The 224,899-nt window shown below is 44.6% G+C and overlaps 3 protein-coding genes and 4 long non-coding RNA genes across 10 annotated transcripts, besides 17 other annotated features; 5 read left to right on the forward strand and 2 right to left on the reverse strand.

Moving 5' to 3' along the window:
• The first annotated feature begins 2,783 nt into the window (after nucleotides 1-2,783).
• TCL6 (T cell leukemia/lymphoma 6) lies at nucleotides 2,784-24,139 on the forward strand. Of its 2 annotated transcripts, none has more exons than NR_028288.2 (8): nucleotides 2,784-2,913; nucleotides 3,064-3,176; nucleotides 5,196-5,313; nucleotides 13,167-13,351; nucleotides 20,238-20,304; nucleotides 21,129-21,264; nucleotides 22,018-22,174; nucleotides 22,658-24,139. It is a non-coding gene; the product is annotated as a T cell leukemia/lymphoma 6 (long non-coding RNA). The 2 variants fall into 2 exon arrangements; NR_152604.1 differs by lacking the exons at nucleotides 13,167-13,351; nucleotides 22,658-24,139 and adding exons at nucleotides 13,943-14,322; nucleotides 22,364-22,534.
• Nucleotides 13,958-14,037: an enhancer, noted in NCBI's record as "active region_8968". NCBI's record gives its function as "activates an Ori minimal core promoter by ATAC-STARR-seq in GM12878 lymphoblastoid cells {active_cell/tissue: GM12878}" and the evidence as "EXISTENCE:reporter gene assay evidence [ECO:0000049][PMID:35858748]".
• Nucleotides 15,500-21,101, forward strand: LOC124903372 (uncharacterized). Its single transcript, XM_047432042.1, has 2 exons — nucleotides 15,500-15,763; nucleotides 18,813-21,101. The coding sequence occupies exons 1-2, from the start codon at nucleotides 15,710-15,712 to the stop codon at nucleotides 19,182-19,184; spliced, it is 426 nt and encodes a 141-aa protein (XP_047287998.1). The 5' UTR covers nucleotides 15,500-15,709; the 3' UTR covers nucleotides 19,185-21,101.
• Nucleotides 16,107-16,754: an enhancer, noted in NCBI's record as "H3K4me1 hESC enhancer chr14:96131757-96132404 (GRCh37/hg19 assembly coordinates)". NCBI's record gives its function as "activates a minimal SCP1, AML or CMV promoter by ChIP-STARR-seq in naive H9 embryonic stem cells {active_cell/tissue: H9 hESC(naive)}" and the evidence as "EXISTENCE:reporter gene assay evidence [ECO:0000049][PMID:30033119]".
• Nucleotides 17,401-18,047: an enhancer, noted in NCBI's record as "H3K4me1 hESC enhancer chr14:96133051-96133697 (GRCh37/hg19 assembly coordinates)". NCBI's record gives its function as "activates a minimal SCP1, AML or CMV promoter by ChIP-STARR-seq in naive H9 embryonic stem cells {active_cell/tissue: H9 hESC(naive)}" and the evidence as "EXISTENCE:reporter gene assay evidence [ECO:0000049][PMID:30033119]".
• A 12,973-nt stretch (nucleotides 24,140-37,112) lies between the features above and the next one.
• TCL1B (TCL1 family AKT coactivator B) lies at nucleotides 37,113-43,315 on the forward strand. The gene is made up of 4 exons (NM_004918.4): nucleotides 37,113-37,316; nucleotides 41,423-41,593; nucleotides 41,955-42,023; nucleotides 42,618-43,315. Exons 1-3 carry the CDS (start codon nucleotides 37,155-37,157, stop codon nucleotides 42,006-42,008), a joined length of 387 nt encoding a protein of 128 aa, NP_004909.1. The 5' UTR covers nucleotides 37,113-37,154; the 3' UTR covers nucleotides 42,009-42,023; nucleotides 42,618-43,315.
• Nucleotides 46,830-46,879: an enhancer, noted in NCBI's record as "active region_8969". NCBI's record gives its function as "activates an Ori minimal core promoter by ATAC-STARR-seq in GM12878 lymphoblastoid cells {active_cell/tissue: GM12878}" and the evidence as "EXISTENCE:reporter gene assay evidence [ECO:0000049][PMID:35858748]".
• Nucleotides 46,890-46,959: an enhancer, noted in NCBI's record as "active region_8970". NCBI's record gives its function as "activates an Ori minimal core promoter by ATAC-STARR-seq in GM12878 lymphoblastoid cells {active_cell/tissue: GM12878}" and the evidence as "EXISTENCE:reporter gene assay evidence [ECO:0000049][PMID:35858748]".
• Nucleotides 48,504-48,593: an enhancer, noted in NCBI's record as "active region_8971". NCBI's record gives its function as "activates an Ori minimal core promoter by ATAC-STARR-seq in GM12878 lymphoblastoid cells {active_cell/tissue: GM12878}" and the evidence as "EXISTENCE:reporter gene assay evidence [ECO:0000049][PMID:35858748]".
• Nucleotides 50,264-50,453: an enhancer, noted in NCBI's record as "active region_8972". NCBI's record gives its function as "activates an Ori minimal core promoter by ATAC-STARR-seq in GM12878 lymphoblastoid cells {active_cell/tissue: GM12878}" and the evidence as "EXISTENCE:reporter gene assay evidence [ECO:0000049][PMID:35858748]".
• LOC124903373 (uncharacterized) lies at nucleotides 50,898-54,170 on the forward strand. The gene is made up of 3 exons (XR_007064320.1): nucleotides 50,898-51,301; nucleotides 52,625-52,758; nucleotides 54,081-54,170. It is a non-coding gene; the product is annotated as an uncharacterized LOC124903373 (long non-coding RNA).
• Nucleotides 54,171-60,633: 6,463 nt separating this feature from the next.
• TCL1A (TCL1 family AKT coactivator A) lies at nucleotides 60,634-64,812 on the reverse strand. Of its 3 annotated transcripts, NR_049726.2 has the most exons (5): nucleotides 64,634-64,812; nucleotides 63,238-63,461; nucleotides 62,907-63,083; nucleotides 62,436-62,489; nucleotides 60,634-61,568 (listed from the first exon to the last, which is right to left on the reverse strand). NR_049726.2 is itself a non-coding variant. In NM_001098725.2 (4 exons), the coding sequence occupies exons 1-3, from the start codon at nucleotides 64,751-64,753 to the stop codon at nucleotides 62,442-62,444; spliced, it is 345 nt and encodes a 114-aa protein (NP_001092195.1). In that variant the 5' UTR covers nucleotides 64,754-64,812; the 3' UTR covers nucleotides 60,634-61,568; nucleotide 62,441. The 3 variants fall into 3 exon arrangements, 2 of the variants coding, with proteins under 2 accessions (NP_001092195.1, NP_068801.1); NM_001098725.2 differs by lacking the exon at nucleotides 63,238-63,461 and having other exon boundaries at nucleotides 62,441-62,489; NM_021966.3 differs by lacking the exon at nucleotides 63,238-63,461.
• Nucleotides 62,873-62,972: an enhancer, noted in NCBI's record as "active region_8973". NCBI's record gives its function as "activates an Ori minimal core promoter by ATAC-STARR-seq in GM12878 lymphoblastoid cells {active_cell/tissue: GM12878}" and the evidence as "EXISTENCE:reporter gene assay evidence [ECO:0000049][PMID:35858748]".
• Nucleotides 63,013-63,172: an enhancer, noted in NCBI's record as "active region_8974". NCBI's record gives its function as "activates an Ori minimal core promoter by ATAC-STARR-seq in GM12878 lymphoblastoid cells {active_cell/tissue: GM12878}" and the evidence as "EXISTENCE:reporter gene assay evidence [ECO:0000049][PMID:35858748]".
• Nucleotides 63,213-63,432: an enhancer, noted in NCBI's record as "active region_8975". NCBI's record gives its function as "activates an Ori minimal core promoter by ATAC-STARR-seq in GM12878 lymphoblastoid cells {active_cell/tissue: GM12878}" and the evidence as "EXISTENCE:reporter gene assay evidence [ECO:0000049][PMID:35858748]".
• Nucleotides 64,547-64,596: an enhancer, noted in NCBI's record as "active region_8976". NCBI's record gives its function as "activates an Ori minimal core promoter by ATAC-STARR-seq in GM12878 lymphoblastoid cells {active_cell/tissue: GM12878}" and the evidence as "EXISTENCE:reporter gene assay evidence [ECO:0000049][PMID:35858748]".
• Nucleotides 64,827-65,066: a silencer, noted in NCBI's record as "silent region_6050". NCBI's record gives its function as "represses an Ori minimal core promoter by ATAC-STARR-seq in GM12878 lymphoblastoid cells {active_cell/tissue: GM12878}" and the evidence as "EXISTENCE:reporter gene assay evidence [ECO:0000049][PMID:35858748]".
• On the forward strand, nucleotides 66,170-107,466 carry LOC107984703 (uncharacterized). The gene is made up of 3 exons (NR_148060.1): nucleotides 66,170-66,394; nucleotides 68,158-68,255; nucleotides 105,932-107,466. It is a non-coding gene; the product is annotated as an uncharacterized LOC107984703 (long non-coding RNA).
• Nucleotides 76,915-77,014: an enhancer, noted in NCBI's record as "active region_8977". NCBI's record gives its function as "activates an Ori minimal core promoter by ATAC-STARR-seq in GM12878 lymphoblastoid cells {active_cell/tissue: GM12878}" and the evidence as "EXISTENCE:reporter gene assay evidence [ECO:0000049][PMID:35858748]".
• Nucleotides 77,035-77,104: an enhancer, noted in NCBI's record as "active region_8978". NCBI's record gives its function as "activates an Ori minimal core promoter by ATAC-STARR-seq in GM12878 lymphoblastoid cells {active_cell/tissue: GM12878}" and the evidence as "EXISTENCE:reporter gene assay evidence [ECO:0000049][PMID:35858748]".
• Nucleotides 80,367-80,516: an enhancer, noted in NCBI's record as "active region_8979". NCBI's record gives its function as "activates an Ori minimal core promoter by ATAC-STARR-seq in GM12878 lymphoblastoid cells {active_cell/tissue: GM12878}" and the evidence as "EXISTENCE:reporter gene assay evidence [ECO:0000049][PMID:35858748]".
• Nucleotides 80,577-80,656: an enhancer, noted in NCBI's record as "active region_8980". NCBI's record gives its function as "activates an Ori minimal core promoter by ATAC-STARR-seq in GM12878 lymphoblastoid cells {active_cell/tissue: GM12878}" and the evidence as "EXISTENCE:reporter gene assay evidence [ECO:0000049][PMID:35858748]".
• Nucleotides 121,604-121,787: a silencer, noted in NCBI's record as "fragment chr14:96237254-96237437 (GRCh37/hg19 assembly coordinates)". NCBI's record gives its function as "represses an EF-1alpha promoter that drives an FKBP-Casp9 reporter gene in an ReSE screen in K562 erythroleukemia cells {active_cell/tissue: K562}" and the evidence as "EXISTENCE:reporter gene assay evidence [ECO:0000049][PMID:32094911]".
• On the reverse strand, nucleotides 122,258-125,641 carry LOC105370644 (uncharacterized). The gene is made up of 3 exons (XR_944178.2): nucleotides 125,553-125,641; nucleotides 125,101-125,423; nucleotides 122,258-122,539 (listed from the first exon to the last, which is right to left on the reverse strand). It is a non-coding gene; the product is annotated as an uncharacterized LOC105370644 (long non-coding RNA).
• Nucleotides 125,642-224,899: the final 99,258 nt, after the last annotated feature.

Here is a 224,899-nt window from a genome sequence, read left to right on the forward strand (position 1 = left end):
ATTCATATAGTAAATATTCACCAGGTACATATATACTGAGTGCTGGGCTAGTTTCTGATGATGCAGAAATGAATGGCTTTATTGTCTTCGTCCTCAAGGCCCTCATGGTCTAGTGTAGAAGACAGACTGTAAATATTTACCATTCAGTACGATGTGTGCTGTTGCAGAGCGTGGCTTGGGCGCTATGGGGAACCAGAGGGCATGGAGCCTGGTTTGGAGGGGCAGGGAAGACTTTCTGAAATATGGGAGACAAGTCGAAGCCTATCTGACCAAGGCACCATGCAGGAGGAGGCGGGACATTCATGGCACAAGGCCAGCATGGCAGCAGTGTGAGGTGTGATGGGTGTGACCCATTCAAGGAACTGCCAGGTGCTCCATCTGAACCAACATGTCTGAGCTGGGGGCCTGGCATGAGGGTCATGCAGTCCTGTGGGTGCCAAAACAAGGTGGTTAATTTTATCCTAAAAACAATTGGCATCTACTGAGGAGTTTTATTTGGGAAGAGGTAAAATTAAATTAGAATGGGCAATGTATCTCTGGAAGCAGAGTGAAGGGGGAGCTGGAGGGGCAAGCCCAGAGGCAGGGCCAACACTGAGCTGCATGGTCCCTGCGATGGACAATCTGAGCCTGAGGTAAACGGGCTGATGTGGGACTGACGGATGCAAGGTGACAGGCTGAGGCTAGGGACCGTCATCACTCCCAGTCACACTGCAAGCTGCAGCAGGGTAGAGCCACATCTGATTTGTCCCCAGTGCCTGACCAGAGTTGGGGCTCAGTGTTTGTTGAGTGAATTCTTACTGCATGGCCAGGGTTTCTGGTCCTGGCAGCTGGGTGGATGGAGGGGTCATATTGAGAATCCTGGAGTGCAGTAGTAGCCAGGTGTGAAGAGTCAAGCAGGTCTGCAGCCTGAGGATCAGCATGGCAGCAGGAGGGTCCTCTGGGAGCTGGTCATGAATTTGATATGGACCATGGGATGGTGCCCACTTTTGTTTGTATCCTGGGGTACAGATCACAGCTCCATGAAGGTTTGAGCTAGGCAGGTGAGCCACGCTGGGAGCAAAGATGGTGGTGGCTAGGTACTTGCTTATCCCTATACCAATCAGCAGGATGTGGGTGGGGCCAGATAAGAGAATAAAAGCAGGCTGCCCGAGCCAGCATTGGCAACCCGCTCGGGTCCCCTTCCACACTGTGGAAGCTTTGTTCTTTTGCTCTTTGCAATAAATCTTGCTACTGCTCACTCTTTGGGTCCACGCTGCTTTTATGAGCTGTAACACTCACCGCGAAGATCTGCAGCTTCACTCCTGAGCCCAGCAAGACCACGAGCCCACCGGGAGGAATGAACAACTCCAGACACGCTACCTTAAGAGCTGTACCACTCACCGCGAAGGTCTGCAGCTTCACTCCTGAGCCAGCGAGACCACGAACCCACCAGAAGGAAGAAACTCCGAACACATCTGAACATCAGAAGGGACAGACTCCAGACACGCCACCTTAAGAGCTGTAACACTCACCGCGAGGGTCCACGGCTTCATTCTTGAAGTCAGTGAGACCAAGAACCCACCAATTCCGGACACAGTGCTGAGAATCATGCCTTGAAATCTAGCAGCTCTGTTAAAAACTGAGCAAGGTGTACTTCGGGGTTGTGTTGAGAAGGTTGGTGTTCAGCTAAATCAGGAGGGAAGGCCAAGGAAAATCAGGCTTGGCACCTGTCAACAGGTGGGACCCAATAGCCAAGCAAATGGTCCTGCAAACTGTACTACCCAACGTTCACAGCAAGGATTCCAACTTCTCACCAGGGCATGGAAAATTTGCCTTCATGTCAACCACCACCTTAGCCCTTGACTACCCAACGGACTCTTCCCAAGTCAACAGCCACTTCCTCCCTGGGGCTTAACAGGCATTCCTTGAAGCCTGCCCCGGGCAGTTAGTCCTTCCCTTTTGTGTGAACTCTCGGCTGTTTTCGTTGTCTGCACACAGAGCAGTGGTCTAGGGAGCGAAGGGTTTTGGAATGGACCTTTTCCTTTCTTAGCTTGCTGTAGGGATTGTGCTTCAGCTAAGTAAAGTGGAAAAACAGAAGTACAAAAGCAACAGCCCCAGATCTAAGGGCACCGTAGCTCTGGAATCTGGATTTTATTCCAGATTCAACCCTCAGCAGGGAGTTGAAGTGGTCAGCCCTGTGCTTTACAAGGCTGATTGGGCAGCACCCATAGTAGAATTGTCAATATAAAGTAATTGAAAGGATCAGAATCCAGGGTTTTCGTTGTTTTTAAGTTTTTAAGTTTTAAAAACAAAGTTGTTTTTGTTCGTTTTTAAGTTTACTTCTCTTTAATCGGTCTCACTTTATTGACCAGGCTGGTTTCGAACTCCTGGGCTTAAGTGATTTCTCCTGTCTCAGCTTCTCAAAGTGCTGGGATTACAGGCGTGAGCCGCTGCACCCAGCCCAGAATCCAGTTTTAAAGAGTTTATTCAAGCCAAAAGCTGGGAATGGCCATCTGAGAAACACAGACTCTAGGAAAATGGGGCCAGGGCCCTGAAGTTAAAAGTTAAAGTCTTGCTTACATAGGCAGAAAGCAAAGACATTTAGTAACCTTGTAGAACATTTTCTTGTATAACTTTTCTTGTTTTAACTTTCTTGTTTAACATTTTCTATGCAAGGCTGGTTTATGAGTTACAACCTATAATTAATTATAGGTTGTTCCCCTGCCTCCACCTTGTTTTCTTTTCTCTACAGCTTGTTTTCATTTCCTTTCCAATTTAAGAATGTGTTTAACATTCTATCCCAGACAATGTGATGGTCATGAAGTCTCTGTCAGAGAGGAAAGAGGGAGTTAATCTATAATGAAGATCAACAGTGAAGAGGAAAGGGGTCTTCCCTGGAACGCTTCAGTCATATACGACATTTTACACAACAATGTAAGTAAGGAAAAAGGCTAATCTATAATCAGAGAAACAAAGGTTGCAGCTGCCTGTTTACATGACTCAGGTCCCATGATCAAATTCCCTTAAGGCTCGAAATATTTTAAAGTTCCAACAGCTTAGATTTTGAATTGCTTATTTTCACAGAATGGACCTGTGTAAGGAGGTATGTGTGGGAGAAGATTCCAGAAGGTCTTGAGACACTCCAGATGAAGGTTGGTGTGGGGCTGTGCTGCTGGAGCACCAGAGAGTGAAAAGAGGCAAGCGATTTATAGTCTCATCAAATATCGACAAGTTTGGGTTTTCCTTTAGAGTTGGGCAGGGCCTGGCTGGACTTCTTTCTCCACCAGTCTCCGGGAGGCTCAAACAAGTTCTGATTTTCAGGTTCTGAAAAAGCTCTCAGGGAAAAAGCAGCTTCCATTCTGTTTTTTTTCCCTTTCTGCATTCTACTTCCCTTTTATTTTTGGCCTGGTAATTTCTGTCTTATCAGCTTTTAGATGTCCTTGAGATTTTTCTTTTCTTTCATTTTTTTTTTTTTGAGACAGGGTGTAAACCAAAAACTCTTTTATTCTTTTTTTTTTTCTTTTGAGACAGGATGTAAACCAAAAATAAAATTCTAAGCCCCGCCCTCCCTGCAACCATCTGAATGGACTTCCTCCTGGGCCAGGGTACTTTTAACCTGAAAGACTGGTTCAGGCCATGATGGAAAGTAGAGGTCAGACAGGACTCATTATACCTCTCTGATGAGAAGCATTTACAATCTATTTTCTCTGAAGCCTGCTACCCGGAGGCTTCATCTGCATGGTAAAACTTTGGTCTCCACAACCTCCTATCACAGCACAGACATTTTCTTTCTATTGAGCCCAGATCTTTAGATAAACTTAACCAATTGTCAACCAGTCAATTTTAAATCTACCTGTAACCTGGGAGCCCCCAACCTCCACCCAACAATTCAAGTTGTCCCACCTTTCTGGACAGAACCAATGTATTTCTTAAATGTATTTGATTGACATCTCATGTCTCCCTAAAATGTATAAAACCAAGCTGCACCCCGACCACCTTGGGCATAGTTCTCAGGATCTCCTGAGGGCTGTGTTACAGGCCATGGTCACTCATATTTGGCTCAGAATAAATCTCTTCAAATATTTTACAGAGCTTGACTGTTTTTATTTGTTAATGATCTCACTCTATCGTCCAGGCTGGAGTGCAGTGGTGCAATCATGGATTACTGCAGCCTCTACCTCCCTGGGCTCACATGATCCTCCCTTCTCAGCCTCCCAAGTAGCTGAGACTACACACATGCGCCACCATGCCTGGTTAATTTTAAAACTTTTTGTATAGATGGAGGTCTTACTGTGTTGCCCAGGCTGGTCTCAAACTTCTGGCCTCAAGTGATCCTACCACCACAGCCTCCCAAATTGGTGGGATTACAGGGATACGATTTTTATTTTATTTTTATAGAGATGGGGGTCACAGTATGATGCCCTGGCTGGTATTGAACTCCTGTGTTCAAGCAATACCCCTGCCTTAGCCTCTCAAAGTTCTGGGATTACAGGTGGGAGCCACCATGCCCAGCCTGGGAGAAGACTTTTAAAACATATTTTGTTTAGGCCAGTCATGGTGTTGAGGTCAGGAGTTCAAGACCAGGCTGGCCAACATGGCGAAACTGTGTCTCTACTAAAAAATATAAAAAACTTAGCCAGGCGTGGTGGCAGGTACCTGTAGTCCCAGCTACTTGGGAGGATGAGGAAGGAGAATTGCTTGAACCCAGGAGGTGGAGGTTGCAGTGAGTCAAGATCATGCCACTGCACTTCAGCCTGGGTGACAGAGTGAGACTCTGTCTCAAAAAAACAAAAGCAAATCATGTTTTGTTGAGTTTGTTTAGCTGTGTATTCACAAGTTGATTGGCATCTCTCAGCCCATCCCAACCCCACCCCGGAATGCTCTTCCCAGGCTTCCTAACAGGTATTCTCCTTTACCTGGATTGCATTTGTAGAAAACACTCTGCTTCAGTGGGAGGCAAGGAACAGAATATTTCTCTGTCTAGGGCATACTCTTCCATGTTATCTGATTCCAATTCTATGGGACCTATTTTACCATTCTGAAAGCTACAGATAACCGATAGAAATGAAAAATAATTCTTGTCTATGGATATGCAAATGCTTATATTTTGAAGAGAGACAACCCTTCCTCACTTCCCCCCAAATCCCCTAGTTTGCTTCCATTTTACACATTCATTTCAATATTTCTCTTCTCTTCCTTCTTTTCTTTTTTTTTAGGTTATCTCCCTCTGTGCCAGGCCAGAGTGCAGTGGTGCAATCACGGCTCACTGTAGTCTCAACCTCCTGGGCTCAAGAGATCCTCCCACTTCAGCCTCCCAAGCAGCTAAGACTACAGGCACGTGTCATCATATCTGGCAAATTAAAAAAAAAATTATAGAGATGGGCTCTCCCTGTGTTTCCCTGGTTGGTCTCAAACTCCTGGGCTCAAGTGATCCTCCCATCTTGGCCTCCCAACTTACTGGGATTACAGGCATTTGCCACTGTGCCCAGCCCATTTCAATATTTCTGATCAATAAATGTGCCTGTCCTTCAGATTCTCCTTTGAATTGGCTGTCACACCTCTTCAGTTTCTTCACTGAGGAGTTAAACATAATCTTGAGCAGCACGTGATATTGTTTAGCTCTGTGTCCCCACCAAATCTCATCTTGAATCGTAATCCCCCTGTGTGTCAAGGGATGGACCTGGTAGGGGATGATTGGATCATGGGGGGTGGTTTTCCCCATGGTGTTCCCATATAGTGAATGAGTTCTCACGAGATCTGATGGTTTAAAAGTGTTTGGCAGTTCCCCCTTCTCTCTCTCTCTCTCTCTCTCTCTCTCTCTCTCTCTCTCTCTGGCCACTTTGTGAAAAAGGTGCTCGCTTTTCCTTCGCTTTCTGCCATGATTGTAAGTTTCCTGAGGTCTCCCCAGCGATGTGGAACTGTGAGTTAATTAAACCTCTTTCCTTTATAAATTACCCAGTTTCAGGTAGTTCTTTATAGCAGTGTGCAAATGGACTGTTACAGCACATATTCATTTTTATATCTATATTGAGTTATCATTTAACCTGTTTTTGAAAATTATCTTTTAACATGCATTTTTCTCTTTCTTATTATCTTCTTTTGCTAAAACCTGTTCTCCAGTAGCTTCCTAAGAAAGGGTGCACAGGAGACCCATTTTTTGAGCCCCTCCTTATCTGACAATGTTTTTGTTTGACCCTAACCTTTGATTAATAATGCGACTGGATGTTGAACTTGTGAAAGGAAAATAAAAACTCAGGACCCCAATTCAGTATGCCAAAAGGAAAAAAAAAAAAGAAGCTGAAAGCTGAGTCATGCAAGAAACTGCCTTTTCTTTTGCTCCTAAGTAGATGGCTACAGATAAAAGATTAAATATCTCCACAGGTAGCTACTCCATGTTCACCTTATCTTATGTAAAGTGCTGATTTACTGAGCAGGAGACAGATATGTAACTGACTATTCCCTAGCTGCTCTTCTCCTCTTGCAATGTGTGGATTACCATACCCTTCCTCTATCCCCTCCAGAGATGAATTTTTCCATGTCTGTTTCCCCCATTTAAATATTGAAGCCCTCACTATCATCTTTGGAGAAAGGGACAGATCATAGACTTGTTTCTGTGATTCTGTGTCCTTTTCTTCCAGGCATGTCCTTAACCTTGGCAAAATAAACTTCTAAATGGATTGAGACCTGTCTCAGATATTTTTTGGTTCACAAACTCTAGGGTGGGAAATATTTCCCCTCAGAACTTTGAAGGCATTGCCCCCTCATCTTCTAGCACTCAACATGGCCATTGAGATTTGATGGCATTTTAAATTCCAACATGTTTATTAATGAGACCAGTTTTTTCTCACTAGAAGTTACACATAAAATACTTAAAATAGTTCCTGGAATTTAATGAACTGAATTAATGTTAGCTATTACTATCATTGAACTATTTTTTTTCTCTGACATTCTTTAATATTTTAATTTTTTTTTCTAAAAGACAGGGTCTCACTCTTTTGCCCTGGCTGGAGTGCAGTGGTGCAATCCTAGCTCACTGCAGCCTCGAATTCCTGGGCCTAAGTGATCCTCCTATCTCAGCCTCCTGAGTATCTGGGGCAACAGGCATGTGCAACTATGGCTGGCTAATTTTTAAATTTTTTGTAGAGATGTGATCTCGCTATATTGCCCAGGCTGGTCTCAAATTCCTGGCCTCAAGCAATCTTTCTAGATTATAGGACTTCTTGGCTTCCACAATTGCATGAGCCAATCCTTTATAATAAATGTATATCCATCTGTATATGTCTTGTGTCTGTCTCTCTACCTATCAATCTATCCATCCATCCATCCATCCATCCATCCATCCATCCATCCATCTATCCATCCATCTATCTATTTTATTGTTTCTGTTTTTCTGGAGAACCCTGACTAATACAGAAGGTGAGCCCAACTTCTCACTGAGGATTCTCAAGCCTCAGCCTCTTGAAGTGCTGAGATTACAGGCATGAGCCACCGCATTCAGCCTCTGATTGTCATTGACAGTGATGTGCTCTACTGTGAGTCTCTTTTACCCACTGTGCTGGGTATTCACTGGCCCTTTCAACTTGGAAACGCGTGTCCTTTGGCTTTGCAAAAATATCTGTAGCATTGATTGCCTGATTTCTCTCCCTCTGATCAGGGCCTCTGCAGCATCCGACTCCAGGGCACTGTTCACCCCATATTCTATGAATGGCGTCCTCTGGAGTTGTGCTGTTGCACCTGCACCTTTTATTTATTTATTTTGGAACACATTGGAGTAAGATGCCAGACTGCCTTGATCCTCTAATTATCTTATCTCTTTCTTCTTATTTTCTATCTTTTTGTCTTTTCATTCTACTTTCCTCAGCTCTTGGTTGAAGAATTTTTCATTCTGCTTATGCCTTAAAAATATCTAAGAGCTTTTTTTTGTTCCCTTTTTTTAAAAGCGTTCCATTGTTGTTTGATGTGTGGGCTCTCCTGTTTTCTTTCTGAGCATATTATATCTAATTTTTGAAGGTTGTATTTTCTCCCTTGTTTTAATTTTCTGCAGATACTTTTTTCTTTTTTACTTTCCCCAATTTGTTTGTTTCTGACTTTCTTCCTCAATCTCTCCTGAACCATTGTTTCTTTTTAAGATCAGAGCAGATTCTTAGGAACTTTTAAAACTGTATGTGGGTGGGATTGTCACCTAGAGTGCTTTTTTGGAGAGTAATTGGATGGTGTGATAATTAATTTTATGTGTCAATTTGACAGGGTCTTGGGGTGTCCAGTTATTTGGTTAAACATTATTTCTGGGTGTGCCTAAGAGGGTGTTTCCTGATGAGATTAGCATTTGAATGGATGGACTGAATAAAGCAAGCTGCCCTCCTCAATGTGGGCGGGCACCATACCCTTGAAGGCTTGAATAGAACAGAAAGGCAGGAGAATTTCTCTCTTGGCCTGAACACTTGAGCTGGAACGTTGGTCTTCTCTTCTCTGTGGACTGGGACTTACACCATCGGCTCTCCTGAGTCTCCAGCTTAAAGACGGCAGATCATGGGACTTCTTGGCCTCCACAATTACATGAGCCAATTCTTTATAACAAATCTATATCCATCAGTCTATGTCTTCTGTCTATCTACCTATCAGTCTATCAACCAGTCCAGCCATCCATCTGTCATCTATCTATCTTACTGGTTCTGTTTTTCTGGAGAACCCTGACTAGCAAAGATGATGAGCCCAACTTCTTGTTGGGGATCCCCAGATATCAGCGGGCAGAGTGTCTCCTTTTGGCACCTTCAGTTTCTCCAGAAATGAACCTTTCCATTTCCATCCTAAGGGATTGCAAGAGCTGTGGACTTGCCAGGAGGGAAGGGAGCAGAGGCCCCCACAGTTCACAATGTAATGTTTCCCTTAAACACAGCCCCCACTTTCAGCTGGGAACCCACCCTTTCCTTGCCGGTGCTTTGTGTCCTCAAGACTGGACATAAGGTGTTGAGGTGTGGTGTGTGGTTTCACCACACAATCATTTGGGGTCTCCTGAGAGAGGTGGGGGGAGGGGTGTGGTCTGCTTGAGCAGGTGAGGGAAATGGATTGGGGTGCTAGCTGGTAACTGTATACTGACTTTCTTTTGTAGAGGCAGGGTCTCATTCTGTTGCCCAAGTTGGAGCGTAGAGTCATGATAACAGCTCAGTGCAGCCTCGAACTCCTAGGCTCAAGCAATCTACCTGCCTCAGCCTCCTAAGTGGCTGGGACCACAGGCATACACCACCATGCCCAGCTAATTTATTTTTTGTAGAGATGGGGTCTCCTATGTTGACCAGGTTGGTCTTGAACTCCTGGGCTCATGTGATCCTCCTGCCTCAGCCTCCCAAAGTGTTGGGATTGCAGGCGTGAGCCACGGTGCCCAGCCAGTATACTGACTTTCAGTCAACCTCATGCTTTCAGTGCCAGTTCTTCTTGGTGCCTGATGATTGCAAACCCAGGATTTATTGGAGAGTCTCTGTTCTTGATGCCCACCCTGCCCCTCCACTTTCCCACACCCCCTTCACCTTTACCATACACTGTCCTCAACTCTTCTGAGGCTGCTCCCAAGTGTTGGGTGCTTTGATCCTGTCTGCCATTGCCTGAGCTCCTGTTCTCTCCATCCCTGTGGGTCAACAGCTTTTATTTAGTTCATTCCCTTACTATCATTTTCATAGAGTTGAGGAGGTAGGGAGGAGATAGAGGCAGGAAGTTATTCTACCACATTTGTCCAGAGTCTGCCCTGTTTGGGGGCATCAGTGGGCAGAGCTGGAAAGCCATGGTGGCTGCTGAGATTTGGAAGTACAAGACCAGGAGGAAGGAAGGAGGATGCTTAGGTATGGGGCTCAGGTGTGGGGTTCAGGTAGCCCGTGCATGGTGAGGAAAGGGAACAAATGAGAAGAGTGTGGTAGATGGTGGTGTGTTCTATCTATTTTGATGGTGGGTCAAAAGAGGGAGGTGAGGAATGGGTTGAGAGGATTTGGCCCCACTTTGAATGCAGGGCGAGGGGAAACCAGCATCTCAGATGTGCCTCAGTTTGTGCAGGGCTAAGTGGGACCCAGAGCAGGAGGGGCAGACTTGGACGGGAGGCCAGTGACTCTGGAGTTTGCAGTGAATATGCAGGGTCCTGGGTGTGATGCTTGGGTTGTTTATCTGGCCTAGGGGAAGCGACCAGAAGGCACGTGCCTCCAGTCCAGCCAGGCTGCAGGTGTTAAAAATCTCTGCAGTCACATTTTCTGGCTTCTCTGAACAGCCCCTGTAGGTGCTCACACATGTACACATGCATGCATATATATTTATATATATATACATTTACATATTTATATATATTTAAATATATTTAAATATTTAAATATATTTTTATATATATTTATATTTTATATATGTGTATGCATACACATGCACACAGATGTACACACACATATGCACATACACATATGCACACACACACCCTACAACTCAGACCTTTCCTTTCAGAGCTACCCCTGACCGAGACTTCCTTGCCATGTTACAAATGAGCATCTCTTTTAGAGTAGTGTAATAGAACGTGGCACTTCTTGATAAAAATAGAATTCTTTGACTTCTGCCCAGGCTGCCTGGTGGGCAGGCTCACAGCCTCGTTCTTTCTCAGCTTTCCACGTTATTAATTTTTAGTGCCAAAAGACAGTTCTGCTGCTCCAGGCCTCCAGCTGAGCTCTGCTAGGTTGGAAGTCCCTTCTCAGCCTGATTCCCATTAGCACAGAGCTTGGAGAAGACCCTTCCTCACTCTGATCCTGCTGTCTGGAGCTGGCAGATGCACTCCTCACCCAGCAGCCAAGACCCATGCTCCTGGTTTAGAAGGGTCCGTCCTGACAGCTATCTCCACTAGGCAGCCCAGGGTTCCTCTGGACACAGGACCCTGCCAATTTATTAGTCACGGTGGCACCGGATAGACACAGCTTCACCCAGTGATCTGCCGGCACTGCTCTCTCTTCCTCCAGTCCTGGGCTTCTTCATGTCCAAACCACGTGGAGAACAAGATAACTAGGATCAGCTCTTTTGGAGATAGAAGTCACCTTCCAGCCTGGGATCAGTGGCATAGTCTCAGCCCAGGTCTGGAGACAGGGAGGCTGCCATGCCTGCCAGCCCCATCCAGCCCCAGCTGGCAGCAGTGTGAAATAGTGCTCGCTAAAATGAGCCTGCTGTTTGCCTAGATGTGTGTTTCCCAATAATTCAGAGACCTAGATAATGGGAAAGGCGAACATCTCGTATCCCCCACTTCCCTCAGCAAAAAGAGAACAGTGCCGCAGCCACAGGCAAGGTGGGTTAGAAAACCTGTCTGCTGGCAGATTATTGTCTGTAACTTGCCTCCTTAGTTCTTCCAACACTCTCTCCTTCCCCCTCCTCCCCTCCCATGGTCCAACCCTGAGGGTTCCAGCAGCAGCTGGGAGGTCTCCGATGTTATCTCAGAGCTCCCAATCTGCTGACATTTGAAAATCTTCTGGCTATAACTTGCTCACTTAGCGGCTGCTGCTCTGCAGCCCTGAGCCCTCCTAAAGGAGACCCTACACAGAAGAGTACAATGTAAACAGCCGTCGCCAGAGTCCCCCCAGCCAGAGATAGCCCTTGGGTACATTTTGCAATATTTTGTTTTGTTTGCTCTCAGACCGGACTTGCCCCCCTTTTTAGCACAGCCCAATTCTACTACGTATACTCCCTCCTTGTTCTTTTTGTTTGGCATTATATCCTAAGCATTTCCCTGCATCATCCAAGCTCTGTGGGATGTCATTTTTAACACCCACACAGCGTCCTCTGGTGTGGTTGTATGACAAGTCACTTAACTATTCCACACCCAAAGCCTCCCCTTTTCCAAACTCTTCCCTGGGACCTCCTGAAGGTAACAGCAAGATCTGAGCAGCGCTGGATGGATCCTGCTCTCAGTCCCCTGTCTGGGAACAACGCTGAGCCTTAACAGGGATGTCAGCTTCCTAGGGCTGCTGTAACAAATCCCACAAACTGAGTGCCTTCAAACATTGTCTGGTAGTTCTGGAGGTCAAAGGTGCAGAACGAGTTTCACTGGGCTGAAACCAAGGTAGGGCTGTGCTCTCTCCTGAGGCTTTAGGGGAGAATCTGCTTCCTGAACTTTTCTAGCTTGGAGAGCTGCATTCCTTGGCCCTTCGTCCCCCTTGCTTCTCTTCCAAGCCAGTAGTGTAGCATCCTCAGATCTCCCTCTGCTTTCGTCTTCACGTTGCCTTTCCTTTTCTGCAGTCAGATGTCCCTCTGTCCCTCTTATAAGGACATTTGTGATGACATTTAGGGCCTATGTGGGCGATCCAGGATCATCTGTAGATCTAGAACTTAAACTTTTTTTTTTTTTTTTTTTTTTTTAGATGTGGTCTCACTCTGTCACCCAGGCTGGAGTGCAGTAGCACCATTTCGGTTCACTGCAACTTCTGCCTCCTGGGTTCAAGCGATTCTCCTGTCTCAGCCTCCCAAGTGGCTGGGATTACAGGTGTGCACCACCATCTCCAGCTAACTTTTTTGTATTTTTAGTAGAGACAGGGTTTTGCCATGTAGGCCAGGCTGGTCTCGAACTGTTGACCTCAGGTGATCTGCCTTGGCCTCCCAAAGCGTTGGGATTACAGGCGTAAGCCACCGCGTCCGGCCACATTATTCTTATTTGCAAAACAAATACTTATCTGGCATCAAACAGATACTTTGCATCCGGCAAAAACAGGTGGAGGTGACTGAAGGCGAATGTGGGAGGTCATGGTGGGTTAATGATCGCCAGCGCTGTCCGGTGAAATCAACCACCTGTGACAAAGGTGGTTTTTCACTTTTACTGAACAAGCATGCTATTCTACAGTAAACTCCTTAACAAATGTAGCTTTTCAAGGTCCTTAGGACTATTACCTTTCAATATTATTGGGAAGTTCTTTGCTCTTCTTAGCAGACTGCGAAACTCAACTTTGTGATGACAAGATACAGAATAAATGCATATTAACTGAAATTCTAGGCTCACACCTATGTGAGCTTTTCTCTCTCTAACAAGATGTCAGGGCCGGTTCAGGGAGTTCATCTCCAGCCACCTGTGCTAATCATCGCCCATCCTTTCCAAGTATCTAATGACACTCCCAACCAAGGTCTCTATAATTTCCAGCCAAAAATGAGTTACAACATATGGAACATCTAATTTTCTGTTTCCATTCTAGTTATTTTATTCTTATGAGCTTGTGGGCTCCATCTACCAACCTCTGGGCAAATGCTCATCTGACTTCCATAGACACACAGCAAGCAGACAACCACACAAAGAGGAAGAGGGAGAATATTTACCAGCCATGGAACATCTGCTCTGTGCTTATATCTCATATGCATTATCTCTAATTATCAAAAGAAGGTATTATTATTATTATTGTTCCGCATTCACAGATGACAAACTGAAGATCAGATTGGTTAAATACTTGTCCAACATTAACTTAGCATTTGGGCATCATAGTTGGAATTAAAACTTGGGTCTGCTCATCTCCAAAAACACCCTAAGCCTTACCACACTCATGGGACACAGCTGCAGCTGCAGGTTCTGAAAGGAAAACTAAAACTTCAGAACCCAGTTCACTATGCCAAAAAGGCAAAAAAAAAAAAAAAAAAAAAAAGCCAAAAGCTGAGTCATGCAAGAAGCTGACTTTCCTTTTGCTCCTAAGTAGATAGCTACAGATAAAAGGTTAAATAGCTCCACAGGTAGCTACTGTATGTTCACCTTATCTTACGTAAACTGCTGATTTATTGAGCATGAGACAAATACGTAATTGACTATCCCCTACCTACTCCGTTTCCTTTGCAACATGTGGATTCAGTCATGTGACCATACACTGCCTTTCTCCTCTCCAGCCTACTTTTCCACTTTAAATATCAAAGCCCTCAAAATCATCTTTGGAGAAAGGCACAGACTAGCGACTGTTTCTGTGATTTCGTGTCTTTTTACTTCCAGACATGTCCTTAACCTTGGCACAACAAATCTCTAAATCGATTGAGACCTGTCTCAGATACTTCTTGGTTTACAAGATGGAGGCTGAAATTAAAGAGAAAGATCCTCACTCAACTCACAGAGGAGCAGAATGGGAAGAGGACTTAGTGAGAATTCCCTGAACACAGGAGAAAACCGAAGCCCAGAGAGTGGATGGCCAAGTCCAAGGTCACACAGCCAAGTGCATCCGAGCAGCGCAGGATCCAGGTTTCCTGCCCCAGTGCTCTTTCTGCAGCCCATGCCACCTGTTTTCATGCTATCTCAGTTCACCTTCCAGCTACACACCTGCAATCAGAAACAGAAAGTCTGAGAGTGTGTGTGGAGCCAAAGAGGGGACAGCAGTGGTGAGGCCAGTTTCATGTCTTGTGATTTATTTTCTCCCTTTCTTTTTGGACTTTAATCTTAAGTGGACAGCAATTTGGAACAGTGTCAGCACCTTGTTGGATTGTGCTGTTTGGGAGAGGTGACACAGAGTATTTTAAAAGAGCAGGTTAAGAACTTTTCACAAGGAATCAATTGAGAGAAAATAAAATAGAAACAGACTGTCCCACATTTGGGCTGAGCACCAAACACATTTTTTTTTTTTTTTTTGAGACTGAGTCTTGCTCTGTCACTCAGGCTGGAATGCAGTGGCGCGATCTCGGCTCACTGCAGCCTTCACCTCCCGGGTTCAAGTGATTCTTCTGCCTCAGCCTCCCAAGTAGCTGGGATTACAGGTGCCCACCACCATGCCAGGCTAATTTTTGTATTTTTAGTAGAGACGAGGTTTCACCATGTTGGCCAGGCTGGTCTTGAACTCCTGACCAAGTGATCCACCTGCTTCGGCCTCCCAAAGTGCTGGGATTACAGGCACGAGCCACCGCACCTGGCCTCAAACAAGCTTTTTAATTGCATTCAGAAGTGCACCAACTAGGCACAGACCTCTGGCATGGAGACAGAATGGGAGGTTCTTGGTGTCTGGCCTGGTCTTGCAGAAATCAGGGAGTTGTGGGGACCAGGCAGCCACTGTGCATCAGATAGGAGTTTCAGCAGCAGGCAACAGAAAGCCTGCCAATGTAGCTGAAATAAGAAGGGCTTATTTTTATCCCTGAACAGAAGCTTCCAGCACTGGTTCATCAGATCAGGGCACTGAGCTGGCATCCCCATTTATACAGTTTTCCTTTCCTTCACCTTTGTAAGATGCCTGGCACAGCTCTGAGCATCAAATATCTGTGCCATGTGGGAGCACACGAGGGGACAAGTGGGGAATAGGGTCTCCTCTGTCCTCTGTCCCCAGGCTGGCTTCTCTCGTGGTAGAAGGACCCCCACAGCACCAGGCCTCATAACTACCCTGCTGGTAAACTGCAGGTGCTGTCACGGCTTCCTGCCTTCGTATATGAAATGTTCCTTGGCAGCTGGACTGCTGTTTGTTTACCGCACGCACAGCTCTGCTGCCTCTTGGTTACACCAGTGAGCTATTGCTCCATGACAAGCCACACCGAAATGTAGCAAGCACTTATTGTTGCCCACATGTGTCAAGTCAGTTGAGTGTTTCTGCCAACCGGGGCCTGGCTTGGCCCACCTTGGCTGAGCTTGCTCTGGTGCTAGGGTCAGCTAGACAGGTCGGCAGGAGACCAGCTGCTCTAGAAGAGCCTGGACAGGATGAATTGGTTCTCCTTCCACGTGCATCTTGCATCCCTCCAGCCAAGGATTTGAACCCAGGTCTCGTCTGACTCCAAATGCACCAAGAGGATGGAGCCCAGAGTGACACAGAGGAAGAGGCCCCTGGATGGATGCATGGGGAAGGTGAGGCCTGGAGGTGATATGCTTGAGATTACCAGGCTCTTCTGAACCTGGGGGACCTTCTCCTATGATAGCCCTGCTCCTCCAGACCCAGCAGGTGATTTCCCCAAAAGCCGCTTACAGTGAACGCACCTGATAGCAATAACTTAAGCATCCCCTGAGAATGACCCTTATGGCAGGTGCAGGTGAATGTGGTTTGGAGTTCTGAGCTAAGGAATCTGGGAGTGGCCAACCTGGAGATTCATTCCTATTCCTTATCTATGAGGAACATCTGAGCTCCTGTCCCGTCCTGTGCAACACGGACAGTACAGGGGATCAAGGCCCTTTGTTTTGGGTTAGGTAAATGTTGCCAGGTGGACACTGTTGGGGGAGGGTGCTAAGTGAAGATGCTATATATGCTGCAAGCTTTTTGTAAGTTGTGTGGCTCTCCTGCCCAGCCCACCACTGCTAGATGCTCTCCCCTGCATGTAAGCCCCAGTAAAACTCCATGTCTCCTTCAGCAGCCCTGGGTCCTTTCTTCAGCCTCTCAAACCTGCTGCCATCCCCATTGGAGTAGATAGGGGTTCAGCATAACAGCAGCCACCAGCTGGGGAAAGGCGTGGCATTTGGAGCTCCCTACATGGTCTTGACTCTAATATGGAGGGAAAGAAAACAGATTCTGCCCTGCTCAGTAAAGCCCCCTACTGGCCTCCCACCCTGGACTGTGGACAAAGCTTTTTTTTTTTTTTGAGACGGAGTCTCACTGTGTCCCCCAGGCTGGAGTGCAGTGGCGTGATCTCAGCTCACTGCAAGCTCCGCCTCCCCGGTTCACGCCATTCTCCTGCCTCAGGCTCCCGAGTAGCTGGGGCTACAGGCGCCTGCCACTACACCCGGCTAATTTTTTTTTTTTTTTTCATTTTTAGTGGAGACGGGGTTTCATCGTGTTAGCCAGGATGGTCTCGATCTCCTACCTCGTGATCTGCCCACCTCGGCCTCCCAAAGTGCTGGGATTACAGGCGTGAGCCACTGCGCCCGGCCAACAAAGCATATTTTTTTCCTCTGAGGTCTTTACCCTATAACTGCAAGTGGTTTCATGACACTGCACATGGGTTCTTATCTGGGGTTGGTAGATTCAACTCAATTCCACAGGTTTACTGGGTGTTGCCTCCCATGCTTGGAGCCAGGAGGATGCAGGGAAATGGGGCTGCCACCATACCCGCTCTTCTTATGATCCCATCACATCATTGCACCCTTTGGGGCCTGGCACCATGCTCTGGCACTTTGCCTCCATCATCTCCTTTAACCTCTGAGCTCTGTCAGGAAGGCATTACTACTATCCCTGGAATACAGACAGGAAAACTGAGTTGGATTGAGGCTCAGAGAGGTTAAGTCACTTACCCAAGGTCACAAAGCTAGAGAGTGGCAGGCCAGCATCCAAGGCCAGCAACACGAGCTCCCTCTGATCCAAATGGTGACTCTATGTTTGATCAGTGCTCTGAGAACTCTCCAAAGATCTTTATCAACTGTCATCTCTTCATTGCCCAGGCCCAGTCAGGGAGCCACTTGGCTGCGGTCCCGCTGAGATTTAGGGGCAGGACCCCTGATGTGAGGTGGAATGCTTGGTCACGCTGTTCAAGCCTCCACCAGTCACTCCTGACTGGTTATGGACACTCAATGTGCCCCGTCCTGTGTGCAATGCAGTGTGGGAAGGGGATCAAGGACCTTGGCTAATCCCAGGCATTTCCCCAGAATGTCCCAGGTGTGGACCCCTTGGGAGGTGCTGGGAAGCAGGCTGGTGTCCCACAGGCCTTGGTTCCATCCCAGCTGTGCTGTGCTAAGCTGAAACTCTTTGGGCAGCTTGTTTCACCTCATGAGACTTCTTTTTCTGAACTGTTAAATGGGATGATTCGACCTCTGCTTGGCTTTTGGTGACGATTAAACGAGATATTAGCTGTAAAGCATTTCATCCCGGGTCTGGTATAGAAGAAGCACTTGATAAATGAAAGCTCTGTTGAGTATGATGATCCGTCACCCCAGGCATCAGTGGGATCTCACAGCAGGAACAATGCCTAACTCCTAACTGATGCCCAGTAAACATCGGGTGGATGCAATGTCCAACAAGACAGATATTCATGTTCAGTTTTACAGAAAAGGAGACAGAGGCCAGAAAAGGAAGAAAGTGCCCAGGTCAGCCGGCTAGTAAGAGGCAGAGTTGAAATTTGAACCGGGTTCTGGCTGGCTGCAGCTCCACTGCTCCACTACTGCACTGTCTGAGAGCCAAAAGGCACCTTGTAGTCAGGCAGGCAGGGAGCTGGCTTCTTGCTGTCCTGCTGGATCCTGCCCTAGTGTGGCCCTCCCTGGAACCAGGGGTGGGGCTGGAGGGCAGGGCACTGAGAGAGAGCTCCTGGGAACTGTACCATCTGCACAAAGGGCACCTGCTGGGCACTCTGCTGAAAGCTGTCTGCAAACACCACTTCCTGCCTGCCTCCCTGGGGGCTCTAAGCTCAGGAGGGGGTGAGGGCCCATGTCTGCACGTGGTGAGGCCCCTGCTGGGTATTGTACCACACCTTCATTGTGCTCAGGGTGGCCAGTGGAGGCCCTTCCCAGACTCGAGCTCTGGTCACAAGCCCAACCCCCTCCTTGCTCCTGTCTGGGCTCACCTGGAATCTCCTGCCTCACTCTGTGGCCAGAGGCACCTTTGGAAGCCCAGGTCACCCCTACTACTCATGCCCCTCATTTGGAAATTTTCATAATCTACCTCTTGTTAATGATTCCATCCCATCTATAATGCTTTTCTATTTTTCTGAATTTTTCCCCGATAGGCTATAACTGCTGCAAAGATAGAGAATTGCAATGATTAATATGCATTTATGTATTTCCAAAAAGTTACCAGAATATCAAACTCATGATTTTGTCTATAGTTTGGTTAGATTCAAGCTATTTTTATATCATAAAACAACTTAAAATTTTTTTATTTTTAATTTTTGTGGGTGCAGAGTGATGTATTTATGGGGTACCCGAGATGTTAGAATGAAGCTATTAAATGTGAGTGTGAACGTTCACCTTTTTGCAGATCACGGGAATTACAAGTGACATCCTGAAGTATGATCACAAATGTTTCAAATTAAGCCTTCCTGCTAAGTTTCCAGAGGTGTGTGGCTCGGACGAAGTGTTTCCAGACCCTGATCTACTGCATGTCCTGCCTGTTGCTGGTTCTTTGCAGCAGTCCATTGACCAATGCTGTCTACAGCTTGAGAGCCTCTGCAGGCCAGGGCTGCTCTGTGCACATCCTACGTTACTATTCAAACTGCACAGCAGCATGAAAAACAGGCCCTTCTTTTCTCTCATTTACACATATGTGAAGAAGACACAGCAAGTGAGAAAACGTGACCGAAAGCCACGCGGACAGGTGGCCGCAGGGCCAAACCCAACTTCCGTGATGTGATCTGGCTACAGTTTGGAGCCCACATATTTCAATAGTTATCCCCAGGCCTGGCACGTCAAAGAGGCTCCAGAAATGTTTGCTGAGTGAGTGATGAATCAGCAATTTCTGATTTTCTCCTAAACTTAGAGAATAAGTGGCTTGTCTGCAGTCACCCAGGGCGTCCCTGACAGAGGTACAAGTAAAGCCCAGATCTCTGCATCTCTGGTTCAAGGCCTTTTGTACTACACACCGCTGTCTCTTTGTCATCATTAAAAGCAAGGCTCAAGGGACATGTTTTCTAGCCTTAGTTCCCCATCTACAAAATGGGCCTCATGGAATGGAATGTCTCCACTTCACTCCAGCATCAACAAGTGGGGAATTCTGATGGATTCAATTCGACTTCTTTCCATGGGCGTGTTCTAAGCAGCCTCTTTGTTCCAGAAGCTGCCCTCAGCCAGAGTTGGATAAGCCAATCCTCACTCCCCAGCCTCCTCTGGATAGGGATGAAGACCCCACTGGGGTTGGAAGTGCAGAGGCAGACAGGTGTATGGAGTCACCTGTAAATTGATTCAAGTGAGCCAGGAAAGCAGCAAAGGAAAGAGAAACCTGAGTGACGACGTGGTGGAGGAACAGGGCTGGAAAGAGGCTGCTGGCTGTCTGGCTTCGCAGCTCTGGCCTCCTAATCAGCCTCGCTCTTGTCTCTGGTGTTCTCTGGCTCTTGTCCATCTGTCTGTGTTTCTTTTTGCCAGCTATTGACTAATCTTTGCTGAAGCTGAGCTAGAATTCTGGTGTTTATAAGCAGGTAACTAGCTGAGCACTAGTTGATAACTTTGGAGTTAGTGGATAACCACAGGGCTGGGCTACTAAGCTTTTTCAGTTGAAAAATAAATAAATAAATAAATAAACACCACACCCAGCTAATTTTTGTATTTTTAGTAGAGACAGGGTTTCACCGTGTTAGCCAGGATGGACTCCATCTCCTGACCTCGTGATCCGCCTACCTCGGCCTCCCAAAGTGCTGGGATTACAGGCGTGAGCCACCACGCCCGGTCACCTTTGTCCTGTTTTCTACAGGTTAGAAGCAAGGCACAAGTCATACCTACATTCAAGGAGAGGGGACCATGCAAAGGATAAACTGCAGGTGAAGAACTTGAGAGCTATTTTAGAAGCTGCCTTCCACACTTTACAATCTACTTTGCAGCTATACTGAGCTCTTAGCAACTCCCTGGGCCTGCTGAGCACCTCTTGCCTTTCTGCCTTTGCGTATGCTGTTCCCTCTGCCTGGAATTCCATGTCTTCTGCCTTTGCCCACCTCATCTTAAGGCCTCTGCTTAGATGCAATTTCTTTGGGCTCTTATTAGCAGCATCCAAATCTGTGCTGGTTTCTTCTCACGCTTACTCTGCATCATAATTTTTCTGTTTACTCGTTAATCCCCTCCCACTCCTGCCAGTACCTAAAGTAAAATCTACACGGGCTTGGCACATTGTGGATGCTCAATGAAGATTTGTTAAATGAGTGAATGATTAAATGAAATAAGCCCCAGCTTGGAACCCAGAGCTGTAATTTCCGGTTGTGGTCCCTGTCCCCTGCCCAGGGGCTGTCTAAGGGCTCATCTCTCCCAGGAGCCCCTGTATCATCTCAGTAACTAGACCAGTACCATATCCGACTTCCCCTGACTTTGAAATAATTTTCACCTGCAATCAGGTGCGCTTCCCTAGAACCTCTCTCGCTGTTCTTTGCCTTTCTCCTTCCCCCGCCTTGTATCTCCGTGGTCCTGCCAAAAATCAGAAGCTCATTATTAAACCAGAAGCTTCCTTGCATTATCCCAGAGACTACAGACAGAAAATATTTGCTTCTATCTCAACTGAGGACTGACATAGTAAAGACTCCTTGAGATGTTAGCTGTCAAGGAGGGGAATAAAAGTTTTTCATCTGCATGAGTAATTGTTTCCTGTTTTATCCAGAGAGACAACAGATTTACATCCCAGACACATTCACACTGGGCCAAGAGCAGCTGCCATTGCAGATTCGAGTCACGTCCTTTTTTCCTTCCTTCTCCTTCTTGGAGTTACAACAGAAGCTGGGGAGGTGAGAGTGCAGGTGAGAGAGGAGGGGGGCTCTGGAACATGTAGCCTGTGAGGAGGGAAATCAGGATGGTGCTTGGGTGGAGGTGGGAGCTGGGCCAGGGTCTTGGCTGGTCAGGAAGGCTGGTGAAGCATGTACTGGGGAGGCAGAGGTCCTGCTTTCTTTCCTCTCTTTCCTTCACACCTACCTCAACCCACTGTCGAGTCCTATCAGCTCTGAAATAGATCCTTCCTCCAGCGCCTTCTCACCTCTCTCTCCACCATTCCAGTCCATGCCGCCTCATCTCTTACTGGGACTTTCACAACAGCCTCCCGAGTGGTCTTGGCTTCTGCTCGCAAATCCTGCAGTGCCTTCTCTGCGGAGCCACAAGCTGGATCTTTTTAATCCGCTCTCGGTTTCTCACAGCCCTTGGAATGAAACCTTGGCCTACAGCCCTGTGTGACTTGCTGCCTGTCCTTACCTCCTAACCTCATCTAATATCCCCTTCCCCTCCTCGTACCGGCCTTTCTGTTTCTCAGACACTCCAGGCTTGTTCTGCTCTTGGACCTTCACGCTGTCTTTCTGTCTCCTGGGAATCTGTGCCCCCTCTGCCAGATCATGCAGCTGGCTCTCTCTGCCCAAATACCCTCTTCCGAGGGGTCTTCCTTGGCCCTGTGTCTGACATAGGTACCCTCCTCCATCACTCCAGCCCATTACAGTGCCATAACACTTTTATTGCCATCTAGAGTAACATCAGTTGGTTTTGTTTATCATCTGCCACCCTGCTAGAAAGGACGTGGATGAAGCAGAGAGGCACGTGCCTGTCTCATTCGCCTCTGGATCTGCTGCATCCAGGACTGTGCCAGCACAAAGTGGGAGCCCGATAAATATTTATTGAAGAAATGAAAGGTGACAAAAGGCAGAAGGAGGGAGACCCCAAAAAGAGGTAAATTTGGTATCTTAGCAAGTGGGTGACTACCACTGTCTGGGGGAAAGCTGATACACGAGGACTTGACAATAATTACAGCAGTAACAATCGCTACTATTTTGTTTTGAGATGAATTTTAGTTTCTGAAATTGTCCAAAGCACTTTTATCAATAGAAACTTGTTACACATCCCTCCAACAGGGAGAAGCAGCACAGGAAGCTGCCCCCTCAAACACTAAAGGCTCCTGGAGCTATTCACAGTGCTGGGGAACAACCAGAGGAGGAGGAGGACAGAGGGAGAGAATACTTTTTTTAAAAATCCCAAACAAAACCAAATTCTATACATGTATATCTCGAGTGAGTAAATGTGTAACACTCAGCAGTCTCCTACACTTGCCAGGTTTTGTGGCTTCATGCAGTAATATAAAATGTGCTTCACAAAGCTAGGAGTTGGCACAGAATATAGGGTTCTGATTCATATTTTAGTTTTACTTTTTTGTAGAGATGGGATCCCACTATATTGCACAGGCTGGTCTCAAACTCCTGAGCTCAAGCGATCCTCCTGCCTTGGCCTCCCACGGTGCTGAGACTACAGGTGTGAGCCACCACTCCCAGCCTGATTTATATTTTATAAAGAGGCAACGATGGAGTACACAGCTGAGCAATCTCTTGCATTTCTGGACCTTGAGCATCAGGAAGCTTAGGGAGGGTGAAAACTCAGAAGAAAGCTCAGAGTTGAGACCTTTGATTTTTTGCCCAGAGAGTCCAGCTAACACACTTTATAACCCAAAAGGCCTTACAAATATTTCAGAGCAGAGGCAGCATTTTTGCACTGGATAAACAAAGGTACGGTAATTTCTTCATAGTTTATTTTCATTACAAGTAATTCTTTTCCTGAAGAAAAATTTATATTTCAGATTTATTTCCCCTCTCAAAGGGGAGGGGAGTTATAATATTCTGTTTCCATAGCACCATTCCTCAAGATCAAACCCAGGCAGGCATTTTTACAGCACACACTTCCATATGTCATTGCTAATCCTCGCAACCTTGAGGAAACTGAGGTGCAAAGGGGTTGAGGAATGTGTTCACCATCCCAAAGCCAACGAAGTGCCAGAACCCAAATCCAAGCTTGGCTGTCTCATCCCCAAGGACGTACTCTTTATGCCGTTCCTTATGACTTTTCATGCAGCAGGTGCAAGGCAGCAAGAATTTGGCTCTTCTGACATTTATCAGGCACCTGGTATGTGCCAGGCCTACTGTAAACCCCAAGATGACATGGTCCATGTCTATCCATTCAGCATCAGAGAGACTGTTATCAGGACTTGAGGCCTGAGACACAGCCCTGAATCAGATGCAGGCCTCTGGTGTTTGCAAAGGATGCGTGAGTATGTGTATGTGTATGCGTGCATTGTGTGTAGGGGTGTGTGTATGTTGGGGGTTGGGGGCAGAAAATGCTCCCTGAACTGTTGGTATTAAGGCAGATCTTTGATGGAGGGACTGGGGTGTGGAGACTTGAACCCTAGTTTCAAAGTGGGGACCTCGAACACTAGTATGGCCAGCAGACAGGCTGGAGTTGCTGAATTGTCAGCTAGGTCTTTAATCCACTCCCCTTCTCTAAATCAGGGTGGAATTGGACTCAGGGCTGGTTCAGGGCTGAGGTTTCCGGGGGATGAATGATTCCAGACAGTGGGAAGGGGTGATGGATGATGAACCTGGCAAGTCACAGGACTATGGACTTGGCTGTATGTTGCATGTATGTGTAAGATCTGAGTTGAGACCTTTGATTTTTGCCCAGAAAGTCCAGCTAACATACTATATAAGCCAGTGAGACCAGCCAGTGTCTGTTCATTGCCTCTGCCTTGCCCCTATGCCTGCCCGCCTCCTATAGCAGGTCCCTATAGCATAATGAAAATGCGAACAACCTTTTCTCTGGACACTGGGGAATCTAGTCTGGTGGATAAAGATGGATGGCTGTTAAACGATCACATCTTGGGCTCTGTGTGTTCAGTGAAGCCTCATTTACCAGATCTCTCTGATGAGAAAGGTGAATGGTGGGGACAAAATACATGCTGTTATCAGAAGTCTGGCGGGGGCCCTGTGCAGTGGCAAGCACCTGTAGTCACAGCCACTTGGGAGGCAGAGGTGGGAAGATCGCTTGAGCCCAGGAGGTTGAGGCTGCATTGAGCTATGATGGCACCATTGTACTCCAGCCTGGTTGACAGAGTGAGACCCTGTCTAAAAAAGGAAAAGAAGTTTAGGGGGAAAGCTTTTAGGAGGTGGATGATGGTTAATTTTAATTCCACCTAACATTTTAAACTTTGGTATGTCAAAAGGTGAGAATTGCCAGTGTCGAGGCATGGAAACCAAAGGAAAACTAGAGGGTTGAGAAGGTGGGAAGGGCCGCAGTGTGGCAGGCGGCAGTTACTGGGATGGCTTCTACTAAAGGAACTCATCGTCCACCACCTTCAGGAAGGAGGCTCCTGGGGCCCTTTAAGAGAGCAGTTTCAGTGGAGGCTGCAGGCAGGTTGGCAGAAACAAGATTATGAGATGGTCTGTACCAGGTATCAGGCTTGAGGGTTAGTGCCTCTAGACTTCTCTGAGAAGTCTAGCTTTGAAGGGAAGGCTGGAGAGCTAGCACAATACTCAATAATAACAAGACCTAAGGCACTTACTGTGTGCCAGGCATGTTCTAAGAACTCAGCACACTTCAGCTCATTTAATCCTTACAACTATACAAAGTTTGTAGTCTTTTCATTATACCTTTTGACAGGTGAGTTACTTGCTGGAATTCACGTGGCTAGTAAATACTGGAGCTGAGATTTGAAAGCAGGCAATCTGGCTCCAGAATCTGTGTTTTCAACCCACATACTATATTGACCATCATGAAAAAATGGTGGTGAGCAGGCTTGTTTCTAAGGATGGGAGGGTCCTCATAATATTTGTATTTACAGAGAGGAGGGAGAGGTGGGTTACTTCCTCTCCCAACCCCAGAAAGCCAGGCATGTTGGCTGGCATCCCTGGGACCTCAGATATTCAAGCAACCATGGCCTTACAAATCAGGCATTCTATTTATTAGAGTTGTGCAGTGAGGTCCCCTCCATTTCATCCCCAGAATATCTCCTAGACAAGTTGGATCCTGCAGGGCCCGAGTATAAATAAGATGGTGCCCTCTGTTGTTATGGAGTAGCTTGGAGCTGGGCCCCAGATGCCCTGTGTGGATTAGATGAGTGATTAGTATTTGGCAATGTAGCTTGAGAGGCTTGCTGAGTTACTGGGGCATATGTCCCCAGCTCACGAGTACCAGCCTGACTTCTGTCAATCAATCAGTGAACAGGGTTTGCAGCGTCCACCAGGTACCTGTGGTGTAGTAGAAGAGAGTTTGAACTTTGGAATCAAACATGCTGAAGTTCAGATTCCAGCTCCTCCACTAACTATCTCTGTGATCTTGGCTAAGTGACCGTCACTTTTTTTTTTTTTTTTTTTTGAGACAAGGTCTCATTCTGTCTCCTAGGCTGGAGTGCAGTGGCATGATCATGGCTCACTGCAGCCTCAACCTCCCGAACTCAAGAGATCATCCCACTTCAGCCTCCTGAGTAGCTGGGACCATGGGGCGCCTGCCATGGCATCAAGCTAATTTTTTATCTTTTGTAAAGATGGGATTTCGCCAAGTTGCCTAGGCCAATCTCAAACTCCTGGGCTCAAGCGATCCACCCACCTCAGCCTCCCAAAGTGCTGGGATTACAGGTGTGAGCCACCGTGCCCATCCTGATGGTTGCTTTCAGAGCCTTGATTCTTCATCTCTAAAACAAAGATAGGAATACTGCCTAGTTTCCATGAGGAGCTTGTAACACATGCGGGCCTCTCTCCCCTCACCCCAGTCTTTGGTTAGACACTTACTATTTGCAAAGACCCAATTTCTTCATCATAAGAAGGCTGCCACCACACTTGAGGGAGTGACCCATTTACAAACAATTGCTTCCTTCTGGGTCATTCTGATGGATTAAATGAAGAACCATTTAAAACCACAGCCCAAAGGGCCAGAGGGAGAGGCAGCAGAGGGAAGATGCAGGTGGATCTTCATGCACTGCATGAGGAAGCTTTGTACCATGGTCAGGAAAAGCTCCAGGCACACAAGGGCAGCCTCCATGGCCAATCAGAGTGCACCTCTCACCTCGGCAACTCTGCTAACCTAAATAGACCAGTCACACAGCAGAGCTGCAAAAGAAGACATGATAATTACAGAGACCCCAGGGGACCGTCTGTGCGGACTGATGCTTTGTTTCTCCTGACCCCTCAGACCTCTCTATTTCACTGCAAACTCTCAATACCCAGGGCCTTTGTTTTGCTGTGAACACTTTCATTCCTGAGTACATTTTCTATGAGGAGTTGGCGGAAGAGAGTCAGAATGAATTATATTTTCAGCACACCTCTGGGTTCATGTTGAACTCGGCTAGAACTGTTTTGACCCAGGAAACAATTTGACTAAAGGATATTTCAATCCAACAAATACTCTCTGGGCCCTTCCAATGTTTCTGGCACTGGTTTGATGCTGAGGACATAGAGATGAATAAGAAATGGTCTCTGTCCCCCAGCTGATAAATTATCATTGATGATCTACCGTGTGCCAGGGACTTTACAAATGTGATTACCATTTCTTACAACATAGTAAGGTAGATAGCATTTTTGTGTTACTGGTGAGGAGTAGGAAGTTCAAAAAGTTTATAAGGTCAAAGTCACACAACTAGTCAGATGTAGAACTAACCTTTGGATTTGGGACTGTTCACCATCAAATCCTATATGCTTTTGATACAGACAGGAGACCCAGAAATACTGGGTAGAAGAGGGTGGTTCCCTGGCAAAGGCCCTACCCTCAAACCTGGAAACCTGCAGCCCTAAATGGGAAGAGGCATTCCTGTTTTCATGCCCAAAAGTTGCCTTTTGGCCCGTCATGTCCCCTATCCTATACCTGTATAAACCCCAGACCCCAGGCTCCAGAAGCAGATGAGGAGACAAACAGAAGAGCAGAAGAATGGCAGAATGGCACAGCAGAGAGAAGAAAAGGAACATCTGAATGTTGAGAGGAATTTGGCTGGGGGCGGTTGGAGAGGAGATTAGCCACTGGACAGCCAAACTCCAGGGGAAGATCATCTTCCCACTCCATCCCCCTTCCAGCTCCCCATCCATCCTGCTGAGAGCCACCTCCACCACTCAGTGAAACCGCTGCATTCATCCTTCAAGTTTATGTGTGACCTGATTCTTCCTGGACATTGGACAAAGACCTAGGTCCAGTGAACTGTCTAACACTTAAGTCATCCACGGACAGCAAGGCTAACAGAACGCTGTAACATGTGCCCACTTGGACTCTGGGAGTTGCAGACACCCACCCATAGGTGCTGCCATGGGTCCGGAGCCCAAAAAGTGCTTGCCCTGGCTCCTGCACCTGCCCGTCTGCATGCTCCCCCTCCGGTAAGGGGTTTGAGGATGTGGCGGCTGAACATAAGAGCTATGCCCCTGTCACACATCATGGGACAGGGGTCAGGGAACTCTCCCATTTCACTTTCAAATATTCCAGGTCCCCTTTTTGTTCGGGAGCCAGAGTCTAATGGAGACAGAGATAGAAACCCTGAAATAGGATCCAGGCAATATAAACCTACACGCTGTAAGCCAAGTCAGAGTGAGGCTGATGTGATAACAAAAGTCTGAATACAAGGTGGGAGACAATTATTCTGACTGAAAGGGAGGCAAGAGTTCTGCCATAGGCTTGATGCTGTGTGCCCCTGGCTTCCTAACTCATTTGCAAATGGAAAATACTATTCCATTGTAGGAACCTTCTTTTTCCATGTGTCTGGGGAAGGAGAAAGAATGGCTGGGCTGAATGAATTTATCCCTTGGTCCTCTTCCAACAAAGCTCAGCTATGAAAGATAAATCCAGCTCTCCCCACCCCCTCTCAGTGGAGCTGGGGAGAAATCAAAAGCCCCTCTGCCAATAATGAGACCAAAGTTTGCAAGGGCAGGACGAGCCCGTGCTAACAGAGAAAGTGTTGTTTCCTCAATTTGGTTTTAGACTGTCTTGTCCTATGGGGGAGAAAAGATCTGCCCTTGGGAGAGGTGCCAACTTTATAGATCTATTAATAAAAGAACTGGCAGGCTTACAGTTCTTGCCAATGAGGAAACTTGAATGAGAGAAGCCAGGCTCAACCTTGGCCAACAGACTGGAGCCCATCACCCTAACTTCACCCCGCTTCTCCTTACCCAACCGTCAAAGGCTAGGCAGCACCCACCCAGCAGCTTCCACCTGGCTGAAGCCTGCACCTGCTTCAGACCAAGGGTTAGATGGAAATTTGGCATGGGAAGAGAGGGCTCACCTGTGGGCAGGATAGACTCTATCCAAGAAGGAGAACTGAAAAATGAAAACCTATGAGACAAGGGGTGATCCTGAAGGCAGGCAGGAGAAAGGGCTGGAGGGAGAGGCACTGGGGAATTTTTCCTGGTGAATACTGAAGTTACTAGATGTTTTGTCTTGCAAAACTCAAGGGAAAACTCTCAAACTCTAATGTTTGTCTATTCTGTGTCCAAACTGTCCTTTTGAAACGGACCCACCTTTCAGTAAAGAAACTTGCATTGGCCTGCCCAGCCTGGTGTGTTAGTTCTGTGGAAACTGACTGGCTAGGGTGGCCACGGGAGGAAGAGCCTGGTTCTCCCTCACCAGCTCCTTGTGAAGAAGGGACCTGGTCAATAAGGCAAACGACACCACTTGCCAACATTTGATATTGCCAAGTGCTTTTGTTTGGCACTACTATAGATTTTAAAAATGTATCTCACTTTTAAAATTTGCATTTTCTTGATTACTTGTGAGATTGAACATCTTCTCATACAGCAACTGGCCGTTTTCATCTCCTTTTCTGTGAATTCTAGCTGTTCCCTATTTTTCCAATGGGTTATTCGCTTTACTTACTGATCTGTAAGAGTTCATTACATATACTGGAAACTAATACTTTGCTATATATTGTTACTATCTTCTCTTACTCTGGTCACTTTTAAAACTTCATGTATTGTCATAAGAAGTCATACTTTTCGGTGGCTCATACCTGTAATCCCAGCACTTTGGGAGGCTGAGGCAGGCAGATTACCTGAGGTCGGGAGTTCGAGACCAACCTGACCAACACGGAGAAACCCTGTCTCTACTAAAAATACAAAATTAGCTGGTGTGGTGGCACGTGCCTGTATTCCCAGCTACTCAGGAGGCTGAGACAGGAGAATTGCTTGAACCCGGGAAGCGGAGGTTATGGTGAACCGAGATGGTGTCATTGCACTCCAGCCTGGGCAACAAGAACAAAACTCCATCTCAAAAAAAAAAAAAAAAAAAAAAAAAGTCATACTTTTGCTTTGTTTGTCATCTTTAAGAAGATCATCCCTATCGAAGGTCATAAACATATTCTTAATATTTTCACGTGTTTATTTTCCAAGGTTAGGTCTTAGAAAATTACAAAATAACCATTTGTAATTTCATGTTGTGAAAGGTGGAGGAAAGGAATTTCATCTTCTTGCCCCCAAACCTAAAACCCTTACTTGCATCTGAGCCGATTCTCCTTGTTCCTTTCAGTTACACTGGAAGAAGAGCCCCTCCTTCCTTCAAGCCAAGTCATCCCCTTGGGCTCTCACCACTTCAGTTTATACCTTGCCTGTAGTCCAGTCTCTCCAGCATCAATTCCATCAGCACAAAGACATAATTTAATTCCTTCTACCTTAAAAAAAAAAAAAAAAAAAAAACAGCTCTCCCTCTCTTAGGGTGAGATGAAGTGGTTGGCAACAGGCCAATGCTACTTTCAGAGGCGTTTGAATCAGAGTGACTCCATTTTGAATAGGGGTTGAGTAAAATAAGGCTGAGACCTACTGGGCTGCATTCCCATGAGCTTAGGCATTCTAAGTCACAGGATGAGACAGGAGGTCAGCACAAGATACACGTCACAAAGACCTTGCTGATAAAACAGATTGTGATAAGAAAAGCCAGTCAAAACCCACCAAAACCAAGATGGCGACAAAAGTGATCTCTGGTTGTCCTCACTGCTGATTATTCACTAATTATAAAATTAACATGATAAAAGACACTCCCACCAGCACCGTGACAGTTTACAAATGACATGGACACATCAGGAAGTTACCCTATATGTCTAAAAGGGGAGGAGCCCTCCATTCCAATTGTCCACCCCTTTCCTGGAAAACTCATGAATAATCCACCCCTTGTTTAGCATATAATCAAGAAATAACCATGAAAATAGCCAACCAGCAGCCCTCAGGGCTGCTTTGCCTATGGAGTAGCCATTCTATATTCCTTTACTTTCTTAATAAACTTGCTTTCACTTTAGCCTATGGACTTGCCCCAAATTCTTGCATGAGGTCCAAGAACCTTCTCTTGAGGTCTGGATTGGGACCCCTTTCTGGTAACACTACAGCCACGCTATGGAAAATCTAAATAAAAATAAAGATTGTATTTTCCAAACCATCGGGGAGCTATGGAAGCAACAAGGGCCAGAGGAAGTAAAATTCTGGAGAAGGGAGGACAGCTCAGAGGTGAGCATCTGCAGATGCCTTTCCCTTCCTGTCATTTGATAATCCTGGGCAAAGACTGAAATTGGTGCTGAGTCCAGTCGGGGGATGCTGTGGAGTCATCAAATTAGAGGCTTGGGGGGGCCTCAAACATCCAGCCAGCTTCCTCCTTCAGAGGTGCTGAACTGTGAAGCTGTGTGATGTGAGAGGCTGACAGGCTAAGCTGAAGACCTCAGGAAAGTAGAGTGGAATTTCCCGTGGTCTTTTTTTTTTTTTTTGAGGCAGTGTCTCTTTCTGTCACCCAGGCAGGAATGCAGTGGCAAAATCACAGCTCACTGCAGCCTGGACCTCTCAGGCTCAAGTGATCCTCCCACCTCAGCCCCGGAGTAGCTGGGACCACAGGCACGTGCCACCACTCCCGGGTACTTTTTGTATTTTTTGTAGAGTGGGGTCTCACCGTGTTGCCCAGGCTCCCTGTGGTCTCCTGAGAAGACAAAGGCTCACCAGGGGGTGGAGTTCCTGAGAACAGCTTGGCAGGAGCTGAAAACGCTGGAGAGCAGGTGAACTGACCCCTGCTGTCAGGCATCTGCAGCTGCTTTTTCCTGAGAACATTAGCTGTGAGTTTTGTGCAGCTGGACAAATGTGGAGACTTGAGGGAATCTCAAATGCGTGGCCAGTACCCTCTCTCCACAGGCTTTTTACAATTTGAAGCAGTTCAGGGCAGGATGCTGAAGAGCAAAGCCAAAACCCCCAAAAGGAAAATAATTTCCTGCAGTCTCTTAGTGTCATGAACAAATGTGAACCTGAAAGAGCCAATCTTTCAAGAAAGATCCCTAGGCCGGGCGCGGTGGCTCACGCCTGTAATCCCAGCACTTTGGGAGGCCGAGGCGGGCGGATCACGAGGTCAGGAGATCAAGACCATCCTGGCTAACACGGTGAAACCCCGTCTCTACTAAAAATACAAAAAAATTAGCCGGGCGTGATGGTGGGCGCCTGTAGTCCCAGCTACTCGGGAGGCTGAGGCAGGAGAATGGCGTGAACCCGGGAGGCGGAACTTGCGGTGAGCCGAGATTGCGCCACTGCACTCCAGCCTGGGCGACAGAGCCAGACGCCATCTCAAAAGGAAAAAAAAAAAAAAAAAAGACAGAAAGATCCCCAGTGGCTAACGAGGCCTAAATGTGAAATAGTAAAATACAGCCAAGCAGCCATCTGCTAACTAGAAATCACATAGGTACTCCTGAGTTCCCAGAAATCCAACACCTCTGTTTGACTTGGTGACTTTCAGAGCACGCCTAAACCAACCAATCAGAGCCCACCTGCCTTGACCAATCAAGGCTCAGCTGTATCAACTAATTGGAACTACCTGAGTCTGAATCTCTCATTTGCATAAATGGACCTGATTGGGAACCTGGGTGGAAACTTTTGCTACAGAACCCCAACCCTCCCTTTGTGCTCTGGAACACATCTTGTTTTACACTGAAGGCTGCATCTCCCTGGTTTGCAAACTATTCACTGGAATATAAAGTCTCTTTCCTCCAGTTTCCTTTCCAGAGAATTTTGTTCACAGTGCTGAGACAAAGACCTACCAGACTCTTGATTGAGGGTCATACTCTAAGAGCAGGGCAAACTAGAGATAGATAGGCAATTTTTTTTTTTTTAATATAGGGTCTCACTCTGTCACCCAGGCTGGAGTGCAGTGGCTCAATCTTGACTCACTGCAGCCTTGACCTCCTGGGTTCAAGTGATCCTCCCACCTCAGCCTCAGCTGGAGCTACAGGCATGCACCACTGTACCCAGCTCTTTTTATATTTTTTTGTAGAGATGGGGGTCTCACTGTGTTGCCCAGGCTGGTCTCAAACTCCTGAGCTCAAGCGATCCACCCACCTTGGCTTCCCAAAGTGTGGGGATTACAAAGTGAGCCACTGTGCCTGGCTGGATAGACTGATTCTTATCCAAACTGCATCTTAACCTTGACTCAGTTTAGTCCCTATTGGGATTAAACTGTTTAATACTTCACTCTATCTGCCTAGCAGAGAATAGGGTTAACTCTACTTGGGGGGAAAACGCTAGAGTCTTTCCAGTGCTTTTATACAAAATATTTGGCATTCCTTTAAATATTACTCAAGAGAAAAGACCATTTAACTAAAAACCAAGAGAAAAAGTAGACAATAGAAGGAGGCCCACCAGTAAACCAGAGTTATTAGACAAGAACTTTAAAGTAACCATGATTATGTCCAAAGAAATAGAATGATGGACAAAATGATTAAGAGTGTAGAGATTATCAGATAAAGTTTTAATCTTTAAAAAAAGCATCAAATGGGCATCCTGGAACTAATAAATATAATATTTGCAGCAAAGAAATGAATTGTTTGAGAGCAGATTGGTTATAGCAGATGTCAGCATTAGTGAACTGGAAGATAAACTAATAGAAAACATCAACATTGAAGCTCAGAGAGGAAAAAAAAGGAAACAAAACAAGAACAGAGCATAGAGAGCACGGTACACTTGTTTAAAGGGTCTGACAATGTGTAATTGGAGTCACTGAAAGAGAGGGAAAGGGAGGAAAAGAAAGGATGAGACGGGAATAGTTGAAGATACAATGGCTAAGACATTTCCTCAAATAGTGGATAAACTATTAGAGTTAAGTCAATTTATCTAGGTCTTAGATATAGTGTCAATGCACACAAACCAGTTGCATTTTTTTATAACAGCAACAAACATAATACATAATTTGAAATGACATTTAAAATAGCATCAATCAAATACTTAAGAGTTAATTTAATGAAATCAGAGAGAACAGTTAAAGACAACCCAAAATATGGAAGGATACACTATGCAATTGCTTCGGATCGTAAGTCTTAATATGTTGGAGATGTTAATTCTCTTCAAATATACCTATAGATTCAACACAATCCCAATCAATCTTAGCAGGCTTTTGGAGGTGGGGAGGATTAACAAGCTGATTTTAAAATGCATATGGATATGTAAAGGGAAGAGAATAGCTATATTAGGGTTCTCCAGAGAAACAGAATCTTACAATAAGATATAAAGACCTATTTTAAAGCTATAGTAATTAGCAATGTGGTATCAACACAAGGAGAGACAAACAGACTAATGGAATAGAAAAGTGTCCAGAAACAGACTCATACATAAATGTTCCCAGATTTATGACAGAAGTGATAATACCGTACAGTAGACAAAGCATAGTCTTTTAAATAATTGGCATTAATTGGATATCAACATGGAAAAATTAATCTAAATAAAATCTTTAGAAGAAAATAGTGTACATAAGCAAAACTTTCCTAAACCCTCATTCTTCAGTTCCGTGGTTGGGTTGACTTTCTTTTACCACTTTGCAAGTTTGCTCTGCTCACTGTCTGAAATAAGCAGAGCTGGAACTTGGATGTTCTTGTTTTTGTTATTATCTGCACAATCCCCATCCAGTCTTTTCTCTAGTAGTCATGATCTACTTGATACTAAGCCACTCTTTGGTTTTATCATTAGTTCTAACATTAAGTGCATACTTATGTCACTCCTTGTCTCAAACACTCATTGCTCATCATTCAAAACCAGCTGCTGGGACTGGCGTGTTTGATGCTTACAATGGAGCATCAATACCACCCCTGCCCCCACCACCACCACATTCTTATTCTTTATCATATGAGCTTGGATAATCCTCATTATTCCTGATCTCCAGACACACCCTGAATTACCTCTCCTCCAGGTCTACTCATGCTGCTTACTCGGTGGGACAACTTTGCCAGTTCCATCTAAACCATGCCCTGTCTAGGCTGTCTGCCTTTGGCATCTTGTCTGCCCTGCCATTTTGGCCCAGTACCTAGGAGGAGCTGAACAGAAATGTGCAGAGGTATCAGTGACTCTTACCCAGCCTTCCAAGCCCTGCACAGCGCCTCCTTGTTTGTGGTCTGGAATCCTTCCGGCAAGTGGGTGTCCAGCCTCAACGTCCCCAGGGCTTGGGGCTTGTGAAGGGCTCCCTCTGCTGGAGGAGGAGAGCATTGGGCCCAGGCATGAGTGCACCATCAGTACCAGGCAATCCTGGGAGCAATTCTGGAGAGATCAAAGTGGTTCTCAAAGACATTGGTGACACCTACCCCGGAGAGTGAATCCTTCAGGTCACAGGTACCAGAGATGGACAACTTGGCCAGAAGACATAGCCTTATCTCACTTATCTCAGACATGACATGGACAAAGACCAGCTGAAGGACCAGGAACCAAACTGTTGTCACCTGCAGCTCCGTGGCTTTTTTCATACCAGGTCCAAGGGTTGAGGGATGGGAGACCTGGCCAAAGAGGGTGATCGGTGAAGCAATCTATTTTCCACCTTGAGGCTAACTGGTAGTTATTTCTTTCTGCCTATGGAGACCTCTGCTTACCTTCTGACCACCCACTCATGGCAAGGTGTTCTCAGTCTCCATCTTCAGACCCCACCACCATTTCTACAGTAGCCACTGTGGATCTCCCTACTCCAGGTTCTGCCTCTTCCATGTAATGAGCCAAACTTGGCCAAGGCAGTCAACAAGCAGCATGCATGTTAGAGCCAGGAACAGCTGGGTCCATATCCTTCCTCTGCTACCCACTTCATTCAGGTTGCTAAGCCACTCAAGCCTCTGATACTTCATCTATGAAATGGGGGTGACGGTCTCTAGTTTATGGAGTTGTTGGGAGGTGTTAGTGAGATACCCTATGAAAAATGCCTGACATGGCATAGGGGCTCCCCACATATTAGGCAACCTTTACCTCCAACCCCACTGACAGCCACACACCTGCCCATCAGGGAGTGAGGTTGAGAATATCAAAATATATATTTGCAACAGAAAATGATAGAGATAAATAGCAATTGCATTGGGGTTACAAGGGTAGGAATGATGGATTCTGCCTGGGAGAGGGAACTAGTCTGAGAACATAACTATTGACCAGGGTATTTCAAGTATTCACTATGTGTCAGGCTTTAACACTATACACACAGCCTCATCTGATCCTCAGAGGAGTCCCATAGGGTAGGTACCTACAGCAAACAGGCTTCAGGGGGGCCCAGGAGACCAGGGGTCCCCATGATCCCTGCCTCCTGGTATTCATAACCTTGAGTAAGGATAGGACCTACCCCTGACCAATGGAATATGGCAAAGGTGACACACGTACGTGATTCCATGTATGGATCACATTATATGAGACTGTGATGTCCCTTGTCTTCCTGGCCCACTCCATTCCCACCCCAAGTGTTGGTTCCTTGGAAAAACACTGGGGATGGAGGTGGAATTGCTGTGAAAACAAGACTCAGTCCTCCACAGAAGCTGCCCAGGGAGTTCTTCAAAAGTGGTTATCCTACCTGCCATTTACACTGGATCAGGACTGTCCAGAAATCATTTTCACATCTCCCCAGCAGAATGGCATCATCTCAATACTAATCTTCACTTGAACTAGAAGAATCATGCTTGTGGTTTTCAAAAGGAAAAGGTTCCTATTCATGGTGCATTTAGAAGCAGCCCAGGGTGCTTATAGAACGGACCTGCTTCTTGCTATGTTCTTGAGCTTCTGAGGCCTCTTGACAAAGTCGAGCAAGTAAGACGACCAGGCCAAGTGGGCACTCTGGGCCCCATGGCCAAGGATGGGCTGGCCAGGTGGCCACGTGGCCTCCGGTGGCCTTGTTTCTGTGGGCTTTATCTGATCCTGAGCTCAGATGCTGATAGTGCACTGGCTTATTTTCTAAGGAGAGGGAGCTTGATTTGTGCAGGATGCGCCTTCACCAGATACCTCCAGGGGCAAGAGTCCACTGAGGTTACAGCGCCCCCCGCCCCCCATGCCTCTAAGCTCTAAGCTCAGAGAAGGGTCCCTGACACAGAGTCCTGTTAAAGGAATGGCCACAGGGATAGGAGAGACCAGGGTCGTGCATGCCAGCTCAGGATCTGGGGCAGGATGGTTGGCAGGGGGTCGTGGGGAGCAAAGGAGGGGAATCACCTGACAGAAAATTGGGCAGGGGTGCTCAGGGAGGAGGCTGCGGAGGGACTGGGACCAGTGGAAGGGAGGTGGAATAGGTCTTAGGAGCCAAATTCCTTGCAGAGGCCTGGGGTGAAGCCTGGGCAGCTCTATCCCCGGGAGCCGCCCTTTTGCCTCCAGCAGCTGCCGGTCCAGCCACAGCCCCTCCAGGAGACCCAGGCCGGGTTCCTAACTCCGCTGCTCTTTGGCCTCGTCCCTGCCTAGCCCCTGCTGCAGGTTGCTTTTTTCCCCCCTCCTCCTCCTCCCTCCTCCCTCCTCCCTCCTCCCCCTTCCTCCTCCTCCCCCTCCTCCCCCGACTGGCCCCGCCCCCACTGCCGGCCCCGCCCCCACTGCCGGCCCGGGCCCCACCCACGCCGGAGCTGCTCCATTTAAGGAGATTGCGCAGCTGGAAAGCTACACGTGTGAGCCTAGAGGCGGGTCCCGGTTGCAGACTTGCCATGGCCTCCGAAGCTTCTGTGCGTCTAGGGGTGCCCCCTGGCCGTCTGTGGATCCAGAGGCCTGGCATCTACGAAGATGAGGAGGGGAGAACCTGGGTGACTGTGGTCGTGCGGTTCAATCCCTCGCGTAGGGAATGGGCCAGGGCCTCCCAGGGCAGCAGAGTGAGTCCTGGGCACGAGGGGAGGCTGTGGGGAGGGCTGCGCACTGACCCCTGCCCGTGTGGGACCGCGGTGGGGGTCAGAGGGGGCCGTTCTCACCCGCACTGGAAAACTCACTTCTGTGCAGGTCTAGGAGCGCAGCAATGTCCATGCCCAGCCCTGGCCCCAGGAACACCCCCCGTAAAGGGACCACAGGCACAAGCTTATCCACATGAGATAATGTGGTCCTGCGTGGTGAAGCCGAGGCTAAGGTAGCTCAGGGCTTAGTGCCATTCCCAGTGCCTGCTGGGAAGGCCCACAAATGGGGCAGCTATTGAGCTGGGCTTTGTGGGATGAGTAGGAGTTCTCCAGGTCTAGAAAGGAGGCAGGAGTAGTATAAGCAAAAGCATTGCAGCCTGGAGGCACCAGGTGGGCCAACAGGATGAACATGACATTGGTGTCAGATTACTGATCTGCAAAATGAGAATAATATACCTCTGTGGCAAGCTAGTCACAGACATGCTCACATACATGGCTCACCGCCTGAATGGCCTGGGGAAGCATTTGACTGATAACAGATTCTGGAAATTAATTCAGGAGGCTTGGGTGGAGTCCTAGATTCTTTACTTTTCAAAAGCTCCCCAGGTGATAATGATAATGACTCAGGAAACGGCTGTAGATGAGGGCTTTAGATCACAGCCAGTCTTTGAGGGATGAAGTAAATACAGTAGCGTTTCTGGTGTGGGTGGCGGTGGGGAATTGATTCCAGGACCGACTGTGGATGCTCAAGTCCCTGATAGAAAATGACCTGGGTAGTAATTACATATAACCTCAGCGCATCCTCTACTATATTTGAAATCAGATTACTAATAACACCTAATGCTACACCTACACATCACTTCAAGCTCTGCTTTTGGGAACTTTGTGGAATTTCTTTTTTTCCCAAAATATTTTTAATCTGAGGTTAGTCGAATTCATGGGTGCAGTATCCATGGAAATGGGGGGCTGGCTGTACCTTAGTGTAATGTGGTAAAAGCATATCCGGATATTTAAAATGCCATTTAGGGCTGGGCGCGGTGGCTCACGCCTGTAATCCCAGCACTTTGGGAGGCCGAGATGGGCTTATCACGAGATCAGGAGATCGAGACCATCCTAGCCAACATGGGGAAACCCCGTCTCTACTAAAAATACAAAAAATTAGCCGGGCGTGGTGGTGGACGCCTGTAGTCCCAGCTACTCGGGAGGCTGAGGCAGGAGAATGGCGTGAACCCGGGAGGCGAAGCTTGTAGTGAGCCGAGATCGCACCACTGCACTCCAGCCTGGGTGACAGAGTGAGACTCCGTCCCAAAAAAAAAAAAAAAAAATGCCGTTTAGGTCTTCGTAAACAATTCACTGCCTGTTTGTTTGTTTTTTGAGAAAGTCTTGCTCTGTTGCGGCTGGAGTGCACTGGTGTGATGTTGGCTCACTGCAACCTCCACCTCCCAGGCTCAAGTGATTCTCATGCCTCAGCCTCCCGAGTAGCTTGGATTACAGGCGATTTTTTTTTACAGTTAATTTTTTTTGTTATTTTCAGGAGAGACAAAGTTTAATCATGTGGGCCAGGCTGGTTTTGAACTCCTGACCTCAAGTGATCTGCCCACCTTGGCCTCCCAAAGTGCTGGGATTACAGGTGAGCCACCTCGCCCAGCCAGTTCACTGACACTTTAAACAATATAACACATTTCCTAAAAAAAGTTCAAATAGGTTATTTCAAAAAATGTTGGTAGAGAACATGGAAAGGCTTTTCTGTACATACACTAAATAAAGCATGCAAAAATTGTGGAGCAAATATTTTAAGTTTTTCAAAAGCCTGAAAAAGTGTTAATGGAGGGCACTGTAAAATGGTGCAGCCACTATGGAAAACAGGATGAGGATTTCTCAAAGAAAGAATTACGGCATAATCCAGCAATGCCGCTTCTGGATATATACCCACAAGACTCTGAAGCCGGAACTTAAGCATGTATTCATACATCCATGTTCACAGCAGTATCATTCATACTAGCCAAAAGGTGGTGGCAGCCCCAGTGTCCATTGATAGATGAATGGGTAAACAACACAAACCATGAAGTATTCACCCTTAAAAGTCAGACACACGGATGAAACTTGGAGCCATTATACTAAATGAAATATGCCAGTCACGGAAGGACAGATTCTCTTGTATGAGGTACTCAGAGTGGTCTCATTCATAAAGTGGAATGGTAGCTGCCAGGGGCTGGAGGGAGTCGAGGATGGGAAGTTAATGTTAGTAACAGGTACGGAGTCTCAGTTTGGGAAGATAAAAAGTTCTGGAGGTGGATAGTGCCGACGGTTCCACATGTCAATGCACTTAATGCCACCAAACTGTACTCTTAAAAACAGTTGGCCGGGTGCGGTGGCTCACGCCTGTAATCCCAGCACTTTGGGGGGCCGAGGCGGGCGGATCACAAGGTCAGGAGATCGAGACCATCCTGGCTAACACGGTGAAACCCCGTCTCTACTAAAAATACAAAAAAATTAGCCGGGTGCGGTGGCAGGCGTCTGTAGTCCCAGCTACTCGGGGGGCTGAGGCAGGAGAATGGCTTGAACCTGGGAGGCAGAGCTTGCAGTGAGCTGAGATCCAGCCACTGCACTCCAGCCTGGGCGACAGAGCAAGACTCCGTCTCAAACAAAACAAAGCAAAACAAAAAAAACAGTTAAGATTTTTTTTTTTTTTAAATGATTCAGTGGAAATAGAATGGATTCTTCAAATAACTTAGCCACGGGTGGGATAAGGGACCTACTTAGTAAGTATTTTTTCCCCTTCTTTCTTAAAAATAGATCGATGTCTTAGGGTGGGAATTAGGCTTCCTGGGCGACACATCTAATGCAAAGATCAGCCACCTTTTTCTGTAAAGGATCTGATGGTAAACATTTTCCACTTGGAGAGCTATGCTCTTGCAGCTACTCAGCTCTGCTATTGCAGTGCAAAAGCAGCTAAAGGCAACGGTAAAGGAATGAGGGAAGGAGCCTTAGTTTATTTACAATAAAGCTTTATTTGCAAAAGCAGATGCAAGCCAGACTTAGTTTGCTGATCTCTGATCTACAGTCAGAATACACAGAGAAGGAGAGATTTTGCCGTATAATTTAAAATACTTCTCTTTGCAAAAGCAGTCCATAAAAAAAGTGAGGACGACAAACTGAGAAAAATTATTCACAACATGTCTGATTGATAGAGCACTAATATTCTTAATTCAAAAAGACATTTTATCACAAAAGAAGACAAATACTTAGAAAATTGTGCAAAAGACTTTCCATTTTGTTGCATAACGTAGGAAGCTTTGGTTTTACTTTTCCTATCATCTTTCTAACTTCCAGTACCAGCCTAATTTTGTTATTTTTATTATTATGTATTTATTTTGAGACAGAGTCTTGCTCTGTCTCCCAGGCTGGAGTGCAGTGACCTGACGATAGCTTACAACAGCCTCTACCTCCCAGGTTCAAGAAATCTTCTCACCTTAGCTTCCCGAGTAGCTGGGACTGTAGGCACATGCCACCATGGCCAGCTAATTTTTTATTTTTTGTAGAGACAGAGTCTCATTATGTTGCCGAGGCTGGTCTTGAACTCGTGGCTTCAAGCAGTCCTCCTGCCTTGGCCTCCCAAAGTGTTGGGATTACAGGCATAAGCCACTGCTCCCAGCCTTATTTCGTATATTTACTATAAGTGTGTGAAGGTCATGATCAGAACTGCCATATATTTTGGCGGGAAAATCTATCACCCTCAGATCCAGAGTCCATGGATATCTTGTTTTTAAAACGAAGATTTAAAAAATTACGGCAATGGCAGAGATGGAGCCCCAAGAGAATACTCAGCTTTAACCCAAGGTGTTGACAGGTTGGAAACAGTGGCTAAATTTGGGGATTGCAGTGGGGCGAGGCAGGGTGCAGGTCAGAGGGGGCCAGAAGGGCCCCAGCCATCCTAGATGGAGCCACAAGTACCAGTGCCAAGGCTCTTGGTCTGGAATTCTGAAAACATTTACCTCTGACCCTGGCAGCCCACTGGCCATTGCTTGTGTGCAGCCCAGTTGGCAGGGAACCCTATCCATGATTTGCCGCCTCTTTTCTGGTCCCTTCAGTATGAACCCAGCATCACAGTGCACTTGTGGCAGATGGCAGTGCATACCCGGGAGCTACTCTCCTCCGGCCAGATGCCCTTCTCCCAGCTGCCCGCCGTGTGGCAGCTCTACCCCGGGAGGAAGTACCGAGCAGCGGATTCCAGTTTCTGGGAAATAGCAGACCATGGCCAGGCAAGTGTGTGGTGGTTCTAGGTGAAAGCGACAGGTGGCCCCTGGTGACTGCCGTGGCCCTCTCTCTTCTGTGCCCCTGGCCCCCTTGGGGTTCTTGTCTGTCCTCTTCCTGTTGCTCAAGTCTTCCTTCAAGGAGGCCTGAGTGTGTGTGGGTGGATCGGTGCATGAGTTCCCATGTGGGATGCAGGCAGAGTGGGTGAGGGAGGGAGGGTTGCCTTCCCTGGGCTAGGGAAATCCACAAGCTGGAGTTCCCACCTGCCTCACCCCTGCCTGCTGCTGCTGCCAGCCTGCATGGGCGGCCGTTAAGGCCAACTGGAAGAGCATCTCCCAGAGGTTCTGATGGCTGCTCCCTCTCCTGCAGATTGACTCTATGGAGCAGCTGGTCCTAACATATCAGCCGGAGAGGAAAGACTGACACTGGGAGTGGCTGGTATGTTGGGGCCCTGTGCGTCTCAGTGTAGGGATCAGACGAAAGTGAGAAGACCTCTCCTCTTTTCAGAAAGACGGCGTGGCCTCCTCCTCCCTGCTGTTTGCTGAGATTTTTCTTACATAGCCACCTGTCACCTCTGTTCCCCAGCCCCTTGGATGTGATGGTACACAGTGGGTGGGCCCCCATAATAAGTTCCTAAAGCATGGGATCTCATCGAATAAGACTCATCATTTAATCCTTGTGAGAATTTTGTGAGGTGTACGTGTTAATGTCCCATTTCACGACGAAAAGACAAGACTCTGGGGATGGGAATGACTTCCTCGAGACCATACAGCCAGGAAATAGCGGTGAATCTAGTGATCTCGGGTCCCTAGATTTAACCATGGCACTGAGGTGCCGTGTGACGGTGGCCTTGGAGGACCCAGCACTGACCCATAGAGGGCTCCTCTCAGATGGGCAGCAGCTTGGAGCAGGCCAGGCAGGGCCTGGGCCATTGGAGGGGCTGGCACTGGACTTGCCTTTGACCCCAGCAGCTTGGATGGGGTGCCGGGCTCCCCCATAGTTCACTGACTGTCTCCTTTGGTCTTCTCGCAGGCCCTGCTGGCCCTGCCTCTTCTGGCCTGGTGTCTCCTCATGCCCCCTCAGTGAGGATCTTCATGTACCTGCTCTTCTGTTTGCACACCCAGCATAGCCTCCTTGCAGGCAGAAGGCAGTAGGGCCCCTGCACACTCAGTTTCTCTCGTTTTCCTTAGTTATCAGTCCTGTCCTGTCCCACTCAGGTCTGTACTTAGGGCAGCTGGCCTGGATGGGCTTCACTGGGGCCCTGTCTGTGTGCTGAGCCAGTTTCCCCTGCTGGCTGCAAGCTGTGGGTTCTTTCTCCTCTGTGCCCCTCATGCTGATCTTCTAGATGCCACTCCCAAATCCCCTTCATACCCACCAGGATGTGTGCCCAGCCAGGCCTCCAGCACCCCCAGTGCAGCTCGTGATTGGAAACTCACCATCGGCAGGCAGTGGTTCGGTTTAAGAGATGGCATTAGAGGGAGCCCAGTCTGGATGTGGACTTGGATGCCCTGTGGGTATCAGTTCTGCTGACACTTTGGCCCGAAATAGATCCAGTGCTGAGCAAGCAATGTACACCAGAGCCTCAGTGAGCCCATCTGCACAGTGGGGAGCATGGAGGGATGGGTTTGGCCTGTGCTTCTGCTTATTCAGTCCTTCAGCTCACGGAAGGGATGCTAGTCCGTGAAGGTGACCTCACAGTACTGGTTAATTAAACTTTATTGCTCACTGTCCACTTTTGTGCTGAATTGGAGCCTCTCTTTGACCTCTTTCTAGCATAGAAATGGCAGCTTCTGGTACCGAAATGTTAAGGTAACATTTTAATGATCCATTTCATATTTTTCCACACTGGGAAGGAAATTGTGATTGGTCCATTCAGCAGCAGGACGTCGGCGGGAGTTAAGGAAGGGGAGGAGACTCGTGCGGGCTCTGGGTGAAGCCCTGCTGTGAAAGGGCAGGAAAGCCCGTAGTGGTCACAGGAGAACCGGGAGCAAGGGAGAGCTCCCAAAGCGAGACAATGCAACAGCATGTCATTGCAGGAGATGCAGAATGCAGGTGCAAGGGAGGAAGGGCCCATGTGTGGGAGAGTATGACATGACAGAGGAGCAGAGTCCTTGAGCAGGGAGGGATGAGGCAGGGGGCCAAGGCACTGAGCAGTGCCACCATTGTGACCAGGAAGAAGAGGACGATACAGTGCAGGTCAGGGTGACCATGCAGTGGTGGCAAGGAGAAGAGATTCCCTCCCTCATGTCGCTCACAAGAAAAAATCACCCATGGGCTGAAATCCCAACCTTACAAAATGAATCTGTAAAAGCATTCATAGAAAGTTTGGGGAAATATGTTCATGAACGTGGGGTACAGAAAAACCCAAGTAAATCACAGGTGTAAGCAAAAGACAGTGTAAGACAAACTTTTTCAAGTGAAGCATTTCTGTATGACAAAATATTAGGAAGCATCAATCACAATTTAGCATGGTATATAAGGCACGCCAGTGTTTGCCTGGAGCAGGCTTGCTCAAGCCCAGTGGTGTTGCGGGGAGGGGCTGTCCTGTGCCTTGTAGAATGTTTAGCAACATCCTTGGCCGCCACCCACTGGATGCCAGAAGCATCTCCTGACCGCAGCTTGTGAGAACCAAAAATGCCAAATGCCTCCTGAGGGGGCAAAATTGCCCCGGGCTGAGAATCACTACCCTAGATAAACACTTGCACATGTGGTATACACAAGAGGTATGAAGAGAGAGCACTGTGGTAAGAGTTCAGATTCCACAGTGTTGGCATGGTTAAAGGGAGGCCCCGTGAGCAGGAGCTGGGTGAGCACTGCAGGCTGGCATTGTACCTTCTGCTGAGAAGCTTATGTTGATCTGGCAGCCTGGTCTTTGAGGAACCCTCTTCCCCTAGCCTGCCTTCCCTCCCACTGGCCTGAGTCGGGGGTATGCAGGAGAGGGTGCGTCATGCAGCATGCATCCCAGTCAACATAAGGATTTCATGATGACACAGGGTCTCGCTCTGTCATCCACGCTGGAGTGCAGTGGCGCGATCGCGGCTCACTGCAAGCTCCGCCTCCTGGGTTCACGCCATTCTCCTGCCTCAGCCTCCCGAGTAGCTGAGACTACAGGTGTCCGCCACCACTCCCGGCTAATTTTTTTGTAATTTTAGTAGAGACGGGGTTTCACCGTGTTAGCCAGGATGGTCTCAATCTCCTGACCTCGTGATCCACCCACCTTGGCCTCTCAAAGTACTGGGATTACAGGTGTGAGCCACCACGCCTGGCCTAGGAAAGGTTTTTATTGTTAAATGGGAAATTTACAAAGCCAGAGAGGGAAGGAGACATTGTTTTCCTACCCACAGAAATGTGCCTCCCAGAAAGGAGCCGGCTCTGCTGGATACCCAGTGGGTGTCTGCATCCAGGAGAGAGAATTCAGTCCCTTAGCTGCCTTCTTATAGTGCAGGCTGGGTGCAAGTGCAATGATGAAGGCTGCACAGACTTCCTGGGTACCAGGTGGGTGGGGTCTGGGAATGCCAGCCGTCCAGTGCCTGGACACTTGGGGTCTATATGTAACTGTAATAGATTTGTTGTCAAATGCGCACATATCCCAACACTGGGTCGCAGCAGAGAAAGCAGTTGAATGGTAGGGTCACCGAAGGAGGGGATAGGAGGAAACCTCAAATCCATCTCCCAGAGAGTAGGACTGGGCCAGTGGAGATTGTTGATTGATTGAAAAGTGCAGGATGACATGGGACAGGGAGATGAAGCAGCTGTATTCTCATACTGATCTGTTCCTCTGTGGCAGTCTTCAAACTGGTTGCTGGAATTCAGACTCTGAAAAACATCTTAAGTGATTTATTCTAATGTCAGAGATCCTGTCTATAGGAACGAAGGGGATACAAATAAATTATTAAACAGTCAGTCTTATAATCCTAAAGTCAGAAATCCTATCTGTAGAAACATCGGATATGCAAATGGTCACTATCTAGAGTGCTACGTGACTTTCAGCAACAAGAAAGTGGGTCTAAGTGCAGCCTGATCAATGCTTAATTATAACTGTATTTCTGTCCAGAACCCAGCATGCAAACTGCAAGGGGGGCAGTTTCATATGGGAAGTTTCAGGCTCCCAGGATTAGGGAAGGAAGTCATCAGTTCTTTGGGAAGTAGAGCTCGGGTGCTGCTTCTTCCTTGGGAAATAGGCCCTTGTCCCTGCCACCTAGGATACCTCTGCTCCTTGACCTTAGAGCGCTATTAGTCCTATAGCATTGGGAGGGGCCCCGAGCCCCCAGCTGGTCCCCAGGGAGTCACACTTTGGGATCTGCTGCCCCTCCTGGGTGCTGTCCTTCACCTGCTGGTGGTCTGCGTGCTCTCCTGGCCTCACTGCTGAGGTCTGCAGCAGGACAACGCATAGTCTGTGCCTGGTGACTCCCAGGGTCTGGGTGACTTGGCTTCACCTGGGATCCTACTACTTGTTCTGCCCCAACTGTTAGCTGTGACCCCTTTCCAGCTGCCATCTGGGTGGTCCACACCCAAGCCTCTGCTGAGGTCAGCTTGCCCTGGCACTTGGCATTGGTGCTGGATGTGGCATGGCGGTGCCCCACAGAAGATGCGCTCCAGGGAACCTCTCACCCCACCTCACCATAGTGATATGGGAGTTAAAAAGGAATTATTTAGGCAGATAGCAAGGGCGTGAGAGTCCCCGGTAAGGCTTTTCTTCATTTTTTTTTTTTTTTTGAGACGGAGTTTCGCTCTTGTTTCCCAGGCTGGAGTGCAATGGCGCGATCTCGGCCCACCGCAACCTCCGCCTCCTGGGTTCAAGCGATTCTCCTACCTCAGCCTCCCAAGTAGCTGGGTTTACAGGCATGCGCCACCACACCCAGCTAATTTTTTGTATTTTTAGTAGAGACGGGGTTTCTCCATGTTGGCCAGGCTGGTCTTGAACTCCTGATCTCAGGTGATCCACCTGCCAAAGTGCTGGGATTACAGGCATGAGCCACCATGCCTGGCCAAGGCTTTTCTTTTTAATGAAAGCAGCGCCAATCGTTTTCTAACAAATAGCAGCCTGCAAGCTGGGAGCTTTCATGGGTGAATGCTGGCAGGAACTAAGGACTAGACACATTCAAGATGGCAGACTTCTCTGCCAGCCACATGTATTTTAAGGAGCAGACCAGATGGGGCCAATCAACTGGAAAGCCCAGGGGCATAAGATCCGTGTGAGTGACCAGCCTTCCCCACCCAAACTAATCTGTGAGCCATACATAACAAATCAGATACCACTTCCTCAACTGGACCACGAAACTCAAGAGCATTCAAACTGTCCTTTTTCCACTTGGAGACCCCTTCCTCTATAGAGGAAGCTATTTCTGTTTCTCATCTCTTCAACCTATTAAACCTCTGCTCTTAAACTCCTTGTGTGTGTCTGCGTCCTACAAGGAACTCCAGGGTATATACCCCAGACAAAGTAGCCACTTCAGTAGTGGGCTCTTTCGCATTGCCTGGGCCCAGAGGCTCTGGCCCAGGCTCCTTTTGCTGTTACGTTTCTGTAACATTGTGATACAATAAGAAATATAGATTTGGTCTCCATCCCCAGGTCCCAGCGTAGGGCTCCTGAAGCCTCTGGAATTTTCTAAGTGATAGGAGTGAGAGGAGCATCTTTTGTTCTTCATAATAAACCCCTTTCAACCTACCATGTGATTACAGGATTGGAACTTTTAGTCCCACCCTCCTGACCTCCAGGAAATACAAAAATAACAGTGTTTCCAAACACTGGGAAGGGGAGGAGAAAGAAGGTAGAGGTAAAGTACATAGGTTTTCCCGTGGAAGGAAGTCCAGAAAATACAGTTGAAAGATCAAGTCACAGAGCTAGGAACATATTATTTAAAGGAAAAGCTAGAATTAAGACTCATAAGAAAACTAACCAAAATTGGCAGCAGCAGATATGGACAGGAGGAGAGAGGAAGCACAAGGATGCTGTTTCCTCATCCTTCACAGGGGACAGTTGGGAGAGGTCGTAGAACAATAAACAGAACGGCCACATAAAAGCTCTAAAAGGCCGGGCGTGGTGGCTACATGCCTGTAATCCCAGCACTTTGGGAGGCTGAGGCCGGTGAATCATTTGAGGTCAGGAGTTCGAGACCAGCCTGGCCCACACGGTGAAACCCCGTCTCTAATAAGAATACAAAAATTAGCCGGGCGGTCGTAGCGCACGCCTGTAATCCCAGTTACTCGGGAGGCTGAGGCAGGGGAATCGCTTGAGCCTGGGAGGCGGAAATTGCAGTGAGGTGAGATCACGCCCCTACACTCCAGTCTGGGTGACAGAGTGAGACCCTGTCTCAGAAAAATGATAAAAGCTCTACAGGTGCAATTCAGACCTTCTGAATTACGTAAGAAAAACAACCTTCCCAAAATATATTTGAACCAGTAAGAGAATTCAACAAGTTAAGTGTTTATACATTTAACATGTAACACCCAACAGTTTTCTTGTATATAGACATGAGTCAGTTAGAAAAAAAAAATGGGTGATCAATGTAAAATACTTATATGAAGCAAATTTTAAAATTCTGAAGGACAGTAAACAAGTCTTGAATAAACCTAAAAATCTTAAAATAGTCATGTGAATTGGACAATTTACCTCTATGCCTCAGTTTCCTCATCTGTAATACAGGGACAGTAAAAGTAGCCATCTCATGGGCTGTTGTGCAGATTAACATATCGGGCTAAGTTAGTATTTGTAAAGCTCTTAGTGGTACATAGGGCTATGGAAAAGCATTGTCTAAATCAATCGGAGGCTTCGTTGTTGCAAAGATATAATATCTCCCTAAGCCTATTTATAAATGTAATGCAATCACAACAAAGAACTTAAGAGTTTTGTACCTGGACAATTTGAACCTCAAATTGATATGGAGAATTTAAGATGTGAGAAAAGCTGGGAAAAATCTGAACGAGGAGAGCTGTGAGGGTGGACTAGAGTTAGCAGCCATCAACAAGCAACCCAAAGCTGCAGCAACAAACCCTGGTGGGTAGTCACGCAGGTGCAGGCATCAAGAGAAGTGAAAACGGAAGAGGCTGAGGGAGAGCTGAAAACACAAGTGGGAATTCAGCACACGAGTGAAGGCAGGTACAACATGCCACTCTGGTATAACGATTTTGTGCTAATAATGGCCCTTGATAAACAACAGATGCACGAAGGGCACTCTGCCTTCTCCTTTCTCTTCCTGAAAGCAAGAGAGAAACCTCCACGTGGAAGATTCCTCCATCAGAAGGAAAGTGACACTCATCACTGGGGCTGGGAGTTGAGGCTGAGAGAATTCTGTATAAACTAACATCATAAATGAACCTTTCTCCTTTAGCCACAAGGAATTTGCCTAGCCCGAGGCCCCTTTCCTGGTCACATTTTCCACAATATACTACTCTTTGTCCAAAATCAGTGTTTAACTCTGTTTCTTTGGGTCTTTGTTTCCTTATGAGGGGCTCCTGTGTCACAGAAAACTTACATTAAATCAATATGCTTTTCTCCTATGAATCTGTTTTATGTCAATTTAATTCTCTAGCCCAGCTGAAAATGCTAAGAGGGTAGAGGTGAAATTTTGCCTCCCTTACACAATCAAGGTGGCATTTCAAAGCACTGCCAAAGGATACATTAGTCACTAAACAGCATCATTGAGACCTGGCTAGCCATTTGCATAAAAAAGTTGGATCACTACTTCATTTCTCATATAGAAGTAAATTCCAGATAGATTCATGATTTAAACAAAGGAAATGACAAAAGGATAGATGAAAACATGAAGAAAATTTATTGTGGAGCAGAGAAGTCCTTATTAAGAAAAACCTGGGCCGGGTGCAGTGGCTCACGCCTGTAATCCCAGCCTTTGGGAGGCCAAGGCAGGCGGATCACGAGGTCAGGAGATCGAGACCATCCTGGCCAACATGGTGAAACCCCGTCTCTACTAAAAATACAAAAAATTAGCTGGGCGTGGTGGCAGGTGCCTGTAATCCCAGCTACTCGGGAGGCTGAGGCAGGAGAATCGCTTGAACCCAGGAGGCGGAGCTTGCAGTGAGCCGAGATTATACCACTGCACCCCAGCCTGGAGACAGAGCAAGACTCCATCTCAAAAATAAAAAAGGAAAAAAAAAAAAAAAAAGAAAAACCTAAACCCAGAATACACACAAAAAAAGCAATACATATGACAGTGTTAAAAAATAAAACATTTCTGCCTAGCAGAAACAACAACAACAAAATAAAGTACAAAACAACTTAACCATGGTGAAAACACAGATCAGTATGTAGAGAAACACTGACAAAGGACTTCTTTCCTGAATGTCTAAAGATTCTTCATGGCTGTTTCCACACTTCATTCATCCCTCACCAGCTTAGATTCTGTGTTCCAAAAACTCCTTCACACACATGGGAGACTGTCTGCCCCACTCTTGTGTATCACTTGCCAGGTGAAATGCCACATTTGGTGGAACCCACTTTGCCTTATTTTCTAAACCTGAGAGAAAAATATTGATAGACAAAATACTCATAAAAACAGGCTGACAATTTCCACTTTGAATTCCTGCCTGCAAACCTCAAAAGGCCAGATCTGCTCAGCAATTCTATCAAGTTTCTCTGGTAAGTTGGTTTCCCCTGGATCGAAGATGGCTGTGTCAGTCTATCTGTTCTCATATGTGCGATGTCCTTGCCTTATACGTGGCTGAAAAAGAGACCTAATATGGGGAATTCCCAGAGGGGCCTTGCCTGAAGGGCCCACACAAAGCTCTTCCTGCCTTCCTGATCACTCTGCTCGGTTTCTTTCCATCATGGGACTTCCTTCTGTGCTAGAATGCATACCCCCCTGAACCTAGCTCAGGGCCAAAGATTGAGCTGAATAAACAAATACCAGAAGGGAGAAACAGGGCAGATTCTGGCAACATCCGAACCACACCACTTAAACTAACTTGGGGCAAGTAACTTCTAGTCTCAGAGCCTGTTTCTTCACCAAGAACTTGGGGGTAACAAGAGTACTTACTTCTTCGTAAGGCCTAAAGGAGATAATCTGTGTTAATCACACATCACACTAGCTGGTCCACTGGAATCACTTTTTGGACCAACTGCCTTTCTCTCTCTCTCTTTTTTTAGCTTTCCTTCTTTATTAAATTCCCTTAAGCATTACTCATAATTCAAGTTTAAGACAGAACAAATCTCACAAAGGATTTATGGCTAGTTCTCTTCTTCTTATAAATGAACCCATAAAAAAGCATCCCCTAATTCCTCTCTAGTTTTTCTAACCTCCTTGCTTTTCTAAAATTGAAAAAAAAAATTCTGGTGTACTAAAACCAGAACCAAGTTTCCTCAACGTCTTCAGTTAAACTACCTTTAATTCCTCAATCAAGGCATACCACACAATGTTATCTACACTTTGCAGTAAAGGACTCTGAGTGGCTGGTGTTTTTTGCTTAGTGTAACCATTACACAACAGTATGTACTTGTCACCCCTGGCCTCCTAAAAAAAATCCAGAATTTATTATCTTGACCTTAGGTGCCAAATGAGGCTGGCAAGGCTTTCTCCTGGGGTAAGATCGTAGGTGGTTAGGAGTAAATAAAACCCCAGCTTTGTGACTCTGTATGACATCACACACTTTCAGCCTAGCATTGCCAACTACTAGGCACATTACCCTGAGCTTCTTGTAACAAAGGTAGTGATGTTCATTTTAAAAATATCAAGAAACAGATTAATAAAATTCAGAATATGGTATGTACAAATCCATCTTTACGAAAGGGTTTTCTAGAATTTCAGGAGAAAAAATGCATAATATACACATTTTATTCTTTTCCTTATATATACAAAGACCTTTGTTATAAGTAATTACAAAGCTAACGATACAGTTTTACTTCAGGTTTAGTTTTTCCTGCTGTGACATTAGCATTTGACTACATTCATTCTGAGAGAGCCTGAAGCAAAGGTAGGTGGGGGTGCTTGTCACCCTGTTGAACAGTTGCCCAAGAAAGTAGAGATGTTGAAAAAAGGCAGTTGTAACTTGGAGCAAAAATCGACCTAATTATTTGTGATTATATGCCATATTTTTTAAGGTGAGCGTCTCAAGCCAATTGTTTGATTTTTTAAAAATCGAGCAAATTGTGTTATTCTTGCAACATTCTTGATCTCTTCAGTTGCAGACCAGTAGTAATTCCTTCTCTCCCGCTTAAATTATATGATAAAGATGAAAGGACAGACGCTGACATTTAGTTTGTCTCTCAGTGCTTTCTGTGATCTTTTTTCAAAGTAAAATAATCTTAGGAAAGGTTTTAATTTTTTCCTCCTAAGAACACAATGATGCTTTTCACTGAATGTGGACAATATCATAAAGGAGGAATGTTGAAATTTATGGAATCCACTATATGGCAGATACTTTCCATCTGTTACTTGCTTTAAAACTAAAATCCAGGCCGGGCGCGGTGGCTCACGTCTGTAATCCCAGCACTGTGGGAGGCCGAGGTGGGCGGATCACGAGGTCAGGAGATCGAGACCATCCTGGCTAACACGGTGAAACCCCATCTCTACTAAAAATAACAAAAAAATTAGCCGGGCGTGGTGGTGGGCGCGCCTGTAGTCCCAGCTACTCGGGAGGCTGAGGCAGGAGAATGGCGTGAACCCGGGAGGCGGAGCTTGCAGTGAGCCGATATCGCGCCACTGCACTCCAGCCTGGGCGACAGGGGAGACTCCGTCTCAAAAACAAAAACAAAAACAACCCAAAAGCCAACACCATCACAACCCAATGGTGGTTCATTTTGCCTGCTGCCCTGAAAAAATGCAACAGTAGCAGGTGTTGCAGGGCCAGTTGAGTGAGAAGAGGGAGAAATTTCTCGAACCCATCTCCCTTTTTGGCCTCTGACCTTTTAGTTGAAACAAAATTAGTTACCTATAGACTTAAGTGAACGCTATACTGCACGTAGGCACATAACCCCAACCTATATAAGCACTAAGAAAATTGCAACACTTTGAGTTGGTCTGGTGGAATTATCTCCAGCCTTCTCCCTGTATCCGGTTATAGCAATAAATTCCCTTCTTTCCTAGATTATCTGCTTCTCATTATTGGGCTATGCGAAAACACAGCCGACCTGGCCCAGTTCCAGGAACAACATTGACATGGTGTTAAATCCAGAGAAGATAGCCCCAAGTTAGAGAACAAAGTTGCTCTGCATAATAAAGTAAGAATGTTGGTGTTTCAAGGATTACCTCTGTAAAGGGAGGAGGAGGGTGCGGTCTGTGAGGCAGAGAGGACTTGAGAAAAGATGCAGGTGGTGGGGCTTTACTGGGGTGGTGGTAATGCTGTAACAATGCTTAAGGGTCTTTTTCAAAACAAAGTTTCTAATATCCCACTTTAAGCTGTAGTCTGAATGTTAACCCCCACCCCTCCCTAAACCCCCAAACTTAACCCCCAAACTTAACCCCCAATGTATCCCCAAAGGCTGACATCGGCAGCCCTGTGGAGAAAGAATCAGAGTAGTGTTCACTGTAGGGTAGGGTGATGTGCGTGGAACAAGAATAGGATCAGCCATAAACCAAACGGAATCAGTGGATGTTAGAGCTCAAAGTAAGGGGTGATGGGGAGAAACGTAAGACCCCATTGAAATCCTTGGAGAGATTGTGAAAGGTGATGTGGGAGGGAGAGTCAAGCTAAATTAAGTCGAAAAAGATGGAGTGCCCCATCCGACATATAGATATAGGGAGCACAGGGCATTTCACAATGAACCAGATGGGATTATAAAACTATGGTCAGTCTATTATTCTTATACAAGATAGGCTAAATATGTGTGAGTCTCTCTTAAAATGAAGCTTTACTGTGGTTACACATGACCTCCAAGTTGTGGGGATGAGTAGAAATGAGACACTGTGTTACTTAACTCACTACAGTCCAGCCAGTAAGATGATAAAGTGGCTATGGTTCTTGCTGTCCTTGCTTAGTGAGCTGATAGGGCCAGTGTTGAGGAGAGGCACCACCAGGTCAGAACAGCCCTGGCCATGTTCAGCCTTTGGGGGCCTTCTAAGTCCAGGGGCCCAAGTAATTGGCATCTTAACCAGTGAACCTGCTGTGTAAGTAAGTCCCGTACTACTGCACCAGGTACCAACATTGAATTTATAAGTTTTAGTATTGAGTAGTACAAAGAGCTCTCCCATATTATTAAAATGTGTTTAGTAGTTTCAAGAGCTATAGAATTTTCGCCTCAAACTATAAATGATCATTATAGTTAAGTATTTGTGAGAGAATTTTCTTGCAAAATTTCTCACTTAAATTTGTAAGTTGTATTTGCTGTAGGAGGTTCACTGACAATAAATTCATTGAACTAGCTCAAGTTAACTCACTTGATATACAAAAAGGTTAGAATCTTTGAGAACTGGTGTATTTCCGCAGGCATTTCCTCACTGTGAATAAAGTTGTTTTGTAAGCAAAATACAGTGACAGTAACAAAGTAACTTTAAAACACAATAAGATTCAGGGCAAGATGCTGACAGTGGCATTGTTTTTCAGTTTCCCAATTCTCCTCACAAAGTCCAGAAGAGCAACCAGGAGAGCAAAAGAAAAACTGAGTATAGAAAAGTAGGAAAAAAAAATCAGAATAAAAAGATGGAGAGAATTGAAGAGAAAGTGATGGATATAACAGGCAACGAAGATGCAACATATCCATAACAGAAGTCTTACCCCCAGACCCCCTCAAAGAGGAAAGTAAGGCAGTGGGTAGAAACTACTAAAGAAAACATTGCTGAAGACAAAAAAGATGACTTGAACCTGTGTACCTGAAGGGAACATGATGTGCCTAGAACATATAAACAAAAACAGTCGACTCCAAGACATAGCCTTAAAATTATTGTACGTTATAGAACAGAAATCTGTTTGGCATAAGATAAAATGACCAAGTAACTTACATGGGATTAGATCTTCACAGAAGACTTTTAAGTTAAAAACACAGTGGAGTAAATGGAGTAACGTAGTACAAATACCCAAGAAAAGAAATGTAACACCCTCCCCACTTCGGGATTTTTAAATTCAGCCAAATGACCTTCAAGTAGAAAGACCATAGACAAACCTCAATGAAGAGGAAGGAAGGAATCAGGAAATGATGTTCCTGTGAGCACTCCCTGAGTAATCCACTAAGCTATGAGCTTCACACAATCAAGAAATGTTTAGGAAGCTTTTCATTAGGACTAGTGGTGAGAAATGAATATGTTTAACTGAAGAACTAAGACTAAATAAAGGGCACGAGTGTGAGAAATCCTATGTGTTTGTTACATTCTCTGATAATAAAGGTATATTTCAGTTATCAAAAATGGGATAAAAGGGAGAGAATATACCAAAAGCAAGCTTGATGGCTGCCTTGGAGGTATCACTTAGCACTTAAAGAATATTACTTTAGATGCTTTGGAGAGAGAGAGGGGTGGGGGAAGGAAATGTTAGTGGTTTCAATTCTGCTCACAGTAGGGAATCAAAAGACGTGCACCACCCAACAGGTTGGCCACCAGTCACATGTGGCTGTTTAAATTTAATTAATATTGAATAAAATTTTAAATTAAGTTTCTCAATTATACTAGCCATATTTCAAGTGCTCCATAGTCACAGAAGCTAGTGGCTACCACATTGGGCGACACAGATTCAGAACATGTCCAGTATTATAGAAAGTTCTTTGGACAGTGCTACAGTAGATAGTATTTTTAAAGGAAAGGCTGGTCAGGTACAGTTGTTCATGCCTGTAACTCTGGCACTTTGAGAGGCTGAAGTGGGAGGATTGCTTGAGCCCAGGAGTTCAAGACCAGTCTGGACAATATAGTGAGACCTCATCTCTACAAAAAATTTAAAAAATTAGCCAGGCATGGTGGCACTCATCTGTAGTCCCAGCTACTCAGGAGGCAGAGGTGGGAGGTTCGCTTGAGCCTGGGAAGTAGAGGTTGTAGTGAGCTGAGATCGCACCACTGCACTCCAGCCTGGGCGACAGTGTGAGACGCGGTCTCCAAAGAAAAAAAAAGTAAAAGAAAAGAAAGAAAAAAAGAAGGGCTGAGGAAACTACCCTAAGATATTAGTCTAAAGGTATGAAATGAAAATGCAACATGAAGAGAATACTAAAAAAGAATGTAGAAAACAGTCCCCATAGAGAAAAATTGTATATGTATATAAAAACAAACATAAAACAATACTAAGACCAGTACATCAGATACATCAATAACTGAAATGAGCTTAATTCACTAATTCAAAAAAATGCATCAAAATCCAACCTTTTTATACACATGCACACATATACGAATGAACATGCCTAAAACAAAGAGATTCAGAAAGATTTAAATAAGATGCTACGCACAAATATGCCAGACAAATGCAAATTAGTAGAAACAAATAGACACAGTTCATGATCTTCATATCTGACAAGGTAGAAATCTAGCCAGAAATCACTCAAAGAAAGGATAGTTCATTGAGCCAAAGGCTACACAAGATATAACAATCAACATTTATGTGGCCGGTAACACAGCAACAACTTTATGAAGCATAAACTACCAGAGATTAAAGGAGAAGATGGAAATATACTAATAGGAGACATTAGTGTATTTTTTTCAGGATGAGATAGAACAAATGAACAACAATAATGATGGGGAACACAGAAAACCTAAGCCATATTAATAATAAAGCAGAGATTTATATCTCTGAACTTAGTTGAGAGAAATGCCTCCTTTTCAAATGTACAGGGAACAATCATGAAAACTGAGGACATCCGTGTGCATTTGATATATAGGCATAATTTACACAGCCCAATATGTTTATTTATTTTAATTTTATTATTTTTATTTATTAATTTAATTTTATTTAATTTTACTTATTTTTCATTTATCTTTTATTTATTTATTTATTTATTTATTTAGACAGGGTCTCACTCTGTTGCCCGGGCTGGAGTGTAGTGGTGTGCTCTTGGCTCACTGCAACTTTGCCTCCTGGGCTCAAGCGATTCTCCCACCTCCGCCTCCTGAGTAGCTGGGATTAGAGGTGTGTGCCACCATGACTGGCTAATTTTTGTATTTTAGTAGAGATGGGGTTTCACCACGTTGGCCAGGCTGGTCTCAAGCTCCTGACTTCAAATGAGCCGCCTGCCTCGGCCTCCCAAAGTGCTGGGATTACAAGCATGAGCCACTGCTCCCGGCCTTTTTATCTATCTATCTATCTGTCTGTCTGTCTATCTATCTGTCTGTCTGTCTGTCTGTCTGTCTGTCTGTCTATCTATCTATCTATCTATCTACCTTAGAGATGAGTTCTCAACATCTTGCCCAGGCTTTGACAGGCAGAGGTGGGGGGATCACTTGAGTGCAAGAGTTCAAAAGTAGCCTGAGTAACATGGTGAAACCCTATTTCTAATAATGATATTTTTAAATTAAAAAATAAAATAAAATTTCTAGTATTAAAAAGTTATATATGATACCAAAATCAGACAAAGACATCACAAGAGAAAACTACAGACCAATACTTCTTATGAATACAGATATAAAAACCCTTAACAAAATACTAGCAAACCAAATCCAACAGCATATAAAAAAGATTATACACTAGGACCCAGTAAAATTCATCCCAGAAATGCAAAATGGTTCAACATACCAAAAAAAAAATGAGTGTATTACACCATATCAATACAATAAAGGACAAAAACCAACATTCCAATAGATGATCATCTCAACAGATGCAGAAAAAACATTTGAAAAAATCTAACATCCCTGCATGAAAAAAACACACTCAATAAACTGAGACTAGAAGGGAACTTCCTCAATCTGATAAAGGACATTTATGAAAAAGCCATACCTAATATCAGACTTAATGGTGAAAGATGAAGATTTCTAAGATCAGGACCAAGGCAAGGATGTCCACTCTCACTCTTTCTTTCTTTCTTTTTTTTTGAGATGGAGCCTTGCTCTGTTGCCCAGGCTGGAGTGCAGTGGTACAATCTTGGCTCACTGCAACCTCCGCCTCCCGGGTTCAAGCGATTCTCCGGCCTCAGCCTCCCAAGTAGCTGGGATTATAGGCACCCGCCACCACGCCCAGCTAATTTTTGTGTTTTTAGTAGAGATGGGGGTTTCACCAAGTTGGCCAGGCTGGTCTCAAACTCCTGACCTCAGATGATCCACCCATCTCAGCCTCCCAAAGTGCTGGGATTACAGGCATGAGCCACCGTGCCCGGCCCACTCTCACTATTTCTATTCAACACAGTTCTAGAGGTTCTAGCCAGGGTAATTAGGCAAGAAGACAAAAGAAAAATCATCCAGATTGGAACAGAATAAGTAAAATAAATATCACATCATACTTGTGAGGATGGCCATTATCAAAAAACCAGAAAACAACAAATGCTGGTGAGGCTGTGGCAAACCCTTGTGCACAGTTGGTAGGAATGTAAAATGTTGTAACTGTTATGGAAAACAGTATGGATGCTCTTCAAAAAATTAAAAACAGAACTACCATATGGCTCAGCAATCCAACTGGCAGGTATTCACCTAAAAGAATTAGGAAACAGAATCTTGAACTGATATTTGCGTGCCCATATTCATGGCAGCACCATCCATAATAGCGAAGAGGTGGAAACCACCTTCTATCCACCGGTGGATGAATGAATGAGGAAATGGTGGTGCATACATACAATGAAACTTCATGCAGCCTTAGAAAAGAAGGAAGTCCTGCCATATGGTTGAGCCTGGAGGACATCACGCTAGGTGAAATAAATCAGTCACAGAAGGACAAATACTGCATGATTCCTACTTAGATGAGGAAGCTAAAGTTGTAAAAGTCATAGAAGTGGAAAGAAGGGTAGCAGTTTCCAGGAGCTGGGAAAGAGGAGGCGATGAAGAGTTGCTCTTTAAAGGGCACAGGGTTTTAGTGATGCAGGATGAAAAAGTTCTAGAGATCTACTGTACAACAATGTTCATATAATTAATAATACTGTACTGCACACTTAAAAGTCTGTTATGAGGGCAGATTTCATGTTAGTTTTTTTGTTTGCTTTTTTTTGTTCAGAAAGGGTCTTGCTTTGTCACCCAGGCTGGAGTGCAGTGGCAGGAACACGGCTCACTGCATCCTTGACTTCCCAGGCTCAAGCGATCCTCCTGCCTCAGCCCCACAAGTAGCTGACACTACAGGTATATACCACCACGCCAGGCTAATTAGATTTTTTTTATCATAATAAAAAAAGAGTAAACTTAGGAATCAATTTAACAAAAGAAATGCAAAACCTATACTCGGAAAACTGCAACATGTTATTGAAAGAAATTAAAGAAAATATAAATATATATGTAATAAAATATGTAGAGGGAGGCTGGGCACGGTGGCTCACGCCTGTAATCCCAGCACTTTGTGAGGCCAAGGCGGGCAGATCACCTGAGGTCAGGAGTTCAAGACCAGCCTGACCAACATGGTGAAACCCTGTCTCTACTAAAAATACAAAAAATTAGCCGGGCATGGTAGTGGATGCCTGTAGTCCCAGCTACTTGGGAGGCGGAGGCAAGAGAATCGCTTGAACCTGGGAGGTGGAGGTTGCAGTGAGCTAAGACCGCCATTGCACTCCAGCCTGGGCAACAACAGTGAAACTCCACCTCAAAAAAAAAAAAAAAAAAAAAAAAAAAAATATATATATATATATATATATATATATATGGAGGGAAAAATATGAGGTATTTAGAATACATTGGCAAAACAACTTTGTGTTTCCAGCCAAAACCCTAGAGTCAGTCTTGTGGAAAACTGAGATTCTGCATTGCATTTAGTTAATTTATTAGGGCTATTTATTCTTACAAAACAGCATTTCTTTTTGTAAGAAGTAATCCTTTTGCTATGTTTTTAATTTCCACAGCAAATTAAATCTGCACAGCACTTGCCATCCCCTCTTCCTAAGAATCTAGCTCCCTCTTTTTCAAGGCCCAATCTTAAATGCCATATCCACAGACAGGAATTTCCTTGCCAGCCAATCGAACTCCCTACCATTACCCTATTCTATTTTCTTCTGGGATTTTGCACCTTCTTTTTATCTTTTTCCAGAACTAAGGCTGCATGAGAATGGGGCCTTCACCTTGTCCCTGCTGAGTCCCAGTTCCTGGCACCGTTCATGGTGATGGTCAAATATTTGGTCAACAAAAGAATCTCGCACAAAAGCTTTCCTCTTTCTGGGTCCCCGCGTTCCTATTCGTAAAATGAGGCAGCTGCCTGATCTCCCATGGTCCCCCTGCTCTGACTTTCCACGATCCAGCCCTGCTGAGAGGCACCTGTACAGTAATTGCTCCCACAGACCAAACTCCCCTGCTGCCATGGTCTGTGCAGGGTGACCGGGTTACAACAGAAGATACAAACCCTGGCACGTCGGACGTCAGTGCTTCTTCTCTGTCTAGTGCTGGTTAAGAAACCTGGGTTCAGAGACTGTAAAGCGGGAGAAGTAGTGTTTTTCTTATACAATTCTCTTAAAGCCCTTCAGTTATATATCCCGCTGAATCCTCAGAACAACCCTCTAAGTTCATCTCTGTGACAAGAAAGCTGTGGACTAGAGACACAGGGAAGTGGGAAGGCCAGGATTCGACACAGGATGGATTCCCTTCTCTGGAAGGCATCCCCTGGTAATATCTGAGGTCCAGCTACTGTCTATAGAGGTACAGGAGGGGCAGCAGGGTCTTGAGAAGGGAGCAAGAGGACAGGGCACAGGGTGGGATCTGCTGTGACTGCAGGTCATGGGAGGTGGGGAAGGGAGTCTGCTTGGGGCCTGAGTGGTCAGGGACAGCTTCAGGCAGGAGGGGCTTCTGCTGGGATTGTGAGCAGAGAGGATAGAAGTTATCTGTGCAAGGACAGAGCCTGGTGAATGCCCAGGTAAGGAGGAGGCAGAGCTGGCTGGGGCCGAGGGCACATGGGAATGAGGAGGGTAAGGAGGGCAGGACCAGATGGAGGCAGGGGGGGCTCTGGAATACCGGGCATTGCCAACAACATTTTTGAGGTTGCTTACTCCAATGGTTCTCAACGTATGCCTCCAAGAACACTGGGGTTTTAAGCATTGGATTACACGGGGAAAAAATTGTAGTCCCTTATCTCCAAAGGAAAATAAATAAATCCATGAATATTTTTTATTTGGGGGCTGCCTATTCTCACTTCTCTCCACCAGAATCTAAGTCAAGGATAGAAGCTGATTCCGCACGAAGTTAGATAAACTATCTTGCATTTAATCAATCATTACAAAAAGTATTCATGCCACATACAACTTTGTAACACCCAGGTGCGTGACCATCTATAAAAGGGGGGAAACCCAACCTCTATCCCTTTTCCACGTGGGCAAGCCAAGGGTTCTGAGGGCTCATCCACAGGGCTCGCCGGCCTGGCCTCCTGCTGCGTCCCGGGATGTGGACCACTGACCCAGAGGCTTCTGAGTCCTGAGCACAGATAAGGGCTCCTTTCAGGCCTTTCCTTGAGCTGCACGTGAACCTGTGTGGGCAGGCAGCGTTTGCAGGCGTGTTTACGGGCAGGCAGCGTTTGCAGGCGTGTTTACCGGCAGGCAGCGTTTGCAGGCGTGTTTACATGCAGGCGTAGCACCATGTGAGACCACTGGTCCAGGGTTTCAGAGGTCCTGCTCAGGTGAATCGGCTGTGTTCTCACAAGTTCACGGAGCTGAGTGGGTGTGCAACATGAAATACTAGTGCTGTGAGGGACAGAAGGGACAGAAAGAGGCTGAAGACCATCATCCAGCTGAGAAAAGCCGAGGCACAGGTATAGCTGGGCACCTGGAAGAAGCTCTGCCAAATGGAATCCTCCTTGGCAGGAGTGGTAGTGCTAAGGCGAGCAGAGTGGGCTACAGGCAGGTCCTGCAGGCCCTGGGTAGAGCTCATCCTCTGTCTGTCCATTCCTCCCAGACCCCAGCGTGGTGGAGAAGACACAGGCATAGTAAACGAAGGTGAACAGAAACACAACATCCCCATTGTAGGCTGGCCAGGCTCAGGCCCTGGGGTGAAAGGAGACAGGTGCTGCCAAGACCTGGAGAAGGACAAAAGAAGACAGAATCAAGGGTGAAGGAAAGGACCAGGCAGTGGCGAGGGGTGGTGCTGCTGGAGCAGGTCTAAGTGGGAAGCCTAGTGGTCAGGGATGGCCCCCAGAGGCCTTCTGAGCCAAGGCAAATTCTGACACCTGGGTCTGTAATCTGAAGATGTCACTATACTTCAACTCATTTCTGAGTTTTGTACTCTTATTTCCTCAAAACTCAATAGCGTATCTAATATCTGGCTCAGCTGATATAATCAAGCACCAGTGCTTATTTAATAAAGCAATGGTAAGGCCGGACGTGGTGGCTCATGCCTGTAATCCCAGCACTTTGGGAGGCCGAGGCGGGCAGATCATGAGGTCAGGAGATCGAGACCATCCTGGCTAACACGGTGAAACCCCGTCTCTACTAAAAAAAAAAAAAAAAAAAAAAAATTAGCCAGGTGTGGTGGCGGGCGCCTGTAGTCCCAGCTACTCCGAGGGCTGAGGCAGGAGAATGGTGTGAACCCGGGAGGCAGAGCTTGCAGTGAGCTGAGATTGCACCACTACACTCTAGCCTGGGCCACAGAGCCAGACTCATCTCAAAAAAAAAAAAAAGCAATGGTAAATGAAAGTGCCAGCTGAAACTTGTGAAGTACTTTATAGATATGAGCAGCTGCGATAAAGGGGGCTGCCTACAAAGCCCTTGGCTCCCGAAGTGGTAAGGGAGACATGAGTGCCTCCAGGAAGCCTCTCCCATCCCTAGGGACCCTCAGATGGCAGCAGTCGGGGAGGGGTTAGCACTGCCTTCATGGAGAAGGGGTGGTCTTTCTTTCTGATACAGCCACTGTGGACTAAGAGGGGTCAGGCTCCAGTGGAGCTCACCATACATCAGTCATCTGGCAGCAGCTCGAGAAGCATGTCCTCCACGCCGTCAATCTGAGAGGCAGAGAGAGAGAGAAGGCATTGATCGGCCAGAGCCCTCCACTCCCTCCATTCCTCACTCCTGCGCCTTCCCCTAGCTGGAAACAGCAGGTAGGAACCCAGGTGTGAGGATTTCAGGGGCTCTTGGAGACTGCCCCTCCTCCCACCAGCCTTCAGCCTGTGACTGCCCACCAGAGATGTCTTCCTGCGGCTAGCTGGTGGCTGGGAGGAAGTGGAGGTAGGGTTCTGTTAGAGACCTCAGAGGATCTATCTTCTCTCTGGTAAAGTCCTTTAGAAATCTGCACTTGTACATTTCCCCCATTTTTTAATGCTTTTGGGACTGGGATGGAGGGAAGATAAACCACTAAGGCCAGACATGGAGGAGGGCAAACCCAAGATCACCCGATGGACCTCTGGGAGAAAGACACTCACCTTGATGTGGTACACTAAGCGCCAGAAACTGGAGTCTGAGGATCGGTATCGTCCATCAGGGTAGAGCTGCCACATGATAGGCAGCAGGCTTGGGCCTATCTGGGTGGGGGTCATAGGCCTCCCCAGGACGACGTCTTCCCGACGCAAGAGCACCCGTAACTGTAACCTATCCTTTATCTGAGGAGAAGAAAAGGACAGGGCATACTTTCAGGTTCCGCTTGCCAGGGCTTCTCCAGGCGCAGAAAACCGGAATCCCTCCTGCCAGCCATCCACCCATCTGGGCAGGGGTCCGAGTGTGAAATGATGGTCATCACTGTTCCCTGAAGCTCACTTCCTTAGGCCATGCATGCTCCTCTCAGGGACTCTGGCTGGGCCAGGACCACCAGCACACACACGTGTCTAGCCACCCAGACAGGGCCATGAAAGGCACACTTTTTTCTGGCGGGTTGCAGCGGCTCACACTTGTAATTCCAGTGCTTTGGAAGGCAGAGGCAGGAGGATCGCTTGAGGCCAGGAGTTTAAGACCAGCCTGGGTCACAGAGCGAGACCCTGTATCTACAGGAAAAAAAAAAAACAACAAAGAAAGAAAGAGAGAAAAAGAATACTGGCCTTTTCAATGATGTGAGGCAAAATCTGTCCCACAGTTTGCTAGTGGGTTATTTTTTGTGGAGCATGTATCATGATTTTATGAAAAACTGTCTGGTTCGTGGTTTTGGTGTCACGTTGAAGAAGAGATTTCTCAGAGATTTAAAAAAAGAAATCCACTGAATCTTCAAATTATTTCTTCAAATTTTGATTTTAAAAAAGTAAGTATTTAACTTGATTTTTAAAGTAAAAACATATTTAAAAAATTGAAATGCCAATAAAAATGCAGATTTTGTGGTGGTTAAGAGCCTAGAATTCCAACCCCATTACCTACTAGCAATCTTACCTCGGACAAATGTACATTTTTGTGCCTCAGTTTCCCATCTGTAGAGACACAGTCAACACTCAATAATTTTTGATTGCTACTGGACATACGTGTTCTAATATATTTTTTAATTTTTATGCTTTCTTCAGTGTATGTTTGGAGAGAGTTTGAACATTTTTTGACTCTTTTTCATTGAGTAAATCCAAATACTTGTAAAAGACTTATCTATTTCTTTAACAAAAACTTAACATGGATTAAGGACCCATCTTAAGGCATCACACATTAAAAAAGTCAATATTGATTCAATACCGGCGCTTATACTACGACATCACTTGTTAAATTTGTTTTCTAAATAAAGCCCAGAGGTAGTGGAAAATACTTCACACTCTAGGCCAGTGTTTGCTATGCCTGGTTGACCCTAAACTGTTGAGGGTTCTTTTTAAAAATACAGATTTCTGGGACCCACCTGAGATGATTCCGATAATCGGCCATATGGATGAGTCACTTAGAGATACCCATTTTTAAGGATTAGGACCCCGAAGCCCAGAAAATGCCTGCTGTAGTCAACATTATAGTCACACTCCACAGGCACTGGGTCCACCCCTTTGACCGACATTCCTTTGCGGTTTTCCCACCCTTCTTCCCTGCCTGGAGAACTCCTATTCATCCTCCAGAGCCCGGCTCAAAGTGGCTTCATCTGTGGGGATCCTCCCTGCCCCATAGTGAGTGCTCCTTGAGTCCTCGCCCTTCCTAGGGCATCCCAAGCTCCCAGGGGCTGCCCCTGCTGCCTCGCCATCCGCTCCAAAGCTGGCTGTACCTCGATGGTTAAGGGCAGCCAGGCGTGCTGCTTCTCGTCCAAATACACGAACTTCTCCCAGGCCCACAGGCGGTCCGGGTGGTCGGTGACTGCCTCCCCGAGTGTCGGGCACTCGGCCATGGCGTCCTCGGGCCGCCTAAGAAGCAAGAGCCAGAGCCTCTCAAGGCCGCTCGCTGGTCCCTGGGATGTGGGGCCGACCCTTTATATCCGGGCAGCATGCGGCCGCCACCAAGCGGCGGGGCGGGAGGACGGCCTTGGGGCGGGACCCCGGGTCGGGAGAACGACCTTGGGGCGGGGCGTAAGGCAGGATGGGGCGGGGTTTGTGGGGGTCTTGGTGGCAAGTGAGGGTCCCGCGCAGGCGCTACGTCCCGGCCTGACTTGCTCCCTGGAACGGTGGCAGCTCCTGGGAACGCAGACCCGGCCCCAGCTGGCCCGCGCCTTCCTCGAGGCCCCGGCCAGCAGCGACACCGACCGCCGCCCTCTGCTGCTGCTGGAGAGGCACCGGGGTGACCTTGGCCCTTTCTTCTTCTGGAAGACCCCCCCGCTTCCCTCGGCTGCCGGACCGGGACTCTGGGCCTCTGCTGGGAACTCACAGTCGACACCAGGATGCCCAGAGCCAGGACCCACTCCTCATCTTATGGGATCAGAAGAGACCCGCGCGGGCCTGAGTTAGGCCTGGGCTTTCCCGGGTTCCCTGGATCTCCACCAGCCTGTGCCTTTGAGTGTCAGAGTACGTTTTTTGGCAAAGGACAACTCCTGACGCTCCCTCTCCCTCTTCCATACACAAAGCATGCGTTTTCCACAGGTCTGATGTGCTGTGGACATCTAATAGCTATTACAAAATGGAGAATCATGGGTTTTTGCCCTTGGGCTTTGAGTTTACTAGTGAAAGCATAGTTCGAAATGAATACTTAAAAAGAAATCCCTCCTTCCACCCTAAGATCAATGGATTTGAAAAGTGCCTGGTTTATATGATCAAAACCACCCCTCTGTAAATTACAAGCAATAAGGAAAACAATTTCACTTTATTTTGCAGTAACGCATTCCCACTAAGGCAATTAAGAAAGTCATGCACAATGAAAAACATGTGAAACCAGCTCCAGCCTGGTTCAAACATCACCATGGGATGGAGTTTGGTGTCTCATCTTCCAGCTCTTTCCCAGTTCTCTGACCAGGCACTAAGAACATAATTTGTGATCCTTTGAAATATCACCAAAGTGGAAATTAAGAGATCTGATGAGGACATCTGATTCACCTGGCAGCTGGGTATCTGCCTCTTTGCCTATCCAGAGAGCCTAATTCCCAAGAAGGGGCTGAGAGGGCCTAAGGTAGTCGAGACATAATGGGATTTACCAGGAACACAACATAGAAGAGAAAAGCCAAGGGAAGTTGGGGGTGGAGTGAGGGCCCTTGAGCTCAGCAAACCTCTTTTCCACTGTAGCCCTTAGTGGTGTTAATATTTAATATGCAAACTTAAAGGTTTCATGCTGATTTTCCTGTGAATGGCTCTTGACTCCAGACCTAGATAGCCACAGAGCAAGATGACAAGCTCGCTAATAAGCTCTGTTGGGGAGGTCTCAGCCCAGGCCAGAGCTGTGAAGTGAGAAATAAGTCCAGTTTAAATAGTGCTGCTGGGATGGACTTTTGTGGCCAGGGAAGGGGTACCCAGGAGCCAGTGTGGCCACTGACCCAGCCTCATCAATGGCCCTAGGATCCAGAATGCCACAAACAATGGAGCAAGAATCAGATCTGTGTGTCTGGGTAAGCAGAATGTTCTGAGAATATAATTCCTTTTTCCTTCTTTTGTAAGAACAATTTATTTCTTCAGTTTTGCATGAGGGCTTCTTAATATTGAGCAAGAATATACATCATTATTGCGTGAGATTTAGAAAATTATTTGAGAGAGGGTTCCAATAAATGAAAATGAATTAAGGATGTCTGTGGAGTTCATTGGGCAACTTATAGAGCCCTTGAGCTTTTTTAAGTGAACATTCCACAAGAGGGGAAACAGTAGCTATTGCATAGTCTCAGAGCTGTCTCTGAGCCTCCGTGGCATGTTATCTGCCCCATCTAAGGGTTATAAAGGCCATAAGCCTAGCTTTAGAATTTTATGTTCCTTTCCAAGTCTTTGTTAGTCTGATTTCCCTGAGGATAAGCAAATGGATGTTTCACACAGAAAGCTACAGGAAGCAATCATTTTGACAGAATCCTTAATGGATGCGTTCATGTCCTGATTTAGATCTAGTTTTGCCTTTACCACGATCACCTGTGAACTTGACAAATCCTTTGCAACTTGGCCTCAGTGCCATAGTTTTGTAATGAATGGGGCAAAATACCTGCTCTCTAAGCTTGTTTCTAACTCAGTAGGCCCCAATCCTCCTATAACATTGCCTAGTGGGAGGAGGGAATAGTTAAGAAAAGAGATGGACAAAATATATGATGTTAGTTCAGGAATGCCTACAGTTTTTGGTACAGTGGCTGTAGATCAAGGACCCCAGTGGAATTCATGGGAGCCATTCTTCTTGTTTGGGTTCCAAAGAAGGGGTTGAGGAGTAGTCAAGGCCATCAGGATGACCTTGACTCAAAGTGTTGTCCCTGGACCAGCTACAGTAGCATCACCTGGAGCTCGTAAGAATGACAGAATCTGGAGCCTCCCCCAAGACTACTGAGTCAGAATCTGTATTGGAACAAGACCCCCAGGTGATTCACGGGCATGGTAAATGTTGGGCTATATGGAGGGAGGGTCAAGAGGGAGAGATAGGGGGTGTCTGATTCAACACACCAGTGCCCTCCAGATTTCTCCAACTATGACACAGGACTTATATCGGTGTTTGTGTATCATTTACTTCCAGGCTATCTTATTTTCTGCCAAAATCACCTCTAATATATAGAGTGTTTTCCTCTTAAAAGAAAATCCTAGTAACCAAGGTCATCCTCACCAACCCTGGGGTCCTTGATTGTCAATGATTATAGCAAGCTGGAAAGAGCCTATTTAGAGGCTACTTAGGTGTTTAGGCCTTTGGGCCCTATGATGACTGAGCCTAAACCACTAAGAATCACCTGGGAAGCTTTAATGAAACACCTGCGCCTGGATCCCACTCCAAACCAATTACATCAGAATCTCCGAGATTGAGGCTTGAGAAAAGTAGGTGATGCTAACACGTAGGCAGGGTTAAGTACAATTTCTCTAAGATCTGAGTGACTGTTTTTGACGTGTGCACAGATTTATAAATCTAAATAACTACGAAAATGTCAAAGCTATTCTTTCTACCATCAATTCTCATTGTAAACTTCACCCCAACTCCATATTTTACTTCTTTCCCTTTGCCCTACTTTGCTGCTTCCAATCCTTCGTGGTCAGGGATCCATAGCCCTAAGTTTATTGGAATCATAAGGGTCTGAGATCTTGCTAATGTGTAAAACACAGAATCTGTGATATATATGTAGCTATTAAGGCATCCATGCCTGGAGTGTTTTGTTTGTTTGTTTGTTTTTTGAGACAGAGTTTCCCTCTTGTTGCCCAGGCTGGAATGCAATGGTGTGATCTTGGCTCACTGCGACCTCCACCTCCTGGGTTCAAGCGATTCTCCTGCTTCTGCCTCCCGAGTAGCTGGGATTACAGGTATGCGCCACCACGCCTGTCTAATTTTGTATTTTTAGTAGAAATGGGGTTTCTTCATGTTGGTCAGGCTGGTCTTGAACTCCTGACCTCAGGTGATCCTCCCACCTCGGCCTTCCAAAGTGCTGGGATTACAGGCATGAGCCACCGTGCCCAGCCTGTTTTTTTTTTTGTTTTTTTTTTTTTTTTTTTAGTTCCTAGGTCTGGGCCATAGTTGAAATAATTAAGGCTGCTGATCAAGTGAGTTCAGGGTACAAAAGATGTTGTAGCCTTTACTCATAAGGGATGAAATGGTATCTCTAAATTAATGGAGAATCTGAGACAAGGATATTTCAAGTAGAAATTAGGGACTGATCCTACTCTGCCCACTACATAGCTATCATCTCTCTCTTTAAAATTAACAGTTCTAAGGAACTTAAAGCTTCTCCAACTTTAAGGTGTATATGGAGATTTTATTTAAATACAGATTCTAATATGGTAGGGTTGAGGCGATTCTCAAGATTCTGAATTTGTAACATATTCATATCCTCGGAGTTGATACAGGTACTAATGGTCTATAAATCACCTCTGGGTGGCAAGGACCTATACTAACCCCCATGCTACCCTTGATACCCACACAAAACACAAATGAAAAACACAACTCACAACCCCTACTCAAAATGCAGCGAATAGTTGATTCTGCCAAGCTAGCGAGTGACCAAGATGTGATAGAATTGCACTGGACACTTTGAGCTACAACTGTGGTTGCCATTTGCCAGAGGCAAGTTAAAATTGACCTACATTTGTACTGGAAACATTTCTCAATCCTGGGATTACTCCACACCTTGGGTGTTACTGTCCTACTGATGCTATGATGCCTACAGCTTTGTTTTTGTTTTTCTGTTTTGTTCAAAAATGTTTTAGCTATTCAGACCTTTTGTGGTTCCATATGAATTTTAGGATTATTTTTTCTGTTAATGTGAAAGTGTTGTTGGAATTTTGGTAGGGATTGCGTTGAATATGTAGGTTGCTTTGAGTGGGATGAACATTTTAATAATTTTAATTCCTTCAATCTATGAACATGAGATATTGTTCCATTCGTTTGTGTCTTCTTCAGTTTCTGTCATGGGTATTTTGTAGTTTTGCGTGTTCAGATCTTTCACCTCATTGCTTACATTTATTCCTAAGTATTTTATTATTTTTTGTAGCTATTGTGAATGGGATTTTTAAAATTTCTTTTTCACATAGCTCATTATTAGTGTATAGAAATGTTACTGATTTTTGTATGTTGGTTTTTGTATCCTGCAGTTTTACTGAATTCATTTATCAGTTCGAACAGCTTTTGGATGGAATCTTTAGGAGTTTTCTATACATACAAGATCATGTCCTCTACAAACCGAGACAATTTAACTTCTTCCTTTTCATTTGGATGCCTTTTCTTTCTTTTACCTGTTGCTCTGATTAGGATTTCCAGTTCTGTGCTGATTAGAAGCAGTGAGAGTGAGCATCCTTCTCTTGTTCCTGATCTTAGAGAAAAAGCCTTAAACTTTTTACTATTCAGTATGACATTAGCTGTGGACTTGTCATATATGCTTCATTGTACTGAGGTACATTCCTTCTAGACCTAATTTGTCGAGAGTTTTTACCTTGAAAGGATATTCAGTTTTGTCAAATGCCTTTTCTGCATCTATTGAGATGATCATATGGTTTTTGTCCTTCATTCTGTTAATGTGATGTGTTACTTTTACTGGTTTGTGCACGTTGAACTATCCTTGTATCCCTGGGATAAATATCATTTGATAATGATGAATGATCCTTTTGATGTGCTGTTGAATTCAGTTTGCGAGTATTTTGTTGAGGATTTTTACATCTATATTCATCAGGGATATTGGCCTGTAATATATTTTTTTCTTGCAGTGTCCTTGTCTGACTTTAGTATCAGGGTAATGCTGGCCTTATACAATAAATTTGGAAGTATTCCTTCTTCTGCAATTTTTTGGAGCACTTGGGAAGGGTTGGTATTAGTTCTTTAAATGTTTGGTAGAATTCAGCAGTGAAGCATCAGGTTGTGGGGCTTTTCTTTGATGGGAGACTTTTTATTACTGATTCAATCTTCTCACTTGTTATTGCTCTGTTCAGATTTTTTGTTTCTTCATGATTCAGTCTTACTAGGTTATATATGTCTAGGAGTTCGTCCATTTCTTCTAGTTTATCCAATTTGTTGGCACAACATTATTCATAGCAGGCTCTTATGAACCTTTATATTTCTGTGGTATCAGTTGTAATGTTTCATCTTTCATTTCTGATTTTGTTTATTTAGGTCTTCTCTTTTTAGTCTAACTAAAGCTCTATTGATTTTGCTCTTTTCAAAACATCAACTCCTAGTTTCCTTGATCTTTTCTACTGTTTTTCTAGTATATTTCATTTATCTCTGCTCTGATCTTTATTATTTCCATTCTTGTGCTAATTTAAACCTTAATTTCTTCTTCTTTTTCCAGTTTGTGGAGGTATGATGTTAGGTTGTTTATTTAAGATCCTTCTTTTTTGATGTAGGCATTTATTGCTATAAACTTCCATCTTAGAACTGCTTTTGCTACATCTCATATGTTTTGGTATGTTGTGTTTCCACTTTCATTTGTTTCAAAATATTTTTAAATTTTCCTTGTAATTTCTTCTTCAACCACTGGTTGTTTAGGAGCATGTTGTTTAATTTCCACATACTTGTGAATTTTCAAAATTCCTCCTATTGATTTCTAGTTTCATGCCATTGTGATTGGAAAAGATACCTGATGTGATTTCAATTTTTTTAAATTTGTTAACACTTGTTTTGTGGCCTAACATATAATCTATCTTATAGAAGGTTCTCTGTGCTCTTGAGAATATATTCTGCTTATGTTGTATAGAATGTTCTGTATATGTCTGTTAGGTCCATTTTGTCTAAAGTGTAGCTCAAGTTCAATATTTCTGTATTGATTTTCTCTCTGGATGATCTCTCCATTGTTGAAAGTGGAGGTATTAAGTTCCCTTACTATTATTGTATTGCAGTCTATCTCTCTCTTCAGGTCTATTAATATTTGCATTATATATTTAGATGCTCTGAGGTTGAGGGTATATACATTTGTAATTATTTTATCTTCTTGATGAATTGACTCATTTATCATTATATAATGACCTTTGTCTCTTTTTATAGTTTTTAACTTAGTCTCTTTTTTTATGTAGTCAATGTTCTCCTGAATTAAGGTCTATTTTATCTGATGTAAATATAGCTATCTCTGCTCTCTTTTGGTTTCCATTTGTATGAAATATCTTTTTCCATCCCTCCACTTTCAATTTATGTGTGTTCTTAAAGGCAAAGTGAGTCTCTTGTAGGTAGCATGTAGTTGAGTCTGCTTTTTTTCTTTTTTTAAATCAATTCAGCCACTCTTTTTCTTAGAGAATTTAATCCATTTACATTCAAGGTAATTATTAATAGGTAAGGACTTACTACTGTAATTTTGCTCGTTGTTTACTGGTTATTTTGTAGATCCTTTCTTCCTTTCTTGCTCACTTGCTGTTTACCTTTGTGGTTAGATGGTTTTCTCTAGTGGCATGCTTTGATTCTTTACTTTTTATCTTTTGTGTATCTACTATAGATTTTTGCTTAGTGGTTATCATAGGCTTACATAAAACATCAAATAGTTACAATGGGCTATTTTAAGCTGATAACAACTTAACCTTGATCACAAAAACCTCTACGCTTTTACTCCAGTGCCCCTCCAACTACATTTTATATGTTTGTGTAATAATTTACATATTTTTATATTGTGTATCCCTTAACAAATCATTGTAGTTGTTATTCTTTTTAATAGTTTGGTCTTTTAACCGCCCCCCCTTTTTTTTGAGATGGAGTTTCACTCTTGTCACCCAGGCTGGAGTGCAATGGCATGATCTCGGCTCACTGCAACCTTCACCTCCTGGGTTCAAGCGATTCCTGCCTCAGCCTCCTGAGTAGCTGGGAATACAAGCATGTGCCACCACACGCGGCTAATTTTTGTATTTTTAGTAGAGATGGGGTTTCACCAGGTTGGCCAGGCTGGTCTCAAACTCCTGACCTTAGGTGATCCGCCCACCTTGGCCTCCCAAAGTGCCGATTACAGGCGTGAGCCTCCATGCCTAGCCTTAACCTTCATACTAAAGATATAAGTGATTTACACACTACCATTTCAGTATTAGGGTATTGTGAATTTGACTCTGTACTTACTTTTACCAGTGAATTTTATACTTTTATATGTTTTCCTGTTACTTGTTAGCATCCTTTTCTTTCAGGTTAAAGAATTCCCTTTAGCATTTCTTGTAAGGTATGTCCAGTGGTGACAAACTCCCTCAGCTTTTCTTTTCTGGGAAGTCTTTATCATTTCCTAAAGGACAGCTTTGTCAGGTAAAGCATTATTGGTTTGCAGGGTTTTTTTTTCCCTGAAGCATGTTGACTATATCATCCCACTCTCTCCTGGCCTGTAAGGTTTCTTCTGAGAAATCCACTGCCAGCCTTGTTAGAGCCCTCTTTTATGTGATATGCTTCTTTTTTCTTGCTGCTTTCAGGATCCTCTCTTAGTCTTTGATTTTTGACAGTTTGATTGTAATATGGCTTGGTGCAGTCTTATTTGGATTGAATTTGATTGGAGACTTTTGACCTCCCTATACCTCAATATTTATATCTTTCCCCAGATTTGGGAAGTTTCTAACTTTTATTTATTTGTTTATTTATTTTCTTTGGTGCCCCTTATGCACCAGGAAGCTTTTATTTTTTTAGATAAGCTTTCTGGTTTTTTTTTTGTTCTTCTCTTCTGCTTCTTGGTCATCCATAATTTAAATATTTGTTCTCCTGATGCTGCCCCATAAATTCTTTAAGCTTTCTTCATTGTTAAAGTTTTTTCTTTTTTCTCCTCTGACTGTATACTTTCATATAACCTGTCTTTGAATTCACAGTTTCTTCTTTTGCTTTATTAATTCTGCTGTTGATGCTCTCTGTTGCACTTCACATTACATTCACCAAATTCTTCAGCTCCAGAATTTTCATTTTTGCATATGATTTCAATCTCTGTTTATTTTTGTATATGATTTTGATCTATTTTGTTCATTTATGTTTCTCTGATTTAATTGAATTGTTTTTTTGTATTTTTATTGAAATTCTCTGAGCTTCCTTATAGCAATTATTTTGAATTCTTTGTCAGGCAGTTTATATATCTCCATTTCTTTTGGGTCAGCTACTGGGAGATTATTGGTTTTTTGTTTGTTTTGTGGTGTGGCATACTTTGGATATTTGTCTCCTCTAAATCTTATGTTAAAATGTAATCTCCAATACTCAAGGTGGGACCTGGAGGTATTTGGATCACAGGGAGAGATCACTCATGAATGGCTTGGCAGCCTTCCCACAGTAATGAGTAAGTTCTTGCTCTATTAGTTCATGTGATATCTGGTTGGTAAAGAGTCCGGGACCTCCCCCCAATCTCTTGCTTCCTCTCACCATGTGACATGGCCCTTTACCTTCTACCATGAGTAATAGCTTCCTGAGGCCTCACCAGAAGCAGATACTGGTGTCATGCTTCTTGTACAGTCTACAGAACCATAAACCAAAATAAACTTCTTTTCTTTATAAATTACCTAGCCTCAGGCATTCCTTTATAACAATGCAAAATGGACTAATACAGAAAAATTAGTACTGAGTAGTGAGGTATTGCTATAAAGATACCTGAAAATGTGAAAGTGTCTTTGGAACTGGGTAACAGGCAGAGATTGAAGGAGTTTGGAGGGCTCAGAAGAAGACAGGAAAATAAGGGAAACTTTGGAACTTATTAGAGACTGGTTAAGTGGTTGTGACCAAAATGCAGATAGAAATATGGACAGTAAAGGCTAGGCTGACAAGGTCTCAGATGGAAATGAAAAACTTACTGGGGGCTGGAGCAAAATTCACCCTTGTTACTCCCTAGCAAAGAACTTAACTGCATTTTATCCGTGTCCTAGGACTTTATGGACAACTAAACTTAAGAGTGATGACCTAGGATATCTGGCGGAAAAAGTTTCTAAGCAGCAAAGCATTCCAGAAGTGGCATGGCTACTTCTAACAACCTACAGTAAGATATGGGAGCAAAAATCCTCAGCCTGTTCATGTGGTAGAGAAGGAAAGAGCATCTTCAGGAGAGGAATCCAAAGGAGAAGGATCCATGCAGGCTGGGGAGCAAACTCTTCTAGAGAGATTAGCATGACTAAAAGGGAGCCAAGTGCTAATATTCAGTAAAATGGGGAAAAGGCATTACAGGAATCTTCCAGGTCACCCCTCCCATCACAAGCCAGAGGCCTAAAAGGACAGACGGGTTTTAGGGGTCAGGCCCAGGGCACAATTGCCCTGTGCTGTCTTACCTTGCAATGCTACTCCCCACATACTTGCAGCACAGGCTCCAGCCTTGGCTCAAACAGCCCCAGGTACAGCTTGGGTCACCACTCCAAAGAGTGCAAGCCATAAGCCTTGGGGCTTCCACATGGTATTGGATCTGCAGGTGTGCATAATGCAAGAGTTATGGAGACTTGGCAGCTTCCACCTAGATTTCAGATGTATGGGGAATCCTGAGTGCCCAGGTAGAAACCTGTCACAAGGGCAGAGCCCCTACAGAGAGCCTCTACTAAGGCAATGATGAGGAGAAATGTGGGATTGGAGCCCCCATACAGAGTCTCCTCTAGGGGACTACCTAGTAGAACTGTGCAAACTGAGCTAACACCCTCCAGACCCCATAATGGTAGAGCCACCAGCAATATGCACTCAGCCTGGAAAAGCTGCAGACATTCTACTCCAACCCATGAAAGCAGAGCCACATGGCCTGCACCCAACAAAGCCATGGGGATGGAGCTGCCCGGGGCTTGGAGGGCCTACCCCTTGCACCAGTGTGCTCAGGATGTGGAACATGGAGTCAAGGGAGATTATTTTGGAGCTTTAAGGTTTAATGTCTGCCCTGTTGGGTTTTGGACTTGCATGGTACCTGTTGTTCCTTTCTTTTGGCAGATTTCTCCCTTTTGAAAAGGGACTGTTTACCCAGTGCTTGTATTATCATTGTATCTTGGAAGTGAATAATTTATTTTTGATCACACAGCCTCATAACTCTAAGGAATTTGCCTTGAATCTCAGATGAGACTTTCGAGTTGATGTTTGGAACAAGTTAAGACTTTGGGAGACTACTGGAAACGGATCATTGTATTCTGCGATATGAGAAAGACATGATGAGATTTGGGGGACCAATGAGGAATAATATATTTTGGATATTTGTCCCCTCCAAATCTTATTTTGCAATGTAATTCACAATGTTGGAGGTGAGGCCTGAAGAGAGGTTTTAGATCATGGGGGCAGGTCCCTCATGAATGACTTGGTGCCCACCCTATGGTAATGAGCGGGTTCTTGCTCTATTAGTTAATATGAGACCTGGTTGTTTAAAAGAGTATGAGACCTCCCTCTTTCTCTTACTCCCCCTATTGCCAAGTAATATATCTGCTCCCCCTTTGCTTTCTGCCATGTGGAATAGCTTCCTGAGGCCTCACCAGAAACAGGTGCTGGTGCCATGCTTCTTGTACAGTCTGAAGAACCATAAGCCAAAATAAGCCTCTTTTTGTTATATAAGCTACCCAGCCTCATGTATTCCTTTATAGCAATGCAAATGGACTAATACATGGCGATATGTATTCTTGGCTTTTCATGTTTCTTGTTGCCTTATGTTGAATTCTGCACATTTGTTAAGATCAATCCCTTCCAGACTTTATGGGCTAGTTTCAATGTGGAAAGACCTTCTTCTACTTGGAGGTGTGAAGGCACTTCCTGGATGCTGTGTAGCAGTTCTGACACCAGTGAGGGTGCCACTGTTGTCAGACAGTGTCTCTGTGCAGCTCTGTCAGCTCAGGTGTTGATGTTGCTGAAGATTGCAAGTGGCCAACAGTGTGGATGTCTGCAGTGGTGGTGAAGATTGTTGGGTTTCACTGGTAATAGCTGCTAAGATCTTCTCAACTTCTTTTTCTCCAACTGGGTAAGTTGTGGACAGGAGTTCCCTTTTGGTACTGGGTCCAGCTTGTGGGCCGATTTGCATTGGCAGTGGCATTAGTATTGATGAATGGTACCCTGGAGTAGCCATAGAGCTGAGATCTGAAGCTTGGGCATGTGTGGAGGGACTATGGCTCTGGGGTCTGCTGGTGCCTGGGAGAAGGCACCCCTACTGCTGCATTGGTAACAATATATGAGATGTGAGTGCTTGTGAAGTGTCAGCCAAGAATGGGAGCACAGACATAGTCAGAGTTACAGTGGCTCCGGGGTTAGGGCAGGGCCTAGTTCTCTGTGGCAGCTGAGCAGATGCCTGAAGTATAGGCATGTACATGTGCAGAGAGACCTTGATTCTGGGCTCTGGGGTGTAAGCTTGTTCTATGGCTATGTCTCTGGTGTCTGACACACGGGTGGGTGTAGTGCAGCCACAGAGCCTGGTGTCTGGAGTGTGTTCACTCGTGGGGCAGCTGTGGCTCGTGTGTCAGGGTCATACCCAAGGGAGGGTGGTGGCTGTAGTCTTGAAGCCACACAACAGCTGTTTCTTGGGCGGGGAAAACCCTACCCAAGGGTTTTTTTCTCTCTCAGATTCACCAGTGAAAATGGCTGTTGTTCAACCTCAAGGCAGAAGATGGTGTTACACCCTGAGAAACAGGCTGTTGGGGACAGGATGGCTTCTACCATATGGCTGATGCCAGTAGCCTCTGCCTTTCTTCTTTGTTTCTAACCATTTTCTGGCATCTCTGTTCTGCCAGTCTCACAAGCAATCTTTTCTGTGCAGGTATTCTCTGTTTTTTTTTTTTTTTTGAGATAGAGTCTCGCTTTATCCCCCAGGCTGGAGTGCGGTGGTGTGATCTCGGCTCACTGCAAACTCCGCCTCCTGAGTTCAGTGATTCTCCTGCCTCAGCTTCCTGAGTAGCTGGGACTATAGGCACACACCACCATGCCCAGCTAATTTTTGTATTTTTAGTAGAGATGGGGTTTCACCATGTTGACCAGGATGATCTTGATCTCTTGACCTCATGATCCGCCCGCCTTGGCCTCCCAAAGTGCTGGGGAATGGGCTTTTGAGCCCTCCCAAGGCTATTTTGGTTTGTGGATACCTGTCAATATTTGTTTTGCTGTTTGGGAGTGAAGGCTGTTTTCTTTTACTCCACTATCTTAGGTGACATCACTCTACATTTACTTCTTATATCTATTTTTCCTTCCTAGATTCACTTCTTGATGGAGTAATTCCTCTAAGAGCCCTTATATATAAGGCCTTCGTGTGATTAACTTTCTAAAGATGTGCCATCCAATATGTGACCATTGTCCATATGTGGCTATTGAACATGTGAAATGTGCCCTGGATTTCAAAAATGACATACATGCATGCACACACACACACACACACACACACACACAAACACACACAATGTAGGTTACTCATATCCCCATATATGCCAGCATTCTGCATTTTGCTTATACATTTTGCTTTTAATCTTTGTCAACAAAAAACTCATGAATTTCTTAGTATTCTGTGTGTTGTACAAACAGATGGGCTCTGAGCAGAGCCTGAGAGGCTCCCATAAGAGCAGAGACATGAGCTGTAATATGTAGACATTAAATCGCCTAAAAGCTGCACGGAGAGCTTTTCAGTGACTGTCGAGTCCTGGAAACTCTCCTGGACAATCAGCGCTGCTGTTCAAGTACACTCTGGGCAGAGATGATGTCACAGTACCTCTCCATAAAGGAGGACATTATTCTTACATTTAATAAATAAATTGGAATTAGGAAAACTGTAGGGGAATTTGGGTAGAGGTGGGAAGCAGGCATTCAGCAGTCAGGTGCACCTGGGCAGGAGGCTTGCTGTGGCCTGGGTCCACAGGCCTGAGGATGGGAGGAAGCTGAGATCAGGCCAGGGTGTCTCCAGGTGGGTGAGGCCACAGCGTGGTGCACTGAACAGGTGAATAAATATAGCCCTGCATAAATTACTCAGCAACGAAGTGGAGCTGGGGAAGATTAACCAGGATTACACTGTATTTATAAACATGGGTTTTAAGCTCATTGTTATTAAGAAATATAACTGAGAGGGTATCATGGAAGATTCACTAACTTTGGCAAAGTGGAACAAAAATAGTAACAGTATTTATTTTTTTTGTATCACTAATAAATGAGAGTATTACATATAAGTCAGAGATTGCAGCTTGAAGTTCAAAGCTAGGCATCAGAGTCCTGTAATTGTATGCAAAATTTTCTTTATATGTAAATACATGACTTCTTTTTCTAGGGAGAGGGTCTAAGACTCTAAAAGTTAAGAACTACTGATCGTGTGGTTTATATTCATGATAACTGAAGTTTTTCTCCATTTATGACAACTTAAAAATATCATTGGCAGTAGGGGGTGGGGCAGAGAATTCTCCCTCTAGAGGACAACATCACATCTATCCTTGAGTTCATAAAGGTAGTAGACTAAATATAAATAAATCTTCTTTTCTGGGCTCTATCATGTCAAGTTATCGCACCATGTAATGATTTGGAAATGTTCACAAGGAGCCTGAATGCATCCCCTGATCAGGCTGCTCACCCCTTAAGAGTTAAAGTCCGTGCTCCCCCGACTCCTGTATTTCTTAGCTCCATTTGCCTTGCAAGGTGCTCATCTACTTTCTCTTCTCTTCCTGTTAGCATCACTTTCTGATAGTGTCTGTGCATCTTCATTCTCCTAATCTGTTGTCTAATTTTACATGATCTTATCTGAGTGAGAGGCTAGGGATGGCAAAGCCTGGACAACACCCATTTTTCCTAAAGCTTAGTGACCTCACTAAAATCTTTTTCATTTCCTAGTTTCTGTTTGAGCCAAAAAGCTGACCACTGGATTAGTCTGGGCATTGCTATATTGTGTTAAAATTGAGCAGAACAGTTGTGGCAATAACCTCTGGAGATTAGAATATATTGCTTGAAAATCAAGCCAAAGAGTTGCTGTTTTTTTTCCTCATTTTAATTTCCAACCCTCTATTGCCTGCTTTATCTCTTCTCAGGCTTCTGAGTGCCGCTGGAGAAGGTCATAGCATCTTTCTGATCTTATACATTCATCATGTCTAATCCCAGCTCAGCCCACTCAGCAGTCTTGATGATTTATTTCATTACTCACATTGAAGATTTCAGACTTATGCTTTTCTAACTCCCTGTTGGAATGTAAGCTCTATAAGGGCAAAGCTTTTGTTTTGTTTCATTGAATCCTACACAGCCAGGAGAGAGCCTGTCACACAGGAGATGCTTAAGAAATACTTGAATGAATGAATTGCTGTCCAGAAAGAAACCTTATATTGGGAAATGGCAGAAGCTCATTGGGCCACCCAGAGTGGGGCGGAGGGTAGCACAAGGAGCCACTAAACTCTACCTTAAATTCTTCCCTAATAACATTGGTGAATTGGATTTCCTGAGATTAAGAACTTCTTTTCATTAAAGAAAGTAAAATTCCACAGAGGAGGAGAAAATATTTGCAACGTACAGAACTGACAAAGTGCTCAGATCCAGAATATGTAAAAAAAAACTCTAACAAAGTAGCAGAAGACTCACTTCCCAGATTCCCCACCTCCTCATATTGTTATATTGGTGATTAGGTTTTAACAATATGAATTTTGAGAAGACAAGCAGTCAGACCATAACACCTATTAAAAGATGCCGCATTCCCCTTGCTGAGATAGTAGAATGGTAATCAATAAATACTGAGGGAACTCAGAGACTCGCACCGGCAGGAGAACAGGGTGATAGTGGGGAGAAGGCCAGCAAGAAAACGTGAGCAAAGGAATCTGTGTCACAAATAAGTTCAAGGGAAGGTACTATGCCTGGATGTGCACATAGGCCAGATTTATGCTTCTTTCCACCCAAACATCTCAGTGTAGCAAAGAGTAACAGAGCATCATTGCCGCCAGCATACCCCACCTCCAGCCACAGGGTGGTTTTCTCCTCTCAGAATAGAAAGAATGTACGATCAGGTTTTACACTGAGTCATTCCATTCCCAGGGGCATGCAGGATATGGAGGCCTTCCTCTTACCTCAACTGCAAGAGGCCTTCCTCTTTTACTAATCCTCCTCAGCACAGACCCTTTACAGGTGTCGGGCTGGGGGATGGTCAGGTCTTTCCCTTCCCACGAGGCCATATCTCAGGCTGTCTCAGTTGGGAGAAACCTTGGACAGTACCCGGCTTTCCTGGGCAGAGGTCCCTGCAGCTTTCCGCTGTGCATTGTGCCCCTGGTTAGTCGAGACTGGAGAATGGCGATGACTTTTACCAAGCATACTACTTGTAAACATATTGTTAACAAGGCACATCCTGCACAGCCCTAGATCCCTTAAACCTTGATTCCATATAACACATGTTTCTGTGAGCACAGGGCTGGGGCTAAAGTTACAGATTAACAGCATCTCAAGGCAAGACAATTGTTCAGGGTACAGATAAAAATGGAATTTCTTATGTCTTCCTTTTCTACATAGACACAATAACAGTGTGATCTCTCTTTACCCTACAGTCTGTAAGAGAAAGTGCTTCTCACCAAAATCAGCCAGGAGCCCCTTTCAGGTTTTATCTAAAGAAAACCTGTCTTTAACCGCCAGCCACATTTCCTGTTTCTTTCTTCTTTCTTTAACTCTTACACTTTCTTCTTTCGCTTATTAAACTTTTGCTCCAACCTCACCCTTGGTGTTCTCGCTCCTTGCTTTTCTTGGTTGTGAAACAAAGAACTTGGAGTCATGCCTTGGGCAATGAGATTGCTTCACCTGGATGGATGTGATGACTCGGTATTGTAAAGATGTCAGTTTTCCCCCAAAGTGGTCGACAAATTCAGTGTGATTTCAATCACAATAAAAACTTGACATATTCTAAATTTTTATGGAAGAATAGAGTTCTTCTAGCAGCAAAGTTAGAGCAAAGAGGGTGTTCCTTATGCATTTAAAAATATTCTAATAGCTATAATGATAAAATGAGGCATGATTTTTCCAACAACAGACAAATAAATCAAACGAATAGAGGAGTGAACCCAGTATTTATGAAGATTACATGTAAGATCAAGGTATCATCTAATGAGGAAAGCATGAGCCTTTTAATAAATAGTATTTTGGAAACTGCCTTACTATATGGAGAAAGCTAGGTTCCTATCCTTCACAGTGTTTTAAAAACAAAACAAAACCCCAAAACAAAAACTCTAAATGGATTAAAGAGGCACACATGAGAGGCAAAACAATATATATGTTTGTGACTCAGGAGTGCAGAAGAATCTCCTTAACAAACCCTCAAATTAGAAAGCATACAGGACACTGGGCACGGTGGCTCATGCCTGTAATCCCAGCACTTTGGGAGGCTGATGCGGGCAGATCACCTGAGGTCAGGAGTTTGAGACCAGCTTGCTCAACATGGCGAAATCCCGTCTCTACTAAAAATACAAAAAAAAAAAAAAAAAAAAAAAAATTGCCGGGCATGGTGGCGGGTGCCTGTAATCCCAGCTACTTGAGAGGCTGAGGCAGGAGAATCACTTGAACCCGGGAGGCGGAGGTTGCAGTGAGCCGAGATGGTGCCACTGCACTCCTGCCTGGGGGACAAGTGTGAAACTCCATCTCAAAAAAAAAAAAAAAAAAAGAAAGATACAAGAAAAAAAAAGAAAGCATACAGGAAAAAAAAAATGGGAAGAAAACGATCAGCAAAAATGACAGGCAGGTACCAGGACAGGGAAATGTATTTGCAGTATCTAAAACCTATGAGGAATTAACATCTAGAGCATTCCAAGAGCTTTTTTATATCAGCAATATAAAGACAAAAAGTCTAAAGGAAATCGCAAAGTCTATACAGAAAATTCAGATGGAGAAACCCCATTGCTTGAAAAGAGGTGTTTAATCATAACACTAGTCAAAGAAATGCAAATTAAAGCAACATAATACCAAATCACACCCATCACATTGAAAAACAATAGGAAGTCATCTAATACTGAATTCTGGGGAGTCTGCAAAGAAGAAAAACCTGCAGGCATAGGTGGTAGGAGGGTAACGGATACAGCCTTTCTGGAGATCCATCTGGCAGGATTCTGAGATTAAGTATGTGTACCTCCTTTGACCCAGCAATCCCACTCAAAGATGTAATCCCCCAGAGTAATAGTTGCTATAAGGGTGTTCAATTTAGTATAATTTAGCCCCAATATCTAGATTATTGCCTGAAGGATAAAAGCACTCAACAGATGTTTGTGAATCAGGAAATGAATGAATGTCACAAAGAGAGCAGAAAGTAAGCAATCTGCACCTGTAGGCATGGATAAGTAAAATGTGGTATATCCCTATGAGGGAAGAGGATACTACAGTAGTTACAAGGAGCAAACTGTATTTATGTGGAGCCACCTGGATAGACTGCAAAAGCACCTGTCAAAGGAAGCAAGTGAAAAACGGAATCAGATTTGTTGAAAAAATCCCATTCATGTAATTTTTAAAACCACACCCCTCAAATTATTTTTTAAAAAGTTATACATCCAAACAAATATTAGAAGGGAAATTGGGAGGACGCATAAGCACTAGATTGGATGCTCCATAACATCGACAGAATAATGGAGAGAAATAATGAGATACCAAAGGGGCATCTTGCCTGAAACTGTTACCAGAAAGGGGTCCCAATCTGGACCCCAAGAGAGGGTTCTTGGATCTCACGCAAGAAAGAATTCAGGGTGAGTCCATACTGTAAGGTGAAAACAACTTTATTAAGAAAGTAAAAGAATAAAAGATGGCTATTCCATAGGCAGAGCAGCAGCTTGGGCTGCTGGACTAAGGATATATATTTCTTGATTATATGCTAAACAAGGGGTGGGCAATTCTTGGAAATGAGTGTTCCTCCCCCTTTTAGACCATATAGGGTGACTTCCTGATGTTGCCATGCCATTTGCAAACTGTCATGGCACTGGTGGGAGTGTCTTTTAGCATGCTAATACATTATAATTAGTACATAATGAACAAATAAGACAATCAAAGGTCACTTTCATCACCATCTTGGTTTTGGTGGGTTGGGGCTGGCTTCTTTATCACAACCTGTTTTATCAGCCAGGTCTTTATGACCTATATCTTATGCCAACCTCCTATCTCATCCTGTGACTAAGAATGCATAACCTCCTGAGAATGCAGCCCAGTAGGTCTCAGCCTTATTTTACCCAGCCCCTATTCAAGATGGAGTCTCTCTTGTTCAAATGCCTCTGACAAAAATGTGCTAATGTTCCAGGAAGTGACCATGAGGAACTCAGTTCTGTGCACCTGAGCTCCTAAAAACCACCCACCTCCCAAAATTTCAGACCAGCTCTTGGTACAGAAAGTGGTCAGAGGAGGATTCTATTCCTTGTTTCTTGCCTCCCAACTCCCTTTCCTCCCTGCCTTGAATAACCTCTTTCTCCCTCTGTGCATCCATTTACCTGACCAGTCCCCACTCCCAACAAAGTGCCCAGTGCTCTGTGTCTGTAACACAAGGTGAAAGCCTTTGGGAGCAGAAAAGATAGTTTTCAGACAAAATTCAGTCTGCAACATGAGAGAGCAGCAAAATTAAAGCCCCAAGCGCTTTGTCCAGAGTTATTCTCTTTAAAGGAGGAACTTGGCAACTTGGCATGCACATGTTGCTCTCATGGAAGACAGAGAATGACAAAGTAAGCGATGAGTTTGAAAGGTTTTTACCCTTGTACAAAAAACAACTAAGCACCTTCTGTTTCCCTAGTTCAGTGCTGAGGAAAGAGAAATTTACTCAGGTACATTATCAGTCACCCTGTCTGCTGTAGCATAAGGAATATAGACCTTGGAATCAGACATTCCAGCATTGGCCTTGGGCTCTGTCATGCACAAAAAGCCATGTGACCTTCAGCAAATTGAGTCATTGATGATACTCAGTTACTGTATCTTTAAACTGGGGCTATTTATACCTATCTCAAGGACTGGTGAGGGAGTTAGGGTATGTCAAACTGGGAGCCCAGTGCCAAGATCTCCTTTAGGAATTACAGCCTGTTGGGGAAATAAGACACATGCTTTGAAACTTAAGCAACCATCTTGCTGGATATAAAACCAATATACAAAAAATTCAATAGTATTTCTATGTGCAAGAAACAGAAAGTAAAATTTTAAAAGTACTATTAAAATAGCGTATTATTCATATATAAATATAACAAAATATGCATGATTGTATATTGAAATTTGCGAAACATTATAGAAAGGAAACTTAAATAAATGGAATGATTCAATATATCATGCATCAGATCACTCAGTATTATAAAGCCATCACTCAAAGCAATCCCAATCAACATCCCAGCAAGTTTAATCTTTTTTTGTTGTTCTTGTCAGAAATTGACAAGTTGGTTGTAAAATTCATATGGAACTGCAAGAACCAAGAACAGCCAAGGCCATTTTGAAGTAGAACAAACCCCGAGGATTACCAGATGAAAAGCTACAATAATTAAGACAGTATGGGCTGGGCGCGGTGGCTCACGCCTGTAATCCTGTTACAAATAAAGTTTTGGTGCCGCAAAAGAAATAGCACTTGAATATAAAATTTTCTTTTTAATTCTCAGCAAGGCAAGGTACTTCTATAGAAGGGTGCACCCTCACAGATGGAGCAATGGTGAGCGCACACTTGGACAAGGGAGGTGAAGGGGTTCTTATCCCTGATACACGTGGCCCCTGCTGCTGTGTCGTTTCCCCATTGGCTAGGGTTAGACTGCACAGGCTAAACTAATTCCGATTGGCTAATTTAAAGAGAGTGACGGGGGTGAGTGGTTTGGCAGGAAAAATGGTTATGACAGAGCAGGTAATCGGAATGAGTCAGGGTGGAGCAGGTAATCGGAATGAGTCAGGGTGGAGCAGGTAATTGAAAAAGGTTGCTTTATGACGAAGTTCAGTTAAAAGTAGAAGGCAAAGAATTGAACATATGACATATTGATTCTTTGAAAAGAAATTTAGGACTCATATCAAACAATCCCAACACTTTGGGAGGCCAAGGCGGGTGGATCACCTGAGGTTAGCAGTTCGAGACCAGTCTGACCATCATTTTGAAACCCTGTCTGTACTAAAAATACAAAAATTAGCTGGGCGTGGTGGCACATGCCTGTAATCCCAGCTACTTGGGAGAATGAGGCAGGAGAATTACTTGAACCCGTGAGACAGAGGTTACAGTGAGCTGAGATCACACCACTGCACTCCAGCCTGGGGGACAGAGTGAGACTCTTGTCTAAAAAAAAAAAAAAAAAAAAAAAATAGCTTGGTAGGCTCAAGGATAGAAAAACTCCACAATGGAACAGGATAGAGAGCCCAAAACAGACCTAGAAAAGAGACACCACGAGCAGTGGGGGAAAGGATAGCCTTCCCAGCCATATATGCATGGACCAAAATGAATCTCAATTCTTACCTCACACAATGTACAATGGATTGCAGATTTAAACAAGAAAGATTTTTACCTTTTAAAGGAAAACATGATCAAATGTATTCATAATCCTGAAGTAGGCAGATTTCTTAAGGAGGACATAAAATCACTAACCATAAAAGAAAATCTTATAAATCTGGACTAAATTTGGATAAAATGAAAGATGCTCATCATGACACACCATTAATAGAATGAAAAGGCAACCTACTTCTTCTATAAAGTAGTAGAAGATATTTGCACTACATGTGTCAGAAAAAAGACTTGTATTCAGAATATATAAAGAACTCTTACAAATCAACATGAAAAAGACAAGCAACCCAATATATAGGTGGGCAAAACACTCAGACAAGAGCTTCACCAAAAGGGTTATCCAGATATCCAATAAACATAAATAAGCTCTACCTCACTGGACATCAGGAAAATGCAGTTTAAAACCAATATTAGACATCAATATTACATACTTACCAGAACTGCTAAAATGGAAAAGAGAAAATACTAAGTGTTGCTAAGATTGTGAACAACCGGATTTTCATATTTTGTTAAGTATACATTTATTCAACCACTTTGGAAAACTGACAGTTTCTACTAAAGCTGTGGTTTTGCTTTCCACATTTTCAGTTATCCATGGTCAACTGCAGCGCAAAAATATTAAATGGAAAATTCCAGAAATAAATAACTACTAAATTTTAAACTGCATGCTATTCTAAGTATTGTGAAGACATTTCTCACTGTCCTGCTCTGTCTTGCCTGGGACGCGAATCATCCCTTTTCCCAGCATATCCATGCTGTTTACACTCCTTTCCAGTTGCCACTTAGTGGCCATCTTGGTTTTCAGTCTGACTGTCGAGGTATCGCAGTGCTCATGTTCAAGTTACCCTTATTTTATTTCATAATGGCCCCAAAGTGCAAGAGTACTGATGCTGGCAATTTGGATATGCCAAAAGGAAGCTTTAAAGTGCTTTCTTTAATAGAAAAGGTGAAAGTTCTTGACTTAAAGAACAAGAAAAAAAGTATGTTGAGGTTGCTAAGATCTACAGTAAGAACAAATCTTCTATCCATGAAATTGTGAAAGAAGAAAAAGAAATTCATGCTACTTTTGTTGTTGCACCTCAAACTGCAAAAGTTACAGCCACAGTGCATGATAAGTGCTTAATGAAGGCAGAAAAGGCATGACATTTGTGGGTGGAATACACGAACAGAATCATGTTCAGATTGACAGCAATTGGGTTCAGTATTATTCCAGGTTTCAGGGACCCACTCTTCTTACCTAACAGGAATGTGTGCACATGTCCACCAGAAGACATGTATTGGGAGGTGCATTGTAGTGCTATTCAAAACAGCCTCAATCTGATAAGTACTTGAAAGCCCTTCTCAGCAATGAGAATGAACAAACTACAGCTATGCACAAAAAGATGGATGAAATTCACAAACATAAGGTTGAGGGGAAGAAATCAACCATGAATGAACTTCACAGACATTCTGTGGGCAAAAGCAGACAGACTCAAACAAGTACACATTGTATTACTCTATTCATGATTCCATTTACAGAACACATAAAAACAAGCCAAGCTAATCTGTAGTGCTGGAAGTTAGAAGAGGGATTACCCTCAATGGGGAAAGGTGGTAGCTGGAAGGGGGTATACGTTGAAGGATAATGGAGGTGTTAGTTATGATCTCCTTTCTTGAGCTGGGTGCTGGTCACACAGGTGCATTTGTGAACATTCACCATGCTGCATACTCAAAATACTTGCACTTTGCTGTGTGTCTATTATACTTCAGTTAAAGGGTTTTTATTATCAACATTAAAATTAATGTCTTTGGTGAAGCTTCTGAGTACTTTGCCCACTTATGTATTGGGTTGTTTGTCTTTTCATGTTGATTTGTAGAAGTTCTTTATATATTCTGAATAATAGTCTTTGACACATGTACTGCAAATATCTTATACTACTTCGTGGGTTGCCTTTTCATCCTTTTAATGGTGTGTCATGATGAGCAGTTAAATAATAAAGAGAAGTTGTCTGAAATGCTGACCATCAAGAACCAAAGGGGCCAGGTGTGTTGGCTCATGCCTGTGATCCTAGCACTTTAGGAGGCTGAGGAGGGAGGATTGCTTGAGGCCAGAAGTTTGAGAACAGTCTGAGTGAGACCCCATCTCTACAAAATTAAAAAAAAAAAAAAAGGCTGGACACGATGGCTCATGCCTGTAATCCCAGTGCTTTGGGAGGCCGAGGTGGGTGGATCACTTGAGGTCAGGAGTTCAAGACCAGCCTAACCAACATGGTGAAACCCCATCTCTACTAAAAATATAAAATTAGTCGGGTGTGGTGTTCATGCCTGTAATCCCAGCTACCTGGAAGGCTGAGGCAGGAGAATCATTTGAACCTGGGTGGCGGAGGTTGCAGTGAGCAGAGATTGTGTGCCATTGCACTCCAGCCTGGGCGACAAGTGAGACTCTGTCTAAAAAAAAAAAGGAACTTAGCCAGGCATAGTGGTGTATGCCTGTAGTCCTAGCTACTGGAAAGGCTGAGGCAGGAAGATCACTTAAGCCCAGGATTTCGAGGCTACAGTGAACTATGATTTCACCACTGCACTCCAGCCTTGGCTTCCTGAGTGAATGAGACTCTGACTCAAAAAAAAAAAAAAAAAAAAAAGAAAGAAGAAAGCCACACACACACACACACACACACACACACACACACACACACCAAAAAAAAAAAACAAAACAAAACAGGATGAACACAGGCTTAGATGCTATGAAAGTTTGGAGTAGAAGTGGTTGGTGTGGCCTGGAGAGGTCCCAGGGGTCTTCTTGGATAGGAGCATTTAAACAGCCTTGAGGGCTTTTGATGAAGGGAAGAAGCCCTTTGGCTCTATGTAAAAAAATAACCTTTGAAAAATAGGTTGATGATTATAACTGGTTCTTTCGATGCAGGGAAATTTCTGACCAGCCTCGTGTAATTTTGAAGAAAATGATTAAAAAGAAATTTCAGTGTGATGTGGTAGGTACAGAGAGAAGCATACTTTCCTCTGTGAGCCTAATAAAGTTACTCACTTCTCTGAGCTGCAGTTTCTGCATCTGTAAAATGAAAAATAATGCCTCTTCAGAGGGTTATGAGTGTTAAATATGATGGTTGGCATGAAACTGTTAGTGTGGAAAAAAAGAACCCTAGACAGCCTTTATTAGTCCCTAAATAAACAGTGTATTGTATATCGGGTTTAACCATAGCAAGCCTTTTCTAGATCTCCCACCTCCAAGAACCTGTGGGTGACATTGATAAATATATAAACAGCTAACTTCAGGCTTCCGCTCTCCAGATTGGAACAGTTGTTCATCAGCACAAAGGCTGAGGGTGTTGGTGCTGGGATGATTCACAGAGAGAAGTGGAGTGGGTCTATGGTCATTATGCAGTTTATTACTTAATTCCCTTTGGCTGCTCCATGCCCTGCCTAGAGATGAAGCAGCACTTTTATTTGAGGACAAGAAGCTGGCTCACAGTGGGTTTGTGTGTCCCCCATGCCAAATGTGCTTGCTTTGTCAGACTCTGCAAGGTTGCTCCCTCCTGCTGAAATCCTGGAGGTGCAATGTCATGAGTTACAGGAATCCCAGGATACAGGAGATGGAGAATGAACTCAAAACCTTTACTGCCAAATTTGCTGCTCCTTGGGATTGTACCACCTCTTTCCTGGTCTCCTGGTAGCAGCCTCATATTAGACTTAATTATGCTAAATTATTTAGGCTAAATTATCTCCCTGTACCTAGACTCTTCTTATCATGCCCTCTACCAAGTAAGATCTTCTACAACAGGAATCTGAACAGGGCACTGCCCTGGGGATAAAGTGCCAGCTCCAGGGCAGACTATACAAGTTTCTCTGAGATCTGGCCTTGTAGAGTGCTGGAGGCAGAGAGACCATCAGGATGGTTGTTGTGTCCTGAGAGAGGGACGATGGTGGTTCAAACAAAGGCAGTGGCAGCCGGGAGGTAAGAAATGAGCTGCTGAAAAAACTATTAAGGAAGTAGAATCAATAGGAAGTAAAGAATAATCTACAGGAAGTAAAGTCAAATCAACAGGAAGTAAGGTTGAATCAATAGGAAGTAAAGAAGAGTCTGCAGGAAATAAAGTCAAATCAACAGGAAGTAAGGTTGACTCAACGGGAAGTTGAGTAAAATCAATGGGAAGAAAATCAGCTGATTGTTGTGTGTGTGTGAGTGTGTGGTTGAGGGCTAGGCAGGGGGATGAAGAAGGGAAAGGAGGAGTAGATTTTCTTCCCAGATGCTTTCCTGGAAACAGTGTGGTTGGGGATGCTATTTACTGTAATGGGAGCATAGTGAGAGAAGCAGGTTTTCTTAACCTGCCCCCACCATCCCCTACCCCTGGCCCCCCAGCACCCCAGCCACAGAACCTGAGAGAAAAGTTCACAGTGGGGTTGTTTAGTTGAGAATGTAATGCCAGAAATCAGGAATGAGGGCCTTGGGAGGTGAAATGGGAAGGAGAGACCCAAGGCAAGGAGACATTATTCAACTGGCCACCACCATGAGTGACTGGTTGCTCAATCCCATGGAACTTCTGAGTCACTTTATGAAACGCATCTCAGGACTGTCCTCAGATGATGAAAGTGGAAGGAAGGCATTAGCTCCTATCCCTGTTGGCCCAAAGCTGCCCATAGAGTTAACATCCTACACTTTTGATTGCATGGATCTGAGGGCCCAGGAGTGTGACACCCTGAGAGAAGCCCAGGGGTAGGGCACAAGAGACATACAGCCCTAACCTGAGAAAAGGCACTGCCAAATGGCACCTGCGCAAAGCCAGTTGAAGCTCGGTGGAACAGGCCATCACAGCAGTGGCTGGAAAGAGATGGCGTAGAGGGCAAGAGCGGTGGACTCCATCTCAGAGAGCTGTGTGAGAGTGATCCAACATCCAGTTCAGAGATGAATGTACTAAAATATAAAATGATACCTGAACTTGAGAAGCCCACAATCTTGGAAGGAGGACATTTAAACACAAGTTACACAGCAAGGTGGGGAGAGTGCCGTTGCTGCTAATTGCTGTGAATATAAATATCTATTTACTTTTACGGGGCACTGCTTTAAGTATATGCTTTACTGTAAATTCTCTCATTTAATTCTCACAGCCATCCTATCAGGAGTTAATATTATCCCCAGTTCACAGATGAGGACATGGTGATACATTGTCCAGAGTCATAAGCTAGTAGGTGGTACAGCCAAGATGCAAACTGTTTAAACCCTTTGGAATGATCAAAGGAAGTAGATACTGGATCTGATGAGTTGGAGGGGGCAGATCAGCCATGAGTTGGTTATAATGACACTCCTTTGTATATAGTTAGTGCCATTTTTGCAAAGGCATTTACAAATATGGTTTAATTGATACTAATAATACAAGGCAGGAGTCATCGTTGTCATCTTTATTTGATGGAAGAGGAAACAAAAGCACAGAAAGGTGAAGCATCTTTACCCAGATCATTCAGAGGATCAGCAGTGGGGCCACTGCCGGCCACTGGGCAGCTGATGGCTAGTAAATCTCCCTTCTGCACTCTGCTTTGGAAGAAGGATGACCAGAAAGGCCTGGGCCCATTGGCATTCCAGCACTGTCCTCAAGTGAGTCAGGTACCACTATACAGACTCAATTTTACCTTCGGTAATTTCCTCCTTCTGTAAAGATTTATTTTAGGCTATAGGGGGGCAAAAGGATTCCTCACAGTTAAAAGCATTTGCCGCTCATACCAATGTCCACTATGATCTTCACCCTGATTCTGGACATGGAGGGAAAGGTTTGTTTCCTTTAGACCACATCTCCTGGGCCGGCCATGGGAGATGGTGACAGAAGCTTGTGACAGAAGCTACATTCTAGAGAGCTGAGGATATTTGAAGATATGTGAGTCAAAAGTGGGAGTAGAGAGCCTGGCCCAGGGCAGGTGGGCCAGGCCTGAAGTGAGACCATGAAATAGACAAGCCCACAGAATCACCCCAAGAACCAGGGGGACAAGGGTGTGGCGGGAGGACACTGTCCCTACCTCTGAGGATGGAGTTTGAGGTCTGTCTTTTCAGCCTGCTCACAGCAGAGGCCCTGAGGACTCATTTCCTGGCTCTGAGCCCCACTTTTCCTGTTTGGCTTATTGGTTAAAGGTGTGGACTGTGGAGTCAGCTTCATGTGGGACTGACTCCTCCACTAGCTGAGGGGCCTTGGACAAAGCACCTAACGTCTCACTGCTTGGTTTCCCCTCTGTAGATAGGAGATGTTGATAAGGGCAGTCAGGAGGATTGGATGTGTTACCTTAGGCTGAGTGCTGAGGAAGAGGCCTAGTGTACAGGGCATTGAGAAGTCACGTCTGAAATATGAGACATCACTCAGCCTTGCCCCGAGGCTGTTGTGAGATCAAATGAACACTGTAAACTGCAAGGCAGGCAAGGCAGGCAAAGCTACCACGTGGGAGACACTCATGCTCCTCTACACGGAGCCCTCCCCTTTTAAAACCTGCCCTCCAAAGAGGCTCTGGAATCAGCCTTTTGAGCCACACTCCCTGTCATCCAGCTCTCAGCATACTTCCTCCAGCCTCCACACCTGCCACCTGCCACCTTTCTCCTTGGGATCCCCTCTGCCCAGGCCAGCTGTGCACGGAACCCACAACCATGAGCTGCCGGCCCTGGCTCTTGACCACCAGGCTCAACACCCTCCTTTGACCAAAACACACAGTGTGAGCCTGTCTGGGGCCCCACTCACTCAGGACTCTAACATTAGAGTCCTCTGATGCTTGTCTTAGTCCAGAGACCGAACCGTTCATCTTTGTATTCTCTGAAGTGCTGAGATCAGTGCCAGACCCAGAAGAGATGGTTCAGAAACAGTAATCATGATAGTGTGTGTGTGTGTGTGTGTGCGTGTGTGTGTGTGTGTTGGAGAGGGTGGTATGCACAAGGAGCTAGGCTGCATGTAATCCTCTCAGCAGCCCTATGAGTTGCGGACAATTAATATCTCTATTTTATAGGGGAGGGTACTGAGTCATGCACAGGTAAGTGACTTGCCCACAGTCCTACAGGTAAGCAAGAGAACAGAGATTCCAGCCTAGGCAGTCTAGCCCTCAGAGTTGTGCTTTAACCTCCAGCATGTGTGGCCACTCTGGATGAATGGGCATTGGGCTGGATGTTGGATTGGGATTGGATTGGTGGGACATATTGCCCATAGCAGCTCATCAAGCAAGATTTTTGTTGTCCTAACTCCCACCCCCACCTCCACCCCACCCTCTGAGTTATTCTGCAGGCAATTTGACCCCAAGGGGACCCTAAAATGTACTGTAACCCCAATTTGACCCCAAAGGATATTATTGATTTTACTACTCTCTGCAGATGGAGCTGACACATCTGACTACTCTTCCAAGGACTTGGAGCCTATTTTTCCTGGAAGAGTGGATGCATTTGCTGTGAGTCTTACTCAGCTCCTTGGTCCAGTTGCCTTCCAGTGTGGCATAAGGGGTCCAGACTGTGTCCACTGCCCTCAGATACCCATATCTACCTCTGGAGGAGCCAGAAGAAATTACTCTGCACCAGATCCTGGGGGCAGAGGATGGAGAGGATGCTTAAGAAGAATCAAAATGTACCCACCCAAACCCTCTGGAGGTGCTTAAGAGAGAAGCCATTGGAATCACACCTATTGCTTCCTGGCTTGTAATCTTGGGCAATTTGGCTGGCGCCTCCCAGGGTCTTAGCTTCCCCATCTATGACTTGAGATGATTCCTAAGGTTGTTGTTTTTAGTAGCCTTTGAGCCCCATTGTTCTGTCTTCTGACCTTGCATTGGCTCTTAGATCCCCAGGGCCCTTTCCCTTTTCTGTCTGCAAAGGTAGGTAGCACAGCTGGCTGGCTCTTCAATGCAATGTGCACTGCTACAGTGAGGACCCTGGACAACACCTTTCATTGCACTAAATAGCATCACAGTTTTTTTTTTGTTTAATTTATTTATTTATTTATTTTTTAAGAGGAGCATAAAAAAGTATAAGTACCTTGGCAGGATGTTGACTTTGCCTTCCTAATTAAATCTAGGGGAGAATCCTTGTGGAAAAGATGCCAGCAAAATGTATCTCTGAAATTAATTATGATAGCTGAATCAGCATTGGATGAGCAATATCTTTCCTCTTATCTTCCTCTGACTTGGATGATTTTAAAAATTCAGTTATTCATTCTCTCAGCAAACACTTACCATGCTTTTGGGCACTGTGGTTAAGCACTGGGGATTTGGAGATAATAATAATCAGGATGCCTGGCGTTGGGTGCCAGAAGCTAGAGGAGGCATTCTTCATGCATCATCTTATTTAATCCTAACTCTATGAAGCAGGTGCTCTCACTACCCCCATTTTTACAGATGAAGAAGCAGGATGAACACGATTAAGTAACTTATCTAACATCACCAATGGTCAAAGGCAGACCCTAGATTCAACCCAGTTATTCTTCAGCAAGTTGGTAGGGGAACTCCTTACGCTTTCTTTGAAATGGAGCAATTGCCATTTTCTCATTCTTATGCAGTGTGTCAAAACCACTCTAGAAACTCTTTTATTTTTATATCAGGAGTGCAACAGTACTCTTTCTGGGCAGTTATAGCCTCAAGACAAATCTCCTAGCACCCCCTCTTAGTCTAACTGCCATCCCTAAGTCTCTTCTGTCAAGTAAGTCTGTGGCAACCCCCGTAGAGAGACAAAGAGTAAATGCATTAGTGCATCAAAATCTCCCATGTGTTGAGATAAAGGTCTCTATAACATATAAGGCAGACACAAAGGAGAGTCAGCTCCACTTAAGATGATGGCCTGGGCACAAAACTTATGTTAGTTCATATAGGTAACATCAGCTGCTGTAACAACTAAAGTCCCAAGTTCCAGTAGATTAACAAATGCAAATTGATGTCTCAGTCCATTGTGGGTATGATGGCTAATTTTATGTGTTGACTTGACTGGGCTAAGCCATGCCCAGATAGCTGGTTAAATATTATTTCTGGGTGTAGGTGTGTCTGGAAGGTTGTTTCTGGAGAGATTCTCATTTGAATCAATAAAGAAAATTGCCTTCACCAATGTGGGTGGGCACCATCCAATCTGTCCAGGGCCCAAACAGAACAAGAAGGTAGAGGAAGGGTGAATTTGCTATCTCTATTTGAGCAGGGACATCCATCTTCTCCTGCCCTCAGACATCAGCACTGTAAGTTCTTAGGTCTTTGGATAGACCAGGACTTACACTATCAGCCTCCCAAGTTCTGGACCTTTGCATTGGATTGCAACTTATACTGTGGGTTCTCTTGCTTCTCAAGCCTTCTGACTGAGACTGAATTATATCACTGGCTTTCCTGGTTCTCCAGCTTGCAGACAGAAGATGGTGGGACTTCTGAGCCTCCATAACATCAAATTAATATGTGTGTGTGTGTGTGTGTGTGTGTGTGTGTGTGTGTGTGTGTGTGTGTGTGTATCATATTGATTTTGTTTCTCTGGAGAATTCTGATGAATATGGTGGGTACTCTTGTTTGGAGGTGGTCATCCCCAAGGCCATCCAGGTAGCCATGTCCCTCTCATCTTGTGGCTTTGCAATCCCATGGGGTCTCACAGTCCTTTGCTGGATCCTCTGTATCTGGGTAGGAGACAGGGAAAGGACAGGGGCCAACCATAGGAGGCTCCCATGGGCCAGGCTGTGAGTGAGTCCCATCACTTCTGACTCATAGTCCAATGTCCAGAATGCAGAGACCCTGGCTTCAGAGGAGGCTGGGAAATAGGGTATGGCTATGTGTGCAAGAGGAAAGGGAGCAGGTTTGGAGAGCAACTGGTCAGTTTCTGCCACAGGCCTCCACACTCAATCCATCCCATTTTCCTGAAATTGCTTCTCTGCAAGTGTCTGTTCCCATTACAGTGTGCCCTTAAAGGGCAGAGGCCACTTTTCACTGGAATCCCATGCTGGAACACAAGGTCTTGGGCATAAAAGGAGCTTGACACATTTCTATTGGCTGACAGATGAAGGCATCAGTGAAGACTTGGGTTGGATATATAATGTTATATATCCATCCAGTTTTATATAATTTTGGATTAGCATTGTGATTTGCAAATGTGATGCTTACTTGTGTACATGAAGGGTTCTGATTTGGAAAAGAAGGACCTTCTTCCATTGGAAACCAACTTGTTCTTTCGATCAAGCAAGACTCAGCACCGTCATTCATGGGATGGCAGACAGACTATGTAAACTAGCCTGTGTGTTATTTTGGCAATAATAAAATAGGATGGCAAACATCATCATTCTATTCAAAAGAGAGAACCTTTTCTTTGGCAATGACTGTCATTATTGGGTTCATTATGTGGTTGATCAGGAAGCCCCCTCAAGAGTCATTTGCCATTAAGGAAAGACAGGCAAAGGCTAGTGGGGGTGACAACAGCTGCCAAATCTTTTTAAAAGCCCTGAAATATCTAGACCAGGGTTCCTCAGCCTCAGCCCTACTGACATTTTGGGCGGGATCTCTCTTGTGGGGGTGTCCTGTGCATTGTAAGGTGTTTAGCTGTGTCACTGGCCTCTACCCACTGGATGCCAGTAGCTGCTCCACAACCGTTATGACAATCTAAAATCTCTCTAGACATTGTCAAACACCTCCTGGAGGTCAAAATCACTCTGGGCCGAGAATTACTCATCTAGAGAGTTCCTGATGAAGGATGCAGAGGCAAGGACCACATTTCCCAGCTCTCTCTCACACCCTCTGTAAGGAGCAGCATGGATCACCAAGCACTATTGTTTCTGACAAGGCGTTTGCACACTCCTCAGTTATGTTTAAGGAAAACGTGGCTGTGAACACTATCTCAGCTGTCGCTTTCTAGCCCCAGTGCCGAGCAAAAGGTCAGGTTGGAGGGATGAGGTGAGCAGCTCAGGCTGCCTCAAAGGAGGCTGTTCCAGCAAGATTGTTCCATGCCACATGTCACACCGGGTGGCATCCACAAAGGGACCCTTCTGATGGAATCTCAGAAGGGGGTCTCTCCCAGTGGGCCTAGGTCAGTAGAGAGGACTTGGTCATAACATGAGATAGAAAAGCCAGCATTCCTCCCTGGTCACCAGGTGTTGGAGGGTCATCGCCTGGCTTCTCTGCCCCATGACCCTAATTCAGAGAGAAGAGAGCATTGCTCAGTGTAACTCTCTTACTTTAAAAAAGGGTTCTCTGCAACATGACTCTATATTTGGTGTCTCCTTTCTGTTTTCAGCTCAACAACAACCTTGGAAGGTAGACAGACTGGAAAGCATTGGCCCTATTTCATGGATGAGGAAACTGAGACTAAGGTTGAATGACTTTTCCCAAGAAGAACTCAAATCATTATATCATGGACCAGATGAGTCCAAGCAACCCAAGTGTTTCCAGTGTGCAGGCTCCTGTTTGAAATGCAAACTTAGTTGGAAATTTGGGGTTGTTAGATTCCCAGCCATTTGCCATGATGAGCCTGGTGAGGACACAGGGTTTTGCAGAACATGTATGCCTCTCATCCTCCCTTAGGCAGGATACCTGAGGGATGGGTAAGAACCCAGTGGCCAGGGGAGGGGTTGGGGTGCTGGGGACGGGGTGCTTGTTCTTATGCATGTGGTGAGGACAACATGTGCAATTGTTCTTGTCCAGGACATGTTAGCCATCATTGCCCCTCTCCTGTTGTGTTTTCCTGCTACTCAACACAGTTGGTTCTGTTCTCCATAAAACAGTGATGAATCCCTCACAGGGGAATAGGTCTTGTTTTTGTTTTTGAGTAATGTAATGAAAATCTGGAAAGAGTTCACTAGTTCTGGAGAAAAGATAGGCCCTCGCTCTGTGGCTTATCCCCATGCCTATTACCTTGGACGCTTTTGAGTATGCTGTTCTTCAAAGGATGCTCTTGTTTTATTTCAGAGTAATTAGTATTTATTAGATTAGCATTTTTTAATGAGACAAGCAATTAGAACTCAGTGAGCTGGCAACATAACAAAGTAAATAGAGGGCATGGAGGTGGGGGATCCAGCTCAAAGGGAAGTGGAAGGGTCACCCACATCTTTCCAATGGTCCTGGAGGTACAGGGGCAGCAGGACAATGGGACATGTGGCTTATTGGGAAAGTGAGGGACGGAAGGGAGCTCCTATCAGCCTGGAATTGAACTGCAGGCACTGCATTCATTTTCATGCTTAACCCTCTCAACACCCAATGATAAAGAGCTGCTCTCCAGGAATGCCTGGAAATCCCCTGCGTCTCCATTAAACCAACATATTTATGAGCTTTTTTGGTGTATGAGGTCCTTTTATTTGATTATCACAAATTATGAGACTTCTCTATTGTTATCCCTATTTGACAGGTGGGGAAATTGAGGCCCAGACAAGTTAAGGGTCATAAACTTAAAAAAGCAAGTGTTTACTGGCAGAATTGTATGGAAACCCAGGCCTGCCCCTTCCATGGCACCATGCTGTATCTCAACCTTGATCATAATGAGGTGTGACAACAAGAAACGGGGTCTGGGCCAAAAGATAGACGATGCATTTTGCGTGGGAGACAGGTTGCTGATGCATTCAATGAAGAAACAATTTCCTGACATTTTGCATTTGGTTGTGGGCAGTGTAAGGTGAGGGAGACAGAGACTAATTAGATTTCTGGGAAACAGAGAAGTGGGTAGCAGCAAGATAGGAAGGAAGCTGAGAACTGGAAGGAGGACATATCCTCAGGGTGCAGACAACTGCGTGAAATGGGGGGCAACCAGGATGCCCTTTAAGAAGGAGAAATTGAAGCTGAATGTCGGTCTAGGTGCCCGCCTAACTAGAATAACCAGAGAGACTTCAGAGAAAATGAGAACTGGGGAGTGACAGTGACTTCTGGCACTCAGACAGTGGTAAAGCTCATTGAGATGAATGTTTGAAATCCAGTTCTCTGCAAAGCCAGGAAGGAGACCATGGGGATCCCTATTTACTTTCTGTTTCTAGGCTCCATTGTGTCTCTCTTCTCAGAGCCATAAGAAGAATTTCTGAAGGCATCAAGTGCCTTAATTAGATTGGCAGGGTCACAGCCTCTCTTTAACCCTTTTGATGCACTCAAATGACCTGTTTCTTTTAAGTAATTAAGCGTATGCAATGTTTCTTATAGAGGATAAATCATTTTCTTGCTTGATCACATTTTCTACTTTGGCCCTTAAACTGAGAAATTCTATCTTTTTGGAAATGATGGAAAGAGGTTGTATCTGTTAGTTCACTCATATCAATTCATGACTCCCATAGATAGGAAGGGGACTTCATTGGTCTGGAGGAATGGGCAAAGGGACTGAGCATAGGTGTCTTGAGTTCTTCTGGGCTCTCCCTATTGGCATATCCAGTCTAAGATAATGTGTTTTCCTTTTGCTCCTGTCCTTCCATGGGGTAAGCAAACCTAGGTGAAGCCCAAATCAGTCTTGGCAACTCAAGACTTAGCCCCTCTGTGATTAATCAGGTAGGATTAGCCCCTTTCTTAGCCCCTCTGTAATTAATCAGGTAGGAGTCAGTTTCAGTTCTCCTTCAGCTGCTTGGAGAGGTGTCTGCTCTGCATATCTGGCTTTCCCATTGTGTATATTCCATGATCTTTATGCTTCCCAGAGGAGACGATAGCTATGCTGAGATGTGAAAAATTACTGGGAATCAGCAAAGAGAAGATGCATTGGAAGAGCCATCCAAACAAAGGGCATGGCATGAGCAGTAAGGAGGTGAGACATGGGATGACGAAAGTAGGGACGGGCATGTGTCTGCTGTTTCCACAGCACAGGAGGTGAGGCGGGGAGTGGTAGGAGTCAGACTGGAGTGGTCAGTTTGGTCAATATCATGGCATCCTTAGATGCTGAGCTCTGGAGCTCTGACTTTATGATGTAGACTAATGAGTCCTAAAATACTTTTCTTAGAAAGCCAGTCCTGTGAAATGCTCCTTGGGAAAAGTCCTGAGGCCAAGTATGTTTGGGTAATATCTTAGAGATTCCCAATAAACAGTAGCCCATTGGGCACTGAGAAGTCCTCCAATGAAGAAGACTATTCAGTTGATTAACTTGGTAACCATTTTTAACATTCTGAAAAGCCATTTTTAAAAAAACCGCTTTGGTAAACACTGCTTATGGGCAATCCAGGGTCTTTGAAAGGTCTTAAAGAAGAGAGTGATTCTATAGGATTTATCTTTAACAGTGTGGAGAATGGATTTGAAGGAAACAAGGCTGTGTATAGGAGACCAGTGAAGCAAGGGTTACAGGAATTCAGGGGAGAGATGCTAAGGATACACAGAGCACTAGGAGATATTAGGAAGTAAGCAGTTTCAGAGACATTTAGGACATAAAACAATCAGAACCTGGAAATCTATTGGATGTGATGAGTGAGGGAAGGAAGAGTCAAGGATGACTTCCAGGTTAAATCAGGTTGATGGTCATGTCATCAACTAAGAGAAAGAGCACTTTGATATGTTGACTTTGAGGAGTCAATGGTATGTCAAGGAATAGATCAGGTATGCAGATAGATTTGAGTCTGGCTCATGGAAGAAGTTCGGGTTGATGATACAGTCTTTGGAGTTGTCTGTATTTAGTTGGTGATTTGAATAAGAGCCCCCAGACAAGCGTATGTGTAAAGTTAAAAGAGTCATGGTCTACTACTAAAACGTTAAGGAATAACTTCAAGGGGCAGAAAGAGGAGGAGGTACCTATGAAGAATTTTGAGAAAGAATGAAAGTGGTATGAGATAAACCAGAAGCTGTTGCTCCATAGAAGTCATGGTGGTAGGAGATTTAAGAAAAGTACAGTGACTCACAGAGTCAAATCTAAGAGACAGGCATAGTGAGATGAGGCATGGAGGAAGGATGTGGCCATTGGCTGTTGGAAGCTCCCTGATACCTTTCTGAGAGTGGTTCCAGGAGGGCAGTGGGAAGGAAGGCTGATTTTAATGGGCTTGGAAGTGAATGGAAGTCAGTGAATGTCATGGAAGGCAAGTCCTTTGACAAGTTGGGAAGAGAAAAATATGAGAGATGGGATGACAACTGAAGTGAGAAAGATCTAAGTATGGAGCCAGTGAAGAAGGGGAGGCTGAGGTGCAGGAAAAGACGGGACAATTTATGGAACAACAAGAGCAAAGATGGAATTAGAGAGTTGAAAAAGGACAAGTGGAAGGTTTTGACAACAGAGTAGGGAGCCCAACTGAGGAAAGACCATTAATTTTAGTATATTTGATCAATGTAGTTGCATGATTTTCCTCATGCTTGGCAATCTAGCATAGAAATAGAGAAGGTGGGGCACTGCATTGATGGAGTGATGGAGTTTCATCAGCTGGTTGCAGGGCACAAGAGAGGAGCAAGGGAATTAAGGATGTTGGTGAAAGAATGGCTTAGAAAGTCCATGTGGAGTAAAAGCACCAGAGGGATGAAAAATGGGCACAAACAATCCCAAAGACTGGGAGAAAAAGGACAGGCTGAAGGGGGAAGAGTGCTGATAAGGCCAATATGAAATAAAGTCTTGAGAAGATGGGATAGTTAGATCAGAGTATCTAATACTAGACATTATGACTTCAGAGGGAGGAAGGTCCCAGGGATGAGGAAGTAAAGGAAGTGGCTCAGAGAATAGATACTGAAAGGTCAATGAATTGGAGGCATAGGTGTTGCAGGGCCTGCTGCAGGGATGATGAGGCTAGAATAGATGACTTCCAAGGCCCCCGCTGGGTTTGCGATATAATGTGCTGGAAGGTGTCAGCCAGCATCTCCAGTGCTTGAGGTATACCTCCACCTACTCACTCAACATCTCACCCAGATGTCACACAATCACCGTGAACTCAACTGGACAAAAATTGATTTCATTGCATTGTCCCTGAAGCCTGCTTCCCTTCCTGTGCTCCCTCTCCCAGTTAATGGCCCACCACCTATTCAATAACTCAAGTCAGAAATCTCCCCAACACAAGCCTCATCATTTCTATCTTTGATATATCTCACAGTCCAGTGCTCTCCTCTTCGTGTCTCCCCAATACTATTACCACTTCACCCTCATGGGCCTCTGCTCTGTTACAGTAACTGCAGCCTGCCTGGTTTTCCTACCATGGAAAGCTGCCCCCACTCCCTCCATTCTGCCTTCAAGGTGCTCCTACAGTGATTCCCTTAAACTGTTACTCAGAGCATACCATTTTTCTGCTCAACAACAGAAGTTCGAACCCTTAACCAAGCATTCTATGCCCTTCAGTATCTGCTTCCAACCTCATTTCCAGCTTCATTGTCTGTATCTTCTATTCACACATCTTCAAGTTCCAGCCGAAGGAGTCTATCTCCTGTCCATGGCTTCTGAGTGTTCTAACTCTTTTTCTTTCTTCAGGCTGTTACTTCTGCCTAGAAAGTCTTCTACCTCCCCCAGTATGCCCTTTAAAATCCCACCCCCTTTTTTAGGACCAGTTCAAATGTCACCCCTTCCATTAATCTAATCTCCGTTTGCCTCTCTCCAACTAAAAGTAATATGCTCCTTTTGTACATTCGCAAAGGATTTTAATGAAACTTCATACAGTTACAGCATTTTGTCTGGGCTTCTGGTCAATGCCATGCACATCTCACCTGCCCTGTAACGCTGGGAGCAATTGGGAGTGGCAGCCAAGTCTTCATGTTTTTCCACATTGCTTCCTTTGAGGTAATGGGGGGCCTGTAGTTAGAGCCAAGTGGGAATCTCAGCTTCACCGCTTGGAAGCTGTGTGACTTGAGTACGTTTCTGAACCACTCTGAGTTTTAGTTTCCTCAACCCTAAAACACGGATAATGATACTGACCTCCCAGCATTGCTGTGAGAATTAAATGAGGTAGCAAAGGCAAAGCAATGCCACTTGCCTGGCACATTGTAGGTGCTAACTAAACACCTCCTTTCCCTATGAAGTCATAGTTTTGAGTATGTGAAAAAATAAATGGAATGAAGGGAATCAGTTGTTACCTTTTGGACTCTCTTTTGGAGAGGACCTGTGGTATGGCCTGGATCTGTGTCCCCACCCAGACCTCAAGTTGAAATGCAATCCCCAGTGCTGGAGGTGGGACCCAGTGGTAGGTGATTGGATAATGGGGGCAATTTCTCCTGGTTTAACACATCCCCCTAGTGCTGTTCTTGTAATAGAGTTCCCAGGAGATCTGGTGATTTAAAGGCATATGGCACCCCCGACCTGGGCTTTTCCTTCTGCTACAGCCATGTGAGACATACCTGCTTCCTCTTTACCTTCCACCATGATTAAAAGTTTCCTGAGGCCTCCCAATAAGCCGCTATGCTTCCTGTGCAGCCTGCAGAATCATGAGGGAATTAAACCTCTTTTCTTTATAAATTACCCAGTCTTGGGTATCTTTTATAGCAATACAAGAATAGACTAATACAACCTGTTTACCAGGCAAGGGAAAGAAGCAAGGGGGTAGGACCAAAGAAGATTTCTCCTTTTTTACTTCCAGGATTTTCTTTAATGAACATCTCTTATGTTTTAAGTTAGAAAGCATTTCTATAAGTGTCTGTATATACACAAGAACATACATATAAGTATTTATATATATAAAACACTTGTAAGTTTATAAACCCTTATATGTAAGTATATATGTATACACGTTTATATATGTATATGTGTTTATATATAACATATATAAGTATATATGTGTGTTTGTAGACATATATACACACACACACATATATATATACACATATATATATACACACACATACTTATTTTATATTAGAAAAGCCTTTGTTCACTGACCATTCCAGAAATGTTTTGGGCTTGCTCTTGAGTTTTCATCTGAAGACTGCCAGCTAAGCCTGCTTTAAAATGATCGTCTCTCTGAATAGTCTTGAAGTTACCCAGATCCTCTATGGAGATCCCGCTCTCCCCTCATTTTCACATTCAATTTCCTTTCATTTTTCTCTAGGGCAACTCCTGCAATGAGAAGTTTTAATTGTTGTTCTCCACCAGGATAGGAAAGGGCACACAGAGCATGTTTAATATTTTGTTTTTCCTTTGGGAGTGGGTGATGGACGAGATGCATTCATGTGCTAATTCATCCCCAGATCATGTTGCTGCCATTCTCTTTGAGGTGGGGAGAACCATCATGCTGAGGATCCTGAGATATGCAGGGGCCACTCAAAAGCCCTAGAGAATGAGAGGTGCTGGGTGGGGATGGGGGCCAATGTGAGTCTGATGTGGGATGTAGCTGAAAGAATACTGGTGAGGAGACAGCCCCATCTGTGTTTGGTCCCAGCTCTGCTGTGTCCTTACTTTGTGACCTTAGGCAAATGCCTTATCTTTCTGGCCCTCAGCTTGGTCATTGGGAACATGAGAGCACAAACATCCATTTCCTAAGCCTCTTGGAGGGCTAAGCAAAGGTCATTAAAGACCCCAGCCAAAACCATCATTCTCAGCAAACTATTGCAAGAACAAAAAACCAAACACTGCATGTTTTCACTCATAGGTGGGAATTGAACAATGAGAACACTTGAACACAGGAAGGGGAACATCACACACCGGGGCCTGTTGTGGGGTGGGGGGACAGGGGAGGGATAGCATTAGGAGATATACCTAATGTAAATGACGAGTTAATGCAGCACACCAACGTGGCACATGTATACATATGTAACAAACCTGCACGTTGTGCATGTGTACCCTAGAACTTAAAATATGATTAAAAAAAAAAAAGGAAAGAAAAAAACTCATAAAATAAAAAACATCACAATTGTAAATAAGGACAAAAAAAAAAAAAAAAAAAAGAGAGAGACCCCAGCCACAGTTTCTATGCATGAAGTAAAGGCTCGATAGATGAAATCCCGGGCACCCATGGCTCCTCATCTGACTGGAGAATATGCCTTTTCAGAGAATGCTGACATTCACGTGACATTCAATTTCAAGGCAAGCACCTACTAGGCATGTCCAGATGATATGGACATGTCTGCCTCTGTCCTCAGGACATGACAATCTAGTGGAGCTTGGGGAAGGATGAGGAGATATTGTCAGTCCTCAAGTTCAGAAGAGTTGGCTGGACCGAGCAGGGTCCTAGGGAGTGCGTCGCAAAGGCGGCAGAAGACTCCAGAAAGCAGCAGGAACAACCCATGCCCAAGATCTGACGCCAGAGGCATAGGCTTTGTTCCTGAATATTGACATCCTTCATTCACAGATGAAGAAACAGAGGCCCGGGAAGGTTCAAGTGTCCTATCCAAAGACACAGGTTCTGCCTGACATACGGAACTCAGTAGCCACTTCTTGTATAAGTTAGAAAACTGTGATGATGCTCTTACTGCCAACTGGTCTTCAGAAGGTTTCTGGTCCTCCCCACCCTTCCACAATCCATTCTTCCTACTTGATTGCATCATTGTCCTAAGGAGCTGCCCTCATTCCTGCATGCTCTGGTGCAAAGACCTTTAATGGACTCCCACAGCACATGCGAGTCCTGGGGACAAAATCCAGGGCTCTGCAAAGCCTAACTTCAACTCACCTGCCCAACCTTACCTCTGATTACAAAGTTCTTCTTGGTGGTCTCCTCCTAAGCACTCTAGGCTCTGGATTGCTATAACCTTTCATCTCACAATCCTTGTCATTTCCTTCCTCCATGCCTTTGTTTATCTTAGTACTTTTCCTCACCATTTCCTTTGTTTTGCAAGCTCCTCCTCAGCACCTCCTGCCTTTGAAGTTCTAGTTAAATGTGACCTCCTTGGAAAGAACCATGTCCTGTGCTCACAAGGCACTGCCTGTCCCTCTGGAGTTTCCCCTTCACATCTTGCCATGGAGTGGAGCCATTTGTGTTCATTACTCACTCATGAGTGAGCTCCTCAAGAATGGGAGAATGAGGCTGATTTGCCTCTGTGACCCCAACTCCCACCCAGGGTTTGGCATGGAGGAGTTGCCCAGTATGCACTTACTGAATAAATAAATAAATGAGCATAGTTCCTGTTCATCTGCCAGGAGCTTGGGGTAAACAGGGCATGGTGGGGTGGGATGGGGTGGTTGACTGGAGGAATTGAGAACATATGAGTTGCTGAGAGGAGTGGGCTACAAAGGCTAAGAAGGAGGCTGGGCTCAGACAAGGAGCTATGGTGAGAATCCGGACCAGCCTGGGAGTTGTGTGTCATAGGTGCCATGATGGAGGTGGTGGGTAGACATCATAATGCCTGTTAGCATGTAATAGATGCCTATGATGTGCCCAAACTTGTATTGGATTCATCCCATGCCTTCCTTCATTTGCTCCTTATAATAACCCTACAAAGCAGGTTTCATTATCACCATCAGTTATTATTATTCTTATTTTTCAGACAAAGAATTCAAGACTAAACTGGGCATGGTGACACGCACCTGTAGTCTCAGCTACTTGGGAGGCTGAGGCAGGAGAATCACATGAACCTGGCAGGCGGAGGTTGCAGTGAGCCGAGATTGTGCCACTGCACTCCAGCCTGGCCACAGAGCGAGACTCCGTCTCAAAAAAAAAAAAAAAAGAAAAAAAGAAAAAAGAAGAAGTCAAGACTAAGAAGAGTGAAGTATGAAGTAATTCACCCACAGACACCCAGCTAGTGAGTGGCAGACCTGGAAGACAAACTAGTTCTGTTTGGCATCAGAATCTATGCTGTCAGCCACCTCACCACATTCATGTGACATCCAACAAAGTGGTGCCTTCACCTGCTACTAAGTCTTGCTAGGGCTAGTTCCAGAGCCAAGACTATGAAGTGGACAATGATCTATGAAGCGCTAAGTGAACAGATGTCATGTAAATAGCTTGGATCTCTACGTGCATGTGTGCATTGTATATGTTTACCAAAGACCTTGTTACAGTGTTTTTAGGCATGGCTCACTTTATAAAGGTCATCACAGTTGGCCAAGCTATCTGGTATTTATTACTCATTTGATACTCACACCTGCTCAATGATGCTGGTATCATTACTCTCCATAATGATTTTCCTATCATTTTACAGATGGGGTTCAGAAAGATCAGGTGGTAGATCCATAGTCACACTCTAGTTAATTGATAGGACTGAGAATTCAATGCATGCCCACTGCCTTCTCTTACAAGTCTTGGGGTATTTGAGTGTAATTCAATAATGACAACCCCTTCACTGTCCAAAAGGGGTGAATGAAACATCAAGCTGTCACAAAGGCTAGGTTGGAGGGCATGGCTTATATCCTTGGGTAAGTAGGCTTACTAAACTTAAACCCTAAAGTTGAACTGACTTAACTACCCCGTCCCAGCAGCTGGAGTGGGACAGGACACTGGGTCTATATGGAGAGGGGTCTGCCCAGATTAGCTTTAGGACGTGGAGAAGCAGAGAACTCATGTTCCTACAAACAGGTTCACTCTCAAGATAAAGACAAGGAACCAAACTCAGCCTGCCTGCTTCATTTTTTCATATTTGCCAATCAGATAAGTCACTTCCGCCCCCAGAGAGATTTAATAAAGGAGCAGAGAAAGACTTCTAATAAAATTCCCTCCATATGGAAGGAAAAGGAGACATCGGGAGTTACGTTAATCATGCTCATTTCTTAACAGTGCAAATATCAAGAGTTAGAAATTAGAGTTCCTGGCTGGGTGCGGTGCCTCACTCCTGTAATCCTAGCACTTTGGAAGGCCAAGGCAGGTGGATTGCCGGAGCTCAGGAGTTCGAGACCAGCCTGGGCAACACGGTGAAACCTTGTCTCTACTAAAATACAAAAAAATAGCCAGGCGTGGCAGCGTGCACCTGTAATCCCAGCTACTCAGGAGGCTAAGGCAGGAGAATTGCTTGAACAAGGGAGCCAGAGGTTGCAGTGAGCTGAGATTGCACCACTGCACTCCAGCCTGGGTGACAGAGCGAGACTCTGTCTCCAAAAAAAAAAAACAAAACAGAAATAAGAGTTCCCACATGACAGCAAGAATCACTGAAAATGCTGGACCCACTGTCAATGCTGTATTGTTGCAAAGAAAATGTTTATCTTGCCTAACTTTAAAGTCACACATGCCTGGGAACTTCCAACTAGAACACAGCTGGCAAAGCAGACACCCTCTCCCTGCAGCCTCGTTGAAAATGACCTCCTTTACATTTCCTCATTGAGAATCTGCCCAGTGAGGACTGTGGCAGAAGAGAGTCAGGGAGAATTTTCTAGCTGATTAGGGTTAGAAAATGAAGACGAGGGCTCTCTTGTAATCAGCAGGAAGCTATGATAGAAAAGAATGCCTTTTAAATTTGAAGTGCAAAACTAGAAAATAGAAAATTATTAGGGGGGTTTGATATGAAGTTTCGGAATTCTTTTCAAGACTGTGTGTTTTGAAGTTAAGATTTTAAATAATGTAGGAAGGTACAGTCTATACTGATGGGTTCAGGATATGCTAACCCAAAATATGGCACCTTGGTGTTTGAGAAAATGGCGGAAGCAGGAAGGTCATTCTCACCATCCACCTCCCTTTCCCCCTCCTGAAGCAGGTCTTCTTTGAAAGGCCCCTCCCTGTAACCAGAAGAAAGGAACATTCTTACCTTTGAAGTCACAGGGTCACAGAGAAGAATCTGAACAGGACTTACTAAATTCTTCCAGTTTGTCACCATTTGCTCATACCATCTTTGTCCAGTTATATTTCTCCAAAGCTATCCACTCTTCATCAAACTTAGCATAAAAATTGTAAAACCTTACACATTTCTTCAGGTCTTCCTTTTCCTTAGGAAGCCTCCCATGTCACATGAAACTTAAATAAAATAAATCTGTATGCTTTTCTCTTGTTAATCTGTCTTTGCGAGGCCTCAGCCATGAATTTAGTGATAGATGAATTTAGTGATAGATTCTTCCTCCCCTACAGTGCCTAGAAATGCATTAGGTTAAATGTAATAATAATTGAAAATTGCCAAAGTGTCCCTGGGTATTTATCCCTTTTTAAAAAAATCAGCTTTATGGAGGCATAATTTACATTCAATAAAATTTACCAATTTTAAGTGTATAATTTATAAATTTTGACAAGAGTATGCGGTCATGTAATCACTAATAATAATTATTGATTAGAAAAATATCAAACTCTTCCTATAGTGTTTGTGTCTTTTATAAAGCTTCATGAGGTTATTCAGTGTTCTCTAAGACTTACCAGATTTAACTAATTTTATAGAAAATTCTACTTTTGATTAAGGAGTGATTGAAAACCTTCCTTGCCATCGGCGTGCACTTTTTTTTTTGAGACAGAGTCTTGCACTGTCAGCCAGGCTGGATGCAGTGGTGTGATCTTGGCTGACTGCAACCTCCACCTCCTGGGTTCAAACGATTCTCCTGCCTCAGCCTCTTGAGTAGCTGGGATTACAGGCGCCCGCCAACACGCCCAGCTAATTTTTATATTTTTAGTAGAGACGGGGTTTCACCATGTTGGCCAGGCTGGTCTCGAACTCCTGACCTTGTGATCCGCCCGCCTTGGCTTCCCAAAGTGCTGGGATTACAGGCGTGATGCACTTTTAAACTGAAGCCACGAAGTAGGGCAGCACAGCCTGCTGCAAGGGAAAGTTCCTCAAAGGGGGAGAAAAAACATTGGCTTGATAGCAAAGATTATAAACCTAAATTAATGAAATAGCTAGAAATAGTTGAGCAGAGGTTGGCGGCATTGAGGAGTGCTGCTTCCCACACTGCACCCACACCCTCTCAGGATGGCTCACACACTCATCCCAGCGCACATTTACATAACACTTCACCGTTAGAAAGTGCTTTCACAACCATTTTACAGTTTAGAAAGTGCTATCACAACCATTAACTTATTTAATCTCTTCCTGCTTGCCCTGAAGCTCAACAGGCCCTGAAATGAATTTACCCAGAGCTGGATCATAAAAATATTCATCTCTGTTTGCCTGCATCTCCCTTACCAGGCATGGGGCTGTCTTAATGGCAAGGTGGATGGCTCCACTGCCATCAGGCTGGAAATGAATCAGGGACTATTCATCATTTCTTGGGTTCTGTCCCCACCAAACACTGGGTGCCAGGGGCTAATGAACGAGGGAGTCTGATCCAACTGTAATTTGGAGCTCTGGGCTCTGCAGCCAAGTCCCCGCTGCCCTGGCTGGGACTTGGGAGAGTATCGAAGGATGATGCAGAAGAAGGATCCAAAGTGAGTTTTGAGAAAAAAATCTTCACATTCTTCTTCTAAAGCCTAATTGTGGGGGTAAGGGAGAGTCCTTGGGTGACTAAGGGCTGAAGATCTCCATCTTCAGAGGACATGTTCTGCAAGCCTAGGACATGCACAGAGATGAGACGGGGGATGAATTATGCCAAACCTCATGGCAACTCCCAAGTAAAACCAGGGGAAACCAGGTTACCGTGTATGTCAAGGTCACCCAGGGGAATGACTTAGGAGTCAAAAAGCATGGATCCTACTGCCCACTGTGGTGTCAAGTTGCTGTTCACCCTTGAACAAGCCTTTTGCCTTCTCTGATCTTCAATTATTTTATTTGTAAAAGGAGGAAAGTTGGTGATTTGATTTCTGTGTGTCTTCTAGAACTGAAATTATAGGGCTCCATGGAAGGGGAGCTAAGGGAGGAGATATGGAAAAGTGGTTTGAATGGTGGGCTGAAGAAGAGGGAAGCTTCTGTTTGTGCACTGTAGGTACAGGAATCTCAGTACCACAATCTTCTTTTCATCTCCCGATGACTCTAATCAACCCCCCTCTCTCCTCTCACTCTGTGTCTGTCTCTGTGTGTGTGTGTGTTCATCCTCCCTAAGAGCCTCTTGGATGCTTCAAATGTAGAACCCTGAGAGATTGCCCCAGTTTTCAACATGACAGGTCAGTATACATGGCAAGAGCTTTGGAGCAAGCAGATATTGATTCAAATATTCCATCCTCACTAGCTGGGCATTCTCCACTACTTCTCCCTTCTGATCCATTCCTGCAAGGAGGGATACGGCTACCTATCTTGCAGGGCTGTTGAGAGGATGAGATGAGATGCATAAGAAAACCACTTAACACGTGGAAGCACCTTAATGGGTGACAGTTATTATTAAATAATAATAACATTTAAGTAGTCAGAGAATCAAGACACTGACATTGTCCCTCCATTGTCCCCATTGTATTCCATAGGGGCTGCCAAGGCAACACCAGAAATGTAGCTTCATCATTTATCCCTTCCTCCCCATCCCTCTGCAAAGGGGAACAGGCTTAGAGCAGAAGCCTGGGAGTCATGCTCCAGACACATGCTTACCAGCTGTGGGAGTGTGAGCCTCCCAAGCCAGTATTTCCTGTGTTTGTGTATTTACTCATTCACTTGGCAGGCATTTGTTGGGCACTGACTGTGTGCTGGAGGGGTGCTTGTAAGCCCCAATGTTGTAACAAGGATGTGTAGCCCCAGCTCTGCCAGCCTCAAGGGTTGACATGAGGCTCTGAGGAGATGATATCTGGGAAGCACTTGGTGGGATTGAGCATTGTGCATTATTATTGCTATTAATGAAGTTATTACTATAGTGATACACAAGGCGGGGTATAATAAAGGGTAGATAAGACAGGAATGGCCAGAGAGACTGTGGTGGGAGGGGCTTATTTAGGGATCCAGCTCCATGCACCAGTAGGACTCCCAGCTGGGGAGGAATCAGGCAGTAGGTTCGTGCCCCTGGAAGGGCAGGAACAAGCCCTGATATTGCACATCCCCCATCCCTAGTGGCCAACTAGATGCCAGGCACAAGGGGGTTCCCAGAAAGGATGGAAGGGAGAGATGGCTGTGGCAGCTGTTTCAGCTGAGGGAACAGCATAAATAGAGGGGTACGGGCAGGAATGCTCTATGCATGTTTGGAGGAACAGACTCCCCTGTGGTCTGAAGGAGTCTGGATGTCCAGGAGTTCCTAAGGGATTGTGTCATTTTCAGAAACAGGATCTTCCACATCCCAGCCACTGTGAGGCCTGTAAGGTGCCCTTTCACAGCAAGTGTCCAGTGTTCAGCAATTTGATCCAAGGTGCAGTTTGAAGTGGTTGCAATGCATGCTTCTTGCTAATTGTCTAGCTCTGTTACACCATGGAATCTCAGTCAGTAAGACACCAGAGCTAACGAAACTGCCTATCTGAACACTTAGGAAAAAATAACGTAGCATTTCCAATCATTACTACATTTCAGGCATTGTTCTAAGCCTTTTATTATATATTAGTCTATCATCACACCCATTTTACAGATAAGGTCATGGTGGCATACAGAGATTAAGTGAATTGTCTAAAATCACGCTGCTGGTGAGTGTCAGAGGTGGGATCTGAACCTAGGCACCTGGATTCCAAAGGCCACCATTTTAACTGCTACAGCATATTACCCTGGACAAAATAGATGTGGTTCCACTTGAGCTTACAGACTAGTGGTGGAGAGGTTCAGAGATTCAAAATCATTGACAAAATCAATTTTAAAGAAGACAAGTGTTGAAACAGCGATTAGTCTGAGCGACTCTTTTTGGATAGGGTGGTCAGCGGAGGACTCTTTGAGGAGGGAGCATTTGAGTGAGAGGTGAAGAGTGAGAAGGGGCCTCGGAAGAGTGTCCGAGGGGGAGGGACAGCCCGAGGCAGTGGAAAGCTTGGCGTGTGAGAGGAGACAACGGAAGGCTGAGTGTGGGGTGCGGTGAGTGAAGAGGGTGAAGAACACGAAGTGGGAGTGGTTCTGATCTGACAGGGCTGCCAATTCCCAATCAGCAGCTGATTAGAAGTCATGAACTAGGAGAGGGAAAGTTCAACACAGGGAATTAGCCCACAGCAGGTAGTAATGGGGGTGAAGCTGATGTCAGGGGAAACCCGACCAGCTACATAAAGCACACACAGACACAAGCCACAAAGCAGCCCCTTACAGAAATGGCTGATTCTTGGGCTAGAAAAGGAGGATGCAAGATAAGCCTGGAGCATCTTAGCTTCCTGCAGTGTCAGAGAGCAAGGAAGTGTGCAAAAGGAAACCCACAGTGATGAGGGGATGTCAAAGGGAGGCAGGAGCCAACTGAAGGATCTCCCAGTGGTCAATGCTCAAACAATTTGAGCAACGTGATAAATAAAAGAGTATTAAATTATAATCCAAATTATAGAATAAATGTCCATGAGCCTATACTGATATAAATATGTGATTGAATAAATAAATAAATGAGACACCACAGGCACATCTCACATGCAGAATTTCAAATAATTTATACAGATGCTCTGCCCTTAAGAAGGTAGAGCATGGCTGACTCTGAGAACACTGCCTGGGAGCAGGAGTTAGCCCTGCTCTGCAAGGAGCAGCAAAAATTAAAAAAAAAACAACAAAAAACAAAAGGCCGGGTGAGGTGGCTCATGCCTGTAATCCCAGGACTTTGGGAGGCTGAGGCAGGCAGATCATGAGGTCAGGAGATTGAGACCATCCTGACTAACACAGTGAAACCCCGTCTCTACTTAAAATACAAAAAATTAGCTGGTGTGGTGGCACGCATCTGTAGTCCCAGCTACTTGGGAGGCTGAGACAAGAAAATTGCTTGAACCAGGGAAGCGGAGGTCGCAGTGAGCCGAGATTGTGCCACGGCACTCCAGCCTGGGTGACACAGTGAGACTCTGTCTCAAAAAAAAAAGAAAAAAAAAGAGAAAAGAAAAGAAAAAAAAATAAGGTAGAACATAACTCTCCAACTCCCCACTCCTTAAGTGTGGGCTACACATAGTGACTTCCTTCCAAAGAGCATAGCATGGACAGGGGGAGGGAGGAACGAGTAATTTACAATTGAGAAATCTAACAAGCACTACCATTGCCAGGTGGCCAAGATCAGCATCCAGAGTGATGCGTTGTGAGAACAGTATGCACTCTCCCTTGGTATGATGTGAGGACCTTTGTGATCTTCTCCCCAAAACCTCATAACCCCAGTCTAATCACGAGAAAAATATCAGAAAAATCCCAATTGAGGGACAGTCTACAGAATACCTGAGAGTAGGCCAGGCACAGAATACCTGAGAGTAGGCCAGGCACAGAATACCTGAGAGTAGGCCAGGCACGGTGGCTCACATCTGTAATCCCAGCACTCTGGGAGGCCGACGTGGGCGGATCACCTGAGGTTGGGAGTTCGAGACCAGCCTGACCAACATGGAGAAACCCCGTCTCTACTAAAAATACAAAAAAAAAAAAAAAAAAAAATTAGCCAGACGTGATGGCACATGCCTGTAATCCAAGCTACTCAGGAGGCTGAGGTAGGAGAATCACTTGAACCTGGGAGGTGGAGGTTGTGGTGAGCCAAGATCGCACCATTGCACTCCAGCCTGGGCAACAAGAGTGAAACTCTGTCTAAAAAAAAAAAATACCTGAGAGTAATCATCAAAACTGTCAAGGTCATCAAAAACAGGGAAAGTTGGAGAAACCATCACAGCCAAGAGGAGCCTAAGGGGACGTGATAACTAAAGCCATGGGATATCCTGGATGGAATCTTGAAACTGAAAAAAAAAAAAAAATCCCACAACAGGTTAAAAACTAAGGAAATCCGAACAAAGTATGGATGTTAATAAATAATAAGTTATCACTATTGGTTCATTAACTGTGACAAATGTACCATACTAATGTAAGATGCTAAGAATAGGAAAAACTGGATGTGGAGGACATGGAAACTCTGTACTATCTTCACATTTTTTCCCTTTATATCCAATGCTATTCTAAAATAAAAAAGTTTGCTTTAAAAATTCCACTGACTGGGTTCCTTCAGTGGAGAGACAAACAGTTCTGTACTCTTTCTCAGAATCTATGTGTCTCCTTGTATTCTAAAATAACACATATTCATTTTGAAGTTTATAATTTTGAAAAAGTGACACTTTTGAACTAATTAGTTTCAGAGAGCAGGGATGAATGTAATACATTTAGAATGATGCTGAAGACTTCTTTAGCTCTCACAATGGTTAAAAAGTCATTGATGCTTAGCGATAATGTTGGTGTCTCTGTTCCAGCTATAACAAAAATACTTTAGACTAGATAATTTATATAGATTACTGAATTTTATTTCTCACAGTTCCAGAGGCTGGGAAGTCCAAGGTCAAGGCACCAGCAGATTCAGTGTCTGATGAAGGCTCTCTCTTTGCTTCCAAGATGGCGGCTCTTACTGCATCTTCACATGGCGGTAAGGGTGAAAAAGGGTTGCTTCCCTCACAGTAGTACAGAGAGTACTCTTTATACAGGCACCAGTCCCACTGTTAAGAGTGGAGCTGTCATGTCCTAATCACCTGTTAAAGGCCTCACTTTTTTATACTATTGCATTAGAGATTAAGTTTCAACATGAATTTGGAAGGGACACAAACATTCAAACCATAGCAACTGGCTTAGCACTGAAAGCGCAGGCTTGGCCTTTAGACAGACCTGGGTTTAAATCTCATCTACCAGCTGTGTGGCTTTGGATAAATCCACTCAATCTCTCAGGGCCTTGACTTCTCCACCAACAAAACGAGAATAAAGTATCTGCTTTGTATTCAATACTTTCCTGAGGATTAAATGAAATAAAATACATGAAGCACCTTGCAAAAGCTGCAAGGTTCCTGGCCCCTCATATGCACTACATAAATGACAACTTCCAAGAAAGTCATGTTCAAGTCAGCACCCTGCCTTGGATACGATTGGAGTTGTCTAGGTTACTTAAAATTTACCAGCGCACAAATCACCCAAGGATCTGGATAAAAGGCAGAGTCTGGTTCAACAGGTTGGGGGTTGGGGGTAGATGCCACATCTCTCACAGGTTTCCAGGCGATAGTGACGCGTAGCGACACTGCTGGACCGGGGCCCCTGCTGAGTAGGGAGGAACTCGGCTGTGGAGCTCGTTCTGACCAAAACCACATGGTGCTCTTGGGCAAGCGACCTTCCCTCGCTGAGGCTTACTCTCCCACCTGTAAAACAAAACAAAGAAATGCAAAATAAAAACAAGAACTATTTATTTTCCAAGAGCATAGATTTGTTTCTTGGTGTGATACGACTGGTCCACTCTGGGAGCCAGAAAGGCAACTGCAAGGTCCACTGCCTCTAGGGGTTTCTCAGGGGGTGACTCAGTTTCCTGCTTAACTCCCCTACTGCTTAAGGTTTATAAAGATCATAGTGCGGACCTCTAAAAGACTTAAGGGAAAACAAAAACCAAAACAAGAAAAACTTCTAATTTTACGGATAAAACTAAATGGAACAAACTGCATTATTTTCATCTGAATTCCTTTCCTCGTGGCTCATTTTGACACGGAGAAAATAAATTGCCATCTACCCCCCAAACCAGCTGCTTCCAGTCAGAGCGAATGGATCATGATTTAATGAAGACAGCCATCTGTTACAGGGTAAAATCCTAATTAAGCAATATATGAATCAGAACAAAATTAGCCATCAGGTCATTAGACTTCTGTAACTGCTGAAAGGAGCGTGGAGTCATTACCACGTGAGGCAGTCCTTCTCTAAGCACCAGACTGCGAGGAGAAACCCATCCCTCCCCTGGAATGCTGCAGCCCAAACAGGAGGGGTTGGAAGGTCCTGAGGCGCTAATTGAAATAAATAACCTGCTTTCAGAGAAGCCCTGGTGTCCTACGTAATGAATGTACCTCTCGTCTGTCCAACATGTCACAGTTTGACAGATGCTTTCGCACCTAGGAGGACCTGAACCCTCCTCTGCTAACCCCTTGTGTAGGTCTGATGGTGGGAGCTGTAGGTCCAGCGACTCGCTCAAGAGACCACAGCCGAAAAGGAGCCAAGGCAAGGCCAGCATCCAGGTGTGTGGCTTCCACATCCTGCCACCGACACTGCCTCCTCCTCGATGAATGTCCCCAAGGAGCGTGTGTTATCCCAAATTAATGAGAGACTCTAATGACTGAAGCTCTTGGCTCTGCAAGATTGGATGCCTCTCTGAAGCTTTCAGATGCTAGGGGGATGACTCTAGCACACTGCAAAGCTGCTGGAAGTGTTGTGCACCACTCTCTAGTTGGCCAGAGGACCAGCTGACTAAAAGACCCTGGCTGCCTTTCACTGCTGTTCCAGTAACGCTGATAGCTCTGCATCCTGCACATAGTAGGTACTCAATAACTAAATGTCGAATGGGTGAAGAATACGTGCACATAGTAGGTACTCAATAACTAAATGTCAAATGGGTGAAGAATACGCGAACAACCTTGACGAGTCCCTGCATCCCTCTTAACTAACCCTCAGGACTCTAGAGAAAAATATTTAGTTGTTCCCTCTTGTCTATAACATAAAGCTCTCAATATATCATCTTTATCAAAAGCCTTTAAATAGAGACAAGTTGTATCACTAGACAATGCCCTCTCCAAACCCACAGGCAAAGAGCAGAAAGCTTTCTGCTCCATCCCTTGCCAGCCCTGGGACTCTTCTATGGTCACAGCTTTGCTAGGGATAAATGGTAGCTCATCTTTATTTCAGCTTACATGTGGTTTGTTACTACAGAGGAGGGGAGGTGCATTTTCCTATATGTCTCCCTACTAATTATGCCCCTTTTTGGAAATTGTATCCTTTACTCATTTAGTTACAGAAAACTCAGTTTTTCTTATTTATGTGTTTGATTTTTTTTTTTTTTTTGAGACAGAGTCTCACTCTGTTGTCCAGGCTGGAGTACAGTAGCACAATCTCGGCTCACTGCAACCTCCACCTCCCAAGTTCAAGCAATTCTCCTGCCTCAGCTTCCCAAGTAGCTGGGATTACAGGCACGTGTCACCACGCCCAGTAATTTTTGTATTTTTAGTAGAGACAGGGTTTCGCCATGCTGGCCAGGCTGGTCTCGAACTCCTGACCTCAGGTGATCCTCCCACCTTGGCCTCCCAAAATGCTGAGATTACAGGTGTGAGCCACTGTGCCCGGCCATGAATTTTTTATATAATAAAAATATTAACTCTTTGCTGCAAATATTTTTCCTACTATTTTTCTCCTCTCCCCATCCCACCTCCAAGTGCAGAGACTTTAAAATTTGCTGACGTCCCTTCTGCCCATTGTTTTCCCTTGGGCTTGTTTCCAGTGATGCTGTGCTTAGCAAGTCTTTTCTCCCTCCAGATGTTTGATAGATATTCAAGTCTAATTCTTCTGGTGGTGTACGGATTGTCTCACACTTACCTAACCTCTGTCATCCACCTGGAATGTGTTTTGATATGTGATGTAAGAAGCTTTTCTCTTGGCTCCCTACTTCTTCATTCTCCACGTGACCGCAGAGTTCTACACAAGTGTAGGTTAAAGCTGGACACAGTTAGACGTTGCTGTGAGCCTGAGTGCATCCTGAGGTTTTTTCTCAGGTATGTTGATTGAAAGTGTCTAACATTAGACGGCCCCAGGAAAGGAAGTCTTAGTCATCTCAGCACAAGTGGAAGAAGAAACAAGATGAGGAGTTAACTGTGTTGTCTTTAGGTCCTAAACTTTTACTCATTATCGAAATTCAGATCCAGGGTCATTTTTCCTGGGAAGCCTTTCTTGTGATGCAGCCCCAGCCTGGGTTTGCTATCTGCTCTTTGGGCCCCACAGTGTTCTTGTCTTACCTGCCTATGAGTACCCACAAGGGATGGCTGCTATCGACTTGGCTGATTCTGCTTTGTTCCCCTCAGGGAAGGGACCTTGACTTCTCATTGATTTGCTATTGTTTCTCCAGCCCCTAGCACAGCCCTTGCTCATAGCAGGCCCTCAGTAAATACATGTCTAATCCATGTCCAAACTCATGAATAAGTGGCACCTGAGACGTCCCCCTGGCCACCCATCATGCATGGTAAGCATCCTCTGACGCTGTCTCATGAACACTCACACCAACTAGGAGGGCACTGATAACTATTGCATTTACCCACCAGGAAACCGAGGCTCAGAGATGTAAGGAACTTGTCTGCCGTTTCTCAGGGCTTTAGTTTATGATGATTCTGCACATCCTCACATTATTCAGAACCTGCTTGTTCAGTTGAGGACATTGAGGCCCAGGGAGAGGCACAAAGTCACACTGTCAACATGCTCTTAGGCAGACTCATACTGCATATGGAACTGGGATGCTTCAGGGATCCCAAAACCCTCGTCTCTCTCCTGCTGGGCTTCTAGTGGGCCATGCCCATGGTCTTGCCTGTGATTGGTTCTCAGAAAATAACGATTAAGTTACACTGATTTGAACCATGATACCAACACCTACTAGTGTGTCTATGAAACTTTCCACTCTTCCAAAACATTCTTGCTCTTACTGTCTTGGATCCATTCATTCTGTCGTCCTTGGACATAGATAAAGTCCAAGGATATCAGCCAAGCATCTTGCAGGGCTGTTTAAATCACTAGATTCTCAACTGCAATTGCATGTGCAAAAGGAGAGGAAATTCCTGACCTTGAAAAATCTGTGTCCACATAATTAATTTTATGTGTCAACTTGATTGGGCCACAGGGTGCCCAGACCTTTGGTCAAATATTATCCTGAGTGCATCCGGGAGGATGTTTCTGGATAACATTTGAATCAGTAGACTTAGTAAAGCAGATAGGGGGTCCTCATCCAATCAACTGATGACCTGAAGAGATAAAAAAGTCTGATTAGGAGGAAACTCCTCCTGCCTGAGTGCTTGGACTGGGACCCTGGTCTTTTTTGCCTTTCTGACTTGAACTGAAACTCAGCTCTTCCTGGGTTTTGCACCTGCCTGTCTTCAGCCTGGAATGACACCATCAGTTCTCTTGATTCTCCAGCTTACCAACTGTAGATCTTGGGACTTCTCAGCCTCTGGACGCATGTGAACTGATTCCTCATAATATTTACACACATATATGTCCTGTTCTGTTTCTCTGGAGAACCCTGACTAATATGTCCATAGAAGGAGATGGTGTCTCCAGTATCAATTAGAGGAACATGTGCTTCTCAGGTGACACCTGACTCCCTGTGCTCCATGATTGCGGTTTACAAAGCGTATCCATGGACATGAAGTTTAATTTACACAAAAAGCTTAGGAAGAAGGAATTGGTATTCTCACATTTACAGATGGGGACATTGAGGCCCAGAAAGCTAAGTTACTTGCCCCTGACTGCATCCATTTTCTAACTCCAGTTCTTTCTGTGCTCTCTTATGGGGTGTGAGCTGGATTCATTGTCTTCCTCACGTGTGGCAGAGCCTCTGGGGAACACAGCCACATCAAGGGTCTTGGTTCAAAAACTGTCCCAAGATGTAGAAGTCTGGTTTTGTACCTGATCCAATGGACGCAGTTCAGCAGGATAGAAAGTTAGGAAACAGTAACCAGAAGGTTGTGGACTGGCTTCAGGGATGCAAAGGTCCTGGGTGACAACATGGCTCAGGATGCAGCTGAACTTGGCTGCTGAGCTAGAGGAGAGTGAAGATCATTCAGCATGGTAGACATGCAAGAGACTGTGGTAGGAAGGGAGAAAGAAATAGGGAATGGTAGGGATGGTAGTGAACAAGAGGGCATGCATGCTCAAAGACATCTTGCCGAGACCAGCTCAGTCCGCATTAGGGAGAGACCCTAACGCAGCGGCGCTAGAGGAATTAAAGACACACACACAGAAGTATAGAGGTGTGATGTGGGAAATCAGGGGTCTCACAGCCTTCAGAGCTGAGAGCCCCGAACAGAGATTTCCCCACATATTTATTAACAGCAAACCAGTCATTAGCATTGTGTCTATAGATATTAAATTAACTAAAAGTATCCCTTAAGGGAAACGAAGGGATGGGCCGAATTAATTGCAGCAGGAGCATGTCCTTAAGACACAGATCACTCAGGCTTTTGTTTGTGGCTTAAGAATGCCTTTCAGCGGTTTTCCACCCTGGGTGGGCCAGATGTTCCTTGCCCTCATTCCCGTAAACCCACAACCTTCCAGCCTGAGCGTTATGGCCATTATGGACATGTTGCATTGCTGCAGAGATTTTATTTATGGCCAGTTTTGGGGCCAGTTTATGGCCAGACTTTGGGGAGCTTGCTCCCAACAACATCCACCTTATTTTATGGAATGAATGCTTGTGTATTAGTCTGTTTTTATACTGCAATAAAAAACTTCTCTGAGACTGGGTAATTTATAAAGAAAGGAGGTTTAATTGACTCAGTTCTGCATGATTGGGGAGGCCTCCAGAAACTTACAATCACAGAGGCAGGTGAAGGAGAAGCAAGTATCTCCTTCACAAGGCAGCAGGAAAGAGAGAGGGAGTGAAGGGGGAAGAGCCTCTAATAAAACCATCAGATCTCATGAGAACTCACTCACTATCACGAGAATAGCATGGAGAAACTGCCCCCATGATCCAGTCACCTCCCACCAGGTCCCTCCCTCGACACGTGGGGAGTGTGGGGATTACAATTCGAGATGAGATTTGGGTGTGGATGCAGAGCCAAACCATATCAGCTTGCATCCCCCCAGAATTCACAGGGCAAAGCCCTGGCCCCCAGTGTGTCTCTATTTGGAAATAGATCCTCTAAGGAAGTAATTAAGGTTAAACAAGGTCATGGGTTGGGGGCCCTAATCTAATAGGATTAGTATCTTTATAAGAAGAGACAGAGCTCATTTATTTTCCCTGTCTCTCTCTCTCTCTCTCTCTCTCTCTCTCTCTCTCTCTCTCTCTCTCTCCCTCCCCCTCCCTCTCCCTCTCCCTCTCCCTCTCCTATTCCTGCGTCCCCTGCATGCACACAGAGAAAAGGCCATGTGAGGACACAGCAAGAAGATGGCCATCTGCAAACTAGAGAGAGCACCCTCAGCAGAAACCAATCCTACTGTCACCCTGGCCTCAGACTTACATCCTCCAGGACTATGAGAAAATAAATCTCTTGCTTAAGCCACTCAATCTGGACTATTTTGTTATGGCAGCCTGAGCTGGCTAATACACATTCCTATTTAAAAACAAATAAATAATGTGTGCAGGGCTGATTCAGCCAGTGGCAGGTTTGCAGCCTGTAATACTCAAAGGCATTCATAGTGCAGCGTTCAGGTGCCAGAGTGCTCTGTAAATAAAGAAGAATGTCTGGGGTTTTGGAGACAACGGCAGGAAGGAACAGCATAGGACTATCTGGCCTGAGGATGTGATCCTGAAAGAACGGGCTTTGTATGTGAAGCTGAAGAAATAATGGTCTAGGAGGAGCAGTGGGGATTAAGAAGAATTTCAGCCTGTGTCTGTCCCTCATGTGAGAAGAAGCCTGTCAGGAAGTGGCACCCTTGGAAGACAGCCAAGCCTCAGCAGGGAGGATGAAGAGAGCTGAATGAGAGGTTCAGGATAGAGAGGTGATATGGTTTGGCTGTGTCCCCACCCAAATCTCATCTTGAATTGTAGCTCCCACAATTCCCACGTGTTGTGGGAGGGACCTGGTGGGAGATCATTGAATCATGGGGCCAGTTTCCCCCATACTGTTCTCGTGGTAGTGAATAAGGCTCATGAGATCTGATGGGTTTATAAGGGGTTTCCACTTTTGTTTGGCTCTCACTCTCTCTTGTCTGCCACCTTGTAAGCTGTGCCTTTCATCTTCCACCAGGATTGTGAGTCTTCCCCAGCCACGTGGAACTGTGAGTCCATTAAACCTCTTTTTCTTTATAAATTACCCAGTTTCAGATATGTCTTTATTAGCAGCATGAGAGCAGAGGGCATTCCTGCTCTACAGCTGGGATTCTGGAATGCACAGTGGGGAAGGGGGCAGGTAGGAGAGCAGAGGAAATTTGGGTCAGGGAGCAACATGAGGTGGTAGAAAAAACTGGGTGCCTGGAGGGGTTTCCACTGGGGATGGTGACCAAGCAGGCAGGGCTGAGAGGCATGGAGAACTGACCTGAGCCCGCGGTGAGTAGGTGATCCTACACCAGGGAGGGGCAGCTTCTCCTCCTCCACTTCTGGAACAGCAATCAGATAGAAGGCCACATTAGGGTCTGGGCCAGGATGGTGTAGGAGGTGGCAGAGTGAACCCAGTGGCAATGCAGGCCTCAAATCCCATCTCTGTAGCACCGATCAGACTCAGGAAGGCCTACGGCTGTGATGGGTCAGGCGTCTGGAGAAAGCAACTCGATTCTAAGGTGCCACCTGGTCTGGGTGAAAGAGAGCAGGTCTGGGTTGGGGAGAGGCAGACTGGAGAGTGGGGCTTGCAGAAGGCAGAGCCCTGATGAACCAGCACCCGAATGAATGGATTCCAGAAAAGAGCTCTAGTTTTATTATTGCTGTCAGTGATTTCCATTTTCATATGTTAATCCCCAATTATGAAACACTTAAAACACACATAGAAAAGTAATTTAATAGCATATTCTCTTTGTCGAAAAACGTTGCAGATGTTATAAAACCTTTGCCTCCGTCTCCCCAGAGGTTGCCTCTGTATCGAAGTTGGCATACAGTCTTCCTGCCCAGACTTTCATGGTTTAAGGATAAATACCTAAACAATTTACAGCACTGTCTTACGTATTTTTAAATGCACGTACATAGTTTCAAACTGCATATACCCTTATAAGTTTTTAAAATCAATGTGCACATACAAATAACCACTGGCAGGCCCAGGGTTTTTTTTTTTTTGAGACGGATTCTCGCTCTGTCGCCCAGGCTGGAGTGCAGTGGCGCTATCTTGGCTCACTGCAAGCTCTGCCTCCCGGGTTCATGCCATTCTCCTGCCTCAGTCTCTCGAGTAGCTGGGACTGCAGGCGCCCGCCACCACGCCCGGCTAATTTTTTTTTTTTTGTATTTTTAATAGAGGCAGGGTTTCACCATGTTAGCCAGGATGGTCTCGATTTCCTGACCTCATGATCCGCCTGCCTCGGCCTCCCAAAGTGCTGGGATTACAGGCGTGAGCCACCGCACCCGGCCACCCAGGGGGTTTTATAGGTGAATGTTTACAGTATTGCAAGGACTAGGAAATCCCTCATTGATACCAGTCCTGCCAGTCTTGTCAATATAACATCGAGACCTGAGCAGTCTCCCAGGCTGTCCCCTTTGACATTAGAGATGTCTCCAATTACTGAAAAAGCAACGCTCAAGACCTGTCCCAACACAATCGCATTAGGTTAGTACGATTCCTGACTCGAGATCATTATCTAAGCTGTTTCCTCTTCCAGGAACACTTTTTCTGCCATCTGTATCTGGTGAACTTGCCTGTGAAGGACTGTGTCCCTTTCTCATAAATCTCCCTGTCTCCTCTGCTCTTGCCTCATGAGCAAAACGGAACCCTCCTGGGCATGGGGCTCCTGGGATGAGGAATAGAGAGCATTTCTTTCTGGGTTCTTTCCTTGGCATTACCAGGAGAACGTAGGTTCCACAAAGGCCACAGTGGTCCCATTTTCTGAAGGTCAGGGACAACTCCAGGAAAGTGTCTGACTTCGAGTTCTGCCTTTGGACACTTTGTTAGACACTTTGTTAACTGCAGAGTGCCTCAGCGGGACACCCGTCCAAGGTGAGTGGCATCTTCCCTTCTTAATTGCTTCCTGCAGGCTTTTCTTAACTAGGGCTGCAGACAGATACAGACAACAGCTTCTTGACACCGCATCAGACCCACTGAAGTAGTGGGTGACAGACAGACCCAGTTAGATCATGGTATTTTTAGACCCCAGCTTGCTGGAAACCTTTCCCCCTCAACCCCCAGTTGTGATGTGTTTCTGATAACCTCTGTTCACGCTGAAGGACTAAAGTGTCTATATCTGTGTGTGGAAAAAACAGAACATTGAACCCAAAGGAAGTTTCTAGGCCATCTTCTTCCACTCTCAGACATCTCAGGTGAGAAAACTGAGCTCAGAGAGGCCTCCTCCCACCAGCCACCTTCCATCCCAATTGCCTGCTTGGTCAACAGAGTGATCTTTCAAAATACAACACTGGCCCTGTCAGCTCCCTGCTTAAAATCCTTCAAAAGTTCTCTTTTGCCATCTGGATGAAGTAGGGCCTCTGCTCTCAGTACAAAAGGCCCTTATCTGGTCCGTGCATGAATACTTTGCACACTAACTGCCCTTAGTGCACTTCTTCAAGCAAGACGCACGCCTCCAAGCCTCCCTGCGTTTGCTCTTGCTGGTCCTCCTGCCAGGGACTCCATCCCTGCACCTGTTCATTCACCCATCCTTTCAGACAAAGCTTGAAGGCCACCTCTTCCTAGAGCTGTTTCCTGACCGCATCTCCTGGGATGAATTGGGTGCTCCTTCTCTGTGCCTCTGTGCCATTTGACACAGTCTGTATGATGGCTCTGGTGTTGAAATGTCTGTTTCATGCCTATCATACCCCTTTTATCTCTGAGCTCTCTAAGGACAAGGACTTGACTTTTCAACTCAAATATTCCTGTGCTTTTGGCATACTTCACACTCAGAAAAAGTTTGTCCAATAAATGAAATGAGTGGGTGAATGAATGAGGAAACCCCTTGTTCAAGGTTTTATACAGGTGAGCACAGAATCAGGATTTCCAGGCCAGTGTGAGTCCCACCATCTTTAATGCCTGATTAAAATATACGCTAACTCTGCCAATAAAATTATGCCATTGAATGCCTTACTGGGATTGTACCTACATCTTCGAAATACAGAAAAGGCTTTTTAGCCCTAACAAAGCTGTCTTACTGCCCCAGCTTGGCTGGGAGCTCAGCTGTGGAAAGTCGGCAGCTTCAACTGAGGCCATTAAACCGGGCATTACCTGAAGCCACGTGCCGGATAGCATCAGTCACTCAGCTGGTTTTCAAGCTTTAAGGACAGAAATCGCGTTATCTTTATGAACCTCAGAGCAGTGCACCCTCTGTTGGTCATATCTGGAATTGCACAGGGTCAAGGTTTGATCCTGTATTTGGTCCGGGACACAGCAGTTCTGTGAAATCATCCACTCGCTCACTCAATTCATTTTCTCGTTCATCCATCTTATAGACATCCATTGAGTGAGTTCCATATTCCCGCCATGGTACCACGGGTGGGTGTAAATGGTGAATGAGAAAGTCACAGCCCTCCATTAATGGTGTTGATAATCTGGCAGGGAAAGCAAAAATTCAACAATCTATTTCAAGAGTAGTGAGTGCTCTTCTAAGTGGAAATTCAGGATGCTAACAGGACACTAACAGGGAAATTCGGGACGCTAACAGGGCCTGGAGAGCTCACCTGGGCGGTGTGGGAAGGTGGGCGGCGAGGAAGAAGTAACGCCTATCCACCCCACCTCATACTCATCTAGCGGCTGTTACATGCCAGACATTGCGATGGTTCTGGGAGACAAAAACCAGAGTCTAGTGGCGGAAGGAGGGCAGGAGACCCCAAGGCAATTATGACAGCAGCGGCAACAAAACAACAGCTATTACGCATTGCGCAGCTTTAACTCATAAGACTCCTGTGCTGTAGATGTAGGTCTACACCGCGGACGTTGGTCTGTCTGCATGACGTAGATATTATGACCTTTTTTTTTTTTTTAAGACGGAGTTTTGCTCTTGTTACCCAGGCTGGAGTGCAACGGCACAATCTCAGCTCACTGCAACCTCCGCCTCCCAGGTTCAATCGATTCTCCTGCCTCAGCCTCCTGAGTAGCTGGGATTACAGGCATGAGCCACCATGCCTGGCTAATTTTTTGTATTTTCAGTAGAGATGGGGTTTCTCCATGTTGGTCAGGCTGGTCGCGAACTCCCAACCTTAGGTGATCCACCTGCCTCGGCCTCCCAAAGTGCTGGGATTACAGGCATGAGTCACCGCGCCCGGCCTATTATGGTCCTTTTTGAGGGGAAAGAAATTGAACCTCCTGGTTGATTCCACCACATTATGCCCCTCTCACTACATTATCCAGCCTCTCCAACCTGAGTAAGTTCAAAATAGAAGTACATCCGGGGCACGATCTTCACCAAACCCCATGCTCTGGGGACTGCCATGACTCTGCAGGTGAGAGACCCAAGACATGGTGAGGTCAAGAGCCTTGCGCCAGGTCCCCCAGCTGTCAGGAGAGAGCTGGTCTAGAGTGAATGGTCAGGAAAGAGAGCTGTGCAGTCTCACTACCTGACACTCGCCAGGTATGTTAGTTCGTTGTGGCATTGCTATAAAGAAATACCTGAGACTGGATAATGTATGAGAAAAGAGGTTTGGTTGGCTCATGGTTCTGCAGGCTGTACAGGAAGCATGGCAGCTTCTGCTTCTGGGGAGGCCTCAGGAAGTTTCCAATCATGGCAGAAGGCAAAGGTGGGGTAGGCACATCACATTGCGAAAGCAGGAGCAAGGGAGGTGAGGGAAGGTGCCACACGTATTTAAATAACCAGATCTCATGAGAACTCACTCACTGTCGCGAGGACAGTACCACAGGGGATGGTACTAAACTATTCATGAGAAATCTGCCCCGATGACCCAATCCCCTCCCACCAGGCCCTACCTTCAACATTGGGGGTTACATTTCAATATGAGATTTGGGTGGGGACACACATTCCAAATTATATCACCTGGCGTGTGACCTTTGGGCCAGTGACATTTTCTGTGCCTCAGTTTCTCCACTACCTACCTCATGAAATGGTCTTGAGGAAACAAAACAATACACTTTTAGAGTCTGGCACATTCAGCCTTCAATATGTGTTATTCATTATTATCATTACTAGCTCTTATAGGGGGGATATTTTTCCCCTACTCCTTATGTTTCCATGTGGAAGGACCTCCACTAGGGCGACACCCTTGGTCTCTTTCTGCCACACACTCTTCACCTTACTCACACCTTCCCAAGAAAGGTGGCAGCATTTACCGAACTGGTGAGCCTGGGAGAAGGAACTGGGCATGTTGGGATCAGCCCTTTCTGGGTCCTCTTTTAGAGCTGGGTAGGCACAGGTGTCTGATTCAGAGGTAAAATTTTAGGGACCCATGCAACTAAGCCACTTGCCCCAACCTTACTTTTTTCAACGGAGGTTTTGTCTCCCCCGTCTGCCTGATGCCTCTGCCCTTTTCCTGTCATTTATCCTGAACATGGGTGGGGAAGAGAAACTCCAACATTAGCCAGAAGTGATACCCAGTTTCCTTTCTGCAATTTCTCATTGTGCTTTTGCTGCTTCTAAGGGTTTTGTGTCTCTGGGGTAGAAAAGGAAGAAAACCTTTTTCAGGCTGAAGATCTACAGAAGTCTGGACTTGGACTTAGAGTAGACCTTGAGAGCCTGGACATGACTGGCAGTAAACAGCCCAAGGCTGTAATTCCTCAGAGGATGGAACTGGGATCCCAGAAAGGCAGGTGGTGAAGAGTGAAGCTGAATGCAGCTCACAGATCCTGCCTGCCAGGCCGGGCCTTTCCCCAGAGGTGCTTCCCTCGACCACCTGGGGGGCTGCAGGCTTTCCTTGGCTTTAATTGGTGGATGGCTCACCTGGCGTCAGACATTCAAACAATTATTAGGTAATTAATGAGAAAGGGGTACTAGTTGTGAGAATGAGTAAGATGGGGAAGGCAGGGGCCTCAGTCTCCAGGGGTCCAGCTCCCCCAGCCCAGGCCCTGGTGTGCAGGGCACAGCCTTGCCTGCTGTGCACAAAAGGAGGTAAGGCCCTCATTGCTATTCAAGCTGTGTTCCTCTCAGTCTCTCATGATGAAATCCCTGTATAGAAAGCGAAATGGATCTCTGGCTGATCTGAGGCTCCCAGCCCAGGCCTACCTTGCACCTGACACCAGTCTCAGGGAGTGTGTGGGTGGCACGGCTGCTCTCCTGACAGAAGAGCCCTCCTGAGTCTGGCCCCCATCTACTCTCCAGCTGCTTGCCTGGGCCCTGTGCTCCTGCCCACTGCACAGCAGACGTGGGCACCACCAGGGCTCTGCCGCTTTGCTATGCTCTTCTCTCTGTCTGGAGTGCCCTTCCTCCCCCTGGGCCTGGAGAACTTAGAATTCACCACCAAGGCTCAATGCAAATGTCATCTTTTTTATAAAAACATTTCTATCCTTCCTTTGTGGTTCTCCAGCAAGCCTCTAGTATAACAGTTTTCATTTCGTTGAAGACTCTAAGGCTCCTGACCCTATTTAGCTACAAGTGTGTTTTGTTTGGCCAGCATTGTGATTTTAGAAAACTTAAAAGTAGGTAGAGCTTGTACACTCCAGTTCACCACAGAACCACCACTGCCCTGTTGTATTACACCATGCCTATCAGGTATTTTGATTTTTCGCCTTGACCCTGAAGGCTTTTGAGTTTGCATCCCTGTTGAAGAGCCTGGCTCCAGAAGATACAGTTTTGAAGGAGGTTGTTCATAGAGGTATACTCCTGTATATTAGGGTTCTCCACAGGAAGAGAACCAACATGGATATGTATTAGAAAAGAAGTGTGTGTGTGTATATATATATGTGTGTGTGTATGCATATTGTGTGTATATATATACACATATATATGAATTAGATAACTAATGGGAATTTATATTTATATATACATATATACATGAGTTAGGTAATTAATGGGAATATATATATATGTGTGCATATATATATGTGTGCATATATATATACACACATACATACATGGCTCACATGATTATGGAGGGACAAGACCCAAGATCTTAAATTGGCAAACTGGAGACCCAGGAGAGCTGATGGTGTAGTTCCAGTCTGAATCGGAAGGCCTGGAAACCAGGAGGGCTGATGAGTCCAAAGACCTGTAGGCTTAAGACCAGGAAGAGTCAATACTTCAGTTTGAGTTCAAAGACAGGAAAAACACAATGTCTTAACTCTAAGGAAGTCAGGCAGGAGGAGCTCCCTCTTACTCTCAGGCACGTCAGCCCTTTGGTTCTATTCAGGCCTTTGACTGGTTGGATGAGGCCCACCATATTGGGAGGGCAATCTAGTATACTCCATCTACCAATTCAATTGCTGTTGTCATCCAGAGACACACTTACAAACACACCCAGAACAAACACACCCAGAATAATGTTCAACCAATGTCTGGACACCCGGTGGACCAATCATGTTGACACATAAAATTAACTGTCACATCCCCTGAGATTCCTGATATGGTTTTGCTGTGTACCCCCCCCAAAAAATATCATCCTGAATTGTAATCCTCATAATCCCCTCATGGCAAGGGCGGGACCAGGTGGAGGTAATCAGATCATGGGGGCAGTTTTTCCCATGCTGTTCTTGTGACAGTGAGTGAGTCCCATGAGATCTCATGGTTTTATGTGTCTGGCATTTCCCCTGCTTGCACTCACTCCATCCTGCCACCCTGTGAAGAAGGTGCCTGCTTCTCCTTTGCCTTCTGCCATGATTGTAAGTTTCCTGAGGCCTCCCCAACAATGTGGAACTGTGAGTCAATTAAACCTCTTTCCTTTATAAATTACCCAGTCTTGGGTATTTCTTCATAGCAGTGTGAAAAAGGACTAATACAATTCCCATCTCCTGGTTATTCAAGCAAACATGAGTCTAGGTATTGTTGTGAGGGAATTTTGCAGATGTAAATGAGATTAGAAATTTGAAGACAGGGAGATTATTCTGAAGACAGGGAGATTATTCTTTCCCAAGCTAACCACATGAGCCCATAAAAGCAGAGAACCTTCTCTGGCTGGAGACACAGGTGCAGCAGAAAGAGAAGAGAGAGCCTAGGCCTGAGGACTTGGCACATCGTGGCTGGTTCTGAGGTGCAAGTGGCCACCACATGCAAGGCCTGGGGAGAGGCCTGTGGGAGCTGAGGGAGACCCCCAGTCATGGTCAACAAAGAAATGGGGCCTCAGTTCTACCACAGCAAAGGAACTGAGTCAGGTCAACAACCTGAATAAGTGCAGTAGTGGGTTCTTCCCCAGGGACTCCAGTAAGGAATGCAGCCCTGATGGCCCTTGATTTTAGCTCAGTGTTAGATTTCTAACCAGCAGAAATTGTGAGATAATAAATTTGTGTTATTTTAAGTTGCTCTGTGGTAATTTGTTACGAAAATAGAAAATGGATACAGGGAAAGTCCATGCCTTTTTCGTTTTTAGCTTCCCTCCCACCTTCTCAAAGTCTGGCACATAGTAGGTGCTTGCCATGTGTTTGCCAACTGACTGAGAGGCAAATCACAAGGGATGAAACTTAGCCCTGCTTCCCCTCAGAGAACAGACCTTATGATTTCTATTTCTGACTGTATGTGCGGCTCAGGATAGGAGAAGCTGATTGACAGCAAGTTGACGGACAGCCCAATTTAAATCTCCAGTCAGGAAAAACTTGGGTGAATCATTGTTTTCTGCAAAAAATGACACTTCAGTATGTATGTTCCATAATTTGTGGAGATGGGTTCCAGTTTAAAGAGTTCCTTAGTGAAGAAAAAAAAACCATGATTTATCTTCCTAAAGCTTTCTTTTTCTTCTCCTGATGATGACAAATGTCTGCAGCCCCCTCAGGGGATGATGGGATGAAACGCACACCATTGGTCATTGTGACAGAACAGCCTGGACCCCCCAGAAACTTATGGTTTAGGAAGAATGGCATGATGCCCACAAGCAACTGTAGCACAGCACAGAGATGCTGTAGGATGGAGAACAGCAGAGCAGGGAGCACGGGACAGCAGAGAACATCCTGAAACAGGAGACAGAAAACCTGGTGTCCACTCCTCTCTTTGTTGCATAACCTGAGTCTCAGTTCCCTTTTTAAATGAACCTCCTCTGTTTCTTTCAAGCTCTGGGATCAGAAAATATTACCTATGCCAAAGAGTTCTGACCTTGACTCTACTGAGGCCCCAGGAAGGCTCAATCTGACAATATGGTACCTATTCATATGTTATTTTAGCCATAACAGCATGTATGCATGTATATTGGAATATTACAAACATGAATTATAAGCTAAAAAAAATTCAAGAATAGGCCGGGCATGGTGGCTCACGCCTGTAATCCTAGAACTTTGGGAGGCCAAGGCGGGTGGATCACGAAGTCAGGAGATCGAGACCATCCTGGCTAACATGGTGAAACCCTGTCTCTACTAAAAATACAAAAAATTAGCTGGGCATGGTGGCGGGCACCTGTAGTCCCAGCTACTTGGGAGGCTGAGGCAGGAGAATGGCGTGAACCTGGGAGGTGGAGCTTGCGGTGAGCCGAGATCGCGCCACTGCACTCTAGCCTGGGCGACAGAGCAAGACTCCATCTCAAAACAAAACAAAAACAAAAACAACAACAAGAACAAAAATTCAAGAATACAGAAACATCAATAGATATTTCCCTATCACCTCCAAAATCTAACTGGAAAAGACTCTACACATCAACCAGCCAGTGGTTTTCTAACAACAACATTTAATGTTGAGAAACCCCTTCATCCGGTCATCACCCAGCAGCATTCCCACAAGCACTGAGGAAGAAATGCCTCAAGCTCTGAGGGGCACACTCTGAAAATCTCTGGTGTAGCCTATTTTGAAGAGAAAGAAACAGGCCTACAGAAGGTCAAATGATTTGTACAAGGTGAATGGCTTAGTCAGGGCTTGGACCCTGTGTACTTGACCCCAAGACCAGTGTCCAATCCATGACACTACTTCCCACCATCACACACAACGAGGAAGATAAGAGTGTTGGGTAGGACAGCAACTCAATTTTCACGCTCCTTTTCCCTTTATTCACAGGCAGAAAGAGACAGATGAAAATGTGGACTAGGTTTATTATCCCTCAGCATATGTTGGTTTTAATAAGTGTGTTCTTTGTAGATTCATTAATCCACTGTTAGAAACCGAAAATGAGTATTTCAGATGCTTAATGTGATGTCCTAGATGCTCTGAGACTCAAGTCCCCTCCAGAGAGAGTGTTCTTTAATCTTCCTAAATGGTCCGTAATGAAACCTGTGGGTCTGTAATAGGGAATATAGTCCGTTATGACTTATTGACAAGATTTTCTAAAAAAAAAAAACCTCATTAAAAAAGTATCCCAAATGATATCACTGAGGCTTAGTCTCTTTATTCCATGATGACATTTTGAAATGTAACTTTAAATGGTTCCTCCTTTATATATATACATATATAAACAAACAAGAGGGATTTTGACAAAATAGCAATGATCTGATTTTAACGTATATTTTAGCAATACAATTTAAATTATCTGTAATGGTTTATAATTAAATCCTATATACTGTTAGAATTGTGATGAACCTTAGATATTACATAATTTGCATCTGTTTTTAGAAAAGAAGATCCCGAGACAGCAAATCACCTTTCCAGCGTTGTACTGCAAGTTTGAGATATACCCAAAACAAAAATTCAGCTCTCCTGATATGCAGACCTAGGTTGTACTGCAAGTTTGGGATATAACCAAAACAAAAATTCAGCTCTCCTGACATGCAGACCTATGTGTCATTCATGAAGCTATGCTTCAGAACTGGCCCAGTGCAATTCTAACTTCACTGTGGTAAAATTACAGCTTTTCAATAGTAATAAGAAAAAGGAAATTCTTTATTTAAGAAAATAAGAAAAAGGCACCCAGGGGAGCAGTGAGGAGCATAGCCTTTGTCATAAGACCCTATAATCTCGGGGCAGTTACCTACCTCTTGAAGTCTAGCCTTTCTCATTTGTAGAATGGGGACAAGTTGTCCAACATGGTAGGACTATTGTGAGAATTAAGTGGTCCAAGGTAGGTAAAGCATACAGCACTTGGCATAGTAAGCATTATTTATTATTATTATTACCTTGTGAATTTTTATATATGGTCATATATTGTATACATGAACGCCTTCAGAGAAACTTGCTTCTCTCTGCTCCAGTTTATGGCAAACTCCTATTTCTTAACCTGTCAAATCTTGGATTTTTTAAACTCTGAGAAAAGCATATATTCCCTTATCTCCCAAGATATACACCCTGTCAGTGAATTATTTTCTGTGTTTGAAATTGGAGGCTAAAAGCTATTTCTAAAGGAGCAGAAGAGTTGGCCAACTCACTTCAGCAAACATTTACGCAACACCTCTCTTCCATTAGGCTGCGTAAAATGCAGAGACAGAAACAGATGTGATTCCTGCCCTCCAGGGGCTCCCAAACTGGTGGTAAAGACAGACATCTTCAAGTGTCTCTAATATAGGCATTAATACAAGTGTTCCTCTAGAAGGACAAATAAAGCAATGTAGAACGAGGATGTTATGAAGTGAGAGGAATTATTCTGACTAGGACATACAGAAAGATCTTTGAGGAATATAATTTGATTTAACTCTTAAAGGGATGGTAGGTCTTGAACAGGAATTGCAGTAGGCAGCTTTTAAGATGGTCTCCAGTGGTCCTTACCCGCTGATGTCCACAGCCTCATGTAATCCCCTCCCCTTGAGTGACTTGCTTCTAATAAACAAAACACTGCAACATTGAGGGGATGTCACTTCCATGATAAAATTACAAAAGATTCTGACTTCTGTCTTGCCAGCAGACTGCTTTCAATGGTGTTTTTGAGGAAGCCTCTTATTACATTGGGGTGGCCTATGTGCCAAGAAACTGATAAGGCAATTTGCACATCCTGAGCTATGAATTTGTGGAATAGAAATTAAACTCATGTGACTGGACCATGATGTTTGTGGAGAGATGCAGCAGGATATGAGGTTAGAATGATAGGTTATGGCTAAATTGTGAAGGGCCCTCAATAGCCAGCTAAGGATTATGAGCTATACTGGAAGGCAATAGGGAACCATTGAGAATCTTGGAGCAGATGAGTAACTTTATTAGATAGAGTTGCTCTACCAAAGACTAATCAAATGCTGTATGCACAACACATCAAAGGGGGAGAAATTAGAGACAGCTTCCCGGGGGAGGTAGTGAGGCCCTGAATTCGGACCCTCTGACTAAAGAAATAAACAGCAGCCCAGAAAATACTGTAATAGAATTCTCATTGATGTTGAAGGTTCTCTGAACACTCCCCAGTTTGTGAGGCAGAAACTCTATCAGGTATTTATTTGACATCCACCTCATTTCCACTCCACACAGTGACAAACTCATATTGGAACTGAAAATAATCACAAGCCTGACTCTGTGAAAATGAAAGGAAATGTTCCCAAGATGGAGAAAGGAGCTGGTAGGGCTGAGTATTTTCTCAGCTTCCTGGAGAAGACCCATTTATAAACCTTAACAAGGGTGCCAGGGTTCCCAGGCTCTGCCTTCTTCACCTTTCCATGTTCTGGCTCCCCACATCCCTAGGCATCCTTGAAGGAGGATTGAAGGGTGTTAGAAACCATTCCAATATTTAAAAAAAAAACCCACATAGATATCCTTGCAGTTACTCACAATATTCAGCACAGTGAACAAGGATGCCAAATCCCTTTGGTTGGGGCTAGAAGTACAAGCAGTACTACATGGCAGTTCTGGATGACCAATTAAAATTCCTGGCTGGATCTGTGCTTTTAATTAACTAAAATGGAAAAATGAATTAATTGCCACTTCAAAATTAGAGCATGTTTAGTGGTGGTAGCTTGATGTAATGGTCAGTATAGCAAAATGAAGTTGCTGTGTTGGTCTGCTGTGTGCTCTTGATAAGGGATTCCTCAGTGAGATTCAATTTTTGCTCCCCAGGAGGATGGGGCCAATAATCATTGCCTTTCAAGGTTGTTATTTGGATTAAAGACATAATGTATGCAAGGATCCTAGCCCTCAGTAAATGGTGGCTATCTTAAAAATAGTTGGACAAGATATTTATACAATATTCTGGCAAAAGGGGATTGGACTGAGAGGAGATCTGTCCGTGGTCCTGAAAGTTTGATCACCACTGCTTTTGTTCTTTATGCCAGGAGCATTGGTTCAGCTGACTTCATTTCTGTCATGGACTTTTTCTTCAGCCAAGTTTTTAAAATGTTTTTCTAGCCCTGATGTAATTGTTCTTCTATCTTTTTGCTACAGTAATCTTTTAAAGGCACAGATTTAGTAGTCTTATGCCCTTGACAAGGTCCAAACCTCTCCCAAGGCATCGGAGACCCCCAAAATAGACTACCTCCCTGCCTCTCCACCCTCCTCTCCCCTCAATTCCCATCATATGCTCATATGTTCAAACCTGAGGAGGGGATCGTGGGAATCCCCGATTTATAGCCGGTTGGCCAGAAATACTGGAGGCCTGGACTTAAGAGTGGAATCTCAAGTCAGGGCAGTCTTGTGAGGTCAGTGTGGGAAAAATCTCACATGTTCTGGTGACCAGAGATGTTATGTGTTGATTGTGTGCCTATTATATGCAGTGATTTTTTAAAGGACCAGTGATTAATAAAGGAGATTCTATAAAAGCATTCCATGAGGGATCAATTATGTTGACTTAGTTGGACACTAAGCAGTGAATGGACAATAACAACAACAGAGATCAATGGGACACAAAATAACAAAACAAAAGAAATACTGCCAGGCTTGGAAAAGAGCACAGGATCTGAAGTAAGAAGGTCTGAGTTCAGGCTTCATTCCACCAGTTCCTAGGTACGTGACCAAGAGCAAGCACCCAACTATAACAAGCCTGTTTCCGAATGTGAAAACTTGCAATGAAAAAATGCCCTTTTCTATCTACACCAGAGTGAGCATGTTTGGGTAGATGCTTCTTACTAAATAAGACACAAAAGTTGCAAGCTAATTATTGGTATAAGATGCTGTGCAAAAATAGCTGAGTTAAAGAAAATAACTCATCAGCCTTTCCCTACTAACCTGCAGACAGAGACACTATCTTCCCCCAAGGGCCAAATAAGAAATATGTTCTTGTTTTCAATTTCTCTTTCCCAAACTCCACACCAAGCCCCGCCATTATATCATGTCAATTCTTCTTCCATATGTCTCCTTCTATTCTGAAACCCCACTCTCTGCTTTGAGTGGGGTTGTCACCATCTCCAGCCTGGACCCCTGCAGTGCATGGTCTTCTAATCCAGACCTTCCCAAGCTTTCATGCATGAAGAGTTGGCCCTCTGTATCTATGAGTTCATATGTGTGATTTCAACCAACAGCAAACCGAAAATATTTTAAAAAACAACAAAAGTAACAACATAACAATACAAATGATACAAATGTAAAACCAACACAGTAGAACAACTATTTACATAGCATTTGCATTGTATCAGGTAGGTCTGATAAGCAATCTAGAGACGATTTAAAGTATACTGGAGGATGTGCATAGGCTGTATGCAAATACTATACCATTTTATATAAAGTGCTTGAGCATTTGTGGATTTCGATATGCTCTAGGGTCCTGGAACCAATCCCTTGTGGATACCGAGGGATGACGGTACACATCACCTGGGATCTTGTTAAAATGCGGACTCTCAATCAGTAGTTGCTCAGGATGTGTCCTGAGATTCTGCTTGCCTAACAAGGAGGGCCAATACTGCTGTTCCATGGACCACACAGTGAACAGAAAGGCTCTAACCGGTGTCCCTGAATGTAATCTTACACCTGCCACACAACCCATTAACTTCACTGTCCCCAGAGGGATCTTTCCAAGGCAGAAAACTGACAATGTTGTGCCCATGCTTAAGACCTGCAATGAGAAGGCAGATTCAATGTCAGGATTCTCAAACCTGGCTGCAGATTTCAATCCCTTGGGAAGCTTTAACTAACCAACCAGACAGACAGTGCCCAGACCCCAGGCCAGACCAATTAAATAAAACTACCCAGAGGTGGGCCCCAGACAAAGATATTTTAAATAACTAACTTTCCAAGTGGGTATGATGTACAGCCAGGGTTAAGAATCCCTGACTAACAAGGGTCATTTCAGCACAAAAACTTAAGACTCCCCCATAATTTAACACTCACAATAAACCCAAATAGATTTTCTTATTCCCAGATGAAGAAACAGTGGCCCCAGAGGGTTGAGTGCCTCACCCCAGGTCATCCAGTCTGTAAGTGCTCCTCATCTGAGACCTGAGACCCAAAGCTCTCCACCATATGAGGGGTGGAAGAAAAGGCAAAAGTGTGATGTGCAGGAGTCCCCAGTGCATCATTTCACGAGAACATTTCCAGTTGTTTTCAGCATCTCTTCTATTTATTCCCCAAACCCCCACAGCCTTTGATGAATTCTGGAGGAGAGAAACTGCCTGGCATTTTCAACCAAGTGCTTTGATACTTGAACACAGCAGTGGATGGAAAGTGACAGCACCTTATCAGTCACTGTGTCCCAGCTGCTGTCAGAGCTCCTTCCTCTCTGCCAACAGCGTGGGCTGGGCTCCCTGGCTCGCAGAGTGGTGAGCGATGCTTCCGCGAGGAGATGCGGCATCTCAAAGTGCAAGATGCACCCATTGCAGCTCTCAGCTTTTATGCCCCGTGATATTTATCAGAAGGAAACAATTAAGTCCCCCAGAACGTGGAATCTCCCTTGGAGCTCATGGGGGTAGTGACAAAAATGTATCTGAGCAAGGCATCTGGGCTGGGAACCTGCCTTAGGACCTCCTTCTATGGGACGGCAATGGGCACTTTACACACATGATTCCGTTCAATGCTGAATGCAATGCCAGGAGCTCTGTGCTGGATCCTTACATTGCAGATGACAAAGCTGAGGCTCAGAAGGATGATGTGACTCGCCCAAGGCCATACAGACAGGTCAGGCATGGCCAGAATTAGCCTGAGGTCAGACGCCAAATCTGTGGCCTTTCCAAAGTTAGGCTCCCGGTATCCAGCATGGAGTCCCACATGGCAAAGGCACTTGATTAACACTTGTTGAGTGAATGAGTGAATGAATGAATGAATGAATGAATGAATGTCTTATGCCATGCTGCACTGAAAGACAGGCTCCATTGGCATCTGGGACAAGCAATGTCACCTTTTCTTTGCCTCTGTTTTTCAAGAGTAAAATACCAGTTCTTTAGGATTGGTGTTGGGATGGCTGGTAGAGATTTATTTTCATTTTTGTTGCCTCAGATGGGTTTAACTTGCTGTTGTTGAGTTCATGTTAAAGGGAAATAGGTCCCAGGGACAGAGGTCCAGGAGCTCTTAGGTTCAGGCAAGTCTCTTCCTTTTAACTTCCTGATGTTGAGTTCATGTTAAAGGGAAATAGGTCCTAGGGGACAGAGGTCCAGGAGCTCTTAGGTTCAGGCAAGTCTCTTCCCTTTAACTTCCTGATGTTGAGTTCATGTTAAAGGGAAATAGGTCCTAGGGACAGAGGCCCAGGAGCTCTTAGGTTCAGGCAAGTCCCCTCCCTGCCCTGGGCCTTTGGGTTCCTCATCTATCAAACTGGGAGAGTCGGATGAGATGGAGATTGAAATCCTATGCCTTATGGATGTTCTTGGATCCAGCAAACCCAGTAATGCTTACTGATGGACAAGCAGTAAAGGTTTTGAGGGTTTTCTCCCCATGCCCTGGTTCATCCCCATCAGAGCACCTCTGCTTGAACTTGGCTGTGAGCAGCATGAAGGAGGCAGAACCGATGTTCAGCTCCTTCCATGTCCCTCTAGGCATCATCTGCCTCCTGCCCTGGGCATGCTCTTCCCTCCCCTATGGCAAAGTTCTCCTTTGCCAAGCTGCCAGCCTGGCATTCAGGGCCCCATGTGTCTGGGCCCAACCTTCCCCTTCAGCAGTATCTTCCATGGCTCCTGTCCCTGCCCTTCATGGCCCAGCCAGCCTGAGCCACCTGTTCCCTAAACTGCCCTGCACATTCCCACCTCTGCCTCTGCTGGGGCTGTGCCCTTCACCTGGAGTGCCATTTCCCCAGCTCCACCTAGGGAGACCCTCCTCATCAAACACCACCTTCCACTAAGGTCCCCAAATGCTGCCTGTTCCGGCGGCACTTTGTACTACATCTATTCTTCATTCATGTTTTCACTCACCCACTCATTCACTCATTGATTTACTACCTATCCTCTCAGGGAGTTTCTTGAGCACTTGCTGAGTGCCAGGCACTGTGCTATACACTTATCATATGTAACCTACTCTCTTCAACTACCTGGGAGGCAGGTTTCAAAGTTATCCACATTTCACAGGTGAGCAAACGGAGGCACAGAGAAATGAAAGCCACCCAGCACATCCATAGCAGAGTGTGTATTTAGACCACATGGTTTGACCCCAGATCCCAAGCCAGCCTCTCTGTCTGGTGTCTCTTCTGCCAGATCCTGGGCTGCTGCAGGACAAGGGCTGTCTATTCTTGCACCCAACATTCATTCAACATGCATCCCTTGAGCACCAGACATGCATCCAATGCATCCATTGAGCATAGCATGTGTCAGATGCTATGATGGCCACTGCACTTCTATGGGTGTGATGGGGTCTCTCACTCTGGTAGGGTGTCTGGCTTGGGGCTTGGCCTCATGAAGGATCCTTTGAGACTCCTTGCTGAATGGCATGGCTGGTAACACTAGGTGAGGGACAGGGTTCATAGCAAGGTCTGAGGACAGATCCTTTGATAGCTGCACTGGAAGCAGGACACTGATGGGGGCAGATGGCTGCTCAGAAACAGGGGGATGGGGTAGAGCTGGTACTCACTGAAGGTCAGGGAAAGCCGAGTTGAGAATGAAGGATGACAAGCCTCACTGCTTCAGATTGGCCCAGGGCTGCCCCCAGTGCTTGGATTCAGACTGGAAATTCTGCCTGCCACAGAAACGGGGCCAAGACTGTGTGCATGCGTGGCCAGAGCCAGCCAACTGTCACCTCCACTTAGGGGCCAGCCCCCTTCACAGAGTAAAACTCTGGAAGGCAGACGATCTGGAGAGGTTGACCTGGTGCCAGGCTCCCTCCTCCAGGCTTGGTTTCATTTGTGCATCAAAGGGAGGAGTTGCTGTCTGGCTGTTGCATCTTGCAGGTTGGTTTCTTTTGAAGCTTCAGGTGAGAGCTCCAGAAATTTCCACTGCTCCTTGTCCTAGTTAAGCAGAAGCCCTGCAATTTGGCTTAATGTAGTGCTCATTCGCTCATCCTGTTTTATGCTGGGTGTGGCATTGGGCACGTGAAGATGTGAATGAAGGGTGAGAAAAACAGGGCCAGGGCCCTGGAGAGGGAGACACACCTGTGTGCAGCTTGCTGTATCCCCAGGCAGGCAAGGCCACAGTGCTGTCATTGATGAACAAGACGGCACCAGGATGCCCTCAAACAAGGACTGAGGGGTCCACCACATTTAAGCAAAGCTTCTCAGAGAAGGTGAAATTTGAGCTGGGCTGGGAAAGAGTGGGGTTTTGACAGCCTGAGAAGGAAGTATTAAGGTCATTTCAAATAGTGTGCACTTTATTCTAATGAAAGGACTCAAATGCTTCTGGTTTGATGGTGGCTCTCACAAAGCAAGTGACAGAAAACCCTCTTGCTGCCTCGAATCTTCCCCCTTCCAGGGTTTCCTGTTGCAAGGAATGACCCTGACACTCACCTACCCAGTCACCTAAGCACCCTTCACCTCATTCAACGAATTTCCCAGGCCTAGCCAGTCTAGGTTTCTAATGACCCTCAAATGTCCTGTTTCTCTGTTTGCCGCCCCCTTGACTGCTCAAACTACCAGTGATTCTTCACCAGGTCACTACAACACCCTCTCAGTTCCAGGCAGAGTTCATTGTGCTTTCCTCTGGGTTCTCAAAAACACTTGGCGCTTATTTCTCTTATTGACATCATCATGTGGCATTTCACAGTATTTTGTGTCTATGGATGCTTCATTCCTTTATCCCAAGCACAGCAGCTGTCGCATAATAGATGCGCAGTAAGTGCCTTTTGAAATGTTGGGTTGGAGCTGCCTCTACTGTCAGTCCACATTGTGTTGGCTTTCAAGATCGGACTGATGGAGATCCAGCTAAAAGTTGGAGCTCAGGAACCAGGGGCTTTGTCCAGTTGATCTGGCTTTCAAAAGGGACAATCCTATCAGGCTCCATTGGCCATAAAAGTGGGCGTTTCCAGGGGCTGCTTAGGACTGGGCAACAGCATTCTGGGAGGGGCCAGAGGAAGGCAGCATAGTTAGAAATTCCAACTGCAGGTAAGAGGGGAGATGTTAAGACAGTGGTTGGGAGCAGGGAAGGTATAGTACCATTCCCATAAAATAGCAATGCATGAACTTTGTATTAGTCCATTTTTGCATTGCTATGAAGAAATACCTGAGACTGGGTAATTTACAAAGAAAAGAAGTGTAATCGACTCATGACTCTGAAGGCTGTACAGGAAGTAGTGGCTTCTTCTGGGGAGGCCTCAGGAAGCTTCTAATCATAGCAGAAGGCAAAGGGGGCGCAGGCTAGTCAAGTCTCATGGCTAGAGCAGGAGCAAGAGAGCAAGAGAGGAGGTGCCGCACTCTTTAAATGATCAGATCTGCAAGAACTCACTCACTATCACGAGGACAGTACCGGGAGAGATGGTGCTAAACTATCCACAAGAAATCAGCCCCCATGATCAAATCACCCCCCTCCAGGCCCCACCCCCAACATTAGGGATTACATTTTAATATGAGATTTGGGCAGAGACACACATCCAAACTCTGTCAGTCTGTAACCACAGGGATTCCGTTCACTTCCTACAGACTCTGCTACTTTGCAAAACTGTGGAAGAACAGCCAGGTTTGGGAGAGTTTGCAGGCTTCCAGGATCTCTGGAATGGCAGACAGCACTTGCACTCTGAAAAGATTTCATTAAGAGTCCAGAGACCCAAGCGGGGATCCCAGCTGTGCTGTGACCTGACTGTGACCTCTATGGCAAGACCCCCCTCCAGCCCAGACCACCCTCCTGCACTCACTATGGATCCCTGAATATGCCAATCAGACGTGTTGGTGAGAACTGTTTTTCTGTGGTTTCCCTCTCCCAGGCAGCAGCTGATAGGAGCAGAAGCCATGGTCAAGCTAGCGTGGGTTTGATATTAGCAAAGTGGAGAGAGAGGAGCCAGCCTGTTGCTATTGCCTGAATGCTCACGTTCCACTCCTGCCCTTTCCGGCTACCCTGCTCGCCCATGCCCTGCACAAGCACACAGCTGCCCTCAGCCTGCCACGGTCCTGCCCTGCTCTCCATCTCCTCAGCCGTGACCTTCAAGGCTCCCCTTTAACCGCATGCTGTCTTTCTTCAAATATATTCCATGGGTACTTTCGGCCCAACAGCTTTGCCCTCTTGGTGGAGTCCAGTGGTACATACTGCAAGCAGCAGAAATTTCCACCTGCATAAAGAGTTCTCTCCCACTCCCCTCTCCTCAGTGTGCCATGCAAGACTGCAGCACCAAGAAAGCATTTGCTACCTGATGAAGAGAAGTGGTCACCTACTGATTCCAGGCCCTGGCGTGGAGCCAGGCCTGCCCAGCCTAGAAAAAACTACGCCTCTCTCCCCATGGGGGGTGGCAGCTCCCATCCCCATCCCAGTGAGGATCTCTTAGGAGAAGCAATTTTTAAACGTTGTGCAACACTCAGAATTCATTGAAACTCATAGGCAGGAGTTCTGGGTAGACTCTTGCTTAGAGGAGTGATGCAATCTGAAAGCATCTGTGAGATAGACCCTTGGAAGGAGCTGGGGTCTCCGCACACCGGTGGCACCTTCAAGGTTGTAAAGGGAGGCACAGGGCCTATGCAGTTCTTCAGAATGAAAGAGAGAAATGGAGAGAGAGGGGCAAATAGAGTCAGAAGATAGACTGACTGACTTCATTGTACTTTAGAATTGCAGTAAAATAGCATAGGACCTAGAAGTAAAGTAGGGATTAGGGACTGGTTCTGCTACTCATTGGCAGTGTGACCTTGACAGAAGTTGCTCACCTCTCCCCTCTAATTTATAAAATGGGAATAACAATCCTCTCTCAAGTGCTGCTGGGAGGGTTAATTTAGAGAAGGTAAATGAAGGTGCTAGGCAGAATGGAAAGTCCTGCACACTGAGAAGCTAGTCCAGGAGCAGCTGGACATCAGCATGGTGGATGGGGACTTAGGGCATCAGGCTTAACCTCGAGCCCAGTGCACTGTCTTGCTCAGCTCTGCAGCCAGACAAAGGGGCTAAGAGAGAAGATGAGAGGAGAGATCAGGAGGCTGAGGGCCTGGGAGGGGGAGCCCCTAGATATCAGTGTCAGGGCAGAGCCAATGGTCCAGGATTCATGGCTTCCGTTATCCCTGCAGAGGATAGACACTGAGGACCAGCTTGATGCTGTTCCTGCTGCACCAAAGGGTAAGCGGAGTTGGGCTAAATGGCATTTGGAATAAGCACCCAGGAGAGGCCTGAAGACTGTGCAGGCAGCGAGGTTCAAAGCACAAGGTTCCCAGGCTTTGAGCATCCTACTTCTCCAGTGTCCCTCGCATCCATTTGTCCCAGACCTCCTACCCCAGTCTGCCCTAGTTGAGGCCCCATCATATTTCCCATGAACCTGATATGGTTTGCACGTGTGTTCCCTCCACATCTCATGTTGAAATGTTATTCCTCGTGTTGGAGGCGGGGCTTCGTGGGAGGTGTTTGGATTTTGGGGGCGAGACCCTCATGGATGGCTTAGTACCATCCCCTTGGTGATGAGTGAGTGCTTTCTCTGAGTTCACGCAAGAGGGTTGTTTAAAGAGCGTGTCCCCTCCCGCGCCCCTTGCTCCTGCTCTCATCATGTGAGGCACTGGCTCCCCCTTTGCCTTCTGCTGTGATTGGAAGCTTTCTGAGGCCCTCCTGAGAAGCAGATGCTGGCACAATGCTTCCTGTACAACATGCACAGTGGTGAGCCAATTTAACCTCTTTTCTTTATAAATTACCCAATCTCAGATATTCCTTTATAGCAAACAAAAATGGCCTAATGCAGGAGCATTACGACAGCACCATCACTGTCCCCCAGCCTGCAGTCTCCACTACTCCACTCATTTCCAACAGCTTTCAGCTGGGCCATGTTAAGGCGCATCTCAGTGTGTCTTTACCTGGCTTGTAAACCTTCAAATTGGTGTCCTCACAGATACTGCCTAGAGCAGTTTCCCAAATGATCTTCCGAGTCACACTAGTTCCTATAAAATATTAATGGTGTTCCTTGGAAAAAAAGCTCCATGCCCAAATTGTGTTGGAACTGCTGGGCACAGCAACAAAGGCAAGCTTCCACACAGATGGACTTCTCAGCACCCCTACCATGCAGGCTGTACCGTGAAACTCCCAGAAGGGGAGAATGGGCCACCATTTCCTTGTTCCCTAGCTTACTGGGAACATCTTCTTCCTCGCTCTTTTGTGGAAGTAGAATTCCACTGAACACAGTGTGGGGAAATGTGGCCTAAAGAACGAAGTCCAAATTCCTTATGCTAGCATTCAGGATAACCTGTGATTAGGTCCTAGGATCATGGAGAATTGAGTTAATTGTATCAGAATGGGATTTCCACAACGACAAAAGCCTCCAGTGAGAGTAAATGAACTCGAAGCAGAAGAGATCTTGTGCTGCAATCCTGGGGATGGTGCCATAGGTGGGAATAGGTGGATGCATGAGGGTCAGGTAGCCTGGAGACTCTGGGCTTAAAGAAGGATCTACTTAGAAAGGAAGTTTCTGGTTGAACACTTTAAAGGGAGACTATTGTGAATGTAGCACTAATATCTGCCCTACCCATCTGAGAAATGGCTGTGATAAGGTAGAGGACATAGGAGTGGGAACAAGATTTGGAAGTCACGTAGTTTGGTGGTCTCATAATAGTGTTCCTAGCAGTCACCTGGAGGTACTTGTTAGACACGCACCCCCCACACTCCCCTCAACATGCACATGGAAATTCTAACACAGCAGATCTGAAATGGAACTTGGGAATCTAAATTTAAAATATGTTTCCCAGATGACTTGAATGCATGTGGTCTTTACATATTTCCATATATATTGATCCAATCAATATTGGCTAATAGATATTGATCTATTCTTTGTTTCATAAAGACAATGAAGCTGAGGCCCGTTCAATCCATGGGGGGCCAGGCCATGAGTTGAGGTGCCTTCTAACTTTACAGCAGGTCTCTCTCCACTTTACCAGGTCTGAGTGAGCTGGAAGTCATCCCTGGGAGAATCAGGGTTTGGAGAGACAAGGAGCAAGTTGTGTCCTCTCTGGAGGACTAATCTGGAAGTTTAATTACATAAACATAGGAAGAAAATACTGAAGAGCCTAAGGGGGTGACAGCCATAGTGATTTTAACCAGCTGGTTAGAGTACAGTGAAGTATTCAGGGTGAGAGAATTATGCTAGGCCAAGGGATAAAACCTTGCATGGAGAAAGGATGGTGATGACATGCTTCCAGGGAGGCCAGCCATGCTCCAGAATGTCCTCGCCTAGAATAGTCGAAGAGTCAGTCAATATAGCTACAAGTATTTTTCGAGCATTAGTGCTTTAGGTCAGGAGCGGAGTCTGGGACAGGGACTCAGAGACAGAATGCACTGAGGGATCAAGGGACTGGGAGAAGTAGGACATGGTGGGAGGAAAGAGGCAAGGATGTAGCCTCCGCTGAAGTCTAGCTTCTTCTGGACCCATGGGGAACTCAGGAACATGGCATCTGTTTTAAAGAGCTATCTTGCATCGTGCCCTGAAATTCAGCAGTTGTTGGCTCTGCTGAGCTGGTCCCACCTCGAGGCAAGGGTTGGACTGCTGTACTCTCATATCAGTCTGTTAATGGCTGCAGGCTGCTCCTCCTGGGGAGTGGGGTGGGAGCTACCCTTTCAGAGGAGGTGGCTTCCTTCAGCTGAGAACAGTTATCCAGAGAAGGTACAGCTGTGATTTGCCAGCTGCTAATACTTGGAGAAGGTGGGAGCTGGAGGCATGGCAGAGTAGAGGGGATTTGGTGGAGTGCACACAGCATCCATCACCACCCAATTGTTTTGTACCCTACGGAGGGGAAAACTGAGGTCTTGAGAGAACAAAGGACTTGCTGAGGGTCACATGGCTCAGTTCCTGAGTTTGGAGCTCTACTGTCACCAAGTCCCTTATTTTTATCCACAGATCCTCGAAGCAAAAGGGTGTCACTGGTGGAATCTGTTTCTTTGTCCTTTCTAGGTAGAGCCAACAACCCCTGAGCTTCAGGGCATGCTGCAAGATTTTTCTTTAAAACCGGTGCTATATTGATTTTTGCAGGATCTTGTCCTTGCTGCCTCTGTCCTATACACTGTAATGAATTGCTTTCTTTTTCTGCTTGTACCTGGGGGTGACTTTATCATAGACAGGGCTATTTTAAAAAGCAGACGGCAATGTCCTCTTCAATATGTTTCCCTGATGGATAAAAGTGCATACTCAAATGAACACAATGTTGGAATCATAGAATTTAGCACTGGAAAGGGAATATCAGAGACTATCTAGGGATCAGCGGGGTGGAGGGGGGATGTTTTCAGCATCCATGATATGCCACCACCCACTCTTCTTCACACACCTTTTCCTTGGCAGGTTTTGACTACAAGTCTGCAGGTGTGCAGTGGCTGATTTCTCTCCCTCCCCACTTTATGAACCAGACACATAGCAGCAGAGTAGGCAATAAAAAAAATCCCAGGATTTCCTGTGTTATCACTTATAGCCTATCAGAGCTTCTGATCACTGCAAGATAATCTGAGACAATACCTGAGCCAATATCATTCCATCCAAAGCAAAGAAGCTTGACATTTTAATTAACTTGTCTGGCCTGGTCATGGGCATATGTAGAATTCTCGGGGGGTGTTTTGAAATATCAAAACAGCTCTTGGATTTCAGTTTTGACCTTCAAATTCCTCTGGGGGTCTGGGAAAGCCCACTTGGGACTCTGAGTATTTTCAGACTGCAGATGGGGAAGCTGAAGCCCAGAGTGGGGAAGTGATTTTCCCAAGGCCACATAGCAAAGAAGATAAAAAACTGAAACTTAAGGTCAGATATTTCCTCGAGACATCAGAAGTTAAAGCCCATGATATAATGAGTGAAAACATGCATAGTAAACTGTAAAGCTGTCTACATATGTATGTGATAGGCCTTGAGTCCACTCCTTGAGTCCATCATTTTGAAAGTTTGCCTCGACAAGCAGCAGGACTGAGAAGTTATCAGAAACCTGGAAATACCAAGACTTACAGGTTGTTTTTTGTTTTTCAGTTTTTTTTGAGACGGAGTTTTGCTCCGTCACCAGGCTGGAGTGCAGTGGTGCGATCTTTGCTCACTGCAACCTCTGCCTCCCAGGTTCAAGCGATTCTCCTGCCACAGCCTCCCGAGTAGCTGGGACTACAGGAACACACCACCACACCCAGCTAATTTTTGTATTTTTAGTAGGGATGGGGTTTCACCATGTTGGCCAGGATGGTCTCGATCTCTTGACCTCGTGATCTGCCCGCCTCAGCCTCCTAAAGTGCTGGGATTACAGGCACGAGCCATTGTGCCCGGCCAGGACTTACAGTTTTAATAAGGAGAGCCAAGACATTTTTCTGTGGCTTTTCTTGAAGGTGATCTCACTGCACTGACTGACGATCCTTCCCCATTTTTATAGCAATCTGGTGGTGATATCACAGCAAATAAATTTAAGTGACATGTTCACTTCAGTCGCAGGCTTTAAACTCTAACTAAGCACTGTATTTTATTTTCCCGAAGATGTGGCACACAGCTGATTCACCTGTACTCCTGAGTCATATTTATAGGACAAAAGCTTTCTTGGCAGCAACGCGAATCAGTTCATGATCTTCAAGATTCATTGCAAAAGCTGGGTGCATGTGGCTTTCTGTCTGGAAGGGCTGAAGTCATATTATTCTCCCTCATTGACACAGGGTTCACTGCCATGTGGGCTCAGGCTGCCCACCTGAGGTGCTGTTCTCATTAAGGAGATTTGCCTCCACAAGCTCTAAGACTGCTTGGAAGATGTGGGGTCATTTGAAAGGTATTACTGAATTGCTTCCTTTGGCCCTCTCCTGCAGATCCTGAAATTCCATTAGAGTGTCTCAGTTCAGTTTCATTCATTGACATCCAAGCTGGAAGGGACCTGGGAAAATACCTAAATTAGCATCGTCATTGCACAAATGAGAAACAGAGGCTTCTACCAGGGGTGTGTCTCACCTGTGGTCACACAGCTAATGACAGAGCCAGAACTAGGACTTAGAACTGTTGGCTCCTCCTGGAGGGCTGATTTTGCCACATCCTGTTGTCTTCTCAATTGAACAACACCTGATAGAGTGCTTATCAGGCTCTGGTGTGGACAACGTAGCCACACATTCATTCTTTCAGCACACTTTATCAAATTCCTATCACATGTGAGGCACTGTTCTAAGCTGTTGGGAGCAGGGTGATGAACATGATAAAGGGTTTTATTTTATGAGCTTCTATTCTTGGGAGAGAGATGAACTGATCAACTAATAAATAAGTAGGCAAACAGATAACATCAAAGACTTAAAAGTACTATTTAAAAAACAAAGCCACATAGGGACTTAGTAGGAGAGAGAGTGATGGTTCTAGGGAGGTACTTTGGCGAGACTGTCCAAGAAACACATCTCTGTAGAGATGGCTTTTGAGCAGAGACAAAATAACAAAGCAAGTCATCTGAAGATCTCCCCAGGCAGGGTGAAGAGTGGAGGTAAAGGCCCTGAGGTCAGAATTAGCTTGATGTACTCAAAGAATAGAAAGAAGATCCATGTGACTCTAGTAGAAGGAATAAGGTGAGAGTCTTAGAACACGAGTTTACAGAAATAGGCATGGGCTAGATCTCCTAAAATAGAATCTTTTTAAAAATTAGCTTGTAATAATTGTACTTATTTATTAAGCACAAGTGATATTTTGATACATATACAATGTATCACGATCAAATCAGGGTAATTGGCATGTACATTGCCTCAAGCATTTATCATCTCTTTGTGTTGGAAACACTCTGAATCCTCTCTTCCAGCTATTTTGAAGTACGCAATACATTTTTGACAAAGGTGTGAAGTACATGTATTTGGGAAAGAAGAGTCTCTTCAATAAATGATGCTGGGAAGATTGGATATCCATGTGCAGAAGAATAAAATCAGATCATCTCTGCCTATCTCTAACATAGAATCTTGTGGCTCATGACAAAGCATTTAGATTTTATTTGTAATTGATTAAGATGATCTGATTAACAGTTTTTAAAAGTCACTCTAATTGTTGCCAGGAGATTTTCATATAAGGGGTTTGGTAAGGAGGTTTTGCAGCAGTCCAGGTGACCATGGAGGCAGTAGTGAACTTGGAAAAATGATGTGTGCTCAGATTCTGAGTGTATCTTGAGTGCAGAGCTAACATTCTTGCTAATGGATTGGATGAGGGTATGAAGGAAAGAAAGGAGATAAAGTTGCATTCTTTAATTGAATAAATGGAATGCCACTTATTGAGGCGAATAAATACGTGGAAGAAATGTTTATGTGATTAGGGGAGGTGGATGAAAACATGAGTTCTGATTTGGATGTGTTAAGTTTGAAATACTTAGTCAACAATCAAGTGGAGACAAAAGTAGGCAATTGATACATGGGTCTGGAGTTCAGAAAAGACATTAGGCTTAAAAAACAAAGTTTTTAAAAATTTTTTATAGTTTGGGGCTTAGCAAACTACAGCCTGCAGATCAAATCCATCTGCTGGCTGTTTCTTGTAAATAAAGTTTTATTGGAACACAACAACATTCATCCTCATATTGTCTGTAGCTGCTTTTGCATTACAACAGCAGGAGTTGAAAGACCATCTGAGTCAAAAAACCTACAATATTTCCTAGTCTGGCCTTTATGGAAAGTTCACTGGACACTGTAATAGTTAATATTTAAAACTGTGAAAGTAGATAATAGTAAGAAATAAGTGGGAGTATAGACAAGAAAAAATGACAAATAACTGAGTCCTGGGGCATTTCACCATTTAGAGGACTAGAAGAGAGTGGGGACCATCAAAGGAGATTGAATGGAGTGACTGGCAAGATAGGAGAAAAGGATAGTGTGGTGTCCGTTATGTCAGATGGTGTTGATAAGCAGAGATAAATGAGGTCTAAGATTCAGCCTTTGGGCTTGGCAAGATAGCAGGCATCTGTGACCCTAAAAGGGTCTATTGTATTGTAGGGGTGGGAATAGCAGCTCAACTCAAATAGCATTAGGGAAAAAAAAAAGGGTGAAGAAATAGAGACAGTGGGAGCAGATATATCTCGAGTAATTTTGCTGTAAATGGGAGCATAGAAATGGGGGTGTGGCTAGAAAGGGATGTGGGGGTCTAGAGAATTGTTCTTAATTTGGGAGACATTTTGGCATAGTTGAGAATTGGTGGGAATGGAGGGAGAAATTGGTGACACAGGAGAGACAAAGAATGTTGGAAGAAACAAAGTTCTTGGCTAGAAAGCAGTGTTCAGAACCCACACTTGGGCTGGATAGGACGGCCTTAGATGGGATCAGTGCTATGGTTTCAACATTTGTGTCTACTTCAAAATTCATGTTGAAACTTAATCCCCAGTGCAATGGTATTAAAAAGTGAGGCCTTTTAGAAGGTGATTAAGTCATGATGGCTCTTCCCTCAATGGTGAGATTAGGACCTTATAAAAGGGCTTGAGGGAATAAGTTTTCCTTTTCCTTCCTTCTACCATGTGAAGACACAGCATTCAACCCCTCTGGAGGAAGTAGCATTTAAGGCACCATCTTGGAAGCAGGGACCAGAGCCTCTCCAGATACTAAACCTACTGGCACCTTGATCTTGGACTTCGCAGACTCCAGAACCGTAAGCATAGATTTCTGTTCTTTATAAATTACCCAGTCTCAGCAGGAATGGACTAAGACAACCAGGAATAATTCTTCCATTGTAACAGAATGAAAGCAGATAGGTTGGTTGATTTGAGGTGGGAAGATTAAGAAGGTTTTTTTTTCTTGTTGCTTCTATACTGTTTTCTTAGGGAAATAGTAGGTAAAACCCACTTCTACGTATATACCCAAGAGACATTAAAACATACATCCAATCAAAAACCTGTACGTGAATGTTCATAGCAGATGTATTCATAAGAGTCAAAAAGTGGGAAAAACCCAAATGTCTATGAACTGATGAATGACTAAATAACATGTGGTATATCCATACATGGGTATATTACTAGACACTAAAAAGAATAAAGTGTGGATACATTCCATAACATAGATGAACCTTAAAAACATTATGCTAAGTGAAAGAAACCAGTCAACACAAAAGACCACGTAAGATTCCACTTATGAAATATCTGGAACAGGCAAATCTATAAGGACAGAAAATAGATTAGTGGTTGCCTAAAGTTGGAATGGAGGTTGGGGAAAATCATGAGCGCTAATGGGTATGAAGTTTTCTTTTGAGTGATGAAAATGTTTTAAAACTGATGTGGTGATGATTGTACAGCAGCTCTAGCAAACTGACACAGGTGACAAGGATAAAGACATTCATCTGGCTGGAGGGGAAATAAGTTCTTCCTTAAGTCTTTCAAAAATTTGGACCCATGGGGGGTGACTAGAAGGGATATGACCTAAGAGCTCAAGGGATTTGAAAACATTGTGCTTGCTCACCTACACCCATCTAATCTTCGACAAAGCTAACAAAAACAAGCAATGAGGAAAGGACTCTATTCAAGAAATGCTGCTAGGATAACTTGCTAGCCATATGCAGATTGAAATTGGATCCCTACCATTCACCATATACAAAAACCAACTCAAGATGAATTAAAGACTTAAATGTAAAATCTGAAACTATAAAGAACCCTAGAAGAAAATCTGTGACCCTCAGCAAGTGCAATTATTATTTTTTCTTTCCAACTTTTATTTTAGTTTCAAGGGGGTACTTGCTGAGGGTCACAGGGTCCAGAAGAGTCTTTGAAATGGAGGTGGAAGTTTTCACAGGTGTATGTGTGTGTGTTTCTGTGTGTGTGTGTGCGTGTGTGTGTGTGTGTGCATGTCATGTGCACATTTGTGGGCCAAAGTATTATAGAAACAAAGTCGTGGAGACAGGAGAGCATGAAGTGGGTTTGGGAGCAGCACAGGGATGAATGATAGGATTAGGCCAGGGAGGCAAGCTGGGGCTTTGTTTCAGATACTGCTCCAGTGGGTGGCCCCATTTTTCAGGGCTAGATGAAGATAACGAAAGTGGGAGCCACTGTTTCCCCACAAGTTTCCTAGAGGAGAGGATGGGCCAATCAGTGGTTGTCCTGGAAGCCACAATGAGCCTAGAGCCCATGTGTGAGATATAGACAAGGAAAAGTCACTTGGGGCAGTTGGGAATATCAACGAGGAAGGAACCTTCCACCCTAAAGGTGTGGTAAACTTAGGAGAGGTTGGGTCCACGCAAAGAGGGTCTACTTTGGGAGTGGGTACATTAGGGAGGCACAGAAGGGAAGAGATAAACTAATGAAATTAGTATCTGCTGAGCAGCTTCTGTGTCCCAAACACTCTACTAGGCCTTTCAGGTGTGTTATCTGAGCTCCTTCTCACAATAGCCCAGTAAAAATGGTACCATTACCCCATCTTCCACATAAGAAATAGGCTCAGAGAGAGGTAGTCACACGCCCAAAGGCAAACAGCTAGTGGCCAGGCTGAGCATGAATCTAAATTTCCCTGTTTCATTTTTACACTCTACCATACCTCTGCAATAATTTTTGAAAGGACAGATTGCCTGGCCAGATGGGACATCTGCTCAGTTCTTGTTGACCACATTCCACCCACCCCTCTGGCATAAACATGCCTTGTTCACCCAAGCAGAGGAGCTTGGATACCATCTACGCCTCCTTGGGTTCTTAAAGACCACAAGAATAGTCACCCAAGATGAAATGGTGATGCTTTTGCCTAAAGCGGGGGCCTCAGTGGGCTCAGAGACCGATGGGAATGTGTGTGACAGTGTGTTTATCATATTCAAAGGGAGACCTTTCTGATAACAACTGTTGTACTGGGGACAGTTATTTTCAACCAGGGCTCTTTCAAGAAAATATGGTCAATAAACTTCATGTGCCCTTCAGCTAAAAGCATTTTACTTTAACCTTCAGCTATAGAAAGCCTGGGGAATATGACAACGGTTTTCGTTCATTGACCACCTACTGTGTACCAGGGGCTCTACATATATTATCTTTCGTTGTGATGGGAAACACAGGGATGGTGCATTGCCAGCCACTGAAGCCAACGTAGCAGAAGCATGAGAGCCCTTGTCACATAGGTGAGCACCAGGGCAGTAATCCCCAAAGTCTGCTGGGTGGAAAGAATGGGTGGTCCTCTATCTGGTGCGCTCCCTGCAGCCACACAGATTGCATTTCTGGGACACTTGCTATGGTTTAAATACGATCCCCAAATTTTATGTATTCGATATTTAATCCCCAAATTTATATGTTGATGGCATTTGGAGGTGGAAACTTTGGGAGGTAATTACCATTAGATAAGGTCATCAGGGTGGGGTCCCCAAGATGGAACTGGTAGCTTTATAAGAAGAGGAAGAGGGACCTGAGCTGGCATGCTCTTGCTGTCTTACCATGTGATGCCCTTTGTGATGTTATGACATGATAAGAAAGCCCTCACCAGATGCAGCCCCTCAACCTTGGACTTCCCAGCCTCCAGAACTATAAGAAGTATTTTTTTTCTTCATAAATTACCCGTCCTTGCGTATTCAGCCATAGCAACAGAAAAAAGACAAAGACAATACTGTGATCTGCATTCCTGGAGAGGGGCAGAACATCTGAGCTTCCCACGTCATCACAGCCTCTGCCAAGCCTCTCTGATAGTTTCTGCTTTTCTGGCAATTTCAAGCCATCTCCCCATGGGCTCAGTGGTTGCCTTTCTCCATTCTGAGAAGATTCTGATTGTGAATTCAGCACAAAATCAAAGCCGGTTCTCCTTGATTTTTCTCCTTCCTTTACTAGGGAATTTTCTGTTTCATTAGAGCAATTGATACTCTTCTACCAGCAAGATTTTGTGTGCACAGTGATTCCACTGGGACAAGTGTCCAAATAGACCTTATTTTCTGAGCTTGTGATTCACTGGGGGTAGATTCAAGGAAATTGATGAGCGCATCACCACATGTATGAGGGTCCGTGACTCTTGAAATAGCTCATGTCCTGCTAGTCTAGATTGCAGCCTTATTAACTCTTCCTTGGACACAACCTCTAATGGCTTCCCCACTTTCACTGCCTGTCACTCACCTGGAAATGCTCAGTGAGGCTGGGGCACGCAGAACAGAAAAGGCCATTGCAGAATTACGGAGTAAACATAAAAGACGCCAGGGAAAGGGGAGGGTAAGTCTAGGACTAAGAAGGCTTGTGGGGTGGGGGAGCTGGAAGGTGGCAGAGGAGCTGATTTTCTGAGAATCTTCTACATACCAGACACTACTCTGAGCCTTTTAAGCTCAATATCACAGTGTAATCCTTCTAAAGCATAATTCTGCTCTCACCGCTTCTCTGTTTAAAACCCTTCGAAGGCATGTTGACACCTGTAAAATAGAGATCCAAACCACTTCTTATGATATAGAAGACTCCCCAGCTCCAGTTCCTGCCTACTTTGCACCACTTTTCTTTCGTACACCCTGTAGTCATACAATGGCTTCACCTACAACTGACACTTGCCATTTCCCAATGACTTCCTCTCATGCCTTCAAGCCTCAGCATGTGCTGATCTCTTTGGTCTGATACCCTGTCTTCAGTGTCTTCATCTGTTAGGTAAACAACCTGCATTTGTTCTTTAAATGTCTCTTACTCTAGGCCGGGCAAGTGGTTCATGCCTGTAATCCCAGCACTTTGGGAAGCTGAAGTGGGTGAATCACCTGAGGTCAGGAGTTTGAGACCAGCCTGGCCAACATGGTAAAACCCCATCTCTACTAAAAATACAAAAATTAGCCAGATGTAATGGCGCATGCCTCTAATCCCAGCTACTGGGGAATCTGAGGCTGGAGAGCTCTTTGAACCCGGGAGGCAGAGGTTGCAGTGGGCCGAGATCATGACATTGCACTCCAGCCTGGGTGACAGAGTGAGACTCTGTCAAATAAATAAATAAATAAATGCGTCTTCCTTTGGACACAGCCTTTTGTCTTCCCCAGGCTTGGACAGCTGTCCTCTAACTGGGTTCGCATATGCCCCATTGCAAGCCCTATCCTAGACACATTTCACCACATAGTAGTTATCTGTTGCCCCACCGGACAGTGAGCTCCTTCAGGACCAGGTCTGGATCCCTGAACCCTCAGCAGCCTGCATGATACTGAGCATGTGGTTGGCCCTCCAAATACGTCTGTTGTGTGAATCAATGTCTGAGTCCATTTGCAGATAGGCTGGCAGGATACCAAATTTCTTTCAAAAGCAGTGTCAGAAAGCTTCTAGTAGCCAGTTACTTTTTGATACCCAGGGATGCAACTGTAGAACTTTGGGTCCTTTAAAACCAGTAAAGTCATCAGAAAACTTTAGTGGGTGAAGACATGGAGGGACACACATTTCCAGCAAGTGCAGGAGAGGAAACAAAGAAAATCACCAGAAGATCTGACTTCTGAGCTGTTCATGCCTGGGCAATTCAGAAGGCAGCAAAATGCTCTGGGCAAAGCCAGAGTTTATTTATTCTGGCATTCAAGCCAGTATTCAAGCCAAATTCAAGCCAGTATTAATAATATAATGGCTTTAAAATGGTTTGGTATTCCTGGCATGGCCTTCCTCACCTGTGCAAGCCCAGAATACCCCGCCCCCTAGCATATAGACATTCATTCACCCACTCATTCATTTTTTTCATTTACTCATTGAACACATAGTCTATTAAGTGCCAGCTCTGTGCCAGGCTTTATACTACTGCCCGGTAAGTAAGAGATTGTCAGAGAAAATGAACCTACTGAGGGATGGGAAAAGTACATGGTCTCTCTAATACAATGAGTGGTATAGTGGACTTAGCACAGAGGAGGGCCCCTGATCTAGCCAGGGATTCAAGGAAGACTCAAACTTGACAAATGAGGAAAGAAGCCTTTACTAGCAGATGGAATAGTGGGGCCAAGTCCTGGGGGTGTGAGAAAGAACTGTGTATTGTTAGGACTCCAGGTTGTTCATCACTGATGAATAATGATGCCAGAGAGGAGGCAGGGCTGAATCTAGGGGGCCATGAATGACAAGTCAATAGTTGTCATTTTAACCTTTGGATGATGTGAGCCACTGGAAAGCTTTAAGCGAGGAAGGACAGGATCTGATTTGCAGTGATTGCCAGGCTGCTATTTGGAGGATAAAATGAGGTTGGAAGTCCAAGGTGAGGGGTGGAGACTGACTGTAATCAGTGAAGGAGCTTGCTTCAATTCTGGTGCAGATGCATTTGAGGACTACTTCCTCTGCTGCCTGACTCAATGCAACATTCAGATCTTCCTCTCATGGAGAGTTCATAGGTTCAGAGGCATCAAATTCTTTTGTTAGGTGACTTGTGCCTTTTATGTAGTCTGAGGAGATGTGCTGAAGACTGATTTCATGCCCACTTGTCACCAGCCTGATGTCTGTTACACCCTCAAAATTCTATGGCTTCACAGAAGTGAAGCTTGGGGGGCCTTGGAGACCATATAACCAAAGCTCTGTGCTGACTATACCTGCCTTTGTCTCTTTCATTCCAGCTTATTTGGGAGTGACTTGAAAAGTACCATGAGTATAACCCTTCCCTGAAGTGTAGGGACCAGCCCCTCCCTTCCTCTCCTGCTTCCTATCCCTCAGCATTTTTTTAATGGGAGAATGTCTTAATTTTTCCTTTATTCTTGAGGGATAGTTTTGCTAGATATAAAATTATTGGTTAAGAGGGTTTTTTTGTTTGTTTGTTTGGTTTTTTTTTTTCAGGACTTTAAATATGTCATCCCACTGCCTTCTGGCCTCTTTGGTTTCTGATGAGAAATCAGCTGTTATCATATTGAGGTTTCTTTGTACACAATGAGTTGGTTCTCTCTTGTTGCTTTCAAAATTCCCTTTGTGACTTTGGGTTTCCACAATTTGAATATAATATGTCTTGATGTGAATCTTAGAAGTTATCTTGTTCAGAATTAATTGAACTTTATGAGTGTGTAGATTCATATCTATCATCAGGTTTGGAACTATTTTGTTTTTGAGATGAGGGGTCTCATCTCAAAAAAAAAGTGAGATTGGGGCTTTTTTTTCTTTTTGAGTCTCACTCTGTCACCCAGACTGGAGTGCAGTGGCACAATCATAGCTCACTGCAACCTTGAACTCCTGGGTTCAAGCAATCCTCCTGCCTCAGTCTCCTGAGTAGCTGGGACTATAGGCATATGCCACCACACTCAGCTCATTTAAAAAAAAATTTAGTAGAGATGAGGTCTTGGTATGTTGAGCAGGCTGGAGGTTTGGGAAGCTTTTAGCCACTATTTTCTCTCCATTCTCCTTCTGGGATTCCTATGATGCATATATTGGTACAATTGGTGGTGTTCCACAGGTTCCTCAGGCTCTGTTCGTTTGTCTTCATTTTGTTTTCTTTCTATTCCCCAGACTGGATCATATCAATGGCCTTATCTTCAAGTTATCTGATCCTTTATTCTTCTTGCTTAAATCTACTATTGAAGTCCTCCAGTGAATTTTTTATTTCAACTATTGTACTTTTCAACCAGAATTTCTGTTTGGTTCCTTTTTATAATGTCTATCTCTTTATTAATATTTTCATTTTGTCCATACATTCCTTTCCTAATTTCATTTAGTGCTTTGTTCATGGTTTTCTTCAGCTCATGGAACACATTTAATACAGCTGATTTAACATCTTTGCCTAGTTATGTCTGGTCTTCCTCAGAGATGGTTTCTGTTAAGTTTTTTTTTTTCCTATGATTGGATCATACTCTTCTGTTTCTTTGTAGGTTTTGTTTTTTTTTTCCTTGAGAACTGGACATTCTGAGTATTATAATGTGGCAACTCTGGAAATCAGATTCTTCCCCTCTTCTAAGATTGCTGATTTTTGCTTCTTGAAGGCTAGCATTATCTGTTTGTGACTTTTCCAACTTATTTCTGCAAAGTACATATTCCTTGTTGTGTCTGGTCACTGAACTTTATGTTCTATTTTCTTTGCAGTCAACTAGTGACCTAACAAAGATTTTTCTAAATGATGGGGTAAAGGGTTCTGTCTCTTTAAATCTTCGAATAGATGACACCAGGGAAGTCACTGATGACAAGAGACTGTACCAGTCTCTCAAGCCATGACCAAAGCAACCAAAATGTACAACTTCAAACTTTTGGAGGAAAAGTCTCACTGCCCACCCTCTCACAGCCAGCTGTGCCAAGAATATAAGCTTCTATGCCCACAGGTGTAGTGGGGCTGAGAAATGGAGGAAAGTACTCGGTTTGCCCATGCTACTCACTTATGAAGGATCAGCAGCCTCTTCCTTTATCAAGAATTCTATTGGGTGTCATTAATGTCCTCAAGTTCCAGAGTTCCAGAAGAGTTTATTTCACTTACTCTTTTCAGCTTTATGTTTGCTTTGGGGGAGGGACTGGTCTATAGAGCTATTTGCACCATGATTTTGGGTGATTTCAGGGTATCACTTGGAAGAGCTTTCTGAGTTCCCCTATCTGGGAGGGAGGCATCTGGGGCTTGGTAGAATGTCAGTGGTAAGTTCAGGTCTCAAAGAATAGAAGCAGGGATTTGACCACTTAGGATTGGCTCCAGGCTTGGATTCAGAGTGAGAGGGAGGGGTGAATTGGGGCCCTCTTTAATGCTACTCAGCTCACCACCTTTGGGTAGGATGAAGTAGCAACTGACATCTACTGAGTGCCTGACATTTTTTCATTAAAGCTTCACCAGTCTTGAATACGAAATTTTACTGTCCTCATTTCATAAATGAAATGACAGAGGCTCAGAGAGGTGATATAATATTTCCCATACCATATAGCTGGTAATGGTGGGGGCAGGATTTGAACCTAGGTCTGTGCAAGTCCACAGCTTAACCCCTCTCAGCCTATCATGCTTTGGATGGGGAGTCCATGTAGTAGCCCTGCCTAGAAATAAAAATGTAGTATTTGATTAGACCTTCACCTGGGCTGTACCTCTCAGAGGCTAAGTCAACTGGACCTCAGTTTTTCCATCTCTACAGTGGGAGCTCAAGGTGGTTTATCTCTGAGATTCTATGGAATTCAAAGAAAGCAGGGACCCAAAACAGGCCTGTAAAGCCCAAGTTAAGAGCTTCCCAGGACTCAGAGAGAGGGGCTGGGTCCAGCCTGGCTGCGACAGGGCATATTCCCTCCACAGAGGACCAGTCCTTCTCAGCAGCACCAGGCTGGCCCTTTGTCTGCTGAGGTGCCAGTTGGCTGAAGAAGCTGCTAATCTCTGCTTAGCATCCTGGCAGGATAGGGGGCTAGAGAGCCAGGGTTGGAAGGAGCTGCATCTTCCTTCAAGGAGGCCTTCATTACACCCACACCTTGGGCACTGCAAGGTGATCTCTCTGTCTTGTTCCAAACATGGCCAAAGACTGGCCTTGGCTGAACATGGCTTATCTTCAGAGAACACTCTATGCTCAGCTGAAATTAGAACCATTGTTTACTTTGACACTGTCAACCCCTCAACTTTTTGCTTCCTACCTGCATGTTGGCTGCTAGCCTATGCTTGCTGACATAGCAGATCCTACTCTTCAGACCAGGGCCATTTGCTGTGGGGAGTTAGCCTTTCCATGGAGTTGCATTTCCTGCCTCTCACCCAGGTAAAATCCCTCCTAGTGGCCTTGCCCCACGGGAAAAAAGCAAGAGTGGTCCTTCCTCATCATAACTAACACCAGGCACCAGTTGGATGCTCGAGGCAGGTAAACTCCATCCTGATCCACACTCAACACTTCCCTGCCTTCATTCAGGTTGTTCTTCCTCCTCTTTCATGTTATCCAATCAAAGAGCAGGGAGCTACATTTTCTCCTTCTCTTGGCTTCTCTGCAAACTGAGTTGAAACCAGCAGATACACAAGGGTCCTTGCTGTGTGTCAGGCATCAAAGCACCAAGATGAAAGAGGTGGTCCCTGGCCTCAGGAACTCATAATAAATGTCAACCGATTGGCTGAGGCCAGAAGAGCTCCGAAGACCCAAAATCAGAGAGGTTATGGAAAGGTCCTCCATTTTTCAAACCAATGAGGGATGGAACTTTCCCTTATTGGAAATGAACCAGGAATGATCCAGGGATAAGGCATGCAGCCTAGAAGCTGCTGTCTGTGGTGTCAGAGAAACAGAACTAATAGTTTCGCGCTCTCTCTCTCTGTGTGTGTGTGTGTGTGTGCAGAAAGAGAGAGAGAGAGAGAGAGATTTATTACTTGTATAGCAATTGACTAACATGATTACAGAGGCTGACAAGTCCCAAGATCTGCACTCTGCAAGCTGGAGACCTGGGAGGGCCGATGAGTAGTTCCAGTCCTAAAGCAGGCAAACTCAAGACCCCGAAAGGGCTGATGTTTCAGTTCAAGTCAGAAGCAGGAAAAACCTGACATCCCAGCTTAAAGGCGGGAAGGCAAAAGAAGCTCCTTCTGACTCAGTCTTTTTGTTCCATTCAGGAGGGCAATCTGCTTTACTCAGTTTACCAACTCAAATGTTAATCTCATCCAGAAACACCCTCACAGACACACCCAGTGTAATGTTTGACCAAATGTCTGGGTGCCCTGTGGCCCAGCCAAGTTGACACATAAAATTCGCCATCACAGGGAGAATCTTCCACTGGTTTCTGTGTGCTGAGTCTCACCATCCGACAGAGTGATGCATCATTTGATGGGGAGAATGTAGCAGAGACATTAATGGTGCGGACTCTGAGCCACTCTCAGCATTTGTGCCCTAGATTTATCACTTTCTCTCTGTGTGAAGTTGGTCACTTTGTTTAACCTTCTGTGTCTAAGTTATCCCACCAGCAAGATGCAGCTATTAATAGAAACCATGTTGTGGTGTTGTAACAGAAGAGAGTAACTCTGCAAAGCACTTAGCACAGTGTCTCGTGGATAATACCTGCTCAAGACTTGTGAGTTATTGTCATTGTTGTTATTACAGACTTTTTGCCTCTTCCTCCAGAGTGTGTGCTAACTCAGCACAGAGAAAAGTACATGGGGTTTGGACCCAGAAAGGCCAAGTCTGACTCCATCCCGCACATCTAGAGCAAATAGCCAAGGTTCTCTGTGCCTGGCACTCCCTGTGTGTAAGTAGGGAGGATGTGACTTCAATAGATTGCTTCAAGGGTTAGAGAAAGCGTCCATAGAGCATCCAGCCCACCTGAGCTACTCAACAGTAGCTGGTTTCCACCCCCAATGGCAGAGACTGCATCTGTCTTTCATTGGCATCCCCAGTGAGCACCATACTCATAGTAAGGGCTCATAAGAGGTTGTTTGAATGCAGTGGCTTTGCCTTATGAGAAAACATGGCCCTATCTATTCCCAGACACCCTTTCTAGAGATCAGGTCCAACAGGTGCTCAGTATCATGTTTTCTCCACACAGTCTTCTAAGAGGACATTGTGTCCCAGGTACTTGTGAAACTCATGCTGCTGCCAGGTCTAAGCGAGCTAATGGAAGGCAAAAGAGATGGCTGGTGGGAGAAGAGCAAGGCTGTTTCCCAACTCTGGGACAACGGGAAGTGAATAGAAAATAGAGAATCAATTGCACTTGGGAGTGATTCAGAATAAATTGCCACTGTGTCCCCTGAGCCATCACCCCACTGACCAATGGTCTTCCTTATGTCAATTTAGTGTTTTCCATTTGTAAAGTACCCGGACATCACCACATCCCTGAAGACAGGCCGGGCAGGGGCAATTATTCTCATTTTTCAGAAGAGGAAACTGAAGCTGAGTAGAGGAATTTGCCCGGGGTCACACAGCTCTCCTCTTTCTCAGGTTCGTGTTTTTCTCCATGGAGACAAACTAGAGTCTTTTCAGAGTATCCTTGGTGGCTGGCCAGGCAGAAAGCACAGCCCCACAGGTATGTCTCAGGCTGGCAAACATCCCTGAGTGGCTGGAGATGAAGGATTTCTTCAACAGTAAATTGAGTCTATGTTATTGTAACAAGAGTTGTGCTTCTGACTCCAAAGGCAGCCCAAATGGTCAATCAGGACATAGGTCTTTCTCTCCAGCCCTTGTCAGTGGGTGCCAAAGTCTCTTTCTTCTCTTCTTCTTCTCATCCTTCCCCTGCTCCTTGTCCTTCTTCTTTATCTGCTCCTTCTTTTCCTTCTTTTTCCATAATCGCTTTTCTTGACCAGATTGCAACATGCAGCTTCACACTTTAATGGTCTGGCCTTGGGATAAAGTCATCAATATTCCAAGAAACCATTTCAGGGATTTTTTTCTTTCTTAGTCTCTTTTTAAGTCAGGTGTTTTTAACCTGATGCCATGGACAGTGATTGACTCTGAAAAACAGGGAATATTTGAATTGATGTTAAATTTTTGTGTCTTTTTTATGTGAATTGGGGATGGAGGACATAGCATTCATCAAATTCTCAAAATGGCATAAACATAGAAAGGGTCTTTATTAAGGGCCTATTGACTCAGACTTAACACACAATGATGACAAAATGGTATGATGTGGGCTTCCTGATCCATGGAAAAATGGCAGAATCTAAGCAAGAAGACCCCTGCACACAGCAGGGCCTAAGCCAAGTTGTCTGATGTCTGTGGACATGACAGATGAAAAGAATTGGTGTTTGTCTTTTGAAATTATTTGGTCCAAGCTGAGTGACTCTCTTTATAGAGAAGTGATCAAAGAAGAGTCTATCAGCCTGCAATCCCAGCATTTGGGGAGGCCAAGGCATGTGGATCATTGAGGTCAGGAGTTTGAGACTGGCCTGACCAATATGGCGAAACCCCGTCTCCACTAAAAATACAAAAATTAGCCTGGTGTAATGGCACACGCGTGTAATTCCAGCTACTTGGGAGGCTGAGACAAAAGAATACCTTACACCAGGGAGGTGGAGGTTGCAGTGAGCTGAGATTGTGCCACTGCACTGCAGCCTGGGTGACAGAGTGAGACTGCCTCAAAAACAAAACAAAACAAAACAGTCTATCATTGCACTGAATTGTTTTACAGAGAAGAGGTGACAAATTTTATTCTTGCAGAAATATCACATATCTGGAGTAGAAACATGGAAGAAGTTTATTTTCCTTTTCTAGAGAGCTTCCCATCAAAAGAAATGGAAAAAAATGAAGCTTTGGGAATTTAGTTGGACAAAAGAAAGAACTTCTTGGATTCAATGCAATTACAGTGTAATTTGGCCAAGAATCTATCTTTGGATTGAGCTGATGGCTAGGAAACTTAGAAGTTATTAGTCACCCTGGAGTTCAGTACACAGGCTGATGCCTATTGGAATCCTTTTCCCATCATCATATCCCAGTCCTGTCCACACAAAGAATCATGATAAGTACGATCATTAGGTGATACCAACATATGGGGCTGTTGGGTTTAATTACGAGAAATCCCATGTTCTAGTGGAAAGAGATCAGGCTTTGAAGTCATAAAGTCTTGGGTTCACTTCTTGGCTGCACTGCTCATCAGCTGCATGATTTGAGGCAACTTTCTTCATTCTGTAATTTTCTCATTCCTTGAGCATAAAGTGAGGATGAAGACTCTTGCCTTACCATTTGGTTATGATGATTAAATGAGATAATGTACAATAAAGAGCTCAGCCTGGGACCCGATGTGTTAATTCCCTTTTTCCCACTGAAAACGTGTTTATCTAAAGGTCCAGCTCCAGGGAACCCAGGCTGCTCAGAACAGGAATCTCCAAGCAAGAAGGGAGAGTCCAAGAATAAACAAAAAAGTTGTGACAAAACTCAAGCACTGAGCCCTACTCAGCCCTACTGGTTTCCATTTTACCCATATGCCCAGCTACTTCATGATTTAGTTTTCTAGCTTCTAGTTGATTAGAAATTGAATTAGAATTGGGTTAATATTCAGCTCTCTTTCATCTTTGGAAAAAAAAAGAATTGGGTTCATAAAAGGAGAAACTATTATATTCATACATAAGATTACCAAGAAAAGATTTTGAAAAAATATAAAAAAGTAAACCCTAGATATGACCAGCAAGGGCAGTATGTTAGCCCAGGACTGCTGTAACAAAGTGCTATACAACGAGTGGTTTAACCAACAGAAATTTATTCTCACAGTCCTGGAGGCTACAAGTTGGAAATTATGGGATAGGCAGGATTGGTTCCTTCTGAGGGCTGTGAGGGAGAATCAGTTCATGCCCCTCTCCCACTTTTAGGGTGATTTGCTGTCAGTCTTTCAAGCCATAGTAGGTGTTTCTTGGCTTATGGATGCATCACCCTGATTTCTGCCTTCATCTCCACCTGGCATTCTCCCTGTGTTTGTGTGTCTGTCTCCAAGCTTCCCCTTTTTATAAGGACACCAGTCATATTGGATTAGGGTCTCTCTCTACTCCAGTATGACTTAATATTAACTCATTATATCTGCAAAGACCCTATTCCCAAATAAGGTCACATTCTGAGATACTGAAGGTTAGGACTTCAACATACGAATAGGTAGGGTGATGCAATTTAATCTATACTAGGTAGAAATCTGGGATTATTTAGTTTAGGGGCAAGCAATATCTACTTTCTGAAAGAAAGACTATATTTTGCCCCATACTCAGAATGATGATCCCTGGGTCATTAAGAAGACACTTAAATTTTGTTCAGCATCTTATCATTTTAGAAAGATCTCTGTAAAAAATGACTAATGTGGAAGACGCATGGGGCTCGATGCTCACTGATGCAAACTCACTGCTCACCAGGCACAAATGCAGGGTACAAGCTGCCTTTCCAGAGGATTCCCAAAGCAGGCAGCTGAGCACCCACAACAGCATGAGATCAGTTTTGTGGTTTTCACCTCAAGCTTTAGGACCACAGGGTCTCTGCTGAGCTGACTTGCAGGAACTTGGACTAGAAGCAGAATGACTTCTTCTGCTAGGTACAGGTCACCTGAACTAACCAGGGATGTGGACCAGGCTCTGAGCAGATGCTCAAAGGAGGATTCCATGAGATCACTGGCTTTCAGGAATCACTCCTCCCTAGGGAGTGTGTTAACATCTCTGGCTATGAAATATATATACTATGCAGCAAGGCATAAAACAAATGGCACCTACTGTCTGCACCTCCAGACTGAGTATTTATATACGCATCGGAGGCAGTCTGAAGTAGCCTAAAGAGAATCAGAAAACCTAGGTCTGAGGCCCAGCTCACTAACTTCCTAGCAGAGCAAGTTTGGCGAGTGCCTTACCCTCTCTAAACATCAGTTTCTAAATCTGCAAAATAGTGATGACTTCCACACAGGGTGATGTAAATATCGCACGGGGCAATGGGTGAGAAAGTACCTGGAACGCTTTAGGGTGTGCCATAGGTGCACTGAGTCATGCTGGTCTCCACCCAACTCCTCTCGGGGGCTGTGTTCTCATTTCCCAGATGCGGTAGGTGTTGGCTGCCAGCAGCTCATGCTTGCATCCTTTTGGAGGGTGGCCTTTGGTTGATGGGAGCTACTTTGCCCAGAGATGCCTGGGATGTATAGCCAAACCCCCAGGAGTGACCTGTGGCCAGTGGCAGATTGATATGGGGTGTAACCACCCAGCCCTCCTGCCTCTGCCAAGACAACTTCTGTGGTTTATCTGAAGCTCCAGAGCTCCCCATGGCGTCAGGAGGCCAGACTCCCACTAAACCACACATTTGCCTAGCTTGTCCCCTTCCCATGTTTCACATTTCTGACTCCTTCACAGGTTTCTCCTGAGAACACTTCCTCTTTAAATTGCTCACACAAGAATCTCTATCTTAGGCTCCATTTCTAGGGAACCTGACCTAAGCCAGGAGGCCATGCAAGAATCACTGGTTGGTCTTTCCATCTTGCAGTGTTTCCTCTTTCAGAGGTGACACTAACTAATCTGACTCTAAGATCTTTGCACAGTTCTTTACTCTGTCCTGAATGTTCTTCCCCCAGATCATCAGCCGGCTGACTCCTTGTCAGTCAGATCTCTGTTTAAATGTCACCAGCATAGAGAAGCCCTCCCTAACTGTGCGATGTAAATGGCCATTTACATTCCCCATGTAGCCCTTGGCATACTCTGCTTCTTGCGATCTCTTTGTTTATTATCTCATCCCTCTTCCTTCCCCTGTGGTAAGCGAGTCTCGCTTTTCGTCTCTGCGATAGCACATTTGGGCTGAACAGTCTCTGAGGGTCCTTCCTGCTTTGGCATTCCACTTTCTATGGGCTGGGATCAAACGCAAAGCATTAACATTCCATTAGCAACAGCAGGCAAGTGATAGCGTGAGAGTTCCACGGCTGCCTCCTGCGTGACCCAGTGCAGACTCCTTCCCTCCCTGAGTCGGTTTCCTCACCTGCTGCACAGAGGTAGGATAAGATGACCTCCAGCTGCAGTCCTATAATTCTGATGACATGTAATGTCTATTGTTTCTGGAACCTGGGGACACACTACTGCAGGACTGCTTGTGTTGAACCTTCTTTGTTTTCTGTGCTTTCTTAAAACAGTTATAGTCAGCTGATGTGAAGACTTGCAAATGCTTTTTTATTATTTTGGGGAGTATGCCTGGCTTCATCTTAATACCATTAGGCCTGTGTCCCTCAAACCTCATCCTTTCCAATCACAGATGCTGAAAAGAAACCTGTTTCTCCCTGTCATCCATAGGTGCATGGGAAAATGAGACATAGTCCCTACACCAAGGTGCTCAGTCTCTCAAGTGACTGTAATTATAGCACATTGCATTCATTCATTCTTTCCTGCATTAATTCGTACATTTATTCAACAAATACCTAGTGAATGACTATTATCTAGGCTCTGAGGACTCAACAGTGAACAAGATAAACTGCCTATGCTCATGGAGCTTGCGTTCTTGTGTTACCTGCCATCAAAAAGTATTTCAGGGTCCTTCCTCTCAAGCACTGAAGAGAAGGCAACCACCTCTCTCTGCTTGGATAGACTTGGAAGCCTCTTTGGAGGAGAGAACATTTGGGCTGGGTTTTGAAGAATAAAGAAGTTTTCCAGACAAAGAAGGGGTTCATGAAGGCATTGCTGTGGCTGAGCTGGAAGGACAGTAGCAGGGAGACTAGGGGAGGAGGCCAGAGAGGTGGACCAGGCAGAGCTGGATTGTGAATCATCCCAGATAGTTGCACTTTATCCTGAAGATAATGAGGAGTCACTAAAGGTTCTTGCGAATGGGAAAGATATGGTTTGAGAAGTGTCTTGACACTCAGGCAGCGTGGCGGAGAGTATTCATTTCCTGCAACAGCTGTAACCAATCACCACAGACTGGGTGACTTAAGACAACAGAAGTTTATTTTCTCACAATCCTGGAAGCTGGAAGTCTGAAATCAAGGTGTCCGGCAGGGTTGGCTCCCTCTGGAAGGATCGGAAGGAGAGTCGGCTCCATGTGTCTCTCTCAGTTCCTGGCAGTTACTGGCAAAGCTTGGCATTCCTTGGCTTGCAGTTGTAGCACTCCTATCTCTGCTTCACGTGGTCCTCTCCAGCGTGTCTCTGCCCTCACACGGCCTTCCACTCTCTCTGTTTCTTCTCTTCTTATATGGACACTGGTCATATTGAATGAAGGGCCCGCCCCATTCCAACATGACCTCATCTTAACTAATTACATCAGCAATGACCCTATTCCCAAATAAAGTCTCACTCTGAGGTACTGGGGTTAGCACTTCAACACATCTTTTATGAGCACGCGGTCAGCAGGAATGGGGCCACAGAGCCAGGGGGGCCAGCATGAGGTGGACACTCTGCCTGTAACAGCACCTGTGTCACCAGGTGAGGGACTTGTGGGGAGATCTGGGTTTGGGGTATTTCCATAGCCCTCTATGTGGGATTGAAAACCATCAGTTGTCCATAACAAAGAATGGGGCAAATAATTGATAAGGCTATGGGAGACTAAATCCCATCCTCCAGTCACTCCTGAAGCAGTCACTGCCTTCTCTGTGGATGGTTCCTCCTCTCTGATAATGCACGTCACCACTGGGAGCAACTTGAAGAGCCTCTCTGTACTTTTACATTCTAAATTATGTACATGACCCATGCCTGGGACAGCCATGGCCAGTACCCAGCCACTTAGCACCCAGAGGTGCCGCAACTCCAGCCCACACCTCTAAGCAGGGCCCCCAGCAGAAGTTGTGCAGACTGCAACCCTGTGTGCAGCTTGAAGACCTGGGGTTTCTTCTGGAGCCCTCTCTCTGCTGTGGTGGATGTGGAATCTCTGCCCTCCCCACACTCCTAAGCCTCCAGTGATATCTCCTGAGGTGTGGGCTGGGCAACAGAGCCTGTTTGGAATGTTGTTAGGATTTTTTACTGCTAGTATCAGAGGAGCTATTGTAGATTCTTCTCGTATTTCACCTGACCCAAATTGGGGGTGGGGAAGTGGGGAACTTCCCCTTCTCTGAATTCCCACAGCTCTTGATTCTCATGTTGATTCTTGTATTCATTCATTCATGCACTCATTCATTTGATACCTTCAGCAAATATTTAATGAGCACCTATTCAGTGCCAGGCTATAAACAAAATAGAGCAAAAGCCCTGTCTCACAGAGCTAATATTTGACAATTATGCGATGAGTATCTTTCATGTGCCAGGCACAAGGAAGACACCTGCTCTTCCTTTTGCCAAGTAGCATTTCAGTGATTAAAAGCTTGGGCTGTGGAATTCAAGAGCCAGGTTTCAAATACACAATCAGTTACTTATAAGCGAGGTGAGCTGTGGCCATATGTTATAATATCTCAGAGCCTCTGTTTCTCTCTATGAACTGAGGACAATAATATCTTCCCCTGGACAGTTATAAGATCAAGTGAAATGATACATGAAATGTGCACCATAGAGTCATGAGTGTATAAAAAATGTTCAATGAACATTCACTGTTATTATAATTGATACCATTATTAGTAAATATTACAGTTACAAGAGAATGTGGGTTCTCTCTCTTCACCTGGTTGTATGTGCACATCAGCTCATGTTCAGAGTTGAGAGCTTGCAACAAAAACATGGGTAAAATAATACTAAAAACAACTCAAACGAGAAACAGAAGAAAAGGGACAGATTAAAAAACAAAACAAAACAAAACAAAACCCTGAGAAACCACAAAAAGCACAGGAGGGAAGAGAGAAAAATGACTGAAAGGCTATTTCTGTAGCTGATTTTCAAGTAGCCTGCCTTCTACCAGAGTAGAAAGAGTCTGGGCAAAGAGCAAGGCAGGCTCTGATGTTTGTAAAGGAAGCACAGGCTGTTAAGTGGGTAATAAATGCTTCTGACTTTGACATCAGAGTGGGATGCACCCCACAGGTCTTTTTACAAGAGACATATAGGATGATGCTCTTCAAAACATTTGCACCAAAAAACTGCAGGGCTGCTCTTGTTGGAAGTCTGAGGGAACCTATTTAATCGCCCCTCTCCCCTCTGAGTGTGTAACCGATTGAGAATGTACACAAGGAGCCAGGCGAGGCTCAGTATCAGTGTTGTTATTGATGATGCTGTATTGACAAGCTTCCCCAAACTGCACTCACCATAACAGAAAGTCTGGAGCAAGGCAGGCTTCCCCTCTCAGGGAGTGCTGGCTGGGGGGTCATCCTAGAGGCAGCCTGGGCCTCACAGAATCCACAGTAGGAACATTGGCAGAACTTCAGCAGGTGTGGCCAGAGAGCCATCTCTTTCAGGTCTCTCACTCGCCAAGGGTCTAAAATTCATACCTTCAGTGTTATCTCCGAACAAGTTATAATAGTTTGCTAGGGCAGCCATAACAAAGTAACACAGATTGCCTGGCTTAAACAACAGAGATTTATTTACTCACAATCCTGGAGGATGGGAGTCCCAGATCAGGGTGTTGGCAGGGGTTCTTCCCAGGCTTCACCCTTTGGCTTGCAGATGGCTGTCTTTCCCTGTTGTCCTCACGTGGTCTTCTCTCTGCGAATGTCTGTGTCCTAATCTTCTTTTCTTACAAGGACACCAGTTATATTGGATTAGGGCCTACTCTAATGACCTCATTGTAACTTGATTGCCTCTTTAAAGGCTCTATCTCCAAATACAGTCACATTCTGAGGTACTAGGAGCTAGCACTTCAACATATGAATTTTGGAAGAGACATAATTCAGCCCAGAACACAAGGTTAGGCAGACAGTCAGGGAAATATTCCTGGAGAATATAAAAATGTTCATCATGCAGCATTCTTTTAAAAACCATTTATTCTTTTGAATATGTGACATATTCACATGGTACAAATTTGAAATGCTACAAAAAACTATAGAAAGAAGCATAATTTTCCTTCCTCCCTGACCCCAGTCCCCATAGAAGCCATGTGATTTATGTTTTGTGTTTGACTCTCCAGAGAGAGTCTTTGCACATATGTGTACTCACACAGAGCACACTCTCTGTTCTGCACCTTGCTTTTTCAACTAAAAGTGTATCTTTGAGGGGACTTACTTGCCTAAGAAAAAAAAGCAGGTGCACTTTCCTCTATTCATCCTGTTAAGTGCAACTAAAAGCCTAGGCATTGTATGCAAGACAAACATACGGAGTTCCTGCAAGATAGAGGGGAAGGCAAAAGGCTAGAGACCTCAGAACCCAGGGAATAACATGGTGGTGGGTTCCTTGGGTTTTCTTTTTGCCTCATATATCCCAGAATTGGATGTGAAGAAGCCAGCACTCCCAGAAACATGAACAGGAGCAGACAAAATCGAAGCTCAAACAGAATCTGCTCCCAATAACTACTCTACATTAGCCAAACACTTTACACACAAAAACTTGAAGCCTCTAACCTCACTCATGACAGAAAAGGGCAAAAGAAGAGCCTAGATTTTCAGTCTCATGATGTTTTAACAAGGCACTCCAATATTCCTACTGATGTCAGAGGTGGCCAGTTAGGAAGCCAAGAATTTCATTCCTACCAGCTGACAATGAGACCTCCTTCCCAGCAATATCACTAGAGACCATGTGGGGAGCCTGGACTTTCACTCTCACCCAGCAAAATGGAGAGCCCCCTTCTCAAGTATCAACAAAGCCAAATGTGAACTCAGGAGTTCTATTTCTGCCTAAAAATGACAAGGCAGTGTCCCCACTTCCCCTGCTAGAGCAGTCATTAAAAATAGCTAAAACACTCAGATTCATAGCCTCATTGCATAAAACTAAAATGTCCAGATCTTAAAATAAAATCACTTGTCATATCAGAAGCCAAGAAGATCACAGACTGAATGAGGAAAGACATTTAATAGATACCAACACTGAAATGACAGAGATATTAGAATAATCTGACAAAGATTTTAAAGTATCATGATAAAAATGCTTCAACAAACAATGATAAACAGGCTTGTAACAAATGAAAACATAGAAAGTTTCAGCAAAGAGATAGAAAGACAAGGCAAAAATTGAAAGATATAAAGAAGAATTAAAAGGTAAACTTAGAATTGAAAAATACAGTAACCAAAATAAAAAGTTCAGTGTTCAGTGGATGGGCTGAACAGAAAAATGGAGGGGATAAAGAGAATAATTAATGAACTGGAAGATAGAACAATAGGGATTACTCAGTCTGAACAACATAGGAGAAACTGAATGTGAAATCATAAACAGAGCTTCATGGACCAGTAGAAACTCAACAAAAATCTAAAATTTGTGTCACTGTGGTCCCAAAAGGAGAGACAAGAATTGTGCTGAAAAAGTAGTCAAAGAAATAATAATAGCTAAAACTCCCCAAAGTTGGGAAAACATACAAACCTACAAAGTCAAAATGCTGAGCAAATCTCAAACAGGATAAACCAAAGAAATCCACACCAAGACACATCATATTTTAAATTTCTGAAAACCAAAAACATGAAAAAAATCTTAAAAATGGCCAGAGAAAGACAATATCTTACCTATAAAAGAAAAACAAATAGAATAACAGTGAATTTCTCATTAGAAAATATGGAGGCCAGAAGGAAGTAGCACAATATTTTCAGGTGCTGAGAGCAAGAACTGTTAATCCAGAAACCTACATCTAGTGAAAATATCCTTTAAAAATGTATGAGAAATGAAGACATTTTCAGATGAAGGAAAATTAAGAGAATTTGTCATCAGCAGACCTGCCCTAAATAGTGGCTAAAGACAGTTCTCTAAACAGAAAGGAAACAATAAAAGAAGGAATCTTGGAACATCTGGAGGGAAGAAAGAACATGGCTAAGTGAAAATATGGGTAATAAAATAGGTGGTCTTTCTCCTCTTTGGTTTTCCAAACTGTGTTTGATGTTTGAAGCAAAAACTCTAGCATTGTCTGATGTGGTTCTAAATGTATGTAGAAGAAATAGTTAAGAAAATTATTAATCTAGTTTGGCTCTGTGTCCCCACCCAAATCTTATCTCTAATTGTAATCCCCACTTGATGAGGGAGGGACATGGTGGGAGGCTATTGGATCATGGGGGCAGTTTCCCCCATGCTGTCCTTGTGATAGTGACAGGGAGGGAGTTCTCACAAGACCTGACATTTTAAAAGTGGCAGTTTCCCCTCTGCATTCTCTTTCTCCTGCCACCTTGTGAAGAATGTGCCTGCTTCTCCTTTGCCTTCTGCCATGATTGTGAGTTTCCTGAGGCCTCCCCAGCCATGCAGAACTATGAGTAAGTTAAACCTCTTTTTTAAAATAAATTGCCTAGTCTCAGGTATTTCTTTATAGCAGTGTGAAAATGGACTAATACAATTATATTATACATGGGGGAGAGTTAAGGGTCATTAAGGGAAGTGAGGTATCATCCTTTACTCAAACTCTAAAAATGGTGATAAGAGTAGACTGTAATAAATTATGTATATAAAGTAATATCTGGAGCAATCCTAAAAAAAAATACCCTACACAAAGAGATGCACTAAAAAACACTATAGATAAATCAAAACTCTACATCTTTGTAAATCTAAAAATGTCCACATAACCCACCAGAAGGAAGAACAAAACAGAGAACAAACAGAAAAATAAGACTTAAGGCCTATCATGTAAATAATCACACTCAAACACATCAATTGAAAAACAGAGATTAGTAACATGACTCAACTATATTCTGCTTACAAGAAATTCACTTGAAGCTAATGATACAGGCAGGTTAAAAGTAAAATGATAGAAAAAATATATATCCATGCAAACATTAATCAAAGGAAAGCAGGAGTCGCTATGTTAATATAAGACAAAGTAGGCTTCAAAGATAATTATCTGAGCTAGCAAGGGATATCATACAATGATAAGTCAATTTACCAAGAAGAAATAGTAATTCTAAATGTGTATGTCTCAAACAACAGAGCTGTAAAATGTGTGAAGCAAAAACTGATAGAGCTGAAATAAGAAAGAGACAATTCATAGTTATAGTTGAAGAATTCAACATATATTTCTGAACAATCGATAGAACTAGAAAGAAAACCATCAAGAATATACAAAAACTCAACACAATCAACCAACAGAATCTAATTGGCATTTATAGAACACATCACCCAACAAAAGCAAAATATACATCTTCTTCACATGCTTAAAGAATATACCAAGATAGACCATAGCCTGGGCTATAAAATAAACCTCAACAAATTTAAAAGAAATGAAAACATACAGAGTATGTTCTTCAACCATAATGGAATTAAACTGGAAGTAAATTACAGAAAGATAACAGATAAAATCTCTAAACATTTGGAAACTAAACAGCATACTTCTAAACAATTCATGGTTCAAAAAGGAAGTCTTAAAGGAAATGAAAAATTACATTGAAATGAATGGAAGTGAAAATATGACCTAAAAAATTTGTTGGACACAGCTAAAGCAGTGTTGAGAGGGACAAATTTAGCAGTAAATTCATACTCAAGAAAAGAAGAAAAGTCTCAAATCAATTATCTAAGCTCCCACCTCAAGAAACTAGAAAAATAAGAGCAAAAGAAACCCAAAGTAAGGAAAAAGAATGAAATAATAAAGACAAGAACAGCAATCAATAAAACTGAAAACAGAGAGCAATAGAGAAAAGTCAATAAAACAAAGAGTTGGTTCTTTGAAAAGATACATAAAATTGACAAACCAGTAGCAAGACTGACCAAACAAACAAACAAAAAACTAAAACAAAAAATAAAGATGACACAAATTAGCAATATTAGGAATGCAACAGAAAATAACACTATAGATCCTGCAGGCATCAAAAGGATAATAAGGAAATACTTTGAACTCTACACACATAAATTTTAAAACTTAGGTTTAATAGACCAATTCCTCAAAAACCCGCAAACAACCACTATTCACTCAATATGAAGAAAATAATTTGGGTATACCTATAACTATTAAGGAAATTATATTTGTAATTTTAAAACTACTCCCCAACATCTCCAGATGTTTCACTGAAGATGAAACATCCCGATGTTTCAGTGGAGAATGCTATCAAACATTTAAAGAAGAATTAACACAAATTCTATATAAATTTTTCCTAAAAACAGAAGAGAAGGGAACACTTCTCAATTCATTTTACAAAGTTAGTATTACTCTCTATTCAAACTGGACAAAGTCAATACAAAAAAAGAATGCTAAGACCAATATCCTTCATGAATACAAAGCCAAAAATCCTTAACATTATATAGCAAATAGAATGCAGCAGTTGGGCACAGTGGCTCACACCTGTAATCTCAGCACTTTGGGAGGCTGAGGTGGGTGGATTACTTGAGGTCAGGAGTTTGCGACCAGCCTGGCCAACATGGTGAAACCCCATCTCTACTAAAAATACAAAAATTAGCTGAGTGTGGTGGCACATGCCTGTAATCTCAATTACTCAGGAGGCTGAGGCAGGAGAATCACTTGAACCCAGGAGGCGGAGGTTGCAGTGAGCCAAGATTGCACCATTGCACTCCAGCCTGGGTGACAAGAGCAAAACTCCATCTCAAAAAAAAAAAAAAAAAAAAATTCAGCAGCATATAGTAGGACAAAGTGGGATTTATTCCAGGTATGTAGGGATGGTTCAATTTTTAAAAGTCAATCAATGTAATATACAATATTAATAGGCTAAAGAAAAATACTACATGATAATACCATTCCATGCAGAGAGAGGAATATGATAAAATACAACCCCAATTTTTGATTTAAAAATATTAGGAAAATAGGAATAAAGGAAGGAAGAAACTACAACTAACCTTATATTTAATGATCAATAACTGAATAATTTTTCCCTAAGATCAGGAACAAGGTAAGTATGCTCACTCTCACCACTTTTATTTAATCTACTGCTGGCAGTTCTAGCCAGTACAATAAGACAAGAAGTAAAAATAAAAAAAGCATACAGATTGGAAAGAAAGAATAAAACTGTTTTTATTGCAGATGACATGATTGCCTATGTAGAAAATCTGAAGAAATATGCCAAAAAAACCTCCTAGAAATAATAAGAGAGTTCAGCAAGGTCACAGGATGCAAAATAAACATAGAAAAATCAACTGCCTTTCTACATACTAGCGGTGAACAACTGGTAACTGAAATTAAAAATACAATAGCATTTACAATCACATAATAAAAGAAATAGGTATAAATCTAACAAAACATGTAAAAGACATTTGTGCTAAAAACTACAATCCACTGACGAAATAAATCAAAGAAGATCCAAATAAACGGAGAGACATACCATGTTCATGAATCGGAAATAGTAAAGATGTCAATTCTCACCAAACTGACGTACTGGTTTAAGGCCATTCTCATAAGATTCCAGAAAAATATTTTGTAACTATAGACAAAATTATCCTAAAATGTATGTGGAAAGACTAAGAAACTAAAAATGCCAAAACAATTTTGAAAGAGAATCAATCTGCCCAATTTGAAAACATAGTATATAGCTACAGTAATCAAGACTGTTTTATTGGCAGAGGGACACACACCTAGATAAAAGGAACAGAATAGAGAACCCAGATATAGTTTACATAAATATTCTCAAATGATTCTTGAAAAGGCACACAAGCATTTAATAGAAGAAAAGTAGCCTTTACAACAAATACTGCTGAAGCAATTGTACATACACAGGTAAATAAATAAACCTTGACCTATCTGACACCTTATACAAAAGTTAACTCAAGATGCATAATGGACTTAAATACAAAATGTTATGCTATAAAATTTTAAGGAAATAAACACAGGAGAATATCTTCAGGACATAGGACTAAGGAAAGAGTTCTTAGACCTGACACCAAAAGCATAATTCATAAAAGGGAAAGTTAATAAATTAAACTTTATCAAAATGATAAAGTTTTACTTTGCCAAAACTCTGCAGAGATCATACACTAAATTCTTATATGTATTTTGGCCTATTTCTGTAACATTGATCTGCTTTTCTGTTCATGTGCCAGTAGCACAGCCTTAAAGACTAATACAACTTTAAACAGGCACAATGAATATAGACAATGAATAAATGAACCTTTAAAAATTATGTATTTTGTTTTGTGAATATCATAAGTATATGTCATTGCATTTTTTACATTCAAGGTGTTGGTTTAGTCAGTGTATGTGTTTAAAATACAGCATAATTTTGGTAACTGTTATAGGATTTCCTAGTTTTTTAATGTGTTCCCTAAAATATGTAGAAGTTTCCTAGTCTTCTTGGTCCCTGAGATGCCTTGCTGGAAGATGGTATAAAAATGGTATAATAAAAGAATAGAAAACAAGAGGAAGTGATGCATGAGCAATGAGCCCTTAAATATTAGGGACTAAAAACACGGCCCCACAAATGCTAGGCTCCAGTCCACACCCCTGATAGGACCTTAAGTTCTTTGTTGGTCTATCCTCAGCACTGAGAATTATACCTGCCACATAGTAGGTGCTCAACAATTTTGTGTTAAATGTAATTTCCTGGGGAAGAAATGAATCAGAAGTAAGAGAAAGGCAGAGTCCACCCTAGCACTTCCACTGGGTAGGGAACTATTGGTAGAATTTCCTCCTTTTCTATAGAAATGGGAGACGTAGCCTTGCTTCCCCTCCAAATTTCCAGGTGGTCTTTCTCACTTGATCTGAGGATAAAAGACAAGGAGCTCATAACGGGTCCCAGCATCTTAAAGGCAACTTTCCAGTGTGTATATGGGGGTGGTTAGAACTAGGATTAGAACTGGCCTGATGACATGATTGCTGATAATCTCACTGGATAGGGGGTAATGCTTGGAGCTCACAGGTTTTTGAGAAGTGGTGTGCAGTGTTGAAAACAGCATGGGCTCTGGACTCCGAGAGATCCAGGTTTGAAGCTATTTTCTGCCACCTAATAGCTGTGTGTCTTTTACTTCTGTCATCTAACCTCTCTGAATCTTTGTTCCTTTGGGAGAAAATTATCTTAACTTGATCTACCTTCTCAGGCTACGATGAGAATAAAGTGAAATGTTTGTAAAATATTTACATACTTAGTAGTCAGTCAGCAAATGCTTGTTAAATTCTTTAATGGAACAAATATGAAATCTTTATCATTTTAGGTACTAATTGGAAAGATGTGGGTTCAAAGTTGAACTGATGAAAGTTCATCTCATGTGTCTTTCAGGATGATTTAAATAGACTCAAACTAGACTGAAAAATAAAGAAATTGATTATCTGACTACCCAGGAAATCTAGAGGGAGGGCAAGCATCAGGAGTGGTTGGTTCAATGGTTCAGAGACCTCTTCCATCTCTGCTTCACACTGGCTTCATCCTAAGGGTGGCTCCCTTCATACTTACTAGATTGCTGCATAGAAACCGAGGTCATACATAGAACAACATCATTAGCTCAGGAGACCCTCACCCCACACAAATCATATACTCACCCATAAGCAAGCGGCATAGCCACCAAACAACACACGTTGCTTGTTGGAGGTAGTGAGACTGAGTCCTGGAGCCAGGGATGTGGTCACCTTTCCCTGCGTGGACAGAAAATTACATGGATAAAATTGGGATTCTATTAGAAAGGAGAAAGGTGGCAATGATGCTGAGTGGATGCTCCAAAGTTTGACCAGCTGAAACTGTAAGCAACTTTTATTTAATCTCCTGAGATTTAGTTTTATCATTTGTAAAATAAAGAGTAAATCAACCCTATAATCTCTTATTGGGTTTTTTAAATGATTGCATGAGAGCATATATATAAAGCGCATTGCCCTGAACCTAGAATGTAGAAGGTGTTGAATAAATGCATAGATATTTTTATTCTTTAGGGTACTGAACTATGGTTTCCAGAGCAGTTAGAGTTCTTAATTTCCACATGGGGAAACTGAGGCTCAGAGACATTGTGTGACTGTTCATGGTCTGCACAGCTGGGAGAACACATCTGACACCAGACTGCTAGATCCATGGCTCCTGGTGATGTGATCCATGTCCTCCAGTTCCCCCCGCTTTCAGGGGGCCCCAGGGGAGAATGTGAAGCTCCTAGCGGGTGGGGGATGGCTGCAGCAGCAGGCAGGGAAGTCACAGGATGGCCCTTTCTTGTTTTGGCCCCACAGTGGGTCTACCAAGGAGGCGCTGACATCCTCTCTCAGCAGCTCAGCGCATATGAGCCCCAGGAGTCCCAGGCTGCCCAGACCTGCTTACTCAGATAGGCTTCCCAACCCTTCCAACGCCTGACCAAGAAAGAAAACCTCCACATAAGCATCTCGCTATTGCCTTCATGTTCTGCTCAGGAAGTGGCCCTCGGGGAGCAAACTCCAATAAACCACCTTCAGAAAATGGAGCTGGTGACTGGAGAGGCCAGCCCTTGCCTCTGGAGAATATGCTGACACTGGGCTTCCTCCTGCAGTGACAACATCAATCAGACCCTCCCACAAAAAAAAAAAAATGCTGAATTCATCTAAGTAAAGGGTCCCTTCTGAGGTCCCGCTTCCCATTGCAGGCTGAGCCTGCCCTTTTGGGTACTTGACCCCTTCCTTATTACCTGCAGTCCTTTCCCACAGTGGGAAATAATCTTGGATTTGATCTGCCATCTGCGCACAGGGAGGCATGCTGGGGTGGAGGAAAGAAGGCAGGAACTCAGATTGGGGTCAAATCGTAGTTCTGCTACTTCCTAACTGTGTGACTGCAGCCAAGTTACTTAACCTCGAGCCTCAGTTTTCTTGTCTCTACAATGAGCATAATAATTCTGCCTACTTCTACCTAAGTTGTTTCACATCATGCCTGGCAATTAATAAGGACTCATTAAATAGCATTTTTTTAAAAAAGGAAGTTCCATATTTGGCCTTATAATTTATATGTGTGTTAGGAAAATCCACTATCTATTCAACAGGCATTTATTGAATGCCTTCTATGGATCAAGCATTGTACTAGTCACTGGGGACATTATGAGAAAACAGTTATTGAGTCTTGTTGGGGAAACAGTATTATTCAACTAAACACAAAGATGTTTATTAAACAAATGTGTATTTAGGCACCTAAGCGCTATACAATTGTTAATTCATCTGATCCTTATAAAAATCACACGAGGCAGATACTATTCATTCCCCTACTTTACAAAAAAGAAAATGGGGGCATAGATGGATTAACTTGCCCAAGGTCACCTGTATCAGTTAGCTATAGCCACATAATAAACCAGCCCCAAAAGTTAGTGCCTTAAAATAACCATGTATTGGTTCTCACAAGTTGTTGGCTGGGTATCAGCTCTGATCCAGGCTGGGCTCAGTTAGGCGGTTCTCCTGTTCTCATCCATGTGCCTGTGGCCCGTAGGGGCTTGACTCTGCTCCACATGCCTCTCCTCCTCTTCTGAAAACATCAGGCCAGTCCAGGCATGTCCTTTTTATAGGGATGGCAGAAGTACAAGAGAGTGAGCAGTAGATTCAGAGCTGGTATCCTGTCATTTCCCCCCTAATTCCACTGGTTAAAGCAAAGCAAGTGGCCAAACACAGGGGCAGGCAGCAAGCCCTGCCCACAGGGGAGGGTACTGCAAACTGGCATGTTAAGGGTAAGCAGAGATGAGTGAGGAACCAGGGTAATGATGCAGCCCTGCACATCACCTGCCCGGTAGGTGGTGGGGCCAGGTGTGCACTGGCAGTCTTGATCCAGTGTCCTGCTCTTATGCATTAAGCTTAACTGCCTCTTGTGTGTGTACAAATGAGATAAATGCTGGGAAAGACAAGCATGGGGTAACATGAGTGTAAATCACAGGGGAGTGCTGGAGTCTGGGTAGTCTGGAAAAGGTCTTTCTGAGGAAGTCATGTTTGAGAGGAAAAGGATGCATCCAGGTTAATGCAGCAGAGATCACACTTTGTGCCAAGGTTGCAAGGTGGTTTCACTTCCTAGCAGGGGAGGGAGGGCCTTTGCAATGCCCCCTGACCACCCTTTGCAGCCCCCCAGCCTCCAAATATGTCCTCTCATCCAACGAGCCTGTGCTCTGCCTAGCCACGCAGGACTGCTGACCTTCCAGAGACAACCCTGGGCCTGCTGTCTTCCATTGGTCAATGCTCCCTCCTGGACTCCCCTTCTTCTTCCGAGGCCAGGCTCAAAGGCCCTCTTTGTGGAGCAGCCTGCCCTGATCCTCCAGGTAGAATTCACCCCTTACTACCACCAGCCACCGGACCAGTCACGCATTCTGACCACGGAATGCATCACACAACTTTGTAGTGATTGGCTTTACGGAATAACACAAAAGATGGTCATTGAGCACGTACTGGTTGGACTTCCACACTGGACCCTGAGTCTCTTGAAAGTGTGGGCACATACACACACACATGCACACACGTGTCCCCACAAATGTACACACACACACAATGCACACGCACACACCACGAAGAGGTGATGTGAAGAGGAAGGTGGAGATTGGAGTCATGTGACCTCAAGCCAAGGAATGCCTGCAGCCACGAGAAACTGGGGGAAGCAAGAAATGGTTTCTTTCTTGATTCTGGACTCATGGCTTCCAGAATTTGAGATAATACATTTTTTTTGTTTTAAGCCACTCAGCTCGCAGTGAATTGTTACAGCAACCACAGAAAACTAATATGCCCCTCTTTGTCCATTAAAGGAAGAAAATTCCACCAACATTTTAGCCTTCTTGGAGGAGCTGGGGAAAGGGCTCAGCCTCGGCTCCACCCATTCAGGCAGAATGACTTATAGGATGGGCCCATCTTACCCATGGGTGCTTCAGAAGCAAAAGTAAATCAGGCTCTTCCCTCTCTTCCCAGCCCTGCGGGCCCCTGCCTGCTCTCAGGGGAGCTATGGCTGGTTCCTCTTTCCTGTCCCAGAGAGCTAAGCCTTTGTTCATCCAATTCCAGTGACTCCAGAGAGATTCCCCAGCTCTGTAATCAGAAACACCTTGTGGTGTGTGGCCTTGTGGCCATCTGGTCTTTGCAATTCCAACCCCAACTTCATGGAAGCAAATGGTCAGGTCAGACCACCCTGTCACTAGAGAAGGGAAGAGGCAGGAAAACCAAAGCCACATGCTTTGGCAGAGATCCCAGGAGAGTGGTCCATCAGCCTACTCAGACGCACACTCGTGTGTGAGGCTCGCCATGGAGACAGGTGCAGAGGACTCTGTTCTCTGTTTGGGGAGCTCATGGATCAATAAGGCATCATCCAAGCATCATTCAGTCATTCATCAAACATGCCTGGCAAGCCTCCTCTGTGCTGAGGACTGCACCAGCTGAGGCCAAGGGAGGCCATGGTTAGAGCAGGCTCTGGTGCCACACTGGCTGGGGACACGGTTCTGCCGTGACAGCCCTCGCTTTGATGATGCAACATGGGGACAATAATAGCACCTGCCACTGGAGGTTGGGGTGGGATTGATTGTTTACACCCCCTCATTCAGCCCCTTTCCCTCCAGAGTTCCTGCCAGTGGATTCTGCACACAGGACACTGAACCAAGAGAGGCAAATATCGGCTTTGTTATCTTTGTAGGGCACAGCACTTCTTGGTACACTGAAAGTGGCTTGGCCCCCAGGTCAAAATGCAAGTCTTCCCCATGAGTACAGGGGCCTTCCTAGCTGCTCTGCCTGCTTGCTGGTGGAGATGCTGGACCCAAAGGGGCAGAGGCTGGCTTTCAGCCTGTGAGCAGAAGAACATGGGTTCTTATTCCAGGCACGCTGTGTGGCCTTGGACAGGTAGCTTAACCTCTCTGAGCCTCAGCTTTCTCATCTCCAAAAAGATCATTATGTGGGTCTTCCTGTGTGGCTGTGATGACAAAAACTGAAGAGAGGCTCTCTGTGGTGGCCCTATCCTCAGTGTCCCCCACAAACAGGTGCACTGCAATTCCCTCCGTCCTCTCCTGAGACAGAGTCTGAGCCAAGGACACTGTCCCAGGCTGGCAAAGCAGGGGTGCTCCTGAAGCTCGTCCCTCCACCCCACCACCCACCTCTTTCCTACCATGCCCCAGTTCTGGCCCTGCTCTTTCTGTTTCAGGCCTTTCCCTTCTTCCCCTTCCGCTTCTCTGCAGCTCCTGGCTGGGCCCCTTCATCTTGTAAACGCTGCAATGAGAGCCCTGACAGCCCCACTGGCTCCCTGGAGAGGGAACAGTCACTGAATAAGAAAATGTCTATTAAGGCTGGGCTGGAGCTCCCATCATTCACATGGCATCGGCTGCATTCAGCAAATGGGCTTAGACTGTACTCACATCCTTAATGGGAGACTGGGACAGAAATAAAGCAAGCAGGAGCTCTGGGACAGCCTGGGGGCAGAGGGGGAGCTCAAGGAGCTCTGCTACTTTCCACGTCTGTGATCATGGGCACCTCCCTTCTGTCTCTGCACCTCCATACTTCCATCTGGGAAATGGGGCAACCCCCTTCACTCTGCTGCATTAATGTGAGGCTTTGACCATTCGCTTGAAAAACCCTTGATTTTATTCCTTGAAGACTCTATGCATTCAGCAAGATCGTTTGTCCTGAGAGTGACCGAGAGGCTGCCCTGGCCCCTGGGGCTGCAGAAAGGGCGGAGAGCCAGGAGCCTTGGTTCTGGGTCCCACTCCTGGGCCTGCAGCCTAAAGGAATGACAACTCAGCCCTGCCCTTTCCTTCAGCGTACATGGTGGGAACCTCCCAGCACAGCCAGCTTCAGTCTCACCATCAAGAGGTCCTCTAGGCCCTGCGTTGTGCCGGAGCAGGTCAGGGAATGGCTTCCCCTCCCGGTCTCCTCCCTTCTCCTCTCCTCTCCTCTCCTCTCCCCAGGCTGCAGCACACAGCAAGCCCCTCCCCCAGGGTGCTCCTCCTCCCCGGCTGGCTGGTTGAGGCAGGGGTTGTTGTTTTCATCCCACCTTCCTCTGCCATCTTCCCTGTGGGCTAGTCAGCAAACATGTGGTTAGTCTGGGGTCACGCTAATGTCCTCAAATCTCAGTTTTCAGGGAAGTTACTCCTTCCCTTAATGCCACACTTCCTTAGCCAGAGGTCCTCCAGGGTAAGACCAATGGGAGCAAGTCCCAAGCCAGGGGATCCGGGTACCAGCTGTCCTGACTGCAGGCTGTCACCTCTCACTCCAGCTGCTGCTCTGACTTCCTCCCATCACCTCTGGACAGCTTTGAATGGCCTTCGGGGAGCTGCACCTTCAATTTCCAGTCCAAATATGGACCAGAGGAACCACAAACACAGTTGGCTTAAGGCTGTTGGGTTAAGAGACTTTTCCGAGTTTTGAGTGCAACATACAGGAATTATTTTAAAAGAAGCATCTAAATATCAGTATGGGATCTTGCTGCTCCTGATGTTCCTTGGTCTTGACTCTATTTGGAGGGAAAGAAGGAAGTGCCTCATGGACATTTCCTCCTTTTAGTCCCCAGTTGTACCAAGTTGTAGCATCCTGCCCTTTGCCATTTGTGCCCCACACCCCCCCCCCCAATTCTCTAATTCTGTCACTGGATCCTACTAGAGGAAGCATTAGTTCATGGCAGCAATTGGGTTCCCTGTGAAGCTGTCCCAGAGAAGTTTAGCCTGAGGCATCCCTGAAAGGGCTGACAGCATGCCCAGCAAATGGGCGACAGGTCCTTCCCTGAAGAGGGTTCCGGGCGGTACATCTCCCAGCCCATCACTGCTCACACCTTAATTATGTCTGCAGGGATCACCTTGTCCACAGTAAAGACAGTCTTTGACATTTTTACACAAAACAGTCACTGCATTGGGATTATTCAGCGCTGCTCCAAGAACACCGGGTAAACACTGTCCTTACAATTGTCTGGAGCACCAAAATGACCACAATATTGTACCTTCTGGAACAAAGCTGGAGTCAGCCCAAAGACAGGGTCCGGTTCCATTCCCAGAGCCACCAAGAGCTGGGAGATCAGAAGTATTTCTCTCCGAAGCTTTGGTGCTCCACGCTATACCCACGCAGACCTCCCAACCTGCATTTCTGTGGAGGCTGTGATCACTGACAGGCTGCCTATTTTTCGTGGCAGTCCCAGGCTTACTTACACTCTATCCTTTCACCAGGGAAAAGGCAGAGGGTTTCTTTGCCAGTAATTTGCATTCCTGTTAAATTTCATTAGCTCTAATTGGTCTGGCCTGGGTCATGTGCCCATTTCTGAACCAATCACTGTAGCTAGAGGAGAATGCCATGCTCTGATTGGCCAGCTATTCATGTTGCTATGCCCATCCCAGGAGAGGAGAATGGAGAACAGAGTTTGAGTCAGAAAACTAATCTTGGATTTAAGAATGGGGAGGGGTGGTTCTCCAAGGAAATCTGGGGTGCTGTCACTAAAATGAATGGAATGGATGCTGAGCAGGCAGATAAAAGAGGAATCTACTCAGTGGTTGAGCCTTTGCCATAGTGAAAGCAGTTGGTGTGGAGTGGATCCTCAGAACTAGGTGCTCATCCTTCGGTCTCCCCGTTACCCTGGCAGGTTTTCTGGGGGTACCTTCAGGTCCTGTCTCAGCTCTGGCTTGGGATCTCCACGGTGTCCGTACTCACTGGGGGCTTCCAGAAGTTCATGCTCAATACCGTGAATCCCCAAACCTCGAGCAACTGCTCAGGGTTTCTGCAGTGTCTGCTAGCTTTGGGTAAGGGTTAGGTCACTGATTCTGTTAACGATCCATTTTAGGGTGCTAGCATTCATCCACAGGCACAGGATCCCACCAGCCTGGCCCACAGGACTTGTGATTAGGGGAACCCAGTTGTGCAGTCAGCAGCAAGGCCCTAACGATTGCTCAGGCAAGAGTCATCCCCTTTCTGAGCCTCAGTTTCCTTCTCTGAAAGATTAAATGGATGGTCACTGTGCTCCATCGGCTCTGAGATTGATGGGCCTCCCAGCTTGAAGGGGAGGAAGCTCACGCCTCTTGAATAGCTACTGTGTTGGCATTATCTCCATATATAGCAACATACATTCCTCACACAGTGACCCTTGGAGAAAAGTATTTAATCTCTCATTTTCAGCTGAGAAAACAGAGAGAACAGTTTAGACAATTTGCCCTGGGGTTATAGAGCCAAGCCTTGAACTTAGTGTGTCTGCTTCCTAGTCAGGAAAGCACCAGCCAGCTCAGAGATGGGGCTCTGTCAACCCTCTTCCCATAACTTCTCTCTCCCTCTCCCTACTAGAGAGAGCTCCGGGAAGAGTTAGTTGCAAAGTGGGAGAGATTTATGTCTCCTGTCCTCTTGGGCAGGCCCTGTTCCTCTCTGGTGACAATTGCATTCTTGGCATTTCCATTTCCCTCCTGGAAAGCAGCCTTGTCTTATGTGTTCTCTCACACTTGCCCTCTTGTTCTTTAGTTCTTTCTTGCAGAGTGACATTAATCCAGTTTGGGGGCAGTGATAGCTGAAAAACAGTCAACGTGAGGGCTGGAAATAGCCTAAGAAATCGGCAAATGCCATCCCCTGCTTTTGCTTCTCTGCACCTGCTGGAGGGAGAGAGCCTTCATTATCACACATGTAATAAAAATAAATGTTTATTGACTGTTGACTGAGTGAGGACAGGATTCATGGTGGCTAGAACAGACCTTATCATTTAATTCAATACATTGCCATGCAGTTTAATCAAGAAGGGTGGGTGACCAGGGCAGGCTCCCACCAGCTGGGAAGTGGCACAGCAGGGACAGGAGGAGGTATTCAAGCTCCTAGCACATAGAATTACATCAGAAAATGCACAAAAGCCAAAGTCGAAGTCATAATTCTCTGCCCCTTATTCCCACTCCCAGTCTCTTAGCATTTCAAATGCGAGAAAACAGAAGAGAGGAAAGGAAATCCAGCCATAAACTCCTGATTCAGAAGCAAATGTCAATCCCAAGAACAGGGCAGTCCCTCTTCCCAGCTTTCAAAGTAACATTCCTGAATGGAACATTCATCAAAAGCCTGTATAGCAGACAGATCAATCAGTTTGCCTCCCACACCCAACTTCCCCTTCTGACTTAATCAGCTCCACTTCCTCTGCAAAGAGCAGTCATGTGACCTCAACCCTACCACAGCCAATTGGACCAAGCATGACCACATGACTCAAGACTGGCTTGTTTGTGGGCTGGACTGAGTCAATGAAACGCTCAGTGAGAGGAACTGAGTCACAGAGGTCAGGGGTGGTAGCTATTCAACAAGAAGATCTGGAGAGCTGTAGTTGGGGGTGGTGTCTTGCTAAGCCAGAACCATGAGAGATGGAGTAGTGTGGTCTGCAGAAACAAGAGGGTATACAGGCTGTGAGAGATGCCAAGCTGGAAGGCCACGAGGCCCTAGAGAGAAGGGGCTGAAAAAGCCAGAGACTCCTCTATGTTTCCTGAAGCTCTGTCCTATAAGTAAGGAAGGTGCTAAATGCATTCAATGACCCTTCCATTTACTGGGGCTGGATAACTGGTGTATTAGTCCATTTTCATACTGCTATAAAGAACTGTCCAAGACTGGTTAATTTATAAAGGAAAGAGGTTTAATTGACTCCCGGTTCAGCATAGCTGGGGAGACCTCAGGAAACTTACAATCATGGCAGAAGGCAAAGGAGAAGCAAGACAATTTCTTCACAAGGCTCAGCACAGGAAGAAGTGCCAAGCAAAGAGGGAGGAGCCCCCTATAAAACCATTAGATCTCGTGAGAACTCACTCACTATCACGAGAACGGCATGGGGGAAACCACCCCGTGATTCAGTTACTCCCACCTGATATCTCCCTTGACACGTGGGGATTATGGGGATTACAATTCAAGACGAGATTTGGGTAGGGACACAAAGCCTAACCATATCAACTGGTTTTCATGATAACCAAGAGAGCTCTGCCTGGGACAGCCTACCATGAGTCAGGTGTGAAAGTTGATCATATGAATTGGGTTATTCCTTTTTTTTTTTGAGATGGAGTTTCACTCTTGTTGCCCAGGCTAGAGTGCAATGGCGTGATCTCGGCTCACCACAACCTCTGTCTCCTGGGTTCAAGGGATCCTCCTGCCTCAGCCTCCCGAGTAGCTAGGATTACAGGCATATGCCACCACGCCTGGCTAATTTTATATTGTTAGTGGAGATGGAGTTTCTCCATGTTGGTCAGGCTGGTCTCGAACTCCCGACCTCAGGTGATCCGCCTGCCTCAGCCTCCCAAGGTGCTGGGATTACAGGTGTGAGCCACCGCACCTGGCCCTCTTTTTTTTTTTTTTTTTTGAGACAGGGTCTCACTCCTGGAGACAGCCTGCAAGGAATGACAGATTCCTAAGAAGGGAAGAAGAGACCGCAAAGAGAAGGGTCCTAGGACTGACCCTGGGGACACACAGACTTTCAAGGCAGGAGAAAGTGGTCAGACAGAAGCAGGGGACCCAAGGGAGTAGAGACTTTTGGAAGTCAGGGTAGGAGAGAATGACATGTCAAAGAGTTAGAACAGAACCACGCCACCTGCTGCTAAGAGGCAAACAAGAAGAGCATGGTGAAAAGGCTTTGTGTTTTACTCCGTTGAGTGAGGTTGACTCAACCACCAGCACTTAGTTGTTATAAAATGAGGCATAGCCTACTGTTCTTTAATTATGCAATTTAATTAAGTACCTTTTTCTCCCCTTTACCTGTTTGGCTTTACAATCATATGCCATCCAAGACTCTGCTTAAAAAACGCAGTGTGGGCCCGGCGCGGTGGCTCATGCCTGTAATCCCAGCACTTTGGGAGGCCGAGGTGGCAGGTCACGAGGTCAGGAGATCGAGACCATCCTGGCTAACATGGTGAAACCCCGCCTCTACTAAAAATACAAAAAATTAGCATGTCATGGTGGCACGTGCCTGTAGTCCCAGCTACTCAGGAGGCTGAGGCAGGAGAGTTGAGGGGTGGAGGTTGCAGTGAGTCAAGATTGTGCCACTGCACTCCAGCCTGGGCTACAGAGCAAGACTCCATCTCAAAAAAAAAAAAAAAAAAAAAAAAAAAGGTGCGGTGTGCCATTGAAATCCATACTTTGCAGGGCTGGTTCCCACTTCCCTCACCCTAGTGTATTCCCAGCTTCAGCTTCAAAGATACATCTCAAGGCTTGGTTTAAGACTGTTAACTACTCCCAAATTAAGATACATTACGCTCCTCCCCATGTTCCTCCTCCACTATGTCTGCTGGGCTGAAAACAAAAGAACCATTTCAAAATGCAATAAACACTACATGCAAATTAGTGCCCCAAATAACTTTGGGTAATCATTTTGGAGAACCAAAGCTGCTTAGAATACCAATGCTGGGCAGGCAGGTTTGCATGAGGAAAGAAATCCCAGGTGGCCCTGTACTAGTTTGGCTAAGAGAGGATGGGTAAGTCAAAGGAAAACGTTATCACAGAGACCTGAGCCTTTCCTTGAAGATTCTCCAAGAAAATACCACCAGTCTACAGCTCTATTTTATGAGCTGAGTTGGGACTCCCACTTACCAATGGGCACCAATAAAGTCTCAGCCCATCAATGGTTATGGCAGCTATTGGCTGTCCTCTGCCTGCTCCCCAAGCACTATGCTGTGTGTCTTCACAATCTCTATCTCACTTAGTCCTGCATGGGAAAATACAACCTCCACTTTACAAATGACTGAACTGAGTTTCTGAGCTCTTAAGTAGAACAGGAACTCAATTTCATACAGCCATAACCAGAAATCTTTATCCTTATGTGGCCTCTCTCTGAGTAGATTTTGTTTCATGTTATATATTTGTTCAATGCCTAGGTTGAGAGGGGACGATAGAGTGGGGTGAAAAGGATCAGAATGGGGCATTTGGAGAACTGGGTGTTGGCACCAGCATGGACCTGCTTTGTGGTTCTGGGGGAGTCACCTCATGTCCATGTCCATGGGCCTCATTTTCTTCCTCTATGAAAATGAGGGGATGGGCTGGTCCCATTGTGACCTCTCCTACTCAACTTTGCAAAGGTGGCAGGATAGAATTTAAGTTCCTTTGTAGCCTCACTCATTCTCATCTCCCACCCCTCCCTGACACCCTTTCACTGCTGCTGCAGCCATGACAAAGGTTGGAGGTCCCCTGGACAGCCCCCAGCCTTTGCACCTGCTGCTGCCTCTGTTAGGGGGCCTTCCAGCTTTTCTGGTTGGCAAGCTTCTCTTCATCCACTGAAGCCCCAGCTCAAGTGTCCCCTCCCCGTCACAGTCTCCCAGACTCTAAAAGGAAGTTCTAATAGAGCCGTCCCCCCCTCTTATATCCATAAGAATCCAGTTCACAGCTGTCCGTTGGAGCACTCTGAAATGCTGTGTCATTGTCTCCCTCCCTTCTCCATGACCCAGGGCAGGAGATGGGCTGCACTGGGGCACCATTGCATTGCCACCCTCAGGCCCAGCATCTAGCATATAATGCTTTCTAGATGGTGACAGAATGAATGCCCTTCCAAGGCAAACCTCATCTCTGGCATCTTAAGATGGTATGAATTTAACTGTGCTCCTGGCAGAGCAGAAAATGCCAAAACGAGAGATAATTTTACCTTCCCTGTCTATTTGTGTTTCTCTGTGTCATTGACTTTCACTCCTACACTCTAGTTCCTCGTCAGCAGACAAGCCATCTTGTGAGCGTAAATAAATGTCAGTCATAGCTGGGATTCCCTCTTCTCCTGAAACAAAGCCTCCATGAGCCTGCGTTGGAACATGGAAGGGCATGATATCTTTGTGGCTAAGATTATTTTAATTTGGAGATCCAGTCACCCAGCAAAGCCCCCTGCTCCTAAATATCCACCATATTGGGAAGCCATGGTGTCTCAGGGCACCGTTAGTAACTTATAGTGAGGAAATTCTCTGTTCAATGGACGTGTCATATGGAAAAATATCAAAGCCATTAACTATCATTCAGAAGTATTTTGACTCACTCATCATTCATCTGTTTATTTATTCATGTATTCACCCATTCAAGCGTTTCTATAAACTGGGTACAAATCATTTTAACTTCACTCCTGAGAAAGGTTCCACAATGGCTTATTGACCCAAGGTTACCAATTAATATAGTAATAGCTGATATTTATGGAATGCTTATTGTTTACTGGGCACTGTATTAAAAACTTTATATATGTTAATGTATTTAACCCTCACAAAAACTCCACTAGATTGGTATCATTTTTTATCGTCTTTATTTTGCAGATGAGAAAACTGAGGCACAAAGAGATTCTTAGCTTGCTTAGGACCACATGTCTGGCAATCAGCAGAGGTGGACTAAGATCATCATATGCTCTTAACCACAACCTGCACCCTTAGGATGGGAAGGGACCCTAAGAGACAGTCACGCCCCCAAGGGTCTCGGCAGAGTCTAAGGAGCATCAGACAGGAGACAGAACCCGTGACTTCCATCCAAAACTATGCCCCTGGCCAAGTATGTCACCTTGGCAAAGCACGTGGCCCTTTGAGTAACAATGTGGTTTTGTTGTTCTTGCTGGTTTTCATTAACCTACTAATATTTTTAAAGGCACTTGGATTAGAAGATGACTAGCAAAGCCAGAGGGCTCTCCAGCCTCTACAATTCTGCAAACTAGATCTTCCCCACCCCCTGCAAATTATTACCGGTACTGTCAAGGTGGCTGAGGCTTAATGTCTGAAATCGACATCAGCAGAAGGCAGGCTGTGCTCTGAGCAGGCTGCTCTGGAGGGCCTGACACCTTGTTTCCTGGGGATATAATGAAGATGGGGGTACTGTGGCTACAGCCTTTGATTAAACCATTTCCAGGAGGGTGTAGGGAAGAGAGGCCTGAGGCCATGACCTTGGAGGAGCCTGTTGAAAATGCACATGTTCCATTTTCACAGTGTGTCCCTTCCATCCTGTCCCCAGCTCCAACTTCTGGCACTAACACTGGTTAGAATCTCAAGGGTGGCTGGAGGGTCTCTCACACGGGGCAGGGTGATGCTGGCCAAAGGGGTTTTCAGTGCGCAGGAGACACAGAGGAGAATAATGCACACGCCGAGCCAGGAGAAGTAAGCTGGACAGTGTCATTTTTCAGATCAAGTGACAAGGTATCAGGTCATTCAGTGTTAAGGACAAGGTCTTCATATATCCTAGTGCTGCCCCAGAAAGGCCATGTGATAGGGCGGAGCGAGCACAGGCCCACACGGTAGTCACATGGACTTAAATCCAAGTGCTGCCTCTCATTAGCTGTGTGTCCATGAGTGGGCTATTGGCATCTGTGAGCCTCACTTTCCTATTCTATAAAATGGGGAACTCTCTCCAACTTTCAGGGTTGTAGCAACAATTAGAAATGACGTTAGTCGAATGCTCAGCTCTCAACTTAGCACAAAGATGCTCAATGTTTGTTTTGTTTTGTTTTTTTGAGACGAAGTCTCGCTCTGTTGCCCAGGCTAGAGTGCAGTGGTGTGAACTCAGCTTGCTGCAACCTCCACTTCCTGGGTTTAAGTGATTCTCCTGCCTCAGCCTCCCAAATACTACAGGCGCACACCACCCTCCCCGGCTAATTTTTTTGTATTTTTAGTAGAGACACGGTTTCACTATGTTGGCCAGGTTGGTTTCCAACTCCTGACCTCAGATGATCCGCCCACCTTGGCCTCCCAAAGTGCTGGGACTACAGGCATGAGCCACTGCTCCCGGCCCAATAAAGTGGAGTTCTAAGACCACTGCAGCAAGTGCTGGTCATTTTGTTCAGCTGAAGTAGAGGTGTGTAAAGGGGAATCAGAAGATGGGGCTGAAAACACGGCCAGGGACCATTCCCTTTTTCCTGTATTCATTCCATACAGACTTTTTAGGTACTGACCTTGAGCCAGGGATAGGCTCTGGTATATAGCAGACACAGTTCTTGCCCTCGGGTATTTTTCTTGAATACATCTCTTCTTTGTGTTAAGGAAGTCCTCTTCTATTTCTATTTTGCTAAGAGGTTTTTATTTTTTAATCATGAAAGGCTATGAATTTTATGAAAGGTTTTTTCTCATCAATTGAGATGAATATGTATTTTCTTCTTTAATATGTACCATTTAAACTAAAATCTTAGATATGGAATTTGGGGTTAAAGAGGTTAGCCACTCGCAATGTTGGAAACATGTTGCTAAACTGTCCTTTAGAATGATTTTAATCACTCATACCCCCCATCATGGTAGATAAGCATGCCAACTTCAGCACACTGTGATAATCATCAGTTATTTTCATCATTTCCATCTGACAGGTGCAACATGGAGGGTTTGTTGGTTGAGTCCTTCTGAGAAGCAGATGTTGCGATGGGATTAGACATGGAGAGAGTTAGTGAGGAAGGGGAGGGGCTGGAGAAGGTGGGAAGGGCCATAAAATGCAGCCTCAGTAAAAGAGGGGTGAGTAGACAGAGCATCAGACTGCCCTGCATTTCCAAGAAACTTTCAGCCAGGCCAACTTGGACTCCATCCAAGTCACCCTCAGAGGAGTGTCTTGTCCCAGGAAGAGACCTGCATTCCTGTTCTTGGCTGTGAGCAGCCCTGGGAAGCATGGCCTTGGGACAAATGTGGTGTTGAATTCCAGTCAAGTTGAAGCTGCCCATCAATGGTGCCCCCACAGTAGGAGAGCTGAGTGAGTGCTCAGTGCATGTTCTCACGGCAGCCAAGGGCTGTTTGTTTTATTCTTACTAATTTGTTGGAGTTCTTTATAGATTATGGATATTAACTAATAGAAGCATTGCAATTGTTTTCCCCAGTTTATCGCATGTCCTCTGACCTAGTTGGAGAGAGAGGGAAAGATTGTCATAAAGGAAGGGAATTCTAAATATTTAGACAAGAAAAGCTGTTTTCTAAATATTTTTTGGCTTTTATTCCCTTCCTTCTTTCCTTCTTTCCTTCCTTCCTTCCTTCCTTTCTATTATTTTTTTTGAGATAGAGTCTCGCTCTGTCACCCAGGCTGGAGTACAGTGGCGTGATTTCGGCTTACTGCAACTTCTACCTCCCGGGTTCAAATGATTCTCCTGCTTCAGCCTCCCGAGTAGCTGGGATTACAGGCACCACCCACCACGCCCAGTTAATTCTTGTGTTTTTAGTAGAGACAGGGTTTCACCATGTTGGTCAGGCTGGTCTTGAACTCCTCACTTCAAGTGATCTGCCCAGCTTGGCCTCCCAAAGTACTGAGATTACAAGTATGAGCCACTGCACCCAGCCAATTCTTCCCTCCTTCCTTTTCCTCTCTTTCTCTTTCTGTTTCTCTTTCTTCTTCTCCTTCTCCTTCTCCTCCTCCTCCTCCTCCTCCTTTCCTTTCGTCATGTCAAGGAAGGCTCTTCTTTCCCCTCACGGTTTAAAAAAATTATTCTTGGCTGGGCGCCGGTGGCTCACGCCTGTAATGCCAGCACTTTGGGAGGCCGAGGCAGGTAGATCACCTGAGGTCAGGAGTTTGAGACCAGCCTGACCAATATGGTGAAACTCAGTCTCTACAAAAAATATAAAAATTAGCTAGGTGTGGTGGCTTGTGCCTGTAGTCCCAGTTACTCAGGAAGTTGAGGCAGGAGGATTGATTGAACCTGGGAGGTGGAGGTTGCATGGAGCTGAGATCATGCCACTGCACTCCAGCCTGGGTGACAAAGTGAGACTCCATCTCAAAAAAAATATTATCTTGTAAGTATGAACTAAACCATATGGGCTCAGCCGAATTGGATGGCCAGTCTGCAAAAATGCAGGGGTGGAGGCACAGGCTCGGTGACACCACTGGACATAGTCAGTGGAACCCAGACAATAGGAAACTGCACACCAGTGACCTGGCTTCTTCAACAGATAATTCACAAGGATAAAGGGAAAAAAGGGGAGTCGTGGGGTAGAAGGGACTCGAGAGCCATGTCAGATAACTTCAGTAAATGGATCCCTCCCTCCAGAAAAGTGAAACAAGAAGGGAAGTTTGAAAACCGACTGAATATTTGCTATAAAAATATAGTTATTTGTTAGAATGATGATGGAACTGAGATTATGTTCAAAGAAAGACGCCTGTGTATTTTGGCGCCACATGCAGGGATATTTTCACATGAATAAGTCTGGGATCTGTTCCAAAGTCACCCGAAGTGGGCCCAAGTGTGTGGGGATACGGATGAAGTGGACTGGCCATGATGCTTGTTTTAAATGGAGGGTGGTACATACATCCACAGGGGCTCATGGTACCATGTTCTCCATCTCTGTATATATTTAAGGTTTTCCATAAAAAAAGATAAAAACTATAATCTACCAGAAACACACACACACAAACACATGTACACACACACAACACACACACACACACGAAAACAAGAGAGCGCCCTGGAGCCCAAATTTCAGGGTCTGAACGTCATCCCCACACTTGCTAGCTGGTGGCCCTCAATGGAGTTATCTAACCTCTTTGTATTTCTGTTTCTCATACATAAAATATGGAAACTATTATGTCTTGTGTCATATCCCTGTTTTGAGGATTAAATGAGAAAAAAACAGGTAAAGCACTCCTCTATGGAGAATCCAGCACATAAAAAGCACTGCATTAATTGATATTACAAATGTTTATTGAGTGCCTTGAATGTGTCAGGCACTGTGGCCAACACAGAGACTATCTAGTCTTTTCTAATTATTAATAACTAGCATTATTATTTTGTGATTCTATTTCCTACATTTCCATCTTTTTCCATCTGGATTTCATTTTGGTATAAGGAAGGATGCAGGGAATTTTTTATTCGAATATTTTGTCAATTATCCAATGTCATCATTCATCAAATAGTCCTTTTTTCTCCACTGATGTGAAACATTCTCTGCTTCATATTCTAAATTCACATGTCTATTTCTGAGCTCTCTATGTTCTTTGATGCTCTTCTAACCATGTTTTTGTCTGATCACCTTTAGGAATCTGTTTTTAATATTTGGCTAGTGTAGATGAAGAAAATATTAGTTTAAAAAAATTTTTTTTTCTAATTTAAGAAAGCAGAATATTTTTATTTCCACTTTACTTAGAAAGGATTTTTGGCTTCTGTCCACTAGATCTTTCCACAAAATACAGAGCAAATTGTAGAATGATCCGCTGAACTCAGAACAATAAGAGAAGAGTGATCCATCGTCAGAGCCGACCAGTGAGAAGGAGGGAGTTAACTGGGCTTCCGCAGGTAATACCCAAGTAAGGCCATAGTTAAATCCACGGTCCCAGCCTTTTGCATCTTTGCCCAAGGTTTTTCCCGCTTATTTATAGGGTTAGTTAAGTTCAATTTTGTTTGCTTTGTGTATTTAAAAAATTTAATTGACAAATAATAATTGCATATACTTAGGGAGTCCAGCGTGACATTTTGACCTATGTATACATTGTGGAATGATTAAATCGTGCTAATTAACATGTCTGTCATCTCACATATTTATCATCTTTTGTGGTGAGAACATTTGAATTTTACTTATTTTTAGCAATTTTGAAATATACAATGAGTTATTATTAACTATAGTCACCGTGTTGTGCACTAGATCGCAAAAACTTATTCCTACTGTCTAACTGAAACTTTGGACCCTATAACTAATAACTCCCTCTTGTCCCTCCTTCCACCCCTAGCCCCTGGTGGCAGAGCAGTACATCTGAGCTCTACATCATTGGATTGTTTTAATAATTCTTTAGAAAACAAATGCAGCTCCAATTTCTGTGTATCTGTGCAAAGTGTCTGAAGTGTCTGTGCATGTCTATGACAAGCAATTCTTATCTTTTCTGATACACCTGTAGGAGTAGATAAAGTTGATATTTATTGAGTGCCTATTATAAGCATGATACTTTATATATGTACCAATGACCTTTTCGCCTTGGGCTGGCTAAACTTTTTTGGCTGTGAAAAGGGGTAGGAGAGTAATTGAGGTGGCAACCCACTACAGTTGCCCAAAACCACAATAGTTACACAAACTCACATAGGCCACCAAGACTATGAAATCTGCCTCCCCCAGCCCAGGCCCCACTGTGGCAATACAGTAAGCAGGGCATTTGAGGCAATGTAGGTTTAGAAGCAGGTAGCTTCTTTCCAGTTCACAACCAACCCACGGGGGAACCAACAGGCATTCCTGAGATGCTCTCAGGCATGTGGCCCAACTCTCTCTCTCTCTCTCTCTCTCTCTCTCTTTCTCTCTCACACACACACACACACACACACACACACTTCTATGATGTACTCAAGTCCTTCCAAATATGTTCTCCTGTCTCCATACAATTTCCCTTTTCATCTTCTATCAAATGCTACCCAAGTCCCACTCCAGTGCCTTTTCCAAGGAGGAGCACTTGCTCTGTCCCCATCACTGTTTACATCACCTGTGTGAGGAGGACCCCCTATGCAGGGAAAGCAGGGTGGATGCCTGCACACCTTGGTCTTAAGCAGATTTTCCTGTATCTTTGGTTGACATTAACTTAAAGTCCTGGCTAACATCATTTCTGAGGTCACAAGAAGGCCAGCACTTTGCAGCCTCCTCCTCTCCCTTATCTTACCTGTATTTTCTTATATCTTACTGACCATGACATTGCCTTATCCCTAATTTAGTACTTTATCTTCCTACTGCCACAACAGAAGTGTTTCCAAGTGTGCACATCCCATAATTTCACAAACTTTCTACTACTTTTCATAGGCTTCTGTAGCAGTGAAACAGCAAAGAAGTGACATAACTGACTCCACTTTTTGTTGAAGGGTTCTTTACCCATTACTGCACATAGGCAAGGATAATTTTAGAGCACTGAGATAATATGCAACAACAGCAATCATGTGGTTTTTAAAACTAACTTTAGGGTTAAAGGGGAAGTATGTAAACAACTATGTCTTGTTCAAAGATTTATAGGAGCACTGTGAATTGACCAAAGACAAAAAAGTTCTTAGCCTCCTCGGAAGCTTGCCGGTCCCCAGATGCCTGCAGTTGTTGGTCACCTCTTGATCCCAGTCCTCTACTCTTCCCCCTGCACTTAACATAAGAAGAGGCTGAAATTTGTACTCACTTGAGATGTTCTTTGCAACACCAGTCCACTATCTCCTTAAGTTGCCAGCTGTTGAATAAACCTGCATTTCCTCTCATCAACTCTTGTCTCTGGTGTTTGGCTTTTGAGCAGTGAGCAGCTGAACTTGGGTTCAGAACTTGAACCTACTGCATTTAGTTTTTCTAATGCAGTAGTTTTCCTTCCTGCTCAGGAAGTAGGTTTCCTACCCAAAATGTGTATATTGCTTTTTTTTGAACTCTTACAACCATGAGTCACTTTGCAAGATACAGAGGGAAAAATGAGGCTCAAAGAGGTTAATTCAATTACCAGGGTTGCTTGCTGGATAAATAGCAGAATTCAAGTGTACAGATCTGACACTTGATCTAAAAGTCAGCATTTTCCACTCCAGTTTTCTGCCCCTACCTCCCCTGCCCCCATCACTTATGGCATCACATGTAGTAAAGGGACACAAGCTAATGGCTTGGGATTTCTGGGCATGAGAATTCTGTAAACATGGTGTGGGTCTTGTTCTTTATATTGGTGTTATCTGGATCAGATGTTTTGATCTTCTGAAAAAGTCCAGGGAAATTTGATCAAAGGCGCTTACCCCAAATATAACTAGTCAGTGAAGTCCTTGAGAAGTAAAATCGAATCCTCTAATTGAAAAATTCACTCATTAGAAAAGACTTTGAATTATAAATAGAGTCAGATAATGGATCTTATAAGGAGTTGTATGTATGATAGGATTTTCTCTTATTAATTCATTTTTTTAATGGAACTAAAATGCACATTGATTTTCTTCTTATCATTCTTTTAACGACTCTGGCTAAATGGGAACTGAACAGATGAATGACAAATGGAACATTCCAACCTGTCTCTGGGCTCATGAGACATAGTCAAGTTTACAGTTTTGGGAATATTCTTAGTATGTGACAGAAATTCATTAGGCAACTAAGCAGAACACAGTGATTTGAGTGGGAAGAAAGCTGTCTTGCTCTGGAGGGCCAGCACCAACTAACAATAACTCCTTTGCTCTCTCCTGTTCCCTCCCTTCATACAAAGCCTAGTGACATGCAGGCTGAGAGGTCAACACGTTTCCATTTGTGCTGGGTGTGTGCCCAAGTCATCAGAGCATGATCCTGTGACTGCTTTGTGAAAAACTTGCTCCAGCACATTAGGCAAGCCACCCCGTCTCAGTGTCCCCATCCCTATCAGTTTCCTGGGGCTGCTGTAGCAAATTCCCAAAAGCTAGATGGCTTGAAACAGCAGAAATTAATTCTCTCGTGGTTCTGGAGTCTAGAACTCCAAGATCAAGGTGTGGGCGGGGTTTGTTCCTTCCAAGGGTTGTGAGGGGGGAGCTGCTCCACGTGTCTCTCCTGGCTTTCAGTGGCTGCTGACCATCCGTCACTCCAATCTCTGCCTCCATTTTCACATGGGCTTCTCCCCTGTGTCTGGGTCTCTGTGTCCAGATTTCTCTCTACTTCTAATAACACCAGTCATTGGATTAGGGCCTACTCTCATTCGATATGACTTCATTTTAAATGAATTACATCCACAAAGATCCTATTTTCTTTTTAAAATTTTTTTTTAATTTTTAATTTTTGTTGGTACATGGTAGGAGTATATATTTATGGGGTTACATGATATGCTTTGATACAGGCATGCAATGTGAAATAAGCACATCATGGAGAATGGGGTATTCATCCCCTCAAGCATTTGTCCTTTGATTTACAAACAATCCAATTATAACCTTTAAGTTATTTTAAAATGTACACTTAAGTTATGATTGACTGTGGTCCCTCTGTTGTGCTATAACATAGTAGGACTTATTCATTCTAACTTTTTTTTGTACCCATTAATTGTCCCCACCTCCCTCTGCAATTCCTCCACTACCCTTCCCAGGCTCTGGTAGCCATCCTCTGCTCTCTATGCCCATGAGTTCAACTGTTTTGAGTTTTAGATCCCACAAATAAGTGAGAACATGTGATGTTTGTCTTTCTGTGCCTGGCTTATTTCACTTAACATAATGAGCTCCAGTTCCATCCATGTTGTTGCAAATGACAAGATCTCATTCTTTTTTATGAGTGAATAGTACTCCATTGTGTATATGTACCACTTTTTCTTCATCCATTCATCAGTTGATGGACATTTAGATTGCTTCCAAATCTCAGCTACTGTGAACAGTGCTGCAACAAACATGGGAGTGTAGATATCACGTCGATACACTAATTTTCTTTTTTAGGGGTATATACCCAGCAGTGGGATTGCTGGATCATATGGTAGCTCTATTTTTAGTTTTTTGAGGAACCTCCAAACTGTTCTTCATAGTGCTTGTACTAATTTGCATTCCCACCAACAGTGAGTGAGGGTTCCCTTTTTTCCACATCCTCATCAGCATTTGTTTTTGCCTATCTTTTGGAAAAAAGCCATTTTAACTGGAGTGAGATGACATCTCATAGCTTTGATTTGCATTTTTCTGATGATCAGTGATGTTGTGCACCTTTACATGTGCCTGTTTGCCATTTGTGTGTCTTCTTTCGAGAAATGTCTATTTACTTTTTTTTGCTCATTTTAAAGATCAGATTATTAGATTGTCTTTTCCTATAGAGTTGTTTGAGCTCCTTATATATTCTGGTTATTAATCCCTTGTGAGATGAGTAGTTTGCAGGTAATTTCTCCCATTCTGTGGGTTGTCTCTTTACTTTGTTGATTGTTCCCTTTGCTGTGCAGAAGCTTTTAACTTGTGATCCCATTTGTCCATTTTCACTTTGGTTCCTGGTGCTTGTGGAGTATTGCTCAAGAAATTTTTGCCCAGACAATGTCCTAGAGATTTTCTCCAATGTTTTCTTGTAGTAGTTTCATAGTTTGAGGTCTTTAATTCTTTAAGTCTTTAATTTAAGTCTTTAATCCACTTTGGTTTGATTTTTGTATGTGGCGAGACATAGGGATCTATTTCATTTTTCTGCATGTCTCTTATTTTCAAATAAGGTCACATTTATAGACACTGGAAAGTAGGACTCAAACATACTTTTTGAGGGGTGCTATTTAACCCACAGTACCATTCTTAATTGGGGATATTGGAAGAGGTGTTAATATAACAGATGAGTTCTATTCTGCCAAGTACTCCGGCTCTTTTATCCTTAGGTCTAATTACAACAAAACATGCTTAAGGACAGTCAGAATCAGAGGGCGAGAGGTTTTCAAAAATCTAGACGTGGGACTCTTTAGGTGTACAGTGTCACGCTGAGGCATAAATGCTGGAAAGGGCAGCCTTGGGATAATTAGAGTTTGACTTGGAGTTTGTTTAGCAGGAAATGTCATATTTGTACTTAAGTTTAGAAGTGATAACCTCGCTGACTAGTTTGAAATAAAAAAGGGTTCATCATTTTGGTTCAAGTGCTAGTGCTGACCTGATTGTTGAAAAGCATTTTTAAATAGCATAAGATAAAGGTCAAATACTTCATAACGCTCAAACTTCTGCCAAATGGGGTTGGAAAGATTCGTGATTCCATAGCACACAGGGAAGGTGCTGAATGCTCTACCTACTGCTGTCCTGGCTCAACCTCTCCAGTCATGGCTCCTTATCTCTTGAATCCCCTGTCACGGAAAGCCTCCACCTCATCAGGCAGCCTTCCTGGCATATCTTTATCTCTGTGCTTTGTTCTTGCTGTTGTTCCTTTAGCTAGAACTCTAGTCCCTCCCAATGTATTTCTTCTGCCACTGGCCATCTTCCACTCCCTTCCTTGTCCATTTTTCCATGCAGGCCAAGCTCAAATGCTGCTGTTTCAGGATACAGATGTTCCAATCATTGTTGACAGCAGAATCCTGATGTCACTAGCCAGGGGAGGTCATTCAGTAATCAATCAAGTATTTTCGAACCCGTTATGTGGTAGACACAGTGCTAGGTGTAGCGGTGACCATAGAACCTGACTACCTCCTCATCTTTGCCTGGTGGATCTTGAAGTCTAGTAAGGACTCTAATAACACCTGAAACAGTTATTTTATCTCTGAATGCTATAAAGATGCCATAGAAAAGTTATTGATGTGAGCTGAACTCATGATATGGAATTTATTTAATATAGAGTTTACTGAAGAATTAACCTTAGCCCAATTTCATGTGACAAGTTATTACATTGTATTTCCTCGAATATAAGATCTTGTCTTTTCGAATGTCAATGGTCTTGAAATCAAGCTGCAGCTTAAAATTGATTTTTAAAAGAGCTTGTCCTCTGTGCAAATGTTGCCTCTGCCTGTCAGGTGCTGTCAACTAATTTGAGTTATTTGACTTGGCAGCACCACCTAGAGTTGGATTTTATCTTAAACTGAATCCCTAATTGTCACTTGCAATGTCTTCAAAAAGATTACATTCTAGGGCAATGTTAAAACAGAAGTTATTACAGGCAGAAGGGCCTGAGTACAGATCTGCGGGAGGTAAATTTACTAAGAGTAAAGCCAATAATTGTGGCCAGAGGGGTCCCGCACTTTCTCATTGTCTTGAAAAACAACAACCTTTCCTCTGGGCGGTAAGGATGCTAATTCACAACCTATATAGCAAAGCCTTTGTCTTGTTGTGAGACACGTATAAAACGATGGCACCGGTCAGGCAATGCAGTTAGCTGGCAGCAAGAGAAATCGACTGATCCCTTAGAATGGATTAGAGAATGGTAAAGCTGGGAGAGTTAGTGTGACCGGCCCATGCTAATGAAGGACGGTGACTTAGGAGTCATGAGTCAGAATCTTGCTGATTTCCAAGAGAAGCTTTCTACCTTCCAGCAATAGAAACTCAATTAAGAAAAAAACACAATGTTGAGTTTAACCAAATAGGAAACTCAGACAGAGTGCCAATGTTCTTCAATATGCCTTGAATTAAGGCATTAAAGAATGAAGGTCATGAACAGAAATTATGGAAAACAGCATGTCTCCACACTGCTCTGCATCAATGCCAATGGCCTAAGGTGAGTGAAACTTCAGACACTGACTTATGTAAGCCCTGGGCTTAAACTTGAATTAAGAAACTAGAGGAGAAGGTGGCATAAATGGGTGACATTGTCATCTAAATTTTCTTTAATGTACATTTAACAGTGCTACTTAAAAAACAAATATTAATGAATTTAGGGATATTTTATAATGGTTAAAACTACAGCAATTCCATTTCTGAGTATATGTGTATATATATGTATATATATATATATACACACACACACACATACACACACACACATATATATATACATACATATGTCAAAATTCATTGACATCAGGATCTGTAAGAGATATCTGCACTCCCATGTTCATTACAGCATATTCACAATAGCCAAGATTTGGAAACAAACTACATATCCATTGATGGATAAATGGATAAAGGAAATGTGGTATATCCACACAATGGAATATTATTCAGCCTTTAAAAAGAAGAAAATCTTGCCATGTGTGACCAAATAGATGAACCTGGAGGACATTATGCTAAGGGAAATAAGTCAGCCACAGAAGGACAAATACTGCATGATTCCACTTATATGAGGTATCTAAGTAGTCAAACTCATAGAAGCAGAGCATAAAAAATGATGATTGTCAGGGAGAAATGGGGATTTGATGATCAATGGGTATAAACATGCAGTTACATAAGATGAATAAGTTCTGGAGATTGGATATAGTGCCTATAGTTAACAATACTGTATTGTGTACTTAAAAAAATTAAGATGGAGGCTGAGGCGGGCAGATCACAAAGTCAGGAGATCGAGACCATCCTGGCTAACACGGTGAAACCCCATCTCTACTGAAAAATAGAAAAAATTAGCCGGGCATGGCGGTGGGCACCTGTAGTCCCAGCTACTAGGGAGGCTGAGGCAGGAGAATGGCGTGAACCCGGGAGGTGGAGCCTGCAGTGAGCCGAGATCGCGCCACTGCACTCCAGCCTGGGTGACAGAGCAAGACTCTGTCTCAAAAAAAAAAAAAAAATTTAAGAGAGTAGATCTCATGTTAAGTGTTCTTACCATAGAAAACAAAGACAACAGGGCATGAGGAAATTTTGGGTAAGATGGATATGTTTATTGCCTGATTACGGTAATGGCCTCAGGGGTGCAAGCATATGTCCTAACTCATCCAATTATATATATTCCATGTGAACAGTTTTTGTATGTTAGTTATACCTCAATAAAACTGTTAAAAACAAACTAAATTAAACTAAAAATGGAAATTCTTGTTGGATTATACTCATATTATTAGCATTTATCACTTAGGGATTTGCATTTGAGTGATATGGCAGAAAACCCAAATATCAATGACATAAGCAATATAGGTTTATTGTTCTCATAAAAAGGTAAGTTCAGAAGTAGACAGTGGCCAGCATTAGTTCAGGGCCAGTGACATCCTGATGTTCTTAGTCTAGTCTTGTTTGTATGGTTGCAATATGGTGCAGTAGTTCCAGCCAACACATCTGTGTTTTGGGCAGGAGGATGGAAGAAGAGAAAAGGTGCAAAGGAGAAGAATTTGCTCCCTTTGAGGAGCTTTCTTGGAACCCACCCCAAAACTTCTACCTACATCTCACTGACTGGAACTCTACGAAAGAGTAGCTGGGGAATGCGGTGGTTATTTGTAAGCTGGGTTCCTTGCTATCTTCTAAAAATTGAGTTTTTTAAGTAAAGAATTCAGGGATAGTGGATATCAGTGGGCAACTAGCAGCATCATAGTACCTTCTTATGACACTATGGAGAGTGTTTCTCTCCATCTGTAATTGCTCAAAGGTCACAATTCAGGAAGAGAGTCTTCCCTATTTGCGGCTCATATTTCGTGATTTAATACTACACAGATGCACTCAATGATAAAAGCACAAATTAGTTTGTCTTCCCCAATGTGCAGACTTTTCTGCACTGCACACTCCACTGTGGTGGAGGGAAAGTTCATGTATCCCTGAGTTTGGCAGGAAGGACAGAATTTTGAAAGTGTTTTAGCTGGAAAAAAAAATCTTTCTCACTGCACAGAAATCAATAACTGAAAAACCCCTGCTGGATTGCACCATCAAATATCTCCTCTGGCCCTGACACTTGGAGATTTATCTTTAACCTTCCATTTTGGCTATTTATGGAATTGAACCAGCCTCTCCACCAAAATAGAAGTTGCATCATTTGATCGCTGAAGTTCCTGCTGGGTTTTCAGTTGTGTGATCCTCAGTGTTGGCATTCACGGTTTCCTCTTATAGGCTTCTTTGTCTGTTCATCTCTCAGCATTTCTTTATTTCTGTCTTGTGTGATAATTTTCACGTTTGCATCCACACCATACTGTGGGCTGTTTGAGACCAGTGATCTTCGTTCCTTCATCCCAGCAGCATCCCTTCCATGGGCATCTTGTGGATCCTTATTAATACTGCCTAAATAAATGGAGTCTTCTTGTGGAGTTAGGTCCTTGCCTAAGGACGCTGTGGACTATTGAAAGCCTATTCCCTCTGCGTCTCCCAGTGTTGTTTCTGCCCATGATGATGGTTAGGATGGCAACACCAATAGAATAATGACCACCGTGGACCAAGTTATAAACTAGGTAGCACACATTCTATCTAATCTTTCTACAAATCTGAGAGGCAGTGACAGTTGAGAGGGAGCTGATTCCCAGAGAAGTTTAGCCCCTCGGCCAAGGTCACACAATGAGCACTTGGCAGAGCTGGCAAACAAACCCAGATTTGACTTCAAAGCTCTGTTTGAGGCCGGGCACAGTGGCTCATGCCTGTAATCCCAACACTTTGGGAGGCCGAGGTGAGCAGATCACAAGGTCAGGAGTTCAAGACCAGCCTGGTCAATATGGTGAAACCCCATCTCTACTAAAAATACAAAAATTAGCTGGGTGTGGTGGCATGCACTTGTAGTCCCAGCTACTCAGGAGGCTGAGGCAGAAGAATCGCTTGAACCCAGGACAGAGGTTGCAGTGAGCCGAGATCATTCCACTGTACTCCAGCCTGGATTACAGAGTGAGACTCCATCTCCAAAAAAAAAGGCTCCATTTGATTGAACTCAGGATAGCTCATCTTGCACTTTCACACTTTCACGGACTAGACATTGACTTGTAGTGTGTTGTGGTTGTTGCGGAGGAAATGGAGACATTCCTTCTGAACTTAGAGCTAGGAACAATAACGGCTTGGAAAGAGCATTCATATTTGTTAAAATGCACTCCTTAGCTACAATCTCATACTGTTTCCTAGAAAGAAATATCTTGCATACTGTCAAACCTCCCACAAAGATTTTCACATGTCTCCAAAGCTTAACAAATAAATATCATTGTCTTATTTGACATGCTGATCCCACGTGTTTTCTGGCCGGTGAAAATATCCAACTAAGGAAGGCTGGAGCATTTTAGTTCAAAGATGTTTGTCAAAGCCCTCAGTCTCTGTAGAGCACCTTCAGGGGAGAGGGAATCAGCCGAGTGATGCCCGTCGTCGTGGATGTCCAGCACTTTACAATTCAGAGAACACCTTGCCTCCAATATCTCTGTTGTTTTGCTTCCCTTGAAAGGTAGAAAGGTCATGTGAGGTAACAGTGGGTTGAACAATCTATTCATGGGCATAGACAGAGTAAGAGGCAGCTTTTGCCACAACTCAGCTCCAGGACTCCGACTCTCATGATCTGTCCCCACTCCAGGCTGCTGTGGCTACAGAAAAAAAAAAATTCAAAGTCCTGTGCAACTATCTTTGTTTCCTCAGTGAGCCACAGACAGCAAGCATAAAAGCATTTTTCATTTGAGCCTGGGCCGCCTAGAATCCCTGGATGTGGACTGCCCAGGTGGGGTTCTGGGCACCTGTGTGTATGTGGCTGACCTGGCCCTTGGCTGACCAATCGCCATACAGCAGAGCTGGGCCTAAGCAGAGCCCGGTGGACCAGGCCAGGAAAATGAAGAGGTGGCTTCGGTTTTGTGTCAGCCACTAACTCACTGCGTGACCTTGAACAAGCCCCTCTCTTTCTGTGTGTCTCCGTCTCCTTATCTGCAAAACTAAGGGTTTATAATCAATCCTGGCCAAGCTTCTTTCAGCTCCGACAACCCACAGTACTGGGACCTGATCCCAGGTCATGCTTACCCACAGTGGGAGGGAGGTTGGCCTTCCGGGCTCTCTACCATGTGCAGATTCCGATCACAATACCTGCCTCTCATCTTCTTTCCCATATTCCCCCCACTCTGCTCATAGCAGAGCCTCTCTAGTCTTTATTTTGATACTTTAGGAGCAAGTAAGAGAAAACCGGACTCAAACCATTTTTAATAAAAAAATGTAATGGGTTTGTGCATCTGAAAAGTTCAGCAGCTCAGGGGACACAACCAGGACCCTGTTTCTCTCAGTATCTCCAGGTTCCACTTGTTTGGTGTTTGCGTTCTTCTCAGGATGAGTCTTTCTTCATGGTTTCAAGATAGCCCCTGCCTCTTGGGAAGACGTGCTTCCTTGTTTATCCTCAAAGATGGGAGGTGGGGGTGCAGTGAGAAAGCATCTCCTTGTACTACCATCCAACAAAACCCTGGGCTTTTGGCTGGGCATGGTAGCTCATTCCTGTAATCCCAACACTTTGGTAGGCTGAAGCAGGAGGATTGCTTGGGCCCAGGAGGTCAAGGTTGCAGTGAGTTGTGATCGCACCACTGCACTCCATCCAGCTTGGTCAACAGAGCAAGACTTCGTCCTGATAAAAAATTAACAAATTAACTGGGTATGGTGATGTATACCTATAGTCCCAGCTACTGGGGAGGCTGAGGTGGGAGGATCGCTGGAGCCCAAGAATTCAAGGTTGTAGTGAGTTAGGATCATGCCGCTGCACTCCAGCCTGAACAACAGAGTGAGACCCTGTCTCTACAACAAACAAACAAAACCCTGGGCTCTCACCTAACTGGTTCCATGTATGACACATGCTCAGTCCTGAGCCTGAAGAATAACTGTACTAATTAGTTTAGGCCTAAACCCTGTGCCCTCCCCTAGAACCAGAGGTGAGCCTGCCTCACTGAAACACAAGCTCCACTAAGGAAGGGGTTCAGCTAAACAACTGGGGTGCAGGTGCCATCAGAAAAGAATGGGTATTGGGTGGTTCTGATCACCAGACGGGCCTTACAATGGCCCTTTGTTGGTATATTGGTACCAATACCAATTGGTACCTTGGGTGGTATATTAGTTTCTGATGGCTTCTGTTGAAAGAAATTACCATAACCTTGGTGGCTTAAAAAAAACACAAATTAATTCTCTTACAGTTCTGGAAGCCAGAGGTCCAAAATCACTTTCACAGGGTTGAAACCAAGGTGTTGGCAGGGCTGTGCTCCCCCGCGGAGGCTCTAGGAGCGAAGCTGTGTCCTGGCCTTTTCCAGATCCTAGGGCTGTGTCCCTCGGCTCATGGCCCCTTCCTTCATCGTCAAAGCCAGCAGTGTGGCACCTTCCAATCTCTCTCTGCTTCTGTGGTCACGTCATCTTCTCTCTCTCTCTCTCCTCGGACCCTCCTGCTGCCCTCTAATGAGGCCCTTGTGTCCACATTGAGCCCAAAGGCAATCCAGGATCACCTCCCATCTCCCATTCAAGATCATCTCCCATCTCCCATTCAAGATCCTGAACTCTATCCCATCTGTGAAGTTTCTTTTGCCATATGACATTCACAGGTTCCAGGAATTAGGACCTGGACGTCTTTGGGGGACATTGTTCCATCAACCACAGGTGGCTCTCCTGCTGCCATGGGCATAATTACGTGTACCTTCTTGGTGCTTCCCAGGCCTTTCTTCATACCTGTGCAATGGCACTTATCACATTTACATCCTGGAATCCTGTATGTATTTACAGGTCTGCCCACTGGGCTGTGAGTGCCTTGGTACTATGAACTTTCTATTTATTTCCCCAGTAAGCATAGCAGCATGGCTGGCTCAGAGCAAGTTCTCAATGAGTGAATAGATAAATCTCTTCACCCAAGCAATGTAATGCAAATTGAAAGCACAAGACCCAAAGGAACCTGGGACCAAGGACAACTCAGAGGCAGCAAGGGGTTAACGCAAAGACCCTAAATCCCAGTCTCAAATCTCCAGGCCCCTTCTGCTGCCTCCATACTGAGAGAGTTAGCCAAGCACATCTTATTTCCTGGAACCTATTTTTAAAATCCCTAAGTACTAGTGAGCAACATTGTAGCTATAAATAGAAGCCATGGATTTCATGATCAGGGAAAATGAGTCCATCATATTATTTAAAAAATACCCAAACACGCTCACTATTTATAGCCCAAGGATTTCCACAGCTGAGCATACTCACTGAGAACCCCTGGCTGATTTTCCTTCCAGCCAAACAGGGCTTGTGGAAATGTAGCAGGCAGGGGGAAAGTATGTCATCCTAAATTGCATTTATTTTTGAAAACCCACTTTCTAAAGAGAAGGGGATCATGGAAAATGTATGAAACTGACAGGAGTCTTTTAGGAAAAAAAGAATCACATTGCTGGTCGTGGGGTAGCTCAGGGTTCGGAGAGTGAGGGTGAAGGATCCACGCAAAGACGTTCATTGGGAAACGTACCACCAGGCCAGAATATTCAGGACCCAGTGAGTCCCTCTGAAATGGAAGTAATAGCCAGTCTTCACTGAGCTCTTACTGTATGCCAAGCTCTGTGCTAGGGACCTGCATGTATTATTTCCTTTCACCATTTCAACAGACACAATATGCTAGTCCTATTATTATTAATCCCTTATTGCATGTGGGTAAACCAAGGCATAGAGAGGATGAGCATGTGGGATTGGAGAGGGAGCCAGCATTCTGAAGCACAAGCCTAGGCTGTCAGCATCATGGTTTCAGAGAGCAGGGAGAAGGTGGGTGGAGACCTGTCTGCACATGTTTTCCGTTTGGTGTGCAAGACCTCCATCATCAACCTCTATCTGACTCCTGGGACACCCCTTCCTTCTCTTTCCAACTCCTTCTCCTTCCTCTCCTCCCACTCAGCAAATGCATCCTAGAGAGGGAGGTCATTGCCTTACTGGCTTAGGCTCAGGATGATGTTTATCATATTTACCCTCCAGCCTGGGAGGCTATGGCCAATCAGGACAGCTGTTGACCATAAACAGCCAGGGCCACCATACAGTCCTGTTCTGCACCCAGGAAGGTTTCCTTTCTTCCAGCTAGATGCCCTCCTTATTTCTGTACCCCGTCCAGGCCCACTACTTCCTAAGATGGCTTCCCTAATTACCCCTGCCATTGCCGCTTTTCCTCAACTGGCCTCTGTCTTCCTAGAGGACCGTATCTATTAAAATCACCCAAGTTGCAAGACCCTAAATGTCCTTGGAAAAAGCAGATGCTGCAAATATCAGGTGTCAGCTCCCAGGAAGCAGGCACAGACAGTCACAGAGCTGAGGCCAGAGGAACATGAGCTCAAGTCTCAGACTGGCTGATGAAGAAACTGAGGCCCAACTCAAGGGAACGTCCGTCCCTGGCCACTGGTGGAACCAATGCAGGGTTCAGTTTTCCCAAGAGTGAGCATCAAATGTCATGTAGGAGAATTCTGAGCACGGTAATGCCTGTGGGCAAGACATATCATCTGTCAACTTTCTCTTTTGGAAAATGAGTATCTAAAATAAGATTTTGTAATTACTTCTCAGTAAGATCTTCTTTATCTCCTCTACCACGCTCTTGTCCAGGTCAACATGAGATCTCCCCTGACAGCAGCAACACCCTCCCACTTGGTTGCCTTTTCTTTGCTCTGTCCTTTCTCATTGTCATTCATTCTTCACGCTTCAACCAGCAAGGTCTTCCAGAAACTCAAATTGGGTGATGTCATCCCTGCCTCCTCTCTATGATGTCATCCCTGCCCCGTCCCATTCCTCCAGGTAAATCATAAACTTCCTATGACCGTTCTTAAGGCCTTTCATGGTGTATAAGGCCCTCTCCATTTCTCTAGTCTTTCCTGTTGTTGCTACACAGGAGGCTTTTGCTCCAGCCAGAGCAAGTCACTTGCTGTCCCCTGAACCCATCTGCTCTTTTGTGGCCCTGGAGTCTTTGCTCAAGCTCACAGGAGTTCTGTGGAAACAGAGACTGTGTTTTTCATCTCCATATTTCTTGGTTTGTGGGGATGCTCAACACCTGTTAATGGAATAAATGGATGGATGGGAGGATGAATGAGTAAACGAATGTATGAATACTATTTTCCACCTCTGGAATCCACCTGTTTTCCAAGACTCCTTCAGTGCTTCCTCACCTTCAACCTCACCTCTATTGTAAAGTCTCTCCTGGACATCACCTCCAGTATACGTCTGGTACAATTTCATTAAGCCTTTCCTGATCCCAGTGACTGCAGCCCAGTATATATTTTCTGTATCTGCCTTCCCCACTAGACTGTTCCACCCAAGAACAGAGACACTTTTTTGAATATGGGTTGATTCCCGGTGCCTGGCATGAGCTTTAATGACTGAATGCACTGAAAAGCTGTCTGGCCATATGCATGAATGAAAAAGCTCAGTGACACATGCCCATGGTCATACAGAGAGCTAGGGGAAGAGCTAGGGCCAGATCCCAGTGATCAGGCTTCCAGTTCTCTGTTCTTTCCAACATGTCCCAGTGTATATAAGAAGCTGGAGATTTCACTAGTTTTAGGATTTTTTCCAGGTCTTTGGAATGCCACAAAACACACCAAGCAAGTAGGAGTCATCTCAAAGTGACCAAACCAGAATATGTCTGCCCATGATGCCAAACTCAATCACTCATCAGTGGCTTCTTTTCTGGAAGAATGGTATCCAGGGCATTGCTAGTTTCACCTTGTATCCTGAATGACTGGATTACAAAACAAGTGATGATGCCTTCGGAGGAAGGTGTTGACAGCAGGAAGATGGGAACAGATTTCAGAGCTGGGAGTGGTTTAGAGTAGCAATAAGAGCCTCAGACAAGAACCTGCATTATTTTTTCAACTCTGTTACTGATTTGCGGGTCTGTCTGGGCCTTGGCTCACATTTCCACAATATGATGAAAGTAGAATGCATTTTCTCTAAGGCCCTTCCAAGTTCTCAAGCTCTGTGTGTTTATATCTCCAAAGCTCATTGGAAAAGATGCAAATGATTTGAAGGCTAATAATGAAGACAGAAATTTTCCAGTAATGTGACAAGTAGTAGGCTTATTTTCCAAGTGTTCAACAATCAACAACAAATGTAACAAAAATAAAGATAAAATTTGGAATGTTTCTTAAAAACAAACCTACTAGATTCAATGTGAAATTTAATCACTTACAAGTAATATCCTAACCGTGATCCATCCCCATTACCTGGAAGACCTTTGTTTCTGCTGATTCCCATGCCTTCTTCTAATAGAAATGCCCTTACAACTATTGTTTGCAGTGGGGTGGGGAGAAAGGAAAGAAGGAAGGAAAGAGGGAGGAAGAGAGGGAGGAAAAGGGGGAGGGAGGGCAGAAGAAACCCCTTAAAAGATTACAAAGTACTTTTATGTAGATTAATTTAATCTGTCATAAGAAGCCTCTGAAGCAACTCCATGATTCCCATTTTACAGATAAAAGAACAGGGGCATAGATAAATCTCTTGCTAAGGTCACACTATTAGTAAAAGCAGAAATATCAATCATGGTCATCTTGAATTTCCATTCTATGGAGCTGACAATAGGATAGGAAAGAGAAGATCAAAAACCAGTATTAGCCACATAAGGGCCATCATCCCCCACCAAAACAAAGTGATGTTGAACCTGCCTTATCAGATAACAGTCATCAATGTAGGTCAGTAATTTCATGTGACTGAGTCACCATGACAAAAGCTAACAATGGCTCTCAGATTTTGAAAGATGTGGCTTTGTTTAAAGTATTCAAAAGAGATTTCCCACACTGAAATTCCTACATTAAAATTTTAATTAAATGCTACATAGCATAATAAAATAGCTACCCATTTTGTCCATTCCTTTGTCATATTTCATCTTCACTGCTGCCATTTTAAAGATTTTCAGTTTTCTCTATGAGTTACACCAATTTCTAATTGGCATCATTTTGAAGTTGTACAACTTCTGGTGTTTCAAAGGAAATCAAAAAAGAAGGAAAAGAGAGCCACAAGATGTGATTGATGGAGAAGGTAAACTCAGCCCTTCCACAACATGCATAACTGCTCAGTTTGAGTGACTTGGCTTTGAGAGGCATTCATTGCAAAGGAAGGAACATTTGTTGTGAATCTAGTGTTTGGCATGGGGAAGGGACAGATGAAAAGATGAATAGACTTTGAGGAGTTCAAAATCTGCTGACAAAGATGGACCCAACCCCACTTAGTGAGTTCTATAACAGTCCTCTCCCAGCTTCTTGTACTGAAGTACCATTTTTAACCATCTTTGCAGCCATCTCTTTTGTGGGTGTGTCAAATGAAAAAGGTGCATCTGCTCCCAGGTCTGTTAATAATACATTTCACAGCAACAATACTATTATTGCTAACAAGGACGATTAACATTTGTATCATGCTTTAATGCTTACAAACCACAGTCACACTCAATGTGCCTTAAAACTGCAGAATTAGAGAAGTTTGAGTCAGGTAATATTTTTCCACTGAAAATATTTATGTTCAATTTTCTACAACTAGCAAATTAGAGACATTATTAACGTTTTACAAATATTGTAAAGAGAACCCCTTGCAGGCCATTTCCAACTATGCCAAAATGCATGCTGACATCCTTCAAATATTAAAAAGAGCAAGCAAAACATTTCAACTATTTGGACTATGTGAACCAAGCCAGTGGGGAATGCACATGACTCTGCAGAAGCAAAGAACATTATTCAGCAAAAAAGACATGCATTCTGCATAAGGCTATAAAATAATTTTTTCCTAGAGCATATTTTTAGATCATTGTACTGCAAGAATTCTGATTTCTTTCTAAAACAAATTGATTATCAAGAATCACTGAACTTCTGTAAAAGAATAGCAACTTATCTAAATTTCCTGTTTTGACAAGCATTAAGGAAAATTATGTAGTACTCACAGCCACAAGAGGAATGTGCTATAGAGTTCTTATACTGTTGAGACTGTTAATCATATCAAAACAAATAATTTCACTCAGCTAAGTTTGTACTTGGTAGAGCAGATATTCTTATTGCAATACTTAATTCATGGACTCAAGCCATTGGCCATTCAAGGCTAAGGGCATAGAGGAGCCGGCACATGCAAGTCTCTCTCCATGGTACTGAGTTGCCCATCCTCTCGCGTTAGGGTCTAGTTGTGTCTCTTTCCTGCTGAGAGGACCAGATGCAGAGTCAGGATTTAGAACTCTGTTCCAGCTCCATCACTACATAACTAATTGTGTAGCCAAGGTCACATTATTCACTTGTTTTCTCTCATCCTCAATTTCTTCAGAATGTAAAATTAGCACATTAAAAAGAGGACTCTATGCTCCAACACCCTATGATTTGGTGACTTAAAATTGCCAAAGTAGGGTGGGCATGGTGGCTCATGCCTGTAATCCTAGCACTTTGGGAGGCCGTGGCAGGCGGATTGCTTAAGCCAGGAGTTTGAGACCAGCCTGGGCAATATGGCAAAACCCAGTTTCCAAAAAAAAAAATGCAAAAATTAGCTAGGTATGGTGGTGTGCTCCTGTGGTCTCAGCTACTGAGAAGGCTGTGGAGGGAGGATCACCTGAGGCCCAGGTAGGTTGAGGCTGCGGTGAGCCATGATTGTGCCACTGCACTCCAGCCTGGGTGACACAGTGAAACCCTGTCTCCAACAACAACAACAAAAAAAGATATTGCTAAAATATTTGAACAGCTGGCAGGGTTCTCAATTTGATTTAACGAAGTATAATTAGGGTCATCTCTCATATTTCATATACTATGCTAGGTACTAAAAGTACGATTACATATTAGTTAGAAACTTTTTGGTTGAAATGGACACAAAACATACTGGCTTATATGGAAAAAAAAAGGTAATAACGTCGGGTAATTTACTAGGTCAAGAACCAAACTTGTAGGATTCCAGCTGGGAGTCAGGTTCAATTGGAAAGAGAACCTGCAACACCCTCAAATCTTTATTTTTTCTACTTTATTCCTTTATTCCAAAATGACTTTTACCCAGAAGGTGTGTGGCAGACAGAGTTTCAGGTGCCCCCCAATTATCCCAGCCTCTTAGCACTCACAACCTTATACAATTCCCTATCCTTAAGTATGGGCATGACTTGAGAGTTACCTCTCACCAATAAATATGGCAAAGGTAAAATGACGTCACTTCTGTGATTACGTTACCTAAGACTGTAACATGTTTCTTGCTAACGTGTTTTTTCTTGCTGGCTTGGATGAAGCCAGTGGGCCTGTTGGGGAGGCCCCAGTGACAAGGAACTAGGGGCAGCAGCCTCTAGCCAACAGTCATGTAGGAACTGAAGGTAGCCTCTGGCCAACACCAGCCAACAACAAACTCAGACCTTCGGGCCCATGGGCAACAGCATCCGGTTCTGTCAACAGCCGTGTGAACTTGGAAAGGGATCCTTCCCCAGCTGAGCCTTGAGATGAGACAGGGGCATCAGTTCCCACCTTGATTACAGCTTTCATAAGAGGCCCTGCTGCAGAGGATCCAGCAAAGCTGTACTCAGATTTGTGACCCACAGAAACTGTGAGATAGCAAATGTATGTTTTTTAAGCCACTGAGTTTGTGGTAATTTGTTATATAATAGATAAATAACATGAAGGGCATGGCCACTAAAATCCCTGCACCTGAATCTCAAGCTTTGGAACCTGGGCAGAGCTGAAAACAAGTTTTTCTCCTTTCCTGTTGAAAATTCCTAATGAAGAGCTTTGATCATCCCAGCTTGTGTCAGGTATCCACACTACTAACCACTGAGGCCAGGGAGGTGGAAATTGGCAGGAGGCAGCAGCCTTTATTCAGGCTGATTGAATTGGATAGAACATTTCCCATGACAAGAGAAAAAGTGCAATTATGGTCAGGCCAAACAGTAGTTGCCCACCGCAAATGGTGAACAATGTACATTTTCTTTGCCCATGATCTAGAGGCAGGTGTAAGTGAGTTAATTGCCTATTAAAATCAGTTGTTTCTCTGCTGCAGTAAGGGAAGTACAGATCTTGAAGAAGGACTTTTACACAAACCTGAGAGTCAGGAAAAAATATCCAGGGAAAGTGACACTTAAGATAGCAACTGAAAACTGAGTAGGAGTAATCCAGGTAAAAAAAGGACAACTAAGAATGCCTCAGACCTGGAAGACATCTTGTGAAAAACGCCCAGGCACTAGAGAAGAAAAATGAAGTATCTGGTTGATTCCAAACATCTTTAATATACTCAGATCACAGTGTGGAGAGTATGCTAGGGAAGTGCCAAGAAAGAGGCTGAAGAAATTTTCCAGGGCTGGGACATGAAAGACCTGGTATTAGTCAGAATTCCTGGTGACATATCATAGACTCCATTCTTAGTTGGCTCGCAGGGTTAAGACACCATGCAGTCAGAAACTCTGCAGCCATGGTGAGACCCAGTACACCAGAACATCGTGGTTGCCCATCCCCACCATTGGCACCAGTCATCCCACACTGGATAACAAAAGCTCTCCCAGAGAAGTTAGATGTCCCACCCTTCTGCCTGGTAGGAGACTATCTCCCAGCTCACCACTGGGTCTGCTGCCTCAGGTAACACTTTGGCATCCAGCTCTCACAGTGGGGGTCTGATTGGAAGAAGCCAGGTCGCTTGCCTGCGTCCGAGCTGCGAGGAAGGCTGGAACGTGTTATTGCAGATGCTGATTTTATTCCATCATGGGAATGTGGGAATCATATATGGGAACTGTCAAAGTGTAGAGAGGTTGCTCAAAAGATAAAGACATCCATAAATGACAGCTGCTCATGAAACGCTTCATGAGCCAACCAAGAATTTTGCCTTTGTCTCGGAGGATGTCATCAAAGGGGTTTGGGTAAGGGAATGGCATGCTTCCTCTTATAGTTTAGGAAGCTCACTTGGCATAGAGGGTGGAGGATGAATTGGAGGCAAGGAGGCCAGGTGGAAACCTGTTGAGGCATTCAGGTGAGGAAACCCAAATGCTGGGAATAAAGTTGAGGCAATGGGAATGGAGAGAAGGAAACCGCTGGGTGGATCCTAGGAGGCACATAAATAAGTACTTTCTCTTAAGTAGACAAAAATACTTAATAAATTACCATTCTTTTCTGCACACCCGCCCCCCACCCCCCCCCCCACCCGCATCTTAGCAACACTTGGGGATATTCCTCTCTACCTAGGGTTAAATTTGGATTTTTAAATGCATTTTCCCAAAGAAATAATACAGTGGTGGGCCATGTGGGAAACCTATCATTTGTAATATAGCTTCTCTGACAAGTGTCTTTTAAATATATATTGAGCATGGAATCTTTCTTCAAATGAAATCTAATATAAAGTCAATGAGGGCAGATGTTGGGTAAGCGTGGTGTTTTTCAGTTCAGAACTCTGCCCTCTCTTTCTTTCCAAAATATCAGCCTGGAGGAAGATCTGCAGAACCCTGGGGTATCATGTTGCATGGTTTGAGAATATGTGCCCCTTGAAAGTGTGTCTTGAGCTTACACAAAAAGCAGAACTGACTCTCAGTTGCTCTTATGTGCTGCTGTAAGTACTAGGTGGATTCACTGGGGAGAGAGAGGAAAAGGAAGGCAGGAGCTACCATAGAAAGTTTCTTGGAGGAAGGTGGCTAGTGCTGAGCCTCCAAGGATAAGAAAGATGTGCCAAGGAGGGAGTAGCAATAGGAGTGCTCTATGAAGAGCTGATGATGGCAAGGGCACTTACTGAAATTAGATGAGTGGTATGGTGGGCAGGCTGTAAGATGTCCCCACTGGTCCTTGTCTCCTGGGATTCACACCCTTGTATAATCCCTTCTTCTTGAATGTGAGCAAGACCTGCTTTTAATAGAATACAGCAATGGTAATGGGAGGTCACCTCTGTCATTAGGTTACATGAGATCTTGGTTTCCGTCTTTCTTGCAGCTCTCTTTTTTGTCTTCTTGTCTTGCACACTTTGATGAAGCAAGCTGCAATACTGGAGAGGCTCATGTGGCAAAGAATTGCTGGTGGCCACTGGCCAACAGTCATCTAGGAAGTGAGGCCCTCAGTCCAGCACCCTCAAGGAGCTAAATTGTGTCAACAATATCCTGAGAAGAGGCCTGCAGTGGATACATCCCCTGTTGAGCCTTCAGATGAGCTCCCAGCCCTGGTTGACACACTGATTTCAGCCTTGAGAGAGACCCTGAGCAGAAAGCTCAACTGAGCTGTGCCCATCTAACTGTGAGGTCATAAGTGTGTGTTGTTTTAAGTCACTAAGTGTTGTGAATGTGTTACACAGCAAAAGAGAGCTGATGTAGTGACTTTGGGCATGCTCTTCATATTCCTAACCCTCAGCTTTCTACTCTGTAAGTGTGGGGAATATGTGGACCACCTTTCAGGTTTGGTGGAGGGATTATATAAAACAAGACAAGGAATGCCAGCATTCTGTAGGGCTAGCTGTAGATGTTCAATAAGCAGTAGCTACAGCCACCACTACCACTAACATCAACCATGCATAAAGGAGAAATAACCCTCAGAAGATTTTCACAATCTGTGCATGTCTGTCACTTACTGGAAAAACCAATACGGCCCCGTGAACCTCTCCCAGAAATCTAGCTCTGGAATAAGAGTGAAAGACATACAAAATATCTCTAGAAGCTTTAAACCCCTCAGTTTTGAGGGTTGGCCCTAACCATGCATGCTTCTTGATCACACTGCACCAAGGAAATCCCAGGTTCAGTACCATGTCTGGATCTGTAATATACATTCATGAGCTGATCTTATGTCAGGGGAGAGAAGGGCAACATTGTGCTAGTTTTTTAAGGCAGCATTCCCAAGTTAATGAAAAAAAGTCTGCATTTTCTTTATCATTCCTCCATCATGTTCAACCTCCAACAAAGATTACAACCTTCAGATATTAGTCACTCTCCAGTTGTAAGAGTTAAGGTTAACAGGGTAAACAGATATTCAGTACTGCTTTGCCAGAAAAACTTGGCTGATCCAACAGATTTTAACTCCGTAGGACACATTTTGCTGTATTTGTGCTTTCCTTTTTTTGTTCTGTCTTCCCTAGAGAAGTATTAACTCAAAGTCATCACGAGAGACCCATCGCTGCTTCCTGCTTTTTATATTATCACTTGCATCTTTCTCTTTTATAATTTCTCCAGCCATTTGATTAAGCACACACACACATGCACACACACACACCCAGAGGATGCCATCCACTTCTAAAAAGGCAACAATTTGATTGGAAAATGGAGAGTGTATAAAAGCATCTTCATATCCACCCATTTCACTTTCATCTACCTTTCCTGGTCTACTCAAGCCAACAGCAGGACTTTGCTCTTTAAATGTAATGGCTGCGATGAAATGCAGTTAGCGACCGAACTTAGAAAGGAATTAAGAAGACTGAAGTGGGTTGGAAGCTAACAGAGAGGTACCCTCTGGACTTGTATTTTCAGTGATCTCTAAAAATGTGATGGATTCCAATGATGTTTTGACAAGGTTGCTGATACTTAAATCTTAACTGTTTAGAAAAAAACAGGTAAGAGATGAAAGAACATATTTTTCTTTGTCCAAAGTAGGTACGGTGACTGTGTTTTGAGAGGGTGAACTCCGAAAATAACAGTAATTTGACACACCAGCCATTAAGAAGGCAAAGAGGTAAGTCTGTCAGCCACTGCTTGTTTTGTTAGTCTGAAAAGTGAGAAACTATTTCTTGAAAGTTCTGCATTTTTGTTCATTGATGTGACAGAAGGTGTTGCATTTTATTAGCAATAGCCTTTGCCTAGTCATATATACATATATCTTACTGTTAGCTTTTAATTAATGGCTTCTAACAATTGGAAATATTCATTAGCTAAGTTTGGATCTTTGAAGATGAAAAAATAGCCTTTTTCAGTCACTGCTTTTTCATCTGAAAAATGGGAATCATGATGTGAGCTTGTGGTGGTAGTATGAATTTTAAGTAGAAATAATATACATGAAAGGGCCTGGCACAGAATAGAGGCTCAATTAATGCTGGCGAGGATGATGATGATGATGAAACTAAGCAGAGATGTATAATACACTGATTATTCCTATGGAAAGCATAAGCTTTCTTTAATCAATGAAATGGCTTTAGACATTTTCCTAGATGGATTATTAATATGGTCACCCTAGCAATTCAACATTCCTGTGTTTCATGAGGTATTTGTAAGTCATCCAAAGCCCCTCCTTCCTTATTCATTTAGAGGAATCTAGTGCAAGGAACTCCAGCTGGATTTGGCTTCATGCAGAGCTTCAGACAGGCCAAGTTGGCCTACGGCTGGTTTGTGAGAATAAATAGAACTCTTAGGAAGGATCTAGATTGGAAAGACAAGATGAGGAGCTCTTTGCCTTCCTCATTGTCCATTAAGAGGCTCTCCTTCAGCGTGACGGAGGCAATCATATGACGGTTTGCTCCAAACTTAGCAGATGATGTGGTTAACTGGGTGGGTGGGGAGCGGGGTGCGTGGTTCGAGAAATGGTCTCTGATCCTAGTTCAGCTCTGTGGCATGTCATCTCTTAATTACCGTGGCTTCCCTGTCACTGGAGAATATTTGTCAGCTTTTAGAACAATTAATATTATGGAGAGTTGAGACTAAGAGGAAGAACAAGGGACTTCAACAACCTTTACATTTTTAGTAATTTTATGGATATGTTTATTTTATGGACAATCTCCCCAGCAGAACTGAATTACTACATTAATATTTATCCTTGGAATAAGGTAATGTGTGCTCGAGTGTACACGGAGCAATTAATTTAACAATGCTCTCCAATCTTACCTTGGGAGCTGAAACCAAGCATGCTGACATTGACTAATTATAAATAAAATATATAGGAATCCTTTTGTTTGTAATTAACTGGGGACAAGGCTATTACTACCTTGCCCCTGCATTGTAAGTTATCATAAAGAAAAAAAAACAAGAACCACCTCTCATTTAGGGATTCAACACTGTCCAAAGTATGGCTGGGGGAGATAAATAAAACAAGGCTAAGGTTTGTGTGTCCTGTGGCCTGGTGTGGAGGTGAAAGGGGAAGGTTGGGCTAGAGAGGAGACCTCAGCACTGAGATTAGACAATCTACGTCACAGGCAAAAATGGGAATAGAAGATGAAGGGGCATTGGGCTGAGGGTATCCCTGTGAAGGCATGAAACATCTGTGGCATTTTTATGTGATGCTTCTTTCATGTCTCACCAGGTGGACACCCCCGACACTTTCTGTGGTCTTTTAAAATTCTAAATAAACACAGCCAGGACACCAAGACTTCTCCTAGCTGGAGAGCAAGCATGAGTTTGGTTCAAATAGGTTTTGAGCATGATTAAGTGACTGAGAGTGGATGTGTTAAGGCCTGAATAATATCTGAATGCTTCTCAGGTGAAAACCTCTTAGAGGTATCTGTAGCACAGCTGGGGAATCCTGCCAATGGCAACCAACCACCTTGATTATCTACTATCACCTGCAAACAAAAACAGCAGCAAGAAAAATGTAAAATGGAAAAATGTAAAATGAGTTTGTTGCTGCTGTCTTACTTTGATGGGAGAAAGGAATGAAAACTCAAAGCAATGAGGGCTTTAGAAAAATCAGTGCCTGGAATTCACCGTGGTGTGGACTGGATCGAGCCATTTAGAATGAGGGAAGCAGTCTTTGCACAAAGACAGTAGAAACAGGAATTAATCAATTTGGCCTTTGCTGATGCTATTCATAAGGGGACATTATTCGTTTCTGGTTGGGAAATCTTTGCTTCAGCACGCAGGCTGTAGATTATGCAAAAGAACATTTTCTTTTGTTTCCAACACATCACGGTGTTTGCAAGACAGTCTGAGATGGGAAAATGGAACCTGTTCGTATTCAATCTGGTTGAGAAAAAGATAATGAAACGGCCACAGGCTTTTTTTTTTCTAAGAGATGATTTTTATTTATTTATTTTTGTGTGTGTGATCCTACTTGGAAAGAAAGCAAATTTCAGTTAATAACATTGAGCAGTATTGTTGCTTTGCTAGATAGTTACACCACCGGCTGAGTATATCCCTCCTTGCCTTTGGAATCTACCAGGTCCTCATCACATTCTGGCCAAGCTAGGTGGGGCCGAGGTGACCAGCTCCTCAAGGGCAGGTGATTTGTCCAGCTCAAGGTCTGGCAGCGAGTTTGCTGAATGATGTCCCCAGATACACCAACAGAAGCCCAACAAAACTAATTTCGCTGATACCATAGCTAATCCCTTTCAAACACATAGTACTGTGTGAGCCACATGGGTATAATGGTGGCCCAGAAATGATCCACGCAGTTATTCATTAATGAGCTTATTCATCAATGAGTGCCACTTTCCCAGTGGGAGAGGCTAGGGTGTAAAAAGATTTCCAACATGTTCACCCTTGAGATTGCCTGAATTTGTACCTCATCTATCTTGTCATATTAAACAGGCAGAGAAAGCCACTGCTCACTTTGATGGGCATTGGATACTGGCATGAAAAGCTATAGTCCTGAAAGCCTGCTGAGGCTGCTCCACCGATTATTCATTTATAGTTGTCACTATTGTAACAGGTAGACAGCAAAGAAATTTGAATAATTGTCATTAACTGTTGGACTCTTACAATCTCAAAGGGACCTTACAGGTTACTCAGACCCTTTTCAACATCACTGCTTAACAAGCCTTCAGCTTTTGCTTGAATGCCGCGAGTGACGGGGAACTCACTACTTACCAAGAGAGCCCATTTGTTATTTGGGTTGCTGTGAGTCACGAGTTGGAAAATTGTTTCTGTAAAGGGCTGGACACTAAATGCTTTAGGCTTAGTGGGCCATTCGGTCTCTGTAGCAAGTACTCATCTCTGTTCTTGCAGCACAGACAAGACAAAAACGAATGGGTGGGCACTAGAATCTTGTTTACCGAAGTGGTCAGTGACTTAGATTTGACCCATGAGCTGTGGTTTGCTGCCCACTGCTCTAAGGGTGAAGGTGCTCTTTCTCATCTTGAAAAAAAGCAATTGTCTTCCTGGTGGCCTAGTTCAACCTCTTGGGGCCACCTGTAAGAGCTAATCAAGCTCTCGCCTATAAGAAAACCCTGCAGCTATTTGAAATTGATGGTATCCTCTTTCCAAATTATCTCTTTTGTGTTTGCCACTTCTCTCCGCTCTTCCCAGCTGCCCCAATTTCAATCTTTCACCACCTCCTTGGTGTGGTCAGTTGGGGATCTCATTTTGATAACCTCTTGATATGGGTGTTGCACAGCAAGATTTCCGACCTGAAAGCTGATCCTAAACAAATGTTTGAGTGCTCTTGACTTCATTTCACCTGTGCTTTATGTCACTCTTCAGTCAGGCCCTGCCACTGACGCAGGCTGTCCTATTTGAGTGAATGCATATGAGTCAAACTGCTGCTCAGCCCAGAGGCTGCAGTCTGTCTGGATAAGCCCAGCCAGTCACCCTTCTGGCTTCCTGCTAACCAGGGAGCTCTGCTGGATAGACGCTGCCCCTCCCTGGGCTACCATTTTCTTCCTTTGAAGCTGGAGATGCTGACAGAGTCAAGTGAGCTCAGGGAGATGGACATGCATTGTGAACTGTAAAGAGCCATATGCAAGTATTAAAAATTAACAGGACCAGGCTGGGGGCGGTGGCTCATGCCTGTAATCCCAACACTTTGGGAGGCCGAGGTGGGCAGATCACGAGGTCGGGAGATTGAGACCGTCCTGGCTAACGCGGTGAAACCCCGTCTCTACTAAAAATACAAAAAATTAGCCGGGCGTGGTGGCGGGCGCCTGTAGTCCCAGCTACTCGGGAGCTGAGGCAGGAGAATGGCGTGAACCTGGGAGGCGGAGCTTGCAGTGAGCCGAGATCATGCCACTGCACTCCAGCCTAGGTGACAGAGCGAGACTCCATCTCAAAAAAAAAAAAAAAAAAAAAATTAGCAGGACCAGACCACCCAGGAGGAAGTCCCAGGTTCAAGTCACAGGGTCCGTCAGGTATCAGCTTGGAGACTGAGGAATCCTCCAGATCAAACCCCCATGTACATGATAAGAGCCAATGAAATGTGGGAAATGAGACGTTTTGAAAACCTCAGAGCACTGTAAAAAAATAAAAAGTCATTAACAGTAGAGATACTAATTTTTAGAAAGGAAGGATGCTTCCAATCTTTCCTGAGCCATTTCTAAGGAAGTCCTTTCTCTCTCTTGGGTCCTACTACCCCCAACCCAATATCATACACCTGTCTGACTGCACTTCACACAGTGTTTCTTCTCTAAAAGGAACAATTAGGTTTGACCTTTCTCAGTGGGCTCTAATTTTTCAGTATTCGAAAGTCTTTGCAAGTGCTGCTCCTGGACTTGAAATATTTCTGCTCCCCAACCCCCAAACCATTTCCCTTTCATTTGATTGACTCCCACTTATCTTTCAGACTCATTTTAGAAGTCCCCCTCACCCCAGGAAGGCTTCCTCAATCTCCTAGATCCAAGGAAGGGCCTCTCTTTTGTGCAACCACATGACCTAATAAGTGCTCAATTAACACTTATTAAATGAATGACTGCACAAATGAATGAATAGATTGTGGATGCAATAGGCCAATATCTGCAAAAAGCTGGAAACAGATGTACTATTTATGTGTCTCATGCAAACATTACACTCACTACCGATTGCCAAGCCCTCTCACACAGAGGGACTGGTGAAGTATACTGTGTGCCTTGCCACGTCCCTGCAAAGTGTGGAGGCTGGTAGGGATCAGGACCCCACCGTCCTTATGAATGATGGGAGGAGACTCAGTCAAGCACAGCCACTAAGTCTTGGCTTGGGTAGCTGTCTGGAGGCTGGATCCTCTTACAGCTACCTGCTCCACTGTCTCACACTCACCACCCCATAGGCCAGACTCAGCAGATGGCCTTGCCTGCTTCTTCAGGGAGGAAACCAGCACTAACAGGAGGCATGGGCTCCCCTAGCTCCCTCTCTACTTGCCTCCCTGAGAGCTCAAAAGAAGGGCAGTCCCTGCACTTTTGAGACTTTTCTTCCACCTGTGTCTTTCAGCATCCCTAGGACTTGCTCCATGTCTTCAACTTCTTGTCTACCTGCCTTGGGTCTCTCTCAGCTCCTGCACACAAGAGCTGCTTGTTACCAGCTCTGGGATTTCCCCTGCGTATTCCTCCTGATTAGCTTGTTCTTGCTTCTGCCTTATCACCTGGCCAATATTTACGGATCCTTGGGGACCCAATTCAGATGCCACCTCCTCTGGGCAGCCAGCTGCAGTCCCTGCAGATAGGTATAGTCACTTTCCTCTATGCCTCCAAGAATAGTATTTGGTAACCTCTATAAGATAGGGCATAAAAATTCACACAACAACTATGAGGGTCTAGCGATGATAATAACTATCTTTTTATCAATAGCTCACTCTGTTCCAGGAACTATGCTGGAGACTCCACGCACACATCTCATTGGCAGTCCTAAGTCTCAAGCAGCCACTACCTATGTTACTATTGTTCTTTTTTTCCTTTAGCCTGGCAGACAGTATAGGAAGTTAGGAACTTGGGCTTGGGGTTAGGAAGACTGGGTTACAAATCCCCAAGTCCATCATTTGCCAGCTTCATGACTTTAGGGAACTTACATAACCTTTTTGAGCTTCCCTTCCCAAGCAAAGATAATGGACCCACTTTACAGGGTTTGGTGAGGTTAAAATGAGCTTTCCTAGATAAAACTCTTGGTACCTGGAGTTCCTGGCATGGGTTAAGCCCTCAGTAAAAGCCCCTATGAGGACCCAGAAGACAGAGGACTTATGTAAGTCATTTTTGCATCCCTGGTGCCTAACACTGTGCCTGACTTCAGTAGATACTCCTTACAAATTTAGGGTGATGTTCTTCCACTGCATTGCTGAGGAACAATCCCTGTGTGGCCACAGGGATCATGGGCTTCCTCAATCCTGGCTTTCCTGTGC

This window comes from Homo sapiens, chromosome 14 (assembly GCF_000001405.40).
Source record: "Homo sapiens chromosome 14, GRCh38.p14 Primary Assembly".
Lineage (NCBI taxonomy): Eukaryota > Metazoa > Chordata > Mammalia > Primates > Hominidae > Homo > Homo sapiens.

What these genes read in the sequence shown, in the direction of transcription:
- TCL1A (NM_001098725.2), bottom strand. Translation starts at nt 64,753, where the DNA reads ATGGCCGAGTGCCCGACACTCGGGGAGGCAGTCACCGACCACCCGGAC. An exon ending in GGCTGCCCTTAACCATCGAG is followed by an intron (nt 63,084 to 64,633) that starts GTACAGCCAGCT and finishes TCTTCTCCTCAG; the next exon opens with ATAAAGGATAGGTTACAGTT. An exon ending in GCTTAGTGTACCACATCAAG is followed by an intron (nt 62,490 to 62,906) that starts GTGAGTGTCTTT and finishes TCTGCCTCTCAG; the next exon opens with ATTGACGGCGTGGAGGACAT.
- LOC124903372 (XM_047432042.1), top strand. Translation starts at nt 15,710, where the DNA reads ATGGAGCCCAGAGTGACACAGAGGAAGAGGCCCCTGGATGGATGCATG. An exon ending in TGGATGGATGCATGGGGAAG is followed by an intron (nt 15,764 to 18,812) that starts GTGAGGCCTGGA and finishes ACCTTTTTGCAG; the next exon opens with ATCACGGGAATTACAAGTGA.
- TCL1B (NM_004918.4), top strand. Translation starts at nt 37,155, where the DNA reads ATGGCCTCCGAAGCTTCTGTGCGTCTAGGGGTGCCCCCTGGCCGTCTG. An exon ending in GGGCCTCCCAGGGCAGCAGA is followed by an intron (nt 37,317 to 41,422) that starts GTGAGTCCTGGG and finishes TGGTCCCTTCAG; the next exon opens with TATGAACCCAGCATCACAGT. An exon ending in AAATAGCAGACCATGGCCAG is followed by an intron (nt 41,594 to 41,954) that starts GCAAGTGTGTGG and finishes CCTCTCCTGCAG; the next exon opens with ATTGACTCTATGGAGCAGCT.